At 43.1% G+C, this 288,358-nt stretch overlaps 1 protein-coding gene across 1 annotated transcript; it reads left to right on the forward strand.

Moving 5' to 3' along the window:
- Positions 1 to 75,154: 75,154 nt before the first annotated feature.
- LOC126272273 (probable cytochrome P450 304a1) lies at positions 75,155 to 190,646 on the forward strand. Its single transcript, XM_049975018.1, has 9 exons — positions 75,155 to 75,368; positions 82,008 to 82,259; positions 87,289 to 87,452; positions 114,422 to 114,712; positions 118,483 to 118,600; positions 133,028 to 133,208; positions 154,262 to 154,379; positions 169,498 to 169,639; positions 189,212 to 190,646. Exons 1-9 carry the CDS (start codon positions 75,272 to 75,274, stop codon positions 189,382 to 189,384), a joined length of 1,536 nt encoding a protein of 511 aa, XP_049830975.1. The 5' UTR covers positions 75,155 to 75,271; the 3' UTR covers positions 189,385 to 190,646.
- The last annotated feature ends 97,712 nt before the right edge of the window (positions 190,647 to 288,358 follow it).

Raw genomic sequence — 288,358 nt, forward strand, 5'->3', positions numbered from 1 at the left:
GGATCTATAACGCTACAATGGAGATCAAGCAGCACCTCACCTGGTCTACAACAAATAATAATACCAGAAGGGTGGTTAATAAGTGCAAGCCTGTTAGGTCACTAAGTCGAATCCGAATAATCGTCGAGGTCTTCTTCATTTTACCTGTGAAGATAAGCCCGTGGATACGGTGTTTACAATTATTTAGGGCCCCTGCCCCGTACCCAAAATGGTATGATGCATTCTCTCGTATTTTGTGGCTGATATGTAGCAGAGGGGTGACAAGTGGGTTAATCATTCAGTATTTGGATAACGTTTTTAATGTTTAAGGTCCACCTAGGACTTAAGTTAATAAAAATGTCCAAACATTGTTTCCGTAGAATTCAGACTATTCTGATTTAGGAATGTATTACCTCAAGTTACAACCATTCCATCGTTTGCCAAATGGGTGAATCGTAATGTTAATTCCATTTTCATTAGTTTTCATCTCACTCTTAGACTAAGTAAGACAAATCTATACCGTGGTAGAATTGGACCTTTATTATTGCTACCCATGAGACAACAAGGCAATCCCGGCTGCTCTGATGATTACTTACACTCTTAACGCTTTGTGTCCAACTTATGGTCTACTAATCCACTCCTCCTGGAGCAACTTAATCCTGATATTATCCGGAGGAATTGGAGGCATGCCTAAAATAATACTGATCTCACACACCAGAGGGAGGCTGTGCGCTGTAACTGAAGTGGGAGTCCTACCAAGTTGAATGTGGGATACCACAAAAAATTTATGGCCCAAGGCTAGAGGGATAAGAGAATTTCAGGTATGTTACCAAGGTCGTTTTTGTTAAAAATCTGTCCACTAATAGAACCTGCCAGATTCACCTAAGCTAGGCTAAAGATGGACACTATATATAATTACTGTAAGCTGCGAACCCCTCTCCCGCTCCAAGAGATTTTAGTTTGAGGGGGAAGACTGAGCTGTGACGGCTGGTACCGGTAGTGGTTATTCATTATTATCTCTGGCAGTTTCCCAGCAACGGATTTGGCCGCATCCCATGAGACAGTGCGACCTCTCCGCTGGAACTCATTGTTCTAGCATAAAATTGGTGAGATCACATTCCAAACACTTGCTTCCGACTTCTCTGCGTTCCCTAAACCATGCCTGTTAACATTCATCCTAGTCAGTTTTTTTCCTCTCCGTTATTTTCTGCAACGACTGTCTCTATCATTGAATAGAAAGCCCGGCGTGCCTTAGTTCTGGTTACAGTGGAAGCCTTTGAACGTAGACTAACTGAGGTCTGTTCTGTGTTTTGGAGCTTGACAAACTGGACTAACTGAGGTCTGTTCTGTGTTTTGGAGCTTGACAAACAGATTAACTTAACCTTGTGTTTTTCTAAGATTCAAAATGCTTATTTCATTAATTTTTCTGTATGTTTTCAGCTTAAGACTCTGTATGACTTTTCCTTTTGTTTTCCCAAAGTCAGAGTTGTAATCCCATTACTGTTTCCGGTGGTTAATCACCCTGTTGATTGCATTAGTTAAGATAAGGCAGTTATATTAATGTTTATTGATGATTTATTTCTGGAAACTTCTGGGGCTCAATAGTTTATGACAGGTGTCGTTCCGTTTATTTAGTGTAAGTTGTTATGACTAGGGTTTAACGAACTGTGTTTCGATTGTTGTAGAACTGTGTAAACTTAGTCAGGGAATTGGGCGAGTGTACGACCAGTACTGGAGACTGGGGCCTGTTTCTGGTTAAATGGATTATCCAAACTGTTATCAAAGTGGTTCACATGGCTCTGAGCACTATGGGACTTAACATCTGAGGTCATCAGTCCGCTAGAACTTAGAACTACTGAAACCTAACTAACCTAAGGACATCACACACATCCATGCCCGAAGTAGGATTCAAACCTGCGACCGTGGCAGTCGCGCAGTTCCGGACTGACGCTCTAGAACCGCTCGGTCACGGCGGCTGGCGAAACTTTTGTCAATGTATTTCCTGTCATCTTTGTCACAATGTATTTTTGATTATAACCGTTGCAGAAACTACTAGCGCTTATTGTTGGAATAAAGCAGAGATGACCTGAGTAAACAAAACTTTGGTTCTTTTTGGGAAATTATTTTTTGTTTCTGATGTGGCAACTTCCGGTCCTAGCTCCTCGCACCCTACATTTCAATCACTAATTTTGATCTTAAGCTTCTCACTATCCCCATTTCTGTTACTTCTCATTACTTTTATTTCTTCAATTTACTCCAATCCATATGCTGTACTCATTAGACTATTCATTCCCGTCAACAGATTCTGCCATGTCTATTCACTTTCACTCAGGATAGCAACCTCACCAGCGAATCATATCACTGATATCCTTTTTCCCTCAATTTTAATCCAACTCTTGAACCTTTCGTTTATTTCCGTCATGGCTTCTTCTGTGTATAGACTAAACAGTAGGGGGACTAAGGCTGCATTACACCATTTTCAAACCGAACACTTTGTTTTTGGTCTTCCAGTCATGTTGTTCCCTCTTAGTTCTAGTGCGTGGTGTATGTTACCATTGGTTCCCGTAGCTTGCTCCTATTTCTCTTTCGAACGGTTCTTCCAGGTCGACATGTACTATAACATATCCTGATTTTTCTTCAGTTTTGCGCCCACGTCAGGATTGCCTCTGTGATGACTACTTTTCCTAAAGCCCAGCTGATCGTCATCTATAGGATTATCATTTTTTTCCCATTCTTCTGTATATTATTCTTGTCACCAAATTAAGCTCTTGAACTGTCAAGTTGATTGTGTGATAGTTATCACACTTATCTGCTCTTTCTATTTTCGGAATTGTGTGCATGATATTTTTCCGAAAGTGTGATGCTATTTCACTGTGTGATAGATTATACAAACCAACTTGAATAGTCATTTTGTTGCCACTTCCCCCAACGATTTAAGAAAGTCCGATGGAATGTTATCTGTTCCTTCTGCCTTATTTGATTTTTTAAGTCTTCAAATGATTCAAATGGCTCTGAGCACTATGGGACTCAACTGCTGTGGTCATTAGTCCCCTAGAACTTAGAACTACTTAAACCTAACTAACCTAAATACATCACACACATCCATGCCCGAGGCAGGATTCGAACCTGCGACCGTAGCAGTCGCACGGTTCCGGACTGCGCGCCTAGAACCGCGAGACCACCACGGCCGGCTTTTAAGTCTTCCACAAGTCTTTTAAATTCTGACTATAATACTAGATACTCCATTTCTCTGATAACAGTCTCAAATTTCTTCTTCTGTCTCGTCATCAGACAATTCCTCTGCGTCATACAGATCTTGAACGTACTTTTCCCACTTATCCGCTCTGTCCTCTGCGTTTAAGTAAGGGATTCCCATTGCTGTCTTAATGTTGACTCCCTTGCTTTTCCTTTCACCAAAGTTTGTTTCGACTGGTGAATCAGTGCTTCCGACGATCAGTTATTTTTCTATTTCTTCACCTTTCTCCTGCAGCCATTCCGCGTTGAATTCCCTGTACTTCCTGTTTATTAGCTGAAATTTATTGCAGAACCCAATTAGACTTCCTCCCCTCCCATTACTACCACCAAGCCCATATTCTCCTATAACCCTTTCTTCTACACCGTCCCATACATCCACATTACAATTGTCCATGAATATTAGACTTTCCTCTCCCTTTATGTTCGGAATTACAAGTTCAGTATCCTCATAACTTCTCTGTCTTTTCATCTTCTGCTTGCGACGCCGACATATGTACCTGAACTATCGCGCTCGGCGTTAGTTTGCTGATGAATCTGTTGAGAACAATTCTATCACTTAACTCTTCAGTCACCCACTCCGTGCCCTACGTTCCTTTTCATAACGAATCATATTCCCGCTACACAATTTTCAGTTCTGTTGATGTTACCCTGTATATTATGAGCATAAATCCTTATCTTCTTTCTGTTTCACTTCCATGACCCCCCACTATACCTTTATTGATCCTTTGTATTTTCCTTTTCAGATTTCCTATCTTTCCTACTACGATCAAACTTCTGACAATCCACTCTCCGGCTGGTAGTGTGTTACCCTTTCGTTTGTTATCACATTTTTTTTCTCAATGTCACCTCCCTTGGAAGTCACCTCCCAGTATCCGTATTTGGGATTCTTTTGCCAGTGGAGGTATCATCACAACACTTTTTCAATTACTGCAATACACTCTATGCAGTGGTTTCCATTGCCTTCAGCAATATCATGCCGTTGATTATTACTGATTCTTCCGCTTTTAAGTGCAATTTCCCGCCCTAAGGGCAAGAGTGTGCCCTGAAACTCTGTCTGCTCCTTTTCGGAAATGCCGTTAGCGGAACAAGGATGCCTTCTTATGTGGATAGGCTTTGGTCAAAACTTAAGCAGTACCTATCTTCCAACCAAGACCCAGGAAATTTTGATTACTAGCGAAATACTCTGGCTCTAGACCAAGGGTTCGTCTCATGTACTTAGGTGCCACTAAAAACTTATTCAAGCAGCCTCCTGACAGACATATGAGGCTGTGAAGCGAAAGTAGCACTTGTTTTGTTGGCCCAGTGTCTCCTGCAGTGCAGGTGATTCTCTGAGGTGACGAAGGGAGGGGCAATCATGAACGACCGCAGTAAACCAGTGAGAAGACTGATGACTCAGACAAAAAAAGTCATCATGAACTGCAGTGGTAGGCCTCTAACGAACTGTCACTTTCAAATACTCTAACAGCATCAGTATGTTATGCCGTTAGGTATATGTCGCCAGAATATGACAGCAAGTGTTTTCGGCGACGTTTTATTCATAAGTACTTTTAATTCTTAGTTGTGGAATTCATCTCCAGCTACAGAAAAGGGACATGAAAAAAAAGCACCGTAGAGTTCATTAAAAGGATCTGTTAAAAACAAAGAGTACTGCATCTGTGAAGTGCATTTACAGATCCGTCCGGATATCAGTGTGTGTTAAAGCGCAGCTTTCGAAGAGTAAGGATTGCTGGCGCGGATCGAATGCGCCAGGCATCGTCACGATGAGGGTTGGTGTGCTGGCAAGCCACGGTTTCGCTTTCAGGAGGGTTCCCACATACCACTTGGTGAATACCGGGCTGTACCTACGTTCCAGCTCGGTTACAGAATTCGCAAACATTTATATAAATTTCGCTCACTTCCCCGTGAATGACACTACCCGCACGCAACTGGGGCATACGTTTTCCTTCCTGAGCCAACGGCCTTGCCGCAGTGGATACACCGGTTCCCGTGAGATCACCGAAGTTAAGCGCTGTCGGACGTGATCGGCACTTGGATGGGTGGTGTTGCCATTTCTTGGGGTGCACTCAGCCTCGTGATGCCAATTAAGTAGGTACTCGACCGATTAGTAGCGGCTTCGGTCAAGGATACCATAATAACGACTGGGAGAGCGGTGTGCTGACCCCACGCCCCTCCTATCCGCATCCTCCACTGAGGATGACACGGCGGTCGGATGGCTCCGGTAGGCCACTCGTGGCCTGAAGACGGCGTGCTTTTTCCCTTCCTGAGGGTAACGGGGTCTCGACAGGGAGGCATCCGGCCACCCCTTAAATTAACCTTGCGAAATCCGTAAATAACCACACAGACAGAAAAGAAAACGTGACTACGTTTCCTAGTCAGTTATGTATTTAAAAATAACATTGGTAGTTACTGTAAAACAGCTCCGTTCACTGCTATGTATCAAGTTCTAGATAATACCAAGCTGAATAAACATAAAACTCAAAACAGCATTTTTTTTACCAAGCAATAAAACTGTAGAATAAACTGCCTAAGGAAACTGAAAATTGTCAAGACGAACTTTATTAAGGAGGCAGTTAAACAGTATTTGTTATGTAATACACTACTGGTCATTAAAATTGCTACACCACGAAGATGACGTGCTACAGACGCGAAATTTCACCGACAGGAAGAAGATGCTGTGATATGCAAATGATTAGCTTTTCAGTGCATTTACACAAGGGTGGCGCCGGTGGCGACACCTACAACGTGCTGTATGAGGAAAGTTTCCAACCGATTTCTCATACACAAACAACAGTTGACCGGCGTTGCCTGGTGAAACACTGTTGTGACGCCTCGTGCAAGTAGGAGAAATGCGTACCATCACGTTTCCGACTTTGATAAAGGTCATATTGTAGCCTATCGCGATTGCGGTTTATCGTATCGCGACATTGCTGCTCGCATTGTTCGAGATCCAATGGCTGTTAGCAGAATATGGAATCGGTGGGTTCAGGAGGGTAATACGGAACGTCGTGCTGGATCCCAACGGCCTCGTATCAGTAATAGTCGAGATGACAGGCTTCTTATCCGCGTGGCTGTAACGGATCGTGCAGCCACGTCTCGAACCCTGAGTCAACAGATGGGGACGTTTCCAAGACAACAACCATCTACACGAACAGTTCGACGACGTTTGCAGCAGCATGGACTATCAGCTCGGAGACCATAGCTGCGGTTGCCCTTGACGCTGCATCACATACAGGAGCGCCTGCGATGGTGTACTCAACGACGAACCTGGGTGCACGAATGGCAAAACGTCATTTTTCCGGATGAATCTACATTCTGTTTACAGCATCATGATGGTCGCATCCGTGTTTGACGACATCGCAGTGAACGCACAATGGAAGCGTGTATTCGTCATCGCCGTACTGGCGTATCACCCGGCGTGATGGTATGGGTTGCCATTGGTTGCACGTCTTGGTCACCTATGGTTCGCATTGACGGCACTTTGAACAGTGGACGTTACATTTCAGATGTGTTACGACCCGTGGCTCTACCATTCATTCGATCCCTGCGAAACCCTACATTTCAGCAGGATAATGCACTACCGCATGCTGCAGGTCCTGTACGGGCCTTTCTGGATACAGCAAATGTTCGACCGCTGCCCTGTCCAGCACATTCTCCAGATCTCTCACCAGCTGAAAACATCTGGTCAATGGTGGCCGAGCAACTGGCTCGTCGCAATACGCCAGTCACTTCTCTTGATGAACTGTGATATCGCGTTGAAGCTGCATGGGCAGCTGTACGTGTACACGCCATCCAAGCTCTGCTTGACTCAATGCCCAGGCGTATCAAGGCCATTATTACGGCAAGAGGTGGTTGTCCGGGGTACGGATTTCTCAGCATCTATGCACTCAAATTGCGTGACAATGTAATCACCTGTCAGTTCTAGTAAAATATATTTGTGCAATGAATACTCGTTTATCATCTGCATTTCTTCTTGGTGTAGCAATTTTAATGGCCAGTAGTGTACATTCTGTACACTGAAAGATTACTTAGATGACACAGAGCAAGGGAATTGTAAAACATGTAACAGAAGTAAATAGTAATAATGTTAATAATAACATTCCATCTATTATTTTACGTCATACTTTCACAATATTTTTTCTAATTTTTATCTTTTATTTTTTTAATTTTCTGGCAAGGTTTACTCCCAAAAGTCTGCAATGTACGAGTGTCGCTCTGACATCTTATCTTCTTTTTGATGGCAACATGTCAGTAATAATAGAGGAGTCTTACTCAGTAATGAAGACTAGGAAATGGGAAATTGCGACACACAAAATGGAAATGAGATTTTGTCGCTATTGTCCTGATGTGATCTGCTAGTTGCGTCACGCCAGCTCAGCAAGAATATTATACTTTATTGATATTTCTTGTAATAATCTTAGACAATGATTCTTTCAGAGCCTTATGATCACTAATACCCGCTTAAACGTTAATTGTAACGAAAAATTCCAGTCTCTCAGCTGCTAGAAGGTCTAGCAAACTACCCCCACGTGTTGGCTGCCCTCGAAGTAACATTCACATGAGACATAGAGAACAATCTCACACAAAACTCTCTCTCTGGCACCAGTTTTAATCTCACTAGCAACTCTCCCTTTCTATGCGTAGCAAATTAAATTCTCCCCTTATTATAATAGCGTCATCAGAAAATTTAATCGCGGCATTTTCCAAGTTCCCTCTGAATCACTCTGCTACGACAGCGGCTAATGCACCTGGCGTATAGAAACATCCGAATACCATGTCTGACCCACCTCTGGTGCTTAACATCAGCCTGATCATTTCACATTCAAATGATTAATAATCTCACTATGTATTATCGAGCTCATAATGACAATAAATTCACCAACACCATTGGTATCTAATATATTCTTGCGGTATATGTAATTTAATCTGATGTAGAATTTCGCTGCGACTTATTTACTGTCTCAATCATGTTTCAGATTCTATACTGTGGGAATTATTACTTGTAATAACAGATAATAAGTCAGTGACAGCGTAGATGATCCTGCAGTTTACTAATATCGCATTACCATTTTCTCTTCCCGATATACAGGGACGACAGTTGGCCTCTGAGAGTAATGTGGTTGATCCGTAGTCCATTTAGGCACATGCAGTTATTTGGACGTTAACTCCCCAATTATCATCTTGATTTGCGGGAGTCAGTATAAACAATTATATTTATGGAATACCGTTACAAACTCTCTGACATTTTTATCACATTAGATTGTGAACACTATCTTCTGGAGGGAGAAACGCTGTTTTCTTTTAAATTTGTTCCTTTTTGTAATTGGTGGGAGTGGGAGTGGTAGTATTGCGTCGAGCTATGACTGAACTTATCCTTCTAACCATTCATTTACTAACTCATATAGTCTCAAGTTGCAAAATTTCACTCAAAACAGTTTTAATCTCGAATTAATCATCTAGATAACCAAGACGAAAAGAATGTATTGACGAGATGACGCTCTCTCAGTAGAAGCCAAACGCATAGTCAATAGCAAATAATAGACACTACAGTGATTGCACAACGCCAAAGGACAAACGTAGTAATAATCAAAAATATTAAAATTTGGTAATGAATTTACACTATTTTATTAAAGAAACTGCCAATGTGCGAGTAGGAATCACTCACTGAGGGTTCTGAAAAAACTTAATTACTTATACAGACAGTTCAGCCATTTCGGGAATCGAGAATATTGACGAATTTTACCTTTTATCGACATTGCCACACCAACAAGATGCCCTTCCAAGGATTCCAAGACTTTCGAGAATGTTTTGATTTCAAGTCGGATACCATATAACAAAGACATATTTTTTCGTGCGATATTGATACAAATTAACAATTTCGAATTTTTTCCTTTACTTGTGCTGTGAAACCTTGCTTGTTTCCGAATTTTATGATTCTGGGTCAAAGGGAAGCACTCTATAGGTCTTGAGGAGTGAGCTTGAGAGTGTCAAAATATGTGACATAAATGCCCATATTTCTTCTCTGCGTTGACTTAGAAGCTTAAAATTTTTCACTGCCGAGAGGCCAGTGACCTTTGTATGTGGCATAAATTTTAACTTGATACGCCAAACTGTTTCAATCAAACGAATAAAAAGTGACAAAAATATTTGATAGTGTTGTATACGAGGGTTAGTCAAATGAAAACCTTAAATTTGTAATAACAAATAAAAATTTCGCACCGTTATCCTGTAAGGTGGAATGCGTGCTACAAACAGCGTGCAGAATGGCCTATAGGTGGCAGCATAGTGCAGATTCATACATATCGTCGCAGTATCATTATAAAGAATGCCGCCCCACTTACGACTTGCAATTAGGGAAGAACAGCGTTCCGTTATTCGATATTTGCGTAGTGAAGGTGTGAAACCTGTTGATATTCATCGACGAATGAAGGTTCAATACGGTGATGCATGTTTGTCACAGCAGCAAGTCTACGGATGGAGGAGGAAGTTCGCAAATGGTGTGACTCCAATGGAAGATGCTCCTCATCCAGGTCAGGTATACGGGTTGTCACTCCACAAAACGTTGTAGCAGTTGAAGCCATAGTGAAGGAAAACCACAGAGTGACACTGAATGACATTGCAGCATGTTTACAGATTAGTCATGGGTCAGCACACTACATTTTGCATGAATTGCTCCAGTTTCACAAAGTGTCTGCAAGATGGGTACCACGGCAGCTGAATCCTGAAATGAGAGAACGACGTGTTGATGCTTGTGAAGAGCTTCTTCGGCGCTTTGAACGAGAAGGTGATGACTTCTTCGCAAGAATCGTTCTGGAGACGAAACCTGGGTTCACTTCCACCAACCGGAATCGAAGAGAGCGAGGAAGGAATGGCGCCATTCCTCATCACCAAAACCAAAGAAGTTTCAAACAGAACCATCAGCAGGGAAGGTTATGCTGACTCTCTTTTGAGACGAAAAAGGCGTCATTTTGGAGCATTACATGCCTAGAGGGACCACTGTCACCAGTGCATCATACACAGATCTCCTAAAAAATCATTTGCGGCCTGCAACCAAATCCAAGCGACGTGGATTGCTGTCAGCTGGTGTCCTTTTGCAACATGGCAATGCAAGACCCCACACTGCCCGTACATTAGTTGCAACAATCACAGACGTGCGTTTTGAGTGTCTTCTTCATCCAGCATACCCACCAGACCTTGCCCCAAGTGATTTCCATATGTTTGGACCACTCGAAGACGCATAGGGGGGAAAGAACTTCCGTTCTGATGAAGAGGTACGCCACGCGGTGCATGAGTGGTTGCGCGGACTACCGAAAGAATTTCTTTCTAAAGGAATTTATGCACTTTGTAAGCGCTGGAGGACTTGCATTGAGCGTGGGGGAGATTATGTTGAAATATTTATGGTTTTCACTTGACTCACCCTCGTAATTACGAATTACCAATTTTCAGATTTTTCCTTTACTTGCCATGTGGTACGTTGCTTTCTGCCATATTTCATGATTTATAGGTCAACGGGAAGCATCCCATAGGGCTTGATGAGTGGGTTTTCGAGTTTCAAAATGAGTGATAGAAATGACCGTATCTTTTGATTGAATTGATTTAGAAGCTTAAATTTTCTACTGCGCGAAGGGTCTAGAGACCTTAATGCATGATATAAATTTGAACTTGATACGTCTGCTCGTCCCAGAGAAACAGAGTTCTTAAGGGTCGGACTGCAGACAGACAGACGGACGGACAACAAAGCGATCCTGCAAGGGTTTCGTTTTACAGACTGAGACACGCAACCCTAAAAACAAAAGCTTAACCAAACCCCACAGTACAAAATACGCAACACAAAGTAATAATTACAATATCTAACATTAAAACAGTGAATTTACACTACTACTGCGCATAGAAATGAAAGTAGAGAACCACAAAACATTAGCGTACAGGATACGTAGGAAGTTGAGCACAAGTTAATACGGCTCGCAGCTGGATGAATTATACATTGCGAATTAATCAGAATGGTTAATATGCCTGACATATGTCGAACAACCTATTACTCAGGTACATAAGCAACAGTAACAGGGAGAAAAAACTTAAAACAGTGAGCAAATCTACAACTTAAAGTTTCTGCTCAAAATAAGTCGCATAAACATTGAACATCAGTGTAAATTAATATAGCCAAATGCACACAGACCAATTACATGCACTGATCACCCGGAACTTTATGACCACCTACCTAATAGTCGGCATGTCCACCTTTGGCACGGGTAACGGCGACGGCGTGTCGTGCGATGGAAGCAAAGAGGTCTTCGTAGGCCACTGGAGGGAGTTGACACCACATATTCCTGGTCTGCAATCCGCATACGATACTTCTTGGCCGTTATGGTACCTTCCACGACGTATACTGGACCCATGAACGCCCACTTGAATGTTTTCCAGAAACCAGCCTGTTCAAAAATGGTTCAAATGGCTCTGAGCACTATGGGACTTAACAGCTGTGGTCATCAGTCCCCTAGAACTTAGAACTATTTAAACCTAACTAACCTAAGGACATCACACACATCCATGCCCGAGGCAGGATTCGAACCTGCGACCGTAGTAGTCGCGCGGTTCCGGACTGAGCGCCTAGAACCGCTAGACCACCGCGGACGGCACCAGCCTGTCTCCGTCCCGTAGTACAGGTGCCAAGGAGCTGTTCCACTGGAAGATGAGGGATACGCGCCCTCCCACCGGCTTGATGAAGAAGTTATCGGGGTTCATGAGACCGTGCAACGCTCTGCCACTGCGTTAATGTCCAGTGCCGGTGGTCACGTGCCCATTTCAGTCGTAGCTGGCGATGTCGTGGTGTTAACATTGGCATGTGACTGAGTCGTCGGCTGCGGAACCCCATTGTTAGGAGTGTTCGGTGTACCATGTGTTCAGACGCACTTGTACTCCACTTAGCATTAAAGTCTGTCGTTAGACATCTGTAATGAGGGGTGGCCGCCCAACCCCACGACCTCTGGGGGTGGTTTCACCTTGGTTTCGCCACGTGTTGAAGACACTTCCCACAACACCCCTCGAACATCCGACAAGTCGTGCAGTTTCTGAAATGCTCTTGCTAAGCCCACGGGTCATCACAACCTGCTCTCGGTCAAACTCAGATAGAGCCCCACTTTTCCCATTCTACTCAAGGACAGCACTGATATGACATGCGTGAGTCCGACTAGCAGTGATTCCTCGCCAGGGGACGCTCCTACCGACTGGACTGGCTTGTATCGATAGTATGACAGTGCTAATATGTTCTGGCTGATCAGTGTTGATCCGCCATACAGTTATGCCTTCTACTCCCTGTGAATAAGACACCGTCTCGCCGGCCGCTGTGGCCGAGCGCTTCTAGGCACATCGGTCCGGAAATGTGCTGCTGCTACGGTCGCAGGTTCGAATCCTGCCTCGGGCATGAATGTGTGTGATGTCCTTTGCTTATCTAGGTTTAAGTAGTTCTAAGTCTAGGGGACTGATGACCTCAGATGTTAAGCTCCATAATGCTTAGAGCCATTTGAACCATTTGACACACTCCGTACAACAAGCAGACTTATAACATGCGCCAAAGCCTAGAAAGAGCTGCTTGCAACAGACACACACACACACACACACACACACACACACACACACACACACACAGAGCTCAAAATGTAATCCCAGTTCTCCAGTAGTTGCACAACACAAGCTGCTTTACTGAAGCCGCTCTCCATGTGCTATACTGCTTCTGACAAGCAACACGCTCCTGTTCAAAATCGTCCTTCAGGGAAGGTCCAGCCAAGTGTGTTTATCATACTTTTCTGTTTACCCGTTCCCAACTGCCTTCTGGTGGTCAATGTTCTTCTATCTACGATTGTTGACCTTCTGTTTGACCGTTCCGCTCTGCCTTCTGGAGGTCTTTCTTCTCTCGGCGGTAGTCGACCTTTCGACTTTGTGGTACTCAGCGTTCTGTCTGAACCACATAGTGGCCACCCAAACTGACTCTCCGGATAGAGCTGGTGTAGCGTCGCAGATTGTTGGTGATGTGTTTGTGAAATGGAAACATGGCAAAAGAACGACAGCTAAACCAAGAGCAGACCAGGCCTTGCGTACTGACTGACAGGAAGCGTCGAGTATTGCGGAGTGTGTCTGTAAAAAAATGGCACGAAATCAGAGGAATGAACAATTCGTGATTGCCAGAGTAATCCGAACAGTCGAGCTAGCATAATGACTGTTCTTAAGGAGCAAAAAATAATGGGATGCAATGATCGAGCAGCTTCTCATAGGATACACATTTCTGTAATCAGTAATCAATGATAAGTGACAATTGAGCTGACGTCAAGAGCGACGACACTGTGCAGCGAATGACAGGAAATGATGTGGAGTGATCGTTCTGGCTATCCGATGGAAGGGTTTGGATTTGGCGAATGCTTGGAAAATGTTAACTGTCTTCATGTGTAGTCCATCTGCGAATTACGGAGAAGGTGGCGTTGCAGTATGGAGATGTCTTTCGTGGTCCCCTTGTTATCCTTAAGCAAATGCTAAATGCTACAGGAGGCGATGATTTAACCAGCATGACATTGTACCCCGTCACAAAGCATCATCTGTGAATCAATGGTGTGTGGAAAATGGTAACAGTAAACCTGTTGTTTCATTCGATGTTCAGGGATGTTATTTTCACAGATACGGTGGCAATCCGAGATGTGGTTTAGGACGACACAGCATTTTCGCTTCAATAGAAATTGTCTTTCAACATTTGGAATCCATCGTGGAGATAAATAAACAGTGTGAGTGAAATGGAGCATGATGTACGTGGGAAACAAACTAAAGCCTATAAGATGCTGAAACACCTTAATAAAGATGAGAGACATATAGTCAAAATTACCCCTCTTCAGAAAATGAGTGACTGGATTATTTCCAAAATCTATTGATAGATGATGAGGAAAATGTAAAAACTGCAGTTGGTGAGGCGCATGTTGATCTTATATCAATGGAATCTCTAAAAATCGTGTTAAAAAATCTAGAAATGGAAAATTCTCTGGGGGAGACAACCTTAATGTGGAGTTATTTAAATACGCTTCGGAATCAGTACTCATAAAACTATTGGATTTTATAAATACTTGTTGGAAATACAGCAACTTACCAGAGGATTAGCAAACAGCAGTCGTTATCCAATTTTAAAAAGAAAATAATCGCAGAAAATGTGACCAGGTATAAGCCTTCGGAATCTGGACTCAAAATATATGCAGAATTAATAGCAAATAGGCTAAAGGTACTTTCGGAAACTTTTGTTAGTGAAAAACAAAATGGGTTTCGGAAGAGAAGATTTTGCTTGGAGAGTGTTTCTCTAGACTGCTAAGTTACTGAGAAGTTACTGAAAAACACAAAGAATGTAATTATCGCACATAAACAAACTTTATTGCCTATGAGAAAGGTTTTGACAAGGCATACGTTTTTTATTTGGTAAATGTAGTCCAGGTGGTACGGTGTCTGGCATATTATTTATTGATTTATTTAACCTGGCAAGATTAGGGTCACCAGGCTCTCTCTTACATCTAACCAGGCATTCTACTTATTTTACATTCATATGTTTTAGTAGGCATGTTAAACTAAATCTAGTACAAAAAGTGAAATAAACAATTAGAAAGCCACACCTGGAAAAATACATACATATAGAGTTTATATTCGTAGATCATAAGTACTGTTATAATTAGACATTATTGAAGATACAGATTTTAGATAGGAGTGCTAGCAGCAGGGAGTATGAGGGAGACTCATAGTGAAGGGAGGAGAAGAATAGAAACACACGATGAAACATAATTAAGGAAATATGAAGGAAAAGAAGATTGCGTGGCTAATAGAGATAGATGAAGAGGAAGGCATCTCAGGAGCAAGATAGGAGACGCTAGCTTTGCTATTTGACAGATGACAGGATTGGCCTTGTACTTTAATTTTGTGGAGAACATACTACAATCGTAGAAATAGAAGACTGGTCAGCTTTTGGAAGAATCCCTTTCCACATCGTGGGCGTGAATTTATTCGCACCACTTCATGTACTAGATGCGAAACCTATTTTCTTTGATCTTTCTCCAATGGTCTCATAGATTAGTACCAACTATTATTCTTGCCTCGTTCAGGTCCATTACATTTCGTTCGGACCTTACGTTTCCAGTAGCACTAACAACGTGCTTTGTGAATAACGTCCGCTTGCCGGAGTGGCCGAGCGGTTCTAGGCGCTACAGTCTGGAGCCGAGCGACCGCTACGGTCGCAGGTTCGAATCCTGCCACGGGCATGGATGTGTGTGATGTCCTTATGTTAGTTAGGTTTAAGTAGTTCTAAGTTCTAGGGGACTGATGACCACTGCAGTTACGTCCCATAGTGCTCAGAGCCATTTGAACCATTTTGAATAATGTCCAAACTCGGTTACTATTTGTGTTATCACCATGGTCCCACTAATTATGTCTTTCAACATTGAGTCTGGTAACCGCATGCTGTTTAGTACGTATCTCAATGCATTATCATTATTATTATTATTCTATCGAATAAATTTCTGGTGTGGGATTACCTTCCATTCGGAAAGTGGGTGCACTCAGCGACTGTTATGTGGCTTATAAATTATCGAGTGCAGCAATCAGTCGTCATTTTATAGATTTCATTACGCAAATCCAGATTTCGGCTCGTGGCTAGCCATTCTCAATGCACTATTTTCTATTCTTGATGCAGGTAAGTCTCTGTTGTTCTGACGTCCGTCACATTTTTTTGGATACTTCTTGAATAGTATGCATGGAAGTTCTTGTTGTTCGGGCTTCAGTCATATTTCTTTGAATATTATTCCAGCAGTATTCGAAGAAATGTGACGAACACCCGAACAACAGAGACTTACATGCATTGAGAATAGAAAAGCCACTAGCCGAAATCTGGATTTGCGTAATAAAATCTAAAGGACGACTGATTGCTGCACTCTATAATTTAAAAATTTCTGGGGTGTTTGATAGATTTTTGCATAATCCACAATGAATCGCGCTGGAATGAAATCGATGTAGCTGAATGCTAGCAGCTTTTGAAACACGATGCCCTTTAAATTTGCCAGAGACAGAGTGTGGCCACTCGCCGACCGCGTGTTATCTCTCTTGCAGCTGCCTGTCGCGCCTCACGCATGAGATAAGTCGCGTGTTTTTAATGCAGAAAGAGAATGACGCAAGGCACTGACGGCGTCATTAGCGGCAGCGAGCTATCATCACGTTTCGCAGAAAAAAATATTGCAGACTCTGGTTCAGGTCACTTAGTCTCAGCGATAAATCCTGCCGCTGCTAAAATTAATTTATTTGACCTTCGAGCATCACATCTCTACATACATTAGGATTACGAGGAACTTTAGCGAAACAGCCACAGAGAAACTGTATGATTTCAAGCCACTCTTCCGGTGTTTATGTAATTTCCGTGACGAGGGTTATGTCCTTTGGTAACATGCGGTTTAACTCTGTCATCACACAATACTTTCACATTTGCGATTTATGACAGTGATAATCAGCTGATTCTTATCACCAGTGGTTTCACACAATCTCAAGGTAAGACAATCACTGTGTTCTGTTTAACACAGGCAAGGGACATTATTCCTTATGTTTAACAATCCCTCAGTAAGAAATTTAATTTAGCCAAATATTTTTATGGTGTACAATTTCAGCAAACATTGAGTCAGTTCATTAACCTTCACATAGCTTGAGAGACCTCTCTTTAACAATTGTAGTGCAAATGGTTAAAATGGCTCTGAGCACTATGGGACTTAACATCTGAGGTCATCAATCCCCTATAACTCAGAAATAGTTAAACCAGTGTAATCTAAGGACATCGCACACATCCATTCCCGAGGCAGGGTTCGAACCTGCGACCGTAGCAGTTGCGCGGTTCCAGACTGAAGCGCCTAGAACAGCTCGGCCACCAGCGGCCGGCAACAATTCTAGTGAATATGTTATTTGTACGCTTACGAGCGTTGTGGCTGAATGATGAATAGAGTTTCTCTGGCTTTATGAGAGTATTTTGCGGGTTTCAGGTTATTCATCTTTTTCTTCAACTCGATAATGAATGATGAAAACTCAGCTTTCAGTGTGATGTGAGAACATAGAAATCATATCATGCATTTCCATTACTGTAGAACTGTTTTATAGGGCGCACAACTTACGACCAGCTGTTGTATGTAACTATACAAGTTAAACAGTTGGCAGATCCATCCAAGCGTGGAAGAAGATCCTTTAGGTCAATATGTACCACATGAAAACATTCCTAAGGAATGGACAGTTTTACAGCATTTCATTTAGTACGTCTTTTAATTCATAGCTTCTGTTATGTTGTATATGTTTTAATTCGTTGTTACATGTCTTACTTTAAGTTTGCCCAGACAGATTCGGTGATAGGAGTTTTACTGGTGATCTCAGATTTCTATGAGTAATGGTGTGGTAATACGTCAAAACTCTAACGTAGAATCTACAGCTGATGGCAACTTCTGTAAGGGAGCTGACTGAAATTCAGTAACTGATCGTATTTACATTATTCGATCTGCAATGAGAGTCATTTTCTGTACACTTTCCTTAGGAATAATTTGAATATGGTCAGCTGTTTTTAAGGATATTTTATCTCACGTGTTTCCGAAGACGAATCTTTTTATTTTACGTTTTTCACTCTTCTGTACTATTTCATTAGCTTCGTTTTAACTAACGAATATTTTGACTAGGAACTGGCGATCAGATCCCAGATGTGTTCGACCAGTCCTGACTGTGGCTGTGCTATTAAATAATTAATTTTACTATTGTGTATATGCTGTGTGAAGTTAAGAATGAAAATTTGTACCCGGGCTGCGATTAGAACCCAGGTATCATGCTCACTAGGCAGATGTGCCAACCACTCCCTACCCTGCCACAGCGGCTTTGCACAATTGCGCGGACTGGTTCTCGAAGTAGTCCTTGCCATTATACGAAGATGCTACGACAGGCTGGTGTAACGGTTAGCGTATCTGCCTAATAAGCAGGATTCTTGGGTACGAATCCCGGCCTTGGTACGAAATTTTAATGCATCCTTTCAGTCTGCATATGTACATCATTGATATTTGAGACCTGATATAGTTTCATTTAACTAGATCTGGTAGTTGCTGTTGTTACGTCGGCGATATCAAATTTTCCTTCGCATTGGGAGACTGAAATATCGGATGTTCCTATCACAGATGGCGGTGATTTCACTTCCACTTCAGCTATCCTGACGTTCCAGGTCTTTCTTTGGTGTGGTTGTCACAGTCTCATACTTTTCTACAGTACCGTCTTGAACATGTAGATGACCCCGCTTGAGGAGGATTATTTCTTATGTTTAGCGATCTTGTAGTACAAAATTTAACTAATCAAAATACCCTTTGTTCAGAGCACTATTTTATTTCAAACTTACTACTTCCAATGTTTTTCTGTAAAACAATATGTATACGAGATACGAGTCTGCGAAGCTGCATATAATTTTTCAAAGATATTTCCGTAAAATAAATGAGTATACAGTTAAGAGGTGTTGAAAAAAGTAATTCACTTTTTACTTACTAATTACATTTTTATGTGTCCGACCGGTAAACAGAGCGGTCAACGCCGGTCATCTCATTATCAAATTTGCCGACGCCAAACCCTGTTGAGACACCATGCTTCCACCCTCTGAGGAAGGCAGAGACCAAGTGAGTCAATGTCTTTAGTTCTTACATGAAGTGACCACTCAGAGCATCAACAACCGAACACCAGCCTATAGGTAAAAAAAATGGTTCATATGGCTCTGAAGACTATGGGACTCAACTTCTGAGGTCATCAGTCCCCTAGAACTTAGAACTATTTGAACGTAACTAACCTAAGGACATCACACACATCCGTGCCCAAGGCAGGATTCGAACCTGCGACCGTAGCGGTCTCGCAGTTCCAGACTGTGGCGCCTAGAACCGATCGGTCACCACGGTCGGCCTATAGGTACAGATTTTTTTTTCCCCAGAATTTTTGAAACATACGTAACCCACTTTCTGATATTTTTGAGTGGGTGTATAAAGACTAACTATCTCTGCTATTAGTGCTACAGAGGTGGTTTATTAATGCATGCACACTATATACACTCCTGGAAATTGAAATAAGAACACCGTGAATTCATTGTCCCAGGAAAGGGAAACTTTATTAACACATTCCTGGGGTCAGATACATCACATGATGACACTGACAGAACCACAGGCACATAGACACAGGCAACAGAGCATGCACAATGTCGGCACTAGTACAGTGTATATCCACATTTCGCAGCAATGCAGGCTGCTATTCTCCCATGGAGACGATCGTAGAGATCCTGGATGTAGTCCTGTTTAACGGCTTGCCATGCCATTTCCACCTGGCGCCTCAGTTGGACCAGCGTTCGTGCTGGACGTGCAGACCGCGTGAGACGACGCTTCATCCAGTCCCAAACATGCTCAATGGGGGACAGATCCGGAGATCTTGCTGGCCAGGGTAGTTGACTTACATCTTCTAGAGCACGTTGGGTGGCACGGGATACATGCGGACGTGCATTGTCCTGTTGGAACAGCAAGTTCCCTTGCCAGTCTAGGAATGGTAGAACGATGGGTTCGATGACGGTTTGGATGTACCGTGCACTATTCAGTGTCCCCTCGATGATCACCAGAGGTGTACGGCCAGTGTAGGAGATCGCTCCCCACACCATGATGCCGGGTGTTGGCCCTGTGTGCCTCGGACGTATGCAGTCCTGATTGTGGCGCTCACCTGCACGGCGCCAAACACGCATACGACCATCATTGGAACCAAGGCAGAAGCGACTCTCATCGCTGAAGACGACACGTCTCCATTCGTCCCTCCATTCACGCCTGTCGCGACACCACTGGAAGCGGGCTGCACGATGTTGGGGCGTGAGCGCAAGACGGCCTAACGGTGTGCGGGACCGTAGCACAGCTTCATGGAGACGGTTGCGAATGGTCCTCGCCGATACCCCAGGATCAACAGTGTCCCTAATTTGCTGGGAAGTGGTGGTGCGGTCCCCTACGGCACTGCGTAGGATCCTACGGTCTTAGCGTGCATCCGTTCGTCGCTGCGGTCCGGTCCCAGGTCGACGGGCACGTGCACCTTCCGCCGACCACTGGCGACAACATCGATGTACTGTGGAGCCCTCACGGCCCACGTGTTGAGCAATTCGGCGGTACGTCCACCCGGCCTCCCGCATGCCCACTATACGCCCTCGCTCAAAGTCCGTCAACTGCACATACGGTTCACGTCCACGCTGTCGCGGCATGCTACCAGTGTTAAAGACTGCGATGGAGCTCCGTATGCCACGGCAAACTGGCTGCCACTGACGGCGGCGGTGCACAAATGCTGCGCAGCTAGCGCCATTCGACGGCCAACACCGCGGTTCCTGGTGTGTCCGCTGTGCCGTGCGTGTGATCATTGCTTGTACAGCCCTCTCGCAGTGTCCGGAGCAAGTATGGTGGGTCTGACACACCGGTGTCAATGTGTTCTTTTTTCCATTTCCAGGAGTGTATGTATTCCGCTACTTTGTGCTCTATACGAAAAATCGGCCTTTTACCCTCTCTGGCATCTTGCCAGAGAGTTGCCCGCCTCTAGCCACGTGGAGGCGGGTCGCTACTACTAGAAGAAACCACTCCATTGTACTATTCTTTTTTCCCCCCACCACCATACTGATCTAACTACAATTACTAGCTACTACAACTCAAGACTTAAACAACGTAATATTTACATATTTACAATTGTGCGTTAGATCTGAAGCACATTTACCGTCTCCCAAGGTAGGCTCGCTGGTCCTCCCTTGAGATTTTATTCACTAATTTTGCGAAATTGCTAAACAATACGCCATTTGTTAGTATAACATTTATATCCCTTGTCTGCAGAAGGTGTCTCTCAACTGAGACAACCTGTTCGTATATTCGGCACTTAAACACCGTGTGTTCTGGCGATCCTACTTGGGTCTCACAGTCACACTCCGGTGTTGGCCTTTTACCTATTTTATGCAGGTACGTGGAGTAGGGACCGTAGCCTGTAAGGAAGTGGACCAGGCCCTGTGAGTTCTTCATTATCTTGTTCTTCAGTCTTTCCCTTACTGTGGGTAGAAACCCATGGACTCTACGGCCTGTACTGGACCCATCCCATTTGACCTGCCAAATGTCGAGCATTTTTCCTCGGTTGGATTTGACTCTTTCCAGAGGAGTGCCCATTATATTTTGCACCATGTCGCGACACTGCCTGGTCATTAATTCTGACTGTTGGGTCCCTATTTAACTTGCCTTTTAAGAGCATATATAGCGATTTTTGTGGTGCAATAGACATTATAGTCTTGTCACACCAGTCGGTTAACAGTCCAATAGCCAGTCGTGATCGGTCTTCGATCACATTGCGAGTGTCACCTTCCACTAGAATTGCGAGATCGTCCGCATAAGCAACAACACCCAGAACTGCCCTATAGGTACAACTGTGTTTTGAGAGATTATGTCATCTACAGGCAACGTACCACACAATTTGAAACTTCATTAACCGTGGAAAATATTCGTGTCCGCCAGGCAAGGCACCCCCATTAATGAGTATCCGTGCACTCTGCTTGCTGTAATGCGTTCACTGATGTACTGCAGACTCGTATGTGTTTCGCGGGAATAATAAATGTGAAGGTGTATTTCGTAAATTATATCGAACACTGCACGGCAATTACTACCAAGTCTACTTCGTCAGATTTAAAATGCTTCGTTTACTGTGAAGACACTCTCAGCAGCCTAGTTTCAAAATAATTTACGTTTCAGTGCAACTGATTAGCTACAGGCCTGATGAAAAGAGGAACCACGATAAACCCCATGCTTCCACAAAATATTTCAAAAGAAGCAAAAGGAATTGCCAGTTGCGTTCAGGTCCCAAAACTATTCACTAGCATTGTGATCATAATTCTCCACAAAAAATTGATTTTTGTTATTCTCTCATAAAATGAATATCTGTTGCTTGTAATAAGCTATATACAATACTTTTTCAATAAGTTCTCCTGGCTGTTAACGCCACACTCCAGACAATGTAATCTATTAATTTTTCGTAGTTATCAGACTTCCGAATAATTATCGTCTATCACTACCTCGTACTAATCATTTCATCAACTTTTCTTTGACGCCTAGCTCTCCCGATAATCTCTAGGCTATCTTCTTTGTCGGTATCTTCTCTTTTCCGATTCCATGCTGTAGAAGCTTTTTTCATCTCTACCCAAGCTGTTGTTCTCCTTTGTACTTCTCTTAACGTCTTTTGTTTTCTACTGTTTATCCTTAATTGAATTGCCATGCAAAATAAACTCTCTATTCAATCAGCAGCCTTCATGTGCTTCGTCCGAAGACTGTGTCGGATTGGAAAGTTACAATTAAGTATCTCTTCTCATGCATGCTTTTCGTGTTAGGAATTTTCTTCTCGAAGTACAACTGGCGATAAGCTGCAGCTGTGCTAACTTTCTTATAAACGCAAACTTGTTTGTTTAATCATCTATTTATCTTACTCTTGATTTAGTTCGGGGAATTATAGGCTAGATTAAACGCCTGTGATTTCTTGCGTTTTCTTTTCGGTTCAGTACAGTAGTTTTCATTTCTCCTGAGGGAGATTCTCTGTGTACTTGTGATTTCTGAGCTCCAGTTCCTCAGTTTACCAGCCAGGAAATTCCTGTATTTACTGTATGATTCTTCTTCTGTTATTTCCCTCCCACATGATATTTATTTACGTCATACCTTTCTTTAATTTCTTCTGCTTGTTAATTTGTGGCTTCCTGTTATCCTTACACGGAAGGATTCTCTTAGATATTCCATCCAATGAAATTCTTTTGACGTGAGTATAGAAGCACAGTATTCTATTCCTAAAAAGTGTTATTTTAGTTTCGTCTTAGGTTCTTTATTTGGTGTCAGTTTAGTTTCTTTTTTACTTTATTAGTTCCTATGAATTTACTTTCAGTCTTATTTATCTACTCCTGCCCATTGCTGAAAAGAAACTTCAAATCATTAGTAAGTGTTCAGTGATGTCAGCTTACTATACAGATTAAAACTAATGACGAACTAGCACACAAACCCAGATCTTGAGCCTTTTCGTAGGATATCCACAAAGTTGTCCGAGAATTCCTTTTGCTCGCTAGCTCGTAAGTATAGGATAGCACCCGCTCTCGTATTTCTCTCTCCACAATCAACATTTTCCTAAAATTGTGCGTTATCTTCTCCATTACTATAGCACTCCAATACGTCAACAGTATTCTATATTCATCCCATTTTACAATAATAGCGGGTTTCTCAACTTCCTCTTTATTTCTCTTCATTTCATCGACTTTAGTTTGTGCCGCGGACAACAAACCTTTTGCTACAGTGGTATGTGTTAGTTCCGTTTCAGTCGCAAAAATAATAATTCTGTTTGAGTGCTTCTAGTAGAAGTGTCATTACATTTCTGTTCGTAATGAAATGAGCACCTTTTACACAATTTACTTATGTTTTTCTCACTGCCCTCGTCTCACCAGAAGCTTCGCCCCCTAATCCCACTCCTACTGATTTTTACAGCTTTCCGTAGACTTCGTGTAAAGCTGTCTTAGGCACAATCATCCCCAGGTGCCCTGTTCAGGAAACTACCTATCCCAGAGAGCTTTTTACATTGAAAATAGTCGTAAGTTTGTTAACTTATAACACTGTACGTCCTATGTATACACGTTTGTGCCCCATATTCAGTGTTTTCTTGTTAGCTTTCACAATCCCACGTCGCTGATAATTGCTTATTATTCCACCTTTTGGTCTCAGTTTCTCCCCCTAAGGACTACATAATGCATTGAACATTTACTCGTTCTGCATTTAGTACTGTTTGTCTCTTCTGTCGGCTTACATAGACTTTTCAAGTGTAAATCTGCAACATCAACAAACTACGTCGCAAATAATCCTTGCACGTATGCGTACTCTTGTTATAAATAAAAGCTGATATAACAGATTCTGGACACGCTAAATGGGATTATTTAAAAAAATTTAAATGTTAAAATGTAAAATACCGACGAAATCTTTTGTGTAACAAGACAACTACATTTCCAGTTTCACTCATAGAATCGAGTATACAAACATGGTCCTAATAATCAGTGTGAAATGTACAAACACAATTGCTGTTTTTGTATGCCCCTCTGCAAATACTACCTAATATGAATAAAAATATCAATGTCTTCCAAAATTGTGTATTTTCTTTTCTTTCTTTAAGTGATGTAGTATTTTGAACTGTTTTTCTCAGCTTGTTTCGTGTATTTGTTAACACCAAGCCAAAAATTACCCTCGCTTTTTGCGTTGGGTGACATAATGCAATATTCGCAGCCTATTGTTATATTCCCAATTTATTTAACGGTTTACGTTTATGTCTGGAATGACTAATGATTTTTAAGGCTATTTTTAGAGAGAACCCTAGTTGGGAGTTTCGTGGTTTTAAACATTTGCAAAATTTGTATGAGAAATATTATCGTAACGGGGGAAAATTAACAACATTGTGGACAGAGTACGACCTGGTATTTGAACCTAATTCGTTTTATTTCTTGACCAGTTTGTCTAAGTAAAAACTATGTAAATATGACCAGTGTAAACAAATTTCGGACTTGCAGTTGGTCGTCGTTTAACGTATCCCACGATATTTCAACTGGGCACCTGCCAGTCATCTTCAGGTGACCCGTCGAAGGCTATCCTCAATGGTTCACCTGAAGATCACTGGCAGTTGTCTAACTGAAATATCGTGGGATGTATTAAACGACGACCGAATGCACGCCTGACATTTCTTTGAACATTCATTTCGCCAGAAATTTTTAAAATTTACATTTGTTTATCGTAATCGTAGGTGTATGAAATGAAAATGAGTAACATTGATGGACTTCTTGACATGTTTTTTCATTAAATGATGTAGCTCAATATCTTGGCTGCAAGTTATACGAATTCCGGTGTATACGCCGCATTTATGAAACAAAATGACACCACAACTGATTCAAAAGGTGAGTTATTTAAGAAAGAATGGACAAAGTCTCTTATTTACAGAGATGAGAACACAGCTGAGGGACGATATCCACCTATCACCATTTAGAACAGCTGACAGTTTGTTTGTAACTGGCGTTCGCATGACTGTGAATACAGTCGCCTATAAAAATTCTGTTAACTGATTAACGTACATTTCTGGTTGCTACTGAGACTGTAATGCATTTCCAATATAATGATGATACTTGTTCACATGGCTGCAGCCAAACTTGAAGTGTGTTCTAAATGCTCTGTAACGTAAAAGTAAATGGGAAATAAGTAGTAGTTCTGTATTCAGGCTCACTGGGTCGCAATGGTAAAAGTCAAACATCAGGCAAAGAATGATTTTATTGCTCAAATGACGCGATTCAGAACTTATCCATCATAGCATACCTACAAAAAAATCGGATACAAAAATAGTAAAAGATACAAGTATAAGAAACAAAATTTCACTTTGAATGAAATCATGTGGTGCTAACTACTGCAGCTACCCAGGACTATTGCTGCATATAGGTACTGCGTTTCAAGTTGTATGTGGAACAAAGATTCACAGACTGCAGACAAAGTTCTGTAGAGTGCTGACCAAGAAGACATTTTTGCCAACAGGTGGCATTACAAAATGTGTAGCGATACCAGGGCACGTCAATTAATTTGCATTTATTATACTGTATGTCTGATGCTGTGAACCAACTTATTGTAAGAGAAATATTTTATTTATGCAGATGGTAATGACTGCTCAGTGATAAAAGGCTAAACAACATATTTGTTGAATTCGGGAGTATTGCGAGGTGACACACTTCATCAAAACCTACAATCACAACTGTGGGATTTGACAAGCGACATAAAACTAAAATATAAAATAGCTATACAAGAATATGCTATAAATTTAATGCACGCAGTAAGAAAAGGGAAGGAGAATACAGAATAGCATGTGCTTTAAATTTAACAGAGGCAGTAAGACGAGGGAGGGAGAATACAGTATTTTCGTTAAAACTAGGGCAGTTCGTCTGGTAGTCCCACATCTTGTGCCAGAAAGTACTCATTATGCGCTACAGGGCTTACATCAAATAGAAGGAAAATTTTCTGCTAATGAGCACAACTAGTTTTTTAATGAAAATAGGAAATATTTTAGTGTAACCCAAACCAGACGTATAACATGTCATGTCGATCTAAAACTAAGTAATATTACTTGGCTCCTTGTGTCGTGAAACGTTAAAATCGTCGCGTCTTGTGAAGCTTTACAGAAGTTATAAATTTAAGGTACAAAATACATACTGTAATCGTATATCTCAAATCATATATAATTCACAGACGACAGAAATTAGTGTGTAAGGCGTGGAGAAGACGAAGGGGAGGGGGCTGAAGGAATGGAGGAAGTTGGGGACGGGAAATGTGCAATATATAAAAATTAAATTTAAACGGAGGTGTTTATCAGAATTAGATATTGGTACCATACAGCCACGCTTGGAACAAGTCCTAAAAAATATCGAAAAACTATTTCGTGTGGGAGCGGATCTGTTCATACACGATTCCATGTTGGTTAGCATTAAAATGCGTAGAAATCTCAATTTATTCTAAAATGTCAAAGCCTTTTCGCTCTAGATGTAACCTCGTTAGAGATTTTTCAGTCGTATCTAAACAACGTCTCTTATCACTGCAGTAGTGTTTTTATTACACTGTTCTCTGAATCGGGTTAGAATGTCACGCCCTGTCTGCCCAATGTAAACAATATCACATGATGAACAAGTGATTTTGTATACTCTCGACTTTGTAAATATATTCTGCTTAGCGTCAACAAATGAACACAAAACTGTCTTCAGTTTCTTGCGCGTCGGGAAGCCAGTTTGTATATTGTTGTTTTTTTTTTTTTTAATCCAATGGTATTTCCTTCACAGAAATACCCTGTGTGTTATGTAGATGCAAATTTAGGTGGATTCTCGGGAGGATCGGGAATAATTTTTTTTTCTTCTATTGAAGACCGATTCAAAAATGCTCCGTATCACACGTTCAGTGCAACCGTTTTCCAGAACTGTTTGTATGATTATAAGGTCTACAACTTTGCTTCTGCCGTTTTTTGTCGTTTTATTGCGAGAAACTTACAAAAATTTACGATTCAAAGTATTGGCCATCGTTGGCTACGGCTTTCTCCTAGCTTTAGGGCAGCATACGAATCCCGCAGTGTATAAACTGGGCATGTTCTGAGGGAACCCATGAATCGATTCAATTTTGCACATGTTCATATGACCGCAAGTGCTAGTCAGCTAGGTCGTGTGTCATAGATCGAGAAAGGTGGCAGTCAGAGGGAGGAAAATCTGAAGAATACAGCGGGTGGGGTAGTACTTACTTCCCATTTCAACGTTTCCTAGTATGTTTTGACGGGATTTTTGACATGGGGTCGTTCACTGTCATGCTCCAAAGTAATTTTTTCATATCTATCGCTGTAGTATGGCCATTTGTCTTTCAGTGCTCTGCTCAAACACATCAGTTGCTTTCGATAACGATCTCCTGTGATTGTTCCCGTGGGTTGCAGCAACATCAAAAGCTTTTTCTCTTTCACACCGATGTCGGACTTCAACTTCAAAATTACCATTCTTGAAGCATGGAAATCATTTGCTGTGAAGTTCTGTCACTAAAGGGCGTCTCATCGTAGATCTTACACAACGTTTTATGAGCCTCAGCAGCAGACTTCTTCGTATCAAAGCAGAAAATTAAAACCTCCCGCATATGACACGAATTTGGCTCATACGTTGACGTATTCAGTCGAGAATAACTATGTGATGCAATCAAAAATCGACTGATATTTTGATGGCGTTATGTCATCAAATGCCTAAGCTTACTGTATGACACTTTCGACGAACGACTTGCACCACTACTGCCGTCTATTGCAGAGCGGCAGAAGAAAAGTAAAAATGGAAGTAAATAGGGAAACATTTGCTAACAATGTTTCTGTTTGTATATTACATACACGTTTATATGTCATATATGTTGAAAAATGTAGCCTATGTCCTAGCATTTATTAGAATACCATGTAAAACTATGAAGTAAATCGGTCAAGAACTTTTAGAGATATTTGCGATCAATTTGTTGAAATGGTTAAAATGGTTCTGAGTACTATGAGACTTAACATATGAGGTCATCAGTCCCCTAGAACTTAGAACTACTTAAACCTAACCAACCCAAGGGCATTACACATATCCATGCCCGAGACAGGATTTGAACCCGCGACCGCAGCAGTCGCGCTGCACCATACTGAAGCGCCCAGAAACGCTCTGTCACAGCGGCCGGCGATCAACTTGTCCTCTCTGTCCGTCCTAAAGTTTATTAGAGTAATAAAAATTTGAAGTAAATTGCTCAAGAAGTTTTACTAATAGCCTTTCACCTGTATATAGTATACGTGTATTTATATACATATATATGACAAATATTTTCAGCCAGTGTCAATCTCAAAGTTTAGTAGAGTGGGTTGTAAAAATTTGAAGTAAATCGCTAAAGAACTTTTCGAGATTTTTGCTAACAACGTTACCCGTTTATATAGTAAATATATATTAATATGCAATATATATTAAATCATATGTAGCCTATAGCAAACCGAACCCTTGTTAGAGGATCGTTTAAAAATTTGGAGTTCATTGGTCAAGTGCTTTTCGAGATTTTTGGTAGCAACGTTAAACAACGACTTGTCTTTGTATAGTAGCTAATGGTTTGAGATGTCCTTTGAGTCCATAATTTTTGTAAAGCGTTACAAGGCACTACAATTTTATTGTTTGACGGCACACGGAACCAAATTATATTCATTAGTAATGGACATGACGTGTAAGCCAACACGACTGATACTGATTTTTACTAAAAAATTTTCCTATATTCCACAAAATATTGGTTGTGCTCATTAGCAGGAAATCGTTCTTCTGTTTGATGTAAATGCAGTAGCGCTTATTGCGTATTTTCTGGTACCGGATTTTAGTCGACGAACTGTCCTAGTTTTAACGAAAATATTGCATTCTTCTCTCTTTGGGTTACTCACTGTATTCAAATTTACGGCATGTGGTTCTATGGCTATTTTATATTGTAACATTTGGTCGCTATTCGTATCGCACAGTTGTGATCGCAGCTTTTAATAAATTTTGGGTCCACGTAATACTCCCCAATTCAACAAATATTTTGTATCACTTTTTACCATTGTGAAGTCATTACCACCTGTATTACAAAAAAATATTTTACAAAAAGCTGGTTCACAGCCGTCAGACACACAGCATACTAAACCTACATTTGTTGATGTGACTTGGGGTTACTACGCATTTTGTAATGCCACCTGGTGGCAAAAAATATCTTCTTGGTCCGCGCTCTGTAGGTTTGTGTCCGTATTCAGCGAATTTCACATTTATTTTGAAACGCCGTATCTCCCGGCACCAACTGCTCCTCGGTAGGTGTAGTATATTGTGCCAGAGGATTTCAATGAAAGCGGGATGCTACAGTTACCTTTTACTATGTTTTATAAAATACTTTTGTATCTGATTTTTTGTAGGTATTTGATGATGGATAATTTCTGAAACGCTTCATATTAACAATAGAGTCATTTCTTGCCTAATGGGAGTTTTACCATTGCGAGCCAGCGACCCTTAATGCAGAACTACTGGTTGTTATAATAATGGTCGCCTGCCTCTTGTATCACTTTATGTCACATAAATATTAAATTAATTAAATAGGAGTCTGATTTTTCACAATTTATATTACATCATGAAGTGCTCATTAGGAAATAGTCCTCAGATATGATGATGGAATGCTTCCAACTGAACCGGTACGTGTTCTTCAAGCACTGTGGTCAGATTAAAAAAATGAAGTGTTAAATGACGTTTATAATACATACCACTATCCTGATTCAGAACTCACAGAAGCGGATGTTTAAGCGGCCCTTGAGATTACAGATTCAAAGACATCTAACTTTTCGCTTTTGTTATAATTATGATTAATATCATTTTTGTATACCCTCACAAACGGGAAGTGTCTGTTCATAATCGGAAAGAAGCACCCTGTCTTACGATTAACATACGTATCTCCTCCATTTTTATTTTTGCTTAATGTATGTACAACAGTCTCAGGAGAATACGTTACCCAGATATGATCAAATTAATTACAGAATGTGAAGACATCACAACATCCATCTGAATCGGACTAAGCGAAAGACGGGAATATAAGTGACCGGACAGGGTGCCTGTCAGAGAGTTCTTTGTTATACTGAGGAACACGGACGCGGAAGAGTTTCGTACTGAATTTGTTATGAAGAAAAATCATCATAAAATGGTCTGCGATGTGCTCTCTGAAATAATGTACGTATTGGCTCTTTCACGAGCTGTAATGCTGAAACATACCCTTCTGCGCAGTTTCAGAGAATCAAGTATTCATAGCAGTTGTATCTACCTCACAGTTATCTCCTGATTTATAATATCATAACAGCTTTTGTGGTCTCACCGGCTCCTTATTTTTGCATAAATTGGCGACTACTAGAAATCTACAAATACAAATAGTATTCATCTGCGACAACGCTTACCTACGATGAAGCTCGACTGTCTTTTTCAGTATCGGTGCCAAACTGAATTCCCTTGACGTCTTTTTGTGGATCAGACCAATAGCGTGACGAAGACGCCATATAGCACTTCTAAAACACTTTAAGATGGCACAAAGTGTTACATAAAATTTAACTGTCACGTATCTACTCAATATTCAGTGAAGAACTTTTGGAAAAATTAAAATTAGTTTTTAGAGAAGTGTGATTACAAAGGATTTTCAAAGGTTGTGCAGAGTTTTTAGACATAAAACTTCTTTTGTATTTCAGCCTACTCACACAGTAAAACAATAAATTTAGCCCGCTAATTTCCATTTTTAAATAATGTTATCGAAATACGTTTTACTCGACTAAAAATAAGCGTCTGTTTCAAATACCAAAAATAATTAGAGAAAATTCGGCGAATACGGCGGCTGGGGAACTGTCCCAGAGCGAGGATCCAGCAATTTTACGGCAACGATTCGAAACGTGTTAGGGCATGCGATGTAGTCGTGGTAAGGAACGTTCTTCTTTACAAGATGTAGACGTTTACTCCGGAAATCATCCCTCTCAGTATGGTTCCATCAGATGATCAGCTAATGTGAAATACTGTGTTAGCGCCGAAACGTCAGAGTGTCAGAGAACACTAATTGTGACTCGTCCTGCTATAGGGACCACATTTTTGTGCATTGACGGCTTTTGGCATCGTTTAGAGTACCGCTTCGTCTCTAGCTTTTAATGTCGAATCATTCTTTATCTAATGTTTCCAAACGTCGTTTAATCTTTTAAGAACTACATTTAAACAAGTGTAAACGCTCTTGATCAATGTCCAATGGCATGTGTTCTTCCTTAATGGTCGACAGACCTGGTGCACATATGGTGAAAAGTTTTATTCTATCCTAATTTTCACGGACACGGCTCATCAAGTATTTTCAATTTCATCAAGGTCGCGAATGATTACTTTACACTCATGAAGTACCCCTTCTCAATTATTTCAATCTCCTGAGTGGTATAGTAATATTGGTGTTTTGATTGCCTGATCGCTCATTGTGTTCAATGTTTCCACGACCGTACTTTATTCTCTATTTTTCTATATTCGTTATTTAAATTCTCCCCATAGAGGGTGGACTGGTTTCGCCTATGTTACAGCTCTTCAGTTCTGATTCACGAAAGCAAAGTAACATAAAAATAAATGTTTGATACTATACTGGTGACTTTTCGGCATGATAATGGCAGTTTGATTTCATCTTTCTTTTGTGAGGACCCCGATACCTCCCGGCAACAGCAGGTTGGAGTGGAGACAAAAATATAGGCTGAGTTTAGTAGGTGCGGTAGCAAGGTACTGAGACTCATCTGTGTATGAGAAATATGACAGGTGAAGATGTTGAAGATATTGAGAAAATACGGGGACCTTATGATCTGGTTCATGATGGTAGTGGGAGAAAGGTAACGAAAGCGAGGAGGAGTTCATATAATTGAAGGATGCGGAGGTAATGGTAGAAGATTCGCAGAGCGGAGGTCCAAGCTACATTTGCATAGATGGATGGTCCAGATATGGGTCTCTTATGTATCAAAAAAAGGTAATGGGCTTTAGCCGATACTTGTGGACAGTTAGCAGCTTTAGCACCGTGTTGTATTCCTTCCTTTGAACAGTCAGTAAGTGCAGATCACAAATTATGTTTTGATCAAATGTTGGTCATAGGTATTTATTCTTTTAGTTAAGTAGCGTGGACATTTATAGACTGCTCGGAAAATCGGGAATGGAATGCGTTGGTTGTTTTTTTTTCTTTAATTATCAACTGGGCTTTTGCGAGCTGGTGGAATGGTAACATTGATTATACTGGGAGGCGAAATTGTTGAGATGGAGTTGTAGGGATCATTGGAGTGAATGGAGTGGTAATGAAGTGTACTGGAATACAAGGAAGGGGGCTGTTTTGGGACTACATTTAAATTCGGCAGCCCGGTTATAGCCGTCGAAAATTAATTTGAAGAATCATTCAATGGTAAACCAATCTCCTCTTTTATATTTCTGTAAACTATCAGTCTCAAGGTATCAAAAAAGAAGATAACTATTACTTAATTTATTTGAAAATGTAGCTCTTCACGGATAGTTTTACAAATCAGCCAAACGCAAGAGCCATTTCTGTATAACATTAGGTAGCTAGTTTGAACCCTACAGTACTCGGTCTGCAAGAAGAAAGAGCGAGGGAGAGAGAGAGAGAGAGAGAGAGAGAGAGAGAGAAACAAATAGACAGAAAGAGGTGATGCAAAGATCGTGACCCCACGACTTACAGCAGTGTCGTGCGTTAAGCTCACAATCCTTTATGGTATCTTTTGGAATGGATGCGGCCATTTTCTTCCCCATCTTTCACTACTCCGAGCTGGTTCTCCGTCTCTAACTACATCGACGTCAATCGGTCGTTAGACTTTAATCTCGTTTCCTTCTTTTCCTTTCTTCAGTGTCTCATGGAAAGAGGGCTTTTGCCACTTTTGAATGTGGTCCGTCTATCGGATGGGGACAATAATCTAGGCGTAGCCCTTGGTGCTATTCGAAAGAAGAAGAAGGATTTGATTTTAGTGTCCCGACGATGAGAAGCTGATTAGAGATGAAACACAGTCCCGTGTATAAGGGTGGCAAAGACAATAATCATTGTCCATTCCAAAGTTACCGCTTCGCATCTCACCTGAACTGAATTAGGAGAACGATAGATAATCCAAACATCGATGGCAGAATGGGGTTTAAACCCTGCGCCTACTCAAGTGTAGGCTAAGAGCCATAACCGTCAAGTGGTAATATCTATGGGGTGAGCATATGTTGTAGTTTACATTTTGAGCTTAAACTGAAACTCTAGTTTTACAGTTTTCTGACCTGTTTTTACACCTTTACTTATTAGTAACGGAAATTATGTTCAATTTTTGCTGCTATAGATGCAAATTGAAACACATGAAAGGAGAAAATGTTACTTTTCATTGGTAAGTGTGGAAGACAACCAAGCAAGCTAGCACGCTTTTTGGCCGTAAAAGTGATAATCATCGGCTGGACCGACAGAGAGACAGATCGCTTCCCCCGAATTCAGATATATAAATGACTCGGACTGAATGATATGAATAGAAAGGCCTTCGTAAATTAGTGCCGGGTGTTAGTTCTTATAAAAAGCATTACAGGCTTAACCAGAGGGATGCATGAGAAACTTCCGCACTTTCATATTTTTAAATTACAGGAAGGCCGGCACTTGGTTGGAGTGGTTTAGGAATATCACGGAAAACTAAATGTGGATGGTCGGACGCGAGTTTTAACCGTTGTCCTCCCGAATACGAGCCCATTGTCTTAGCCACTGCGCCACTTCGGTAATAGTTTAATAAAAAAATGACAGTACTTGGAATAAGTGTAGTCGTTGGGATAAGGGTAGTTGTGGAAATGAAGAGAAAATCTCTTTAGAAATCAACAGAACGACGTGACATAAAAATCACGGATTTAACACAACGACGTGGAATAAAAATCGCGGATTTATGACACATCCTTGTACATACATTTCCATGTGTCCAGGAACGTGTTTTGCGTTCAGAATGCTTGTCGTGGTTTGTACGACGGACAGAGATCAAGAACTATTAGCAGGGCCACGTAACCTATAAATTTAACTCGACAAACATTTTCAATTACAGTAAGCACTTTAGGCCGTAGTAGCAATAGATAATAACTCAAAAATGGCTCTGAGCACTATGGGACTTAACATCTGTGGTCATCAGTCAGCTAGAACTTAGAACTACTTGAACCTAATTTACCTAAGGACATCACACACGCCCATGACCGAGGCAGGATTCGAACCTGCGACCGTAGAGGTCGCGCGGTTCCGAACTGAGCGCCTATAACCGCTAGACCACGGCGGCCGGCAGATAATAACTATTCAAGCCGAGAATGAAAAACGTGTTTGTCGGTTCGGAAATTATATTCGTTTAGAAAAGTCAATTTGCTCGACGGGCAGAGATAAATTACTATTGCAGTGGCCACAGTTAATATCTGTGACAATGCTGTATACAAATTATCCAGTTCATAAGTACTCTGAAACAAATAAAATGATATTTGTAATAAGATAATATGAAAAGAGAGTCCCTTATTCGCGAGTAATAAGCTAGCTTCGTAAATATAGATTTTAAGCTGTGCATACAAGATGCCGTTTTGTCTATGAGAGCTTAAAGTTTCGTTTATGTTAAAATTTTCCGCAAATAGTAAGTTTTAGCGCAAAATTCGCATGAAATGTCACAAGCCATTTAAGAAACCTTTCTAACGATACCTCATTCATCCCTGTATGTTTCGTGTGTGTTGAGAAAAAGGAGTGTTGACTTCAGAAATAATATTCTGTTTTTCTTCCCAGTTAGCCTACGCTTACATGCAATCTGACTGTAACTGATGAGTCGGAGAGTCGCAATGTGCGTACCACGGAGTCTCCTGCCAGCCGCTAATCATTCAACAGACGTGTGATAGGCTGAGCCTCAGAAATGCAAGTGCTGCCTTCGCCCCGCCTCCGAAGTGAGAATGCCCACTTCTCAGTATCTCCAACACGCGACTCTACTTGCGGGCCTTCATCCAGAGGATTCACTTTATACCTGTCCTCTAGGCTTTCCTCTCTACGTTGCACAAAACCCACGCGAAAGACTACTGCAGCAGTCAGACGGTATTATTAAACATTGGGCGATGAGACCGTGATCCAGCGCCCCACATAGCAAAGGTTTTGTGCATCGAAGTGATAAAAATCATGGGATAGCGATATGCATATATACAGATGGCGGTAGTATTGCCAACACATGGTATAAAGGAGTTGTGTATGGGGGGGGGGGGGGGACTGTCATCTGCACTCAGATGATTCAGAGTTCGCGATTTCATCTTTAGTAAGGCTAATTTTAAATGTCCGGTAGGTTTAAAGATCAACCTTCAATGGGATGTATGTATTACACTTCACAAAGTGGGCATCGTCGACAGGTAATAAATGTTCGAAACGAACCATAAACTTGCGCTATTAACTCTGAATAAAGATTGGCCGCCACAGTGATCATAGGGGTTCGCACCATCAAGATCGAAGGCAAACTCCTTGGTAGTTACAAACCGTGCGGGACATTCAGCTACGTATCCACCCTTAAAGAGTGCATGTAGAACCATATTGGTGTAACGGGGTGATGAGAGCTCATGGAATGTGATAGCACTCAACTGAATGCGAAAGAGGCTGCTGTGGAGCTTATCGTAAAACTGGTTATCCCTGAAGGCGTAGTTGCAGATAGTGCGATGCGATAATATGTTTTACAGGCACGGAAAACACAAACATCCACAGGCTGAAATTGTTCAATGGTGCCAGGTGGAATGAGCTGCAATGTCACACACTTTTCAGGAGGGATAGTTAGCTCTAAAGGAGTATTATTTTTTATACACAGACAAGGAAGCGAGCAAAAGGAAGTTACTTTGACTAGCTGCTGGCCATCAGCCGTGCTCATACCATAGTTGCAATTCGCTTATGCCTATTTTCCCACTCCTCTGTCTTATACAGAATTTCAAAGCATTTTATTTTAAAGTAGTTGCTAAATGACGCTGTACCACTAATACCTGCAAAGTGGAGAATGATTACGTGTCATCATCTCACTTAAGTTTCCATAAGAACATACGGAGATTAAGAATGCAGCACTAGTAAAAAAAGACGCCAACGACATTGCCGTAGTGGTAACACAGGTTCCAGTCAGACCACCGAAGTTAAGGCCTGTCGGGCTGGGCTACTACTTGTATGGGTAACCATCCGGTCTACCGAGCGCTGTTGGCAAGTGGGTTGCACTCAGCCCTTGTGAGACAAACTGAGGAGCTACTTGATTGAGGAGTAGCGGCTCCCACCTCGGAAACTGACATACGGCAGGGAGAGCGGTGTGCTGACCACATGCCCCTCCATGTCCGCATCCAGTGACGCCTATGGGCTGAAGATGACACGGCGGCCGGTCGGTACCGTTGGGCCTTCATGACCTGTTCGGGAGGAGTTTAGTTTTTTAGCTTTAGTAAATAAAAATGGAAGAATTTCACACATAAACATATTTAGAACTATTATAAAATGCTTTACAGAAAAACGATTTTATTGAAGTTTACATGGTGTGTGTGTGTGTGTGTTTGTAGGAATTAGTGCGTTTTTTGTACATTTATTCAACTCCTTGAATTTTTGGTAATGTAGTGAGCATTTTGGCACAAAATGAGCAATATATAAAATATTATTGTCAGCACATTTATTAGAAAAATTAATAAAGAAAAATCATTAAAAATAATGAACAAGAAAAATTTTCTAAACTCTAACCAGTTCCAAACACGGTGTTTCTCAGAACACAGTCACTTTGGCGTGCTAGGCATAATCAATTAAAACTTGGAAAGTGCTGTAAAAAATAGGCAAAAAGTAACGGAGCCTATCTCTTCTTTCCTTGTAGGAGAGAAGATATCGACATCAGAGTTGTGACAGCTGCCGAAAATAAGCAAAGTGACCTTCCATTTATCTCTTCATAGCTTCCAGCTTAACTTATGACCGCTTAAGCATCTAAGGAATGTGTTTGCCGACGGGGGTCATTCGCACTCGTATATGGCTTTCGAGCCGCCCGCTGGCTTCGCACGAACTGCGTTCCTTTTCGAAGCTGAAATTTCAAAAATGCAGCCCAATCGCGCACTCTAACGCACCTTGACAAACAAGAGACCATGACCCTGGAAACGCGATCACTAAGCTTCAGAAAGCCAGTGACCGACTTAAGATTAGCACAGTTATACAAAAGACTGAAGTTTGAAATATTTCACTGTTGGTCTCAGGGTAGCACTTCTTTAGCACTTAACCTGATCAACAAATTTCATCTCAAAAATATTAAGACGGTGATTGCAAAACGTTACCCGAAACGACTACTGAAATCAGCGAGCAACCGTATTTCTTACTATACTGGTGCTAGTGTGGCAAAAAATGTATCTCGAGTCAAATAATGCTTCGTGATTTCGAAACGCAAACTACTAACGCACTGGGACTTATCTGAGGTCTATTATGGTACTGTGGCAGTAATTTCTTTCTAAAGACATTGTTGAAAGTGCTGCATTGCCTCCATGTTATCAGCAGCGTCCTGGAACATTCAGTCCGATTGTTATTCTATTGGTTTAATATTTAATACATAGTCAAAGTCTTCCTTAAATATCTTCCGATCGAGTTTCTTGATTCAGAAGCCGCTTTCAACATCCAGAAAATTTTGTCTAGTTAATAGGCTCTGTAACAATTATTTTAGTGACATGACCTCGTTACTGCTTAGTCTGCATACCTACGAGCATCGTAGTCGTTTCCAACATTTTTCACCTGTCTTTCCGCAGGGAAATGACTAGTTCCATTCTTGTTAATGCAAAGCACTAAATTTACCATTTTGACAAAAGGTCTCTTAGATTCCGACAGTCAAAAAACTCGGGTCTTCACGTCTGCAGTTCATACATTAGGCTGCTGCCACACACAACAGACTTCTACTAACTGTATTCTCTCTCGCCGCCCAGTCCCTGTGAAGACAATGGGCCGCGTCATTTGTCATCCCTCATTGGATCTCATGGACTTGATTCAGTAATAATTATGTTGAAGTTTCATGGTGTTCATTAATACAAAACAATTATTTATTATCCTTATAATTTCGTTACTGAATTTAGAATTTGCTGACTCCTTTGCTTTCTCAACTTACATTGATGAATATTTTAAAATCTGAAAAGGCTTCCACACTGTCTCCATCCATAATCAAACGTGCTAAATTTTTACCTTGTATGCACGCCATAAGGACAACACAGCGTCACTCAGATCATGTGCCGTAAGATGGTACCATACTTCGACACTGAATATACCGGAAAAAAACTAATATGCGAGATACTCGTACAACATAGTCGTTACACTTTGTGTCAGTTCGAGTTATAACGAGTGACGATTTCTGAGACAATATTTTAAAACTGACAAAATGAAATCAAGGATTAGTAGCATTTCTGGAATGTGTAACTTCTCAATCCAGTGAGCTATACATTTCGTGCAATGTTCGTGGACCTAGTGCAACAACACACTGTGGTTGATGTGCACAGGTAGCTAACGACAATGGAATGTTACTGACTCTAATAAACAAAGAACAATTATATATATATATATATATATATATATATATATATATATATATATATATATATATATATATATATATGTGTGTGTGTGTGTGTGTGTGTGTGTGTGATTTCCTAGGGGACCAAACTGCTGAGGTCATGTGTCCCTAGACTCACACACTACTTAAACTAACTTATTCTCAGGACAACACACACACCCACGCCCGGCGGGAGGGGCAGCGCAATCCGTGACATGGCGCCTCAAACCACGCGGCTACTCCGCACGGCTCAATACAATACAATGTCCTAGAAATTGAGCACTGACGTTGCATTGCAATGTCCTAGTGGGTAATCACTGACACTGCACGAGGATGTTCCTATGTGGACTAAGTCCATGGTGATAGTGTCCCGAGAGGTCGTGAGTTTTGAAGTAAGTGAAGGACAAAGCCCCACAAAGCAGTGAGCTGCGATGGACTCAGATGGATGGACCAATTGGCATGACCCTCGAAGAGCATGCAGCATAGACTGAGGTGGTGAAAGAAACTCGACTGATGGACCGCTAGGCGCAGATATCATAAGCCGGAGCTACCAATGTGCTCGGCGGACGAACTCTGATTGAGGAAGCACTATGTGTAGTGGGTGTTAAACCCAGAGTGTGAACTGACTGGAGAGCAGTCGAGCAGCGAACTAGATACTTGTTCAACGCAGGGATACTGTCAGAGGAGCGTGACTCGCAGAAGCCAGGAAGTGCCACATTTTTGCAGCGATGCTTATAGCTGTGGTGGTGAGGCTTAGCACCATACGGTGCTGTGGTGACTGATAGAGGTTAGGTTGTAAACATGCCACCATATATGAGTGTTAGTGCAGATGGTTTTCACCTGAGCTCCAGAGGAATGGTCACTAGCAGACCAAAACTGTGGCAACCCATGGTACATAACTATATGGTTGGTGGCTTTGTCGTGATATAGCGACCCTTCGCCACTGAGGGGAGTGATGGCATAGCCATCTAGAAAAGGACATGACCACCAGCAGGATGAGGCATCCTGAAGTCGGGGAGGCGGTCCCTGGAACGGCACCCATGATAGTGGAGGCCTTGAACCAGGAAATATTGGCCGAAGACAGGTGGCTTGAACCTGGCCGCTACAGATGGATCTGTCTTGAACAAGAAGTTCTAGGAGCAGACCTGAGAAAGAGAGACATATAGTCTCATTGCCTTGGAAACCAGATCCGGATGCCGAAGCAGCTTCTTAAATGGGACCCGTCATGGTCCAGGTTTATGTCGAACTTCTACAGGAGTGCATGACTGGAGGGCCAAGTCCTGCTGATGGCCTGAGTGGGGAGCCCAGACAAGGAACAGCTGCAGCCCTGTACGATACAAGAGGATCCTGTGAGCGCACATGAAGTCACTGGCGTGTGGAGTCCAGGAGAGGCGGCCAAGTAGGGACACTGCAGTGCCTGGGTCATCGGAAAGCATGATGCGTCTTGCTGTGTTGCTCATCTGGAAACACAGCAAAAGCATGAGGAATGTGGTGTGTCTGGGAGGAAGGAGAACAGGATGATAGAAGCATATGAGATCCTGTGAAATGGTACAGAAAGTGGAATGGCAGAGAATGGGTCGTTGAGAGCGCATAACCTGTGGTGGATGGTCTGCGAGAGCACGTAGCGTCTGTTCCCGGCGATGTGCCACTATTAGCGATGGTGCCACTAGAGGAGATGATGCGACTGAAGTCATGGAGCCGCTGGAGCCTATGGTGCCGTGCCACTGAAAATGCATAAAGACAGTAGTGGAATTTATTATTAAGCTTTCCATTTATTTCACTGTCTCGGTTTACGAAGATAAACACTACATCTAACAAGAAAAATTATTTTTACTTGAATTTCTTGACACAAAACTATTAACACACTAGTTAAGTTGTGGTATTCGCACAACAACAACCAAGGAACAGCTGTAAGATAACTCGCGGCCTTGGCTTCATCACCGCCTTTCCCTGGCCAATCCTCCTCGCGCGTGTGTGCGATTGCGTCCGCGCGCGTGTGTTTGTGTGTGTGTGTGTGTGTGTGTGTGTGTGTGTGTGTGTGTGTGTGTGTGTGTGTGTGTGTGTGCGCGCGCAAGTGTGTATTTTTTGAATATTTCCTGAGCCCCCTGGATCAGTATTGTAAATGTATGTGAAAACTGCAAAATTTTCTGCTGTTGCGCATATTGATGTGTGATACTTGTGTATGGAAATTTTCATTTACGTTTGTTACGAATCATTTTGTGATTTTAATATAATGCCATATCAGTTGACGGTCGATTTTGGTGGAAATCGGTATTCTGAAATTAGCTTTCGCATGTCAAGTACGAATAAATGTGTATCAGTTAAAATATGGTTCCCTTTATTTTTTTCATACATTATGTCAATAATAATTAGGGTTTATTGGCCCAGCGACGACGAGATCATTAGAGTGTTCTGTTTAATCAGTTGGGGAGAAATCGGATGTGGCCTTTACAAAGAAATCATCATACCATTCGCCTTACCACGCGCAGCCAGTATGTAGTGAACATTGACAATCATTACGTTACTACCAGGGATATCCAACCCAATATATAAATGATAAACAGGGCCACAGAACAAGTGGTTAATGAAATATGCTTTTAATTTTCTTATAATTTTTCAGGGTTCCCACCGTCTTGCATACATCTGAGGTGAGCTTCTTAAGGCCTGTTACATCACATTATAGAAACTCACTCCGAAACTGAGAGAAGATTAAAGGTTTACGTTGATATTACTTTTCCGTATAAATTGCAGTACATCTGACAATTTTTATTGTTATCAACACACAGCAATGAGAACTAAATAAAATAAGAAGTCAGTACAAGAGTACCCAGATTTCTGAAGAGGCCTAAACAAGATAATACACTCCTGGAAATTGAAATAAGAACACCGTGAATTCATTGTCCCAGGAAGGGGAAACTTTATTGACACATTCCTGGGGTTAGATACATCACATGATCACACTGACAGAACCACAGGCACATAGACACAGGCAACAGAGCATGCACAATGTCGGCACTAGTACAGTGTATATCCACCTTTCGCAGCAATGCAGGCTGCTATTCTCCCATGGAGACGATCGTAGAGATGCTGGATGTAGTCCTGTGGAACGGCTTGCCATGCCATTTCCACCTGGCGCATCAGTTGGACCAGCGTTCGTGCTGGACGTGCAGACCGCGTGAGACGACGCTTCATCCAGTCCCAAACATGCTCAATGGGGGACAGATCCGGAGATCTTGCTTGCCAGGGTAGTTGACTTACACCTTCTAGAGCACGTTGGGTGTTACGGGATACATGCGGACGTGCATTGTCCTGTTGGAACAGCAAGTTCCCTTGCCGGTCTAGGAATGATAGAACGATGGGTTCGATGACGGTTTGGATGTACCGTGCACTATTCAGTGTCCCCTCGACGATCACCAGAGGTGTACGGCCAGTGTAGGAGATCGCTCCCCACACCATGATGCCGGGTGTTGGCCCTGTGTGCCTTGGTCGTATGAAGTCCTGATTGTGGCGCTCACCTGCACGGCGCCAAACACGCATACGACCATCATTGGCACCAAGGCAGAAGCGACTGTCATCGCTGAAGACGACACGTCTCCATTCGTCCCTCCATTCACGCCTGTCGCGACACCACTGGAGGCTCGCTGCACGATGTTGGGGCGTGAGCGCAAGACGGCCTAACGGTGTGCGGGACCGTAGCCCAGCTTCATGGAGACGGTTGCGAATGGTCCTCGCCGATATCCCAGGAGCAACAGTGTCCCTAATTTGCTGGGAAGTGGCGGTGCGGTCCCCTACGGCACTGCGTAGGATCCTACGGTCTTGGCGTGCATCCGTGCGTCGCTGCGGTCCGGTCGCAGGTCGACGGGCACGTGCACCTTCCGCCGACCACTGGCGACAACATCGATGTACTGTGGAGACCTCACGCCCCACGTGTTGAGCAATTCGGCGGTACGTCCACCCGGCCTCCCGCATGCCCACTATACGCCCTCGCTCAAAGTCCGTCAACTGCACATACGGTTCACGTCCACGCTGTCGCGGCATGCTATCAGGGTTAAAGACTGCGATGGAGCTCCGTATGCCACGGCAAACTGGCTGACACTGACGGCGGCGGTGCACAAATGCTGCGCAGCTAGCGCCATTCGACGGCCAACACCGCGGTTCCTGGTGTGTCCGCTGTGCCGTGCGTGTGATCATTGCTTGTACAGCCCTCTCGCAATGTCCGGAGCAAGTATGGTGGGTCTGACACACCGGTGTCAATGTGTTCTTTTTTCAATTTCCTGGAGTGTACACTGAGGTGACAAAGTTTTGCGATAACGATATGCACATATACAGGCGGCGAAATTGGGCGTTAATGGGCTATGACAGCAGACTCCCAATGCGAGTACCTTTGCTAAGAGCGCGACGTCGCTTGCAGCGTCTCTCCTGGTCTCGTAACCATATCGCTTGGACCCAAGACGACTGGAAAACCGTGGGCTAATCAGGTGAGTCCCGATTTCAGTCGACAAGAGTTGGTAGTAGGGTTCGAGTATGGCGCATATCACACTAAGCCATGGACCAAAACAGTCAACCAGGCACTGTGCAAGCTGGTGGTGGCTCCTTAATGGGGAGGACAGTGTTTACGTGGAATGGACTGGGTCCTCTGGATGTACGGATACTTCATGTTCCCAAACAACGATGGATTTCTTATGGATAATAATGCGCCATGTTACCAGGGCACAACTGTTCGCGATTGATTTGATGAACATTCTGGATAATTCGAGCGAATTGTTTGGCCACCCATATCCCCCAACAAGAATCCTATAGAACATTTGTGGGACATAACCGAGAGATCACTCCTTGCACAATATTCTGCATCGGCAACATTTTCGCGATTATGGGTATCTATAGAGGCAGCACGGCTCAATATTTCTGCAGGAAACTTCCATCGACTTGTTGAATCATGGTACGTCAGGTTGCTGGACTACGCCGTGCAGAAGAGAGTCCGACACGACATTAGAAAGTGTTCCTTGATTTTTGTCATCTCCGTTTTTTTCTGTCATGAGAGAGATCCTGCCGCGCGGGGAAGCCGAGCGATTTAGGGCGCCTTGCCACGGTTGGCGCGGCTCCCCTTGTCGGAGGTTCGAGTCCTCCGACGGGCATGGGTGTGTGTGTTGTCCTTAGCGTCAGTTACTTTAAGTAAGATTAAGCAGTGTGTATTCTAGGGACTGATGACCTCTTCACTTTGGTCCCATGGGGACTTACCACAAATTTCCAAAAGAGAGATCCAACATAAGGTAACTTATCAGCCTTGTAACGCAAAGACCGGTGGTCTCGGCAGTAGTAAAGGCCAACCTACAAGCTTCAAAAACGCAGCTGAGAAATTACAACTGATTCAAATGGCCCTGAGCACTGTGGGACTCAACATCTGGGGTCATCAGTCCCCTAGAACTTAGAACTACTTAAACCTAATTAACCTAAGGACATCACACACATCCATTCCCGAGGCCGGATTCGAACCTGCGACCGTACCGTCGCGCGGCTCCAGACTGAAGCGCCTAGAACCACTCGGCCACAAGGCCGGTAGAAATTACAGAATTATAGAAGAAAATGCTTGAGTTCAATTCGTGCGGTACAGAAAAGAATGAAATGTTAAATATTGTAATACAATTAGATTTATGTTTCAGATTCAAAGAAGATACAACACCAATTGTAGCAAATTTAAAAGATTACAGATCTAAAAATTTCGGATGTGTAATAGATTTGTAAGAACAATTGTTGGTGGCAGTAATCAGAACACAGGCCTCTTACTGCAGGATTATGCAATCTATATGGACAAAAGCGACGGCATTTTCATTTTACTGTGAACTTGATTAGTTAAGAATTTAATTACTGACATTTCTTTATCTCTGACATTCATGACCTTTGACAAGCTGTTATCCTCTGATAGCAGTCCACATGACTGCACCCAGCTCCAAGCAGTGACAACTGGACACAGAGCTGCTATCTCTAAGCTAACAAGGTCGCCAAGCGCTAATTTCTTTAATAAATCAGCCCTCTTTATTGTTTGTGGTATCCTGAATGACCTTTGCTGATGACGACAATTCAATCATATGGAAAAACAAAGAGTGTGTCTTTCAAAATTTTTCATCTTCCGACTTTAATCTGTTCTCGTAGAAATACGAATTAAAGTACATTTCGAGGTTTGATAATATCATTGTTAGTTTTTTATGGAATTATTGAAACAGACTAGCTCTTCGTATATAACTTTTTGCAAAAACATTCTTATACAATTCCATTCACGATGTAAGCCACACATGTACTCATACAACTGCAGAACATATAAATATATTACTCATTGTCTATTAAATGTGTTAATGGCTATTAAAAAGTGAGGTATCATGTGACATAGGAAAAAAATGGTCATTTTAATAACCGGCAAATACTCCATGAAGATTATTTTTTTCTGATCAACGTGTTCTTTTAAATTTCGTTGTTGAAGCTATGAAATGTAGGTGCTACAAGTGGCAAGAGACCCATACAGACATCTTCTTTCTCCTAAGAATAACAGAACTTCGCAAATTCATGGCGAACATCATTGTTCACCTGAATGTACACCACTGGCCATTCAAATTGCTACACAACGAAGATGACGTACTAGAGACGCGAAATTTAACCGACAGGAAGAAGATGCTGTGATATGCAAATGATTAGCATTTCAGAGCATTCACACAAGGTTGTCGCCACCGGCGACATGAGAAAAGCTTCCAACCGATTTTTCACATACAAACAGCAGTTGACCGGCGTTGCCTGGTGAAACGTTGTTGTGATGCCTCGTGTAAGGAGGATAAATGCGTACCATCACGTTTCCGACTTTGATAAAGGTCGGATTGTAGCCTATCGCGATTGCGGTTTATCGTATCACGACATTGCTGCTCGCGATCAGGAGGGTAATACGGAACGCCGTGCTGGATCCCAACGAACTCGTATCACTAGCGGTCGAGATGACAGGCATCTTATCCGCATGGCTGTAACGGATCGTGCACCCACGTCTCGATCCCTGAGTCAACAGATCGGGACGTTTGCAAGACAGCAACCATCTGCACGAACAGTTCGAAAACGTTTGCAGCAGCATGGACTATCAGCTCGGAGACCATGGCTGCGGTTGCTGTTGACACTACATCACAGACAGGTGCGCCTGCGATGGTGTACTCAACAACGAACGTGGGTGCACGAATGCCAAAACGTCATTTTTTCGGATGAATCCAGGTTCTGTTTACAGCATGATGATGGTCGTATCCGTGTTTGCCGACATCGCGATGAACGCACATTGGAAGCGTGTATTCGTCATCGCCATACTGACGTATCATCCGGCGTGATGGTATGGTGTACCATTGGTTACACGTCTCGGTCACCTCTTGTTCGCATTGACGGCACTTTGAACAGTGGACGTTACGTTTCAGATGTGTTACGATCCGTGGCTCTACCCTTCATTCGATCCCTGCGAAACCCTACATTTCAGCAGGATAATGCAGACAACACGTTGCAGGTCCTGTACGGGCCTTTCAGGATACAGCAAATGTTCGACCGCTGCCCTGTCCAGCACATTCTCCAGATCTCTCACCAACTGAAAACGTCTAGTCAATGGTGGCCGAGCAACTGGCTCGTCGCAATACGCCAGTCACTACTCTTGATGAACTATGGTATCGCGTTGAAGCTGCATGGGCAGGTGTACCTGTACTCGCCATCCAAGCTCTGTTTGACCCAATGCCCAAGCGTATCAAGGCCGTTATTATGGCCAGCGGCGGTTGTTCTGGGTACTGATTTCTCAGGATCTATGCACCCAACTTGCATGAAAATGTAATCACATTTCAGTTCTAGTATAATATATTTGTCCAATGAATACCCGTTTATCATGTGCATTTCTTCTTTGTGTAGCAATTTTAATGGCCAGTAGTGTAGTTTTTATGAATTCTTTAAGTTCATTTTCCGCTCTTAACTTATGGGTAGATGTCAGTAGTTTCCTCGAGTCACCGACTCACGTATCTACTTTTTTCCGTTTCAAAGTTGCATTCAGCGTTAGTGACTACTGAAAATTTTTTTATTATATAATAGTCAGATCTTCCTTATAAGAAAAGTGGTTATGTGGGAGCTTTTCTTCCTTTCCACACATGAGTCGGTATATTAATCACTTGTTCCACACCTGAAGACGTTTCTGTGAAACATGTTTGGAAATCTGATTTTCAACTTGAGCTCCTTCAGCTTTGCCCAGCTTATAACATGTAACATTACTGTAGTAAGCCCAATCGTAACCCATTTGAAAGTATGCAGTCATCGTTAGTTACGTTTCATAAAACCGGTTTCCTTAAAGACGGTTGGGAACGGGATCCAGAGACATTAAGTCACATACAACTATCTTCAGTTGCACTGATACACTTATTTTCTTCATTCTTTTTCAGTTTACTAATAAAGAGCTTGAGTATGACTAGGAGCTACACAGTCTGAGCCGGCCGCTGTGGCCGGGCGATTCTATGCGCTTCGGTCTGGAACCGCGCGACCTCTTCGGTCGCAGGTTCGAATCCTGCCTCGGGCATGGATGTGTGTGTGATGCCCTTAGGTTAGTTAGGTTTAAGTAGTTGTAAGTTCTAGGGGACTGTTGACCTCAGATGTGGTACTCAGAGCCATTTGAATCATACACAACCTGATGGAAAGTATCCTGACATATTGCAATACGGAACTGAGTACTAGACGTCACGAGGGACGAGCTCGCAAATATAATATGAGACGGAGTGGATTATCAGCAAAGAAGCGGTAACAGCAGAATGGGCCGCTCAGGACAACTCTGTGACTTCGAACTTATATTAGTCATCTAAGTAATAAATCCATCAGCGACACTTCAGCCCTCCTAAAGCTGCCCATGTCGACTGTTGGTGACGTGAATGTGAAGTGGAAACGCGAAGGAACAAGCACAGGTCAACCAACACCTGAGAGACCGCATGTACTAACGGACACGACCGTAGAGCATTTCGCAGGGTGATTGTAAGAAATCGCATGAAATCTGCTGGTGCAATCACTAGTGATTTCCAGAGTTTTATCATCATCACAGCTAGCATAACGAATTGTAAAGGATGAGCCAGATAGTAGGAGATTTTACTTTATTATATGAGCTTCCAAACAGTAACTTCATTTATCCATTGCGGCCAAGCCACGGACGGCAGTGTTAGCTGCCTGTAAATTCTTTCGTCCCACGGTTTGGCAACAGGAAGTCAGCACAGAGGAAGGGCACATTGGTCACGCCCCTCCCTCACTTGCTGACCAGGTAACGCCGCCCCAGGCGTCGCTTAGCAGACGACGGTCTGGAAAATTCCATGCCTCCCGCACGGTTTTCTCGGTCCCGAGAAATCAGGGCGGAGGAAGCCGCGTGGTGCGTCGAATATAACCGGCCGCCCGTCGCCGGGCTCGCTCTTTTGCTCTCTTGTATTCTTGCTCAACCGCGAGTCGGATGCGCGCCCTGCAGCAGTGAACATTTCCCGCTTCCCCCGGTGCTGCGGTACTGTGGACTTAGTTTTGGCAGACAACAACTTTCGGTAGCTTCGCAACTGTTTCGCCAGACTCTACGCTCTGGCTCACCCTCACCTCCCTAGGCCCATGTGACCCCTTTTTAACATGCTTTCGCCAATAAATGGCCTTGTCTAAATTTTGTCCTATTCATTTCATAACGCCCACCGCCTGCCCATATGACCATCCTGTACAGAATGTTCACGTGGAGTGTAAGAGAATGAGGTACAGGGGTCGATTAGCTCCTCGTGAGCTACCTCGCCCTCTAGTCAGTATTGTGATGCTTGAGGTGGTGTAAACAGCAACACCACTGGTCAACTGATGACTAGAAAACGATTGATTTGGACAGATGAAACACGCTGTAGACTGTGGCAGTCAGATGAATCTGTTTGAGTTTGGCGAATGCCTGTAGAACGTGAACTGTGCTCATACGTAGCGCCAAAAGTGAAGGACGCTGGAGGTTGTCAATGTACGGGGGTGTTTTTCGTGGATCGATGCTTAAGAAAACGCTAAATGTGGGAGGATGTGAGCACATTTTACAGTACTGTGTACAGCGTACTGCAGTGGAATAGTTCGGGGGCGATGTTTGCACCACATTAACAAAGCACCCTGTCATAGAGCAGAATGTATGAGGCAATGGTTTGTGGACAATAAAATCTCTGACCTTTCCAGAATCACGATGCGAACCCAACTGAATACTTTTGGGATCAGTGACAACGACGACTTATCTCCAGACCCCGGTGTCCAACGTTATTACTGATACGTGAAACTTACTTGAATTAAGGAAAATGTGGAAGGGAGGACCCACCAATATAACTTCCTTTTCACACAACCTATTTATTTAAGAATATATTAACTGTGTTTTACAGATAATCCAAGCATATAACCACAAAATTTTCTTTAACAAAATGAACAAATTTGCAAAATTCTTTTCACCTTAAACTCCAAGTTGAATAAGCTTTTAATCTTTGCAAAAGAAATCTGAAGTGCTGTACTGCAAAACAGCACACAGTGTGACAGTAATCACAAGACGGCCGGACCTGCAGCCCGCCCGTTATCGGGTGAAACAGCGGTGTTTACTACCGCGCTCGACACAGTCTTATTAAATGCCCTTCTGCAACACATGAAAACTATATCAGCACCCCTGATGTCGAGGGTGATTCAGTTACTCAAAACAGATGACGTGATTACGATGCGCACCTGCGCTTAAAGGTTAAACAGATTAGGAAACAATATGACAATGACAAGGCTTACTTCAAAGCAATCAACCTCTTAATTTCAAACGGCAACCAAGGTGCGACTGGATCCCAAAGCGTCCCTTCTGACAATTTTATTCTGACTGAAGCTCTGGTGACAGTTGGCTGTTAATATTTTCAAAGTTAAACTGATTGTCAGTTCTTAAGACCGCTCTGAAGGAAAGCCTTAAAACATTATGTGTGAACACTTATTACCAGAGAACTCAGTCGGCGGAACCACAAGATCCAGCTGAAATACACCAATAATGACTCGGTCTTTCAAACACAGAAACGAACAGCTTAGTACAATAGGCTGTTCAAATTCTGACTAATCGGAAATGCAATTAAAATGAAAGGATTGAACCGGTTAACAGCTAAATCTAAACACAAGCCCCCTCTTTTGTTTAACGGCAACCTATGCCTCAGTAAAAATGTTCCGGCTGTATTTACGACCAAGAGCTGATTAATTAGTACATTATCGGAGTGGCCAGGCAGGGCTGGTCAGCGACAGAAGGAAACATGTAAACGCTATGCTTTGCATCTTCTGGCGTGATATGTCGATTGCACGGCACCATAGTAGTTTCAAACAAAGATAATGACATTTAGCGCAAGAGTATATGCTAATAAATAGACATTTATTCAAGTTGAGCTTAAAAGTAAACAGATCTCTTGAAGACAGTAAGCAAAAACCGGTCATCGTGAGTTACACAGTTATCGAATGCGATCAATACGGACATTTATGAATAAGTTTCCAAACATGATCAAGGACTCGTTAACAAACGCAATGTCTTCAACTGATAAATGTAAAATTACTTATTACGCTATTTACGCCATGAATGCGTTAACGAAAATTTTAGATGACGTTGGAGTGTGAAAGACGCCACACAGTTATCCAAACAATCCGGAGAAAAAAATCTTTCAATTCTGTCATCTCACACTACGAATATTACAACCAAGAAGGACAGTTCGTTGTGGACATACCCGCTGGACGAAATAAAACAGCTATTTCAGTTCTCACTCTGTAGGCCAATCTCATTTTGGATATTTTCTGACATACTATTTCTCAGCTAACAGCCTTGATGATAATATTTTAGGGGAGACTGCGGTACTAATATTTAGAGTAAAGCTTTTGCATGACGAAATAGAATATCTGTTCTGACGAAACCGATGGAAAATTGAAGGTAGTGTAGATACGTATGCCTCAAATCCTCTAAATCTGCATTTTTAGGCCGTCAATTTACTTTCACAGATATGCTATGGAAAGAGCTCCATAGGCGCATTGAGATGAAAACGGAAATGTTTCAAATTTTTGTTCTGCTTCCAATTAGTCTATACATCGCACAAAACTTCGCCGTCTACCGTTCAAGCATGATTAATAGATGATTTTTATGAGCTATGTATGTGTGTACCTTCAGAAACGATGTAGAATATTATTAACATATAAAACTCTCTACAGTCATAAAGACATAGACAGGATCCAATTTATCTCGCATAAAACAGTACTGACAAAGTCAGAAAAATATAAAATTTGGTCTGAAAGTGCGTGGAATCAATAATCCGTATGCAGTGTGATTAGTGTTCAATTATACAGGATGGTCGGAAACAGTGTGAAAATTATTCTAAAGGTGTTGCAGGGGAGGTTGTGCTGAGCAATAATTGTTAATAAAAAAATTCGATACGCTGCACCATTTCCGAGTTATTTAGCATTGAAGTTGGCCAATCAGGTCGTTGCGCTCGCAATTCCAAGCACCTGCACGCTCTAAAATGCACAGACATCTGTGCATCCGTGAGTTACCACTCGTTTAAATGCTTATTACCAGTTAAAACGTGCATTTTCTCGGAAGTGATGAATTTAAGCTAGGTGAGCAAAAGATACATTTGTTCGGTTTGAGAAAACCAACCTAAGAACAAGTTTCGAGCCACTGCCTCTTGAATTTGCGCGTGCGTGACCTAACTGGCTAACTTCAAAGCTAAATGATTCGGAAACGACGCAAAGCTTCGAATTTTTTTCGGAACATTTATTTCTCAGCACAACCTCCCACGAAACACCTTTACAAGCTTTTCAGACTGTTTGTGACCATCTTGTGTGTGAAAGAAACACACAATAATACGCCAGCAGTGAGAACATGAAATTACTCAATGAAACATTCATTTCTACTCACTTGTCAGTACATACTCCTGTTTCCTCAGTCCACATCTATTTCATATCATTTCAGATGTCAGACACTAATTCACAGTTGACATCAAATGTTGCACATTGTACACGTACTTGAACGTGTAAATGGCGGCAAAATACAAGTGAAGATCTACCTTAAATCAGTATTTAAACGGATAATATTTTTAGGATTTGAACGTTCATCTTCTTCAGTACATGGCTTACAAAATAAAACACGTCCGCTATAACAAATTGTCTAACGGTCTCTTATTGAATCTCCCACCATATCTTCCATCTGTGAATTTGCACGTTTGTCTAACTATGTGGGGCCTTGTTTTGTCTAGTAGTCGTATGTATTCATACAATATATTGCGTTAATTAATTGTATTGCCTATATTTGATTCTAGTTCCAACTCTTATTGTGTCGTTTTCTTTCTTTTATGGCCAGCTGTTATGTAACCTCTGGTTCTTAGGATAAACTTAATTTCTAAACTTTTATTTTATCTTTGTGCAAAGCCATGACGAATCGTAAGAAGAAACTAAGATTTGTAGGATTTGACTCTTGTTTCCCGTTTGGCCTTATTTTTTCGTATGTTAAACTATACATTTCCTACGGTACCCAGGTTTATATCTAGATTTTCATTTTTTTGTAAACCACATTGACAGCCGAGGTTTGCCTAGAAAGTAATATACAGCATTTTTTTTCTCAGCTGAAAACAATGCTAACAATGCGAAACTTATGTATGTATTATTTGAAGTCTCCTGAGTGCGCGCACAAAGTTTCAGTCACTTCCAACACATAGCATAGCTGCAGCACACTTTCAAAATGGCATCTGTAGGTAATGTACGTTACGTTTAATTTCTCACTGCAAGGAAAGAAACTGTGGGGAATATTCACAAACGCTTGTGCAAAGTCTATGGAGCATCTGATGTTGAAAGAATTAGAGTTAGTCTCTGGGCACTGAGGGTGAGGTCATCAGAAGGCGGTTCGGCGGAGCTCCACTATTTGCAACGGTCGGGGAGACCATCCACGGCTGTCACAACTGATACACCTGACCTCACCCCCTCGGACATCCACTTGTTTGGGCCATTTGTGAAAACATTTTGAGGACGACGAGGAGGTGATTCACGCAGTGAAGCTCTGGCTCCGCCCCCAGACAAGGATTGGTACCGACAGGGCACACACGCCCTTGTTTCGCGCTAGAGGAAGGCCATAGAACGGGGTGGAGATTACAAGGAAAAAAAGGGTGTGTAGATAAAACACCATTGTTTCGTGTGTGTAGTTCTCTTTATGTTGAATAAAGAATTGTTGAAGAAAAACAATGTGGTGCATTACTTTCTGGGCAACCCTCGTAGTTGTTGGAGATATTTTTCCCAAAATCATACTATTTATTCTAATTTTAGATCGAACTTGGTCCCTGCTACAAAACAGGATTTCTTTACTCTTAAACTGGAGAGTCGTTAATAGTTAATTAATCTTTTCGTACAAATAAATTTACGTACTTTGAATAGAGTACACACTAGCTTCAACATTTATTTGTGCAATTATACAAAGATTTAATACTCGGAAAGAGAGGCATCTACAAGAGAATTACACTCTTTTGTTTACAAAACAACAGTCGTGATGATGTAAGGAATGCTTCTTTGTGCCTTTAACTACGCAGCTAGAGATTATCAGTTTCTTCAGACCGCCTGACCTGCAAAAAGTAAAATTCCGCAGCAGATTGACAGCCCGTCACGTATCCTCCTCCCAAATGAGAGCTCAGAGAGAGCTTAAATGGAATGGAGAAATATGTTTACAAAATACGGAGAAGACGGTATTGTATTGCGTTATTTGTTTATGCACTAATTATCATACCTCATAACTGAACTAAAGGTACGCGGCAATGAAAGAGAAAGTGAATTAGACTTACGCCCGGGCTATCTCAGATGAAAAATTGTGTATGTGTCGGTTAGCTTACCGGCTCTTTGTACTTGGGAGAGGTAATCAGGAATTGCGAGAAATTAGGTCCCATATTGTGATACCAGTGGCAACTTTATGAATAGTCATGTATTTCGTCATTTCTTCGGTCTATGAGGTAATTCTTTTTCTGATCGTTTGCCACTGTCTTCCCGTTATCCACTGTCTTTAGCCTTATTCTTTACTATACAAACACTTCTGCGTAATTGTAGAGGCATTTTGAAATGTTACACAAGAAACGTTTCTTGCATTTTTAAACCAGATCATCCTTGTATTTATTTCCTTATTGACAGTAGTTACCCATTGCTTACTGTGTGGGACCCAATTTATTACACGTTGTGCTTCAGGAGGGATGTATAAAAATATGCAGACAAGTTTAAAAAAATTATGCAGTGCGACAATCAAATGGCTGACTAAAAATATCGATGCTTCAAGAAATTACAATAAATTAGCTTACAAAATTAATTAAATATCGTTTTAATGCAAGATTTATTAAGTTTGTTGTAACAGAACACTGGAATCAAAATCCTACTTGTGCAGATGTTTGGTGACATTTTCCATAGGACGCTAGGAGACATCACGCCATGTTTGGCAGAAGACAACAAGCAAGTTTCATTGATCGTCCGCTTAAGTATGCTGTTTTTAGCTCCTCCGTCTTCGTGAAATGAAACTTAATTATCACAATTTAATTATAAATGGAGGAACATAAAGTAAGTATTGCCTTCGGCAGAACAATGGTTGAAGTTCTTTTATCGCACAGGGCAAAATTAGCAGAGTTGTTGATTCCATCTTGATTCGATCGACCAGTATTTCATTTTCCTTTGAGCTGGTACCTTACCACGAGAAGTGATCTTCGTTTATCCTTTGTAGACAAGCGAACCTATCTTTTGATAGATCTGTATTTCCTCCAACTGGCTGTCCATATCGTAATTTTACCTATCAGGTCACGCCAACAGTACGTCGAAAACAATTCGTGTTTGCTGTTCGTTCTTCTGTTACATTGGTGTCTTAGTTTCCATGTCTCCTCAGGATTCGTTTAGAAACGATACTACGCATTCTATACTTATGTTTCTGTTTCTTATGTTTTCCAAAGTTCCTGCTGGCGCAAATACCTCTACGATGAACAACGGGCCAGGGAGACGCAGAACAGGCACAAGAGACAGTCTTGCTGTTTCGTGGAGGAGTCATTGATAAGAAACAGCATCGGAGATGGAGGGAAAGGTCGTTCCCGTTCCGTGGACGGAAACCGAGCTGGTGGAACCACTGCTTGGTAAAATTTTTGCAGGTATTTAGCAACAGGTGTAACCAGTATTCGCATGTACTCGTCTCCCAGGTCGTACAGCATTAATAATCTACGAGTGGCGATAAAAAACACACATTTTTTTTTGAATGCAGGTTGATTTTGTTTAGGATCCCAATACACCATATTATTCCCCACTCTTTTGGCTCCGAAACCCTTGTTTCAACATAATCTCACAGAGGAAGACTGCACTATAGTTCCTTCTCTAGATTGTCGCACTGATGACAAAATAGTAGATACCGAAATAGATGACAGAGGGATAGAAAAACAAGTAAAATCGCTCAAAAGAGGAAAGACTGCTGTACCTGATGGGAGTACGCGAAGGAATTGCCCCCCCCCCCCCCCTTTCTTACAGTGGTGTACCGTAATTCTCTAGAAGAGCGTAGCGTTCCAAAAGATTGGAAAAGGGGCACAGGTCAGCCCCGTTTTCAAGAAGGGACGTCGAACAGATGTGCATAACTATAGATCTATATCTCTAACTCGATCAGTAGTAGAATTTTGGAACACGTATTATGTTCGAGTAAAATGACTTTTCTGGAGACTAGAAATCTACTCTGTAGGAATCAGCATGGGTTTCGAAAAAGACGATCGTGTGAAACCCAGCTCGTGCTACTCGTTCACGAAACTCAGAGGGCCATAGACACGGGTTCCCAGGTAGATGCCGTGTTTCTTGACTTCCGCAAGGCGTTTGATACAGTTCCCCACAGTCGTTTAATGAACAAAGTAAGAGCATATGAACTGTCAGACCAATTGTGTGATTGGATTGAAGAGTTTTTAGATAACAGAACGCAGCATGTCATTCTCAATGGAGAGAAGTCTTCCGAAGTAAGAGTGATTTCAGGTGTGCCACAGAGGAGTGTCGTAGGACCGTTTCTATTCACCATATATATAAATGACCTTGTGGATAACATCGGAAGTTCTCTGAGGCTTTTTGCGGATGATGCTGTAGTATATCGAGATGTTGTAACAATGGAAAATTGTACTGAAATGCAGAAGGATCTGCAACGAATTGACGCATGGTGCAGGGAAAGGGCAATTGAATCTCAATGTAGACAAGTGTAATGTGCTGTGAATACATAGAAAGAAAGATCCTTTATCATTTAGCTACGATATAGCAGATCAGCAACTGGAAGCAGTTAATTCCATAAATTATCTGGAAGCAGGCATTAGGAGTGAATTAAAATGGAGTTTACCATATAAAATTAATCGTCGGTAAAGCAGATGCCAGACTGAGATTCAGTGGAAGAATCCTAAGGAAATGCAATCCGAAAACAAAGGAAGTAGGTTACCGTACTCTTGTTCGCCCACTGCTTGAATACTGCTCACCGGTGTGGGATCCGTACCAGATAGGGTTTATAGAAAAGCTAGAGAAGATCCAACGGAGAGCAGCTCGCTTCTTTACAGGATCATTTAGTAATCGCGAAAGCGTTACTGAGATGATAGATAAACTCCAGTGGAAGACTCTGCAAGAGAGACGCTCAATAACTCGGTACGGGCTTTTGTTGAAGTTTCGAGAACATACCTTTACCGAGGAGTCAAGCAGTATATTGCTCCCTCCTACGTACATCTCGCGAAGAGACCATGAGGATAAAATCAGAGAGATTAGAGCCCACACAAAGGCATACCGACAATCCTTCTTTCCACGAATAATACGAGACTGGAATAGAAGGGAGAACCGATAGAGGTACTCAGGGTACCCTCCGCCACACACCGTCAGGTGGCTTGCGGAGTACGGATGTAGATGCACATCTCCGTTCAATGCGACGTTCTTAAGTCACCTTATCACCTTACTGGGAGGGTCTGTGTGCCCGCAGGGTACCACTTAACTACACGACGCCGGAGCGAACCTCCTGCTGCATCAGTAACGTCGACATCATCAACATACTGCTTCCTGCGGGATGTATCCATCACTGGGCGGAATAGATGCAAGTCGGAACGTACGAGATTTGGGCTGTAGGGTGGGTGAGGAAGACCAGTCCAGTGATGTTTTGTCAGCTCCTCTCGGGTGCTTACTGTGATCCGTCGATAACCTCGAATGAGGGACGTTCCAGCATTGCACGAGTCGCAGCTGTGTGCGGCCGGCCGGCTCGCGGGAGGTCGGACAGGCTTCCGCGGCCTTGTTGCGAGCACAACAGACGCCTCACCCAACGACTCACCGTGCTGTTGTTCACTGCCAGGCCTCGGTAGACATTTTGCAAATACATATGAATATCTGTGATGCTCTGGTTTTCCTCCAAAAGAAAGTCAATTACAGCTCTCTTCCTAGACGGCACCTCCATTCAGACGCCATTTTAAAGGCTACATGTAGCGCGCCACATACTGGAATTCCATGAAACTACAGGGCCTGAAGTCGGAATATTCCACGACGTCCCATAACAACTTCCACGTTTTTTGTTCAACTGAAATCTGTTGAGAAAAAATGTGTTTCAGTACCTACTGAACGTCCTTCATAGTTCAATGTTCCATAGAGTATTTGAATGATTTTTTTTATTGCATTGATGTGGAACGAATCAGGCAATGTAAACGCAATTAGTTTCAGTGAACGGCTACATGCTGGCCATTTACAAGTTTCTAAATGACCCACATCGATAAATTTAACATTAAGAAACATATTTCAGTTATACTCAGGCAACTACAATTAAAACCAATTTTTTCCACGCTACGAATTTTCAAACGAAAATTCGTCTGTGGAATAGAAGAAGCTGTGCAGAGGAACAACAAATCTTTTACTTGGAGAACGGTTCAAGAGAACGTAACAATGTTTTCGGTAGTGTTCGTAGCCAGAGGGGCACGTTATTTTGTTTAACTCTCGAATAAACTGAATCCAGTACGTTTCTTTTTTAAATGGAAGGATACACCTTTTATTTCCATTAAAAACTATTTTAAACATGATCACAGTATTATAAAGGCAGCTGACGTTCGTGTTGAAACATTAAGCAAATATGAAGCTTCCTGGCAGAATAAAATTGTGTGCCTGACCGAGACTCGAATTCAGGACTTTTGCCTTTCGCGGGCAAGTGCTCTACCAACCGAACTACCCAAGCAAGACTCACGACCCTTCATCACAACTTCAGTTCTTCCAGTAGCTCGTCTCCTACCTTCCAGATTTCATAGAAGCTCTTCTGCGAGCCTTGCAGAACTAACACTCCTGGAAGAAAGGATATTGCGAAGAAATGACTGAGCCATAGCCTGAGGGATGTTTCCAGAATGAGAATTTCCCTCTGCAGCGGAGAAACACGACCACACCATAACACCAATTTCTCCGAATTTCAGTGTTGGCACTACACACGCTGGCAGATGACGTTCGCCGGGAATTCATCACTCCACACAACGTTTCTCCACTGTTCAATAGTCCAATGGTTACGGTCCTTACACCAAGCGAGGCGTCGTTTGGCATTTACCGGCGTGATGTGTGGCGTATGAACATCTGGTCGACAATGAAATCCAAGTTTCCTCACCTCCCGCCTAACTGTCACAGTACTTGCAGTGGATACTGATGCAGTTTGGAATTCCTGTGTGATGGTCTGTATACATGTCTGCCTATTACACATTACGACCCTCTTCTACTTTCGGCGGTCTGTCAGTCAACAGACCAGGTCGGCCTGTACGCTTTTGTGCTGTACGTCTCCCTTCACGTTGCAAGTTCACTGTCACATCGGGAACAGTGTGCCTAGGGATGTTTAGGATTGTGGAAATGTCGCGTAGAGACGTATGACGCAAGTGACACCCAGTCACCTGACCACGTTCGAAGTCCATGAGTTCCGCGGAGCGCCCGATTCTGTTCTCTCACGATGTCTCATGACTACAGAGGTCGCTACTATGGAGTACGTGGCAATAGGTGGGACCACAATGCGCCTACTACGAAAAACGTATGTTTTTGGGGGTGTCCGTATACTTTCGATCACGTAGTGTATATGCTGTAGAAAGATATAATTTTGCTGGTACGTGCTGTGGTACAAGTGCCTACTGCCTATAAAATGTGTTGTGAATATAAGTAGCAGTAGATAAGTAATAAATTAAAACGTTATGCATGATGCGGCAGTTGTGGACGCACTCTATGATGTCGCACGGAGTGGCCGCGCGGTTTAAGGCGCCATGTCACGGACTGCACCGCCCCTCCTGCCGGAGATTCGAGTCCTCCCTCGGGCATGGGTGTGTGTGCTGTCCTCAGCGTAAGGTAGTTTAAGTTAATTCAAGTTGTGTGTAAGTCCAGGGACCCATGAATCAGGAGGTTTGTCCCTTAGGAATTCACACACATTTGAAAATTTGTGTTTATGATGTCATATCTCCTGAAATAAGTAATTTTTTGGTACATTCAGTGGTGTAGTTAATAATAAGGAAATAATAAGAGTCGTGCTTTATGTAGCAGTATTACTCCATGAAGCGCGAAAAGATAGTAAACGACAAATTTTTTTCCTTCCATACTTTTGCGGGTCATTTCAGCAAGAAAAAACTTTCGTGAAAGTTAAAAATTATTTGTAAAGTTCTTAGTATGTCTCTAAGTACTCTCATAGTCAATCACTGGATGATTCAAGTATGGATAGTCTCGAGTCGTGGGTAACAATGTTTCTGCACACCCACTCCAGCCCCTTCCATAGGCTGGCGATTCGTACCCCCCTCAGCGATCCTTTACAGACAGTAAACGACTTTTGTATCAACTTTGGTTGAAAACGGTCCAGTGGCTTAAGAGACGTGGGACATACATACATACATATATACATAAATACATCCATTTTGATAATTCTATGGCTTTAGAGTTGTTTAAATTAGTCATTGGCTGTTTCCCGAACAACTAATGTAAACAACAATAAATGTAATACACTCCTGGAATTTGAAATAAGAACACCGTGAATTCATTGTCCCAGGAAGGGGAAACTTTATTGACACATTCCTGGGGTCAGATACATCACATGATCACACTGACAGAACCACAGGCACATAGACACAGGCAACAGAGCATGCACAATGTCGGCACTAGTACAGTGTATATCCACCTTTCGCAGCAATGCAGGCTGCTATTCTCCCATGGAGACGACCGTAGAGATGCTGGATGTAGTCCTGTGGAACGGCTTGCCATGACATTTCCACCTGGCGCCTCAGTTGGACCAGCGTTCGTGCTGGACGTGCAGACCGCGTGAGACGACGCTTCATCCAGTCCCAAACATGCTCAATGGGGGGCAGATCCGGAGATCTTGCTGGCCAGGATAGTTGACTTACACCTTCTAGAGCACGTTGGGTGGCACGGGATACATGCGGACGTGCATTGTCCTGTTGGAACAGCAAGTTCCCTTGCCGGTCTAGGAATGGTAGAACGATGGGTTCGATGACGGTTTGGATGTACCGTGCACTATTCAGTGTCCCCTCGACGATCACCAGAGGTGTACGGCCAGTGTAGGAGATCGCTCCCCACACCAAGATGCCGGGTGTTGGCCCTGTGTGCCTCGGTCGTATGCAGTCCTGATTGTGGCGCTCACCTGCACGGCGCCAAACACGCATACGACCATCATTGGCACCAAGGCAGAAGCGACTCTCATCGCTGAAGACGACACGTCTCCATTCGTCCGTTCATTCACGCCTGTCGCGACACCACTGGAGGCGGGCTGCACGATGTTGGGGCGTGAGCGGAAGACGGCCTAACGGTGTGCGGGACCGTAGCCCAGCTTCATGGAGACGGTTGCGAATGGTCCTCGCCGATACCCCAGGAGCAACAGTGTCCCTAATTTGCTGGGAAGTGGCGGTGCGGTCCCCTACGGCACTGCGTAGGATCCTACGGTCTTGGCGTGCATCCGTGCGTCGCTGAGATCCGGTCCCAGGTCGACGGGCACGTGCACCTTCCGCCGACCACTGGCGACAACATCGATGTACTGTGGAGACCTCACGCCCCACGTGTTGAGCAATTCGGCGGTACGTCCACCCGGCCTACCGCATGCCCACTATACGCCCTCGCTCAAAGTCCGTCAACTGCACATACGGTTGACGTCCACGCTGTCGCGGCATGCTACCAGTGTTAAAGACTGCGATGGAGCTCCGTATGCCACGGCAAACTGGCTGACACTGACGGCGGCGGTGCACAAATGCTGCGCAGCTAGCGCCATTCGACGGCCAACACCGCGGTTCCTGGTGTGTCCGCTGTGCCGTGCGTGTGATCATTGCTTGTACAGCCCTCTCGCAGTGTCCGGAGCAAGTATGATGGGTCTGACACACCGGTGTAAATGTGTTCTTTTTTCCATTTCCAGGAGTGTACAAACGTGAACAGCCGCCTGAAGATTAACTTGTCGGTTCGAAACCAGTAACAGCACTATTTGTGTAAATAAATATTATTATTAACAGTGGCTGGTTGCTGTTCCCTTCTTCGCAAGAACCTGCTTACTTTCTTTACACAACCATGGTCTCCAAAATGTCAGTTTTCGACTCACCACCAGGAAGAAAGTGCCGTTAATACTGAGGCGCTATATTTTGTTTCTGATAATACACTACAAAATGCGGCTTTAAGATTTTACTACCACATCACGATATTACTGCTCTTGATCTTCCGTCGCCGTTATCAGAAAAAGGCGACAACGCTACAGTAAACAGGTACGATGGTGGCTCTCTCAACGTGTTGTTATCCTCGTGATATGTAGTGCAGTGAATTGTTATCCATAATCATAAAGACCCCTGGAAGTGAAAAACAGAAGTAGATGTACAGAAAGTGGACAAATTGGGGTGAAAAAGAGCCCATATTCAAAGTTATCCGAATGAACAGCCACCACGCGGAATCCGCAGCTGTGAAACATTATATGTAAAGTGAAGAGGATCATTGCTGGAAGCTGCAGCAAGGCATTACGCGGAATCAGCGGCGACGAGCGAAAGAGTGTAGTGGACCTGCCTTTCGGGATCTCTTGCTGAGTATACAGGTGCGTTAACCACTTCGCCATCTGGGACACAGAGTTATCGCAACTGCGCGGATTATCCCTGCACGCCTCACTTCCGATCCACATTCCTACCGGGTGCCACCTATACGCAGTCCCTGTCCATTTTGCTCACTGTTCGTTGCTCTGAGATTCCCACAGGATATCGGATGTATTTGTACATCCGCACTGAAGAAAGTGGATGCGTTGTGCATCTAGGCATGTTAACTATACATGAATACGTGGTGTCTGTTCTTTCGGACATGTCCACTTTCGAATCCATTTTCTTCAGTACGGATGCATAAATACGTCCGACCAACTGTGGGAAACTCAGAGTAGCGAGCAGTGAGTAAAACAGACAGGGACAGCGGATAGTTGGAGCTCAGTGAGAATGTGGATCGGCCGTGAGGCATGCTGAGATAGTCCGCGCAGTTGCGGTAACCCTGTGTCCCGGTTGTCGCAGTGGTTAACGCACCTGTCTAGTAAACAGGAGATCACAGGACATCCTCTGATCGAATCCCTGTCCGATGCACAATTTTGCTCGTCGCCGCTGATTCTTCGTAATGTTCCGCTGTAGCTGACACCAGTGATCGCCTTCAATTTACATATATTGCACATGTTGAACGCAAAAAAAAGAAAAAAAATGAGGTAACTTTATCTTCACAGAAAGCAATATTTCGGGCGGGAATAGTAGTATGGTAATCAGTAAGAAGAGTAAAATACGTTTTGGCAGCATCTAAGAAAGCAAAAGAAACCGGGGACAAAATTAAAACTCCTAGAAAACAAAAGCGTTCTAGGCAAGTACTTTCTCAAAGTGACTTCGATAAAACTCTTACTGGAACATAATTCTTGCAGTACTATGAGCAGAAAAAGAAAATCTCAGCGTTGAGAAAGTTGCTTATATTTAAAAAAAAACTGAGATGAATGTTCAGGGGAGAAGGGAAACATTTCAGAAGAGTTTGACAGATATGAGACTTAGTTTAAAAAATGTAAATATAAGAGAGCTGTCCTAACAGAACGTTCAGACATTGTTCTAAAGCGTGCGGTACACTTAAAACGAATTAGAAATAATGAAAACGGGCCAAATAAACCAGTGGCATTCACGGATAAAGCGTTGGTGCATGTGCGTTATATTGGCAGCATGAAGAAGTTCCCGAAGTAATGCTGGTACGAAAGAGCTCTCATAAAGGGAACAGAGTTAGTTTGTGATTCGAAATCCAAGTCCCAGGATGATCACGACGTTATGAATGGGAATAATTATCACAAATGGTTAGAAGGGAAAGTGATTCCTAGCATCCCAACTGGTAGTATTGTTTTTCTTAATAAAACGGTTCAGACAAATAAATCTCCCGTTACTGCAAATCGCAAAAAGGACATCGCTGAGTGACTGTTTCAAAACGAAAACATTTTTAAACCGAGCTTAACAAGAAATGAGCTTTTAAAAATTGTGCGTTGTAATAAGCCAAAATCTGTTTTCAAAGCATATACAGTTTTAAAGCGTAAGGGATAAACTGTTCAGAGGCTCCCACCATACCACTGTGATCTGAAAGCAATAGAGCTAACTTGGAGTACAATGAAACAAAAAATTGCAGAAAAATATTTCTTCAATTAATTTAGCTTCCGTAAAACAAATAACCATGAAATTTTTATCTAAGATTACCAAACATGAGTGGTTTAAAGCTTTCGGTAGTGTACAAGCAATTGGTAATGAATATTGGCGCAGGATGCGTTAGTGGAAGAAGTAATTGGGTATGTTGATCTGGAGAGTGATGATAAATATGTAGAGCATGGCGGTGACATTGAAATGAAAACCGACACAGCAGATGAAACTGGAACGGATGCCTCTGCAACAAATACAGCAAACGAAACACATGGTATTTACCCCTTGCGAGCTGGGCCATGCATTTCATAACTCTTATCACCAATTGTAACGCAGTTTTCATGGCATAATTGTAGTTCTACCACGCTTCCACACCCTGAATGACACGCGGATTCCTGATAAACAAAACTCACTTGCAATAAAAGTGGAGTCGACTAACAGTTAAAAGAACTGTAGTCAACAAAAAACATTTCTCGTGCATTTTAAATTTTGGAACTACAGAGCGGAGCTCAGCTTGGCACAAAGACCGTACACATGCAACTAGCACATGTATGAAAGACTTTCTCCAAGGTATGGATTAAGGCTAAGGCCATGCAACAGAGTACTTGGAACACATTAACACTGAAAAAGCATTTTATAGGAAAATAACACCTAGAATGATTCCCATTTCGACTCATCAGATGTTGAGTCCTGCCGACAGAATGATCATCATTGTCAGAAACATTAGGTGGAACTGGGCTGTACAGCATTAAAGTCTAGGGAATGCTAACTTATGTGACAAAATAGTTGAGTCTTGCGGAGGAATTATGAGGTTTAAACATTGTGATGCAAAAGTAGGCGAAGTCACCGCAACACATGCAGGGTTTGGAATCCGAACTATGAGGATATTCGAACTACCATTCGAAGTACCGGCGGAAGAAATAAACGCAGTGGTAGCGCCGTATGGTAAAGTTCTCAGTAATGTTGCCGAACGGTGGTCCAACGCACGCAAATTCCTAGTTCTCAACGGAGTGAGACAACTAAAGGTCGATTTGCACAAGCATGTACCGTCAATCATCAGCGTCTGTGGATACCGCGGTAGCGTTATATACGACGGCTAGCCAAGGACGCGCGCGGTGTGCAGCTCTCCCGGCCACGTCCGCGCCGAGTGTTTACAGCGGCGAGTGGCGCAGCTTCCGGCTGACGAGGCGCCGCTACCGCCGGCTGTGACTGCGCTGCCAGCGACTTACGCTACGGCTGCCCGCAGCCAAGTCCTGACCCCAAGCCCTGATGTGCACACGGAGAACCATCCACCCCGAGAAGAAGCCCAGATTGCCACTACTGACACAACAGAAGCTAGACCACCCGAACCTACGGAAATCGTGACAGCTGTAACGGTTTCAACACAACAGACACCGAAAGATATTGGGAGCCACAGCAAATTCTCCGAATCCTCCGCCGTTGAGAATGACATGAAAGAACCATCCCGGAATGAGCAACCTCATAGTGAACCGATTTCTCTATTGACACCATCATCCACCAAGAGCACGGTCGACAATTTGGCTCGAAATACCACCCGCTTAGAAGATGTGAAGCATGCTGAGGAAGACAACATCAGACAGCAGCCGGTGAAACCTAAACGGCAAACACGAAAACAGAGCCCTGGAGAGATTCAAGAACTGGAGGAAAAACTCTCCTGTACCAAAAAAAATTCTTAAAACAGATCGAAGCGGAAAGCAAGGCGTGGCAGACATCGGAAAACCAGACATCCCCAACGAGAATGAGTACGTACAGATGAACATCGCCCCTCCAATTGAAGAACCAATGGACAATGTTCACCGCTGTGGACCTGGTACGGGGACAGCATGGTCTGACGACACTGAATGCGCTTAGTTGGACTACCGTATGACGCAGGCGTATAAAATCGCTACGCTCAATGTAAACAGAATAGTTTCGGAAGTAAAGTTACAATCTGCGAAGGACTACTTATAAGCCGCCGACATTGACATAGCGATGTTACAAGAGGTAGTTACGACCAAAATATCGGATGTGTACGGATATGAGGCGATCTTAAACATAGGCAATAAATGTGGAACGGGAATATTGTTCAAACACGGCATACCATGTACAGAAAAAGCAATATTTGAATCTGGACGAGGCATCACTGCACAAATATATGATCTGCTTCTTGTTAATATATATGCTCCCTCTGGATCCAGCGGAAAACGAGCAAGGGGCAACCTGTTCCGGGACGAAATTGTCCATTAATAACGGATCCTCGACTGCACTTAATTTTGGGTGGAGATTTTAACTGCGTATTGCGTCCAGAAGAACAAGTCCCGAACTTCAACTTTTGTAAGGAACTGTTGTTGTTAATTAACGGACTAAACATTGTAGATGCTTGGTGCCATATTCTCCCGCACATCTGAGGATACACGTACGTGTCCAGTACTTCGGCAAGCAGACTAGACAGGCTGTATGTAACGAAAGGTTTTATCCATAATGTAACTGACTGCGAAATTAGGGCTGTTAATTTCTCGGATCACTGCACATTTCATATAACCCCACAGCAAACTAAACAAAAAACATTCCTGGGAAGGGGCGTATGGCAGCTAAACGTATCACTTTTGGAGGACGCAGTACTGAAACAGGAGATCCATGATAAATGGCAGCGTTGTCTTCGGACGAAATCCAGATATCCAACACGCATCATGTGGTGGCTACAGTCTGCGAAACCACAGATAAAATGCATCGCACGATATGTTCGCATGAAAGCGTACTGGCGAAACGCACCTTGGAGTATCACTTTCTTTGCCTCCGCGAACTATATGATGACCCCATGGGATTAGTAGCAAACAGTTCTAGAATAAAACGCACTAAAGCAAGAATGACGGCGTTGGTACGACAATCACTGGAGGGGAAAAAAGTTCGATCACGTCCTCCGATTCAACTGACGCAGGAGAATACGTCCGTGTATCATATGATACGGGAAGCCAAGAGAGGTAAACAAAAGTTAATCCACACTCTCAGTGTTGAACAGGGGGAACGAATACGATCAACAAGTCACAGTGAAAAACTACGTGGTGCAACACTATGCAGAGTTTTACGCCTCGTCGGCGAGTGAGCCGCTTTTATCCAACATTCAGTCCACGGTCCATCCGACTGACAACGCCGACCTTGTAGCCCACATAACTGAGGAAGAAGTATGTGCCATAATCAAAGATTCGCCTACAAAGAAATCTGCTGGTTTAGATGGCCTACCCATAGAATTTTATGCTTGTTTTTGGCACATCATAGGAAAGCAATTCACCAAAATATGCAATGAATTATTGGGAGATGTGAAGATGCCATCTCAGTTTACCGAAGGACTGATTGTCCTGATTCCCGAAAAACCACGTAGTCCTACGCTGAAGGATTTTCGACCATTAACACTGCTCAATTCCGACTACCAAATCTTCAAGCGACTCGTCAATTGTAGACTGAAGACGGTACTGCCGAAAGTACTTGGCCCTTATCAAATGAGTGCTGTCCCAGGGAGATCAATGTCGAATGCATTATGTGAGTCTAGGGACATAATATATTTGTCTTGGCTATGTAAATGCAATGTTGGTCTCATGTTTTTAGACTTCGATAAGGCTTTTGACCGCATCAGCCACCACTTTCTACTAACTGTAACGCAACGGATGGGATTCAGTGCTCATTTTATTCAGATCATACGCAAATGTATAGTCGGAACTTCCTCTCGAATCAAAATTAATGGTCAGCTAAGTTCACCAGTCCCGATCAAGCAATCAGTGAGACAAGGCTGCCCCCTTTTTATGGCACTATACGCAATCGCCGTAGAACAATTACTGCTAACCCTGCATCACAGGTTACAAGGTCTACAGGTGTTGGGTACAAAAAGCGTTTGTCACGCTTATGCTGATGACATCAGTGTAGTAGTTAACACGCACTCAGAAATAGAAGTTGTTCAAGATATAATCCACGCTTACGCCACTTCTTCCGGAGTCAAACTCAATGAACACAAATCGAAAATTTTACCTGTCAGACCTCATATGGAGACAATTCAAAGAACATGGCTACAAAGGACAGAGAAGACGAACCACTTAGGTATGATTCTAATGGCCAACCCAAGAGAGATGACAGTAGCCAACTAGGACCATAAACTAAATATATTCAGGGCTACTCTCCGTGAACACAAAAGCACAACGCTCAATCGGATACAGAGAGTTCTCTTGATTAGCAGCTATGCCCTAAGCAAAATATATCACATCGCAGCAGTGTTACCAGTACCCCAGGATACAGCGCAAAAGCTTTTAGCTGCAGAGTATTGCTTCATATGGAGCGGAAACATCTTTAAAGCCACCATGCCAACCATAGTGTTAACCCGCGACGCTGGTGGTTTGGGCGTCAAAGACATCAAGAAACAATGCACTGGCATATAAATGGACCGAATCCGCAAAATACTGCCGACACCCCACCCGACCATTACGAAAACGTTATTGAACAGGTTAGCCCCAACGAGCACAAAGGCCTCAGTCGATGTTGGTCGCATCAGCGCTCAACTCGATCACGTCCGGACTTACTACCTGGAAATGAGCTATATTCAGGATACTTCACAGCTGCTTAACACCAGAAGGACCTATTACCGCCTCACGAGACACCATAGGTGTCCAGCGGTCAACTGGAGTAACGTCTGGAAAAACATTAACAATCCCATCCTCCACTCCAAAGTATTGTCCACATGGTATGACATTGTAAACGAGAAGGTCCCCACAGGGGAAAAGCTGCACAATATCAAAATGAAGCAGAGTCCATACCGCGATCATTGCCATACTGTAGATAACTTGGCACACATTCTCATTTGCCGAGACCAATACCACATATGGAACTGGACTAGAAAAAAACTCGCAATAATTACTAGAACTACAGACTCTGCTCTAACACTTAAAGATGCACTTCAACCAGAATGGCATTTCTTTCCTGCAACAAAGCACAATAGCTACACTTGGATTGTCGGCCAGTTTGCATATTTTGCAGTTACGAATACGCATGCGAGTATAAACGAGTACATACAGTATATAATGGAAGAGTACCACAACCTTAAAACGAGTCGAAAATACAAAGTTTTATTTCAAAATTTCTTACTTTACACTTTGCCATAATGAAGCGGAAATTTTTGGTTGATGCACAACACTACAGCGAGTCGATACTAATTTTGCTTCATTATAATTAAGTTGGCATTTAATTATATTTGTAGTACGGCAATCAAAGTGTCTCAGGAAAACTAATTTTGCCAGAAGCTCTAACACAAAACAAATCAGAAGTGCTTGCTTGATTTCGTGTTCTTCTGTTACGGGTATTGGACAGTTTGTCACGGAAAGAAGATTTATTCAGTTTTTTATATATTATTAAAATAGAGAGAGAGAGAGAGAGAGAGAGAGAGAGAGAGAGAGAGAGAGAGAGTAGGTTAAGTTAGGGTGAAAGTGGCGGTGGCAACAGATTGTTTCTTTTTTGTCATGTTAGATAGGATTTTAGGGACGAGAAGGCTGATAGGGGCCAACACCTGAAGTCGAATACGTGTAGGGAAAAAAATGCTCTGTGGCAACGTGCTACCTGAGAGAAAACGTCTGTTATGGTTTGCGGTTCCGGTCTTTCTGACTGTAACGTAAAAAACTGATAAAAGGGGTAATCATCGAGAATGCTGAACATATAGTCGCGTGTTCGCGTCTAAGTGTATTTTTTTTACCACGTCTGGGCCCTCGTCTAAAGTTACAAGTCTGACAAAAAAATTAATAAAAAAAACTTAAGTGTAGTGCACCGTAGACTAAATGTCGCGAGTTCAAATACATTCACTGCTACATTTTTTAAAACGCAATTCTGCTGTCTGCTGAAGTTATCAATCTAATGGAACTTTGAACGTAATTCATTTCACTACTGCGACATTTCGTACTTTACAGGTTTAATAGACGGCCAGGCAGCAGATGCATCTCGAAACTTTTGTATTATGTATGGCGAGAGCGCATCGTGCCGAAATACGTCAGAAAGTATTTTCTACATTGCCGTCTGAATCAGAATGTGGTCGCCCGTCGTCTGAGGCCGAACCCGTCTGGACAAAGGCAGACGTCGGCACGACACCGAGGTCGACGTCCATGGTTCCAACAGGAACATCGGTTTCGGTCTGCAACCCGGACGGTCCCGAAGCGAGCACTGGAGGCGACGCCGTGCTGGTGTCGTCGGCGCGTTGTGCTGCGGCGGGTGGCGTTGACGATGCTGCTGGTGCCATCGAGATTGGTACGACGGGGTCCTGTGCAACCTTGCCGTAGCTGATGGGTAAGGACGTGACCGTCTTCACGTAACGGCGTCTGTATTAAACTGCGGTGTAAACATTCGGAACGTACATGTCCCTCCTGGCCACATCCTGCGCACGTTCGTGGCTGTCCATCGTACATGACGATGGCCCTCACACCGCCAATCAGCAGGTACGGTGGGACATGTTTCGTCAGCTCAATTTTCATTTGCCGGACGCCATTTAATACGGGGTAGGTCGTAAATGTCTGCCACTTCTCCGCGACGTGACCCAAGACGGTGCCATATGGTTGGAAAGCGGCAATGACCACATCCTGAGGCACCGCGAACGGGAGCTCAAACACCCGCAATGTCCGGAGACCGAATCCAGCATGGGCGACTGCCACAGCACCAATATCAGAGTGTTTAAATTTCAGTCGGTGGCATGACGATGAATTATGTCATTGCAAATTTCCTCCGTCGACATCTTGATGTAGACAACACTTCCAGTGATGGAGAAATGTATGCCGATTACGTCCTGGGGGTTCAAACGTAGATCCTCACGTATGAACTGTTCGACTTCGAAAGCTCTGGGTCGTGAATGATCGGCTTGAAACGTTACTTTGATCGTTGGATGGCGATACGGGTGCGCCATGGTGTACGTTAGTACTGGACTCGATTGACACAAACACCGCGACGCGGAAGTAAACACCGCCGAGAGCGGAGCGTCGGACGGCGCGCGGAGCAGCTCCGCACGCTAGCACGGCTGCGAGCCGACTGTCGAAACCGTAACTGCAGCAGCTCCAGGAGTCAAGAACAGTTCCTGCAGAACTTCCGTGTTCCACAGTGTTGTGAGATAATGCATACGGCGAGATGTAGACTTCTGAGAGACAGACAGTTACAGCTTTTTTTTGCACTGCATGACGTTTTAAACAAACAGATAGCGCAGTAGAGTAGCTGAAGTAGAAAGGAACATTTCCTATTTAAATTTCTGCATCCTACGCTGTTGGTAGTTCTGTGTAGGTGGCAGTTACATGATTTTATTTCGGTGATTACAAAATGGAGTCGAATGTATGCACTGGGTAGCCGAGGCAAGTAGTTCATGGCGATTTGGTCAACCAAGTAATTGAATGTACTGAACATGTTGCAAACCACTACAGGAAGCCTGTGTGTCAGAATTCTCGTCCAATGTGGCGCAACGGAGCTACAGCAAAAAATGATGTACGGAGAAGAGAATTTGGTGGTCTTTTGGATTGCTGATAGATTCATATACCCCTGGTTTGGGTTCGATTCCAGCTTCCGCCCTTAATTTTGGTATGGAGAGACAGATTCTATTCTCTTATGGCTATGACAAGTAAAGAAGGTATAATGGCATTGTAGTCTGAAATTCACATAAACATGATATTCCTTCTCTACCAAGTAGACATTAGATTGAACCACAATAAAGTCAGGAGTGGCGACATGTAGAAACTCTATCACCAGTAACCTTTATTATATTAGTTATTTATTTCTAGTGACGAAACAAACGCTATGTAGGATCACAGGACACTTATTCATCTTATATTTGAGTTTCTGTATGTCGATCAAATTGGTTCTGAGCTGGGAATGCAACTCAGACCGCCCTTAACGTGAAAAGTGATCCCTTCGTGACAATACAGCTCTATTACAATAGTTGTTTGTTCAAAACTGCAGATTCCTCAACATCTCCACATATTACTCTTGAATGGGTTGGAATTCTGGCCCGGCACTAAAGTTTTCATTATGTATTATCAAGCTCTAGCATGAGAACACCTATCTGCTGGTGGATAATAATTTTGGTTTTAATGTATTTTCATTCGTTGGCAACACTAACGATATCTGACGATTTTGACTCCCAGTGAGACACACAACTATTTGCGAGATCACTGTAAGTTCAAAGATGTTATTCCGAGCTGCTGATGGAGAAAAATTCGGTAGTCGACGTCTCTTTGTGGCTAGTCAACAACGATATGTGTGGGGTTCGATTACCAGCCAGCACTGAACTCTTCGTCATATTATTTCTAGTTCAAAAATGCTCACATGTCGCTGCTGGTGTAACAAACCCATATTTAACGTTCGTTTTCTCTAGAATATAACAGCGATAGGTGCCGGGTTGGAGTCGTGGGAAGAAAAAATTAATGTTTTCTCTCGTCACTTCAGTTTCAACGTCTTGCTACTGCCGATAAAATGCGATATGTCACAGTGATTGTGCTTCGATAACAATTCGATAAGGTTCTGGATTAGAGTCCCTGTCCAAGACAATGCTGTACCTCACGGCATTTCAAGTAAGTTACTTGTGAAGAAGCAATATTTAATATCTCTTGTAGTTCGTTAACAGGGACAACAGATGCTGGGTAGGAATTCGCGTCCGTTAAAAAAGTTTACGTTATGTAATTTAAAGTTGATATTTCGTAATTGATACTGTCTAAAATCGAGGTTATCACTGTATGTCTAGTCAGGAATGATTATTAGTTTCCATCAGTCACTAACCTGGGTTTGAATCTATATGCAGAACGAGATGGTTCGTCGTGTCATTTGAAGTTCATACATATTCTCAACTAGCAGCTCGTGAAAAAGATAAATTTTTATTGTCATTTTGTGTTAAAAAATAAGTACGATATGTTACTTTGAAAAGGAAATAATGAATACAACGACCTATCTGTGATAAGGTGTTCCCTGATATTTGTAGTATCGTTGTATTGAGTTATTGCAATACAGAGCAATGTTTTCTAGCGGTGTTTTGTTGGAACCATTTTCAATAGTCAAACGACTGTACTGAGGAGCGATTAGATGACCTGCTAGACAGCTTCGTTATGAGGATTGTATGCGAATCAGGCGAAATGCAGTGCAGGTCGTTTGGATACTTTTGAGCACCACTGTACATCCTCAGATATTTCTTCTTAAATGAAGGCCTGCCTTTTTGCCAGCGCTAATATGCTTTTTCTGTCCTTGCTCCGTTCACCATGGATCATTTTACTATCTAGGTAGCAGAATTTCTTAACTTCGTCTGCTTCGTGATCCCAAATTCTGAGGTTAAGTTTCTCGCTGTTCTCATTTCTGCTACTTTTCGTTACTTTCGTCTTTCTTCGATTTACTCTCAGTCAATACTCTGCACTCATTAGACCATTCCATTCAACACATCCAGTAATTCTTCTTCACTTTCAGCGAGGATAGCAATGTTATCAACGAATCTTATCATTGATACCCCTTGAACTTGAACATTGAAACCGCTCTTGAAACTATATCTTTGAATTCGCATGTTTCTGTTCAGTTCTATCACGCACACAATGAACGACAGTCGTTAAATCTATATGAGCGTCAAATTTTTCCGACTTACTTATCGTGGTCATTTTGATAAACACATATGCAAGGAAGTAACAAGTTGTCTGACTCTACTTGGAACGTACGCTCTCTGAGTTTTAAAAATAAACCTCTTTGTGATGTACAACGCCTCTCTTGTAGCGTCTGCCACTGGAGTTTGATGACAACACACATGCTTATTAAGAAAACCCGTCACGAAAAGCGCCTCTCTTCTCTTGCACTTTCTCTGTTTTTTCTGTTAATCTTAATTGCTAAGAATCCGAGACGACGAGGAGTGCTAAAACGAATATGGATTCCGCAAGTAACTGTCTTCGGGCATAAATTACGATTATTTAAAAAAATTTCATCAGATGAACCTCATTTTTAATATTTATCTTTGCTACAGGTTTTAACTGACGACCAGATCATTTACATATACCTAAACAGGATAGGGAGCCCAGCAAGCGGTCTATCATTGTCTGGTGACGGAGTCTGTGTCGACAGGGTATCGGGGCTGGATTGTAATCATAGCAGCACTAGACTTTCTCTACGATATCTGTGCTGAACTTTGTTTATTACGCAAGTGCTCTTGAAGTGCCGCCTCTAATTTCACATGAGATTAAGCCGCAACGGACTCAGAATTTCTACTAGTGACAAGGTGCTGAGAATATATGCTTTTCTTGTTTCACAATACGTCTCAGAGAATTAAGAATTCTTCTTCAACGTAATAACATGTTCCAACTGTCATGCTTCGTGTGGCAAGCGAAACATTTGTCTTGAATGACGATGCTGAATAATTAAGCTTTCATTAAAATCTTTTCTTTTAATGCAAGCAGATTACTAGCTTTTTACAATGAGTACTCTCAGAAGTGTTGTATTAAATAATTTTCCGGTACAATTTGTGAACTGTTACTAATACTTAGTTGCGAAGGACTTCTTCTTGTAAACAGCGTAATTTATTTCCAGTTTCACTTCATTTCTTTCAGTGGTGTTGTAGTAGGCCCACCAATCCTATCAGATGGTGATCGTTAGCTATCAACGATAAGATTTTTCCGATGAGAATCAGGTTATGAAAAGGACAAACGGCTAAAGAGCTTACTATTCCCTCTAATTGTACTTGGATTTTTGTTCCATATTTCCATAAGTTTACTGTTTATTTACCAGACAGACTTTACTTTCGAGAGAGAGATACAATGAATCAGGTGTCGACACACTGCAAGCTGAATCTCGCCGCACTCTGTCGATGGTAATAGGTAAATGTACCGACCTCTTCAGTATGTCTTGTTCTCCGTCTTTTGATGTCAGATGAAGCTAAAGTCCCACAAGAGAGATAACTGTTTAAGTGAGTTTTTAATCGATCGTAAAATACGCAAAGGGAAAAAACTCCAATGCTATAGTAAATCACGAAACCAAACAGATTGATTTAGGTCGCTGGCATAGGAGTGTAATATGTCATAGAGAACCACAAGCAGTTGAAAGCGAAGTTAGTAGGAAGAGCTTCCTTACATTCTGGCTAGAAATCATGCAACAAAAGTCACTCGTGGAACAAAGCCTACCTTTTATAGAATAAACTGGCACATATCGAGTAGATTTCAGAAACGACAACACCCCAGATATCGCTAGAATTTTCAGACACTACCGTTACCTTAGTGTATAATGTCATCCGAAACTACGCTTCAAATGTGCTGTAGGAAACGGCTTACAGCAACAAGGACAGGACGTCAGTCCCGGCGAAATACTTTTAATTTCTTCTAAATTTTGAAGCTACGCAGTCGAAATTTAATTTCGATTAGACTTCACAATTCGACCCCGACTACGTCTCCGCCCACAAAATAGGGAAAAAGGGCTGATCCAGTTTCTAAAGAACTTAGACAGTTTCATTGCCTGTGAAAAGGTCTGGGTTAGCCAAAGTGGTACATTTCTCGTATTTAAGAGCTTCTGCACATACGTCGCGAGTCAGTTGTGGAGGGCGCGGTTGCTGCGCGTTACGTACGTAAGCGAGATGGTGGGGAGCTATCTCGCGAGCCTACTCTCAATAAGAGCACATCGCCGCTGCAAGCTGGGGAGTCAAAATGGCACTCTTCGCCGTGGTGTTGGCAGCGCTGGCGCTGGGACTTTTCCTGAGCCTGTTGTGGGCAGAGTGCTCCAGGCCTGCCAACTTCCCGCCAGGTGAGTGAATGTAAGAGGTGAACGCGCCCAAGTGCAATGTTTCTCTACAGTCGTAAGCAATCTGCTGAAAAGATAACCTTTCACTATTCTCTGACGAATTGGCTGATGTTGTCACTCGTTCAACTGTTCGTCATGCGTAAAGACCTGCAAATCGAAATAACACGCGTAAGACTGGTTCCCAAATACGCAATTTCAGACATCCTATCGCTGTTGTTCTTCATATACATAAGCGATTTGTCGCATAGGGTGAAAATCAATCTGCAGCTTTTTGCTAATGACACTGACGTGTATGGGAAAGTGCTCTCGTTGAGTGACTTTAGGTGGATATAGAATAACTTGGGCAGAATTTCTCGTTGATGTGATTAATGTCAGCTTCCTGTAACTCTGGAAAAATGTTGGTTAATGTAGATGTATAGGTAAAGCATTCCTGTTATGTTCGAGAGCAATGTTAGTGGTGTGCTGTTTGACATAACGTTGCAAAGCGAAATAGGAAAGGCGAATGGTCGACTTCGGTTTACTGGGAGGATTTTATGTAAGTAGCTCATCTAAAAGGAGACCGCCTACGAAACACTAGTACGGTCCATTCTTTAGTGCCGCTAGAGTGACTGAAATCCTCACGAGGTCGGATTAAAGAAAAACCTTGAACGAATTCAGAAGCGTGTGTGCTAAACTTGTTACTGATAGGTTCAATCAAGTTGTGAATATTACTAGAATACTACGCAAACTCAGATGAGATTTCCTGGAGGGAAGACGACGTTTTTTCATCGAAATACTGCTGAGAGAGTTTACAGAACCAGTATATGCGACAGACTGGAGAACGATTGTACTGCTACGAACGTACATTTCGATTTAGGACCGCGAAGTGAAGATCAGGCAGGACTCGTACGGAAGCATATAGTCGTCCGTATTTATTCTGTTTGAGAGTGGAACAGGAACGGAAATATGTATGATTTGTAGAAGGTACTCTCCGACATGTACCGTATGGTGGCTTGCGAAGTGTGTGTACAGATGTAGAAGAACATGATTCAAGAAATTTCGTATAGCGAGTTTTCTACCGTTTGTGTCAGATTATTAATTAATTCCAGGTTCTATTCAACATGTTCGACATATATTGTTGTAGGGTGGGATTTTCGGAGAAACGACACATTTCCGTAGTGACCATACGCTTACATGCTGACAATTACGCACGGCGTTTGGAAATTCCCGTTACAATCTTTCAGGGCTTGTAGAGGGGAGTGATAACATGGTATTTTGAATAGGAACCCTTGTCGAGAAACGTGCCGTTTCCATTGTAACATTGTTTCAGTTCAGATGTTTAACGCGTCCGCGTATGCTGACGTAAAGAGAAAAGTCTGAGTTGTTTATCCTGGTATGCAATAGGGTAGATAGGATGACGTGTAATACGCCGTATGAAGTACTTCTTCTGGGTTGTATGCAAAGTTTAATTTAGAGACTCCTGTAGAGACAGTGAGAGATCTGCTGGAATGAGTTCTGTCCGCTGCTCTAGGAACTGAAGAGACACCAGGTGGGATGGAGAGTGCGTACCAGAACATGCTTTGTAGATACAGTATAACAACGTAGGTGGTTGCCACATCAAGCCGATGTTGTGAGGGATCATTACTGTTCTGTACATGCAGTATCTGGCTAATATTTTGGTCTGGAGTGATGTAGACATGCAGTGTTTAAGTGTTGATACAAATAAATATGCTTAAATCATAAATAGCTGTTACGTTATATTTCCTTTATAATTGTTACCTAATAATTGCGCTGCGTCATGCCTAATACAAATCTTCAAGCAGAAGTGGATGAGTTAAACATCTGAATTGAAACCGTTGTAAAACGGGAACTGTAAGATTCCGCACACGGGTTCCCATTTAAAATATTAAGTCCTAGAAGCGTACAACGGGAATTTCAAAACACCCTATACTGTTATGTTACATACATCAAATGTCCCTGCTACGAGCAGTCAGCTGAATTTTATCTGATGCTTTGGCCGATATTTGCAATTTAGTTCTTGCAACGTGTAGCTGGAGTGTGACCAGAGAAGTACTGCTCCTCACGTAATCATGCGACTGTGCAGCGCTGCTGCAAGCCGGTAGCAGTCAGCACGGACCAGGGCGGTGTTGTTGCTGCTGTAGTACTGGCTATGCTTCGTGTTTTACTGTCCCCGTTAACACACACTGAGAAAACGAATAGCACGCTAGACTACTTTGGAACTACTCAATGGAATGGGCACGTAAAGTTCCGCTTTAAAACTGAATTTGTTTGTAACGGGATGAAAACCCACGCTTTTCGTCGGCGTTAGGCGTCGTATGAGCAATATTTCTACATCTACATTTACATGGATAGTCTGCAAATCACATTTAAGTGTCTGGCAGAGGGTTAATCGAACCACCTTCACAATTCTCTATTATTCCAATCTCATATGGCGCGCAGAAAGAATGAACACCTATATCTTTCCGTACGATCCCTGATTTCCCTTATTTTATCGTGATGACCGTTTCCCCCTATGTGCGTCGGTGTCAACAAAATATTTTCGCATTCGGAGGAGAAAGTTGGTGATTGCATTTTCGTGAGAAGATACAACGATAAACACGTTTCTTTTAATGATTTCCAGCCCAAATCCTGTATCATTTCTGTGACATCTCTCCCATATTTCGCGATAATACAAAACGTGCTGCCTTTCTTTGAACTTTTTCGATATACGCCGTCAGTCCTATCTGGTAAGTATCCCACACCGCGCAGTAGTATTCTAAAAGAGGACGGACAAGCGTAGTGTAGGCAGTCTCCTTAGTAGGTCTGTTACATTTTCTAAGTGTCTTGCCAATCAAACGCAGTCTTTGGTCAGTCTTCCCCACAATATTTGCTATGTGTTCCTTGTAATTTAAGTTGTTCGTATTTGTAATACCTAAGTATTTAGTTGAATTTACTGCTTTTAGATTAGACTGATCTATCGTGTAACCGAAGTTTAACGAGTTCCTTTTAGCAATCATGTGCATGACCTCACACTTGTTTAGGGTCAACTGACACTTTTGGCATCATTCCGATGTTTCTTCTAAATCTTTCTGTAGTTTGTTTTGATCTTCTGATGACTTTATTAGTCGACAAACGACAGCGTCATCTGTAAACAACTGAAGACGGCTACTCAGATTGTCTCCCAAATCGTTTATATAGATAAGGAACAGCAAAGGGCCTATAACACTACCTTGTGGAACGCCAGAAATCACTTCTGTGACGATCGATGACTTTCCATCAATTACTACGAACTGTGACATCTCAGACAGGATATCACAAATCCAGTCACATAACTGAGACGATATTCCATAAGCACGCAATTTCACTACGCTTGTGTGGTACAGTGTCAAAAGCCTTCCGGAAATCCAGAAATACGGAATCGATCTGAAATCCCTTGTCAATAGCACTGACTCCAGCTAAGCATTGCAAAAATGAAATTGCAAAAGGCTGCTGAAACTGCAGAGAAAATGCACTTAACGACTCTTAGAAGGGATGTACTGTATATGTAACTTATATTCAGATTGAAACAATATGTACACATACATTTTGGAATTTTCCATTCTATATGAAACCAATGAAACAGTCAACAGTGATACATACTCTGTTTGTTTTCAAAATTCCTGTATTGTTTAATAGCTTCTTTAGATTCACGGACAGGCGGAACAGAGTTTTATACAATGCGTACCTCTCTATGACACAGCAAAAATGGTTCAAATGGCTCTGAGCACTATGGGACTTAACATCTGTGTTCATCAGTCCCCTAGAACTACTTAAACCTAACTAACCTAAGGGCGTCACACACATCCATGCCGGAGGCAGGATTCGAACCTGCGACCGTAGCAGTCACGCGGTTCCGGACTGAGCGCCTTATATGACACAGCAAGCTTACATTGTTGACAGTGGACAGTTTCAACCCTTGCGCTCTATTTCTGAATACTACAGCTGCTTACGTGCTGTGACTTAACAGTGATAATCTTTTTGAAAGAATAAATGCACTTTGTGCGTTAGGTACACCTCACAGCCGTTTCCTGGCACTTTTAACCATTCTCTACAGCTATCCTCCACAGTTCTAATGCTACTAACCGTTCAGGCTAGCCTGTTCTTATAACTAGTCCCCAATACTACATAGATACATTCTAAAACTGATTCAAGTTCAATGACTGTTCTTTTAATAAGCCCACATTAAAGTTAAATAAGATTTTACTCACAAAGTTCTTGACACCTGATGACGTTGTCCTAGACTGGGTCTCTCGCGGGACAGATCTGTTACCGAGTGAGTCTGAATCATTGCCGGCCTACCAAGCTTCTGGTTTGCTAGAAACTCTTCCGTAGTTTCAAAATTCCTCAGAGCTTTCATGCACACCTTGCTACACTAACAACACTTTGAGAAAAGAAAACAGCAGACTTTGCCATAGCCCAGGGTTTTCGCTGGTATCATTTCTCCCATGAGCGCTTGTGGAGCAAGGCATGCAGGAGACCTGCGGTGTGGTTGGAAGGCAGTAGTAAAGTTGTGACAATCTGGGTAGCTCAGATGGCACGAGAATTGTTTACAAATTTCATGGTTCCGAACTCTAATCACAGTCTGACTGGTACGAGGGGACTTCAGAAAGTGAATTACGGATGTCCTCCCCAAACTAAGACTATCACACAACAAAAGTGGCGCGTCGTAACAAGAGAGTGTGTGTTTTGGGTTTCCTGCGGACACGATTCTGCTAGGTTTCAGTTATAAGATGCATCACAGCGTGCGACTGAAGTCGTGTGACAACTCGAATCATATTCCATAGTTTAAGTACGCGGTACAGTACTATTCTTGTGGGCAAAACGTCTAAATTGCATACTGAAATGCGCTGAGAAACTGGCGAGAAATAGACTAAATGCAATATCGCATTTAGTCGTAGTAAAAAGGTGGTAATAATTTGACCGAGATGGCACACATATGTTTGGAGCTAGGTCACAGACGACACTGACCACAGGCGACGAGGCCCAGGCAATCGAGGAACTCATTCGCAGCAGTCGCAGATTTTCCGAAGATGAGGATGTTCACAAAGTGGTTCTTGAATGGCTCCGTGATCGGGGAGCGGATTTATGTTGTCGAGGAACTGAATGATTGGCAGAACCTTCCGACCGTTGTCTTCAGAGACTTGGCGACTATGTTGAGAAATTGTAAAAAAAAATATGGCTCTGAGCACTACGGGACTTAACTTCTTTGATCATCAGTCCCCTAGAACTTAGAACTACTTAAACCTAACTAACCTAAGGACATCACACACATCCATGCCCGAGGCAGGATTCGAACCTGCGACCGTAGTAGTCGCGCGGTTTCGGACTGCGCGCCTAGAACCGCTAGACCACCGCGGCCGGCGAGAAATAGTCTCATGTACGTGTGTCATTTAGAAGTGTAGTGTAGCATTCAATGAAAGTTACGTGGCCTGACATAATAATGTTTAACTTACTGTCTGATGGTATTTCGCATCATTTGCTGACCACGCCTGAGCTAGTATTCGCGCTATTGTGCTCGCCACGGCCAGTTTCTGGTTGCAGAGGGAAGGAGGTTTTTCCGAACTGGAGATAACGGCCTAGTCTTCGCTAATCCTCCTAACTGGGTAGTGGTCCGGGCAGCTAGGATGCTTTCAAGGGCAAGTAAGCTACTCACGGTAGCCGGTGTTTTCCAATCTCTCTGTAGAGAAAGTTCTGAAAGGCCTGGCAGGAAGCAGCACCTTACAGAAGAACTATAAGCGGCAGCAGGAAATGGTCAACAAAAAAGCATAGATTTTTCTCCTCACTATGACTGGCTAGAAGGCCTAAATGTTAAACCATTTCTTGGTGCGGTTGAGACTTCTTGCAGTCGAGGAGTCGGCTGACGTGCCTCGTGGGTGTAGCTGGTGCCGTGTGCTCTCTGGGACGAAGGAAGTGTTGTAATGTACGTTCCTGATAACAGTAGTCGGTGGTCAAGGAACTTGATTTTTTCATTACGGATATTCTACGTCAATGAAAGTGTGTTCACATGTATCAGCATGAAATTCTGTTTAGGTATACTCCGGTTTTCTTGGTGGGTGTTGTCTTCAAGAGAGCGTGCATGTGCCAGGTAGGCAGAGCCAGCAAGCTAGCTGAATTGTTAGTTGTACGTCAGCCTGCAATTTCGCTCATCGACAGCCTCGATTAAGCCCGGATAAGTCTGTTTTTCTCACTTGGAGAGCCACTCTCATAGTTCGTACTTTGCAGAACAGTTAGTGACTGCTATTTCTGTTAGCTCTCACCATTAAGACAGGCTTTCGTTGTGTTATCAGTTATATCTTTTGCTTTTTCTAATGTTTAAATTAACTATCTGTGCAGTAGTTAGTCTGATAGCAATTAATAGCGTTAATCAGACCTCTGACATCCTTGAGTATCCTGCTGCGAGCATCCTAACAAATCCCAAAATCCGGGCCTCTCGTAGCTGCTGTATGACGGAGGTTGGCGCTGATACAAGCAATCAACCCACCTTCACTGGAAGGTTGTGGTTCTGCATTTTCTCTTAACCGCTCGGAAATTGCAGGCTGACCTACAACCACCTGTCTTCCCTCAGTCCTGTGTTAAGAAATGACAATTAAGGCTAACAGCACTCTCTGACGTCTTCTTCTTCAGGTCCAGCGTGGCGGCTTCCAGTATGGGGAAATTACCTGCAGCTGCGGTTGGAAAACTTCAAGTTCCCGTACCGGGCGCTGGACGCCATGGCGCGGCGCTACCACACCAAGCTGCTCGGCATCTACTTCGGGTCGTACCCGACCGTGGTGGCTTGCGACTACGACGCGGCCAAGGAGGTGCTGGCCAACCCACACATGCAGGGGCGCGCCAGCAACGTCGCCATCAGGGACCGGGCCTACGGCAAGGACCTCGGTAGGTTTTGCTGCCCTCTACACTGCGTATAAATCAAAGTGATTCACAGAGAATACGAAACGAACACTGGGTGAAACGACTACATTTATAAATTAATTTCTGCAAGAAATTGACCCTAAATTAATTGTTACATCAAATCACGTGTCGGAACTTATTGGTTGCACTTGTACATCGCCACGCAGGATTAGCCGAGCGGTCTTAGGCGCTGCAGTCATGGACTGTGCGGCTGGTCCAGGCGGAGGTTCGTGTCCTCCCTCGGGCATGGGTGTGTGTGTTTGTCCTTAGGATAATTTAGCTTAAGTAGTGTGTAAGCGCACGGACTGGTGACCTTAGCAGTCAAGCCCCATAAGATTTCACACACATTTGAACAATTTTTGAACTTTTGCATTTTAATTTGTACACTGATGTCAAAAAATTATAACTACTTGCTTAACAGCATTTTAGTCCATCAGCTGGCTCACCTTTGGATCAAAATACAGCAGCGATTCTACCTGACACGCATTCGCCAACTCCTTGGTAGGTTCCCGAAGGTTTCGGGTGGTTGTAATTAAAGTGCGGCTACTCGGAGGGATCCAATGTGGGGTGTAATTATCGGATGTCAGAAAAACTTGGTGGATATTCTAATGCATTAATGTAGAATCTATTTACTCTAAAAAAATAATTCCTATTTTGGCCACCAGGTGCAAATCTGGTGCTTTGAATGCAAGAAAGATGTATACAAATGTTTTCATATATAATGGATTAGGAGTAGCACATGGGCAGAAAAGGTCAAACAAATGAGAAAGTCATAATGTTGATTTTGTTATTAACCGCCGCGTACATAGTTTGTCCAGTAGGAGCACCAGAGAAGCAGAAGAGATGCTGTACAGCGCCAGATTTGCATCTGGTGGCAAAAATTGGAACTAGTGTTTTCCACCATAGATCTGTTTTCCATTAATTTGTTCGCATTCGAAAATCTATCTATTTTCTCTACCGTACCATAATTGCAGCCAAGCGTGTCAGATGTGTTCTATCGGGTTCAGATCAGACAATTTTGGTGGCCAAACCTCTATGTGAGTTCCTTATCATGCTTCTGAAGTTACTGTTGCTGGGTTACGGCTTGTTATTCTGCAATAGGATGCCATCACCGCTGAGGAAGACAAGCAGAAAGGCATCCAGGTGATCCGCAATAATTTTCTCGTAGCCCACACATTCCGTGGTGCCTTCGATTACTAGCGCAGGCGAACGTCCAGCAAAGAATACGCGTAATACTGCAGAACGTTTCCATTGATCCACTGTCCAATTTCGACGATCCCGTGTCCAATGGAACGGCAATCGACGATGTCGTTGGGTCGTTTTGGGAACACATGTGAGTCGTCTGATGTGGAGCTCCATGTTCAACAGTGTACAGTGAACGGGGTGAGCTGAAACACTGGGCCTGCGCTAGTACTGTATTCTGTCGTCAGATTTTCCTCAGATAGCTGCCTGTCCAGCTTTACAGAGCGAGGAAGCCTCCATGCTCCACGATCTCTAATGATGTGTGGACACCCAAAATCTTGTCACTTACTCGCTGTTAGCTTCTTCGGTTGTACATCGGTAGAAGAGCACTAGTCCTTCATCCACTTTCCACAGACACTCACGACAGTAGCTTGTGAACATCCTACTATCTTTACTGTTCCCTAGGTGCTCTTTCTCAGAGGCCGGATCATAACATACTCCCGTTTGTCGAAGTCCCTGATGTCAGTGGATTTCCCCTCCTGAGGTCCATATGGTTACTAGAATGATCCCCATCCCTGTTAAATATATTTTCCTTGCCGCGTAACGTACCCGTGATGCCACCATGTCACAGATAATATAAGGGGGGGGGGGGGGGGGCACAGTCACACAAGAGATGATCCCTGTGGTTAATGGAACCAGGAAGACAGGCTTTTAGGTTAAAGCCAAAGTCCAGACAGACAACAATCAAGAAAAATGGAATAAAAGAAGCTTCATGTGTACTAAACAGGGATAAAGCTAAGGGTAGTATCAATTTACTTCATCAAAATAACAGAGAGAATAAAAAAGAAATAAGATGTATTTCGATTATCTCAAAAATAAGAATTGGATTGACATACTTTGTCCGTCTGAACACTATGTGACTGTGGAGATGGAAATTGACAGTATAAATGGTTATAATTTAGCATCTTACACTTGAAGATCTAGCATGCATAAAGGACGAGTTGCCATTTACACAAAACAATGGTATAAATACAAAACTGTAGAAGTAAGTAAATTTTGTGTCCATCAGCATTTTGAAGTTTGTGCATGTGGACTACAGCTAGATAACGCAGTGTTGATATTAGCAACAGTGTACAGATCCCCATTAGGAGATTGGGTGCTATCTATTTAATAGTTTGATTCCCTATTATGCTATCTGTCAGACAAAAAGAAGAACTTATTAAACTGCGGTGATTTCAATGTAAACTTTCTAAGCAATTCTGACAGTAAAAGTGAACTAGATCTGTTATTAATGACATGTAACTTAGAATCAGTGGTCAACTTCTCTACATGTATAAGTCAAGACAGTAGTACACTGACAGATAATGCATTTGTGCAGCAAGAGCATCTAAAGCTAACACATGCCTTCCCTGTGATAAATGGACTATCAGACCATGATGTACAATTGATTAACTTACAAAACCTAGCACGGTGTGCAGTTCAGAAACCTTTAAGTAAACGTGTAAGGCTGATCAACCCTGTATCTACAAAGCACTTCAGAGAAAGTTCAAGAAATGTTAATTGGGGAGATATATATAATGAGCCAAATGCTAATGATAAATGCAACACATTTCTTGATAAATTTATATCCCTTTTTGAACATTGTTAACCCAAAAAAATTATAAAATGTAACATCAAACAGTTTTCAAAAAATCTAGGATTACTAGAGATATTAAAAAGTCTTCCGAAAGAGAAAGAAAATTGAATTAGATAGCAAGTATTAGTATAGATAGCAAGTATTAGTAAAGATCCAGAAGTAGTTTTAGTTGATAAAAATTATTGTAACACACTGAGAAAAGTTGTCAGAAAATAAAAAAAACGTATATTAGAGGTGAAAGTAACAACTCAGGCAATAAAAACACATCAATATGGAATGTTGTGAGAAAAGAGATAGGAAAGGTAACAACTGGGGTAGGTAGTATTACTATTAAAGAGAATGAGACGATAATAACCAGCAGTACACAAGTATCTAAAGTATTTGACAACCATTTCTTAGGTATAGGTGAAAAAAGTAGTGTAGTTCGAAGGAAAAAGCAAAGCAGTACGTCGGACCGTCAGTTTTAACAAATCTTTGTCGGATTAATTTTCATCTAACAACCTCTCGTGAAGTAAGGAAACTCATTAAATCTTTCAAAAATAAATGTTCTGTTGGAGTAGATGACATCTCTAACAAGATATTAAAACAAGGTGGAGGAGTTACAGCTGATTTTCTGAGTCTCATCTGTAATGCGTCACTAAATCAAGGTATTTTCTCAGAAATGTTAAAATATGCCATTGTCAAGCCTCTCTACAAAGAAGGAGACACCACAGATGTCAATAATTACTGACAGTATCCTTGCTTACAGCATTTTCAAAAATCCTTGGGAAAGTAATGTACTCAAGGGTGGTTAGTCATCTCAACAGTAATTGGATACTTAGTAAATCACAGTTTGTATTTCAAAGTGCTGTTCTACTGAAATAGCAACATGCAATTTCACTGCCCACATACTAGAGTCCTTAAATAGTAAAATGTCACCAATACGAATTTTCTCTGACTTATCCAAAGCTTTTGACTGTGTGAACCCTGACATTATGTTACAGAAATTACAGTTCTATGGTATAAATGGAACAGCATATGAGTGGTTTAAGTCATATCTACAGAACAGGAAGCGAAAAGGTTCTTTATACGGATTAAGTGATTTAAGGAAATCATGGGTGTTCTATTCTTGATATATGTGAATGACCTCCCTTCTTATCTGAAACAAGGAGCTAAAGTGACGCTGTTTGCTGATGATACAAGCCTCATTATTAATCCAGTAAAAGAAACTCCAATAGAAAATGATACTAATAATGTCTTTGGAAAAGCTATTGATTGGATTTCTGCGAATCGACTAGCTCCAAACTTTGAAAAAACACCATACATACAATTTTCAACTGCAGGGAGTATTGTTCCTTCAATAAATCTAACACATCAACAGAAGTCAGTAGCCAGGATAGAGCACTCTAAGTTTTTGAGTGTACATATAGATGAGAATCTTAATCGGAGAATTCATATTTTGGATCTCCTAAAGCGACTAGGTTCAGTAACTTTTGCAATCAGAATAATTTCTAATTTTGAGGATATAGAAATTAGCAAGCTAACATACGTTGCATACTTTCACTCTCTGATGTCATGCAGAATAACGTTTTGGTTTAACTCAACGCTAAGGCAAAAAGTATTCACTGCTCAAAAGACAGTGATTTGAATAATGCGTGGGCCTCATATTCACACATCTTGTAGGCATCTGCTGAAATGGTTAAGAATTCTTGCAACAAATGGTTAGGAATTCTTACAACAACCTCACACTACATTTACTCAGCAATGTAATTTATTCTCAGCAACAGTTTAAAAACAACACTGACATTCATGGTTATAATGCCAGAAGAAAGAAAGACGTACACTATCCTCTACTTAACCTATCTTTATGCTGCTGCTGTAAGACTTTTCGACAAAATTACCAGATGAAATAAAAAATAAATTGAAATCATTTCTCCCTGACAACTCCTTCTATACCATAGATGAATTCTTGAATAACAATAAATAAATCTATAGGTGTAATATAGGCATTTTGTGCCATTTAAGGGAATGGGGTAGGTAAAAAAAAAAGCACTTGATACGTCCCACATCATAACGGTTTCCGTGAGACTGATGAATGAAACACGTAACTAACTAACTAACTGACATTCAGTTTCGGGGTGGACTGTGGTTATAATGTTTTGATTGTTAATGTAGTTACAAAAAAGTGTGAAAACAATCTTGTCTGTACTTTTACAGGAGTGTTCTTCGTAGATGGAGAACTGTGGAAGGAACAACGCCGCTTTAGCCTTCGGTATCTGCGCGATTTCGGCTTTGGACGTCGTTCTAAACAACTGGAAGCTGAAATAGAAGCTGAAGTGAAGGATTTGCTTGAAATGATCCGCGGTGAACGAGAGGGGGAGGTAAGATTTCGAGGACAAATAAATTCCGTAAACAGACTTAATGTCTCCGATTTACAATTTGTTGAACGACAGTTAATGAGAGATCTTGTGTGATAACCGGGAGATAAATTGCTAATCCTTATTACTTAGGTAATCAGGAAGAGGAAACACAGTTGACCTGGGCACTGCGCGGGATTAGCAGAGCGGTCTGAGGCGCCGCAGTCATGGACTGTGCGGCTGGTCCCGGCGGAGGTTGGAGTCCTCCCTCGGGCATGGGTGTGTGTTTGTCCTTAGGATAATTTAGGTTCACTAGTGTGTGAGCTTAGGGACTGATGACCTTAGCAGTTAAGTCCCATAAGATTTCACACACATTGGAACATTTGGCTTCGACACTGGATGTGAAGAGACAGTTTACCGATGGACGCTGTGGAAGGAAGAGTGAAGATTGCAGAAGACTCCAATTGATGGATAGCATAATGATAGAAAAAAATTATGACAAAACGAAGAGGGTAGCAAACGATGGGTCTGCATTGACAGCTGCAAGTGAAGACCTACTTTAGGGCAGAGCTATGATAATAACGATGAAGATGATAACTATGAGTACTAAGGAGCGCAGCAGTTCGGTCGTTTCACTGTTGTAACGTATGTGTGAGTACTGACCGCTGGCCGTGGTACGCGTCGTTGTGTCCGCATGTACAGAGAGGTTCCTTGAGGTCGGTAGTCAGCGACCTCATATTTTGACTGAGTGATGTACCTGCCGCTCTCCACCCATCCCGTCGCTCCGTCTTATTCTCTGCCCTCCAGGACTTGACGGATATTGCAACAACTGTTATGGATCAGAAGTCGGCCAAGTAACAGTTTGCGAGATTTAATTACAAAAAAGGAGAAGAGCCTGTAATGAAGAAATTTATTGTTAAGTCCCACGTTTTGATGAGCTCATGCAAATGGTGATGGACCTAACGGGATGCCAATTCGATTCTACACAGAGTACGCGAAAGAACTTGCCCCCCTTCTAACAGCCGTGTACCGCAAGTCTCTAGAGGAACGGAAGGTTCCAAATGATTGGAAAAGCACAGGTAGTCCCAGTCTTCAAGAAGGGTCGTCGAGCACATGCATAAAACTATAGACCTATATCTCTGACGTCGAGCTGTTGTAGAATTTTGGAACATGTTTTTTGCTCGTTTCTGGAAACCCAGATTCTACTCTGTAGGAATCAACATGGATTCAGGAAACAGCGATCGTGTGGAACACAACTCGCTTTATTTGTTCATGAGACCCAGAAAATATTAGATACAGGCTCCCAGGTAGATGCCATTTTCCTTGACTTCCGGAAGGCGTTCGATACAGTTCCGCACTGTTGCCTGATAAACAAAGTAAGAGCCTACGGAATATCAGACCAGCTGTGTGGCTGGATTGAAGACTTTTAGCAAACAGAACACAGCATGTTGTTCTCAAAGGAGAGACGTCTACAGACGTCAAAGTAACCTCTGGCGTGCCACAGGGGAGTGTTATGGGACCATTGCTTTTCACAATATATATAAATGACCTAGTAGATAGTGTCGGAAGTTCCATGCGGCTTTTCGCGGATGATGCTGTAGTATACAGAGAAGTTGCAGCATTAGAAAATTGCAGCGAAATGCAGGAAGGTGTGCAGCGGATAGGCACTTGGTGCAGGCAGTGGCAACTGACCCTTAACATAGACAAATGTAATGTATTGCGAATACGTAGAAAGAAGGATCCTTTATTGTATGATTATATGATAGCGGAAGAAACACTGGTAGCAGTTACTTCTGTAAAAATCTGAGAGTGTGCGTGCGGAACGATTTGAAGTGGACTGATAATATAAAATTAATTGTTGGTAAGGTGGGTACCAGGTTAAGATTCATTGGGAGAGTCCTTAGAAAATGTAGTTCTTAGAAAATGTAGTCCATCAACAAAGGAGGTGGCTTACAAAACACTCGTTCGACTTGTACTTGAGTGTTGCTCATCAGTGTGGGATCCGTACTAGGTCGGGTTGACGGAGGAGACAGAGAAGATCCAAAGAAGAGCGGCGCGTTTCGTCACAGGGTTATTGTTTAGCAAACTCAAGTGGCAGACTCTGCAAGAGAGGCGCTCTGCATTGCGGTGTAGCTTGCTGTCCAGGTTTCGAGAGAGTGCGTTTCTGGATGAGGTATCGAATATATTGCTTCCCCCTACTTATACCTCCCAAGAAGATCACGAATGTAAAATTAGAGAGATTCGAGCGCGCACGGAGGCTTTCCGGCAGTCGTTCTTGCCGCGAACCATACGGGACTGGAACAGGAAAGGGAGGTAATGACAGTGGCACGTAAAGTGCCCTCCGCCACTCCGTTGGGGGGCTTGCGGAGTAGAAATGTAGATGTAGATGTAGACTCCAATTGAAAAAATATTAATTACATGTGTTAACTATGTGCAATGACCTTCTCGTATAGCGTAACACGCAGCGTGCTAGCTTGCAAGACAGAGAGATGCTCCAGATTGGAATCGAATGCGTGCAGCGAATTAACGACCCTGGGCTGGTAGACCGGCCAGCATGAGTATAGTTTTTAGATGGTTTCCTGAACTCGTTTAGGAAAATTTTGGGCTAGTTCCAAGATTCCACCTCAGTTAAAATGCACACGAATAGATAAAAAACCATGCACTATCTGATGTCAGAAAATATTATTACACATTTGTTATTAAAATATGATGATTGATTGCAATTTGGTTTGGAATGCAGTTTGTTTAAAAGTCAGATGTGGTTGGCTCATGACGTACGCTCTTGCACACATAAAAATTGTTAACCATCAGCTTGGTAAGGGGAAGCAACATATACCTGCGTGGCTCCCTTTCCCGTTTCGAAAGTGCCGCGGACCATTGCGGAACAACGAAGCTTTGTGCGAGCGATGTGTGATTTGAGAGGTGAAGTTTGCTAAGAAATTTCCGGACGTCAGTCGCACTGAAAATGTACCAAGGGCTACTTTAAAACTGAGTTTGAATATTAGAAGGGGGGAATATAGTTAATGTGTTAACGTAGGCCTCGACTATTCTGTCCACACAATGACACGTCGGAGATTAAGGTGGTCCAACTACCAAAGCAAACACAAATTTAGAGTAATTGACACTATAATTACAAGCTTGGACTTAAAACGCATATAACACGTTGACACTTGCGTCAGTAACAATGGCAGAGCCTGAGTGGTTTGTTATATCCACGTTGTTGTTGTGGTCTTCAGCCCTGAGACTGGTTTGATGCAGCACTCCATGCTACTCTATCCTGTGCAAGCTTCTTCATCTCCCATTAACTACTGCAATCTACATCCTTCTGAATCTGCTTAGTGTATTCATTTCTTGGTCTCCCTCTACGATATTTACCCTCCACGCTGCCCTCCAATACTAAATTGGTGATCCCTTGATGCCTCAGAACATGTCCTACCAACCGATCCCTTCTTCTTCATAAGTTGTGCCACAGACATCTCTTCTCCCCAATCCTATTCAATACCTCCTCATTAGTTATGTGATCTATCCATCTAATCTTCAGCATTCTTCTGTAGCACCACATTTCGAGAGCTTCTATTCTCTTCTTGTCCAAACCATTTATTGTCCATGTTTCACTTCCATACATGGCTACACTCCATACAAATACTTTCAGAAACGACTTCCTGACACTTAAATCTATACTCGTTGTTAATTAATTTCTCTTCTTCAGAAACGCTTTCCTTGCCATTGCAAGTGCACATTTTGCATCCTCTCTATTTCGACCATCATCAGCTATTTTGCTCTCCAAATAGCAAAACTCCTTTACTGCATTAAGCGTCTCATTTCCTAATCGAATTCCCTCAGCATCACTAGACGTAATTCGACTACATTCCATTATCCTCGTTTTGATTTCGTTGATGTTCATCTTATATCCTACTTTCAAGACACTATCCATTCCGTTCAACTGCTCTTCCAAGTCCTTTGTTGTCTCTGACAGAATTACAATGTCATCGGCGAACCTCAAAGTTTTTATTTCCTCTCCATGGATTTTAATACCTACTCCGAATTTTTCTTTTGTTTTCTTCACAGATTGAATAACATCGGGGAGAGGCTACAACCCTGTCTCACTCCCTTCCCAACCACTGCTTCCTCTCGTGTCCCTCGACTCTTATAACTGCCATCTGGTTTCTGTACAAACTGTAAATAGCCTTTCGCTCCCTCTATTTCGCCCCTGCCACCTCCAAAATTTGAAAGAGAGTATTCCAGTCAACATTGTCAAAAGCTTTCTCTAAGTCTACAACTGCTACAAACGTAGGTTTGCCTTTCCTTAATCTAGATTCTAAGATAAGTCGTAGGGCCAGTATTGCCTCACGTGTTCCCATATTTCTACGGAATAATAGGGACAGCAAACAGGGGACATGTCGATACCAGAGCATGAAGTTCTTACGAGATTCATTCCGTGTCCTGAGTAGGACAGTAACTAAGCCTCGCAGACAGTCGCCTGAACAATGTTTGCAGATGTCAATACTTAAGAGAATACGTGCAGTTGGGCTGAAAGAAGCCGGTTGAAGTAATTGGCGAATCGTTCGACGGTTGAATGGGAACAGTGCAATTACAGACGATGGGAATGGGTGAAGACTGCCGAAGACAGCATCAGGAAGAAATCGGTCGGCCTAGAGAGACGACTGAACGTGAGGGCCGAGTAATCGCGTGAGAGGCACTCAGAGTCCCAGACTCAATATTATTACTGATCCGACTGGAGCTGCAGTGACAGCAACGACCATTAATAGGCACCTCACAAAAGGGGGCTGAGCCACTTGCGACGACTACGATTGACTTCTGTACACCAACAAGCCGTTTGCAGTGGTGGCGTGCACATTCGACCTGGAATCTCACTGCATGGAGTAGAATTGTCTTCAGTGATGAGTCCCACTTTGAACTGAGCTCCGATGGCCAGCGAAGGAGTGTCTTGAGCTGCCCAGAGAGCGGTGGGATACCAAGAGATACCAGCCTAACTATCGCCATACGACACGACAGCCAGAAGTGACGAGGTGCCATTTCATGTCATAGCAGGATCCCTTTGGTTGTCATCTGCGATGTGCTTACAGCGCAGCGGTATGCCGACCAAATTATAGGTCCCGTTTTGTTGACCTTCATGGCGAGCCATCCTGGGCTTACATTTCAGCAAGATAATGCCCACCTGCGTACGGCGAAGCTCTCTACTGCTTATCTTCATCGTTGCCAAACCCTATATTGGCCAGCAGGATCGCCGGAGCTTACAAAATGGTTCAAATGGCTCTAAGCACTATGGAACTTAACATGTGATTTCATCAGTCCCCTAGACTTAGAACAACTTAAACCTAACTAACCTAAGGACATCACACACATCCATGTCCGAGGCAGGATTCGAACCTGTGACCGTAGCAGCAGCGCGGTTCCGGATTGAAGCGCCTAGAACCGCTCGTTCAAGCGGCCGGCTCGCTGGATCTCTACCAAACTGAGAATATCTGGAGCATTATATGCAGAAAGCTCGGAAATTTGACGATCTAACGCTCCAATTGGACAGAATTTGGTACGATGTCCTTCAGAGGGACATCCAACTCTATCAATAAATGCAAAGCTGAATAACTATATGCATAACGGCCAGAGGGGGACCAACGCATGACTTACTTGTACATTTTGTGAAGCTTTTTCATATGCAGAAACCGTCCAATTTTTCTGAAATTGTACTTATTGGTTTTTCGGTAAATGTACATCAAAATTATCGATTTCCATTCAATTCGGATAATTTATTTGTGGCGCGTGGTTATTTTTTTTCGTCTTAGAGAGTACTTCCATCATATATTACAACTAAAAAGCATGACTATATGAATTAAATTAATAAAAATCTCATAGTCGCGTTCCTGAGTTCTGCTGATGGCGTTGACCCAAACGATTTATTGGTAGGCAGAATTTCATCGAACTGATTTAATAAAAGCCCTTAGCAGAGAGTACTTTGCCTTTAACTGGCAGTGTGCAGGTGCCGAGTGCTTGTGCCTGAGTAGCAGGTAGGTACACCTAGAGTAGTAGTTAATGTATCAAAGAAGGTAGCCCGAGCTAGACTTGGGCCCACAAGTACTGACGCTACCAGAAGAAAGTTGTTGTGTTCTGGACCGGAGTGTTGATCTGCTTGTGGACAGTACTTCACCTTAATTCTCATCACTAGAAGCATTACCTTCCACTAACGTTACATAACATTTACTATGAGTGTATAGATATGTCTGATAATTCACTCTTTATCTTGACAGTTGGGTTGTTTGTTAGCAGTTTTCGTTTCCTTTGCATAATATTCTCTTTACCACTACACTGAAAGAAACACACTCTTCTCAAGACTGTTCCTTTCCAAAAGCATTCCCGTGTAAGTAACGTTTAGTTTCGCTTAGAACTGCACTTTTCTTCTTAGTTGAGTCATAAATTTTCTTGTTATAAAGCTGATCTATTAAAAATTGCTGGCCATGTGCTGCACATATCGCATAATGTGGAGTATAGAGCAATAACAAGCCTTGAGGCGGCTTCCTCGGCCCTGAATTTGCAATGGCTTTCCGGAAGGTGCCTGTAGTGTCTTTGTCCGAATCATCACCACTTTCCCTGGCTGAGATTCAAAGTGGCTTGTGGACCCCTCCGACAGAAACATCACAAGCTTTTAGTAACATTTCCACATTACTGAGTTTCAAAAATGTTCAAAATGTTCAAATGTGTGTGAATTCCTAAGAGACCAAACTGCTGAAGTCATCGGTCCCTAGACTTAAACGTACTTAAACTAACGTATGCTAAGAACAACACACACACACACACACACACACCCATGCCCGAGGGAGGACTCGAACCTCCAGCGGGAGCGGCCGCGCAGTTCATGACATGGCGCCTCAAAACAGCGAGGCCACTCCGCGCGGCTAAAAATTACAACAATAATCATCTTGATTTCACTTAGCTACTACGTGCTGCTGCAGCGGTCACGTCCCACCTTGAGCGCCTTACAAACACTGTCAAAAAAACATGATTGATCTTATAATCGCGCGTGTGATGGTGTATTTGAAAATGAAAGTAAAATCGAAACTGGTCATTTGTGGGATATGAGAAGTTTTTACAGTGAATACATCGTTGGAAGAACAAATATTTCATTTAATAATCTCATAATGTCTGAGAACTTATGCACAAAGAACGATATTAAAGCATTAGCTGTACAATTCAAATTATACTTAACAATACATCTGGAAGTTAATATGCAAGTATTACAACAAACCATACCATTATCTTAAGTGAGATATCAACAGATTCCCGAATTTCTATTTCCATATATCTATAGTGAACTGAAATTGCTGAATTTAAATTGTTCTATGTACTATTAACCTGGGTTCGTAGTACATGGAAAGTCATCACAGATATAAGTAGAGGTAAATCTGTGAGGGATTATAAGTCGTGCTCAGATATCTCAGTAGGCACCACACTTGCTCACGAAAGGTGTTGGTCGCTGGTTCGAGTCCCGATCCGGCACAAAGTTTTAATCTGGGCAGGAAGTTTCACTTTAAAACTAACCGAAGAAACTCAAAGCTAAGCTATTCGGTGTTCAGTATTTTATTTAGCAATTTTACTTGAATATATCAAAATAATCATCAACCAGCTGTATAAAAGAAATTCACTGTCCTTAACCTGTTTCTGGCATTTCAGCTGTCAACTGTCAACAATAAGATACATGCAGCATATTGCTATGCTCATGTGGTTCATAGAGGCTCTACAAAAATAGTATAAATAAGTCAGATATCAAGGTCAGACATCGTGCAAGTTCTGGTATACTGTCGGCACTTGTTTGGTTTTGGCTCGGCAGTCCCATAGAACTTAGAACTACTTAAACCTAACTAACCTAAGAACAACACAGAACACCCAGTCATCACGAGGCAGAGAAAATCTCTGACTCCGCCGGGAATCGAACCCGGGAACCCGGGCGCGGGAAACGAGACCGCTACCGCACGACCACGAGCTGCGGACTGTTTGGATTTTTATGCCATTTTTCTACAGGTACTGTGAACCACAAGACCACAACGGTATTCTGCATGCATCTTAGTGTTAACTAGTAAATAATGCTATAGTTATGACCTTCTGAAGAAGGGCACTAAGTGCCCGAAACCGGCAAATGAAATTAAATTTCTTTTAAGCAACTGATTGCTGAGTGTTTCAATGTATTCCGTGTTCAGTTCACAACAATACAAGGTGTCCCAGGCACACTGGTCAATATTCCGGGGTATGACACCAACGATTACTGTAAACAAAAAACCTCTCGTAAATATGGGCTCTAAAATGCATACCTTAACAGTTATGAGCACTTCCTCATTTTCGCCGGCCCGATTGGCCGTGCGGTTATAGGCGTTACACTCTGGATCCCAGCGATCGCTACGGTCGCAGGTTCGAATCCTGCCTCGGGCATGGATGTGTGTGATGTCCTTAGGTTAGTTAGGTTTAAGTAGTTCTAAGTTCTAGGCGACTGATGACCTCAGAAGTTAAGTCGCATAGTGCTCAGAGCCATTTGGACTTCCTCATTTTCCACACTTCTACATAAATACCTACTATTGCATCCTCTTTGCTTTCCTTACTATGGGAGGAGGCAGCAATGACCAAGACACGAAAAAATGTCTAACAAAAATGGACTCCAAAATGATACCTTAGGAGCCACGGGCATTTGTTCAGCAGAAGAGATGTGTTTGCCGTAGCGAAGATGAGCAAGTGCTCACAGCTCTTAAAATATGCGCATTACAACCCATGTTTAGTGAACATTTTTCCTTGTTTTGGCCAATACTACAACCTCGTAAAATATTGAAAGCAAAGATTTTGCACTGGAAGAAATTTACTTGACAGTATTGAATATGAAGTAGTGATGATAGCTCTTCAGATATGTATTTTAGAGTACGTGTTTACTAAACGTCTTTGCTTCAGGCGATAGTTACTGTCGTAACCGTGCATATTGAGCGTTCCTCGTGTGACACCATGTACAACATAAAATTCACTCAGCCAAATTATCCGATGACGTTCCTCATGACAGCATCCTTGCGCGGGATGCTCACATAGGGAAGTAGCGGCAAAAAGCGTGATAGCTATTTACATCTATATCTATGACTCGCAAATCATTACATGGTGTACGGTGGAGGTTACTTCGTGTACCGCTGATACTTGCCCTCTTTCTTCCTGTTCCAGCAGCGAATCAGGTGCGGAGAGAATGAGCGTTGACAAGCCTCCGTACGAGTTCGAATCTTACTTTTACACTCACAGTCTTTTCGCGAGTTGTGTGTAGAAGGATGTGGCATATTGATTTTTCTACGAACGTCACAGGAATGCTGAATGTTCCCCTTGTAGCGTTTGCCACTGGAGTTACATTAGCACTTCCGTGGCGCTTTCCTTCAAAAAGGCACCAATGAAGAAACGCAGATCTGTTCTTTCAATTTTTCAGTTTCCTTCGTCAACACTACATGGTAAGGAACCTAAAGAGTAGTAGTAGTCAAATATGTGTCAAACAATGGTTCTGTAACGTACGTCCTTCGCTGGTGAAATGTAGTTTGTGGGATTTTCTAACGATGAATTTAAGTTTGGCATAATCCTTTCCTATGGTTACGTTCACTTAAAGTCGTTGCGTTTGCTCCTTCCTAGATATTTAACGGATTCGATTATTTCCAGTAATTTTTCTCCAATCGCGTAATGAAACAATAATCGTTCTTTCTGTCTATTTATGTGTAATAAGTTACATTTGTTTATGTTAAGGGTCAAATGTTAAGCCGTTCACCAAGTGTAGAACCTCTGTAAGTCTTTCTGGAGAAGATTTCTTCGTTAAAGTCATCTAGCGTTGCGACTTCTCTATACGTAACAACTTGATCCGTGGACAGCCTCAAGATGCTTGCGATGTTATTCAAAAATGGTTCAAATGGCTCTGAGCACTAAGGGACTTATCATCTGAGGTCATCAGTCCGCTAGAAGATCCGTGGACAGCCTCAAGAACCTTCGACGTTATTCAAAAATGGTTCAAATGGCTCTGAGCACTACGGGACTTAACATCTGAGGTCATCAGTCCCCTAGAACTTAGAACTACTTAAACATAACTAACCTAAGGACATCACGCACATACATGACCGAGGCAGGATTCGAACCTGCTACCGTAGTGGTCGCGCGGTTCTACACTGATGCGCCTACAACCGCTCGGCCACTCGGGCCGGCTGCGACGTTATTGACCAGATCAGTTCTACATACTGGGAACAGTAATGAGCCTATATCACTCCCATGGATTGCGCACAATGATACACTCCTGGAAATTGAAATAAAAACACCGTGAATTCATTGTCCCAGGAAGAGGAAAATTTATTGACACATTCCTGGGGTCAGATACATCACACGATCACACTGACAGAACCAAAGGCACATAGACACAGGCAACAGAGCATACACAATGTCGGCACTAGTACAGTGTATATCCACCTTTCGCAGCAATGCAGGCTGCTATTCTCCCATGGAGACGATCGTAGAGATGCTGGATGTAGTCCTGTGGAACGGCTTGCCATGCCATTTCCACCTGGCGCCTCAGTTGGACCAGCGTTCGTGCTGGACGTGCAGACCGCGTGAGACGACGCTTCATCCAGTCCCAAACATGCTCAATGGGGGACAGATCCGGAGATCTTGCTGGCCAGGGTAGTTGACTTACACCTTCTAGAGCACGTTGGGTGGCACGGGATACATGCGGACGTGCATTGTCCTGTTGGAACAGCAAGTTCCCTTGCCGGTATAGGAATGGTAGAACGATGGGTTCGATGGCGGTTTGGATGTACCGTGCACTATTCAGTGTCCCCTCGACGATCACCAGAGGTGTACGGCCAGTGTAGGAGATCGCTCCCCACAACATGATGCCGGGTGTTGGCCCTGTGTGCCTCAGTCGTATGCAGTCCTGATTGTGGCGCTCACCTGCACGGCGCCAAACACGCATACGACCATCATTGGCACCAAGGCAGAAGCGACTCTCATCGCTGAAGACGACACGTCTCCATTCGTCCCTCCATTCACGCCTGTCGCTACACCACTGGAGGCGAACTGCACGATGTTGGGGCGTGAGCGGAAGACGGCCTAACGGTGTACGGGACCGTAGCCCAGCTTCATGGAGACGGTTGCGAATGGTCCTCGCCGATACCCCAGGAGCAACAGTGTCCCTAATTTGCTGGGAAGTGGCGGTGCAGTCCCCTACGGCACTGCGTAGGATCCTACGGTCTTGGCGTGCTTCCGTGCGTCGCTGCGGTCCGGTCTCAGGTCGACGGGCACGTGCACCTTCCGCCGACCACTGGGGACAACATCGATGTACTGTGGAGACCTCACGCCCCACGTGTTGAGCAATTCGGCGGTACGTCCACCCGGCCTCCCGCATGCCCACTATACGCCCTCGCTCAAAGTCCGTCAACTGCACATACGGTTCACGTCCTCGCTGTCGCGGCATGCTACCAGTGTTAAAGACTGCGATGGAGCTCCGTATGTCACGGCAAACTGGCTGACAGTGACGGCGGCGGTGCACAAATGCTGCGCAGCTAGCGCCATTCGACGGCCAACACCGCGGTTCCTGGTGTGTGCGCTGTGCCGTGCGTGTGATCATTGCTTGTACAGCCCTCTCGCAGTGTCCGGAGCAAGTACGGTGGGTCTGACACACCGGTGTCAATGTGTCCTTTTTTCCATTTCCAGGAGTGTATTTTGAAGTTCCCTGTTAGGACATGCCCCGTGCTGTTTGTTAGGAGTACCTCAATCCAATCACATATTCGGTCATATTCTATTCATTTCTTGACAATTTTTGGGTATGTCGAACGCTTTCCAGCAGTCAGGAATGAGACGTCAATTTGAGCGCCGGTAAATATTTTTTTCTGCATCTATTTCCACACGTTCCTTACGTTGTATGGTGGAAGGTACTCCTGGTAACAGTATCCCTTACCTGTGCCATTCACGAATGATGCTTGGGAAGAAGGACAGTCGATAAGCCTTCGTATGAGCTCTAATTTCTCTGATTATGTCGTCTTGGTCATTTCACAAGACATAAATGGGAGAAAGTCATTAGACGCCCAACTCCTCTTCGATGTGCGCTCTAGGAATTTTTTGCCGTTATGTTTCCCGTGATGCGCAGTTATGAGCACTTCCTCATTTTCGCCGGCCCGATTGGCCGTGCGGTTATAGGCGTTACACTCTGGATCCCAGCGATCGCTACGGTCGCAGGTTCGAATCCTGCCTCGGGCATGGATGTGTGTGATGTCCTTAGGTTAGTTAGGTTTAAGTAGTTCTAAGTTCTAGGCGACTGATGACCTCAGAAGTTAAGTCGCATAGTGCTCAGAGCCATTTGGACTTCCTCATTTTCCACACTTCTACATAAATACCTACTATTGCATCCTCTTTGCTTTCCTTACTATGGGAGGAGGCAGCAATGACCAAGACACGAAAAAATGTCTAACAAAAATGGACTCCAAAATGATACCTTAGGAGCCACGGGCATTTGTTCAGCAGAAGAGATGTGTTTGCCGTAGCGAAGATGAGCAAGTGCTCACAGCTCTTAAAATATGCGCATTACAACCCATGTTTAGTGAACATTTTTCCTTGTTTTGGCCAATACTACAACCTCGTAAAATATTGAAAGCAAAGATTTTGCACTGGAAGAAATTTACTTGACAGTATTGAATATGAAGTAGTGATGATAGCTCTTCAGATATGTATTTTAGAGTACGTGTTTACTAAACGTCTTTGCTTCAGGCGATAGTTACTGTCGTAACCGTGCATATTGAGCGTTCCTCGTGTGACACCATGTACAACATAAAATTCACTCAGCCAAATTATCCGATGACGTTCCTCATGACAGCATCCTTGCGCGGGATGCTCACATAGGGAAGTAGCGGCAAAAAGCGTGATAGCTATTTACATCTATATCTATGACTCGCAAATCATTACATGGTGTACGGTGGAGGTTACTTCGTGTACCGCTGATACTTGCCCTCTTTCTTCCTGTTCCAGCAGCGAATCAGGTGCGGAGAGAATGAGCGTTGACAAGCCTCCGTACGAGTTCGAATCTTACTTTTACACTCACAGTCTTTTCGCGAGTTGTGTGTAGAAGGATGTGGCATATTGATTTTTCTACGAACGTCACAGGAATGCTGAATGTTCCCCTTGTAGCGTTTGCCACTGGAGTTACATTAGCACTTCCGTGGCGCTTTCCTTCAAAAAGGCACCAATGAAGAAACGCAGATCTGTTCTTTCAATTTTTCAGTTTCCTTCGTCAACACTACATGGTAAGGAACCTAAAGAGTAGTAGTAGTCAAATATGTGTCAAACAATGGTTCTGTAACGTACGTCCTTCGCTGGTGAAATGTGGTTTGTGGGATTTTCTAACGATGAATTTAAGTTTGGCATAATCCTTTCCTATGGTTACGTTCACTTAAAGTCGTTGCGTTTGCTCCTTCCTAGATATTTAACGGATTCGATTATTTCCAGTAATTTTTCTCCAATCGCGTAATGAAACAATAATCGTTCTTTCTGTCTATTTATGTGTAATAAGTTACATTTGTTTATGTTAAGGGTCAAATGTTAAGCCGTTCACCAAGTGTAGAACCTCTGTAAGTCTTTCTGGAGAAGATTTCTTCGTTAAAGTCATCTAGCGTTGCGACTTCTCTATACGTAACAACTTGATCCGTGGACAGCCTCAAGATGCTTGCGATGTTATTCAAAAATGGTTCAAATGGCTCTGAGCACTAAGGGACTTATCATCTGAGGTCATCAGTCCGCTAGAAGATCCGTGGACAGCCTCAAGAACCTTCGACGTTATTCAAAAATGGTTCAAATGGCTCTGAGCACTACGGGACTTAACATCTGAGGTCATCAGTCCCCTAGAACTTAGAACTACTTAAACATAACTAACCTAAGGACATCACGCACATACATGACCGAGGCAGGATTCGAACCTGCTACCGTAGTGGTCGCGCGGTTCTACACTGATGCGCCTACAACCGCTCGGCCACTCGGGCCGGCTGCGACGTTATTGACCAGATCAGTTCTACATACTGGGAACAGTAATGAGCCTATATCACTCCCATGGATTGCGCACAATGATACACTCCTGGAAATTGAAATAAAAACACCGTGAATTCATTGTCCCAGGAAGAGGAAAATTTATTGACACATTCCTGGGGTCAGATACATCACACGATCACACTGACAGAACCACAGGCACATAGACACAGGCAACAGAGCATACACAATGTCGGCACTAGTACAGTGTATATCCACCTTTCGCAGCAATGCAGGCTGCTATTCTCCCATGGAGACGATCGTAGAGATGCTGGATGTAGTCCTGTGGAACGGCTTGCCATGCCATTTCCACCTGGCGCCTCAGTTGGACCAGCGTTCGTGCTGGACGTGCAGACCGCGTGAGACGACGCTTCATCCAGTCCCAAACATGCTCAATGGGGGACAGATCCGGAGATCTTGCTGGCCAGGGTAGTTGACTTACACCTTCTAGAGCACGTTGGGTGGCACGGGATACATGCGGACGTGCATTGTCCTGTTGGAACAGCAAGTTCCCTTGCCGGTATAGGAATGGTAGAACGATGGGTTCGATGGCGGTTTGGATGTACCGTGCACTATTCAGTGTCCCCTCGACGATCACCAGAGGTGTACGGCCAGTGTAGGAGATCGCTCCCCACAACATGATGCCGGGTGTTGGCCCTGTGTGCCTCAGTCGTATGCAGTCCTGATTGTGGCGCTCACCTGCACGGCGCCAAACACGCATACGACCATCATTGGCACCAAGGCAGAAGCGACTCTCATCGCTGAAGACGACACGTCTCCATTCGTCCCTCCATTCACGCCTGTCGCTACACCACTGGAGGCGAACTGCACGATGTTGGGGCGTGAGCGGAAGACGGCCTAACGGTGTACGGGACCGTAGCCCAGCTTCATGGAGACGGTTGCGAATGGTCCTCGCCGATACCCCAGGAGCAACAGTGTCCCTAATTTGCTGGGAAGTGGCGGTGCAGTCCCCTACGGCACTGCGTAGGATCCTACGGTCTTGGCGTGCTTCCGTGCGTCGCTGCGGTCCGGTCTCAGGTCGACGGGCACGTGCACCTTCCGCCGACCACTGGGGACAACATCGATGTACTGTGGAGACCTCACGCCCCACGTGTTGAGCAATTCGGCGGTACGTCCACCCGGCCTCCCGCATGCCCACTATACGCCCTCGCTCAAAGTCCGTCAACTGCACATACGGTTCACGTCCTCGCTGTCGCGGCATGCTACCAGTGTTAAAGACTGCGATGGAGCTCCGTATGTCACGGCAAACTGGCTGACAGTGACGGCGGCGGTGCACAAATGCTGCGCAGCTAGCGCCATTCGACGGCCAACACCGCGGTTCCTGGTGTGTGCGCTGTGCCGTGCGTGTGATCATTGCTTGTACAGCCCTCTCGCAGTGTCCGGAGCAAGTACGGTGGGTCTGACACACCGGTGTCAATGTGTCCTTTTTTCCATTTCCAGGAGTGTATTTTGAAGTTCCCTGTTAGGACATGCCCCGTGCTGTTTGTTAGGAGTACCTCAATCCAATCACATATTCGGTCATATTCTATTCATTTCTTGACAATTTTTGGGTATGTCGAACGCTTTCCAGCAGTCAGGAATGAGACGTCAATTTGAGCGCCGGTAAATATTTTTTTCTGCATCTATTTCCACACGTTCCTTACGTTGTATGGTGGAAGGTACTCCTGGTAACAGTATCCCTTACCTGTGCCATTCACGAATGATGCTTGGGAAGAAGGACAGTCGATAAGCCTTCGTATGAGCTCTAATTTCTCTGATTATGTCGTCTTGGTCATTTCACAAGACATAAATGGGAGAAAGTCATTAGACGCCCAACTCCTCTTCGATGTGCGCTCTAGGAATTTTTTGCCGTTATGTTTCCCGTGATGCGCTACGCCACTTTTGCATCGTCTGACACCAGAGTTCATCGAATATATCTTCGCTTACTAAGCAATCCCGTAGTCAAGTTTACCGCTCTTCGTTGAATTTTCTGTACCTATTACACTAATAGAACCTGCTAAGATCCCATACAGATAATCCATACTCCACAATCGCTCTCACGAGTGTTTTGTAAGCCAGTCCTGTGGTTAGTGAAGTATATTTCGTTAAGATTCTCTCATTGAATCTCAGGCTGGGATCTGCCTTTCCTACATTTAATTTTATGTGGACATGTCATCTTATATCATGTCGTCTCATGTAGCGTACAATTGTTTCATGCTTATGGAATCCATGTTGTTTCCTACTGAGAAAGGCCATTAGCTGATGCGAAAAAAATGACCCGCGAGAAATTTTCGGTGCACACGACCCACCACGCCTAGTCTTTGCATTCCTATTCCTAAAATCGTTGACCCCATGCCAGGAGAAGTATCCGCAGCTACCTTGTATGTCATTTGGTGTCGACTGTACAGCCCTAACTACCTGTATTTTGGGTTTTCAAAAGTTGAATTTACTGACTTTGTGCTACTTATCGTCTAACAGTCTGACTGATCGTCTAACAGTATGACTGCCAAATTTTCCGCTAAGACTTCGATACTCATATTTCGTATGCACACAGGGAGTTTCCCTGTGCCCCTCGTTCTTCTGACAGAAGACATCTCATGTGATAGTCTGTAATCGCGACAATCTTACTCATTATTGTTATACACAGTGACAGCGACAAGCCAAGGTGACAGCAAGATACACTACGTGATCAAAAATATCTGGACACCTGGCTAAAATTGACTTTCAAGTTCGTAGCGCCCTCCATCGGTAATGCTGGAATTCAGTATCGTGTTGGCCCACCCTTAGCCTTGATGACAGCTTCCACGCTCGCAGGCATACCTTCAATCAGGTGCTGGAAGACTTCTTGGGGAATGGCAGCCCATTCTTTACGGGGGCTGCACTGAAGGGAGGAATCGATGTCGGTCGTCGAGGCCTGGAACGAAGTCGGCGTTCCAAAACATCCCAAAGGTGTTCTGTAGGATTCAGGTCAGGACTCTGTGCAGGCCAGTCCATTACAGGGATGTTATTGTCGTGTAACCACTCCTCCACAGGCTGTGTATTTTGAACAGATGCTCGATCGTGTTGAAAGATGCAATAGCCATTCCCGAATTGGTCTTCATCAGTGGGAAGCAAGAAGGTGCTTAAAACATCAATGTACGCCTGTGCTGTGATAGTGCCACGCAAAACAACAAGGGATGCAAGCCCCCTCCATGAAAAACACGACCACACCATACCACCACCGCCTCCGGATTTTACTGTTGGCACTACACACGCTGGTAAATGATGTTCATCGGGCACACCCTGCTATCGTATCGCCACGTTGTGTCACTCTACACAACGTTTTCCCACTGTTTAACCATCCAATGTTCACGCTGACGTCGTTTGGCATTTACAGGCGTGGTGTGTGTGGCTTATGAGCAGCCGCTCGGTCATGAAATCCAATTTTTCTCAACTCTCGTCTAACTGTCATCGTACTTGCAGCGAAGCCTGATGCGGTTTGGAATTCCTTGCGATGGTCTGGATAGTTGTCTGCCTATTACACATTACGACCCCCTTCAACTGTCGGCGGTCGCTGTCAGTCAACAGACGAGGTCGGACTGTACGCTTTTGTGCTGTACGTGTCTCTTCACGTTTCCATTTGACTATCACGTTGGAAACAGTAGACCTAGTGATTTTTAGGAGTGTGGAAATATCACGTAAGACGTGTGACACAAGTGACATCCCCGGCACCTGACACGTTCGAAGTCCATGAGTTCCTCGGAGTGCCCCATTCTGCTCACTCACCATGTCCAGTCACTACTGAGGTCGCTGATATGGAGTACCTGGACGTAGGTGGCATCACAATGCACCCAATATGAACAACGTATGTTTTTGGGAGTGTCCAGATACTTTTGATCACATAGTGAACACTGTTGAGTACGGTGTCCGATTTATGGAAATAGCTGAAACTTTTTTTTCGTTCGTACATCGGAGCTTCCATGGTGCTTTGCGAACTCGCAGAAGTGGCCGGAATCTACGCACTCTTGGCGGTGTGCGGCGCGCTCGACAGATCACGCGACTTAATGCTCCCAGGATTTTATTGGAAGGGATTGTTGACAGACGAGAATAATTTTCTCCTCCGCTAGTTTATCAAACTATTTCGAAGTTAATTCGCCAGCTGCGAATTCCGTGACCTCATACGGATGTTTGTGCCGGAACTGGACTCGAACACGGATTTCCCGCTTGTCGCGAGCGGCCACCTTAACCACTTCGGCTATCCGTGCACTCTCTCCGGATCGATCCAAACCTCCATGTGTCATACTCTTTAATGAAGTATGGTATAAGAATGTAGGCTGATTTGTTCAATAAACAGTTCCATACTCAAACTGGCCGCATATGTGACAAGCCGGCGTCAGCTATTTCTAGGGTTGCAAAAAAGTGTGCACTACCCAATTCTCCCGAAACTGTAGATGCTTCACTGTGGAGGGCGAAACTACTGTGAAGAAGCAGTGGTTGGTGAGCATATAACACTGTCTCGTCATGAGTTACGAGCTTCACTGCCACAGTGTGTGTCGCTTGAACGTTTCACTTGTAAGGAAATGACGCTGGGAACTCAAGATAATAAGCCGCTCGTATGCATCGATGGCTCGCCGATGATAAAACAAGGCCATTGAGTCTTAGCTCCACACGCTCGCTGTGATCCTCGCCACACGTGGAGTCGACTGAGTTTGTGGTAGTAGAAGCGACCATCGACGTCGACCCGGAAATTTGAGCAATGATTGGCTGCTTCAGGGCAACTCTAGCTGTCCCAATGCTTAGAGGGCTGTTCTCGTACAACGTAGATCTTCTTCTAGATCTCCATCTACTTCCATGCTCTGCAAACTACTGTGAATAGCAATGCATTACCACAGATTACGTTTTCTTCCTGTTCCATTGGTATAATGAGTGTGGGAAAGTGACTTCTTAAAACCTCTGTGCAAGCTTTAATTAGACTGATCTTATCTTCCCAATCACTGCAAGAGCGATAAGTAGGGAGAAGCAATATGTTCCTACATTACACAGTACTGGTACTTGAAGATTTCTTAGTAGTCTTTCGACAGATAGTTCACGTATAACTTCAAGAACCTGACATGTCATATTTCTCTGCATTTCCGGGACGCTCTAAAATGGACCGAACAAACATGTGACCACTGACAGTGCCCATCTTTGTTTACTTTCAATGTCTGCTAATAGCTGTGTTTGATATGGTTCCCACAGAGTTGAGCAATGTACTAGGATTAATGCACAAGTGGTTTTTAGCAATTTCCTTTGTAGACTGATTACGTTCTCTCAACATACCGCCACTGAAAACCACAATAAGCGGGCTATGTTGACAAAACTGCAAGTCACAGGTTTAGAAAGTTACTTATTTCAGCCGTTTTTGGGTGCAAAGCTATCTGGGACCAGAGGCATACAGTCCATCACAATAGGTTCGTGGAGGATATGATATTAGATGAATAATTTTGGAAATTAGTTACTCTGTTTCACCTAATTAATTGTTTTTCTCTTTCGCTACAATATTAGCATGAAAACCTGTAAGTGGCAAAATTAGTATATGAAGTAAATGTGGATAACAACTAATGAGATATTGCCTCTGAGTGAGTGGGCTTGTGGAGTGATCTTCAACATAAATTGTGTTAATAATTGTGAATCGAACACATTTTGAACTATTTTGGTTCGATAATATTTAGAATAATCTGGGAAGTATGTTGCGTCAGTTGGAAGTGTCTGAAAAAATGGTCTCGATATTTTCGAGCAGCCTCAAGAATTGGTGACAAAATGTGCAGCAAGGAAAGTGTAGATTCCAAATATGTACGCTATGTGATCAAAAGTATCCGGACACCTGGCGGAAAATGACTTACAAGTTCGTGGCGACCTCCATCTGTAAAGCTGGAATTCAGTATGGTGTTGGCCCACCCTTAGCCTTATTGACAGCTTCCACTCTTGCAGGTATACCTTCAATCAGATGTTGGAAGATTTTTTGTGGAGTGGCGGCCTATTCTTCATGGAGTGCTGCACTGAGGAGAGGAATCAATGTCGGTCGGTGAGGCCTGGCACAAAGTCGGCGTTCCAAAACATCCCAAAGGCGTTCTGTAGGATTCAGGTCAGGGCTCTGTGCTGGACAGTCCATTACAGGGACGTTATTGTCGTGTAACCACTCTGCCACAGGTCTTGCATTACGAACAGTTGCTCGATCGTGTTGAAAGATTCAATGGCTACCCCGAATTGCTGTTCAACAGTGGGAAGCAAGAATGTGTTTTAAACAAGAGTGTAGGCCTGTGCTGTGATAGTGCCACGCAAACCAACAAGGGTGCAAGCCCCGTCAACGAGAAAGACGACCACACCATAACACCACGGCCTCCGAATTTTACTGTTGGCACTACACACGCTGGCAGATGACGTTCACCGGGCATTCGCATACCCACACTCGCCCATCGGATGGCTACAGTGTGTACCGCGATTTGTCGCACCACACAACGTCTTTCCCCTGTTCAATCGTCCGATGATAACGCTCCTTACCCAAGCGAAAGGCTAAGTACAATTTGTACAGAAACCAGATGGCAACTATAAGAGTCGAGGGGTATGAAAGGGAAGCAGTGGTTGGGAAGGGAGTGAGACAGGGTTGTAGCCTATCCCCGATGTTATTCAATCTGTACATTGAACAAGCAATAAAGGAAACAAAAGAAAAGTTCGGAGTAGGTATTAAAATCCATGGAGAAGAAATAGAAACTTCGATGTTCGCCGATGACATTGTAATTCTGTCAGAGACAGCAAAGGGCTTGGGAGAGCAGTTGAAAGGAATGGACAGTGTCTTGAAAGGAGGGTATAAGATGAACAGCAACAAAAGCAAAACGAGGATAATGGAATGTAGTCGAATTAAGTCGGGTGATGCTGAGGAAATTAGATTAGGAAATGAGACACTTAAAGCAGTAAAGGAGTATTGCTATTTGGGGAGCAAAATAACTGATGATGGTCGAAGTAGACAGGATATAAAATGTAGACTGGCAATTGAAAGGAAAGCGTTTCTAAAGAAGAGAAATTTCTTAACATCTAGTATAGATTTAAATGTCAAGAAGTCGTTTCTGAAAGTATTTGCATGGAGTGTAGCCATGTATTGAAGTGAAACGTGGACGATAAATAGTTTAGACAAGAAGAGAATAGAAGCTTTCGAAATGTGGTGCTACAGAAGAATGCTGAAGATTAGATGGGTAGATCACATAACTAATGAGGAGGTATTGATCAGAATTGGGGACAAGAGGAGCTTGTGGCACAATTTGATTAGAAGAAGAGATCGGTTCGTAGGACATGTTCTGATACATCGAGGGATCACCAATTTAGTATTGGAGGGCAGCGTGGAGGGTAAAAATTGTAGAGGGAGACCAAGAGATGAATACTCTAAGCAGATTCAGAAGGATGTAGGCTGCAGTAGGTACTGGGAGATCAAGAGACTTCCACAGGATAGAGTAGTATGGAGAGCTGTATCAAACCAGTCTCAGGACTGAAGACCACCACCACAACAACAACCCCAAGCGAGGCGTCGTTTGGCATTTATCGGTGTGGTGTGTGGCTTATGAGCAGCCGCTCGGTTCTAGGCGCTTCAGTCTGGAACCGCGTGACCGCTACGGTCGCAGTTTCAAATGCTGCCTCGGGCATGGATGTTTGTGATGTCCTTAGGTTAGTTAGGTTTAAGTAGTCCTAAGTTCTAGGGGACTGATAACCATAGATGTTAAGTCCCATAGTGCTCAGAGCCATTTGAACCATTTTTGAAGCAGCCGCTCGACCACGAAATCCAAGTTGTCAATATCTCCCGCGTAACTGCCATAGTACTTGCAGTGGATCCCGATGCAGTTTGGAATTCCTTGTGATGGTCTGGATAGACGTCTGCCTATTACACATTACAAACCTCTTCAACTGCCGGCGGTCTTTGTCAGTCAACAGACGAGGTCGGCCTGTGAGCTTTAGTGCTGTACGTGTCCCTTCACGTTTCCACTTGATTATCACGTTGGAAGTAGTGGATCAAGGGATGTTTAGGAGTGTGGAAGTCTCGCTTACAGATGTATGACGCAAGTGACACTCAATCACCTGACCACGTTCAAAGTCCGTGAGTTCCGCGAAGCGGACATTCTGCTCTCTCACAATGTCTAATGACTACTGAGCTCGCTGATATGGAGTACCTATCAGTAGGTGGCAGCACAATGCACCTAATATGAAACACGTATGTTTTTGGAGGTGTCAGTATACTTTTGATCACACAGTGTATCAATACCTTTTCTTTCTCGATGTCTACAATTAGATTTATGGCCTCTACAAACCAATATTATTACCGTTATACGATGCAGACAACATCGTTTTTGTTTGTCACGCCACTAGTAACCGTTTCAGTCATTAGTATGAATAAATGCGCTGTAAAGGTTCCCGGTGAGAAGCAAGATGCCCGCGAGCCCAGTGAGCAATGGTGTTCTACCACTGAGGATGCAGCGTTAATGTAACGAGGCTCCCAGCAAGCAGCAGGATGCGATGTGCCAGTGGCATTTACGCTGCCACCTCACCACTCACTGTTCCCCAGCGTGGCACAGTGATGGTACGTCACATCCAAATGAGTGTTACTGGCCCATTTAACGTGCACCACCGGTGTGCGCACCGCTGCTCGCTAAAATCTTGCGATGACGTCACTTTGGCTTGTGTTTCGTGCCGTGACTGTCAACGCATGTCCTGAAATGTGAGCCTTGATTGGTTGCTTCGTGATCATTCCAGCTGTTCTGAGTTTGACTCTGCTTGGCACATGAACAGTCGAAAAGTAATGACTCCCAGTGGGCAGTGAAGGTGCAGCGTTAATGTAACGATGTTCCCGGGTAGCTGCGAGATGCGGTTTCCCCAACTGTGTTCTCCAGGACACTGGTATTCTGCGGGAAATGAGTAAGTGCTCTGCGAAAAATTTTAAACAACGTGGCTGTTTTCCCAAACTTTTTCTTGTTTTTTATAATTAGTTCTGATTTCTGTATTATTATTTATGATTTAAATTGAAGTAACCACAGTATAAAAGAAGTTTTTCTCATTAAAATGATTATTAATTTTATTAATCTTCAGAAATACAAGGCGCCTGAGAATTTTTTTCAAGATTACAAACATGCGTGAGGAAGAAAGTATGAGACATACACACACATCGTTTATCTTCAAGTGTGGCTAACAATATTTTTGTACACAACACACACAAACAAACAAACACACACATACTCACAATTAATAAAGGTCAACCCATACTTCTTTCATTGTCTAAACGATACACAGACGATTTTCCAATTCCACCGATATCATGGTCAACATTTTTTGAGCGATGGGTGCTATGACATCAGCAATTCTACACGGTAATGCTGCTATGTCGTTCACTGGTGTTTTGTAAAGCTGGTCGTTGACATAACCCCAAACGAAGAAATCCAGGTGCGTTAAGTCCATTGATCGTGGAGGCCAGTTGATGGGGCCATCTCACCTGATCCATCTTCCTAGAAATGTTCTGTCCAGATTGGCATGAACATCTAACCCGCATTGAGATGCATAACATCTAGTTGGAAAATTAAGACTGACAAGTCCTGAATATGCGACAAAACAAATAACTGCAAAATATCAAAAGAGGTATTGGCTATGATTGTCGTTTCCAGGCCTGCTTGTTCTAGGGAGATTACGGACGCTATCTGACTCCTTAAACTTCGCATACTACTTTTGTATGCTTTTAAAATCAAGTGGCTCTCTATAGCATATCGTCTGGAATTTTCTGTGGACTGTATTTGGTGACTGTGTCTCGCGATACCAGAAGAAACATTGGGCTTCCTCCTAGTTTGAGTACCTGTATACTGACGCGTTAGCTCCATATTTAACAGTCATATACAACAGTTCGCTCGACGAAAGATCCATACCCAAAGACTCAAAAGTTGCACAGGTCACACCAATATTCAAGATAGGTAGTAGAAGTAATCCATTTAGTTACAGGCCCATATCATTAACGTTAATATGCAGCATGTTGGAACATCTGTTGTGTTCGAACATTATGAATTACCTCGAAGAAAACGGTCTATTGGCACACAGTCAGCATGGGTTTAGAAAATATCTTTCTTGTGGAACACAACTAGCTCTTTATTCACATGAAGTGTTGACTGCTATTGTGAAGGGATTTCAAATTCGTTCCGTATTTCTGGATTTCCGGAACGCTTTTGACACTCTACCACACAAACGGCTTGTAGTGAAATTGCGTGATTATGGAATATCGTCTCAGTTATGTGACTGGACTCGTGATTTCCTGTCAGAGAGATAACGGTTCTTAGTAATAGACGGAAGTCTTCGATTAAGACAGAAGTGATTTCTGGTGTTCCCCAAGGTAGTGTTATAGGCCGTTTGCTGTTTCTTATCCATATAATCGATTTGGGAGACAATCTGAGTAGCCGCCTTAGGTTGTTTGCAGATGACGCTGACGTTTATCGACTAATAAAGTCATCAGAAGACCAAAACAAATTGAAAAATTATTTATAACAGATATCTGTATGGTGCGAAATTTGGCAATTGACCTTAAATAACGAAAAGTGTGAGGTCATCCAAACGAGTGCTAAAAGGAACTCGTTAAACTTCGGATACACGATAAATCAATCAAATCTAAAGGGTGTAAATTCAACTAAATACCTAGGTATTGCAATTTCGAACAACTTAAATTGGAAGGAACACATAGAAAATGTTGTAGGGAAGGCTAACCGAAAACTTTGTTTTATTGGCAGGACACTTAGAAAATGTAACAGATCTACTAAGGAGACTGTCTACACTACGCTTGTCCGTCCTCTTTTAGAATACTGCTGCGCGGTCGGGATCCTTGCCAGATAGGACTGACGGAGTACATCGAAAAAGTTCAAAGAAGGGCAGCACGTTTTATATTACCGGGAAATATGGGAGAAAGCTTCACTGAAATGATATAGGATTTGGGCTGGACTTTATTAAAAGATAGGCGTTTTTAGTTGCTACTGGCTCTTCTCACGAAATTCCAATCACCAACTTTCTCTTTTGATGACACTGACACCGACCTACACAGGGAGAAGTGATCACCACCATAAAATAAGGGAAATTAGAGCTCGTACGGAAAGATATAGATGTTCGCTCTTTCAGCGCGCTATACGAGACTGCAATAATAAAGAATTGTGAAGGAACCCTCTGCCAGACACTAAAATGTTATTTGCAGAGTATCCATGTAGATATAGATGTAGATTTTGTTTCCAGATGGTACCCGAATCCGCTGTTTTTACGTTACTGGGCCCAGTGGCAAACAAAATAACAGTAATTACACTACTGGCCATTAAAATTGTTACACCACGAAGATGACGTGCTACAGATGCGAAATTTAGCCGACAGGAAGAAGATGCTGTGATATGCAAATTATTAGCTTTTCAGAGCATTCACACAAGGTTGGCTTCGGTGGCGACACCTACAACATGCTGACATGAGGAAAGTTTACAACCGATTTCTCATACACAAACAGCAGTTGACCTGCGTTGCGTGGTGAAACGTTGTTGTGATACCTCGTGTAAGGAGGAGAAATGTTTACCATCACGTTTCCGACATTGATAAACGTCGGATTGTAGCCCATCGCTATTGCGGTTTATCGTATCGCGACATTGCTGCTCGCATGGAGTATCAGATCGGAGAGAATAGCTGCGGTTACTGTTGACACTGCATCACAGACAGGAGGGCCTGCGATGGTGTACTCAACGACGAACCTGGGTGCACGAATTGGCAAACGTCATTTTTTCGTATGCATCCAGGTTCTGTTTACAGCATCATGACTGTCGCATCCGTGTTTGGCGACATGGCGATGAACGCACATTAGAAGCGTGTATTCGTCATCGGCATACTGGCATATCAAGCGGCGTAATGGTATGGGGTGCCATTGGTTACACGTCTCGGTCACCTCTTGTTCGCATTGACGGCACTTTGAACAGTGGACGTTACATTTCAGATGTGTTACGACACGTGGCTCTACCCTTCATTCGATCCCTGCGAAACCCTACTTTTCAGCAGGATAATGCACGCCCGCATGTTGCAGGTCCTGTACGGGTCTTACTGGATGCAGAAAATGTCCGACTGCTGCCCTGGCCAGCAAATTCTCCAGATCTGTCACCAATTGAAAACGTCTGGTGAGTGGTGGGAGAGCAACTGGCTCGTCACAATATGCCTTGATGAAGTGTGGTATCGTGTTGAAGCTGCATGGGCAGCTGTACCTGTACACGCCATCCAAGCTCTGTTTGACTCAATGCCCAGGCTTATCAAGGCCGTTATTACGGCCAGACGTGGTTGTTCTGGGTACTGATTTCTCAGAATCTATGCACCCCAATTGCGTGAAAATGTAATCACATGTCAGTTCTAGTATGATATATTTGTCCAATGAATACCCGTTTATCATCTGCATTTGTTCTTGGTGTAGCAATTTTAATTGACAGTAATGTATTTATGCACAGAAAAAGTTGAATATGTCACATTCAATTAAAAATAAACGTGTTTGGGTATGTGTCATATTTCATGCCTTATGAGCTGTCCGCTGTGGCCGAGCGGTTCTAGGCGTTTCAGCCCGGAACCGTGCTGCTGCTACGGTCGCAGGTTCGAATCCTGCCTCGGGCATGGATGTGTACGAAATCCTTAGGTTAAGTTAGGTTTAAGTAGTTGTAAGTCTAGGGGACTGATGATCTCGGATGTTAAGTCCCGTAGCGCTTAGAGCCATTTTTTTGAATCATGCCTTATGAACGTGTGTAATCTGGGAAAGACTTGTGGGACACTCGGTAAGGGGTCCCGTGAGAGTCCCAGGATTCCCAGGGTGTTCGAACGGAAGACAGGCTTGGGGACTCCGCTCCTCAGACTGCGCTAACGGCTAACAGTAGGCGCCGTGCCGGCAGGGCGTGGTGCGAGAGTGCCCGGCGTCGGGCGGCCGGCGGCTGCTGCTGCCCGAGGCTCTCTTCCCGGCGACCGTCAACTGCCTGCTGCCCGCGCTGCACGGCGGCCGCGCGCCGCGGGAGGCGGACGCGGCGTCGCGCGCCATGGGCCGCGCCGGGCTCGGCTTCTTGCGCTCCACGGACGCCACGGGCGGCTTCGTCACGCTGCACCCCTGGCTGGCCGTGCTCTGCCCGCGGCTCTCCGGATACCTCGACACCGTGCACAACAGCGACCACTTCCGCTTCCGCTGCGAGGTGAGCTGCGCACGGCATTGCGCCTGGGCTATACAGGGTGTTACAAAAAGGTACCGCCAAACTTTCAGGAAACATTACTCACACACAAATAAAGAAAAGATGTCATGTGGACATGTGTCCGGAAACGCTTAATTTCCATGTTAGAGCTCATTTTAGTATCGTCAGTATGTCCTGTACTTCCTCGATTCACCGCCAGTTATCATGATTTCATACGGGTTACTCTACCTTTGCTGCTGGAACATGTGCCTTTACAAGTACGACACAACATGTGGTTCATGCACGATGGAGCTCCTGCACATTTCAGTCGAAGTGTTAGTACGCTTCTCAACAACAGATTCGGTGAACGATGGACTGGTAGAGCCGGACCAATTCCATGATCTCCACGCTCTCCTGACCTCAACCCTCTTGACTTCCATTTATGGGGGCGTTTGAAAGATCTTGTCTACGTAACCCTGGTACGAAATGTAGAGACTCTTCGTGTTCGTATTGTGGACGGCTGTGATACAATACGTCATTCTCCAGGCCTGTATCAGCGCATCAGGGATTCCATGCGACGGAGTGTGGATGCATGTATCCTCGCTAACGGAGGACATTTTGAACATTTCCCGTAACAAAGTGTTTGAAGTCACGCTGGTACGTTCTGTTGCTGTGTGTTTCCATTCCATGATTAATGTGATTTGAAGAGAAGAAGCTCTAACATCGAAAGTAAGCGTTTCCGGACACATGTCCACATAACATATTTTCTTTCTTTGTGTGTGAGGAATGTTTCCTGAAAGTTTGGCCGTACCTTTTTGTAACACCCTGTATATTAGGAAATCCCTCAATTACATTGTCATTAAAATTGCACAAGCTTGGCTTAGGGAAGGATGGGGAAGGAAATCGGTCTTTCCCTTTCAAAGGAGCCATCCCAGCATTTGCATGAAGCAATTTAGGACAATCACGGGAAACCTAAACCAGGATTGCTGGACACGGTTTTGAACTGTCGTGCCCCCTAATGCGAATCCCGTGTTAAATGCGCAGGAATGCCTAATATTAATGTTCCTATATTCACACATATGTAATTGATTTAAACAGCACAGCACTTTTCATCAAAATTAAAGTAATAAACTTTCAATGAGTAACCTGATAAGCGTTCAAGATCCTTATTTAAAGCCTGCATCTCGTGGTCGTGCGGTAGCGTTCTCGCTTCCCACGCCCGGGTTCCCGGGTTCGATTCCCGACGGGGTCAGTGATTTTCTCTGCCTCGTGATGGCTGGGTGTTGTGTGATGTCCTTAGGTTAGTAAGGTTTAAGTAGTTCTAAGTTCTAGGGGACTGATGACCATAGATGTTGAGTCCCCTAGTACTCAGAGCCATTTGAACCTTATCTAAATATTTAACATTTAAATTATAAAAATATCTCCGACAAGATATGAAATAGTTTAAACAGTTAGCAATATGTAGTCAGAAAATACGTAATCGTTCCCTATTACTACCTATACCTGACCTTAATTAACACACGCTCGTTTTCATCATACGCCACTACTTTCGATTTGCGAAGTACACTAGTCACCACAGTTTTCTGAAGAAAAGACGTAAAAGTTTCACTTTACCTTGCGGTGTCATGTTCTCAACAGTAACACTGACAAACAGCATCCATTAATTTGTATCTGATATTTCAGTGTGAGTCGGCGAACGATTTTTTATTCAAATAAATACCAGATCTTATCACTGAAAAAATCTTTGGTTTAATTCATGGGTCTCCAAACTACGGCCCGCAGGCCGAAACCGGCGGGCGTTAGCTGCCGGACATCCTCGGTATCCGGCCCACCAAATATTTGAGGTGGTACCTATACTGCCAACAATTTAGCTTCGAGGCCTATCGCGACCAATAAACTGCGACATTGGCTCTGCTACTCGCTGCAAGACTATATAACTAAACTTATTGTTGCGCCGCTTGAAATAACAATGCGTTGACATACTCCACCTCTGTTACGTCTTGCAGTAATAGTGTCGCTAACAATGAATTTCGCTAACTTCGCAGGACGCTTTCGTGAATAATGTGCAGTGACCTACTTTTTTGTCGGTTGAATTCGCCAGAATAAAATACGCCAGAATTTCGGTCAGGTACGTCCAACAATCAAAATTGTGTAATTAAATAAATATCGTAGTTCGTTTCAGTGCTAGCTATTCGCACAACCTTAGAGTTTAGCGATTTCTTCTGTCCTTTAGTCTTACATTACGGTGCTCGTGGAATGCTAGGGTGCTTTAATCCCGCTAGGTAGATCTTGGCCCTTATGACTTCGTGGAGGAGTCAATGTGGCCCGCGGACTAAAAAGTTTGGAGACCCCTGGTTTAAAACATTGAAACTAAGGATGTTGATTTCTTAAATACATAAATAAACACACGAAATAAGCATTTGATTTATAAATAACCAGTTTATCATCACTCAAATTACAGTTCTAATTACGTCATGGCTTATACACGTTTTGCTAATATGGCTTCGCCGCTTGAAGATTACTTTACGTTGTAGCACAGAGAAAATAACACTGTTACTGTCGTAGATAAGATCAAATAAAACTGTCGAATTTGAGGCGCTGGCTAGCTATTTCCAAACTTCTTAAAAAGGCTACTGAAATGTGAAGTGGCAGATTAGTATCTGAGGCCCTGAATGCTACAGGATCTTCAGTTGTACCTGTAACCAGCAATATGTCTCTCGCAGCTTGCAGGTCCCCACGATCCACAACACAACTTGCTTTTCATTCCACAATAAGCCAGAGTAAACCTCTTCTCTCTTAACACACAGTTTAGCTGCACTTTTTATAAAATAGTAGCTTTATTCAACACACATCCGAGGCTGATTTTACCACTGCTCGAATTTCATCGCGCAAACACCATACAAGCGCACTTTGCTCACACTACTTCTAACTACTTAGACAATCTTTGTTCGAGGGCTGTCTCTTCTCAAAAACGACGGGCTACCACAGCTCAGATTAATATGCAGGAAATCCCTTAACAATTATTACATATTTCTAAAGGAATTACTCTTTATAATAGACAATGCATAAGTTTACAGTCGTCCTAACACTGTAATCTTTTTAATAAAATAAACAGAACCTAATGTATTTAATTATTTCTTAATATACTTTAGTAAATGTATAACTTAGGTTATTTGCCATTTCTATCATGAAGTTGCAGCACGTTACGGTCATACGTAACACCCCCCCCCCCCACCATTTTTACAGCCACATTGAGTAATTGCAACCGCTATATGGCATGAGCGTCTACATAGAGCATGTCTCATACATCGTCTCTATCAGTGCTAACGGACCACTGCTTCAGCAGTGCCAAACGTTACTTTTCAAAGTTATGATGAATAAACATGAACAATTTACCTGGTCAAAATTTGGTTATTCTGTAATCTAAGGTATCGTTTAGTGTTTTGATTATACCTGTATCGTTACACGTCCTTGCAGACAGTCTAAGCGCTGTTTAGCCAGTACGCCAGAAATGCGGGACGAAATTCCAGCCAGACATCACAGAGAGAACACCTCAAAGATCGTAACTCACTGCAGTCTACACATGTTACAGAAACATCTTTGCAAAGTGTATGAAATGACTAGCTCATGAGATAAAGTAAGAAAAAAATGGAAAAATTGAAAGTAGTTATTTCACAGACACCTTTAAAGCTACTATTTGTTTTTCTCTCCATCATTTGCAAACGCAGCGTGTATTTCGTCCGAGCTGCCTCCTAAAATATATATTTTTTAATCTTCTGTTCTTTCTCTTTCAGCAAATGGTTGATGAACATAAAAATACATTGTGCGACGATGACATGAGAGATTTCATTGATGTCTATCTGAAAGAGATGATGAAAAAACAAAAGTCTGAGGAACCAACATTCTTTTCAAGTAAGTACGCATTTCTCTCACATCTATGAAGAAATGAATAGCATAAAGTTAATTTAAAAGTAATCAATTACAGGAACCTCTGTTTCCCGAGCAGTCTTTCTCTATGTAGGTATCTTCGTAGCTATCCCTCACTATCCTGAGATACGAATGAACACCATGTTCGAAAACGACCTAGTGTATAAACTTTCATATCTGCTTTCATATCTGTTGCTGCAGCCCCTAATTAGATTATTTTCCTTACATTACAAGTGAAAGAACATGTCATGCTAATTGCCAGAGTGAAATATTGAAGTCTATGTGTAGCTACGCTATAGTTTGTAGGAGTTGTAACAACAAGAGGAATACATGTGACAGAAATTAACTTCATGCCACACAGAAGTGACATGGCAAAACACAAATCATTAACACTGTAGACAAATTGCAGTACCAGTTTCAGTTTTTTTTTAACACCACAACCCGTTTGAGCGACCAAGGCCTTGTCAGGTGGTCATTTGGATAAAGCTACATAAATATGTTATTCACATACTATCTGAAAATGGCCCTAGAGGCTGAAACCGGTCGTGCTGTTAAAAAATAGAATTGCAGCTGGTGCTGCAATTGGTTTAGAGATTCCGAATATAACGAATCATTATGTTCAACATACTTGACAAGAAATGAAAGAATGACCAATGATTCTCAGAATTCATTTTAGTGTAAATTCCACTCCTGTTACAATCAGAGCCTCTAAAATCGTACCATGGTTTCAAGGAGGACACGGATATGTTTTTGCTGAGCCTCGCTCCATCCGATTTACATAGGAGTATACAAAAAAATCTTCAGTCATAGCTGGAGGGCCGTTACGAACAAGCAGTCGCTCAAACATATCTTAGCAGTGTTTTATGAGCGACATCGGTTAGGGAAGATAACTGTATAATGTTTCGTTGGCGGTGAGGTTGTTAGAGACGTCATGGCTTTTCTTCGGTCCCGCTTCCATTATCAAGAGCAAAGTCATAACTGCCTTAATGATGCCTTTAACTTTCCGAAAGCCAAACTGACCGTCGTCTAATAGTTTCTCAATTTTCTTTGCTACTCTTCTGCATGTTATTCTTGACAGCAACTTGGATGCAAGAGCTATTAAGTTGATTGTGCAATAGTTCTCGGACTTATCTTACCCTGCTATATTCGGAAATTTTCCGAAAGTCATGTAGTACGTCGCTAGCCTCAGAGAGTCTACAAACAAACGTGAATAGTCATTTTGTTGCCACTTCCTCCAATGATTTCAAAAATTCGGATGGAATGTTATCAATCCTATCTACCATACTTGATCTTCCAAAGTTCTTTGAAATTCTGACTCTAATACTGGACCCCTTAACTCTTCCATATCGACTCCTGTTTCACCTCCTATCAAGTCATCAGCCAAGTCGCAAGTCGTCCCCCTCACGGAGCCCTTCAGTGTACTCTTTCCACCAACCTGCTATCTTTACTGCATTGAACAGTGGAACTTTCATTGTACTCTTAATTTTGCTTTTCATTCCACCGAAGGTTGTTTTTACTTTTCCATAAGGTGAGTCAGTCCTCTCGCGCGATCATTCCCTTTTCGATTTCTTCACGTCTTTCCTAGAGCCATTCGCCTCAGCTTCTCCACATTTCCTATTTATTTCATTCGTAAAGGATTTATTTGCTGTATGCCTGTCTTTTCCATTTTGAACAGTGTATTTGCTATTACTAATTCAGATAAACTGCAACTGAAACCATATTCTCCCGTAACTCTTTCTTTTATTCCTTCATCTACGAACGCTCTCCAGTCCTCCATTAGATTTTCATCTCTCTTTACATACTGAATTACCCGTTCAGTATCCTCATACAGTTTCTCTGTTGATTTACATTCTGCTTGCGATATCGGCATTTATATCTCAAGCTGTCGGCGTCACTTTGCTGACGAAGCTGACGAGGGCAACCGAGAACTATTGCACAATCAACTTAATAGCGCTTGCATCCAAGTTGCTGTCAAGAATAACATACAGAAGAGTAGCAAAGAAAATTGAGGAACTGTTAGACGACGGTCAGTTTGGTTTTAGGAAAGTTAAAGCATCATTAAGGCAGTTATCACTTTGCTCTTGATACTGGAAGCGGGACCGAAGAAAAGCCACGACACTTTAACCCTTTCGGTCACGAATCACTTTTTTTCTGAAAAAAATCCTTCCTTTGCTATCCAGTTCTTCTAATTAAATTATGATTTTTCTGATGTATAAAACATTTCGAGATGCCCCCAAAGGGAGGGTATAACGCACCCCTACATAAGAACATGGTGTTCATGTGGGTGAAGTATATGTCGAAAAGTCAAAGTATTTTATTTGATTATATTTCACCAAAATACATAAATTAATGATTATATACATAAACTATGGTTTTACACTTGTGAAGAATAATAATCAAAGAAACAATTTTTTTCTACCGAGATGTAAGTGATTGTTATATTTTACACAGTAAAATTTTGTTTTGTTTTTGCAATCCGGTTTATTGCATCTGTGAAATGATTTTTGACACTGACGGCTGGAAGATGTCCAACGTTGTCAAAACGAACTTCTGCTTCTGGACGAAGTTCCTCAATGGCTCGTTTTGAAGTACTTGGACTCTCGCTTGTGTGACCTGGCTTATCTATTTTTGTCACTTTGGCCACACTTGCCCTAAAGTGAAACAAATCATGGGTCTTATTTTTAGGAACCTAATTCTAAAGCGTTTTTATTTTACCCAATCCATGCAAACATGCGTCCACTTTCAGGTTCCAAAACCGACTATAAACCATCGAAAATGGCTCTCGAAAATCGTATTCAGTCTCAAAAGCAGCTAACTGAATGTTGTCTTCAGGCGCAAAACCTGGTAAATGCCGAATAGGCGTGGCTGTCGCCCTGCCATGTCAGGATAAAAAGCACGTGAACGGACATCAGACTTACCAATCTGGACATTCAAAGCTACCTTTCAGTGTTATGATTAGAATGGATATTTTTCTTATTCAGCTTTAGGTTGGCTGCGTTGTAAGAAATTCGTACGCAACAATAACATTCTTGGTGCCAATGCATTGTCTTTTGGATGGGACTAGTGTTTCGTGGTTAGCTTAATGTCACTTATTATACAATTAGCGTGCTTTGCGTCTAGGCTACCCAGCTTACAATATACCGTATGATATAAAACGTCTAATATTACCTCCACCATTGTCCTCTTGTTCAAAATTATCGCCAGGATCATCGGATAGATGGTCAATTTCAGGAGCTCTATAATTTCTTCTTCTGTAAGTGGCCTTCGTCTGTCTTGGACGCGGGGCATTGTGAAATCATCGTAAGATGACTAAAAAGACATCGAAATAATGTCCTAAATTTCTACGCTATTGCAACCTTTCAATTACAATGTCCTCATTTGTAGACATGTATAAAGTCATAAATATGTCACTTACCTTTCATTCTGAAAGACACCTTTAGTTTTCATCTTCAAGAATGCACCTTTCTGTACGCACATTTTTTTTTTTTTTTACCTAAACTCAGAAGTCATTAACCGGCAGATGGGAGGTACAAAGGTTACTGGGAAGCGTCCATGTGACTGTACTCATTCAGTTTTGTTTTGTGGTTCCACAGATTGACAGGAATTGTCGACACTGTTCTCAAATAAGCTCTCTGCTTGTTACAATATGAGGACAGCAATTACAAATAATGAAATTTAACATTTTAATATACGAAGCATTTATTTAGTATGTCTTTATGTGAGAACACCATGACCGAAAGAGCTAATTGGATTTGTCGACTTGGAAAAAGCGTTAGAGAATGTAAAATTGTGAAAAATGTTCGAATTTCTGAGAAAAATAAGAATAACGTGTAGGGAAAGATGAATAACATATAATGTGTACAAGAACCTAGAAGGAACAACAAGACTGGAAGACCAAGACGGAAGTACCCAAATTAAAAAGGGAGTAAGACAGGGATGCAGTGTTCAGCCCCTGCAATTTAATCTGTACATCGAAGAAGCAATGACGGGAATAAAGGCGAGGTGCAAGTGTGGGATTAATATTCAGAGCGAAAGGATATCGATGATAAGATTTGCCATCGTCAGTGACGACGATGAAGAATAACAGGATCTGTTGAGTGGAATGAACAGTCTAATGAGTACTGAATATGTGCTGAGGATAAACCGAAGAAAGATAAAAGTAATGAAAAGTAGCAAGGAGGACACAAATACAGACTACTACTGGCAACGAGAGCATTCATCGCTATTACGAAACATAACTCTTAATTCGAGGAAGAAATTTGCGATTATGTACGTTTGGAGCACGGTAGTGTATGGTAGCAAATCATGGACTACAGGAAAACTGGAACAGAAGAGAATCGAAGGATCTGAGATGCGCTACTACAGAAGAATACTGAAAGCTAGGTGGACTGGTAAGGTAAGAAATGGGGAGATTCTCCGTAGAATCGGTGAGGAAAGGAATATTTGGAAATTACTGAGTAGAGGAAAGGAGAAGATGATAGAGCATATGTTGAGACATCAGGATATAACCTCAGTGGTGCTAGCGGGAGCTGTACAGTGTAAAAACTGTTGGAGAAAGACAGAGATTGAAATATTTCCAACAAACAATTGAGGACTTAGGGTGCGAGGGTATAAACCACTTTCAAGCAGTTCACCAGTCCACGAGTCGTCTGCCAGATCAAGAGACAAAGAATTCAGAAGACCAAGTTTAGCACGCGAGTCAGAAGGAGGGGGCTAAAGAAAGCTTAGAGCCCAAATGGCCCAAGCCACCGCTTGGGGCGCCAAAGTGAGAGAGGCGCAATAGGCGCCGTAACTATGACATTTACATACAGGACACTTCAAAGTTAGTAACAGCTGCTTGCCTCGCGATGTTGAGGGGGACGCCGGGGACGCCCAAAGGGAGATTTGTATACAGTGCATAGCGAGAAGTGACCGAGGTGAAAGAGTGCGAGCGAAGAGGGGAAGGGCGGGAGCCGGGACTCCAAATAATAAGTCAGTTATGTGGAAAAATGACATCGAACCGGATATATACACTCCTGGAAATGGAAAAAAGAACACATTGACACCGGTGTGTCAGACCCACCATACTTGCTCCGGACACTGCGAGAGGGCTGTACAAGCAATGATCACACGCACGACACTGCGGACACACCAGGAACCGCGGTGTTGGCCGTCGAATGGCGCTAGCTGCTCAGCATTTGTACACCGCCGCCGTCAGTGTCAGCCAGTTTGCCGTGGCATACGGAGCTCCATCGCAGTCTTTAACACTGGTAGCATGCCGCGACAGCGTGGACGTGAACCGTATGTGCAGTTGACGGACTTTGAGCGAAGGCGTATAGTGGGCATGCGGGAGGCCGGGTGGACGTACCGCCGAATTGCTCAACACGTGGGGCGTGAGGTCTCCACAGTACATCGATGTTGTCGCCAGTGGTCGGCGGAAGGTGCACGTGCCCGTCGACCTGGGACCGGACCACAGCGACGCACGGATGCACGCCAAGACCGTAGGATCCTACGCAGTGCCGTAGGGGCCCGCACCGCCACTTCCCAGCAAATTAGGGACACTGTTGCTCCTGGGGTATCGGCGAGGACCATTCGCAACCGTCTCCATGAAGCTGGGCTACGGTCCCGCACACCGTTAGGCCGTCTTCCGCTCACGCCCCAAAATCGTGCAGCCCACCTCCAGTGGTGTCGCGACAGGTGTGGATGGAGGGACGAATGGAGACGTGTCGTCTTCAGCGATGAGAGTCGCTTCTGCCTTGGTGCCAATGATGGTCGTATGCGTGTTTGGCGCCGTGCAGCTGAGCGCCACAATCAGGACTGCATACGGCCGAGGCACACAGGGCCAACACCCGGCATCATGGTGTGGGGAGCGATCTCCTACACTGGCCGTACACCTCTGGTAATCGTCGAGGGGACACTGAATAGTGCACGGTACATCCAAACCGTCATCGAACCCATCTTTCTACCATTCCTAGACCGGCAAGGGAACTTGCTGTTCCAACAGGACAATGCACGTCCGCATGTATCCCGTGCCACCCAACGTGCTCTAGAAGGTGTAAGTCAACTACCCTGACCAGCAAGATCTCCGGATCTGTCCCCCATTTAGCATGTTTGGACTGGATGAAGCGTCGTCTCACGCGGTCTGCACGTCCAGCACGAACGCTGGTCCAACTGAGGCGCCAGGTGGAAATGGCATGGCAAGCCGTTCCACAGGACTACATCCAGCATCTCTACGATCGTCTCCATGGCAGGCTGCATTGCTGCGAAAGGTGGATATACACTGTACTAGTGCCGACATTGTGCATGCTCTGTTGCCTGTGTCTATGTGTCTGTGGTTCTGTCAGTGTGATCATGTGATGTACCTGACCCCAGGAATGTGTCAATAAAGTTTCCCCTTCCTGGGACAATGAATTCACGGTGTTCTTATTTCAATTTCCAGGAGTGTATAAACCTGGATATGAAGAACTTTCTGTAGGTCAGCACAACCACAATAGGGGTGCTTGAGACAGTTTAGAGCCCAAATGGCAACAGATGCGGAGTGGAATGCCAATGTGGGTTCCTTCCTGGAGGGACGGAAAGAGGAGCATCATGTAGTAGTTGTCTCCCTGATAGTGCAGAGTTTATTTGTGGGGGCAGTAGCCCATCAAATGTTGGTCCATCTCCGAATGAGCAGAGACGTCATTTGCCCCTGCAAATCCGCACATGACATCATCAAAACAAATATGGGGAGAGTAATCGCCTGTCTAGATAAACGGCCAACCAGTCGATTGCCTGGGATACCCACATGACATAAGACCAGAACAGGCGGTATAATGAAGTTCAGAGAGAAGGTGATGAATAGCAGTTACCACAGGGTAACAAGAGTAATATCAGTAAATGACCTGAAGTCCCCTCATTGAGACGGTACATATTAAAAGGCGACAAAGGAGGCACGTTTAATAAAATACAGGGCTCTCTTAACGGATATCAGCTCCACTCGAAAAATGCTAGATGTTTCCAGCAACGAACGGTGTTCCTGAACGGCGTGAGACGTAAAAACGTATCCCGACCCACCCATGGTTTCAGAGTCGTCAGAGTAAAAGATGGTAGCACACTGATATCCGTCAAGAAGTGAAACGAGCAAAGGCCGAAGGCTCATGGCGACGACTGAAACTTTAGGACCTACAAAATAGAGTGGTCCTGATTCGTGCCCTGGGTACCAACCACTGATCTCTGCTCACTAGGCAGATGCGTTAACCACTATGTTACAGTGGACTTGCGCAGCAGCATGGACTATCCCAGCAAGACTCCCTCCTCAATACTAATGTTCATTCACACCTCACATCTTGGTATTCCATTTCAACTCGAACAGCATTGCAGAGGCTCTCCAAATGTATTGGAATGGCATCTCTGCATTGAACGAAACGGGGAAGCCTGTTTTAAACCCAGATATAGATGTTCGAATCAAATTAAACTGTATACGCTTCCAGAGACCTTTTCACATCTTTAAAACACACACACACACACACACACACACACACACATATATATATATATATATATATATATATATATATATATATATATATATTTTGGAAGTGCCAAATGAAAATTTGTGCCAAGGACGGGATGACGAGATTTGAACCCAGGTCTTCTGCTCAATGGGCAGGTAAGTTAATCACTACACCAACCTGGCACAATGACTTAGTGACTTTGCACGACTGCATGGTTACCTCCTCAGTCCAAATTATATACTGAAATAATGTATTGTAAAGGTGTATTCCAGTTATTACAATGCCTGTTTACATAATGACTCAATATCTTCTCTGTTATCCAACGATCCCTCTCTCTCGCCAACCGATGTGGCCTAGAGGTTCTAGGCGCTTCAGTCTGGAACCGCGCGACCGCTACGGTCGCAGGTTCGAATCCTGCTTCGGGCATGGATGTGTGTGACGTCCTTAAGTTAGTTAGGTTTAAGTAGTTCTAAGTTCTTGGGGACTGATGACCTCAGATGTTAAGTCCCATAGTACTCAGAGCTACTTGAACCATTTTTTTGATCTCTCTCTGTTCAACCACTCACTTGCAGAAGTAATACTCTTGCTCTCAATTTACAAATATATAATAAGTGACATAGACGGCGGTAGTGCAGAAGAACGTAAGATATCCACACCAATCGTTTGAAATCGCTTACTAACCTCCAGTAACCTTAGCGGTGGAATGTGCTGATGGCTAAATTTTAACAGTTGTTCATATATTGTTCCACATACTGTTTATTTCACCACCAGTAACGCTTGGAAATATGCTTTAGCCATTTCGGAACGGTCTGACACATTCTTTGTTACACACAAAACTTTCTACTGACGCCATCTTGAATTCCAAAGGTTCATGCAAGGTCGGTGAATTAAAAAAAAAATTAAATAAACTTCAATGATGCCGAGTACATTAATCTACTTGGTGGATCCTTAAATCATTGTAACCTCTTTACTGCTGCGTAATAAGCTATTACTTTAAATTTTCTACAATGTAAATAATATTGGAACTATGTTGCGCCATATATGAAGAAGCTACCAGCTGCTCCACTCCATTTACTTCTTGACTTAATATACAGCCAAGTGCATGATTAGTTGCATCACATGACAATGTGAACTCCATCTCATAATTTGAAAAAATCAATACCAGCCCACTTGTCAATAATTCTTTTTAGTCTTCGGAACACATCTCTACACTCTGATGTCCGAATGGAATTTCACTCCTTCCTTGAATAAGTGAGTGAGAGATCATACTGTTTCTGCAAAATTCAGGACAAACTTTCTATAATAATTTGCTAAACCCATGACCGATTAAGACCGTTTTCCATTTGAGGTTTTAGGAAATATTTTGTAGTCTTTACTAAACTAGGATCAGTTGAAACTTCATCACAACTAATCATATGGTCCAACTATCACTCTTCCTGTACTGTCAAGTGACACCTCTCTATACTAATAGTTAAATGTGCCACATGTTGCCTGTTAAACAACTCCTTTAGTTATAGTGCATGTTCTTCACAAAGGCGATTATGTTGTCCATATATACCATACAGTGCCTCAGTTCTAATCCTAGCAGTACTCCACTTAACAAAACTGAAACTTGGCTGGTACCCAAATGGGGTACTATGAAACTGATAGTGCTCCAGATGAACCACAAATGCCATTTTCTGTCTCTCCTATGGTTTTACTGGTTTTACTCCTATCAGATGATTTCCAATCCTCAGGTCAATAGTACAGAAATATCTTCACTGTCTGTAGTGGTAATCTCTTGTTCACCTTGTTTGCTCAATATAAAGTCTGTCAATTTAACAATAGGCCAAAAATACGATGGGAACAATAGCAGAGGAAATACCTTAATACTACACTACTGACCATTAAAATTGCCAGACGAAGATGATGTGTTACAGACGTGAAATTTAACCGACAGGAAAAAGATGCTGTGATATTCACACGTGGTTGGCGCCGGTGGCTACACCTACAACGTGTTGCATGAGGAAAGTTTCCAACCGATTTCTCATACACAAACAGCAGTTGAACGGCGTTGCCTGGTGAAACGTTGTTGTGATGCCTCGTGTAAGGAGGAGGAATGCGTACCATCACGTTTCCGACTTTGATAAAGGTCGGATTGTAGCCTATTGCGATTGCGGTTTATCGTATCGCGACATTCCTGCTCGCGTTGTTCGAGATCCAATGGCTGTTAGCAGAATATGGAATCGATGGGTTGAGGAGGGTAATACGGAACGCCGTGCTGGATCCCAATGGCCTCGTATCACTAGCAGTCGAGATGACAGGCATATTATCCACATGGCTGTAACGGATCGTGCAGTCAACAGATGGGGACGTTTGCAAGACAACAACCATCTGCACGAACAGTTCGACGACATTTGCAGCAGCATGGACTATCAGCTCGGAGACCATGGCTGCGGTTACCCTTGACACTGCATCACAGACAGGAGCGCCTGCGATGGTGTACTCGGCGACGAACCTGGGCGCACGAATGGCAAAACGTAATTTTTTTGGATGAATCCAGGTTCTGTTTACAGCATCATGAGGGTAGCATCCGCGTTTGTGGACATCGCGGTGAACGCACATTGGAAGCGTGTACTCGTCATCGCCATACTGGCGTATCACCCGGCGTGATGGAGTGGCTAGATGTAGGGTACCAAGGCAGTGCAGTGCTGGGCCACACAAGTGGTAATGTATCTCATCATTGTGATGGGCCTTATTGTACGAGCAATATTCGAGACCTGGCGGCCGTATCTCACTGTCTCTGCTAGCCTGCCTCCCCATAGTTGTGAAGACTGCACCGAGGGTTGTTGTCGCAACAACAATTTCTACAGACTACTAACACATCGAAAGAATATGAAATGTATCAAGAAAATATATAAAAAAAGAACAGTTATTTTACAGAAAATACCTACATATCAATCAAAAATCAATGTTTAGCAGACAATAAATATCCCCTTTTTACATTACCCTTAGCACCTTCTTTCTGTCAAATAATGACAAAAAACTGTATTTTTCACGATCAATGCTGATGAATGTTTCACTGTTTTCGTGAAAATCAATTTCTGTTCTTGTTTATGCTTAGTTTATGCTTTTCTTTGTTCAGATGTTATGAAACCTACATATTTTCGCTCTTAGGTAATGGATCTCTTTTGTGGGAGAACAATCGAATGAAAAATGTAGTCGTCATGCAGCCTATGCAATACGGAACACATACAAACCAAGCAATGACGATAATGAAGACATAACAGTGCGAGATATTGTACCGGTACCATAAGCGCGGAAATAATGGCTTAAATTTCGATGGTAACAGACGACGTCAAAATTTACTACCCGAGAAAACATGATGTTAACTTTCAGTTCCATTCCATCCCACTGGCGATCTATTGTCGTCATTGTAAATGCTTTATGGAATGTTCTAATGTTCCATTCCGTGGTGTCCAGCGTGAATGGACTTTTACAAGTCATTCAGTACTCTTCTGCCTACCATGGTATTTTGAATCAGTTATTTCTCTTTGCCCAACATCTTCCGCGCATGTAGCACTGCATTTACAGCAGCATTACACACACAGTTGCGGGTCTTTGTACCCAAAGCACAGTATATTCCAAAGTAAGCTGGTGCAATGTAACGCACAATACACAGTGTGTAAACGATAAATGTTTGCAACGGACTGCAGCGGTGTAAGGGAACTTGAGACGAACAGTTTGATATAAGACACTTGTGGTGCCGAGAATAACCCAAATTGGCCTACAAAAACCATCCAAGCTACTGTGTGTCGCGAGATTTTCAATGTTCTCTCGCTCTCTTCGCGCAAACTACACACATCAAAAAACGTTTTACATCACCTTGGTTTCCGAGAGTTCCGGAACCTGTACAGCATATTGGAATGGAGATCAACTTACACATCATTTCCGCCCTTTTTATTGCTCATGAAAACCGCACATTGCATGCTGTACCACCATACAGCGAGACCTTCATAGGTGGTGGTCCAGATTTCTGTACAGACCGGTACCTCTAATATCCAGTTGCACGTCCTCTTGCATTGATGCATGCCTGTATTCAAATTCAAAAATGGTTCAAAGGCTCTGATCACTATGGGACTTCTAAGATCATCAGTCCCCTAGAACTTAGAACTACTTAAACTTAACCAACCTATGGACATCACACACATCCATGCCCAAGGCAGGATTCGAATCTGCAACCATAGCGCTCGCGCGGGTCCACACTGATGCGCCTACCACTGCTCGGCCACAGTGGCCCTCACACCTGTATTCGTCGTGGCATACAATCCACAAGTTCATCAAGGCACTGTTGGTACGGATTGTCCCACTCCTCAACGGCGATTCAGAGTTGATCTCTGAGAGTGGTTGGTGGGTCACGTCGTCCATAAACAGCCCTTTCCATCCATCCCAGGCATGTCCGATAGGGTTAATGTCTGGAGAACATGCTGGCCAATCTAGTCGAGCGAAGTCGTTATCCTGAAGGAAGTCATTCACAAGACGTGCACGATGAGGGCGCGAATTGTCGTTCATGAAGACGAATGCCTCGCCAACATGCTGCCGATATACTTGCACTATCGGTCGGAGGATGGCATTCACGTATCGTGCAGCCGTTACGGCTCCTTCCATGACAACCAGCAGCGTACGTCGGCTCCAATAATGCCATCCCATAACAGAGGGGAGCCTCCACCTTGCTGCACACGATGAACAGTGCGTCTAAGGAGTGCAGCCTGACCGGATCGCCTCCAAACACGTCTCTGAAGTTTGTCTGGTTGCAGGCATATGCGACACTCGTCGGTGAAGAGAACGTGATGCCAATCCTGAGCTGTCCATTCGGCATGTTGTCGGACCCATCAGTACCGCGTTGCATTATGTCGTGGTTGCAAAGATGGATCTCGCCGTGGACCTCGGGAGTGACGTTGCGCTCCATGCAGCCTATTGCGCAGTTTTACCGTAACACGTCGTCCTGTGATTGCACGAATAGCATTATTCAACATGGTGGCGTTGCTATGAGGCTTCCTCCGAGCCATAACCCGTAGGTAGCGGTCATCTACTGCAGCAGTAGTCCTTGGGCGGCCTGAGCGAGGCATATCATCGACAGTACCTGTCTGTCTGTATCTCCTCCATGTCCGAACAACATCGCTTTGGTTCACTCCAAGACGCCTGGACACTTCCCTTGTTGAGAGCCCCTCCTGGCAGAAAGTAACAATGAGGACGTGATCGAACAGCGGTATTGACCGTCTAGGCGTGGTTGAACTACAGACAACACGAGCTGTGTACCTCCTTCCTGGTGGAATGACTAGAACTGATTTGCTGTCGGACCCCCTCCATCTAATAGGCGCTACTCATGCATGGATGTTTATATCTTTGTGCTGGTTTAGTGACATTTCTGAATATCCACAGTCAACGTCTATCTACAGGAACTCTGGGAACCGGGGTGATGCAAAACTTTTTTTAATGTGTTTACTAGCTGTCGAGCAAATATGACTAGGAACTTTCTTTTTGTGGAAATTACGTTTTCGCTAGAGACCGCAGTTTCCGAGTTATTCAAGAAAAACATAGAAAGTTGACCTCCAAACGCACTCCAACATCCACATTCACCCCATACTGGTCAGGATTTTTTTGTATGTTCTTCATGACACTTCCTGCTAAAGATTTAAAAAAGATTGCAACTATACGGGTTATTTCCCATATTGGATCTTTCTTGGTTTTCAGCGATTTGGTCCGCCTGGCTCACCCCCGTCAGAGGTTCGAGTCATCCCTCGGGCATGGATATGTGTTGTCCTTAGCGTAAGTTAGTTTAAGTTAGATAAAGTAGTGCATAAGCTTAGAGACAGATGACCTCAGCAGTTTGCTCCCATAAGACAGTACCACACATTTCCAAATTTCATCGATTTGGCTTTTTCGCCTCTGGCCTAGTCAGTTATTTGATCAATATCGATATTTTAAAATTTCCTGTGAGGATAATAAAAGGAAAAAAGACATTTACAAACATTATGCAAAAATTATCGATCTATACTTAACTTTTACAAGTACATTAGTTTCGTAGTTAGGTCAGACAAAGAAAACTATGTAATTTTTAATTTCATGCTGTCAAAATTCACAAAATTGTGATATAAATTTTACAGAAATTTTAGTTTTACAATGTGTAAGTTCGCTGCAAAGCCAGTGGTGTGCTAGCGCAGATAAGAAATACCGAAAAAGATCGGATATGGAAGATGATTGGTGTAGTCTCAAATTTTTGTACATTGACAGGATGGAGTGTCACAAACAACATTCTAAAAATCCTGAGCGGTGGGGGAGAGCGTGAGTGTGGAAGTGAGGGTGAATTTTAAAATCAGTTTTGTAGGGGTTTCTTGAATAACTCTAAAAGCACATTCTCTTACGGATACGTATTCCATTACAAAATTAAAGTGTAGTATATTTCCTACAAATAACATCGTATTCATTTATTCTCTAGGACTAATAGTTTACGCGAAGAGAGCGAGAAAACCATGCATGTGTACAGCGGCGTAGGTGATTTTCGTGGACCGATTTGAGGTAGTTTCCCGACTTAATAGGCCACGAATGTCCTGCATCAAATTATTCTTCTGGGCTTCCTCTGCAGCTCTGCGGTACATGTAAACAATTGTCTTTTACACTTTACATAACAAATAGGTGGTCATGTCTAATTTTTTTGCTTAAAGTCACGGAATGGTTATCTTTTATCGGTAATTGATGCATCGTGAATAGCTGGTGGAAATTTGAAAAGACACAGCATAACTGAGGTTATTTTTTGCTGGCGGACTGAGTAGCAAATAAAAGCAGGGCATACCTACAAGCACAGGCAAGGATTAATCGATTTTGAAAAACTGAGCCCAAATCTGAATTGAAAGGCGATATCAACGAATGAAATGCTAGCAAGCAATCGACTGTTTGGCAGCTGAGCAGCTGGTGGTGACGATGATGGACTTCATCATCCCCACCACGACGTCGCTGGCAGTGGCGCTGACCTGGTACCTGATGTGTGTAGCGCACCACCCGCGCGTCCTGTGGCGCATACACCAGGAGCTGGACGCCGTCGTCGGCCGCGGTCGCCTGCCCTCTCTCGATGACAGACCAAGGTGAGTGCTGCTGTCGTGCCCGTCGGTGTGACGAGGAGGATGGACACTCTAGAAGACATCAAACATTATGGAATGATTAAAACATAACTGTACTTATTTACAATATGTGCAGTATTAAACACACATAACTCTGTATTCCTGAATCTCTCGGAAGTCACTGTCCGTTTACTAGTAGTGGATTATAATATTCACTAGCAGCCAGAGCTGCTATAGCACCTTCATACATTCATGCTCATAAATTAAGGATAACTGCAGAATGTGGTACCACACAACGTGGCTCTACAAAAAACTGGCGCTAATAGCGTAGGCACATAGGGAACACACGACACAGATCTGTAAGTCCACGGTATTGGTGATAAGTTGAGAAAGCCGTCCCGAAACACATGTGCTACAAAACGCCACTGAGTCCTGCGCTTGTACCCCGACATCAATATGATATATGATCCCCATGAACACGTACACAGGCCGCACAAAGGGTTGGCATACTCTGGATCAGGTGGTCGAGCAGCTGCTGGGGTATAGCCTCCCATTCTTGCACAAGTGCCTGTCGGAATTCCTGAAGTGTCCTAGGGGTTTGAAGACGTGCAGCGATACGTCGACCGGGAGCATCCCAGACGTGCTCGATGGGGTTTAGGTCTGGAGAACAGGCAGGCCACTCCATTCGCCTGATATCTTCCGTTTCAAGGCACTCCTCCACGATGGCAGCTCTGTCGGGCAGTGCGTTATCATCCATCAGGAGGAAGGTGGGACCCATTGCACCCCTGAAAAGGCGGACAAAGTGACGTCCCGATACACCTGACCTGTTATAGTTCTTCTGTCAAAGACATGCAGGAATGTACGTGCACCAATCATAATCCCAGCCCACACCATCAAACCACGACCCCCATACAGGTCTCTTTCAAGGGCGCTAAGGGGTTGATATCTGATTCCTGGTTCACGCCAGATGAAAACCTGACGAGAATCACTGTTCATACTATACCTGGATTCGTCAGTGAACATAACCTGGGACCACTGTTCCAATGACCATGCACTGTGTTCTTGACGCCAAGCTTAACGGGGTCTCCTGTAACCAGAAGTCAATGGAATGCACGTTGAAGGCCTCCGGGGGGATAAAGCATGTCTGTTCAGTCGTCTGTAGACTGTGTGTCTGGAGACAACTGTTCCAGTGGCTGCTGTAAGGTCCTGAGCAAGGCTGCCTGCAGTACTCAGTGGCCGTCTGCGGGCACTGATGGTGAGACATCGTTCGTCTTGTGTTGTTGTAAACTGTGGACGTCCCGTACTGTAGCGCCTGGACACGTTTCCTGTCTGCCGGAATGTTGCCATAATCTTGAGATCACACTTTGTGGCACACGGAGAGCCCATGCTACGACCTGCTGTGTTTGACCAGCCTCCAGTCGTCCTAGTATTCTACTCCTCATAATGTCAGCAGAATGAGTTCTTTCAGCCATTTTCAACACACAGTCTCCATTAGCACTTCTGAAAACGTGTTCTCACTTACTCGCTGCACCGTACTCTGACATGCACCAACACACCTGTGCATATGTGAACTGCTGCCAGCACCACCGTGCGACGACTGCAGGTCAAATGCATCGCAAGGTCATACCCCAAGGTGATTTAAACCCGCAAACCGTCCACCAGAGCGTTGTTTCACCATGTATGAGCATTATCCTTACTTTATGAGTCTAGATTCTTAATATTTCACTGACGTGGTACTACGAACGTACTGTCTTCCGAAAGCTCGACGTGGCAGGAGAGAAATCTGAGGATAATCTCAAGCGGGGGCTTGAGATGACGTGCGGTCAAGTCACAGCTGCAGACATTGAGGTGATACGAATTCGGCGTCCTGTCGTGGCGAGTGTAGTGCCACTTGGTGACTTTATGGCGAGTCGTCAATAGTAACGGCTCTCGGCAGCCGGTTTCAGTATCTCTCCTACGGAGATGTGAGCGATGTGCAACACGTCGTGTGTGGTCGATAAAGACACTGTTGATACCGCATTAATCGCATGATGCCTACTGATGACAATGGAAAACCGGATCTTGGTAAAATATAACTAATTCGCTGTAAATTCTGTACAGCTGATGTGAAATGGTATTAATGTCACGCTGAGACTACCGCTATGTCACTTCTCATGGGCGTCAGTCTGACGTTAAAGCCGAGGTGAATATTGAACGATCATGTAAGAAGAACAACAATACCTTTGTCACTCCGGCGAAACTGCAACTATTTACCGGCCTGCTAAATGTGTGAGTTGCAGTCGCTTGCCGACGTAGGTTATCGCAGAAAAGTGAGCCTTTTGTAGCTTCCTGTCTCCATCTGCATAGCGCAGCAGGCCAGGTACCTCTCAACTGCAGTTCCTTAATGATCCCATTTTTACGTACAGTCACTGCTGTCAGATTCAATCCCTATGGTGAATATCCTTTTCCTGCATTACAGGTCTGGTTGAAACTGCCAACAGTGGCGCCTTACTGAAACAGAGCTCTTGATTTAAGTATTGGAGTACAACTACGTGTTACCAGATAGGTGTTGAATGCCCCATGGACAGTGATACTGATATGGAGTCGGCAGCTGGCATATATTTAAGCTTGTCAATTAACACTAGCATCTGTTACGCCCGCCAGGACCGCAACTGATATGTGAAATGGGACGAACCACTTCCATCAGATACTCGGGCACAACACTAATCAGACCATACGTTGCTGTTTATGAAGCTCAGTAATTTCGGAAAAACGAATTTAGAGTTTCGGATTTCTCTCTGTCATCCACGTTACAATGATTTTATGGAAATTAAGTGTCTGGCCAGATGGATGTTTTCCATTTATTGATTTAACATAATACCAAAACTTGTTGTTTAGCAGCTCTGGAATGCTGGCTATACGATCACTGTGCCTTGGACCCTTTTATCGTCAGAGGACTGTTCTCAACACTCTGCCTACGCTCCGTCGAGGTTTGGGCTCTCTCAGTCAGGCTGGTCATTTTGTGGCGCGGAAGCCTTCCTCAGACTCATGAGCCCATGACGTATTTTTCGATGGTCCCTTCAGCCGGCTAATCCAGAACTGACAGAGTGTAGAGGCTAATAGAGCTCTGCAGACGCCTGCCAGATCCTCCTGATGTTCACTCGGCTGCTTTGTGAGAAAGAAGGGGCGAGCAAACTTCGTACATCTTGGCAGAAGTTGCCCAAAATGACTGACACTACCGCGCCCAGTAACGCACCCGCTTGCGCAACTTGGATAACCATGAAGCACTCACTCGGAAGCACATAGGCACGATGTTGCGATGTATGCAGGCTCGACGGCTTCCTTTACGCGTTACGCTGCGGTATGACATACGTAACCGCCATATATCCTTAGCCTCGAGTACGAGGCAGGCACCTCTTGCGTCACAATCCGGTTGTGCTCACACGCGTGTAAGCTAACGAGACAAAACAAAGTGAATATCACGTGATAGGAAATGATTGTATTCACTCGGATTTGGCACACAGATGCAGTGATTATTCCACGCGTTCGAGCTGTCTTCCTCCAGTCAGAGCGCTTAAGATTTCCAGTTCCTTGTCTGTCATTTCGTAATGTGGTTGCATCATGAATCCTGGCTCTGGCCCTTCTATTTCGCATTTCATCACACGTGATAACTACACCAAATACAAACTCTCTCTCTCTCTCTCTCTCTCTCTCTCTCTGTGTGTGTGTGTGTGTGTGTGTGTGTGTCTCAAATTAAGTTATACACACTTTGAAACTGAACATCTCTTTAATGAAAGGGATTAGAAATACAATTATAGGGTGTTTGGTGCCTCATGGCCCTACTTAGGGTGGTAAATGTTCAAACTGGTTTCCTTCCATCGAAATACACCGTCGACAACTACTTACGACTGAATGACATGTCAACTTTATTGTTTCCAACGGAACAGCATCACAGGATCGCTCAATTTGCTCTCTAAGATCACCCAGTATGTGTGGTCTCGCAGCGTAAACTGTGTTCTTGAGAGTATCTCACAGGAAGAAGTCTAGAGCAATTAAATCTGGAGATCGAGCGGGATACTCCACACCATCTTTGTCCTATCCGTCTGGCAGGGAATGTACGATTGACAAATGTCCTCACATCCAGGTGAAAGTGAGGTGGCGCCCCATACTGTTGAAAGTAATAATCTTCACTTCCAAACACACCGCTCAGGCCAGGAACCATTTCCAGCATTTTCAAATACAGTGTTGTCAAAGCACATTAACTTTCCAGAAGACTGACTATACCAAACAGTTACTCCTGGTAGATTAACATGCCTTTGCCCTGTTACATATGGATTGTCCCTGGTCCAGTACACGCAATTATGGTGGATAGTTGTTCCATCATGGATTTCTTCGGGGATCGTGTGTATGCCCGAATTACTGCATCAACACACTCGTTGCCTGTTGAACTTCTCTTTCGTCCGCTATATCCCTTCTTCATATCGTGCACCGTTCCTTCGACTTCAAACTTATCTCTGATTCCTGTAGCTGTTACTCTTGTCGGTGGTGGTGTTCCACATCCAACTCTCCAACGTCGGCGTCCCGCACTCACGTTCTCTGTTTTTCAGTAACACTTTAGCACCCATTTCCATTGTTGAAACGATAACGCCGTTTGCTGACGATCCTGAAACAAAAGAAAGCATAATTATGTTTTTAACCACCTACTGAATCATTACCCATGAAAATTGTATTTCTGTTTTCTTTAATTAAAGAGTTATTCTGTTTATACGTGATGGTAAAAAAAAAATGCGCATTCCAGGCACAGCACCAATCATATACTACTTTTGCACAAGAGGCTGTTCAGCATCACATACTCAGATATTATCATCACAGAGATTGGCCTACTATACTTTGCAGATGAGCTTCATATGCAATGCATGAGTCCGAACTTCTTGAAGGTAGAATGTCAGCTTTTCAGCTGGTCCTATAGAAGCACAAATAGTACTACACCTATTGAAGTGGAGTTGTAGCACAGTGCTTAACGAGCAATTCCGATGTGCAGAAGAATGTGAAGTAAAATCTAATCAAGTGATATATTTTTTTCTCATTTCATGAGCAACAGTTGGGAAAGTTCGTGTGTCGCGTTTTAATTGAGCGGCAGCCGATGTGGCAACACTGTAACGGCAGGTGACAAACAACAGATGTCAAGTAATTTTAATCGACTACAGTCGTTATAGCTTATCATGGCGACCATGGAGCAAGCGCTGAGAGCTATGTCTTAGATTACAACGAAGCATTCATCTGATCCACATTTTCTTAAAGTAATAAAATTCTATGAAACTTATATGTGTAGCACAGACTAATGCTTCATAACCATTCTGATAATTAATCTGTCACAATGTGTAGCTGGACATTCCGCTTTGTCTTGGGGCTGTTGGACATGGGTGTGGGATGGTTAACAGAGACAACATGCTTCATTTTTAAATGAACTGGACCGTGTTACCCAAAACGAATACATGCCTCTTTACTTCATGACTATTAATCTTTAAATGGAAATATATTGCTTTCGGAGGATAACAACCCACCTCATTTTACTTACGCTATTGTCTTTCCCAGACCCATATATGCTGTTGTTAGCATTTAGCTGTATACTACTTCCACAGTGAAGTTTGTTCTTGCATTTCTCTTCCAAATTAATCTTTCAGGTTATAAATGTCTAGAATAGAATTTCAGTAGTATTCAATTCTACTTACTACGAGTAAAACCGACGTTATTGTTTCTTCTACAGACTTCGCACTCAGTTACGCGCACCTTCCGCGAATAAACAGTAGCAATGGACGTAATACTTCGAAACTCGTAATTGCTTTTGCAAATACTTGAATAATTTTGGTGCAACGCATCTACACACGACCATTCTACACGCAGCACGAAGAGTGATCCGCTCCTGGCATACTGGCGCCGGACCGGTTGCGCCCCGGAATTGTTGACTATTACTATCAAGACACAGTGCCCTACTGGAAATAGGTGCGCTCAGCTCCGAAAATTCCAGAGAACCAGCAATGCGTAGGGGGTACGATTTACTAAGTGACATTACATCGATAGTAGCACCCGTTACAAGTGGTAATTTCGTTTTACAACAGTTTAAATGGGAACTGCGAGCATCCGAGTATACTGTATACTGACAAGAATTATGTGTCGTACAAGTCGAGTATTACTCTATACATGGAGAGAGGTACGCTAGTGAAATAACAGGCTGCACAGGGTGGATAGCGAACGGTGCCGACAAATGTATGAGGCTGTTCAGGGATATTTCCTAGGTTGTAATTGCATTTAGTTTGATGTCTTACCCCATTTATCTTTGTGTCTGTATTCCACTCAAAAGATCTGCACAGCAGTGAAAATGTCGACACTGCACTCTGTGTGTCTTGTTTGGAAACGTTCCATTCACTCACAATACATCTGTTGACAACAGTAATGCCCACTTTACTCTTTGCTCTCAGCCATGCATTGAGTACTGCTCGGTTCTGTGTCAAGTTCTGTCAAAGATGGATTTACAGATAAAGAGCTGGACAATACGCTCCTTGTGTATCGTTCACTGAATGCAGTACAGGAGTGGCACAACAACGCTATGCTGAGCTGTTACCGCAGCGACAGCAGCTGAAGCACAGCACTTTTGAGTCTGTGCGTAGGCGTCTGCAAGAAAATGGTTATGGTACATTACAGCCTTTTTCAGTGTTATTGTGGCACATTAACAAGAATATCTCTGAACGACCTCCAAAATTTTCTCATTGGATATCGCGTTCACTCTGTACGTTTAAACGACCATGTAATGACTGAGGGTGGATGGCCACTACAGAGGATGGTGGAATTGGGTTGTTGGCGACAGGAAGCCAGCAGCACACCACCCTGCACGAGGCAGCAGTGGAGCGGTGCTTGGAGGCCGATTGGTCATCCGACGTATCGACAAGAAAACATCATCGTCAGAACATTCATTCACTACCCAACTCAGTACAGCAATCGTTACGGCACTAGGTAAAGGAAACGTCCCCTGGATGTAAGCGGTGCGTGACCCCTGAAGACGTGTGGCCGTCAGCAGGCGGCCAGGCGACATTCACTGTCCGTCGAACAGATGACGAAGCGTTGACGGCAGCGCCCCTGAAAGGCGCTGTCATCAGCAGCGGGCGACAGCCCAGAATGCAGACCGACGGTAGTCCGGAGTGCACAGGACTCACGCCGCGAACCCAGCGTGGATAAGGTGATTCGCCTGCCCACATGAGCAGAGACCAGTAGCGACCAATTTGCTTGCACAGGTGGTGGCGGCTGATTGGCTGCACGGCCCCGGGCTCGAACTGTAGGCCTCCAAGGTAAGAGGCTGGTTGCGACAGAGATAGGCTCGCAGATAGCCGACTAAGTCCGCAACTGAGCTTGAACAGTAGAACTGAGCTAGCAGCGGCTTACTACGCAGGTGGTGACTTCTTAATCTACATAGATTGATAGACTCGCAGACTGTCGTAGGTTCTCCTTTGGGACTGGTGGCTGTCAGACTGCTATACCTTTAACTACATTTACAGTGATTTGGTCCGTCCTTGTGCTGGAGCATTCGTTTTGGCCGAGTAAGCTACTACAGAACCGTGGATTGGGTATTTATCAACGAGAGCACCATGCCACAGAGGCTCTGCCCTTCTGCTGTCGGCCAGAGTGGCATTGATACTGATGCTATTACGTCTCCGATGCCTCTGCTTGGCTGCAGCTTGTGGTAACCAACTCGACACCTTCGAGACAGTACTTGCTATATCCACAGGTGTCCCCTGATGTAAATGTGCCTTGTTGTCTCCATTTTGACGTGCGTTTGTGGCCTGGCAGAGTCCTCATTTTATCCAGTCACTCCAAAAATTAGTGTTGCCATTACAACCGTTATTTAGTCGTACTGATGTTGCAATGAGTTTTCTCAGAGCAACATTATTTAAATGAAGACAGTTGCTGGTAGTGACACAAATACTGATGCTGTCAATTCTGCGTTGCTGCTGTTTGAAATAAGAGTTCCATATATTTCTTGGAAATTTCGACATTTCATTAATACGGGACCAGCAACCGTTTTATTTTATGAAGAGTTCATTACAAATCAATCACAGTTGCATTATATTTATTTTGGAAACTAGTTTTTGAACGACTGGTTCATTCCCAAGTCTTAGCTACTGAGGCTATAAAACAAAAATTGATATAAGTAAACCGTAGAATACAAATAGGAATAATAGCTAACTATTTGATTAAGACATACATGCACTAAAAGTGCCTGATCTAAATGACAACCATGTAAATTTGGCAAACATGCATCACACACTGACGATGGATAAATGTCACAATATACATTTCTCACTATACAAGTAAGAATCAAACTGAAGGTAAACATAGCCAACTGTAGTATCAGGAAATAGTGCTAGTGTAATGCCTCACATTGAGGCGCTGACAATGGGCACGTCACATTTGAAGTAAGAAAGCATTATGGATTTATAGAGACAGATCATGACATTAAAATTCTAACAGGTGCCATCATTCATGGGTGGACACTATATCGAAATGTTTTTTGGTCACACGGTATGGTTCACCAGTACGATATAATTGTTATAAATAAGTAAAATCCCCAAGTATATGTATTCCTGTCTTTTGTCCTTTGTAATAAACTTGGATCGCACGAAGTGGATGCAGAACTAAAATGATTGTAAGACACGGCGCTCCTAATTTGGTCGCGATGGCAAAATGTTTTCAATAATTCGGTGCTGTGAGATGCTGTTTTTATTATAACTGTGTTACTGTCACTTGTATTAAGTAAGTGACAAGACGAACAGTATTTATTATTTCTCATATGATTCTAAATATGTAACTGTTTTGTTGGTAAACATTCGTACGCACGACACAACCCTTTGTATTTGTGTAACAATTGTTTATTTTGTTACCGTCACTCATTACATTGACTGTAATTATTAGTAAACGCGCTTTGATGCCTTCCTACTTAATACGCGATGAGCCCGTTGTTCGCTAACGCGCCCTTGAATTTGAGGCAAGACGGTAGTGCCAACCAGTCGGTACTGCAACTGTGCCAAGTTTCTAACAAACACTTCGCTATGATGTATAGTTAAATAAGGAATTGCCTTGAGAGACAGAGGTGTCGACAGATTAGGAGCGCAAAACAGGAAACCTAAGAGGCAGTGCAGTTTCTTTGCGGTAGGAAATAAAGAAAAATTTCATTTACTTCTTGTTAATTGTAAAACAAGTGGCAATGTCAGTGAAGGCCACAGTTATTTTTATTAAAATGAATTCGTATGTGGAATACTTGAAGTAATGAAAGTTACTACAGGAATTGTCAGCAAAGGTCCAGGATGAAGTCTTTTTTCGGACCTTACCACTGGTTTCGAATTATAGCACGATGTTGACTTCTAGCGAAATAGACGCTCGTTTGGGAGCGCAGGGATTGAGATACAGGTTTTGAAAATTTGATACAACACTTGATTCACTTGAATCGTGAAATAGTCTTAGATATTAGGTTTCCTTGGCGAATATGTGTCGAATCCGTAAAGTCGGAAATCATGTGTTCACTTCGTGGGTCCGCAGTTAGCGACTTCGGGCCGCCACGAAGGCCAACGTGTTCCTGACTTGATTACTCATCTTTCTCTTTAAAACTAGACCTAAGTGGTGTCAGAGTGCGTGTTTTTTGCCGAGCTATTGAAACCTGAAATTACAAATTACTTCAATAGAAACGGTCGCTGATTTGGGTCCGATTGCTTGTACGCATCTGGCATTGATAAAAACAAAAACAAAACAAAAAAAAGAAAAAAAACACAAGTGACATTTCCTAAACCTCCTTACGATGGATGGAGCTAGGTTATACGGCGCTTAAATCACTGGACTTGCGTTCGGAAAGTGTAGAAGTTCAAATTCCTTCGTTGATACAAAGACTTACGTTTTTCGCATTTCGTTTAATGCATATACCTGGGTGGTTCCATCAGAAAGGAAAAGACGTATTTCTTTTTTCTACCAATGTACATACCGAATTTCTACTCAGTCTTAAATAATCTCCACATTGGTGGATGTAAAACACTAACGTTGCTTCTAACCTTCCTGCTTGGCAACCCAGCAGTTTGAATGGGTAAACGTTTGATCTCCATACCAGTATGAGAATTTCTTAAAGACATTTTTTATATGTGATGGGGGACAGGGACAAGGATAGGCTCAGACTGCTGACTCCCTAACCAACAAGTTCGAGATGCTGTTTTTCCCTGAAATTGAAAGAGAGTCTATAGGACGCATTTCACATGCTGAATAAACCTGTTTTATCCTGTGTCAAGAGGAGGCAAGCGCAAAAGGGTAGAAGTCTAATAAACATCGGCAGTTTAAATACAGACGAATGATGGTACCCCCTAGGGAAATGGCAGAAACGACAAGGAAGAAAACCAGGTGCACACAATACACATGTCTCAGAAACTGTTTCGGTAGATGTAAGAGGGTGTAGCCTAATGCAAATTGTAGCACAAGTCTGAACAAACAAAGCATGTCGTTTGGGCCCTGAGGTCATACTTGGATCATTCGAGTGATTAGCAGAGGAGGTTGAGAAAACCAGCCTTACCCACAGAGCTTCAACGGAACTCGTAGTTTGCAGTATTGCTATCCATTCTAAGGCGAGTAGATGGACTGAACCAGAAACTTCGAGTTGAATTGAATCTGCCTTTTAGATTGTTTGAGCGAGGATGGGCACGAAATGGTAATGAGATCCTTCTTTCACCCAACAGACTCATCTATAACCGAAAATTTGAGAGAAAACCTTAGTTCACTTTTACGTAAGGTCTCCAATCATACTGTCATCTTCGATGGAGACATAAAAATATTCAAATGTGTGTGAATTCATAAGGGACCACACTGCTGATGTCATCGATCTCTAGACTTACACACTACTTAAACTAACTTATGCTAAGAACGACACACATGTCTATGCCCGAGGGAGAACTCGAACCTCCGGCGGGAGGAGCCGCACAGTTCATGACACGACATCTCAAAACCGAGCGGTTACTCCGCCAGACTACAATCATCCAACAATCAATTGGTAAAATTAGTTTTGTTAGTGGTGGGCGTGACAAGACGTTCTGTGAAACTACCTAGAATAGTTGGTTTGAAACCCCAGTCATGATGGAGGTATATTAGATAATGTAATGGCAACAAATAGACCTGACCTCACGTCAAAATTGGTATCTGTGACCATGAGGCGGTTGTGCCAACAATGATTGCTAAAGCATAAATGACGGCTAAAACATGTAGAAAGATATCTGTGTTCAGGAAACTAGATAGGAAAAGCAGTAAACCGAGTGAGAGGGTGCAGTGGTTAGCACACTGGACTCGGATTCTGGTGGACTACGGTTCAAACCTACATCCGGCCATCCTGATTTAAGTTTTCCGTCATTTCCCTAAATTACTTCAGGCAAATGCCGGGATGATTACTGAAAAAGGGGCACGGCCGACTTCCTTCCCCGTGCTTCCCCAATCCGATGACACCGATGACCTTGGTGTTTGGTCCCCTCCTCCGAATGAACCAAAGAGCCAAAAGAAGTAGAGTCATATGTTAATGAGGAACTTGAAACTTACTGCACAATACAGGAGCACATAGAGGATCTATGGCTTAAGTTTGAAAGAGTAATTGACCATGAGCTGAATGAATATCTACCCAGCAGGACAGTTCATAATGGGACGAACCTTCCAGGGTAAACAGTCACCGTAAAGAAACTTCTAAAGAAACAGCTAATACAGCAGAATAGGTGTAAAACAAATCATAGTGCTACACAGAGAGAGATGCTGAATACGTTTGGCTGTCAGGAGAGGGATTCGAAAACCTTCAGTGAACCATAGCAAAATGCTGTCAAATTATCTTTCACAAAACCCTAAGAAATTCTGGTCATGTGTAAAGGCTGTCAGTGGCACAAGAGTTAGTCCAATCACGTGCGATTGAGATAGGAACAGACACTGAGGGTAGTAAAACAGAAGCTGAAATGATTAACTTCGTTTTCAAATGTTCCTTTACAAAGGAAGATCCTGAAATAAGTGTCAGAGTCAGTGGTGTTGAGAAAGAGCTGAAATAGTTCAAACTGGACAAAGCTCGATGGACCGATGGAATCCCTACCAGATTCTGTACCAAGTTTGCCGCTGCCTTAGCCCCTGTTCTAACTGCATAAATCCCGCTAACAAAAAACAGTGACCAATACCTGTAAGAAAGCACATATAATACATCTACATCTTTATTTACATGGCTACTTTGCAAATCATATTTAAGTGCCTGGCAGGGGCTTCATCATACCACTTTCACAATTCTCTATTATTCCAATTTCGTATAGCGCGCTGAAAGAAAGAACACCGATATCTTTCCGTACGGGCTCTGATTTTCTTTATTTTTCATGGTGATCGTTTATTCCTATGTAGGTCGGCGTCAACAAAATATTTTCGCATTCGGAGGATAAAGTTGGTGACTGGAATTTTGTGGAAAGATTGCTCCGCAACAAAAAATGCCTTTCTTTTAATGACGTCAATACCAAATCCTTTATCTTTTCACTGACACTTCCTCCCATATTTCGCGATAATACAAAACGGGCTGCCCTACTTTGAACTCTTTCGATGTACACCGTCAATCCTCTATGGTAAGGATCCCACACGACGCAGCAGTATTCTAAAAGAGTCCGGACAAGCGTAGTGTAGGCAGTCTCCTTAGTAGATCTGTTACATTTTCTAAGTGTCCTACCAATAAAACGCAGTCTTTGGTTAGCATTCCCCACAACATTTTCAATGTGTTCCTTCCAATTTAAGTTGTTCGTAATTATAATACCTTGGTATTTAATTGAATTTACGGACTTGAGATTTGAGTGATTTATTGTGTAATCGAAGTTTAATGGATTCCTTTTAACATTCATATGGATGACCTCACAACTTTTCGTTATTTAGGGTCAACTGCCAATTTTCGCACCATACAGATATCTTCTATAAATCCTTAAAGTCAGTACCGCCATTAGACTTGTTTATTTTTTTGTTTGTTTGCAGTGTTGCATTTACACGATCATGATTTCGGCTTAAAATGCCATTATGAAGTGTTTTAATGTTATACAGTGCCTAAGATGGCATTTTAAGCCGGAATCATGTCGTGTAAATGTAACACTGCAAATAAAAAAAGCAGTCTAATGGTGGTACTGACTTTAAAGAAACATATTATGACTGTCGTCCCACAATATGAAAAATTTATTAAACTTCTACAAATCGTTTTGCAGTTTGTTTTTGTCGTCTGATGACTTTCAAAAAATGGCTCTGACCACTATGGGACTTAACATCTGAGGTCATCAGTCCCCTAGAACTTAGAACTACTTAAACCTATCTAACCTAAGGACATCATATACATCCATGCCCGAGGAAGGATTCGAACCTGCGGCCATAGCGGTCGCGCGGTTCCAGACTGAAGCGCCTAGAACCGCTCGGCCACTGCGGCCGATTTGATGACTTTACTAATCGATAAATGTCAGCGTCATCTCCAAACAACCTCTTGTTCAGATTGTCTTTCAAATCGTTTGTATACACTCCTGGAAATTGAAATAACAACACCGTGAATTCATTGTCCCAGAGAGGGGAAACTTTATTGACACATTCCTGGGGTCAGATACATCACATGATCACACTGACAGAACCACAGGCACATAGACACAGGCAACAGAGCATGCACAATGTCGGCACTAGTACAGTGTATATCCACCTTTCGCAGCAATGCAGGCTGCTATTCTCCCATGGAGACGATCGTAGAGATGCTGGATGTAGTCCTGTGGAACGGCTTGCCATGCCATTTCCACCTGGCGCCTCAGTTGGACCAGTGCTCGTGCTGGACGTGCAGACCGCGTGAGACGACGCTTCATCCAGTCCCAAACATGCTCAATGGGGGACAGATCCGGAGATCTTGCTGGCCAGGGTAGTTGACTTACACCTTCTAGAGCACGTTGGGTGGCACGGGATACATGCGGACGTGCATTGTCCTGTTGGAACAGCAAGTTCCCTTGCCGGTCTAGGAATGGTAGAACGATGGGTTCGATGGCGGTTTGGATGTACCGTGCACTATTCAGTGTCCCCTCGACGATCACCAGAGGTGTACGGCCAGTGTAGGAGATCGCTCCCCACACCATGATGCCGGGTGTTGGCCCTGTGTGCCTCGGTCGTATGCAGTCCTGATTGTGGCTCTCACCTGCACGGCGCCAAACACGCATACGACCATCATTGGCACCAAGGCAGAAGCGACTCTCATTGCTGAAGACGACACGTCTCCATTCGTCCCTCCATTCACGCCTGTCGCGACACCACTGGAGGCGAGCTGCACGATGTTGGGGCGTGAGCGGAAGACGGCCTAACGGTGTGCGGGACCGTAGCCCAGCTTCATGGAGACGGTTGCGAATGGTCCTCGCCGATACCCCAGGAGCAACAGTGTCCCTAATTTGCTGGGAAGTGGCGGTGCGGTCCCCTACGGCACTGCGTAGGATCCTACGGTCTTGGCGTGCATCCGTGCGTCGCTGCGGTCCGGTCCCAGGTCGACGGGCACGTGCACCTTCCGCCGACCACTGGCGACAACATCGATGTACTGTGGAGACCTCACGCCCCACGTGTTGAGCAATTCGGCGGTACGTCCACCCGGCCTCCCGCATGCCCACTATACGCCCTCGCTCAAAGTCCGTCAACTGCTCATACGGTTCACGTCCACGCTGTCGCGGCATGCTACCAGTGTTAAAGACTGCGATGGAGTTCCGTATGCCACGGCAAACTGGCTGACACTGACGGCGGCGGTGCACAAATGCTGCGCAGCTAGCGCCATTCGAAGGCCAACACCGCGGTTCCTGGTGTGTCCGCTGTGCCGTGCGTGTGATCATTGCTTGTACAGCCCTCTCGCAGTGTCCGGAGCAAGTATGGCGGGTCTGACACACCGGTGTCAATGTGTTCTTTTTTCCATTTCCAGGAGTGTAGATGAGAAACAGCAAACGGCCTATAACACTACCATGGGGAACGCCAGAAATCACTTCTGTCTTATAGGAGTGGAGAGCCATCGTCAAATGCAGACGTTAATATCATGACGAAGTATGTTGGGAACCTTGCTGTTCATGCTGAGTATTAATGACCTTGTGGACAATATTAATAGTAACCACAGAATTCTGTAGGACATGCAGTTCCCTATAAAGCCGTACTGTCTGAAAGAAGCTGCATAAATATTCAGACAGAAGTTGATAAGATTTCAAAGTTGCGCAAAAATTGGCAACTTGATTTAAATGTCCAGAAATGTAAAATTGTGCCCTTCACGATACGAAAAACCGTAGTATCCTATGACTATAATATAAAAGAGCCACAATTGTAATCGACCAGCTCATACAAATACCTAGGTGTAACACTTTGTGGGCATATGAAATGGAATGATCGCATAGGTTCAATCGTTCGTAAAATGGGTGGTGGACTTCAGATTAATGGTAAAATACTGGCGAAATGTTATCAGTTTGCGAAGGAGGTTGCCTACTTGTCATCCATGCGAGCTGTTCTAGAATATTGCTTAGGTGTGTAGGACGAGTACCAAATAGGACTAACAGGTGAAATTGGGCGTATACAGGGAAGATACAGAAAAGGGCAGCACGAATGGTCGTTGGTTTGTTTGACCCGTGGGATAGTTGCACAGCGGCACTGAAGAAACTGAATGGCAGACTCTTTGAAAAAACGGAAAGCCTACTTACAACATTCCAAGAACCAGCTATAAATGATGACTCTAGGAATATACTACAATCCCCTACCTATCGCTCCTATAGGTGTCGTGAGGACAAGATTAGCTTTATTATGACACATATGGTAGCATTTAAACAAACACTCTTCAAGCACTCCACAAATGAATGGAACTGTAAAAACCCTAATAATTGGTGCAATATCTATGTATCTTGAGCTTTGTCTATCTATCTAGAGCTTTGTCCCTCAGCTACGCCATCGTTAATCGGATTTGGCATGGTAATGTTTAAGTGGTGGCCGAATGCCCTTCCTGCCACCACTCCGTACCCCCCTGGGACGGAATTAGTGAACCCCAACTGTCTGCGTCGAGTGTAATCAATGGAAGAGTGTGAAAGTGTTCAGATGTCTGCGAGCAGTGTAACTGAGGCGGAACATGGAAACCAGCCCGGTATTCACCAAGCAGGATGTGGAAAATCGCCTAAAAACCACAACCAGGCTGGCCCTCACATCGGGCCTCGTCGTTAATCCGCCGGGCGGATTCGATCCGGGGCCGGTGTGCCTACCCGAGTCCAGGAAGCAGCGCGTTAGTGCTCTCGGCTATCCTGGCGGGTTCCTAATAATTGGTACAATGGGACATACCATCTCTGTACACTTCACCGTGGTTCGCGGAGTAGAAATGTAAATGTAGATTATGTCTACGTATCTGTATAAACTCACAGCGAGACAGTAAAGATTTAACTGACTGTCACGCAAACTGTTTTTTTCTCTTTCTCTCTGTAGCTAAATAAAGTCTTCTGTCTTCTGATTTTTCTGGCTTAATTCATGTCACAGTACTAGAGTTCAGAAGTCAAACCAAATTGTTGATAAAAACAATCACTTGTCACTTCGTAATCCCTGATGAACTATGCGTGTGGCTCCTCCTACAAACATTAAACTCGGGGAGGACCCAATTGACACCCGGCTTCTACCCAATTGACACCCGGCTTCTAATACAGTGGCTGGTTGTTAGCTAGGTCTAGCGGTAGAATCTTTGATTAACAGTCAAAATCTCTTCATTCCCGTGTTCAAAAACCGGCACCGCTTAAATTTTGATTAATACTTCCAGCATAAGAAGTCACCCTCATTCTGCCAAAGGCTTTGTCCAGGAGGGCATAGGAGCCGACAGAGGTTCAGGGCACTCTCTTGTCGTTTGGGTGCGAAACTGTCCCTAACGGCGGAAGAATCAGCAATGATCAACGGTATGAGGATGCAGAAGGCATTAAAACCACTGCATTAAACACACACAACGTGTATCGACGGGAAATGCTTCTTGTAATTGAAAAAGCGACATGATGATTTCTCCATTGGAAAAAGAGTCCACACAAGTCCTTTATTCGGATCTCCAGGAGGGGACTGCCAAGGGGAAGGAAATGCGAAGGCTCAATCTAGATACAGTAGGGGTCATTGAAGTGAAATGGGAAGAAGACAAGAATTTCTGATCAGGTGAGTATAAGATAATAAGGGAATGACTTCCATGCTACTAGATGGAGCTGTAGAGGACAAAAACTGTGGAGGGAGGCAGAGATTGGAATATATTTTGCAAATAGTTGAGGACGTAAGTGGCAATTGATACTACTCTGAGATGAAGAGATTGGCACAGGAGAACAGTTCGTGAATTCGTGGCGGGCCGCCGCATCAAACCAAATCTATTTATTCTGGAGTGACAATTGATGTCTCGTGTTCACACCGCTTTAGGTTTCACACTCGTCTGCTCTGCTGTATCAAATGTAAATAACTTAGCAATAACCACACCAGATTTGTTTATTCTATCCAGATATGTTTTGGGTGGCCTGTCTTATCTGATTCTGATTTGCCTTACATTGCCTGACAAAAAAGTGCAGCACCCTTGCTGGTGCTGCACTGCCACGGATGACCATCTTCGGCGGGAAGGGGTCCAGTTCACCCAACAGTGTTTAATAGAGGGACAGTGGTTTTTAACTCTTTGCTTTATGGTGTGGGGAGCCGTTGGGTATGACTTCAGGTAATGACTGAAGGTACTCTGACGGCAAAACGGTACGCGACGGACATCTTGTATCCTTGTATCTTATCTGCTATTCTACAGGATACTGGCGCTGTTTTTCAACAGCACAATGCTAGTACACAAACGTGGGGTACTCCACGAACAGTGAGATTCCCACACCAGTCACCGATAGAACGTTTGTGAGACAAGCTCGGGCGCCTTCGTCTCAGTGCCAGTATGCATAATGAAAAGCACCACTTACAACAGCTGCGTGTTTAACTTTAGCCCAGGAACGGGTGCGACAGCTTTGACACCCTTCCAAACCGAATCAGTGTCTGCATCCACGCCAGAGCTCATAGTACCAGGTTCTTCGTAAATTTGATTCGACTGACATACTCTCTCAACAGGTGATGTTCATTTTCTGCTCCCCTTCTGCGTGCATCACTATTTTTTATAAGGCAGTTATTTGACAATAAAGGTAACCAATTCTGGTTGGAAACTAAATTAAGAGGGTAAGTCAATCATTATCCGCAAAGTAGTTATATAATTTTATTGTAATGAAATAGGAAACTTACAAGAACATCATTTTTCCAAATAGTCTCCTTGCGTTTCAACGCACTTGGTCAATTGTTGTACAAGCTTCCTGATGCCCTCATAAAAGAAGGTTCTCGCCTGAGCTGCGAACCAGGAGTGCACCGCTTCTTTCAATGCTTCGTCCGAGGCAAATCGACGGCCCCTAATGTCCGTTTGAGTGGACCAAACAAGTGATAGTCAGAAGGGGCAAGGTCGGGATTATACGGAGTTTCTGGAGTGTTTCAGCAGTGTGGGCAGCAGTATATGGACGGGAATTGTCATGCAACACCTTTTCACAGCAATCGTCGGCGTTTGCTTCGAATTTCAGGCTTTAGCCTGGAAGTAAGCAATTCACTATAACGTACACTGTTTATTGTTGTGCCCCTTTCCCCATAATGTTCCTGACCTTGTGCGTCCCAAAAAACGGTAAGCATCATTTTTCTTGTGGGTGGTTGGATCTTGAACTTTTTCTTGCACGGCGAATTTTCATGTTTCCATTCCATACTCTGCCGTTACTCTCCGGCTCGTAATGATGGATCCATGTTTCGTCACCGGTAATGATCATGTATAAGAACTTGTCCCTTTCGTTACAATAGCGGTAGAAATGTATTTTGCAGATGTCCAAGCGCGTTTCTTTATGCAACTGTATGAGTTCTTTTGGGACCCATCTTGCACAAACTTGATGAAACCCAAGTCTGCTGTGAATGATTTCGTAGGCAGAACGGTGATTAATTTGCAGACGATGTGCCACTTCGTCAATAGTTAATCGTCTGTCTAAGAGATTCATTTCACGTAAACGCCCAATGGGGTCTTAATTTGTGGCGATAATGGGTCGGCCGGCTGCTCGTATAACCAAAAACAACATTTTAAGTAAAAATTATGGAAGATAGTCTGAGGAACGTGAAGGGGTACCAAACCATAGCAGCCGGATGTTGATGCCTCGGAACTACCGGGTGATCAAAAAGTAAGTATAAATTTGAAAGCTTAGTAAACCACGAAATAATGTAGATAGAGAGGTAAAAATTGACACGCACGCTTGGAATGACATGGGGTTTTATTAGAACAAAAAAAAAACCAAAGTTCACAAAATGTCCGACAGATGCGCGTCGTTTGGAGATGATCGTGTGCTCAGCCGCCACTTTCGTTATACTTGGCCTCCCAGGTCCCCAGACCTCAGTCGGTGCGATTATTGGCTTTGGGACTACCTGAAGTCGCAAATGTATCGTGATCGACCGACATCTGTAAGGATGCTGAAAGACAACATCCGATGCCAATGCCTCAACATAACTTCGGACATGCTTTACAGTGCTTTTCACAACATTATTCCTCAACTGCAGCTGTTGTTGAGGAATGATGGTGGGCATATTGAGCATTTCCTGTAAAGAACATCATCTTTTCTTTGTCTTACTTTGTTATGCTAATTATTGCTATTCTGATCAGATGAAGAGCCATCTGTCGGACATTTTGTGAACTTTTGTATTTTTTTATTGTTCTAATAAAACCCCATGTCATTCCAAGCATGTGAGTCAATTTGTACCTCTCTATCAACATTATTCCGTGATTTATTCAGTTTTCACCCGGTATATCAAGTCTTGCACTGGACTGGTTGTGCAGTTCTTAGACGCGGCATAATACCTACTACTCTTATTATCAACACACAGATATGTCTCAGCTTACGAAAACCTATCCTTGGTTTCCCTGCTGGAGGCATCGCTACTGAATGATCTTGCATACAGCTAATGTTAGTGAACATGCTAATGATTTATTATTATAGCTAGCTTTTACAAAAAAATAATAATAAAAAATAAAAAAAATATGGAGAAATCTGTAGGCTTGGTTTGGTTTTGACTGTAGTCCTACTGTACGTTTGGTGGAAGTCCTGAGACGTTTCAACGTTGCATACAACTGCACAATCCTCTGTCGCTCGGCGTGATGGTGGTATCGGGTAAGGCAGCAATAATATGACTGGCTGCTGATGTCGTAGAAACCACTTACCCCCTGTCGACACTGGACTAAATGTCTAAATGTATCCGATACACGATTCCATCGCACCACAACACCTCATTAAGGGCAATATTGTACTTTATTTGAGGTCTCCTGCAGCGTTTCCTCTCATGCTGTTGCTGAAGGTTTACAAATATCGGACAGGTGATCAAAGAGTAGAGCTCACCAGAGTGTTACTAATTTGATCTGTCATGTGACTTTGATTCTCCAGAGCTGCGTCAGCACTCTTCGCCATCTGTCAGTGGTTCGTCGACTGATAGCTCTGTGGATATGTTCGCCTTGGGGAAGAATCCAGGAGACGTATTCCCAACATAACAACTTACTTGTTTACGTCCTTTCGCGTACAAGAAATCAACTGATGTTGCCGGAATCTTCACTATACTGTTCTTACTAATTCCGATCACTAAAGGTTGATTTAATTATATTGCAAATGTGTCTTGCACGAGTGAATTCAATGATCCTGTCCCCACACAGTTCGAAATTTAACGGTAACCGTGCACGCCAGGGAGTGTAGAAGACCAGAGCGAGATTTTCTGCACTTGGTATCAGCTGTGTAATTGCTCTAATTTAATATACTTATACTCTGTAGGTGCACAGATCCTATCAATCCGCTGTAAAAAATAAGTAAGTAATATATTTGCCAGTCAAATTTACACGTTTATAATCTGCATTATAAAAACAACTTAACTATCACTAGGTTCTGTAACCATGACCTATGATTTTCTAGGTACTGTTATGTAACGTATCTAGAAATACTTAATTTTTAATGTTGTTTCCTCCACAGGACGCCGTATTTTGAGGCCAGCATACGAGAGTCGCTTAGGCTTTGCACTCTCACGCCAATATCAGTTCCTCATAGAGCGACGCAGGACACTACGTTGAAAGGATACTTTATTCCCGCGGTGAGTTATAGCATTTTATCTACAACTGCTTATAAAATGCATAATGTTTCATCCAGAACTTTATGATTAGTTATCTCTGCCCACTATTGAGGCGCTGAAGAGCTATAATTGGGCATGATTTAGGTCGGCCAATGCACCGTACGGGAATGGGGCACTTCGTACTGGATTTTAAGAGAGGATAGTTCGTGTGCTCCTTGCCTCAACACCAGTCCAGATATGTGCAAAGGTACTGACGTACAAGGGAAAATATTGTGGACCATGATATCAAGTTGAATTCATCATTATCGTTCTTAAGTTAGCAGTGCACGATTCAAATTATGTAAAAAGTACAACTTCTTTGTAAAATTTTGATGTTCGACAGCTAGTAAACAGTCAGCAAACAGTCGCAAAACAACAATAGAGTGACAGGAACCACAGATCAATCTCATCGTAGCACAATAACGTTACCATCGGAATGTGTACATCTCTTGGTGTACGTATGATTCACTTCCTCCCCTGTAAGAATTTATATCCTGGCAAGACCTTGCAAGGGGGCTTAATTAAAAAGAAAAGACTAATATTAATGAATAAATGCAATAATTTTACTAGCTGTGTGACTGGTTACGAAGTCTCGTAACCGGTTGGCCCTGACTATTACTAGCACACAATCTGACTGCATAAAATAAAAATAAAGAATGACAAGGAATTTCCATTAACACAATTGATTAATTAAGTCCCCTGCAACTATGAAAGCTACGAAACAACAAAGCACAAGTGTAACTGTTCTGTGAGTGGTAGTGTGACTCAAAGTACATGTATCAGGCTCGGTTCTTTCTCAATACGACAAAATATTTTAAACACCATTTACAATGAACTAATTGAAAAACCAGAGATACTATTAAAAATGGTTCAAATGGCTCTGAGCACTATGGGACTTAACATCTGAGGTCATCATTCCCCTAGAACTTAGAACTACTTAAACCTAACTAACCTAAGGACATCACACACATCCATGCTCGAGGCAGCATTCGAAGCTGCGGCCGTAGCGGTCACGCAGTTCCAGACTGAAGCGTCTAGAACCGCTCGGCCTCACCGGCCGGCTGTAAGGCAGGAGTGCCGTCTTTCGCCTCTACTGTCAGTCTACACATCGAAGAAGCAATGAGGGAAATAAAAGAAAGAGTTAAGAGTCAGATTAAAGTCAAGTGTTCTACATACTGTGGCTCAAATGGTTCAAATGGCTCTGAGCACTATGGAACTTAACTTCTAAGGTCATCAGTCCCCTAGAACGTAGAACTACTTAAACCTAACTAACCTAAGAACATCACACACATCCATGCCCGAGGCAGGATACGAACCTGCGACCGTAGCGGTCGCGCGGTTCCAGACTGTAGCGCCTAGAACCGCTCGGCTACTCCGGCCGGCGACATACTATAATTGCACGTAGAAACCAGAATTACAAGTCTAATAAATGAACACGAGCCAGATGCTTTGTTGACTGTACCTGTGAGCAAGAGGGATTGTTATTAAAGAAAACTGTAATATCTTTTTACCTCATTATATATTGACGAAAATATTCCGTTACACCAGGATCATAAATCAAAAGCGCATGTCCTTTCTCAAATATATTCTGACAATTGCATCTTCTTCCATCTATAAATTATACCATCCGAACAGTACAACATTTCAGTCAACACTCAGATCGTCTACTCTCTCGCCCAACAGAACAACGACTGCTCTCAACATCCTCTGAGCTACAACTGCGCCCAGTGGAGGAGGCGGAATAATAATCTCTGGCGCAATATGTGGCGCTGTGACTCAGTGTAGCGACCTTTCAACCTTCGACGTAATGCGACAAGAAACTATGTGAAATTAGCACAGCGTGATTCACCACACAGAAATGAGATTTCGCTGCTCAATCACGATGTTCGCGGGTTTACTGCAATCACCACTGGTAAACGAGTGTGACGTTGGGTCAACAAATCAAGTTAGCTACAAGAAGCTTAAGTGGAAATGAAATGAGCGTTCGGCGTCATTGGCTGGGAGGATCCTTACGGGGCAGGTCGGGCCGGATTGCTGCAGGTACTATTACATTCGACGCCACATTGTGCGACCTTCGCTCAGGATGGGGATTAAATGAGGATAAAGACAACACAACACCCAGTCCCTGAACGGAGAAAATCCCCGACCCAGCCGGTAATCGAACCCAGGCCCTTTAGGACGGCAGTCCGTCACGCTGACCATTCAGCTATCGCGGCCGACAGAAGCTTAAATGATCCACAGAAATAAAACAATCAAGAATCTGCTAAGGTGGTTCAAATGAGTCTAAGCACTATGGGACTTAACATCTGAGCTCATCAGTCCCCTAGACTTAGTACTACTTAAGCCTAACTAACCTAAGGACATCACACACATCCATGCCCAAGGCAGGATTCGAACCTGCGAGCGTAGCAGCAGCATGGTTCCGGACTGATGCGTCTAGAGCCGCTCCGCCACAACGGCCGGAAATATGTTAAGACTACGTGGGACATTCAGTAAGGGATTCAACACTTTTTTTTTCTGCAAGCAGGTTGGTTTTATTCAGGTTTCCAGTAGACCATATTATTTCCTGCTCATTTGGAAAAATAGAATTTTTCAATATAATCTCCGTTCAATGCGACGCCGTAACTCCATCTTCATGCTGTCAGTTTGTTGGTCGATGTTGGAGTCAACCTGTTGCTGCATCAGTTACCTCCCAGTCATTCGTGTACTGCCTCCCGCGGAGTGCATCCTTCATTGGGCCAAATAGATGGACGTCGACAGGTGAGAGATCCGGGCTGCAGGGTGGCTGAGGACGAGCAGTCCAATGACGTTTTGTGAGCTCCTCTTGGGTGCGAAGACTTGTGTGAGGCCTTGTAATGTTATGAAAAACGAGAAGTACCTTTTTTAAATTTTTAGTAAGTTCCTATGGAACCAAACTGCTGAGGTCATCGGTCCCTAGGCATACACACTACTTCATTTAACTTAAACTAACTAAGGTCAACACAGACACTCATGTCCGAGAGTGAACTCGAACCTCCGACGGGGGAGCCGCAAGGCGCCTCAGACCGCAGACAAGGAGAAGTTCATTTGCATTATTGTGGCGACGAGGTGTAGCACAATACATTTCACAGTTGATCGTTGCACCATGAGGAGGGACATAAAACAGAATAACCCCTTCAGAATCCCAGAAAACTGTAACCGTGACTTACCCGGCTGAGGACGCTGCTTTGAACATTTCCATCGGAGGAGAGGTGTCGTGGCGCCTCTCGATGGATTGCCTTTTTATTCTCGTTTCGAAGTTACGAACGCATTTTTCATCGTCTGTGGCGTTGTTCGACAAAAAACTGTGGCTATCAGCCTTGTAAGGCGGAAGCAATTCCGCACAGATTCTCCTCCATTACTCTTTATGGTCTTCTGTTGGGCGGCGAGGAACTCAGTAGGCATGCACCTTTGTGTCCCGCGACAGGTGGACGAGTGTATCAGCAATACCAACAGAAACGTCCAGCTGAGTAGTGAGGTGTTTCTTTGTGATCCGGCGATCAAATCGAATGAGAATGTCCGCACGTTCTAACATTCCACAAGTCACAACTGGTGTGCGGCCGGCTGACACGCGGGAGACCCGACATGTTTGCACGACCTCGTTGCGACTCACCGCGATTTTGTTCATTGTAAAAGAATATCTGCGACGCTCTGGTTTTCCACCAAAAGAAACTCGGTGAGAGCTCTCTGGAGCGCGCCTCTGTCAGACGTCATTTTGAAGGCTACGAGTAACGTCGTCAACTATAGGAGCAGAAGCGGGAGCATTCCACGATATCCCACAACAGATTCCACATTTTTTCAACCGGAACTGGTGGAGAAAAAATGTGTTGCGTTAGTCATTGAAAGATCCTCGCATTTAATTACAAAACTGTTGTGGTTGGCAGGAGAGCCAACACCGTGTTACTAGAAAAGGCCGAAAGGCACGCGATTTAGTTCACGCAGACTGGCGTGAGGTCTGGAACAGGACAAGGAAATTAGACTTCAGAAAAACGGACGTAGCTGGTGGAATACTTAACTTTAATCCATTAAGGATGAACGTCGCTCTTGACGGTACATATTTCACAATATCAATAGTAACTGATAATGGCGCCTTGCTAGGTGGTAGCAAATGACATAGCTGAAGGCTATGCTAATCTATCTTCTCGGCAAATGAGAACGTAAGTAGGCAGTGAACCATCGCTAGCAAAGTCGGCTGTACAACTGGCGGCTAGTGCTATGAAGTCTCTCTCTAGACCTGCCGTGTGGCGGCGCTCGGTCTGCAATCACTGATAGTGGCGACACGCGGGTCCGACATATACTACCGGACCGCGGCCGATTTAAAAGCTACCACCTAGCAAGTGTGGTGTCTGGCGGTGACACCACATTCTTCCCCTGCAAATCGGCGTACGGTTGTGGCATAAGGCTTCCGCCCGCCATGGGGAGGACCCTATGTTGACGTATGCGACGAGGTGGGGAGCTTAACAACAGGCTAGGCTGTGCCATCCGCACCCTGCCATTCGGACCGCGGGGAGCTAGGAAACGCCTGAAAACCTGCTACAGGGTGCACGCCAACATGCGGTGTATGCGCCCGTAGAGAGGCAGGAGGCGCCGAAGGGTCGACCTCCATCGGGCAGGGGCACCCGACGGGCGAAGACGACATGTGGTCCGGAGCTGGTAAGCGTTCCATGTTGGAGGACAACAGGTCACGGGAAGCGATCGGCGGTGCGTGACCCAGGGAGGTGCCCGGCGGTTGCAGCGACGCGTCCACTGCGGGCGTCGCCGGCGGGAGAACAGGCGGCTGCGGCGGCGTTGGCGGCGGCGCGTCGCCATGGGGCAATATGGAAGGCAGCGTCGGTAACACCTGGGGCTGAGGCGAGCCAGTAGATGGGTCCACAGGGCGCTGACCGGACGGCATCGTCGCTGAAAGCAGACGGGGAGCGGCAGATCCTGTGCGATGACAGAGGCGCATCTGGTTGAGATGCCGGCGCACCTCACTAGAGGCCCCCAAAACCAGATACATAACGCGTTCGAAGCAGCGAAGAATGCGCCCTTCGAGCCAACGCCGTGAACCTCGGTAGTGGCAGTAGCAGACAACGTCGCCAGTGCAAAAGCAAGTGTCTGCCGCTGCACAGGAACCTGATGCGGCGGATGTAGCAAAGACATCAAGGTTCGATGAGGGCGACCGTGGAGCAACTCAGCCGGCGAGCGATCATCTCGGGGCTGAGAGCGGTACGAGGACAAGAAGAGCAATATCGCGCCCTCCCGAGAATGCGACTCTTTCAACTTCAACATCTGTGACTTGAAAGTCCTGACCAATCGTTCAGCGGCACCGTTTGACTGTGGCGAAAACGGCGCGGATGTCAGATGTTGAATACCATTGGCCTTGCAGAATGACTGAAATTCTGCGGACATGAATTGTGCGCCATTGACGGAAACAATAGTCTGTGGAAGACATTCAATGCAAAAGATAGCGGATAACGCTTGGATGGTGGCAGATGACGTCGTGGAAGACATCCGGACAACAAAAGGAAAATTACTGAATGAATCTACCACAACCAACCATCGAGCACTCCAGAATGGACCAGAAAAAATCGACGTGTAAGCGTTGCCAAGGGGAAGTGGCTTTTGGCCATGCAAAGAATTTCCGCGGTGGTGCTGATTGTTGTTCGGCACACACCATGCAAGAAGAGCACATATTCGTAATCTTGGCATCGATTCCGAACTAAGTACAGTGCTGACGAGCAAGTTGTTTCGTTCTCACTATACCCCAATGTCCTTGGTGGAGAAGCTGTAAGACAGAGGACTGTAACGAACGTGGTACCACGACCCTGGACTGATCATTATCAGAACGCAACAGCAAGACACCACGTCGTACAAAAAGTCTCTCCTTGTGAGCCAAAAATCGGCGAACGAAAGGGTCCCCGATCCGTGACTTTGACAAGGGCCATTGCGTAGCAACAAAATGCAGAACGGGAGTAAGACAGGGTCGGCAGCTGTGGCTGTAGCTACACGACGAAAATCAATTGGAAACGATTCGAACACGTCATCGGTTTCCGCATCAATGAACATGCAAGTAAGTTCGGAGGAATCGAACGCCCTATCCTCAGCAACAGGCAAGCAGGACAACACATCGGCGTTTCCGTGCTTAGCAGTGGACCGATACAAGATATCGTAGCGGTACTGCGAGAGGAAAATAGACCAGCGAATGAATTTCTGCGCTCTACGTGGAGGTACAGGCTTGGTAGGATGAAAAAGCGATGTCAAAGGTTTGTGGTCTGTGATTATGGTAAAATGACGACCATACAAGAAATCATGAAACTTTGTAACACCAAATACGAGAGCCAATGCTTCTTTCTCGATCTGTGAACAATTTCTTTGAGCACACGAGAGAAATTTGGACGCAAAGGCAATAGGGCGACCGTGTGATCCATCTGTGTGCGCAAGCACAGCACCGATCCCGGAATACGATGCATCTACCATCAACAAGAGGGGCTTCTGGCGATCGAATGGCGTAAGGCAAGTATTGGAAAGCAACGCCGATTTCAACCAGCGAAAGGCGCGTTCGCATTCCGTCGTCCAGACGAACGGAACACCCTTACGGCGTAAGCGATGAAGCGGAGACGAATTGGAAGTGGTATGCGGCACACAGCGCTGGTAGTAATTTATTTTTCCCAGCACACTCTGAAGCTGCTTCAAATTCTGCGGCGACGGCAAGTCTTGTATGGCACGGAGGTGCGTTGGACTGGGGTGTATGCCTTGGGCATTGAGTACATGTCCCAAGTATGGCAAGTCCCGAGCACAAACACGCATTTGTCCTTCGGCAAGCGAAGACCATTTTGTCGCAAGACCTGAAATAATGTTCTGAGATTGGCCAAATCTTCTTCTTCCGTCTTTCCGGAGATCACAATATCGTCCAGATAATGTGCTGCAGTAGGGACCGACGCACAAACAGTTTGTAGATATTGCTGAAACAATGCAGGGGCGGATGCACACCCGAATGGCAGTCGTTTGAATCGATACAAACCAAGATGCGTGTTAACCACCAAAACGCGCTGGGATTCTTTGTCCACCGGTATTTGCAAGTACGCATCTTCGAGGTCCAACTTCGAAAAAGATTTACCCGGGCACAGTCTGTCAAAAAGATCTTCCGGGCGGGGTAAAGGAAAAGTTACAATCACTAGTTGCGGATTCACTGTTGCCTTGAAGTCCACACAAAGTCTCAATTTGCCGGAAGGTTTTGGCAACATTACTAAGGGTGATGCCCAGAGAGAAGCCTGCACACGTTCAATTACACCGTGTGATTCCAAATCGTGTAACGTTTTTGCGACCTCATCACGCAATGCGTGGGGAACATTGAGCGCTCTGCAAAATTTCGGTTGCGCGTTTACTTCCAGTTCCAAATGTGCGTTATAGTTCTTAGCGCAACCGAGGCCCGGTGCAAAAATGTCTGCAAATTCCTCACATAAACGAGAAACACTGTCTGGAGGCACCGTCTGGTTCACTGATAGGACCTGATTTACTATAGACAAGTTAAACAACTGAAATAAACCGAAACTAAACAAGTTCACTGCAGAAGAAGAACGAAGGACGTAAAATGACACAAGTTTTGTTTGTCCTTTGTATGTTGCAAGAAGGCTGCACTGTCCTAACACAGGCATCGCTTGACCTGAATAGCTAGTTAACTTAACATTTGCGGCACGCAACGGAGGTGTGCCCAGCAGTTTGTACGTGTCGTGATTGATCAGTGAAACTGCAGCTCCGGTATGGAGCTGGAATGGTATCACTTTGCCGTTAATGTCCAAGTCCACAAAACGTTTATTGTCCTGCTGGCGACAAGAGCGACTGTCTCGTGCAACGTGAACTGACACTGGTACATGATCACTTGCGACTTGACGGGAGTTCCGGCGATGTCGACGCACACTATTTTTGGGACGAACACAGTCACTGTTAGAGAGAGTGGCACTGGGCGGAGTGTAATGAACTACATGAATTTCCATGGGCGAATTTTCGCGAGCTTGAGTATCCTTGGTTCGATTCCGATTCCGGCGCGAAGCAACGGGCCTGGAACGGTTTTGAGCTTCCGATGTCCGCTTTTTCTGGCAAACACTCTGAACATGTCCTTTTTTATTACAATAAAAGCAAATAGCTTGGCGTGACGGGCAATTCTCACGCGAATGTTTAGTAGCACACCGCGGGCATGATTTGATCACTGTATTTGCTTGCCGGTGAGGCACACGTGGCTGAGAGCCTGGAGGCAGCGGCGCGGCCGGGCGCGAGGGCTTTTTACTGCTCCGTGCAGCTCGCCCGGCGGGCCGGTTAACCTGACACACTGCTGGCGAAGTTTCAAATGATTCCTGAGGAAAGTCAAGTATGTCCTGCCAATCCAATATGTCCAACACTTGTTGAAGGGAGGGACTGACTAGTTTCAAAATCTGTTCCATTATACGAACATCAGAAACGTTCTCTGCAATTGCATCACGTACCATAGAATCTGAATAAGGGAGTCCACATTGACACTCAAAAGCACAATCCCTAGTAAGACCTTGCAAGGTTGCAACCCACTCCCGATTAGTCTGACCTGCCGTACTTTTTGTTTGAAAGAAGGAATACCGTTTCGCAACTACATCGACTGATTCTGTGAAATATGCATCTAATGCAGACAAAATTTCGTCGTAGGACAGAGTTGCTACGTCTCGTCGGGGAAATAATTTGACACGGTACGTATGGACGCCTACCGAAGACAACAAAAATGGCTGCCGCTCGTTACCTTGAAATCTATAGGCGGCGAGATGGAATCCAAATTGGCGTGACCACTCCGTCCAGCTTTCCAGTGCAGCATCAAAAGGTCGAAAAATTGGTGCAACAGCGTGTTGTGGCTGCGTTAGCGGTGAAGCGGCTGCTGCCGCATCGTTATGCATCGCACGTTGACCCTGGACGAGCTGTCCAAGGGCATCCAGTAAGGCCTGCGTCTGCTGATTCTGTAAGCGTTAAAATTCGGACAGTACATCTGAAGATTGTGGCGAAGCCATTAGACAAGTAAATCAGGGCAATATCGATAAGAACGCGATTGTGTCTCATCGCCAATGTTGTGGTTGTCAGGAGAGCCGAACCGTGTAACTAGAGGAGGCCGAAAGGCACGCGATTTAGCTCACGCAGACTGGCGTGAGGTCTGGAACAGGACAAGGAAATTAGACTTCAGAAAAACGGACGTAGCTGGTGGAATACTTAACTTTAATCCATTAAGGATGAACGTCGCTCTTGACGGTACATAGTTCACAATATCAATAGTAACTGTTAATGGCGCCTTGCTAGGTGGTAGCAAATGACGTAGCTGAAGGCTATGCTAAACTATCTTCTCGGCAAATGAGAACGTAAGTAGGCAGTGAACCATCGCTAGCAAAGTCGGCTGTACAACTGGCGGCTAGTGCTATGAAGTCTCTTTCTAGACCTGCCGTGTGGCGGCGCTCGGTCTGCAATCACTGATAGTGGCGATACGCGGGTCCGACATATACTACCGGACCGCGGTCCATTTAAAGGCTACCACCTAGCAAGTGTGGTGTCTGGCGGTGACACCACAGAAACAGAAACAAGCCTCATATGCAAAGGCTATCTAAGTCGACAATACACGATCAGGTGTGGTATTAGAGAAATAGATGCAAAGGAAACTATAAATAATCAGACTTCATATGTATTTCAATAAACAACTGTCCTTATATTGTGAATATTCTTCAAGCGAAACTTCAATTTTGCGAGGAGCACTGCTCAATCAAAAAACTAATTACGAAATTCCTGCATGTAACAGGAACCATCCTGTCATTTGTCTGACGTAGTATAGGGAAACCGCGGAAGACCTGTATTAGAATGGCCTAATGAAGATCGAAGCCTCCACAGTACCGAATGCAATGACAGTCTGTTTAAAACAGTGCTGCCTCAATCACTTTATCCCCAGCGTACAATACTATTTTACGAAGAAGCTATTTAATAATGTACAAAACTAGCGCTATACTATTCACTTATTTCACATTCCCAGTGACTGTATACAATACACACCCTACATACGCCGCTTCTAAATGTGACTGTATCTCTATAACGAGTGTGATATTGAGTTCAGAAAGAGGTCTTTTTAATTTTTATTTCTTTATTATTTATGTTTTTGAGTCATCAGTCTTGTGATTGGTATGATGCAGCCTACCACGAATTCCTCTCCCTGATTCCCACACTAACTGGACTGGGCGTTTTCAGATTCTCTAGATTCACTACATGTTCGAACTTCTGACACTCCACGCCCCTACTCTTGGAACATTATCCTTTCGTTGGTTTTTCACTTATTTTCTCATGGTCATATCCCCCTTGCCAGTCCACTGCGGAGTTGCGAAAGGGGGCTAGTCTGGAAATTTTTGCCCTTGAAGAGATCATAAAGATACTTTTTCAACTACAGGGCACATATCCTATTTATACATGTTATGTGTCTTCCTTCTACGTCCTCATGCCGTTGGTCATTGCTAGTTCTTTCGGCTTTAGGGCCAGTTTCCCAGCCCAAGAGCAAGAGAGTGCTCTAAACCTCTGTCCGCTCCTCCGCCCTCTTTGACAAGGCTGTTGGCAGAATCAGGGTACCGTCTTATGCCGGAAGTCTTCGGCAACGAATGCTGATGATTTTTATTGAAAATTTTAAGGATGCGGGGTGGAACCCTGTAACGAGGACGTTTTGATTACTAAGCACAGTTGCTATCTCTAGAACGCTGGTAACGCTATATATGAAACGATAGATGTTGTATTACCGCTATTTTTTGCAGAGGTTGAAAATACCGCTTCAGTTGTAAGGTTCTTTTTATTTTCAAATGCTTAAACAACGGCCGTTGTCGAGCTCATTCATGCTCATAGTCAGGTGTGACAGGTGTGACACTGAAAATAAACAAGCGAGCAAAGCTAATAATAAACTTTATAAGAAGTAGTATATAGGAGAAAACAAAAAAGAAGTTTCATAAATCATTTTACAAAACAGCGGTCGGGCTAGGTGCGGTAAAACCTAAGTCAACAGGAAAACGACACCAGACAATACAACGGACGATGCTTTTGTAAAGAAACATGCAATGAACACCGGGAGACTTACTCTTTGTGCTGTGACCCGCAGCGCTGTGATGGACGAGTATAAGAGGCGGTTTGTCGCCTGCGGCCGCAGAGCACGCAGTAGAGTACAGGAAGAGGGAGCAAACTGGCAAACTAGATTGGCAAGAGTACTGCCATCTTTTGACGGGAAAAAACAACCTGGGACAAATTAGCCCGGCCGTTCTCAATTTTAAATAGCGATTTACATGCAAAAGGGGGAAGAAAAACATATAGGATTGTTGGATTAAAAGTGTTAAAAGTACATTATGAGTGGGACAGGAACATATTGATGAGAGGCAGTACAGAACTAGTTTTGTACTGCATCTGCTTAGTATGTTCCTTTACCATTTTCAATGTACTTTTAATGCTTTTTATGCAAATATATTTTAACTTTTTTTACGTGTACGCTGGGAGGCATTCTCCGCCAGATTGAAGTGGCCATTAGAGGAGTCATTGGCAGCATAATTTGCAGTCAGTTATATTTCAGGGACCAAATACATCTGTCACCTGGGTTGTGAGAAGATTCTCAGCCCTTTATGGAGTTTCGTGGAAGTGGTAAAGTCAGCTGGCCTCCCTCGTGAGGTCTTTGCACAGCAGTCGATTTGTAGCATCTTTCCGACAAATAACCAGTACCCTCTAGTCTAGAGCTGAGTGGAGGGTCTGAACAAGAGGCTTCGCTAGTTCAGCGACGGGATCGACTGTAGATTCCTACACCTACGATGTACAATGAAGACTTGTAAAGTCTCTTTGGATAGGCCGGTGAGCTCTATGCTCCAGAAACTTTCACTCGAGTTGCAGAGAGTGTGTGTAATGCGTTATATATATTATGAATTTGTAAAATAAATCCCTAGAGGTAATTTTTCACAAACAACAGAGTACTGTTTTCTTACTAAAGCTAGTATTGCATTAAATTATTGTATGGTATTACTTACAAATGTCACAGAAAAAACATGACCTCGCCCCCTGTTCATGTTCAAATTTTATTTTAAGAAAGGAGGTCTTAAATTGTTTTTCAAATTAACTTTAGTTGTGCTCCTTATGTAACAAAATTCTGATATTTAAATGCATAATGTACATTTTGTTTATTGAAAAACACTTTCAGAATATATAGAACAGTAATTCATCAGGGAAATAAACATACAGAAAAGCTTTCCAGAATGATGGCAATTTTACTGATTTGTCTTTGTAACCCAACGGATCATGAACCGAGAACCTAGAGGAGCTGGCCACGACACTGGAGTCAACAGGACTCCGCATCTCTGTCGGTACCTTCCAGAGACCCGCTGACTCTTTTCTTGCACGTCTCGCCACGGTACGTGTTGCATAATGTGGCTGTTAGTCTGTCACATCAGCCTGTACACTGCACATGCCGGCGCTCCGCTGTTTTACACTAAACGAGTAGTGAGATGAAGCTAAATTTATCTGTAGTATTCAGCCATGTGGTTTGATTTTAGGTCCAGAAACATGCTGACAAAGCCCGCATCTCGTGGTGGTGCGGTAGCGTTTACGCTTCCCGCGCCCGGGTTCCCGGGTTCGATTTCCGGCGGTGTCAGGGATTTTCTCTGCCTCGTGATGGCTGGGTGTTGTCCTTAGGTTAGCTAGGTTTAAGTAGTTCTAGGGGACCGATGACCATAGATGTTAAGTCCCATAGTGCTCAGAGCCATTTGAACCATGCTGACAAAATTGTTGACTCGCTTCAACACTGATTTTTGCGACCTGCTTGACACACCGGAAACACATATAAGAGATAAATTGCACTTTATACTTTTTAAATATTACAAGTCAGCTAAATACAGGAAATAAATACCGAAGATCACTTTAGAACATTTTTACGTACAACCGCCGTATCATACCCATCACTATCCTAGACGTAATACGGGTATCTTAGACCCAAAGTACTTTTATGCAAAAACTGGATCAGATATATAACAAATTTGATAGAAATCGCTCGTGACTTACGCTTTCATGTCGCCGCTTTTAACCCCCACCCTCAACCGGTTGCATATGAAACGTGAGCATACTGTGGTGGAAATTGCCTGAGGAGTTACAAAGATGACCTGATATGTGGCTGTCGTTGAAGGCCACACTCCCTCCCCTCCCACCTCCCCGCACCCACACATACACACCTAGCCTGGATGTCGTCGTAGGTGGTATGTGCTCGGTGTCGATGGACTTCCTTCCCGACCAGCATCATCCACGGATGTGGGACGTTGTTGAAACTGTTTGATACACATACCCCAGAATTTTCGGTGAATATATGTGCAATTTAAACGTTTTGCCCACAAGAATCGTACTGTGCTGGGTAGTGCCTCTATGGAGTACGTTTCCCGTTGCCTGGCCATTTCACTGCCAGTTTGTATTGCATCTGCTATCAGTAACGCAGTAGAATCGTATCTGCAGGAAATCCAGAACATGTATTCTCTGCCGATAACACGCCACTCCTATTGTATGATGGTCTTGGCGTGGGATGATATAATTACTTCCTTTGTGAATTTTGCAACTTCTCTTTGTATTACTTAGCCACCGAGTTTAAGCATTTCTATTGGAACACCATCTCCGGGCACATTTCCTTACTTCACACTTGAAATGACTTTATACATTTCATTTCGCTTAATAGAGTAATGTCATTAATTTTGCTGTTAACAAGCAGTTTTTCCAACTCGTCTCTTGCACTATAAAAATATTTAAAGAAACTCTGAACTGTTCGAAGGCAAATTTCCTTCTCTCAATTATTAGTGTGCCCTCTGCCACCTTAACAGATGAAATGTGGCATCTACCTAACGTAAGTTTCTGTGTAGTCATCTTCTTACTCTTACTTTTTTACATAATCAGCAATGGTGACAAAATAAAGATTATTTCAAGTACAAGAAATTTTCATTAATTTCTCCGTGTTTTGGAGAACGCTGCTGCTCCGCAACTGCGTACTTAACAGGTTAATTAAAAAGTTATTAATTTTAGTCCATGACCGATTTCGGCATTTTTACTGAAGTCATTTCCTCGTTGAATCTAGAACTGACATTGTAAATGTGGTGTCACCACCAGACACCACACTTGCTAGGTGATAGCCTTTAAATTGGCCGCGGTCCGGTAGTATACGTCGGACCCGCGTGTCGCCACTATCAGTGATTGCAAACCGAGCGCCGCCTCACGGCAAGTCTAGAGAGACTTCCTAGCACTTGGCCGCAGTTGTACAGCCGACTTTGCTAGCGATGGTTCACTGCCTACTTACGTTCTCATTTGCCGAGAAGATAGTTTAGCATAGCCTTCAGCTACGTCATTTGCTACCACCTAGCAAGGCGCCCTTATCAGTTGCTATTGATATTGTGAACTACGTACCGTCAAGAGCGACGTTCATCCTTAATGGATTAAAGTTAAGTATTCTACCAGCTACATCCGTTTTTCTGAAGTCTAACTTCCTTGTCCTGTTGCAGACCTCACGCCAGCCTGCGCGAGCTAAATCGCGTGCCTTTCGGCCTCCTCTAGTAACACGGTGTTGGCTCTCCTGCCGACCACAACAGTAAATGCAAACAAACGTTTACCATTAGGAGACGAATATTTGAATACTTTAAATAACAGGAATGTGGGGGTTTTGACACGAAAAAAACTAGATGTTTACAAATAAACAGTATAAGAACAGAAAAAAGAGGAATACGTCTTACATTGTGGTACGCTGAACCAAAGTCAGGTAATTACGAAAGTTACCATCGGGTAGATATAAAAGTTATGTTCGTAACAATATAACAGGAGAAATGGGCGTGACATTACTATAAAATCTTCACAGTTTGATACGTTGAAGGTGCTGGCATGCCTTAGCATTAAAGGGAATTATATTTTGACATGTTCTAAATTTTAAATTACAGTGGAAAGCTGAAGATAGTTGTTAAGATTTCATTAAATTCTACATAATTGTAGTTTTACAATTCCAGTACAAGAGTAATGTCTAGGTATTCCACTTGTAGAATATACTGTAATGATATTTTCTCTCTGTGATTTCCAGGATACCATTGTTATAACGAGTCTGTGGAGCGTACATATGGATGAAAATCTATGGGGTGATCCGAATAATTACCGACCAGAAAGATTTCTGGAGAGTGACGGCACGCTTACTAAGAAGGACTACACTCTGCCCTTTGGTGCAGGTATGTTAGTGATAACGTTTTACTATTTATTTACTCATCAATTTTTAAAAATATGTTCATTGTAATAAAGTTGTCTGTTAATATTAGATATTGTAATGTACATCAACCAGCACTTTTACATCTGATACAATCATCATTTGCATTAATTTACAGCCGCAATTCGCTAATCGCCTTCACTTCCAAGTTATTAGTTTTTAGCAGTTTTTTTGTTTTACTAGTGGTGTATCAAACTGAAAAAACTAATAAACATAAAATCAAGCAAATTTTACGATTTCCATTGTTCAGTTGAAAGGTGACAAGAATATTGAATTTAGTCACGAGGTGGCAAACAGGTGCTCCTATTTGAGAAGAGTTGGATCAAAATCGCTGCAGAGCCAGCCGTCTTGAATAACTTTTCCCCTCAGATAACTGTTTGGAAAATTCTACAATGCTTCACTTACTGAATATCTTAAACATCAAAATTAGCGTAAGCGATTTATAGATGTAAACCATTAATTTGTTCCTCTACAGTTTGGAGCATCGCAAATGAAAGGTTTTAGAATGTAGTGTCCTAAACACTGTCAATCAAATTACGTTTATATAGGCTGGCCTGTGAGATACAATACTTTTTGTGCCTCAGATTATGTAATATTATTAATGACAAACTTTAGCGCATAGGGAGGTATCAGTTTAGGGAAAACGTCATATATGGTTGTGAGGCAGTTTTTTAAAACTGTGAAGTGAGTTTGGACTATCACTTTTTTGTGTCAACTCGCATTTGTTACTGACTTTGTCACCCAATGACAAATTTACTGTTATACTGAAGGAAAACTAACTGTATAAAGTGCAAAGGAAGAACATCGCTGCGGAAAGAAATACGTTAAAATCAGCGCGGGTCAAGCATGTAAGTAAAGTTTACAAGCAGTAGCTATTTGTTGTGCCAATTCAGTGACACTACAAAAGTAACTATGGCGAACTTTTCTTTCGGAAAAATAACATTCCGTCTTTGGTGAAGACTGACATACTATCATATTCTTTTAATTTTTGGTAACAAACACATCAGCAATATGCTAAGAAATATAATCAGTTTCGGCCGTGCACTTGCCATCTTCAGTTTCTGTACATCATAGACGACATGTGGAAAACAACTGACAACAAATTACTTACCAAATGTGACCTATGACACGTACAATCTGGAGTGCTACTGTATGGCCGAAACCGATAATGATTGCTGTAATAATTATAAATGTGATTGTGTCTGAAACAAAGAGAATGGCTTGTAATAATTGCACAATAACTTCGCGAATGAGAGATTTTGTAAGGACTTCCTGCGGTATTACTTACGAATACCCATACAGTTATATCCCATACTGCCATCAACCCTTTTCAGTTACTGGTTCATAGTCATTTCACACAGAAATGTATGCTAGAGAAAATGGAGAAACAGGATTAATTAGTTTCACAAAGATTCCAAAGTAATGGAAGCTCTATCAGGTGTGTTTCAGTAAGCCCTAACTGGCAATGTTTCAGTGTAACAGGTCACAAGAGAGGATCTTTTTTAGTTCCTTTTTGGAGAAATATTCTTTTTACGCTGTCTCGTACAAATTATGCACGTGATACATGAGGAATTACCTGTGGAGAAATATGTTCCATTTCGTTTTTGGCAGGTGTTCAGTAGGCGTTCAGGCAGTCTTTCCTGAGCTTAAATGCATGCTTAATACTTTGCGGTCATTTTTTCGGTCTAGTGATCGGTTTGGTATCATAGGACAGAAAATGCACTTGAGACCACAATAAGCATTTTCCGGCATCCTGTATTGTTTCCGTTGTTGTGAGACATAAGGTTGTGCTATGTGCAGAGTTTTTGAATATTACAAATTCTACATATCTGAGTTCTGTGTACTATATTAAAGCTGTTTGCAAGTTACTGTTAACCCTTCAGAGTTTCATGGTGACTAAAAGCTGCATATTTTTAGAACTGGTTACATAACATACGGACGATTAAGCCATACTTAGTCAGTCGTACACCATCTAGTTCCATGAAATGGAAAGGCTTTTACCATGGAACACGTGATATTTGGAAATGAACTGACTTTCATTGATGTCAACAATTTCACCAGTATTGAAAATGAAACTTTGTGTTACTTGGCAATAGCTTCTATTTCTATACAGATTTAACTTTAACTTGTTTTTCGTCATAGTTGTTAAATTGACTTCACTTACTGGTCATTGGTGTGTAGTAGAGTAATGATGTAATACATAGATTATTAAATAGAGTCTTGGTAAGGTCTTCTCGGTTGCAACGATTTTAAATTTTAACATAATACTTTTTCCTAGGTACATGACCGTATAGTACCTTGAAACAATTTTTCACATAGATAAACCTTACTTTTGTGGAGTAATTTTTATTATTTCTGAAAAAAGCCTCTAGCCGCTACAGGCTGGAACCGCGCGACCGCTACGGTCGCAGGTTAGAATCCAGCCTCGGGCGTGGATGTGTGTGATGTCCTTAGATAAGTTAGGTTGAAGTAGTTCTAAGTTCTAGGGGACTGATGACCTGAGCAGTTAAGTCCCATAGTGCTCAGAGCCATTTGAACCATTTTGAAAACAGACTGAAGCACACATACAGGGAGGTAAAAAAACTCCTGGGATAATACGGTGTTGGACCTTCTTTTGTCCGGCGTAGGGCAGCAAATTGGCGTGGCATGGATTCAAATAATCGATGGGTGTTTACTGCAGAAATACCTAGCCATGCTGCCCCTATAGCTGTTCATAATAGCGAATTTGTTCAAATGTGTGTTAAATCTTATGGTACTTAACTGATAAGCTCATCAGTCCCTACGCTTAAACACTACTTAACCTAAAGTATCCTAAGGACAAACACACACACCCATGCCCGCGGCAGGACTCGTACCTCAGCCGGGACCAGCCGCACAGAATAGTGAATTTGTTGCCGGTGCAGGATTTTCTACACGAAGTGACCTCTCGATTGCGCCCCATAAATGTGCGATGGGATTCAAGTAGAGTGAACTGGATGGCCAGATCATTCACTCGAATCGTTCAGAATGTTCTTCAGACCAATCGTGAACAACTTAGGCCCGGTGACGTGGTGCATTATCATCCATAAAAACTCTATCGTTGTTTGGGAACGTTAGGTCCATGAACGGCTGCTAATGGTATTCATCTAGTCGAACATAATAATTTATAATCAAAGATTGGCTCAGTTGGACCAGAGAACCCAGCCCAATCCACATAAATACAACCCACACCATTGTTGAGCCACAATCTGCTTGCACAATGCCTTGTTGACAACTGGGCTCCATGGTTTCGTCGGGTCAGTGCCACACTCTAATCCCACTATCAGCTCGTACCAACGCAAATCGGGATTCATCTGATCATGCCAAGGTTTTCCATTCGTCTACGGTCCAGCCGATATGGTCACGAGCTCAGGAGAAGCGCTGTAGGCCATGTAGCGTTGTTAGAAAAGGCACTCTCGTCGGTCGTCTGTTGCCATATTCCATTAACGCCACACTGCGCCACACGCCACACTATCCAAACGGATACCTTCATCATACGTCCCACTTGTCTGCCAGCGCCTGTTCGCGGTCGTGGAGTGAAGGACGTCGGACACTACGTTGTCCGTGGTGAGATGTGGTACTCTCAGCACTTCATACTGTGGATCTCGGAATATCGAATACCCTACCGATTTCCGAAACTGAATATCACATGCGACTAGCTCCAACTGCCATTCCGCGTTCAAAGTCTCTTAATTCCAGTCGTGCTGCCATAATCATGTTGGACACCTTTTCATTTAAATCACCTGAGTATAAATGAGAGCTCCCTCAAGGTACTGCTCTTTTATACCTTGTGTATGTGAAACTACTGCCATCTGTATATGTGCATTTCGCTATCCCATGACAGTCCTGTCATCTCAGTGTAAAGTGTGTGTTATGATATGAAAATGAAAAGAAAAACTATTAAACTTCTATTACGGGGCTGGCTAGAGACGAATGTTTGAAAAGGGTTCCATGGTAAAACACTCTCACCTACGTTTAGTGCTGTGAAACCAAAAACTGAATCAGGTCAAAATCTCTTGGAAAAATGTGCACCCCACTCTTGACATGCCTCCAAACAAATAGAGTTAAATCAGGAGAACAAGCTAGCCACAGTACTGCTCCTGCTACACTAACCCAACGTCGCCCAAAGACGACAGTTAGGTGTGTTCGCGCATCAGCAATGTAATACTGGGATCTCCATTGTGCCTCGCAGCTTTCAGCTCAGTGTCCAGTAATTTCCCTATTGTGGTACACAGAAACCGATGGTAAGCTGGCTCAATTGGTTGGTAGTAGAAGTATGGGAGATTCTTATAAACATGGGAACCTTATTGCAAATAAGCCCATTTTCTGAGTCAGTGTGAGTGACTGGCTGTATAATCGTACACAGCCAGTCAATGTCCTTCGTCCTCCAGAGCACTAATCACAGACGGCTGTTGATTTCTAGCGTGTCAGTGAGTATGGTCCTGCTGAACTCTATATAATTTATCTCTGTACACACGCACACACACACACACACACACACACACACACACACACATATATATATATATATATATATATATATATATATATATATATATGCGTGTGTACAGAGATAAATTATATAGAGTTCAGCAGGACCATACTCACTGACACGCTAGAACTCAACAGCCGTCTGTGATTAGTGCTCTGGAGGACGAAGGACATTGTTTGACTGGCTGTGTACGATTATACAGCCAGTCACTCACACTGACTCAGAAAATGGGCTTATTTGCAATAAGGTTCCCATGTTTATAAGAATCTCCCGTACTTCTAATACCAACCAATTGAGCCAGCTGTGTGTGAATTATGTGACCCTAAGATCTTTATTCCAATTACTAGTTTCGACAGAATTGTGCTGCCATCTTCAGACTGGTACCACACTTTGAGAGAAGAAAATAAGTAACTGGTTATCTGCACAACATACAACCATTTTCTGGAATGGCCCAAATTTTACAAAAACTTTTACATACCTTTGCGTGTTTGTTCGCATCCATGTGTCGTCGACATTTTGAGAACAAAAGCGCAAATATTTTAAAAAATTCGTCGTGGTTTTTCATTTGTAAAACAGAGTACTCCCAAATGGGTTGTCAAATGAATAAAATAGTATAACATCCTTAGCACCAACAGTTAAAACTACAGGCTATGTCGGCGACCTCGTGTGGACCAAACTGAAACGTCACAGAGCCCCTGTCACTTGCCGTGTAAACGTCAGGTGACGCCATGATATTGGAAATTTGTGGTAAGATGTTATGGGACCAAAGTACTAAGGTCATCTGTCCCTAAGCCTACACACTACTTAATCTAACTTAACCAACTTATGCTGTGGACACCACATACCAATGCCTGAAGGAGGAGTCGAACCACCGACGGGGGAAGCCGCACAAACCATAACAAGGCACTCCAGACCACGCGACTATCCAGCGTGGCGCCATCAATTAACCGGCGATATTATGATTAATTTAGTTCATGTACACTAAGACATTAGCGTATTATTATTTCCTTTTAAGCGCCATATTTTAACCAACGAACGTTAGACATACTGTAAATTCAATGTGACAAGCAAATGTTTTTATTCTTATCATAAAAAATAACTTTAAACCATTCCTTCCCTTCCCTGACCCCCCCCCCCCCCTTACCTCATTACTTTGCTTGCCCCCTTTCCCCATCCACTTCGCCATATCCTTCCCTCCCCCAATACCTCTCCTTCCTCCCCCCCCATCCTCCTATCCTCTCATCCTCCCACTCCCTCCCATTGGTTTTGGGATTTTTTGTTCTTTGGTGCGTACATTAACTTTTCTTATGACTAGGCTTGGACAGATTAGTCAATGGTAATTGTAGCACTCCATATTCAGGCTACAAGTGCCCCATTGGGACCATCCAACCGCTGTGTCATCCTCAGCTGAGGATGTGGATAGCTGGGGTGGGTTGTTTGTGGGAAGAGACCAAACTGCGAGGTCACAGTCTCATCAGATTAGGGAAGGAGTAGGAAGGGAGTCAGTCGTGCCCTTCAAAGGAAGCATTCTGCCATTTGCCAGGAGCGATTTAAGGAGATAATGGAAAACCTAAATCAGGATGGTCGGACACAGGATTAAACTCTCGTCCTCTCAAGCGCGAGTCCAGTGTGCTAACCACTGCGCCACTTTGCTTGGTGGATAGGAGGGCTGTTTGGTCAGCATACCACTCTCTCGGTCGTTATGATGGTTTTCTTTGACCAGAGCAGCTATTATTCAGTCGAGTAGTTCCTCAATTGGAATCATGAGGCTGAGTACACCCAGAAAAATGGCAACAGCGCATGACGGCCCGAATGGCCACCCATCCAAGTGCCGGGCACGCCCAACAGCCCTTAACTGCGGTAATCTGACAGGAACCGGTGTATCCACTGCGGCACGGCCATTGCCAAAGGTAAGTATACGGTGTAAATAAAAAGATCGTCATGTGCAGTGGGCGAGCTTATAGGATGTTGTGGTGCACTGAGCATATTGTAGCATATAATGATAATCTACGAGGAGTACAAACGTTCGTTACCATTGTTTTTCCATATGTGTTGGTGAAATGCGCCATATCTGTATATATGACAAAGGTGAAAAGTTTTACCTTTGTCACTTGTGTAGTACGTAATATGCTATTTATATTCAGTAAAATTTTCATGTTTTCAATATATCGCCGGTTAATAGAATGGCGCCACCTGACGTCTACGTGGCAAGTCACAAGGGCTCTGCAACAACTCAGTTTAGTCCACGTGAGGCCGTCGAAATAGCGTTCAGTTTTACTCTGCTGGTGCTAAGGATGTTGTAATTTTACCTTTTATTCATTTGACAGCCCATCTGGGAGCATTCTGTTTTACAAATGTATGATTTGTAAATGTATTTACACTTTGTACATGAACGTATCCTCAAAGCTATGTAAGAGATTGTAAAATGTAGGTCATCCCAGAAAAGTGGTTGTACAACAGACTCCGCCCCCTGACACAGCTGTCCTGCCGGACATGGGGTCTGCATCCTTCCACCATCCTTCACACCTACAAATCCTTGATCCACCCCATCCTTTGTTATGCCAGCTTGGCTTGGATTTCCGCCTCTCCCAGGTTCTATAAATCCCTCCAAATCCTAGAACGCCATGCGCTCTGTATCGCTTTCCGTCCCCCATGCACATCCTCTACGACCTCATCCCCTTCCCTCACCTCCTTTACCTTGAACACATCCACCCAATATATATTGTCTGCCGCACTGATCCCCCTCACCCCCTGGTGTCTCCCTTCCTCACCACCCCCAGCCCCTTGCTGTGCCTTTACCGTTGTGTCCCACCTTCTCTCCATCTCCACACCCTCCACCTCCTTTCCCAGCGCAACTTCCACCATCTACCCCTCCCAGATGAAGATCTTCTCCTGGACGTCTACCCTTCCTACCAACTGTAACCCCATCTTCCTCCTGCTTCCTCCTCAGGATTTCCACTCCTCTCACTCCCTTCTACTGAGCAGCTTTCCCCTCCTACTCCACCTCCCTCTTTTATGCTCCCCTTCAGTGTCTCTGCACTCCCTCTTACCTTGTCCTCCCTCTTCATCTCCTGCCCCACCATCTCCTGCCTCTTAGTGTACCTGCTGACGCCCCTACTCTCTTCATCCCGCTGCCTCCCCTGCTGCCCCTTCCTCACCCCTCCTTTTCCAACCTCTCTGGCCTCTTCCTCGGCAGGTCCCACCTTAATTTTATTATTCATCGTGTGTGCTCCAAGTGGGTTTTAAGTGTATTGTTCTGGAATGTTTTTAATAGTATGGCCGACTTTTAACCTGTATGTGTGCCTTCATTGTCTTCTTTGTGTTTTAAGAATCGCCAACTGTGTTTTTTAACTTTATGTCAACCTTTTTTAATGTCCACCCATGAACGTCTCCATGTCAGTGTATTTTTACCTCCATTATCTCACCTTACTCTGTTTCATGTCCCCTTTTTTATCGCCTTACATCTAACATGTGGGGAGGGGAATGAAATCACAATAAAGAAAAAAAATCGTTGTATCTTTCCCCACCTACCCTTTCCCTGCCTACTTTCTCTCCCCCCCCCCCCCCAATCCTTTTGCATTCCCTTCCTGTGCCTTTCCCCACTCCCTCTCGTATATGCTCAGCCGCCCCCCCCCCCTATTATGAGTCCTCATCCTCCCTCCCCCCTGCCCCCACTTCATTTTTCCTCTCCTTCCCCCTTTTCCTTTCCCATAATCTGTCCTGGTTCCCCCTGTCTGACCTTGGCTGTGGTGTGTCATATTTGTGCCAACTTTTTAGTGCAGTGATTGAGTATTCAGTGTTGTGCGTCTTTTCAAAGTGTTGCGAACAGAAATCATGATGTCGCTGGGTGTGAATTTTATATGTCTTGTGAACAGAAAGCAGACTGTTGCAAAGTTTTTTTAATTGTCTCTTATTTTACTTGTCTGCTTCTTGTGTATTTTGTTAGCATAATCAATCCTTTGTTTTTTGTTTTAAGTTCAGCAATTTTCGCCATTTTACCGTTTAAGTCACCGAGTTTATCGCCTGCTTTTATTATTTATTATCTTCATCTTTTTAAAACAAATCCTGTAGGCTGAAGAACGGCGTACTAAGCTGCTGCCAGCCCTTCCCCTTCGAGGGGAATCGAAATTCAATAAAGTAAAATAAAAAAAATAAAATAAAATTTTGTAAAATTTTGGGCCATCCCAAAAAATGGTTGTATCTTGTGCAGATAATCGTTTACCTATTTCCTTTTCATACAGTGTAGTGGCAATCTGAGACGACAGCACGATTCTATCGAAACTAGTAATTGGAGGAAAGGTCTCAAAATCAAGCGATCTTGGCTTTCACAAAAATATGTATCTGCTTAACTCGTCGATTCGATAGCAGCATGACAGTTTCGATGTTATGACAATCGCAAGCTTATCGTTGAACTATAAGCCACACTCTCTGCGTCCAAAATGGTGTCACTGTGTTCCTCCTTCACACTTGAGACATAAAACAATCTCTCACCCAGCGCAAAGTATCAATGGATTGGAAAAAACCGTAACTGACTCCCGTATATAGCAAGGGGAAAATAAGGGACCCATAAAATTGCAGACACGTCTGTTTGCTGCGGTATTCTTGAAAATATTCTCAGTTCGAATATACGAGGAACTTCTCAATCCACAAATCAGTCCGGATTTAGAAATCATCTTGCATGTGAAACTCAGCTTGTCCTTTTCTCGCCTGATTTCCTATTCTATATTGGACACGGTGCTCCACTGCAGACTGTTACAGAAGGTACGAGATATGTGGGTGGCTGGAAGACTTCTTAAGTGATAAAACCCATTACGTTGTCCTCGAGGGCGGGTGTTCATCATAGACAAGGCTGTCGTCTAGAGTGGGCTAGGTAAGTGTGTTAGGACCGCTGCTGTTTTCCGCATACATAGATGGTCTGCCGGACAGGATAGACAGCAATCTGCGGCTATTTGTTAATTATGCATACAAAAGAAGGTGTTGTCGCTGAGTGACGGTAGGGAGACACAATATGACTTACAGTTTCTAGTTCGTGTAATGGATGTCAGCTTGGTGTAAATGTAGAAAAATTTAAATTCATGTACATTAGTAGGAAAAAAATACCGCAATGCTTGAATACAGCATTAATAGTGTTCGGCTTGACAATCTCAATCCGATTAAATACCTTGGTGTAACACGCCAAAGCGATATGAAATGCAACTAACGCGTAAGGATATTGGTAGGGAAGGTGGATAATATGGTTGACTTCCTTTAAATGCGAACATTTTAGGTTATGCTTTATCGTGACTGTTATTGACATTAAATGAAACGACAACTTTACTGTTACCAGTTAAATGAAACTAGTTTACTGTTACCAGTCACTAGTAACAGTAAACTTGTTGTTTCATTTAATGGTTGACTTCCGTTTATTGGGAGAATTTTAGGAAGGTGTGTTTTATCTGTAAAGGACACAGCATACACAACACTCGTTCATGGGTACTGCTCAAATGTCTCGGATCCACACCATATCGGATTAAAGGAAGACATCGAAGCATTTCAGAGGGGGCCTTCTAATTTTGTTGCCGGTAAAGTAGATCAGTATGCGATTATCACAGAGATGTTTCGTGAACTCAGGAAGGAATACTTACGCAGAAGACGACTTTCTTTCCGCGGAACACTACTGAGAAAATTCAGAGAACCAGCATTTGAAGCTGACTGCTGAACGATTCTACTGCCGCCAACGTACACTACGTGATGAAAAGTATCCGAACACCTGTCTGAAAAGCCGGCCGCGGTGGCCGAGCAGTTCTAGGCGATTGTCCGGAACCGCGCGACTGCTACGGTTGCAGGCTGGAATCGTGCCTCTGGCATGGAGGTGTGTGATGTTCTTAGGTTAGGTTTAAGTAGTTCTACGTTCTAGGGGACTGATGACCTCAGATGTCAAGTCCCATAGTGCTCAGAGCCATTTTTGAACCTGTCTGAAAATGACTTACAAGTTTATGGCACCTGCCATCGGTAATGCTGGAATTCAATATGGTGTTGGCCCACACTTAGCCTTGATGGTAGCTTCCACTCTCGCAGGCATACGTTCAATCAGGTCCTGGAAAGTTTCTTGAGGAATGGCAGCCCATTCTTCACGGAGTGCTACACTGAGGAAAGGTATCGATGTCGGTCGGTGAGGCCTGGCACCAAGTCGGCGTCCCAAAACATCCCAAAGGTGTTCTATAGGATACAGGGCAGGACTCTGTGCAGGCCAATCCGTTACAGGAATGGTATCGTCGTGCAACCACTCCGCCATAGGCCGTGCATTATAAACAGGTGGTCGATCGTGTTGAAAGATGCAGTCGCCATCCCCGAATTGCTTTTCAACAGTGGGAAACAAAAAGGTGCTTAAGACATCAATGTAGGCGTCTACTGTGATAGCGCCACGCAAAAGAACAAGGAGTGCAAGCCGCCTCCATGAAAAAGACGACCACACCATAATACCACCGCGTCCGAATTTTACTGTTGGCACTACACGCGCTGGCAGACAATGTTCACTGGGAATTGGCCACACTCACACCCTGCCATCGGATCGCCAAATTGTGTACCGTGATTTGTCACTGCACACAACGTTTTTCCACTGTTCAATCCAATGTTCACACTCCTTACACCAAGCGAGCCGTCATTAGGCATTTACCGGCGTAATGTGCGGCTTATCAGCAGCCGCTCGACCATGAAATCCAAGTTTTTCTCACTTCCCGCCCAAATGTCATAGTACTTGAAGTGGATCTTGATGCAGTTTCGGATTCCTGTGTGATAGTCTGGATAGATGTCTGGCTATTACACATTACGACCCTCCTCAACTTTCGGCATCTGTCAGTCAACAGACGAGGTCGGCCTGTACGCTTTTAGGCTCCACGTGTCCTTTCACGTTTTCACATCACTATCACATCAGAAACAGTACATCCAGGGATGTTTAGAGGTGTAGAAGTCTCGTTCGAAGTCCAAGAGTTCCGCAGAGCGCCCCATGCTGCTCTCTCACGATGTCTAATGACTGCTGAGATTGCTGATATGGAGAACCTTAAAACGCGTGTTTTTGGGGGTGTCCCGATACTTTTGATCAAATACTGTACATATCGATACCTGGCTTGTGGAGTATGTATGTTGATGTAGATGTTCACATACATCAGCGCAAAAAAAGGATAATATGATGGTCTACGAATTAGCTGCCTTTTCTCGAAACTGATTTAATCTGCTCATAAGAAGTCTAAGAGGAAGCAACGATACAGTGTCACGCATCATTGTTTGAAACCAGGGATCAGGTGTGCGATAAACACCTTGCACACACTTTTCTCCTCCTCAAAACATTCTGGAGGATATGTTTCACTTGATTTAAAGATGTTATTCCATTGCGATTTGTAGCAAAACAACACTAACTCACTACAGCCGCACGTCCACTGCTTAACCCTGCCTGCTCACATCTGACTGGTCTAATGCGGCAGTCAGCTGTTTACTAATAACTATTACTTCAAGCTCCCACCGCAATTACACTACTGGCCATTACAATTTCTACACCAACAAGAAATGCAGATGATAATCGGGTATTCATTGGACAGATATATTATACTAGAACTGACATGTGATTACATTATCACGCAATTTGGGTGCATAGACCCTGAGAAATCAGTACCCAGAACAATCACCTCTGGCCGTAATAACGGCCTTGATACGCCTAGGCATTGAGTCAGAGCTTGGATGGCGTGTACAGGTACAGCTGCCCATGCAGCTTCAACACCATACCACATTTCATCTAGAGTAGTGACTGAAGTATTGTGACGAGCCAGTTGCTCGGCCACCATTGACCAAACGTTTTCAATTGGTGAGAAATCTGGAGAATGTGCAGGCCAGGGCAGCAGTCGAACATTTTCTGTATCCAGAAAGGCCCGTACAGGACTTGCAACATGCGGTCGTGCATTATCCTGCTGAAATGTAGGGTTTTGCAGGGATCGAATGAAGGGTAGAGCCACGGGTCGTAACACATCTGAAATGTAGCGTACACTGTTCAAAGTGCCGTCAATGCGAACAAGAGCTGACCGAGACGTGTAAGCAATGACACTCCATACCATCACGCCGGGTGATACGCCAGTATGGCGTTGACGAATACACGCATGTCGCCATACACGGATGCGACCATCATGATGCCGTAAACATAACCTGGATTCATCCGAAAAAATGACGTTTTGCCATTCGTGCACCCAGGTTCGTCGTTGAGTACACTATCGCAGGCGCTCCTGTCTGTGATGCAGCGTCAAGGGTAACCGTAGCCACGGTCTCCGAGCTGATAGTCTATGCTGCTGGAAACGTCGTCGAACTGTTCGTGCAGATGGTTGTTGTCTTGGAAACGTCCCCACCTGTTGACTCAGGGATCGAGACGTGGCTGCACGATTCGTTACAACCATGCGGATAAGATGCCTTTTATAGTGATACGAGGCCGTAGGGATCCAACACAGCGTTCCGTAATACCCTCCTGAACCCACCGATTCCATATTCTGCCAACAGTCATTGCATCTCGACCAACGCGAGGAGCAATGTCACGATACGATAAACCGCAATCGCGATAGGCTACAATCCGACTTTGATAAAAGTCGGAAACGTGATGTTACGCATGTCTCCTCGTTACACGAGGCATCACAACAACGTTTCACCAGGCAACGCCGGTCAATTTCTGTTTGTGTATGAGAAATCGGTTGGAAACCTTCCTCATGATAGCACGTTGTAGGTGTTGCCACCGACGCCAACCTTGTGTGAATGTTCTGAAAAGCTAACCATATGCATATCACAGCATCTTGTTGCTGTCGGTTAAATTTCGCGTCTGTAGAGCGTTATCTTCGTGGTGTAGCAATTTTAATGGACAGTAGTGTAGTTCGCTGAAGTTGCTTATACGCCAGGAATAAAATCAATCTCGAGACTTTCTGGATGGACTGTACAGTTTTAGTAGTGGATAAAACAGGTAGAAGACGGGTTTATTGACACGAAAATCAAATCAGCCTACAAAGGAAACTGATTATTAAACACTCGTACGTCCCATCTTGGAATACTGCTCAAGTCTGTGGGACCCATGCCAGATAGTACTAACGGGAAATATTGAACGCATACATGCAACGGCAGCATGAGTAGTCACAGGTTTGTTCGAGCCACAGGAGAGTGTCACACATATGCTGAGAAAGCTGGCCTGGCAGACGGTAGGTTATAAACGGCAATTGTCCTGCAAAAGTCTATTTACAATATTTCACGAATATGTCTTGGAATACGTTACACCCCTTACGTATTGTACGTTGTATGGACCGCAGAAACATGATTAGATTCATTACACTATTGAAATACTTGTCGTGAGAAAATTCAGAACTGCATTTCAATTAGATGCTGTACAGATATATTCAAGCAGTCACTCGTCTTGCTCTCTATACGGAAATGTAGGAGAATGGAATCCTAGCATGTGGTACAACGATTTTATTCCTGGAATATAAACGACGTTAAGTGCAGTAACTGCGATGGCAGCTTGAGCAAACAACTGCTAGTAAGTAATCTCTGTGAAGCACTTCACATTGGTATGCACTTATGATCCTTCCAGTTTGAGTTTGGTTCAGGACATGTCCGAAAGAACAGACACCATATGCATATAAGTATATAGTTCTGGCAACACCGGCCATTACCTTCTTCTGTACGGATGCACACATATTCCCCGAACTCTTATGGGACTTGGTAAGAATGTCTTCCACGAGTAATGAGTGTGCTGGGGTCGGACATTACGAAAGTAGTGTGTGAATATACAAGGTGAGAATGTAGGTCTCGCGGGAGGCGTGCGTGAGATAGATCCTGCAGTCGCATTATCCTCTGTGCCCTCGGTGGCTCAGATGGATTGCCGGCACGGTAACTCAGCGTGTTCTGTCAGAGGGTTAGCTGCTCTCTGTAATAAAAAAAACTGAGTTAATGGACCCACGACGAACTGAAACGGGTGTCTTGCGACGTCTGTCCCGAGCAGATAAAATGAACAAAATGAGATTTTTTTTTGTAAAAAAAGGATGGATAGAGGGTCGGCCAGGTAAGCGGGAGATCGTGGGCTCGAGTCCCGGTCGAGGCACACATTTTCACCTGTGCCCGTTGATATATATCAACGCCCGTCAGCAGCTGAAGGTGTTAAATTAATTCTAATTTTGATTCTGCACTCATCGGCGAAGACAGGGCTGGCCGTTGTCGAGCACGACACCGCTCTCCCAGCGTCCTCCAAAACCAAAGCGTGCGTTTGTGTTGCAGAGTCCTCGGAGTACATACGAGTGGTATTTTATAGGCAGCCATCATATGCTGGTGTTAGTCGCCGTGGGCGATCATTACGAGGCTTTGTATCTCACGATATCATCTTCCCATAACCCTTTCCCGTTTGGCTTGTATTATACGGGACGATCAAAAAATTTCCGTTTGAGGTCGTTGCTGCAGCGTGTATGCAACCCAGCATGCCTCTGATGTGGATATACAAGCACCCACATGGACTTAACAGATCAGTGTGGCCTCCGAACCGAAACCTTTTCATCATCCCTTATGAATCTTTCCTGTGTCTTAAAATGAATATAAAAGCGAAACGTCTGCCTAGATGTCTATCGGAATTACCAGACATGTTTATAAAAGCGTTACCTACCTCACATATACGCATGGACATTGGGTTACATTCATTACAACATAATAGTTGGAGTTGGAGGACACCCTACTACACTGCGTAATACAATGAAAGGATCACTTTTTCGAAACTCCGTAAATTTCTCTCATTCAAACACAGAAGTTTGAAATTTTGCTCAAATGCGTGTACAACCTTCCTCTGTCTTGGTGTAAAGGCGTGGATTCCTGTCGCGTCACTCTCGGCCTCGAGCACGCTTCAGACAGCAAGGTGTCGACACATGCGAAAAAAGGCCAGCGCTCAGAAGTTTGTGTGATGTGTAAGATGGGTTAATTGATATCACGTTGCTACCAAATTTCTCTGCAGTTCTGGCGACCAGCAACGTGGAGATGTCCCGCTGTGCATAGGTCGTCACGCTCCCTTTTACCCACATTTAACCCCTCGTTCTGACGCCTCTGCCTTGGAAGTCAGAACCGCGACGCGCGGCGTTGAAATAACGGGATTTTCTTATGGGTGGACGGGGAAAACATTTCAGACACACCACTGATCAGTATCGACGCCAAAACACCCTGGAGTCGGCATAAAGGGCTTCAATGGAAACACCCTTTCCTTGGGGCGTTGATTCTCACACAATGCCTTGACACCCCTCCGATTCCAAATGTCTGCCTGTAGACGTCTAGGACTTCTTCGAGCCTGTTTTTGTAAAGGTACAATTTTAAAATTGTCAATAAATGTGGATGTCTTAGAGGGGAACTCTTTGCTGCTTTACTACGCGTGTGTCAGTCATTTCCCCCCTCCCCCTCTCCCCACCCTCCGTCATCAAGCCTCGATGAAGATCAAGCCACGGGAGGGCGCCAAACAGGAAGGCTGAAAATTCGTAAGCACCCTTTGCTGCTTCGGACCATGTTGAAAATTGGCGATTGGTTTTGAACAGCCGCTAGTGGATCTAGGCTTTACGCGAGAGGACAAATTTGCAGTCATGTTGCACTCCAAACTGGTGCCACACGTTCACTTGAGACGCAGACCTACTGTGTCCTTAGAAAAGTTGGATACCTCTGGGCATATGAGCAGTTTCAAAGGATGCTAAGAACGTTGTCCTATCGCTCGTCTCGTTGAGAACTGTCTTTTCCGATCCCGAAATGTTTGGGAATCAGGGGAAGAGCCGGCCGTGGTGGCCGAGCGGTTCTAGGTGCTTCACTCTGGAACCGCGCGACAGCTACGGTCGCAGGTTCGAATCCTGCCTCGGGCATGGATGTGTGTGGTGTCCTTAGCTTAGTTAGGTTTAAGTAGTTGTAAGTTCTAGGGGACTGATGACCTCAGATGTTAAGTCCCATAGTGCTCAGAGCCATTTGAACCATTTGAACCAATCAGGGGAAGAGGCGTTTTCATTGACGGTCTTTAGGCCATCCCCTGAGGCTTTCTAGTAACGATTCTAAGCGGCGGTGTGTCTAAAATTTTATCCTCGCCTACCCACAAGAAATCGCGTGATTTCCACGCTGGGCGTCGCGGATGACGTCCATCGCACAGGAGACTAGTTTGTGGCGGGCCTCATCAAACCAGTCAGAATAGTAACAACACCCACTGTGTCACTCAAGCTCAGTGCAACTCAGGGCCCAGCCGGATTAGAGCCAGTTTGACTCCTAGAGGCGGCATGCATATCCTGTATACTCCACTGCCCTACCCCTCAGAACACCACCTAAACACAAAATAATGTATTCTTCATACTAAACTGGGCAAGCAAAATAAAAGAACTTTCTCATTTGCCATTTTTTGTTTTGTTTTGTAGTCTTAAATGGCCAGTGGTGTAGAAGAAGGTGACAAGTAGCGTCCACCTTCCTTTATTTCTGAAAGGCATTCAGCTCTGTGCCATTCATTTCATTTCTGATTGTAAAGAATATTTATATAATTATTTGCCAAGCGAGAACAAATTTTAACTGACAGAACCTTGTGTACTATAAGGGAAGAGCAGACAGTGAAGAGAAGAAAAACTAAAATTCGATGTTCCGCATCAAAGTCTAATAGAATAGCCAGTGTTATCCACAAAGGTTAAATATGCATTTAACAGCTCTCTCGGACAGTTTGCCGTCGATATTAATGTCTACAGGAATAATTCATCACTTGAATGTTGCAAGAAAATGCAGGATGATTTAGAGAGGATGTTCATTTAGTGTTCTGGGAGGCAGCTCTAATTAAATGTGAATAAAAACATCATTATTCCTGTCACAATAAGAAAGAAGTCAATAGTAAGTGGTAGTTTTCTGGAGTCTCTTACAAAACTTGAATATCTGGGGGTAATATTACAAAGAAACATAAAATAGAAGAAAAATTTGAAATCAGTACTACAGAAGACGAAGTCAAGGCTTATGCGATACGGCAAGATTCTAGGAGAGTATAGTGCCTGTATGTGACGGCACATTTACGCTTCAGCCTCGCTGCTGGCAGCTCGCTACTAGCTGCTGCCACATCCCACACGACTGCTCGGAGGGCCCTTATTACATTTACGCTGCAGCCCTTTTGTTCTCTTCTCACCGGGAGTCAATTACGCTACACCTGTTCCCAGCCAAGCATGGCACTTACCAGAGTGACCTTGAAGCAGCCAACCACGGTTGAAATTTGAGGACATGCGGTATTGTCGCGCGAGCAAACCACAAAATTGTTTATCGTCGCCTGGCGAGAATCTTAGTGAGCAGAGCGGCGAGCAGTGATGGTGCAGGTTAAATGAACCAGTGGGCTTGATTCACTATCGCCGGGTCATGTCGGCGAACATCGAGGTGGCAGCATAAAAGCTCTCTAATAGAAGACTCCTACAGAATGCAAGTGTTACGTTCTACAATGGTGCTCCGGATTATGGAATCATTATCAAGCAGGTCTGACAACGTATATTAATGAAATTCAAAGATGTGCAGCTAAGATTATAATTGGTCAGCATTACCTATGTGAAAGTCTAACAGAAGTTCTTAGGAATTTTTGATGGAAATCACTGGAAGAAAAGTGACTTCCTTGTCAGTATACCCTTTTGGGTTATTTTAAATAAGTACTGTTTGAATACTGGTGCAGAACTGTGTATTCATATAGCAACCGTGAGAATACGATAAGAAGGACGAGGACATGAAATGAGGTATACAGCCTTACTCCTTTCACACATGAAACAGGGCGAGGAATGGTTAAACATGGGATGAAGCTACATACCTCAGCCACTATACGATGGCTTGCATATGACATGTATAAATATAGGTGGAAAAGACAAAAACTCTATAAAGTGATAAATTTACAGAAATAAAACGATAATTGATTATTTGTTTATGTGTCAGTAAATTCGTTATTTAGAAGTCTACGTTGCCACAGAAGCATGAAAACCTGATTGTCATTTATTATGTCAATAGTAACAGCAATAAGTTCTAATACAAATACGCAAATATTAATATTGTTCAATACAGCACGCTCTTAAGTTATTTTTAAGCTAGATTTGCAAGGTACCATTTATGATGGGTTGGTCTCTGTGGCGCTATTGGCAAACCGTGGTGTAAAAAAAAAAAAAAAAAAAAAAAAAAAAAAAAAAAAAAAAAAAGTGAAAGTAATCTGTAATCTGTCGTATAGGAGGTTGAAGGAAAATATTCAAGGAGCTTCTGAGACAGAATGCGAGTAAGTGTTATGTAGCTCAAAGTCTTGGGATACTTAGAGATACGTCACTTTTTACCAAGAAAATTTATCCACAGTGGATCAATAATATCTGCGAATAATCAGTGTCTGTGGTCAGTGGAGAGAGAACACAAATGCCAAAATTGAAGAACAGAATTTGTTCGAACGACTACTTACATTTGAGATTGCTCTCGCTTAATGTCAGGCTTTTCAGTTATCTAAGAGTTACACAGTCATTAAATTTTGCTTGTAATTGTAAACTTACTGCAACTAATTGAGTGTTATCATAACGTTGATGAAGAATCAAACATCATCCAAGCCATAATACTCATCTAAGATAATAACTGCACTAATTTATAGGTGACTTATAGAAACTATTTCCCCTCTTATCTCAGATTGTCCCGTTTAAAACGTAATAATGACTGCAATAGTCAATAATTATGTGCAAATTGTTACGTATTAAATGAGTTTTGTATAAAAGTTCCCTTGGTCTCCATACAGGCACGAAGCAAGAAAAACACTATAGTAGCCTAAGCAAAAGCTTTGACTTAATTTGAATGTATTTGTCATTCTGCTAACATGGAGATTTATTTTTCTGTAGTACATTGCTACTACTTTTATAAGATAAAGTTCTCTGTATACTTACAGTATTCAGACATTGAAGTGAAAAACGTAATTTACTTGTGTGTTATGACTAATGTCTGACATCTATTGAATGTAGTAAAGTGATAATCAAAATAAAAGATTATTGTATATTGCAGGCAAACGGCTGTGCCCTGGAGAGACATTTTCGCGCCAGAACTTCTACCTCTTGTGTGGAGCTCTTCTGCAGAACTTTACAATCGACCCAGATGGCGTACCGCCACTGGATTCCATCATACCTGGCTTCGTTGAGACTCAGCCGTCCTTCTGGGCCAGGTTCACTCCTCGTTGACTGAGGGGCGTAAGGTCCATTGTTCAGGATGCGAAATGGAAAAGAATGATTGCTGACAACCAAACTGTATTTGCTTACCTTGAAGCACCTTCCAACAGTATCATGGAAAGGTGGCTATTAAATACCATCAATCACGGTACTATTTCCTTATACTTATCACAAATGTAGAGATATTTAATTACATACATGATTTCAGAAATGCTGTAGACTCATGTGGCACTGGCTAAAATAATGAATGGACTGGAGAATTTTATTAAGTGACTCTTGGTTTCAATACATTTCCCTTTGTCACTGTCCTTTAAAAGGGTTCACGAAGAATGGAGACAGAATCCTCCATCCACCACTGGTGGTGTTGTAGACACATAGCATATATGAGACAGTAAGTTCCATCTTACTCATAAGTGTCAGTCAAGAAAATGAGAATGTTATTATTCACTTCACGCTTATCAGCTTCAAAAGTCGAGACTAGCGTGCAGATGTATTCAGTGTTAATGAATTTTAAGTTCTCTTATAAACTGACAGATATCAAGAACAACGTATGTTACTAAAACGTGGATATAAATTCTCCCAAAAGTAAGTAATTACAGACAGAGAGGTTTAATATGGCATTGTGCCTACTAGTGGACTGAAGTATTTTCCTGACGTCTTCTAACTTCTGCTGATTAACGACTAGTCAGTGACAGGAAAGGGAACCGTGTCTAGATGGCGTATGAATGAATGGAAGAAGAAGTCAAGATTCTTGTCATAATCAAAACGATGAAACACAGCACATTCATTCTGTCCAATAAATTTGCCATTTGATTTTATCATGAATTATTTTTATGAAAATTTATATCTACCTTATTGTAATATATTCCATAGTTTGTCTGTTTATAAGCCAATTTCAAATTCAATAACATAGTACATATCTGGATGCCGTACTTAACTTTTGAAATTAATAAGCATTAAGAGCAGTAGTACTGTTTTTGTGTCTTCTAAATACCTAGACTGCAATAAAATTCGGAAGATTTCAACAGTATGTCGAGTGTCGTACACTCCTGATTCTACTCGAGTTATGTTCAAATGTATTTGCATTCTTTACCTATCTTTATGTGGCATTCATTGTCGTACAGGTTCTGTACCTTCTGTGGATCACAGTACATTGTATTATCTATTTCGTACTGAAAGATTATCGAAGTACTTTTTGCATATCTAGACAATTGTTTGTATTATCGGGATTCTTGGCATATGAAGAAATAAAACCCATTCATCCTAACCATAAAGGGTGCCATTTGATTGTCTGAGAAACTGCATTTTAACGCGTAACTGAACTGAGTTGTGTATGTTTAAGCCAATGCAATAAATGACTCTTTCGATAAACCATGTCAGTTTTAGCTCAGGATCTTTGTCTTTCGAAATCCCACAGACAAACTCACACCTCTAGCCTTCCAGCACCTCTGTCCAGTGAGTTTTTTCTATGTAAAAAAAAGGTCTTTGTGTTTACATTTCACTGGAGTATGAGTTATTTGAAATTCGCCTGCAGAATACCCACTGATATCACTCAAGTTCCTAACTTCTCAGAGGAGTCAGTATTCTTTCAGGCTTAAGCGTAACATTCAGTACTATCACAGGGAGTACAGACCTGCACCTACACACACAGTCTGTCACTTAAGGGAAAGCCAGAGTCATTAGTTTGAAAAAGCCATAGCAATTTCCTTCCTTGTTCTTGTGTTATGCCGACTCATAGTCCTGACCACATGACATCATCAACAAAATGTTAAACTCCTTCCTTACCTTTAATTTAATGCAAACAACGTTGTCTTTGTAAATACAGATGACCCAAAAGTTTGTAAACATTTGAAAATTTAATACTTCACAGAATAATATAGGTAGAGAACATAAAATTGACATATTGCTAGAAATGGCATGAGGTTTTATTGAAGCCAAAAAAGTGCATAAAATGACAAAAACGTGTCGCTACGTTTGATACAAAAGCAATAATTAGCACAGAAATTGAGTTTTAGCAAAGATAATGTTCTTTATAACAAATGCTCACTGTGACGGCCGTCATTCATAAAGAATACATGTAGTCGAGGAACAATGTTGTGAACAGCACTGTACAGCATATCAGGATCTACGGTGAGAAATTGCTGTGAGATTATCGCGGTAGACTCGCGACCTCAGGCAAGCTCGCAACAAGTAATCATACGGTTTGAGGTCTGGGAAGCTAGAAGGCCAAGCATGGCGGCAATGGTGGCTCAGAACACGATCTCCACCAAACGATTTGTTCAAGAGATCTTTCACACGTGGAGCGCCGTCCTGCATAGAAGTCATACCTTCCAGCAGGTGTTTATCAGCCACGCTAGGGATGATGCGATTCTGTAACATATCGGCGTACCTCACACCCGTCTGGCTGACAGTTTGAAAAACAGCATCTAACATTTCCTCGAAGAAAAAAAGGGTTCGATCGCAACTAATGTGATAAATCCACACCACGTCGTGGTCTTGTTATGCAGTAGGGATTTCACGACAGCTCTAGGATTTTAGGTAGCCCAGATTCTGCAGTTGTGTGTGTTCTCATTCGCCGACACTGACTTGTTGCTGTCCACCACAATCTGTTGGTCGTTTTTTTGCATTCTTTTTGGTTTCGACAAAACCTCATGTGATTTAAGGCATGTGTGTGTCAACTTTTATTCTCTACCTACATTTTTCCGTGAAACTGTGCATTTTCAAATGTTAAGAACTTTTGGGTCATCCTGTACTTAGAATTTCGATGTAACATGATTTTCAAAATAAGTAACAACGAACATGCTCTAAAGATATATCTGTGACTGACCTGTCAAGAAAGACAAGTTTTAGGAAGACCTATAGTAGAAAACGCTTTTCTTGTTGCAAGGTAGGTCATTTTTCAAAGCATTGTAAAACTGGTTCGTTTTGAAATTGAAAAGGTCGTCTGTCAAATGGATCTTCTAACATACACAAAATGGACGAATGTGCAATGTTGTCAGATATTGAGAAATACATGGAACTTTCACGAAATGATAAACAAATATATATAAGTGGAACGAAGGTTGAGAGAGATCTACAGACCCTTCTCATATCTTCTTGCTTTTGTGAACTGTTCATTGGCTCTTGTCACTTGATAAATGTTCGCATACATAACCAACCTTTTGGGAAGAAGTGTGCCATTGCTTTCTTTGGGTTTGCAAGTTTGATAAATCACGATCTGGGTCGGAACTCCTGACTTCCTTCTCAATTCAGCTAATGTGAAAATCCAGTCTGACAGCAAATGACAAAGAGGAACATGCTACTTGCATTTTGACCGAGATATCTGTCTGCTGTGATTAGAAGTCGGTTAAGATTGATTTCCACCAGAAATGTCAGTGTGGACAGAGCAGAAATAGTTGCAATGAACGTTATAATTAGATCTTTTAATAGAATCTGAACAGACGAGTTGATACTTCTCTTAATAGGCCAAGCTACAAGCAGGTCAGATCTCACTGATATAATAGTTTTTCATTTGTATGAGATGATATTATGAGGACCGAGTTTCACACTCCTTTCCGGCAAAGCAATCTTCCTTGTGTGATCAGATAATGCAGAACCTTCGTATAACAAATTCAGATGAGGTAGTGCCCGAGGCGGTTGCTTTAAATGCACGGTATGGGTTCGTCATGGTCCTTTCTCAGAGATACGCACCGAGGTGGACATTTCACTGATTGACACGCCATTTGCAGACGTCATGGCTCCAGCGCCGGGAAGACAAGTCAGAAATTGATGACCTTATACCTCCAGGTGACACACTGACGCCAGTAGAAAGTTGACAACCTGCAGATTAACTAGGAAGCTACTACCACGACAGACGTACCGATGCCAACAGTGTTCACCAAAGCTGTAAAGACGCTTTAGAAAAAATTCAGGATGATAGGGGAGAAACTAGAATTTGGTCATGTCTTATAGACTCATCCCAGGACTAGAGTTCTCATTGGCTTCTAATATGATGCATAGCTACTTCTGGAGTTCATAAGATGAAAGGAGGGGTCTCAAGTGGAATGTTTTCTGTGTTTCGATAGGTCGAACAAATTGTCACGAGTCCTGATTGGCCGAAGCGAGTTTTTGGCAGAATTATTTTTCATGAGACACCTGAGTTAAAAACACGAAAAGTTCGAAGAACGTTCTATTTCAGAGAGCTGTGGAGAGATTATATTTCGGAGGTTTGTGGAGAACAGCGGATTTTGGTAACGGAGTTTGACGGAGAGCAGGTGGCTTAATTCGACACCCAAGGCGGCAGCCAGAGTACTGAGAATTCTCGCTGCGAGGAATGGATTTAACTAAAGTTAGTGCGAAGTTTAGAAATCATGCGACCAATTTAGAGTCGGTTCACAGCCGTAGTCATAATTTTTAACTTACCACGTCGTTCTTTCACGTTTTGGTAGCAACATTTGTTGTAGTGAATCTTGAGTTATCAGTGACTTGCACGTGAACTCGCATGTTGCACATACTGCTTTTGGTCCATGTCTTTCTTTTGCTTCCCTTCTACACCTCCCTCTAGCATCATGGAAGTCAGTCTCTGACGTCCTAGCAGATGTCGTCTTATCCTGCCTCTTTTTCTTGTTAGTGTTCTCCATATATTCCTTTACTCGCCGATTTTACGGAGAATCTCCTAAATCCCTAACTTATCAAGGCATCTAATTTTCAATATTCTTCTGTAGCACCACGTCTCAAAAGCTTCGATTCTCTTCTGTTTCGATTTTCCCGCAGTCCATATCTCACTGTCATACGATGCTGTGCTCAAAACATTCTCAGAAATTTCATCCTCGAATTAAGACCTATGTATGATACCAGAACACTTCTCTTGGCCAGGAATGCTCTTTTTGCCAGTGCTAGTCTACTCTTTATGTCCTCCTCACTCGATCCGTCATGGGTTATTTTGCTACTTAGATGGCAGAAATCCTAAACTTCGTCTACTTGATGAGCACCAAGTCTGATATTAAGTTTCTCGCTGTTCTCATTTCTACTACTACCCACTACCTTCGTCTTTCTTCGATTTACTATTAATCTATATTCTACACTCATGAGACTGTTCCTTCCATTCAAAAGATCCCGTAACTCTTCTTCACATTCACTGAGGACAGTAATGTCATAAGCAACTCTTGTTACTGATATCCTTCGCTCTGAATTTTAATCCCACTCTTGAACCTTTCCATTAATTCCGTCACTGCTTCTTCTAAGAATAGACCAAACAGTAGTAGTGTAAGACTGCATCCCTGTCTTACACCCCATTTAATCTGTGAACTTCGTTCTTCGTCTTCCGGTATTATTGTATCCTCTTAGTTCTTGTACATATTGTGCATTACCAGTCTTTCCTTCTGAATTACCCCAATTTTTCTCAGGATTTGCAAAATCTAGCATCGTTTGACACTGTCGAACGCTTTTTTCCAGGTCGAAAAATCCTATGAACGTATTTGATTTTTCTTCAGTCTTAATTCCATTATCAATCCCAACGTCAGAACTGCCTCTCTGGAGCACGTCTAACATCTCTTCAACACCACCGGTAACGCAGCTATTTCTGCCACATGTTTTATTGTCTATTCAGTCGCGATTCTGGAAATAACGTCTCATTTACAGTGTGTTTCCTAACAGCCTGCAGTCCCACCAGACGTGCATTTCTTATGACTGAGACAGTTTCGTACTTCATATTTGTAGTTGTTTTTAACAAAGACGTCCGCAAATGCTCAGCTTTTCCCATGTGTACCTATCTTCGTTAAATAAATATGTGGAAACTGAATTCTTCTTGATATTATTAGATGGTGAACGGATCCTTTGTCATTTGGATATAAATTTACGAAAGCCATGCTTATATTTGAAGGATATTGTTTCGCATGACAATTCCGTCATGCATATCTTCTTTTAAATAACTGAAAATTTACGATCAACCTACAGAAAAGTTATATATTCCTTCATTTCGAATTAATGATTTATCCTCAGGCATTCGACGACACTTGTATTGACTCTTTAGTAGACTGTAACAGCAACAGGATACTTAGAATCTCCCCACCTATCCGAAATAGTAGAACTCTTTCATTTAGCTCACGCTGTCAGAATATCTACATATTCACTGATTATTGAGAACTTTCAGGATGAGGGACTATGACTACAATTATTTTATAGATGTAAACAAAATACAGAGTGATACATTGCTAGTAGTACAACACTATAAACTGACAAAATTGGTACACTACTTACAACCATGTGAAGCTCCATTGGAATTGAATAGTGTCAAACCTAATATACAAACTGAAGCATTTGGCAGTTTGGGATGGGTCTAGTCCATGTGCCGCTATTTGACATATACAACGATATTTCGAAGACGTTCAGTTTTGTCTTGATGGGACACGTAACTTATTGCCTACGAAGAAAGCTGGACAAAAGCGAATTGGGAGCAAATAAATGATTGCTGTTGATGTCTTCAGTAGTGAAGGTGAGCTTCATCGTCTAAATGTGAAAGCGGTTCGTCAGTAATAGTCCTGTATTGTTGCTGAAATCTGTGGCAGGCTATGAAGGTGGCATAAAAAATTTGGTCATCAAGTAAATTTTGTGTGCAGCAGTTCTTAAAAGACTGTGGTGTAGTAATAATCACTGATAGCAGCCTCTGTTAAGAGTGTTTCAGTGGCAAACAACCTAAGCCGCTGTTTGTTGAGGAAGTAGACAAACCTGTGGAAGTGGTCTATGCATATCTATATGGACTGATGGAGAAATTGATTTTCAAGGCTATCAGTACTTTGCTGTAGGTAACACGGTCACTTATCTCTTGCAGTTCAACGATGAAAATAAATGAAAATTACCACTGTTTACTAAAATGATAATGATACTAGCAGACTTTACTGTGAAAGAAATATGCACAGATTATGCAATGAGTTCTTTTTTATCAAACCTGCACTACAGTTTGCTGACTTGACTGGACTAAAACATTCTGTCACAGCACCATGTACTTCCCAGTATGTTACAGTAGCCAAGAATCCCCTTGAGGGATGGTAAGTTCTTGCCACTACTTCTCTGAACATCTACCATATGCATTATGAGTTGAGGCAAATTCGCTGCAACCTATATTCTGAATCAGCTTGGATCTATTAAAACAGAAGGTGAAAGTACAGTTGAAATACCCTTAAAGAAAGGTTATTTATATGATTTGGTAATATTTGGAACATAGTTTAATGCTTGAGTTCCAACTCTAAGCCATAGTTGGTTATGACGATTGTGGATATAATGTTTATTTTCCTGAAAAATGGTGTGTCTGTGAATGTAGGAATATAAAATTCAACTCCAAAGGGTTACAGTTGTCACCTAGTATTGTTATTAAAAATGTTGCTGATTCATCAGATACAGAAGATGGGAAGTTAAATTGTCGATTTTGAAGAAATTAGTCAACATTATTGTATTATCCACGATACTGTCAATGAAGTGTAGCAACCACTTGCATAGTACTGTAGTACACATTAAGAAGCAAGAAATCAAGGAACGGAACCTATAATTACATGACTTATGAAGCTTGAAGAAATCATTATGTTATTGTTACAATGCAGCAAAGATTCAGCTTATCAACAAAAGAATAACATCCCCACATGAAGCAACAAGGAATTATGTAGCAGAAATACAGTCAATATAATAAAAATTGGGAAGGGCGACAGAGGACGAAATGAATTCTCCACAATACAATAAACGATAGGAATCAGTTAATAACCTATAAAAATTGATACAATAGACAGGTGAGCTTTTGATTTGAAATTAAATATCAATAGGCAAGTGGTTTGACACAAATCTCTGTTGTTGGCAGAAGAATATACACAATGATAATTTAAATCGTGTACCTGTAACAATATATAAGACATTGAGAACTATTTTGAGTTTCTCAGTTCCATATGATAGGTGTGTAAAGTAGTTACATGTAAACACTGCACTTCCAGTATGATTATCAAAAACAAAATTTACATCCATAATCAGAGAGCTACGATAAGGCTACAGGACATGGGTTGAAGTAAGCATCGTGATGATGGTATAAATGTCTTGTTAAATTTTTGTGTGAATATAATTTATGGAATAGTTATGCTAATCCAAGAATGTTCTACAGTGAAAACACGACACAGCTTTTTCATGTTGATAGTCAACTGATGATGAACTCTACTGAATCTGTGAATAAACTAACTGAACAGTTGCCTAATAGTTTACAGATCATGTTGATGAAATTGGTTACCACCTGCAATTATAAATTAATCAATTCAGAAACTGTGCTGAAATAAATAACTCTCTATCAGGAAGAGATCTTACATTAATGTGTCATATCAGATGCTATATAATTTTCTTTGCCAACTGAGTCAGAATAGATAGCGAGTGAATCACATGCTTGTCATATTTCTGAATGGTATTACGAAACAGTTATATTTTTGCACTTTTTTGCCAGCCTTAAGTGTAACAACTATATCTACACACCAACAAGAAAACTATAATTTGCAAACCACCGTGAATGGTAGCATAGGGCCTTTCGTATAATTTTGTTGCCATTTTCACATGTATGGCACCCAGCTTTGGGTATATACTCATAAAGTCTTTTTAAACTTGAACTAGTTGTGCAACTAAGAAGAGGTAATAAGAAATATACACCCTAAATGAAAATATATTGACTTCAATCAATCAATGTATGGCTGTGGTGCCTGGTATGAAGAACACATTGATAAATAGTTGGAATTTTGCCTTTGAAATTTCGCTGATGCGGATAAGTAGTTGGAATTTTGCTTTTAAATTTTCGCTGATGCAGCTACATTTTGCATTTCTAAAACGAATACTTATATATATGACATTAACAATCACAGATGGAATTACATTTGAGAGGAGAGAAGACTGAACTTTTGTAGCTTTCAGTTCCGCTGATAATGCTGGGGACACTAACAACCACAGATAGGATTGTCGTGGTCTTCAGTCCTGAGACTGGTTTGATGCAGCTCTCCATGCTGCTCTATCTTGTGCAAGCTTCTTCATCTCCCAGTACCTACTGCTACCTACATCCTTCTGAATCTGCTTAGCGTATTGATCTCTTTGTCTCCCTCTACGATTTTTACCCTCCACGCTGCCCTCTAATACTAAATTGGTGATCCCTTGATGCCCCAGAACATGTCCTACCAAACGATCCCTTCTTCTGGTCAAGTTGTGCCACAAACTTCTCTTCTCTCCAATCCTATTCAATACTTCCTCATTAGTTATGTGATCTACCCATCTAATCTTCAGCATTCTTCTGTAGCACCACATTTCGAAAGCTTCTATTCTCTTCTTGTCCAAACTATTTATCGTCCATGTTTCACTTCCACACATATCTACACTCCATACAAATACTTTCAGAAATGACTTCCTGACACTGAAATCTATACTCGATGTTAACAAATTTCTCTTCTTCAGAAACGCTTTCCTTGCCATTGTCAGTCTACATTTTATATCCTCTCTACTTCGACCATCATCAGTTATTTTGCTCCCCAAATAGCAAAACTCATTTACTACTTTAATTATCTCATTTCCTAATCTAATTCCCTCAGCATCACCCGACTTTATTCGACTACATTCCATTATTCTCGTTTTGCTTTTGTTGATGTTCATCTTATATTCTCCTTTCAAGACACTATCCATTCCGTTCAACTGCTCTTCCAAGTCCTTCCAAGTCAGAATTACGATGTCATCGGCGAACCTCAACATTTTTATTTCTTCTCCATGGATTTTAATACCTACTCCGAATTTTTCTTTTGTTTCCTTCACTGCTTGCTCAATATATAGATTGAAAAACATCGGGGAGAGACTGCAACCCTGTCTCACTCCCTTCCCAACCACTGCTTCCCTTTCATGTCCCTCGACTCTTACAACTGCCATCTGGTTTCTGTACAAATTGTAAATAGCCTTTCGCTCCCTGTATTTTAGCCCTGCTACCTTCAGAATTTGAAAGAGAGTATTCCAATCAACATTGTCAAAAGCTTTCTCGAAGTCTACAAATGCTAGAAACGTAGCTTTGCCTTTCCTTAATCTAGCTTCTAAGATAAGTCGTAGGGTCAGTATTGCCTCTCGTGTTCCAATATTCCTACGGAATCCAAACTGATCTTCCCCGAGGTTGGCTTCTACTAGTTTTTCCATTCGTCTGTAAAGAATTCGCGATAGTTTTTTTTTCAGCTGTGACTTATTAAACTGATAATTCGGTAATTTTCACATCTGTCAACACCTGCTTTCTTTGGTATTGGAATTATTATATTCTTCTTGAAGTATGAGGGTATTTCGCCTCATACATCTTGCTCACTAGATGGTAGAGTTTTGTCAGGACTGGCTCTCCCAAGGCCGTCAGTAGTTCCAATGGAATGTTGTCTACTCCGAGGGCCTTCTTTCGACTCAGGTCTTTCAGTGCTCTGTCAAACTCTTCACGTAGTATCGTATCTCCCATTTCATCTTCATCTACATCCTCTACCATTTCCATAATATTGTCCTCAAGTACGTCGCCCTTGTATAGACCCTCTATATACTCCTTCCACCTTTCTGCCTTCCCTTCTTTGCTTAGAACTGGGTTGCCATCTGAGCTCTTGATATTCATACAAGTGATTCTCTTATCTCCAAAGGTCTCTTTAATTTTCCTGTAGGCAGTATCTATCTTACCCCTAGTGAGATAAGCCTCTACATCCTTACATTTGTCCTCTAGCCATCCCTGCTTAGCAGTTTTGCACTTCCTGTCGATATCATTTTTGAGACGTCTGTATTCCTTTTTGCCTGCTTCATTTACTGCATTTTTATATTTTCTCCTTTCATCAATTAAATTCAATACTTCTTCTGTTACCCAAGGATTTCTACTAGCCTTCATCTTTTTACCTACTTGATCCTCTGCTGCCTTCACTACTTCATCCCTCAAAGCTACCCATTCTTCTTCTACCGTATTTCTTTCCCCCATTCCTGTCAATTGCTCTCTTATGCTCTCCCTGAAACTCTGTACAACCTCTGGTTCTTTTAGTTTATCCAGGTCCCATCTCCTTAAATTCCCACCTTTTTGCAGTTTCTTTAGTTTTAATCTACAGGTCATAACCAATAGATTGTGGTCAGAGTCCACATCTGACCCTGGAAATGTCTTACAATTTAAAACCTGGTTCCTAAATCTCTGTCTTACCATTATATAATCTATCTGAAACCTGTCAGTATCTCCAGGCTTCTTCCATGTATACAGCCTTCTTTTATGGTTCTTGAACCAAGTGTTACCTATGATTAAGTTGTGCTCTGTGCAAAATTCTACCAGGCGGCTTCCTCTTTCATTTCTTTGCCCCAGTCCATATTCACCTACTACGTTTCCTTCTGTCCCTTTTCCTATTACCGAATTCCAGTCACCCATGACTATTAAATTTTCGTCACTCTTCACTATCTGAATAATTTCTTTTATTTAATCATACATTTCTTCAATTTCTTCGTCATTTGCAGAGCTAGTTGGCATATAAACTTGTACTACTGTAGTAGGTGTGGGCTTCGTATCTATCTTGGCCACAATAATGCGTTCACTATGCTGTTTGTAGTAGCTTACCCGCATTCCTATTTTCCTATTCATTATTAAACCTACTCCTGCATTACCCCTATTTGATTTTGTGTCTATAACCCTGTAGTCACTTGACCAAAAGTCTTGTTCCTCCTGCCACCGAACTTCACTAATTCCCACTATATCTAACTTTAACCGATCCATTTCCCTTTTTAAATATTCTAACCTACTTGCCCGATTAAGGGATCTGACATTCCACGCTCCGATCCGTAGAACGCCAGTTTTCTTTCTCCTGATAACGACATCCTCTTGAGTAGTCCCCACCCGGAAATCCGAATGGGGGACTATTTTACCTCCGAAATATTTTACCCAAGAGGACGCCATCATCATTTAATCATACAGTAAAGCTGCATGCCCTCGGGAAAGATTACGGCCGTAGTTTCCCCTTGCTTTCAGCCGTTCGCAGTACCAGCACAGCAAGGCCGTTTTGGTTATTGTTACAAGACCAGATCAGTCAATCATCCAGACTGTTGCCCCTGCAACTACTGAAAAGGCTGCTGCCCCTCTTCAGGAACCACACGTTTATCTGGCCTCTCAACAGATACCCCTCCGTTGTGGTTGCACCTACGGAACGGCTATCTGTATCGCTGAGGCACGCAAGCCTCCCCACCAACGGCAAGGTCCATGGTTCATGGGGGGAGAAGGGATTATGTCTGAGAAAAGATTAAACTATTGTAGCTTTTAGTGATGGTGATAATGTTGGGGACTAAGAAAGTCCAGGGTGGCAAACAATTATTTTTTTGTTTATACTTCTTTGGAGCTATATTCATCTATTAAAGATGACGATTCACTTTGTTACAGACTGTGTTACAGAGAATTGAATTGAGTGGATCTTAAATTCACACATTCAAATAAACAAATTTCTTCAATAACAATGTTTATCCACCATCAATTTGCGTCTTGATTGGTGACTCTTGTCCTACAATATTCTGAGGCTGTCCTGAATGGTCCATGCGGTGTTGGTAGCCCATGCTGCACTTGCTGTGATGTAAGGGTGCTGAGGAACTCAGCCACTTCATGCTGCCCAAGAAGAACTTTGAACAAATGATACAATACAAAAGAAATATTTATAATAGCACAGAATATACTATATATTGAAATGACATGTGAGCATATTCTTTAAGCTTCACCACCATTGTAATAATATTAATTGAACATTTGCTTGCTCATTTATTGATGATCCACACTTATGGGAATTTTATTCTGCAAAAATGGTCTACTCTTGCACACACCACCACATCTAAATGAGTAAGTTTGTTATTATTTTCCAAGTAATTTGAGTTAAATGTTAAACATCACAACTACACTCATTTTTCATTATTATTCTTATTTTTCTTTCAAACTCAGTTACTTGTATAGTCTTTAATAAGATAACTTCAATTAACTCCTATAATTTCGATATGCACTGAAACACCTGAGTCGAAACAAGGCCCTGGAAGTAGACAACATTCCATTAGAACTACTGATGGCCTTGGGAGAGCCAGTCCTGTCAAAACTGGTGAGCAAGATGTGTGAGACAGGCGAAATACCCACAGACTTCAAGAAGAATATAATAATTCCAATCCCAAAGAAAGAAGGTGTTGACAAATGTGAAAATTACCGAACTATCAGTTTAATTAGTCATGGTTGCAAGATACTAACGCGAATTCTTTACAGATGAATGGAAGAAATGGTGGAAGCCAACCTCGGGGAAGATCAGTTTGGATTCCATAGGAATGTTGGAACACATGAGGCAATACTGATCCTACGACTTATCTTAGAAAATAGATTAAGGAAAGGCAAACTTACTTTTCTAGCATTTGTAGACTTAGAGAAAGCTTTTGACAGTGTTGACTGGAATACTCTCTTTCAAATTCTGAAGGTGGCAAGGGTGAAATACAGGGAGCGAAAGTCTACTTACAATTTGTACAGAAACCATATGGCAGTTATAAGAGTCGAGGGGCATGAAAGGGAAGCAGTGGTTGGGATGGGAGTGAGAAAGGGTTGTAGCCTCTCCCCGATGTTATTCAATCTGTATCTTGAGCAAGCAGTAAAAGAAACGAAAGAAAAATTCGGAGTAGATATTAAAATCCATGGAAATAAATAGAAACTTTAAGGTTCGCCGATGGCATTGTAATTCTGAGACAGCAAAGGACGTGGAAGAGCAGTTGATCAGAATGGACAGTGTCTTGAAAGGAGGATATAAGATGAACATCAACAAAAGCAAAACGAGGACAATGGAATGTAGTCCAATTAAGTTGGGTGGTGCTGAGGGAATTAGATTAGGGTTTTGCTATTTGGGGAGCAAAATAACTGATGATGGTCGAAGCAGGGAGAATATATAAAATATATACTGGCAATGGCAAGGAAAGAGTTTCTGAATAAGAGAACTTTGTTAACATCGAGTATAGATTTAAGTGTGAGGCAGTCGTTTCTGAAAGTATTTGTATGGAGTCTATCCATGTATGGAAGTGAAATATGGACGAAAAACAGTTTGGAAAAGAAGAGAATAGAAGCTTTCGAAATGTGCTACTGAAGAATGCTGAAGATTAGATGGGTAGATCACATAACTAATGAGGAGGTATTGAATAGAAATGGGGAGAAGAAAAGTTTGTGGCACAACTTGACTAGAAGAAGGGATCGGTTGGTAGGACATGTTCTGAGCCATCAAGGGATCACCAATTTAGTATTGGATTGCAACATGGATGGTAAAAATCGTAGAGGGAGTCCAAGAGATGAATACTCTAAGCAGATTCAGAAGGATGTACGTTGCAGTAGGTACTGGGAGATGAAGAAGCTTGCTCAGGACAGAGTAGCACGGAGAGCTTCATCAAACCAGTCTGAGTCACGACAACCACAACTCATTGGAATCATTTCTGTTGATATCATAGACTAGCCTTAGCTCAATATTGAAGCTTAAAGCATATTAAACATAACTACGTTATATTTTAAGGTACTTAATATTTCTGATCCATTACAATCTTCGATTTCTAATAACAGTAACTACTAATAGTGTTTTAATGACTACTATAGTCCATTTATGAACTTTCTTTCACTTACATTTTTGCATTACATATTTAGTCCACATTTGGTATTCAACAGTCATTAAGTTCAAAACAGTTTAAAAAACATAAGAATAATTTATATAGAAGCTACATAGACATTGTTCCAAAGTAGCCTCTCATTTAAACAACTCTTAAATGTGTTAAGTGTGAAAAAAATGGAATAAGCTTCACTCTCCATACTATAGTTAAGCTAATTATTTTTATATAAGTTTCTTAACTCATCCATATTATCATTCAGAAAATTGAAAATGGTACAAATACCTTTGTATGAAACCAACATTGATTAATATTACTAACCTGTAGAAGACTGTACAAACTCTCATCAGAATCTTCTCTTTCAATAACGTAAACCTACAAAACTTCTTATACAATACCCTAAACTATATTCCAAATTCGTCATACAGAAATTACAATTAGATTGAAATATTATTTACTTTAGAACATTAACCTTATGCCAGCCGCAGTGGCCGTGCAGTTCTAGGCGCTTCAGTCTAGAACCGCGAGACTGCTACGGTCGCAGGTTCGAATCCTGCCTCGGGCATGGATGTGTGTGATATCCTTAAGTTAGGTAGGTTTAAGTAGTTCTAAGTTCTAGGGGACTGATGACCTCAGATGTTAAGTCCCATAGTGCTCAGAGCCATTTGAGCCATTAATCTTACCTTAAGAACTTGTCGGAGGACTGATACCTTCATTTAATTAGAGCATGGGTCTTATAGTGGGAGATTCTTAGAGGATATTCTGTGTCCTCCAACAATGCAAATATTGGCATTTCTATTTCTGGAGAAGTCTCCAATTGGAGCAAATTTGCCAACTAGAAAACTGCCCTTCAGCAAGGAAAAAAGTTTTTGCATTTCCACAAAGAGGACAAAGGTAACAAGCAGCACATTAATTACTATTAAATTTATGCTTCCCTATAGTAAAAAAGAAAAGGTATTTACTTGCACAGAGGACTGAGGGCGCTAAGACCATTGTAACTGTTGGTAAGTCCACCAAGAGTACACACTCCTTCACACTACAACATGCAACTTAAAGGAGCCCACTGATTAAAGGGAAAAGAATTGGTTCCTTGACCACAATATTAATTAATACTACAACTCTTCATGGGCCTTTATGTAAAATAATCTATCACAACACACCAGAGTAGCTACCAACTCATGTCAAGGGCAGAAAGTGTCCTTATATAAAAATAAATGGCATATGCTATATGTTCACACTGTCTTCTTTACAATGCTAAACATAATCTAGAAGTAATAATATTTATTCTTTGGACTGAAAACACATCAGCTAAACGTATAGTCAACTCACATGTAACATATTCTAAGTGTGAGTAATTACTAATATGTGAATCATGTATAGTAGACCTATTCGCTACAAAGTTCTACGTCTACATCTACATATATACTCCGCAATCCACCATACGGTGCGTGGCGGAGGGTACCTCGTACCACAACTAGCATCTTCTCTCCCTGTTCCACTCCCAAACAGAACGAGAGAAAAATGACTACCTATATGTCGCTGTACAAGCCCTAATCTCTCTTATCTTACCTTTGTGGTCTTTCCGCGAAATATAAGTTGGCGGCAGTAAAATTGTACTGCAGTCAACCTGAAATGCTGGTTCTCTAAATTTCCTCAGTAGCGATTCACGAAAAGAACGCCTCCTTTCATCTAGAGTCTCCCACCCGAGTTCCTGAAGCATTTCCGTAACGCTCGCGTGATGATCAAACCTACCAGTAACAAATCTAACAGCCTGCCTCTGAATTGCTTCTATGTCCTCCCTCAATCCGACCTTATAGGGATCCCAGAAGCACAAGCAGTACTCAAGAATAGGTCGTATTAGTGTTTTATAAGCGGTCTGCTTTATAGATGAACCACATCTTCCCAAAATTCTACCAATGAACCGAAGACGAATATCCGCAATCCCCACAACTGCCATTAGATGCTTGTCCCACTTCATATCGCTCTGCAGTGTTACGCACAAATATTTAATCGAGGTGACTGTGTCAAGCGCTACACTATTAATGGAGTATTCAAACATTACTGGATTTTTTTCCTATTCATCTGCATTAATTTACATATATCGCTATTTAGAGTTAGCTGCCATTCTTTACACCAATCACAAATCCTGTCCAAGGCATCTTGTATCCTCCTACAGTCACTCAACGACGACACCTTCCCGTACACCACAGCATTATCAGCAAACAGCCGCACATTGCTGTCCACCCTATCCAAAAGATCATTTTTGTAGATAGAAAACAACAGCGAACCTACCACACTTCCCTGGGGCACTCCAGATGATACCCTCACCTCCGATGAACACTCACCATATAGGACAACGTACTGGGTTCTATTACTTAAGAAGTCTTCGAGCCACTCACATACTTGGGAACCAATCCCATATGCTCGTACCTTATGAGTCTGCAGTGGGGCACCGAGTCAAACGCTTTCCGGAAGTCAAGGAATATGGCATCATTCTGATACCCTTCATCCATGGTTCGCGAGATATCATGTGGAAAAAGGGCGAGTTGCGTTTCACAGGAGCGATGCTTTTTAAAGCTGTGCTGATGCATGGTCAGCAACTTCTCTGTCTCAAGGAAATTCATTATATTGGAAATGAGAATATGTTCGATAATCCTGCAAGAAACCGATGTTAAGGGAATTGGTTTGTAATTTTGGGGATCCGTCCTTCAGCTATGTACAGGCGTCACCTGCGATTTTTTCCAGTCGCTTGGGACTTTACGTTGGGCAAGAGATTTGCGATAAATGCAAGCTAAGTAAGGAGCCAATTTAGTAGAGTACTCTCTGTAAAACCGAACTGGAATCCCATCAGGACTTGGCGGTGTATTTATTTTCAACCCATTCAGCTGCTTCACAACCCCAAGGATGTCTATCACTATGTCCTCCATACGGGAATCTGTACGAGACTCAAACGGCGGTATGTTTGTACGATCCTCCTGTGTGAAAGATCAAATGCTAAATTTAAAATTTCAACTTTCGTTTTGCTGTCTTCCGTTACCAGGCCAGACTGATCAGTAAGTGACTGGATGGAAGCCTTAGACCCGCTTACAGATTTTACGTAAGACCAGAATTTCTTTGGGTTTTCACCAAGATCTTTTGCTAAGGTATGACAGTGGTAGTGGTTGAATGCTTCGCGCATCGCTCTTTTTACAGCAACACGAATCTCTACTACCTTTTGCCTGTTCTCATTCTCCCGACTTTTCTTGTACCGCGAGTGCAATTGCCTTTGCTTCCTGAGCATTCTCCGAATTGCGCTGTTATACCACGGGGGGGGCTTTTCCGTCCGTAACCCACTTTTTCAGCAAATACTTGCCCAATGCGTGATTTACAATATGTTTAAAATTTGCCCATAACTCTTCCACGTCCATCGTACCGGAAGTAAATGAAGTCGATTCATTTACTAAGTGGGATGCTAACAACTGCTTATCTGCTATTTCTAGTAAGAATAATCTCCAAGCCTTCTTGACCGAGTTTTTAACTTTCGTAACCAAAGTCGTAATGACAAAATCATCATCAGTAATCCCTGTCTCAACACTGACACCATCGATGAGGTCTGGTCTGTTCGTGGCTACTAGATCTAAAATACACTCCTGGAAATTGAAATAAGAACACCGTGAATTCATTGTCCCAGGAAGGGGAAACTTTATTGACACATTCCTGGGGTCAGATACATCACATGATCACACTGACAGAACCACAGGCACATAGACACAGGCAACAGAGCATGCACAATGTCGGCACTAGTACAGTGTATATCCACCTTTCGCAGCAATGCAGGCTGCTATTCTCCCATGGAGACGATCGTAGAGATGCTGGATGTAGTCCTGTGGAACGGCTTGCCATGCCATTTCCACCTGGCGCCTCAGTTGGACCAGTGTTCGTGGTGGACGTGCAGACCGCGTGAGACGACGCTTCATCCAGTCCCAAAAATGCTCAATGGGAGACAGATCCGGAGATCTTGCTGGCCAGGGTAGTTGACTTACACCTTCTACAGCACGTTGGGTGGCACGGGATACATGCGGACGTGCATTGTCCTGTTGGAACAGCAAGTTCCCTTGCCGGTCTAGGAATGGTAGAACGATGGGTTCGATGACGGTTTGGATGTACCGTGCACTATTCAGTGTCCCCTCGACGATCACCAGAGGTGTACGGCCAGTGTAGGAGATCGCTGCCCACACCATGATGCCGGGTGTTGGCCCTGTGTGCCTCGGTCGTATGCAGTCCTGATTGTGGCGCTCACCTGCACGGCGCCAAATACGCATACGACCATCATTGGCACCAAGACAGAAGCGGCTCTCATCTCTGAAGACGACACGTCTCCATTCGACCCTCCATTCACGCCTGTCGCGACACCACTGGAGGCGGGCTGCACGATGTTGGGGCGTGAGCGGAAGACGGCTTAACGGTGTGCGGGATCGTAGCCCAGCTTCATGGAGACGGTTGCGAATGGTCCTCGCCGATACCCCAGGAGCAACAGTGTCCCTAATTTGCTGGGAAGTGGCGGTGCAGTCCCCCACGGCACTGCGTAGGATCCTACGGTCTTGGCGTGCATCCGTGCGTCGCTGCGGTCCGGTCCCAGGTCGACGGGCAAGTGCACCTTCCGCCGACCACTGGCGACAACATCGATGTACTGTGGAGACCTCACACCCCACGTGTTGAGCAACTCGGCCGTATGACCAACCGGCCTCCCGCATGCCCACTATATGCCCTCGCTCAAAGTCCGTCAACTGCACATACGGTTCACGTCCACGCTGTTGCGGCATGCTACCAGTGTTAAAGACTGTGATGGAGCTCCGTATGCCACGGCAAACTGGCTGACACTGACGGCGGCGGTGCACAAATGCTGCGCAGCTAGCGCCATTCGACGGCCAACACCACGGTTCCTGGTGTGTCCGCTGTGCCGTGCGTGTGATCATTGCTTGTACAGCCCTCTCGCAGTGTCCGGAGCAAGTATGGTGGGTCTGACACACCGGTGTCAATGTTTTCTTTTTTCCATTTCCAGGAGTGTATTTTTCTGCATTTTTTTTGTTTGCTGTTGGCTGTCGATTTAGCTGCTCAAGACAGTTTTCAGATAATGTGTTCAAAAGTAATTCACATGACAGCTTGTCTGTACCACTTGTAATGAATCCATAGACATCCCAGTCTATACTAGGTAGGTTGAAGTCGCCTCCGACTAATATAGCATGATAAGGGGACTTCTGCGATGAAGAATGTATACTTCCTTTGAATAATTCTAGAACTGTCACAGTGGAGGTTCCAACTTCTTCTCGTACAACAGTAATGTAAGATATCGTTAATAACTGCAGGTAATCCATTATCAGCTGTAACGTTTTAGTGATAAAATGATAAATAAATTAATTGAGAAAATGAATTATTTATTTGAGAAAATCATTTGTCTATTTTTCTGTCAATTCTGATGTCTTGATTAAAATCATTTCTTCCAATACTGCTCTTTGATTTAAAATTGCACATGTCAGTTTCAGTGATTGCTGGCAGTCACCTACATAATTGTTCCTTGGGTAACATTTCCATCTACAAGAGTTGTTTCCATTAATTTACGAACAAATAATAATTTAAAATTACAGAATGGCAATCAGTGATAAATAAATGCCATATTTATTAACCAATACTCTATACAGATATTGTGTATTCCAAATTTATCTAGTGGGATTTCACACCATTGTAATGTAGCAGATAAAGTCTCAAAGTTATGAAAGTACACTGTTCACATGTTATTTGTATACAAGTACTTCAGCCTATCTTGCACCTCATTGCATATGTTGATTACTTATGAGAGTGTTACAGCTCTGTACATTTCATATAACGTTTCATTGAAGACATAAAAATTAATTTTAAATGTAATGAAATATATTAGTATTTTCTGTTTAAAAAACAATTCATGATGTCTTTAGTACCAAAAACCACCATATAACAATTGAATGTAATAAATATATTAATCAGATTAGTCATTCAGTAATTGTAACTATAATTAAGAAACAAGTTTTAAGTACTGTTATAGGTATACATATCTTCCTTGACCAGACAAACATCACATATTATATTGTTGTGCATAATTAATTGATACATACTGATTAACTTGTTTGTTAACCTGTGCAACTGGTAATATGAAACTAAAATTTGTAATTAAAATCCAATAAAAATTGTAAATGTAACATTATATGAAAAATTTACAACTGTTAAAAGACATATAAACTGGAACAAGTGAGTTCTTGAGGTCATTGTTAATCACATCGTATTTTCTCAAAGTCAGTACTAGTTTGAATGTTTTTCTGCAAGATCTGTAGGTGTTATGTTCAAATGTTTTGGTAAAGTTTGATTGAAATGGACCTGAAATCTAAATTTCAGTGTTATCTTTGTATTACTTTATGTAAAAGTTATCGAATCTATCAGAATCTAGACAATTATTAGATATGATAAATAGTTATAAATTCCCAATGTCATCAACAGAAGGAAATGAAAGTACTAAAACTAATCACTATAAAATTAATTGCTAAAATTTTAAATTTAAGTATTAATGCATCATAAATGGCTGTACAAGATACACAACATGGAATCATAATAACTAACAAGAAAGCAAATAAATTGTTAATAATATGTGTCATTATTTGAAGATTGCTGTTCCTGTCACAAACAACATAGAAGAACTCTTGTGTAACACAGAATATAAAGAATGGATCACTGTTCCTATGGAGTCACATAGAACTTAAATTCCAATGTGAGACAGTTCAATTTTCTGACTCTAGTATCTGCACGTTTAGTGTCCAGCAAAGGTATTGATAAAGATCTGCCAGATATAGCTAATCAGGAGGTAGGGGGACAGAGGTTGGCAGTCTCTTGGCAGGAGGCGCCATGCCTCTGCACAAGAACAAGGAGATGCCACCATATGCTGTGCTGTTTGTTCTCAGGGTGGCCAATCGCTGCATAAATGTGATAAACCAGGTGGACCATATTAATATTAAAACTCTCATGGTAATACACCTATGCTGTTTAACACTGAGACTTATGAAAACGAATATTGACTAAAAGCTCTAGTAACAATTTTCAAACTTCTCAATAAAAAAACGGGGTTTTGTGCAAGTCATTAAGTTTTAGAATAAGAAACGAGATGTTAATTTAGTACACATAATTAAAGAATTTGTGGAAGGAGTGTTGAGTCTTGATCACAACTGTACATCATTCTTGCTCATTACAGAAGTCCTAGGCTTACTATTTGGACTCTTTTATATGCTTTACATGACTATGAGACTTATGCTTTTCGAAAATGTTTTTGATACACAAGTATCACAATTTTCCCATTTGTTAATAATTTTCACTTCCAGCTGCATTGTAAAAACTTCCTTACCAACTCAACAGCTTAACAAAATCTACACCCCCTTGGCCCCACTCCAACTCTCACACAGTTTAATGACAACACGTACCTTTTATGATATTGTAAATTACATAGAGGAGAAATATGTGCAAATTGATTTACCTGTGACAAAAATACTCAGTATAAATAAAAATTTATTTCAAATAAGTTATTAGCTTTCCTGTGTGAAATTTTTTTAAATGGACTACTGTTGAAGTATGTACAATTCATTAAATAGAAATGGGTATTGCATTTCTATATACTTTACCAACTTTAGTGCTAAGATTTTATCATGGTACACAGAAAACAGTATTTCAAGTTGTACTGCAGGCAAGAAACGTGACATTTCTTTACGTTTTCAGCACATAATTGCATCACTGTGTAAGACTTGGTTGTAAATTCTATTAAACTATGTTCTGCTGTAGGTTACACATTACTTCAAAACTTATTAACACTTCGTATATTTAACGACCAAAACATGTTCATAAAAATATGATTACATGACATAAATTACGATATATGAAGATGTTTAGTAGACATATGTGTTGTATACTGCTATAGGAGAATTTCAGTCTGCTACATTACAAAGATTGATAATATGCTAAAAGTTTATGGTCTGAATATCTGACAATGTCATTTCACAGTACTTTCTAGAAACTTGCATTAAAACATTCTATGTATTTTATACATAAATTACATTACATGAACAGATTTTTATCTTCCCATATTTGGAACTATTGACATAACAGAATAGGAACCTGGATAAACAAATCGTCAGTTTTTACATAATAATATTTTTTAAAGAAATTAGAAGATGAACATTTCTGCTCCAGGGTATTAAATTATTTCAAATGGTGTCAAAGAACGATTAATATATGTAGCAGACATGCTCATAATTACACAAAACACAATAAAAATTATAAGGTATAGTGGATTTCAGTATAGTGCCTTTCACCTACTTGTCATCATTTGGTACATTTTCCATTCAATTGCCAGGTCTGTTTGGAACATAAACCTCTCTATCATGCTCTGTCTTCCCACCATCTCCTCATCTCCACCTTTATAGAGTATTCTCCTTCCTTTTGCAAGCAGTCGTTCACTCCTTTGTGCCACCTCCTGGAGACGTGATCAGCGTTTGATGTTCAGAAGGCTTTTTACATTATAGCGGTAACCCTGTACACGATGAAATGCCTCCGAAATGATACACTGGCTACTAGTGGTAACTGTTATTACACAGCAAGGAACACAGCTGCAGAACGTGAAACGGCTTGGGGAGGATCCTATCGTGATGGAACGGCACAACATCATTAATTTTAGCAAAAATGTTATGACTTTTTGGGATGTGATAGACCTATACACCAATAAGTTAAAAGGATAGTAAGAGACTGATGGAGCGAATGCTGTACATTACATCACAAAAGAAGGCTGTGTTGAGCTGCAAAATACCTCTGTTACTCCTGAATATACGAAGACAGTGTTTGTTCCGCTTAAGAGGTTGCTCAAAAGCCACATTCCACAGCGTTTATACATACACTCCTGGAAATGGAAAAAAGAACACATTGACACCGGTGTGTCAGACCCACCATACTTGCTCCGGACACTGCGAGAGGGCTGTACAAGCAATGATCACACGCACGGCACAGCGGACACACCAGGAACCGCAGTGTTGGCCGTCGAATGGCGCTAGCTGCGCAGCCTTTGCGCACCGCCGCCGTCAGTGTCAGCCAGTTTGCCGTGGCATACGAAGCTCCATCGCAGTCTTTAACACTGGTAGCATGCCGCGACAGCGTGGACGTGAACCGTATGTGCAGTTGACGGACTTTGAGCGAGGGCGTATAGTGGGCATGCAGGAGGCCGGGTGGACGTACCGCCGAATTGCTCAACACGTGGGGCGTGAGGTCTCCACAGTACATCGATGTTGTCGCCAGTGGTCGGCGGAAGGTGCACGTGCCCGTCGACCTGGGACCGGACCGCAGCGAAGCATGGATGCACGCCAAGACCGTAGGATCCTACGCAGTGCCGTAGGGGACCGCACCGCCACTTCCCAGCAAATTAGGGACACTGTTGCTCCTGGGGTATCGGCGAGGACCATTCGCAACCGTCTCCATGAAGCTGGGCTACGGTCCCGCACACCGTTAGGCCGTCTTCCGCTCACGCCCCAACATCTTGCAGCCCGCCTCCAGTGGTGTCGCCACAGGCGTGAATGGAGGGACAAATGGAGACGTGTCGTCTTCAGCGATGAGAGTCGCTTCTGCCTTGGTGACAATGATGGTCGTATGCGTGTTTGGCGCCGTGCAGGTGAGCGCCACAATCAGGACTGCATACGACCGAGGCACACAGGGCCAACACCCGGCAACATGGTGTGGGGAGCGATCTCCTACACTGGCCGTACACCTCTGGTGATCGTCGAGGGGACACTGAATAGTGCACGGTACATCCAAACCATCATCGAACCCATCGTTCTACCATTCCTAGACCGGCAAGGGAACTTGCTGTTCCAACAAGACAATGCACGTCCGCATGTATCCCGTGCAACCCAACGTGCTCTAGAAGGTGTAAGTCAACTACCCTGGCCAGCAAGATCTCCGGATCTGTCCCCCATTGAGCATGTTTGGGACTGGATGAAGCGTCGTCTCACGTGGTCTGCACGTCCAGCACGAACGCTGGTCCAACTGAGGCGCCAGGTGGAAATGGCATGGCAAGCCGTTCCACAGGACTACATCCAGCATCTCTACGATCGTCTCCATGGGAGAGTAGCAGCCTGCATTGCTGCGAAAGGTGGATATACACTGTACTAGTGCCGACATTGTGCATGCTCTGTTGCCTGTGTCTATGTGCCTGTGGTTCTGTCAGTGTGATCATGTGATGTATCTGACCCCATGAATGTGTCAATAAAGTTTCCCCTTCCTGGGACAATGAATTGACGGTGTTCTTATTTCAATTTCCAGGAGTGTATTTGATCAAAAGTCTCTGGACAACCATTAGTGACCATTAATATGCATTATGTCCATTCTACGCGTAAAAGATGGCTTGAACTCTGCTGGGGACAATTTCAATGAGATGTCTGAATGTATGTGGAGGAATGGCAGCCAATTAGTTCTCAAGACACAAAACCAGAGAAAGTTGTTAAGCACTTGGGCTTGAGCAAAGTTGGGTTCTAGCTCGTCCCAAAGATTTTACACTGGGTTCAGGTTGGGACTCAGGGCAAGCCAGTCCATTTTAGAAATGTTGTCCGTAAACTATTTTCTCACGGATGTTGCTTTTTGACGGGGTGTACTGTCGTGCCCATACAAACAGTCATCGAGTCCAGACTATTCCTATACTATATGCAGCATACAATGCTGTAAAATGTGTTCATATTATTCCGCATTTGCGTCATCTTAAGCGCTATAAAGGGACCACAAGCAACATCCCCCATGCTATGAAATTACCTGCACTGTACTTCACTGTTTTCACTATGCTTGATGATAGGTAAAGTTCTTCAGGTATTCTCCTAACACAAGTCCTTACACTGGATTGCCACAGGGTACAGCATGATACATCGCTTTGAACCACTATTTTGTAGCCATGCACTTCCCAGTGGCGTCACTATTTACAGCAACTGAGGCATCACTTAGTACAGACTGCAGAACTGTTTGTAATGCGAAGATGCTCGACTATCGTACCCTACTCTGTTTAACTCCCTATGCACAGTCATTGTGAGAGCTTGTACAGATTTGTAACTCACAAGTGATTTCTGCAGATGAATTCATGCAAATTTTTACAACTAACCTTCACAATGCTCGATGGTTTCTATCTGTCAGTACATGACGTGTGCCTTCTCTTAGTTTAGCTGTTGATCATCAACATTCGACGTGAACAGTTCTAGAAAGATTCAAAAGTCTCTCATAGATGCATTACTCAGGTACATTCAATGACTAATCCACTTTCGAAGTCAATGAGCTGACCTGACCAACAAGTCTGTTGTTCCTGCTTCTCCACTGAAAGCGCAATACACCCCGCCCCCTTTTAGACTGGCAGGACGCTTCTTGTGACAAATAGTGTTCAGTTCCGCTCTACATAGGAGTGTTCATATACTTCTGATTAGATAGGTCAAAATACGTTTTTATATACGAGGATAATCCCAAAAGTAAGGTCTCCTAATTTTTTAAATAAGTACAGAACTCTGTTTGCGTGGCAGTTGGTCACACTGTTTTGAAGAGTGCTTCATGTGCTGTGTGTAAACATGCGCACGCCGCGCTGAGGCACTCAGTCTTGGCTTGGGGCCGTTGAGTTTGGAGCTCCCGTTGGATGTTACCACCATGTGCGGATTGAGCGCAGTTACTTGGTTTTGAACTCAAAGGGCATTGCGCCGATTGAAATCCATCGCCAATTGACGGTGTGTTGTGCATGGATGTCAAAAATGTTCAAAAGTGGTGTAGAGAGTTTGTAACTGGTCGGACCGAAATTCACGACGAACAAAGGAGCAGGAGACTGTCAATTTCTGAGGAGACAGTGTTGAAGGTTGAGCAAAGCATGCGTGAAGATCGGCGGATCACCCTGGATGATCTCTGCACGTTGGTTCCTGAGGTTTCTCGAAGCACCACTCACAGAATTTTAACGGAAACGTTGAACTACCGGAAGGTGCGCGCAAGATGGGTGCCACGCATGCTGAATGCGGACCACATGCTGCAACGAGTTGATGCTTCCCGCGCATTTATTCACCATCTTGCAGCCGAACAGGCAACTCTCTGGACTAAATTGTCACGGGTGACGAAACCTGGGCATACCACACCTGAGACCAAGCAACAATCACGCCAGTGGTGGCATCCTTCTTCGCCAGAGCCACGGAAATTCAGACAAACATAGTCCGCCGGTAATGTCACGATAATCGTTTTTTGGGATTGGAAAGGAGTATTGTTGGTCAACGTTATGCCCACTGGGGCCACAATTAACGCTGACAGGTACCGCGAGACTCTGAAAAAACTCAAACAGGTAATTCAGAACCGGAGAAGAGGCATGTTGAGCAAGGACGTACACATTTTCCGTGAAAACGCTCGCCCACACATCGCTCGGCAAACCGTTGCTCACCTGCATCAGTTTCAGTGGAACATAATCACCCACCCACCCTATATTATTGACTTGGCGTCCAGTGACTATCACCTGTTCCCTAAGTTAAAACAACATTTGGGCGGAAAGCGATTTAGATCCGACGACGAGGTGAAAGGATAGGTTCATAACTTTCTGAACAGCATGGCGGCGAGCTGGTATAACCTGGGCATACAACACTGCCACAGGGTCTCCAAAAACGCATCGACAGAAATGTTGATTATGTCGAAAAATAGCTAAATGTTCAAGCTGTAAAGTGATGTAAACCATTGTAGAAATAAACACGTCTATGTACTTAAAAAAATAGGAGACCTCACTTTTGGGATTACCCTCGTATGTATACCTCAAAGCTAGTGAAATATTAACTGTTTTGCAACTAGGTTTGACAGCATTTCGTCATCTGGCAGACAGTAAGGTTTTAAACTAATACGTATAGGACGCCAATAATTTAAAAAAAATGTGTTTATTTAAAGCTCTGAAAGTACATTGAGATGACAATAGTCGTTGGATAGCGATGGCACATTTACAGATGGAGGTAGTACCTCATACACAAGGTATAAAAGGGCAGTACGATGGGGGTACTGACATTTGCACTTAGGTGATTCCTGTGGAAAGGTTTCCGACGTGGTTGTTGTGGTCGCTCGACGTAAATTAATAGACTCTGAACGCGGGATGGTAGCTGGAGCTAAGACGTATGGGGCATTCCAATGCGGAAATTGTTAGGGAACTCAGTATTCCGGATCCACAGTGTCAAGAATGTGCGGGGAACACCGCACTTGAGGCATTACCCTCTCACCACGGACAACGCTCTTCAGCGGGGCTTAGGTAGAGTTTTCAGTGCTAATACACAGGCGACACTGCGTGAAATAACCGCAGAAGTCAATGCGCGACGTACGTCGAAGGTATGCATTAGGACAGTACGGAGACGTTTGTCGTTATGGGGGCAGACGACGGACGCGAGTGTGTTTGCTAATAGCACGACATCGCCTGCAGCTCCTCTCTTAGACTCGTGAGCGGTCGCAGGTTCGTGTCCTGCCCCGGGCATGGATGTGTGTGATGTCCTTAGATTAGTTAGGTTTAAGTAGTTCTAAATTCTAGGGGACTGGTGACAACAGATGTTAAGTCCCATAGTGCTCAGAGCCATTTGAACCATTTGAGACTCGTGACCATATCGCTAGGACCCTAGGGAGTGTAAAACCGTCGCTTGGCTAGATGAGTCCTGATTTCTTTTGGTAAGCGCTATGGCGCGTACATCACGAAGCTGTGGACCCAAGTTGTCAACAAGGTAGTGTGCAAGCTGTTGGTGGTTCTAGAAAGGTGCGTGACACGTTTACGTGGAAAGGTCTGGGTCCTCTGGGCCAACTGAAACGATCATTGACATGAAATGGTTAGGTCTGGCTAGTTGGAGAACATTTGCAGCCATTCATGGACTTCATGTTCCCAAAAAAACGATTTCAGTCCACCGGGCCACAGTTGTTCGCTATTGGTTTGAAGAACGTTCTGAATAATTCGAGCCAATGATTTGGTTACCCAGATCGACCTACATGAATCCCATAGAACATTTATGGGACATAATCGAGAGGTCAATTTGTGCGCAAAATTCAGCAGCGGCAACACTTTCGCAATTATGGACGACTATAGACGCAGCTTGGCTGAGTATTTCGGCAAGAGACTTCCAACGACTTGTTGAGTCCAGTCGACTCGCTGAACTGCGCCGGGCAAAATGAGAGCCAACAGGATGTTGGGAGGTGTCTCATTACTTCTGTCACATCGCTGTTAGTGGCCCTGGAGTTCGGCAGACGGCATCTAGCCCAGAACACAACTGCGTTTAGAGAAGATATAAATGAACTCACTATAAAAAAGGAGGTTATCGACCATTCGGAAAGTCTCTGTCGTTTCAGAGTTAAGTTGTTTTCAGCAGAAAGAAACGCTAATTAATATATGCATAAAATAAAATATACAAAAACATGTCTTTCTATATTATACACTCCTGGAAATTGAAATAAGAACACTGTGAATTCATTGTCCCAGGAAGGGGAAACTTTATTGACACATTCCTGGGGTCAGATACATCACATGATCACACTGACAGAACCACAGGCACATAGACACAGGCAACAGAGCATGCACAATGTCGGCACTAGTACAGTGTATATCCACCTTTCGCAGCAATGCAGGCTGCTATTCGCCCATGGAGACGATCGTAGAGATGCTGGATGTAGTCCTGTGGAACGGCTTGCCATGCCATTTCCTCCTGGCGCCTCAGTTGGACCAGCGTTCGTGCTGGACGTGCAGACCACGTGAGACGACGCTTCATCCAGTCCCAAACATGCTCAATGGGGGACAGATCCGGAGATCTTGCTGGTCAGGGTAGTTGACTTACACCTTCTAGAGCACGTTGGGTGGCATGGGATACATGCGGACGTGCATTGTCCTGTTGGAACAGCAAGTTCCCTTGCCGATCTAGGAATGGTAGAACGATGGGTTCGATGACGGTTTGGATGTACCTTGCACTATTCAGTGTCCCCTCGACGATCACCAGAGGTGTACGGCCAGTGTAGGAGATCGCTCCCCACACCATGATGCCGGGTGTTGGCCCTGTGTGCCTCGGTCGTATGCAGTCCTGATTGTGGCGCTCACCTGCACGGCGCCAAACACGCATACGACCATCATTGGCACCAAGGCAGAAGCGACTCTCATCGCTGAAGACGACACGTCTCCATTTGTCCCTCCATTCACGCCTGTCGCGACACCACTGGAGGCGGGCTGCAAGAAGTTGGGGCGTGAGCGGAAGACGGCCTAACGGTGTGCGGGACCGTAGCCCAGCTTCATGGAGACGGTTGCGAATGGTCTTCGCCGATACCCCAGGAGCAACAGTGTCCCTAATTTGCTGGGAAGTGGCGGTGCGGTCCCCTACGGCACTGCGTAGGATCCCACGGTCTTGGCGTGCATCCGTACGTCGCTGCGGTCCGGTCCCAGGTCGACGGGCACGTGCACCTTCCGCCGACTACTGGCGACAACATCGATGTACTGTGGAGATTTCACGCCCCACGTGTTGAGCAATTCGGCGGTACGTCCATCCAGCCTCCCGCATGCCCACTATACGCCCTCGCTCAAAGTCCGTCAACTGCACATACGGCTCACGTCCACGCTGTCGCGGCATGCTACCAGTGTTAAAGACTGCGATGGAGCTTCGTATGCCACGGCAAACTGGCTGACACTGACGGCGGCGGTGCACAAATGCTGCGCAGCTAGCGCCATTCGACGGCCAACACCGCGGTTCCTGGTGTATCCGCTGTGCCGTGCGTGTGATCATTGCTTGTACAGCCCTCTCGCAGTGTCCGGAGCAAGTATGGTGGGTCTGACACACCGGTGTCAATGTGTTCTTTTTTCCATTTCCAGGAGTGTAGATATTTGAAAATTGGTAAAAAATAAGGAAAAATGATCTTTGTTCCATGTAACTATTATCTAATAAATTCTTTGAAAAAAATTTTGTTTATAGCGGAAGACTTAATATGCTTATAGCTATAAAACTTTCGTTTGTGGAGACTCAAATTACTCCAAAGTAGTAAAAGTTCCACCATTTGTTTACAAAAGCGAATCATGGACAGAGAGCAGATGACGCAGAAAAAGCATACAGCCACGTAAATGGGATTTATAATGAGAGAGACGAAGAAGGAACAATGCTGTTAGGCATGAATTAAAAATATACTCAGTAAATAAGAAAATTTCGAATGTTCACCTAAGCGAAAAATGCCTAGCAAAAGGATGAGTGAGAAAATGGTTCAAATGGCTCTAAGCACTATGAGACTTAACATATGAGGTCATCAGTCCCCTAGACTTAGAACTTCTTAAACCTAACTAACTTAAGGATATCACACACATCCATGCCGAGGCAGGATTCGAAACTGCGACCTTAGCAGAAGCGCGGTTCCCGACTGAAGCACCTAGAACCGCTCGGCCACAGCGGCCGGCAATTAGTGAGACCCAATTGGAGAATGTATACTATACAGTACACTAAAAGAAGCAGGACCGAATAAAGATACCAAGAATGAAGGCTTGTAGTCTGACCCTAAATTGAGAAACAATAATAAAGTGGAGAAACGGATAACCGGACGTCAAAAAAGATAGAAAATGGATATGAAAACCACTTAAAATTTTCATTATTATGAATAAAATAAATTTCGGTTATTGGTGTTACATCGCTCTATATGAAACCAAAAAAATGCATCGTGTCTGAGTAAGAGTAGCCGACCTTCCTCCGGTACATTTATTTCAACGTTCAGACCAGATGTGGAGTATTTTTGTTTTCAGGACTTCACAAAGGACTAGTTCTGGCCGTTGGTCACCATCATATGTAGACGTATATCATCCGACACGAAGCATTTCGAAGTGTGTACATGTAAACCTACTTGCGACAGCTAACTACTATTGTCCTGTAGAGCTCAGTTACTGATTCTATGAGTTGAAAAATGTTCAAATGTGTGTAAGTTCTTAAGGGACCAAACTGCAGAGGTCATCGGTCCCTAGACTTATACACTGCCTAAACTAACTTAAACTAAGTTATGTTATGAACAACACACACACACACTCATGCCCGAGGGAGGACTCGAACCTCCGGCGGGAGGGGCCGCGCAGTCAGTGACATGGCGCCTCTAACCACGCGGTCATTCCGCGCTGCTACTAGTTGAAGATAAAGGTTCAACTGAATAAACAAAACTAGACAAACTTCATATTCTTATCCAATGCTGATTACGTTTGACAAGAATTATCTGTGCTATTTACTGGCTAAAGCTCGACTTCTAAATCATCGGTGCTAATAGTAACGTAACGCCATTAATTTGTTATGGTAATAAGTTGTACTGCAGAAACACCGCAGCAGTCAACATGTGCAACAATACCAACAGTGCAACTGAAGCCCACATGTTATAATTTATGGTAAAGCACAGAGACCTAGAATGAACATTTATTCCAACAAGTGTGGCATCCACAGCAAACCAAGGCAGCAGATTAGTTGAACAGAACCGAACCACTAGACACACCCGAGCATGTTCGCTCAAAGGACTACCGCGTGCTCTTCTGTGTTTGGCTAACGCTTTACGCCCGTAACTCCAAAACGGAACGTTACGAAGTTCATTCAAGTTCTAAGGCCTCCGAATTTTTTTTCCGGTCTGGAAAGAGATAGAAATATGTGCATTGTTTTAAAATGAGGTCGCGTTCATTGTCAATACGTCCCAGAGATGGCAGCACCGTACGGCAGATGGAATGTTACCGCCAGCGGCGAGAATGAGATCTGTTTTAAATACTTAAAATGGCGACGTTTTCCTTACTTGAACAGCGTGAAATCATTCGTTTTCTGAATTTGCGTGGTGTGAAACCAATTGAAATTCATCGACAATTGAAGGGGACATGTGGATGTGTCGAAAGTGCGTTCGTGGGTGCAACAGTTTAATGTAGGCAGAACATCGTGACAACAAACCGAGACAACCTCGGGCTCGCACAAGCCAGTCTGACGACATGATCGAGAAAGTGGAGAGAATTGTTTTGGGGTATAGTCGAATGACTGTTGAACAGATCGCCTCCAGAGCTGGCATTTCTGTGGGTTCTGTGCACACAATCCTGCATGATGACCTGAAAATGCGAAAAGTGTCATCCATGTGGGTGCCACGAATGCTGACGGACGACCACATGGCAGCCCGTGTGGCATGCTGCCAAGCAATGTTGACGCGAAAACGACAGTATGAATGGGACCTTCTTTTCGTCGGTTGTGACAATGAATGAGACGTGGATGCCATTTTTCGATCCAGAAACAAAGCGCCAGTTGCTCAATGGAAGCACACAGATTCACCGCCACCAAAAAAATTTCGGGTAACCGCCAGTGCTGAAGAAATGATGGTGTCCATGTTCTGGGACAGCGAGGGCGTAATCCTTACCCATTGCGTTCCAAAGGGCACTACGGTAACAGGTGCATCCCACGAAAATGTTTTGAAGAACAAATTCCTTCCTGCACTGCAACATAAACGTCCGTTAAGGGCTGCGCGTGTGCTGTTTCACCAAGACAACGCACCCGCACATCGAGCTAACGTTAGGCAATAGTTTCTTCGCGATAACAGTTTTGAAGTGATTCCTCATGCTGCCTACTCACCTGACCTGGCTCCTAGTGACTTTTGGCTTTTTTCCAACAATGAAAGACACTCTCCATGGCCGCACATTCACCAGCCGTGCTGCTATTGCCTCAGCGATTTTCCAGTGGTCAAAACAGACTCCTAAAGAAGCCTTCGCTGCTGCCATGGAATCATGGCGTCAGGGTTGTGAAAAATGTGTACGTCTGCAGGGCGATTACGTCTAGAAGTGTTTCATCGATTTCGGGTGAGTAGTTCATTAGAAAAAATCGGAGGCCTTACAACTTGAATGCACCTCGTACAGACAGATGAGAATACAGAAAACTCTTTAATTTGACGATGTTTGCCACAGAGTGACTTTATCGCGTCGTTTTTTCCCACATTCTCCGCATTCGGAAGGACAACGCTTCAAACCCGCGTCTGGTCATCAAGATTTAGGTTTTCCGTGATTTCCCTAAATCGTTTCAGGCAAATGCCGGGATGGTTCCTTTGACAGGGTACGGCCAATTACTCCCTTATCTTTGACCCAATCCGACCTTGTGCTCCGTCTCTAATGACGTCGATGTCGACGTAATGTCAAACCCAATTTTCCTTCTTTCCTTGTTTTTCCCCGTACTGTATGTACAGACGGAAATTTATTGCAAAAGTTATGCTCAGCGTTGCAGGTACACGTATTAGGCTTTTAGGGCATCTAATTAAACTCTTTGATTCTCTATACGGTGGTGAGAAAGTGAAGCACGGCCGAGCCAGCATACTTGTGTGCGGGGCCTCGTGTTTCCAAGTCTGCCTTGCTCCGGTTCCTGCGTCAGCTTAAAGCCATGGCGTGCCCAGCATTCCCGCCACCCCCCCCCCCCCCCTGCCCCCTACCAACTGCTGGTGGGCCCCACGTCTGGGTCAGGCGGTCACCCCACGGTGACCTGCTTCTCGTAGTGACGTCAGCGCCGGCACCCGGGCTAAGGGGAGGCAAGGGGGAACGCACAGCCATCCTCGCCAGCGGCGCCGCTCGGCGCATGGCGTCATTCTCGTATTCAAAATTGCTTTCCTTAGTCCACTGTAGGCTATTAGACATAACGCCACTCTGTTCCAGACGGTGTACCGGAAGAACCATTTTTTGTACTGAAGTCAGGATGAAACTGACACCAACCGCAACAAAACTGTTGAAACTGATTTACTTGTGTCATGTTTTCATGTTAAAACTGTGGTAGGCCACTAAGTGTGGACGAACTAAGTAACTAAAGTATAACCGCTAGACTACAGTGTCTTGAAAAGAGGTCAGAGATGGATATCAAAATAAGTAAAACAAGAGCAATAGAAGTTGTCGAATTAAACCTGGCGAGGTGAAGGGGATTATATTAGGAAAGAGACACCAAAAGTTGTAGATGAGTTTTGCTAAGTGTGCAGCAAAGCAACGGACGATGTCCGAGTTAGAGAGGGTATAAAATACACGGTGAAAATAGCAAAAACTGTGTGCTAACATCGAATTTAATTTTGTGTACTTGGAAGTCGTTTTTGCAGGTATTTGGAGCATACCTTGTGCGGAAGTCAGACATAGATGGCAAAAGTTTCAGACAAGAAGTTAAAATTTTTTGGAAATATGGTGCTGCACAAGAATGCTGATGATTAAATGAGTAGATCGGAAAACTAATGAAGAGTTGCGACTACATGTACATAAAAACTCCACAGGCTACTATACAGCGCATGGCGGAGCATCGCATTAGTAGGTGAAGGTTGGATAATGTGGCCAGGGCAGGCTGCCTGCCAAGAATTGGGCAAACTAGTTCTACCACACACCATCATTGTTGCCAGGAGTTTGACAGAGTGCAACGTAGCAGATATGTCACATAGTAATGTATAAATGTATCTTCTATTTTCTTTTTGCTTGCATTGAGTAATAATAGTAATAACTAAATTTAAAGAGAAGACTTTCACACCATCCAAGGGGACGTGAAATAAACTATTTGCTTTGTACTGTAGTTAAAGTAAGAGGGAGCTCTTGAGAGGACACTAGGCAGCAGAACGACTGAACTTTACGTATGGATGGTGGTGAGTTGCTTAGAGCAGGAAGGCGAGAGTGAGGTACAAGGAAGTTTCCGTGGGAACACAGAAAGCGTCTCGATTGTTCTAGAAGAACCCGTTCGTAGGTAGACCATTCCATCAGCTTGAAAGCGGGTGGAACTGCTATGCTGAAGGGGAACCACCTTACTGGTCTAATCCTTCAGGTTAAAAACTGTTTATTTTAACTGTGATGTAAATGAGGCAATTGAGAACAATGCCAAGTAGGTCGAATTCTTCTGGTTCAACTCGTATGTTTTCAATCATTTTCTAAAGCGGATACTTCTACTGTGACTTAAGAGCGTGGAAGCATATGTTCGTGGAGGGAGCACCAGGTAAGGTTTTGGTGTGACCGGAAGATTGTAACCACTGGGATGCCTGACAGACAGCTCATCTACAAGAACTCTCGGAAAAAATGTAAATTTTCTGATCTAGTATACTGCTTTCAGACTGTTATCGCTTTGCGGTCTCTGCTCCGAGTGTCCGAAACAGCATCTGAGTAGCGACAGGTTACAAAGCAGATATTACACACACTAACATGTACGAGCTGGAAGTGGTTTTGATTGTATGTAAAAGTGTCACAACTGTTACGATTGTTAGAACGACGATAGAGCAGGTTCCTGAAGCCATTAAGCTAACTCAACAAGATGAGTGAGTGACTTCAGCGCATGGCTTGGTCCTTGCGAAACTTCTGGTGGTTGTGTCTTCAAGGGCGTACAGGGCCGACTGGTCGCACGATGAAAGTATGGATCCCGACCCATCACTCCAGTTATTACGCCTAGACGAGCAAGAAATCATTGTTGTAAGATATGCGTGCCAGTGCAAACTTGGTTAAAGCAACAGAAAGTTTTTTACATGTTAATTTTCCGTGTTATAACTGTGTTAAGCTACGAAGTGCTTGAGACATATTTCTGAAATACTGGAAATGGCTAACGTGAGTAGAGATTCTCTTCTTAGTGGGCACTTTATAGTACTTACTACTGATATGAGCTTCTCTGGGAGTGGAAGGTCCAGGCCAAATAAGGGTATAACATGATTCGTATCAAGATTTTTACTAACACTCCTCAGCAAAATAGATTTGTCAATTAGGCAAACATGACCTTGTCATATTAAGAAAACAATTTTTAATTACATACATCTACATCTACATGACTACTCTGCAATTCACATTTAAGTGGTTGGCAAAGGGTTCATCGAACCACAATCATACTATCCCTCTACTATTCCACTCCCAAACAGCGCGCGGGAAAAACGAACACCTAATGCTTTCTGTTCGAGCTCTGATTTCTCTTATTTTATTTTGATGATCATTCCTACCTATGTAGGTTGGGCTCAACAAAATATTTTCGCATTCGGAAGAGAAAGTTGGTGACTGAAATTTCGTAAAAAGGTCTCGCCGCGACGAAAAACATCTTTGCTGTAATGACTTCCATCCCAACTCGCGTATCATATCTGCCACCTCTCTCCCCTATTACGTGATAATACAAAACGAGCTGCCCTATTTGGCACCCTTTCGATGTCCTCCGTCAATCCCACCTGGTAAGGATCCCACACCGCGCAGCAATATTCTAACAGAGGACGAACGAGTGTAGTGTAAGCAGTCTCTTTAGTGGACTTGTTGCATCTTCTAAGTGTCCTGCCAATGAAACGCAACCTTTGGCTCGCCTTCCCCACAATATTATCTATGTGGTCCTTCCAACTGAAGTTGTTCGTAATTTTAACACCCAGGTACTTAGTTGAATTGACAGCCTTGAGAATTGTACTATTTATCGAGTAATCGAATTCCAACGGATTTCTTTTGGAACTCATGTGGATCATCTCACACTTTTCGTTATTTAGCGTCAACTGCCACCTGCCACACCACACAGCAATCTTTTCTAAATCGCTTTGCAACTGATACTGTTCTTCGGATGACCTTACTAGACGGTAAATTACAGCATCATCTGCGAACAACCTAAGAGAACTGCTCAGATTGTCACCCAGGTCATTTATATAGATCAGGAACAGCAGAGGTCCCAGGACCCTTCCCTGGGGAACACCTGATATCACTTCAGTTTTACTCGATGATTTGCCGTCTATTACTACGAACTGCGACCTTCCTGACACGAAATCACGAATCCAGTCGCACAACTGAGACAATACCTCATAGGTCCGCAGCTTGATTAGAAGTCGCTTGTGGGGAACGGTGTCAAAAGTTTTCCGGAAATCTAGAAATACGGAATCAACTTGAGATCCCCTGTCGATAGCGGCCATTACTTCGTGCGAATAAAGAGCTAGCTGCGTTGCACAAGAGCGATGTTTTCTGAAGCCATGCTGATTACGTGTCAATAGATCGTTCCCTTCGAGGTGATTCATGATGTTTGAATACAGTATATGCTCCAAAACCCTACTGCAAACTGACGTCAATGATATAGGTCTGTAGTTAGATGGATTACTCCTACTACCCTTCTTAAACACTGGTGCGACCTGCGCAATTTTCCAATCTGTAGGTACAGATCTATCGGTGAGCGAGCGGTTGTATATGAGTGCTAAGTAGGGAGCTATTGTATCAGCGTAATCTGAAAGGAACCTAATCGGTATATAATCTGGACCTGAAGACTTGCCTGTATCAAGCGATTTGAGTTGCTTCGCAACCCCTAAGGTATTTACTTCTAAGAAACTCATGCTAGCAGATGTTCGTGTTTGAAATTCTGGAATATTCCATTCGTCTTCCCTTGTGAAGGAATTTCGGAAAACTGCGTTCAATAACTCCGCATTAGCGGCACAGTCATCGGTAACAGTACCATCGGCATTGCGCAGCGAAGGTATTGACTGCGTCTTGCCGCTTGTGTACTGTACATACGACCAGAATATCTTCGGATTTTCTACCACATTTCGAGACAATGTTTCGTTGTGGAACTTATTAAAGGCATCTAGCATCGAAGTCCGTGCCAAATTTCGCGCGTCTGTAAATTTAGCCAATCTTCGGGATTTCGCGTTCTTCTGAACTTCGCATGCTTTTTCCGTTGCCTCTGCAACAGCGTTCGGACCTTTCTTGTATACCACGGGGGGGATCCGTTCCATCTCTTACCAATTTATGAGGTATGAATATCTCAATTGCTGTTGCTACTATATCTTTGAATTTGAGCCACATCTCGTCTGCATTTGCATAGTCAGTTCGGAAGGAATGGAGATTGTCTTTTAGGAAGGCTTCTAGTGACACTTTATGTGCTTTTTCAAATAAAATAATTTTGCGTTTGTTTCTGTTGGATTTGTAAGAAACTGTATTGAACCTAGCTACAACGACCTTGTGATCACGAATCCCTGTACCATTCATGATGCTCTCTATCAGCTCTGGATTGTTTGTGGCTAAGAGTTCTAGTGTGTTTTCGCAACCATTTACAATTCGCGTGGGTTCGTGGACTAACTGCTCGAAATAATTTTCGGAGAAAGCATTTAGGACAATCTTGGAAGACGTTTTCTGCCTACCACCGGTTTTGAACAAGTATTTTTGCCAACATACCGAGGGAAGGTTGAAGTCCCCACCAACTATAACCGTATGAGTGGGGTATTTATTTGTTACAAGTATCAAACTTTCTCTGAACTGTTCCGCAACTGTATCATCGGAGTCTGGGGGTCGGTAGAAGGAGCCAATTATTAACTTAATTCGGCTGTTAAGTATAACCTCCACCCATACCAATTCGCACTGAGTATCTACTACGACTTCACTACAAGATAAACCACTACTGACAGACACAAACACTCCACCACCAATTCTGCGTAACCTATCTTTCCTGAACACCGTCTGAGACTTCGTAAAAATTTCTGCAGAACTTATTTCAGGCTTTAGCCAGCTTTCTGTACCTATAACGATATCAGCTTCTGTGCTTTCTATTAGCGCTTGAAGCTCAGGGACTTTACCAGCACAACTACAACAATTTACAACTATAATTCCGACTGTTCCTTGATCCAAGCACGTCCTGTATTTGCCGTGCACCCTTTGACATTGCAGCCCACCCCGTACTTTCCCGAGGCCTTCTAACCTAAAAAACACCCAGTCCACGCCACACAGCCTCCGCTACCCGTGTAGCCACCAGCTGAGTGTAGTGAACTCCTGACCTATTCAGCGGAACCCGAAACCCCACCACCCTATGGCGCAAGTCAAGGAATCTGCAGCCAACACGGTCGCAAAACTGTCTGAGCCTGTGATTCAGACCCTCCACCCGGCTCTACACCAAAGGTCCGCAGTCGGTTCTGTCGACGATGCTGCAGATGGTGAGCTCTGCCTTCATCTCGTAAGCAAGACCGGCAGCCTTCACCAAATCAGATAGCCGTTGGAATCCAGAGAGAATTTCCTCAGATCCAAAGCGACACACGTCATTAGTGCCGACATGTGCCACCACCTGCAGCTGGCTGCACCCTGTGCTCTTCATGGCATCCGGAAGGACCCTTTCCACATCAAGAATGACTCCTCCGGGAATGCACACGGAGTGCACACTGGATTTCTTCCCCTCCTTCGCCGCCATATCCCTAAGGGGAACCATTACGCGCCTAACATTGTAGCTCCCAACTACCAACAAGCCCACCCTCTGCGATTGCCCGGACCTTGAAGGCTGAGAATGATCCTCTGAAGCAGGGCAGGCAGCTGCATCTGGCTCAGCCAGGGACAGTGCCTGAAACCGATTTGTCAGACGCACCGGGGAGGCTTTCTGATCAGCCTCTGGAGACGCCTTTCGCTGCCTGCCACGCCTTGGAACGACCTCCCAATCAACCACAGGCGAGGGCTCAGCCCCACTGTGGGCAGCAAGCGGGGCAACCACAGCGGCAGACCGATCTGGGGACAGACGGGACGAGGTTGACATCCCCATGATACCCAAGTCCGGCTCCCTACAGTGGTGCCCATTGGCAACAGCCTCAAGCTGCGCGACCGAAGTCAGCGCCGCTTGCAGCTGTGAGCGAAGGGATGCCAAGTCAGCCCTCATCCGAACACAGCAATCGCAGTCCCTGTCCATTCTAATCGAAGTTGAACAACAGTTACTGAAACACGAGTCCGTGCCTAGATAACGCAAGCGAAACACCCAAAGAATGTATCAACTAACCTCAACAAATGCCTAACGACTGTGCTACAATCTGCCTGAATTTACGATTACAGTAACTAAAACTCGAAATTACACCTCCTACACGAAACTCACACGCAATTTAAGTAAGAATCTACGAAGTAAACACTAAAGCGCGATGCTACCTCATGTCCAGAAGACGCTCAGGCACACCAACTTGGAAGTCGCACAGGTGATAGAACAAACAGCCGATCCGTTGCCCCACCGACCTGCTCTGTCCGTGCTGCTTCACTGATTGCCTCTCTCCAGAAAACGGCCTCAAAGGCAGCAAACATGCCACGCCTTCTTCACGCCAAACATTATGTTCCAGGAGATATGGCGTGAACTATCGATCACAAAATGGTTAACCTGCCCCCTCCAAAAAACCAGAAAATCCGTGACGTGGGGCACGGCTAAGAAAGGAAACTTAATGAATACAACCTCTCTTAACTTGATTAAGGTGCATCCGCAACTCGGAACGCAGAAATTATGACGGCCCACCTCATGATACGCCCAACTTTATGCCAGCGTGCCAGAACTCAACTAAGGGCGTGGTTGTTCGTCTACAGTGGGGATTACCAATGTTTGAAGTAGTATTTAATCATCCTTAGCCTGAAGAGGACATCCATAACTTCCATATCATAAGTACAGTATTTCTTCTCAGCTCTAGACCGGCACATAGAAGTGTAGGCTAAGGGCATCCACTCACCAGCTTGCTCCTGAAGTAACACAGTTGCAACCCGAAGTTGGAGAGGTCGGTTTGGACCACGATATGCTGACTGAAGTCAGGAATGGCCAGATCACGGGAATTACTCAAAATGATCTTAAATGCATCAAATACAGTCTAACAGCCGCCTGCCCAGATAACCTTCCTTTGCAACAGGTTTAACAGAGCAGCTAACTCGGCATAGGAACGAATTTTCAGTGGAAATTAGACATCACGATAAAAAAGACTACTCTTTTCGTAGTCTTACAAGGACAGAAACTGTAAATAGCTGAAGTTCTCGACTGATCAGTCGTGACTCCATCGTCTGAGACTAGATACCCGAGAAAAGATATCTCGCGACGAGCTATGGTATCTTTAGAAGCTTTAACATTTAGTCCCGCTTTCCTCAGACGCTCCAAATCCTGTTTCAAGTACTCCAAATTCTTGTAGAAGCTGGCACTGTAAATGACAACATCGTCCAAGTTGTTATATCTGAGCACGGAATCGAGTAACCTAGGAAGAACAGTCGCCCAGTTAATAGGCCGAAAGACACCCTGCAGAATTCATACACTCCTGGAAATGGCAAAAAGAACACATTGACACCGGTGTGTCAGACCCACCATACTTGCTCCGGACATTGCGAGAGGGCTGTACAAGCAATGATCACACGCACGGCACAGCGGACACACCAGGAACCGCGGTGTTGGCCGTCGAATGGCGCTAGCTGCGCAGCATTTGTGCACCGCCGCCGTCAGTGTCAGCCAGTTTGCCGTGGCATACGGAGCTCCATCGCAGTCTTTAACACTGGTAGCATGCCACGACAGCGTGGACGTGAACCATATGTGCAGTTGACGGACTTTGAGCGAGGGCGTATAGTGGGCATGCGGGAGACTGGGTGGACGTACCGCCGAATTGCTCAACACGTGGGGCGTGAGGTCTCCACAGTATATCGATGTTGTCACCAGTGGTCGGCGGAAGGTGCACGTGCCCGTCGACCTGGGACCGGACCACAGCGACGCACAGATGCACGCCAAGACCGTAGGATCCTACGCAGTGCCGTAGGGGACCGCACCGCCACTTCCCAGGAAATTAGGGACACTGTTGCTCCTTGGGTATCGGCGAAGACCATTCGCAACCGTCTCCATGAAGCTGGGCTACGGTCCCTCACACCGTTAGGCCGTCTTCCGCTCACGCCCCAACATCGTGCAGCCCGCCTTTAGTGGTGTCGCCACAGGCGTGAATGGAGGGACGAATGGAGACGTGTCGTCTTCAGCGATGAGAGTCGCTTCTGCCTTGGTGCCAATGATGGTCGTATGCGTGTTTGGCGCCGTGCAGGTGAGCGCCACAATCAGGACTGCATACGACCGAGGCACACAGGGCCAACACCCGGCATCATGGTGTGGGGAGCGATCTCCTACACTGGCCGTACACCTCTGGTGATCGTCGAGGGGACACTGAATAGTGCACGGTTCATCCAAACCGTCATCGAACCCATCGTTCTACCATTCCTAGATCGGCAAGGGAACTTGCTGTTCCAACAGGACAATGCACGTCCGCATGTATCCCGTGCCACCCAACGTGCTCTAGAAGATGTAAGTCAACTACCCTGACCAGCAAGATCTCCGGATCTGTCCCCCATTGAGCATGTTTGGGACTGGATTAAGCATCGTCTCACGCGGTCTGCACGTCCAGCACGAACGCTGGTCCAACTGAGGCGCCAGATGGAAATGGCATGGCAAGCCGTTCCACAGGACTACATCCAGCATCTCTACGATCGTCTCCATGGGCGAATAGCAGCCTGCATTGCTGCGAAAGGTGGATATACACTGTACTAGTGCCGACATTGTGCATGCTCTGTTGCCTGTGTCTATGTGCCTGTGGTTCTGTCAGTGTGATCATGTGATGTATCTGACCCCAGGAATGTGTCAATAAAGTTTCCCCTTCCTGGGACAATGAATTGACGGTGTTCTTATTTCAATTTCCAGGAGTGTATAAGTTCCAGTCAGTGCAAATTGAGCGGTCGCCTTGGATTCTTTGGCAAGGGGAATCTGGTAATACGCCTGGTTAATATCTAAAACGGAAAAATAGTGGGAGCCAGAAAAACAGGGAAAACAACCGTGTAAATCAGGAAATGGGACAGGCTTCAATATTACACGATAGTCCACAACGAGTCTGAAAACAACCCCTCCTCCCCAATTATCCTTAGGCACCAGAAATATAGGAGATGCATATGGCGAGGTGGACGGTCTTATGACACCTCATTGAGCATTTTACCTACCAACTCAACCAATGCCTTCAACTTAATATACAACAAATAAAATAGGTTTACCTAAAAAGGAATTAATTTAAAAGGAAACAAAACAATTAAAACTGTTTGATATGAAACCACCATGCATCGGATAACATGGTCTACACAAACGGACCCTAAATTACTTAGGGAAGGCCCGATACGCTGTTCACAACACTCCTGTTCTAAGCACCAAGTGGGAACACAGCCAAAGGCACAAACGTACAATGATAACCTGATGAACAGATGTAATTTTGAAGTAAGATGAGTAAAACTTTAAGTCCTCAGATTACATGCTGACGGTGTAGACAAAATATTTGTGGAAAGTCGCTGAAATATGACTAGGTAACTGGTCTAGGAAACCAACGTACCTATATCTGCTAGTAAAGAAGTTCAACAGACAACCAAGTTTCAACTTCAAATCATGCTACGAGACGGAAACGGTAACCACTTAAGCAACGTATGGGATGGAAAACATAGGTGGAAATATGATGCTAACGGTTGCTTGATGAACCTCACCTGAAAAAATAAAGACTAACTTGGCTTGGAAGTATTACCCTGCTTCTGAAGTAGCAAGTTTTGGCCTGGTGAAGCACATAAGCTTACGCGCTCCAAATAACTAAAGAAAGCGACTTGATGATTTAGTACACAAGGTACTACAAAAGAAATTTACAAAACACCAACAATTTAAAACACATAATCAAATTATAAGTCTACAACAATTACCAGTTGGAAGTTAAGTTTTGGTACAAGGGATACGCTCGTCAAATCGTCCGGCCAGATACAGGATCAGGGAACAACAACAACAGGAGGCTGAACCAAATCCGATATAGAAGCAGTAGAGCACAAACACGTTCAGGAAGTGACTTGATGATTTAGTACACAAGGCACTACAAAAGAAATTTACAAAACACCAACAATTTAAAACACATAATCAAATTATAAGTCTACAACAATTACCAGTTGGAAGTTAAGTTTTGATACAAAGGATACGCTCGTCAAATCGTCCGGCCAGATACAGGATCAGGGAACAACAACAACAGGAGGCTGAACCAAATCCGATATAGAAGCAGTAGAGCACAAACACGTTCAGGAAGTGACTTGATGATTTAGTACACAAGGCACTACAAAATAAATTTACAAAACACCAACAATTTAAAACACATAATCAAATTATAAGTCTACAACAATTACCAGTTGGAAGTTAAGTTTTGATACAAGGGATACGCTCGTCAAATCGTCCGGCCAGATACAGGATCAGGGAACAACAACAACAGGAGGCTGAACCAAATCAGATATAGAAGCAGTAGAGCACAAACACGTTCAGGAAGCGAACCAGTCTTTATTATCATGCTTACAGGAGTGAGGAATATGAGTCTTTATGAACGCCGTGTTGTCTCGAAAACAAAGCAACTAGCTAAAAGTAGATCACCGAGCATAGAAGCCACTGTGGTATGACGAACAGTGGAAAAACTTGTAGCCCCCAGGATATGTTCTGATAAGAACGACCCACCGCTTGCCTCCAGACCTGGTAAGCCAAAAGAATAAAGTGTCCATTCCTGTTTCCAGTGCACATCCCTCATCTCATGAAGATGCTCAGGCAGGCCAACTTGGAAGTCGCACAGGTGGCAGAACAAACAGCCGGTCCCTTGCCCCACAGACCTGCACTGTCTGGCCACGCCCCTTTACGCCAAAGACTGTGCTCCACGAGCCTTGGCTCGAGCTGTCGATTGCGCAACGGTTTACGTGATTTGTATATTTGATTTGTATATTTGGTATTTAGATCACTGATGACAGTATCATAAAATGCACGTAAGGGAAGAAGTTCGCTTGATACCACTGTATTTGGTGTGCTTTTGTCTTAAACCATAGACTCCAACTGTAGCAATCAATCCCTTGCTATAGCAACTGCTGTTTATTAGAGGACAAGCAACCTCTCAAATATGTTTGAAGGTTACTGCAGAACTGTTAAATTCTATTCATGGCTAACCAATCTTACTTCCCAGGCCACCTCAATATAATTACGTGAAATATCGGGCTTTGTGGCGTCTGCGGTAGTTCACAACGGTGAGATGGCCGTCAGCATGGTGCCAGTTCCGGTAAATGGAGAGACCGACACATTTGCACTCAAGTAACTGGTCACTGACATCCAACCAGTACGATTCAAAACACGTCTAAGTTTAGGTTTTGAAATTATAATAAGCATACAATCAGTTATAGTCAGGTGGGTCTGATTAATGCCTTTTACAATGCTCCACTGTCCCTGCTAAGTTTTGCGAGAAAGCTTGTTCCATCACCTTTTTGTAAAAACTTGTCTGATTGTCAGTTGTCTGATGTAAGATATTTACATTTTCCCTGTTACTTCAGTTATATGTGGAGTAATAGTTTTTTACAATACCACCGTTTAAACATCTTTTGGCTTACAAATGTAGTTTTATAGAATATCTGTGAACTACTAAGGCAACATAGCGTTCGATCGCGAAAAGTTGTCACACTACTCATTGGGAAAAGTGTCCTAGGCTGTTACTTTTCAACAGATCATGTTTAATCTGTTTATGCCAGTGAGAACCAGTTTAATTCACTTTTCATACACAATACTACGTACTGACTTCTAAATGTTTCTACATACTATGCTATCATACGTTATTCTATCCATTTAAGACGCTTTTGAATTAATTAATCAACAATATTTAAAACCATCTGTGTTCTGTTTCATCTAATACCAACAGCGGGTTGAAAACAGACCGCTGAAGCCCTTTTGACCTTTTTCCATATCTAGGGATTATTGATGCCAGGAACACAGGCTGGAAATCAAAGAAAAAAACATTTGATCCAATGGAAAAAAACGATTGAAGTGATGGGCAATGATAAGATGCTTCTTTCTACAAGAGTATGTTATTTAATGATAGACATAGCACGTTAAAAGAAGAGTTTTAGAAAGAAACAGGTAGTTAAAAGATTATGTGAAGCTTAAGGAATATGTTCAAATGGTTCAAATGGCTCTGAGCACTATGGGACTTAACATCTGAGGTCATCAGTCCCCTAGAACTTAGAACTACTTAAACGTAACTAACCTAAGGACATCACACACATCCATGCAGGAGGCAGGATTCGAACCTGCCACCATAGCAGTCTCGCAGTTCCGGAATGAAGCGCCTAGAACCGCACGGCCACCGCGGCCCACGAATGTGTTCAATGCTGAACAAGAACAAGAGGTCATTGATAGTAGTTTTGAAATGAAATGTGATTTTACGGATTTAAAGTGACTGACCTATGACGACTAGCATTTCAGAGTGGAACAAAATGCCATGTCTGTTTTATACTAACAATCTATAAGGAGAAGTGTCCAGGCATTGGCCTCACAATCCCCTAAGGCAGGGAAAAGTGAACACTATATAAGGCTTAAAAATAGATGGTTTGATATCTTATAACATGACGATTGAAAATAAGTAAGTGGTAAGATTCCATTAGTAACAATGGTTTGGTGAATATGCAATTTACCTTTTGCTTCGTTCCTTTATTATCAGTTTTCTTTACAATTCTAATGGAGGAAAAAATGACTGTCTGTTTTATACTGAATCTAATCGATGAGGTAACAAACTTGTAACACAAACCGACTAAAGAAGAATCGGTTGATGGATTACTTCTTGAGGTATCAAGTAACCGTAAATTTGGTAATAGACAGAACAGTGGATGGATTTACAGAGGGAGACTCAAGGAATGTTTAGAATAAGGCTACTGTGATGGTGTCACTAAAAAAGAAGAATTTAATCGCGTGACAGCAAGCGAAAGCACACCAATCAATGAACTGTGCCGAACAAATCGTATATGGTAAATTCTCTGACTTTCAAGAGGCTTTCGATACAATTCAACACTACCGCTAAATGAAGAATCTACAGGAATAAGAAATATCCAATTATGTATGTATCTCAACCCAGGACTTTCTAGTAAGCAGAGCTCAATAAATTATTGTTGACAATCTCTGGCCTAGACACATACATTAAGCCACTTAAACTTCAAGTAACATAGGTTATATATCGTCTCTTGAGACTGTAATAAATCTCGTATTCAAACCATTCGCGCTTTTTTTCGCATTATTTCTATTCCTAAGTCACATCATTTCAATCGTTATGTCAACTTCTTCATTTGCTCTAGTTTTTTCTTTATATCACACTTTATCCACTTGAAATCTATATTCATGTGATTTTAATTACATCTACATCTACATCTACATCTACATCTACATGACTACTCTGCAATTCACATTTAAGTGCTTGGCAGAGGGTTCATCGAACCACAATCATACTATCTCTCTACCATTCCACTCCCGAACAGCGAGCGGGAAAAACGAACACCTAATGCTTTCTGTTCGAGCTCTGATTTCTCTTATTTTATTTTGATGATCATTCCTACCTATGTAGGTTGGGCTCAACAAAATATTTTCGCATTCGGAAGAGAAAGTTGGTGACTGAAATTTCGTAAAAAGGTCTCGCCGCGACGAAAAACGTCTATGCTGTAATGACTTCCATCCCAACTCGTGTATCATATCTGCCACACTCTCTCCCCTATAACGTGATAATACAAAACGAGCTGCCCTTTTTTGCACCCTTTCGATGTCCTCCGTCAATCCCACCTGGTAAGGATCCCACAGCGCGCAGCAATATTCTAACAGAGGAGGAACGAGAGTAGTGTAAGCTGTCTCTTTAGTGGACTTGTTGCATCTTCTAAGTGTCGTGCCAACGAAACGCAACCCTTGGCTCGCCTTACCGACAATATTATCTATGTGGTCCTTCCACCTGAAGTTGTTCGTAATTTTAACACCCAGGTACTTAGTTGAATTGACAGCCTTGAGAATTGTACTATTTATCGAGTAATCGAATTCCAACGGATTTCTTTTGGAACTCATGTGGATCATCTCACACTTTTCGTTATTTAGCGTCAACTGCCACCTGACACACCATACAGCAATCTTTTCTAAATCGCTTTGCAACTGGTACTGGTCTTCGGATGACCTTACTAGACGGTATATTACAGCATCATCCGCGAACAGTCCAAGAGAATCGCTCAGATTGTCACCCAGATCATTTATATAGATCAGGAACAGTAGAGGTCCCAGGACGCCTCCCTGGGGAACACCTGATATCACTTCAGTTTTACTCGATGATTTGCCGTCTATTACTACGAACTGCGACCTTCCTGACACGAAATCACGAATCCAGTCGCACAACTGAGACGATACCCCATAGCTCCGTAGCTTGATTAGAAGTCGCTTGTGAGGAACGGTGTCAAAAGCCCCTAGGAAATCCAGAAACACGGAATCAACCTGAGATCCCCTGTCGATAGCGGCCATTACTTCGTGCGAATAAAGAGCTAGCTGCGTTGCACAAGAGCGATGTTTTCTGAAGCCATGCTGATTACGTGTCAATAGATCGTTCCCTTCGAGGTGGTTCATAATGTTTGTATACAGTATATGCTCCAAAATCCCACTGCAAACCAACGTCAATGACACAGGTCCGTAGTTAAATAGATTACTCCTACTACCCCTCCTGAACACTGGTGCGACCTGCGCAATTTTCCAATCTGTAGGTACAGATTTTAATTGATAATTACGATTTAATTTCTTTCATTTATCATCCTATTTTTTTAGTCCATGTTACTGCATTCATTATTTCTTTCCCTAATTTTGCTTGTATTTCGTTTTTCTTATAATCCCTTCTTTTGTTTAAATCTTGATTTGCGTTACTTTGTCCATGGTGCAGTAGGAATGTGGAACATCTTTTGAATATTTGTTTTATGGTTACTATCCGAAAATGCAATTCTTGTAACAAAAATGCGTTTTTACACCATTGCACAGTGAATAAAAATAGAGTATTCTGCCTTTTGTTTTTGAACCAATATATATATATATAATTGATAAATATAATTAAATTCCCGTTCACAAAAATTCTTAATTGAAAAAGACTGATATAAAGAAAAAATGGGGACTAATGAAAGAGTTGATACAGTGATTAAAACGAAGTGACAAATGAATAGAAATTAGGAATTACATTTAAACTAGTTAACTGAATAAAGATAATAAAAGTAATTACGATAAAGATTAAAAAAGAAACTAAAGCAGATGACAAGATTCGAACCCACAAATTTCTGCATGCAAAGCTATAACCTGATCCATTACATCACTCAAATAGTCTACATATTGTTTGTTTTCCAACGCTACTGAGGGTCACAGAAAATTCAAAAAGCTTTATTCGTCGATTACTCGCAAACGAGGGCCCACCATGGAGAATGGCTGCAGGATGTGATACCTTGGACCTTAACCTACATCACCATATGCATAGTTCCAAAAAGTCGATCCCACTGCGGGAGACCTTATAAACATAGCACTACTATTGTAATTTAGTACGCTTTCACCTAAATAATAAAAAACGCTGTGTCTATGTTGCCGTGTATAACCCTCTAACTAAATTTAATTTAGTTTAAAAAAAAGGTACGCTATGGGAGGATAGTTCTGTTAAAAGGAAAAGTTAATATATAGGTTTACCTTTTTTCAGGGTTTGACCTAGTGTTGTGTCTAATGGAAAAGTAAGTCAGACTATTCAATTTTTTTCCTAAGATCTTACCCAGCATTTAGAAAGAAACGTGTATGAATAATATTATACAAAAGCTAGGACAACTCAGTTCCAAGATCATTTAGTGGTTTAAAATACGTACTAACGGTCGCCAGCCTATCCAGGCAATGAAGCACTGACGTTCTGGAAAAGGAGAAGTATGAATTTTGCCTATTTTCTTGCTACTGTTTAAGTTGTTTGTTCAAAAAAAATATTACTCCAACTAAACAATGTTGGACTACACCCTTATACATTACGTTTTTAAAAGAGAAAAAGCCCAGTAGATAACTCCAAGGAAGCTAAAAGAAATTTGGCCTGGGAATACCTTTAGAAACCACTTTCCATAATAAACAAATTTAAGTATTAAAATACTTAGACACTAAAGCACACACTTTTTATACATAACAGTTCACTTCAAGAAAACCTCTTTCTTAGTGGAATTTACTTTCAAAAGCTACCATTCTTTGAACTAACTTTGTATGGTCATTTAACAGATTTCTAGTAACTTGGCTTCACTTTTATTAAATTTTTCATAAGCAAACTTTTACCATAACAGTTTGCAATAGTTAAGAAAACTTTCTCATTATTTATCAAAAAAATTAAATGCTGTCTTTTTATATTAACTTGGTCCTTCATAAGTCTGTAAAACAGAATACTCGGATTAATCGAACACCAGGAAGGAACTCTATAGAGGTGTACGATTACGATGAAATAACAGGGTGAACCGGTTTTTGTAAAGTTCAACAATGATTATTAAAACACAGTTTAAATTGTTCGTTCACGCTGTATAAAAATAAAATACAAATAAATCTTATCTGGTGGCTGGGGGCTTGGGTGTGGCTAACAATTAGGACAGCTACACTACCCACAGTACGGCCTTCAAGTATCTGGCGTCGTTCAATTTTACATACAATAGCAGGTATGACATAAGTAGTTTGCAGTCTTCATCCGAGGCAATTTTGTGCAAATTTTTAGGCAAAGCTTCTCCTGCTCCACAAAACGTGTTGCCTCAGTCACTGCTGCCTACAGACTGTGTGACTTACTTGCCGCGCTTGCTCTAGGTAGCGCGCCAACTCGCCCGTGCCACGTTTTCCACTCCCCAGAGCCATACTCGTTTCAACCGAAAGCACATTGGCTTTTAAATAACACCTATTTCTTACATTGTTCCTAAGTGTGACCATTTCTCGCAATTGTCAAATTTACATCAACATGAACAGTTCATACACACCAATATTTTTAAACAGAAACTGTCATCAGAAAATTATTTAACGTAAAAAACAATTTACATTGTATTTTTGATACGTTATTCACTAAAATACAAAGAACGTGAACCTCCGGTATAGTACAGTTTACTTTACTTATACAGAAAATATAGTACCAATACGCAAAAATCTTAAAGCGAAAAATGAACCATAAACAAATAATGTTATAGCCTCTCCTTGGAAGATAAAGAGAGGGTGACACAGGAAGAATCTGCTGCGAGCTGTATGACACCAATCGGAGACTGATGGCAAAAAAAGGGTCAGTGTTATCTGCAATTAGTAATGGTAGACTGCTAATGAACTGTCACCTCTCAAATACTGTAGTATCATCAGTACATTATGCCCTTAGAGGCCTGTCATCAGGATGTAATGTAAAGTGTCTTTTAGGCACATGCTGTTGATATTGTTGCACAACAAAAATATTTTATTGTTTACGTTTAATCTCTTTCAAGTTCTACCACTTGAACGTAAGAAAGAGAAGGCTAGCTCTGAGCTAACATAGGGGGAGATTGTAATGCCTGTTAAAGCGCTAAGAATGCATCCTCCTGAGAAGGATTCCAAATAAATTTCCATCCCTTCCATCGCAGTTTATTCACAGGAGCCATTTTCTCAGCAAACCCTTCAAAGAACTTATGGAAGAAATTCATCATCCCCCAAAATTGGGTAACCTGACTAACATTACTTTGACAAGGCATTTGGTTTATACCTCCACTCGGTCAGGATCGATGCAGATCTGCTCTCTGGAAACAATATGCCCCACGAATTTTATCGAAGGAGAGGCAAAAACCACCTTCTAAGGATTTACCATCAGGCCTGCCGTTCGTAACCACCCAAACACTTCCTCCGAATGTACAATGTGCTCCTGAATCGAGGTACTGTATACCACGAAGACGTCTAAATAATGGTTCACGAATTTCAACTTCACATTAGAAAATACATCTGGAAATCGTGATAGGGCAGGGGAACTTAATTAAATTCAAATTAATTCCAGTCGGTGGCAAATGGGGTGACTGTCTTGATTTATTCATCCAAAGGTATCTGGTTGTAAGCTTGATTAAGATCTAGTGCTGTAAAAACCCAGGCCCCTGGAAACCACCCAAAGCACAAGTGAAGGCCCTGTAGAGGTACCGATCGAAACACCACCTTTTGTTTAATTCCCGATAATCTACTACTGGCCGATATTACCCACTCTATTTAGGCAGGAGAAATATTGGCTCCACATAGTGTGATTTAGAGGGATATATGGAACCTTGATCCAACAGTTTCTTAATTTTTTATCTTAATAACTTCCTCAATGGTAGAGGTAACCTATACAGTGTCGCCTTATTTGTACCTGGTCTACTAGCTCATTGCCACTCGAGAATGTGGATGACTAACAGTTTCTTTGTTAGCACATCCGAAAATTGGGAACAAAGAGCTTCTATTTCGTTCTAACAAACACATTCAGATGGTTTAATCGATCATTACGTGTACCTGACTCCACATAACTGACCTGATTTCATGGGATTGCTCCTTCCTGAGTACCATGGCAACGCCCCCACCATGCTTGCTGGACTTGAACAGAGTTCTGGGTATAATTTCAAATAGCAGCTCCTCCCAACCCAATCTGGAACTAGGCTCACCTTTCCAATGCAGTCAGTTTCAAGTATGCGTGATTGGGCCAGATTATTAACTCTCGTTATATTAATTTTCCACGAAAAATCTCCCAAGGCCACTTTCACAAACAAACCTTTTACAGTTAAACTTGGTTTATACGCCGTAGTAAATAGCCCATTTTCCGATGACACTCTTTACCACTTGCAATTACCTTGATATTGGGTTAAACATTCATAACACAGGCCCACGAAATTTTTTTTTGAAAAACTTGTTTTCTTTGATAGCTGATATTTACAGATTTTATGAGCTGAATCCAGATCTAGCCTTTTGTATTAGCCATATTTTTCGAGCAATATGCTTTTTACTATCTGGTTTAAAAATCCTATGCTATATAGTAAACTGGGAAATCAATGAAACGCTTTGATACAATATAAGCATGGTTTGTATTTACAGTAAGCTATATGTGTTAATATAGGTTTCACTTGTCAGCTGGAATTGGTTTCTATTTTCTTTCTTTTTTTTTCTTTTAAGCTTCTTGTGTAGCTTTTTCTAGAACGAGTCGCTTCCTGAACCTCAGTGAAGTGACCAGCAGTAGCCCCCCTTAATGTGGGTGTTCCAGCGGTCTTGGTAGCGTTTAACGTTTTCCCATCACTTTAATGTCCTGGTGAAAACGCTCTCCTTGTTCCTCACTAACATCTTCCGTACTGTCTGGGAAGTAATCAAGGTGACTGGTCAAAAAGTGAACTTCCAGGCTCATTAAACATTCTAAAGTTTTAAACTTCTCTAACGTATTTTGGGTCTTTTTCATGTCGTAAGAACTTTGTAACGACTTGCTTAAATGATACCCATGCTTCTTTCTCATTTAAGGTCATTGTGGGTTCAAAGTTAACATCAAACATCAATTTTCTAATGACAGGTCCGACAAAGACGCCTTCTTTTGGTTTAGCTTCTGAAAGGTGTGGAAACTTTTGGCAGAGATTCTTAAAACATGATCCATCTTCAGGCAAAGCCTTTACAAACTGTTTCATTAGACCTAATTTTACATGTAGAGGTGGTAGGAATACGTTTTTTGGATCTACAAGGTTTTTGCATAGAATGTTCTTCTCACCAGGTTTTATGGACTCCCTCACAAGCCATTTCTTTCTACACCAGTGTTGATCCTTATCCCTACTGTCCCATTCACACAAGAAACATGGAAATTTGGTAAAGTCACCGCAACATACCTTACATGGTGCTTAAGATTTATCTTGGTCACCAAGTTTAGAGCCAAAATATGATAGATAAGCCTTTTTCACAAAGTCTGTAAAGTTTGGTGTTTGTTTTATCACAAATTCACCACAAATATAACAAAAACTCTCAATGGTGTTTTTACAACCACGATTAGACATTGTGTAGGAACCGGGCAAGTGAGGTTACATTTAAAGAAAACACCATTTGTTGACACAGAAATGAAATCGACCTTTTTTACCAGCAAATGTTTCTCAAAAGTGCTACCAACGTCATCTACATTCATTACCCCTCCTTTTTAAAATTATTTTAACTGCATAAAAGCTGTTAAATTCTTTAAAAATCACTTAATTAAAAAAATTAACTGTAAACGTGAAGAAATGTTGGGTGATACAGTTTTTTAACTATCATATTTGGATTTCCCACCCTAAAAGAACGTAAGAATAAGGTATTTTCAGCAAAAAACGTTTTTCCATCGTTGGTCTGTGTAATCAGGTGTCAAAATGGTATTCCCTAAATCCAGAAGCACACAAACTGACTTGTTGTTTACAGAAATACATACAGAGGGCATCTGTTTATTCGATGTATCACTAATCAAACATAGTAGTTTAACCTGTGTGTGATATAATACTTTTCGTAAGTCAGGTTGCAAGTCTTCCCAATGCAGTGCTTCTTCATACGACCTGGCCTGCTGTAATTCCAACATTTTCATTGTGAGTTTTTCCCTCTCAAGCAATTTCTTTCCTGAGCACCTATTGATTGTATATTAACGTGGACAGTATTTCCCTCCACATTCACTTTCATGCTCACAAAATTATTCCCTTCCCGTTTCTCCCTGCAGCAGCCAAGGTACTCGCTAGTTTTAATCTGTCTGATCAAATCCTCTGATTGTAAATGTGTCCAAGGTACCTAACAGATTACCGCTCTCTGGTTACTTTCAGGATCCAACCCTTCTAATAAGTATGTTACGACCTGTTCCTCAGTGTGACCAAGAACCAGTGCCAATACACTTCTCTCAATTGGGCAACATGTTCCACTAATGGTCCATCACAACCCTGCTTCTTTTCATGTGACCAATAAACTATTTCCCTCAAAGCTTGTGGAGGAATGAGCCTAATCATTCAGCTTGCACATTCCTGCCAAATCTCTTTATGTTGTATGGCTTACAAAGTCTCTGTACCCTACCTATCTTTCACTGTTACGGCAAGTAATATTAAGGCACCAATTTCGCTTATTTCCTTGGCCAAACCCTTCTGTTGAAACTCTAATGAAAACACAAAATCTTCACAATTGGATCCACCGGCTCTAACGACGTACCAGTGCATTGCTGTAACATATCTTTCAACATATTTTGCAGCTTACTTAACATAGTATTCAGGACCGTTCCCTTCATGTCCGCAGTGTGTATGCCCAAGTTATTGACAGGTTGTGTATCATGCATATCCATGTCCCTATCATTCCTGCACAACCATTACCCAATATTCTCACCATAATTCTGTAGCTCCTTGATATGTCCCCGATCAACATAAACCAGGTCCTTCTTGCTATCGAGATAATGACAGAATCGGGCCTATAATTTATTAATCTCACTAGCTGTATTACAGTCTGAGTCTTGGCTAATTTCTACAAACTCTTCCGATGTGCTACAAATAGCTGCAGCAGCCAAGCTTACCTCATTGTGTGTGGTCCTTTATGTATCACTGGGAGATGATTGTACTGACATACTTGTTCGATCAATTTGTGTATCATATCCTTGGGTTCAAGCAGCTGTAGTTCCTATTCGTAAACAAGTTCAATTTGTCTCCAACATGCTGGTTATTTAACAATGCCAGACATTGTTCCCACAACTTAATATCAGCCCCTACCAGCCCTGAATCAAATGAGTTTGCTCTGCTACCAAATTTTTAGCAGGAAGGTAGATATACTGATGGAGAGCAATTGATTCAGCATGAGTTGGGATGCAACTATGAAATGCTTTTATTGAAATAAATCAACCTGAGAGAGTCTTGAGAAAAGAGCCATTAAAAGACCACATTCGTGAATACAGACTACGCTCAAACTGATGCATCAGAATGAATACCCGAGATGGCAGAAAAACACGTAAACTAATAACCACTGATGTAGCAGATCTAAAAGATCTGTCAAAGTATTAATCATAAGCTTTCTCAGTATCGCATAAATAATTGAAGAAACCCTCATGCAGCAGAAAATTAATCATTAACTGGCATTAACAAGAAACTAACGAACAGGTGATAAAATTATTCACTCCTCCTCCTCCTCCTCCTCCTCCTCATCATCATCATCATCATTTAAGACTGGTTATGCCTTTCGGTGTTCAGTCTGGAGCATAGTCCCCCTTACAAAATTCCTCCATGATCCCCTATTCAGTTGTAACATTGGTGCCTCTTCTGATGTTAAACCTATTACTTCAAAATCATTCTTAACCGAATCCATGTACCTTCTCCTCGGTCTGCCCCTACTCCTCCTACCCTCTACTGCTAAACCCATGAGTCTCTTGGGTAACCTTGCTTCTCCCATGCGTGTAACATGACCCCACCATCTAAGCCTGTTCATCCTGACTGCTACATCTATAGGGTTCATTCCCAGTTTTTCTTTAATTTCCTCATTGTGGACACCCTCCTGCCATTGTTCCCATCTGCTAGTACCTGCAATCATCCTAGCTACTTTCATATCCGTAACCTCAACCTTGTTGATAAGGTAACCTGAATCCACTCAGCTTTCGCTCCCATACAACAAAGTTGGTCGAAAGATTGAACTGTGCACAGATAACTTAGTCTTGGTACTGACTTCCTTCTTGCAGAAGAGAGTAGATCGAAGCTGAGCGCTCACTGCATTAGTTTTGCTACACCTCGCTTCCAGTTCATTCACTATGTTGCCATCCTGTGAGAATATGCATCCTAAGTACTTGAAACTGTCCACCTGTTCTAACTTACTTCCTCCTATTTGGCACTCAATCCGTTTATACACTCCTTGAAATTGAAATAAGAACACCGTGAATTCATTGACCCAGGAAGGGGAAACTTTATTGACACATTCCTGGGATCAGATACATCACACGATCACACTGACAGAACCACAGGCACATAGACACAGGCAACAGAGCATGCACAATGTCGGCACTAGTACAGTGTATATCCACCTTTCGCAGCAATGCAGGCTGCTGTTCTCCCATGGAGACGATCGTAGAGATGCTGGATGTAGTCCTGTGGAATGGCTTGCCATGGAATTTCCACCTGGCGCCGCAGTTGGACCAGTTGACTCATGCTGAATCAATTGCTCTGCGCCAGTATATCTACCTTCCTGCTAAAAACTTGGTAGTAGAGCAAACTCATTTGATTCAGTGCTGGTAGGGGCTGATATTAAGTTGTGGGAACAATGTCTGGCATTGTTAAATAACCAGCATGTTGGAGACAAATTGAACTTGTTTACGAATAGGAACTACAGCTGCTTGAACGTGCTTGGACGTGCAGACCGCGTGAGACGACGCTTCATCCAGTCCCAAACATGCTCAATGGGGGACAGATCCGGAGATCTTGCTGGCCAGGGTAGTTGACTTACACCTTCTAGAGCACGTTGGGTGGCACGGGATACATGCGGACGTGCACTGTCCCGTTGGAACAGCAAGTTCCCTTGCCGATCTAGGAATGGTAGAACGATGGGTTCGATGACGGTTTGGATGAACCGTGCACTATTCAGTGTCCCCTCGACGATCACCAGAGGTGTACGGCCAGTGTAGGAGATCGCTCCCCACACCATGATGCCGGGTGTTGGCCCTGTGTGCCTCGGTCGTATGCAGTCCTGATTGTGGCGCTCACCTGCACGGCGCCAAACACGCATACGACCATCATTGGCACCAAGGCAGAAGCGACTCTCATCGCTGAAGACGACACGTCTCCATTCGTCCCTCCATTCACGCCTGTCGCGACACCACTGGAGGAGGGCTGCACGATGTTGGGGCATGAGCGGAAGACGGCCTAACGGTGTGCGGGACCGTAGCCCAGCTTCATGGAGACGGTTGCGAATGGTCCTCGCCGATACCCCAGGATCAACAGTGTCCCTAATTTGCTGGGAAGTGGCGGTGCGGCCCCCTACGGCACTGCGTAGGATCCTACGGTCTTGGCGTGCATCCGTGCGTCGCTGCGGTCCGGTCCCAGGTCGACGGGCACGTGCACCTTCTGCCGACCACTTGCGACAACATCGATGTACTGTGGAGACCTCACGCCCCACGTGTTGAGCAATTCGGCGGTACGTCCACCCGGCCTCCTGCATGCCCACTATACGCCCTCGCTCAAAGTCCATCAACTGCATATACGGTTCACGTCCACCCTGTCGCGACACGCTACCAGTGTTAAAGACTGTGATGGAGCTCCGTATGCCACGGCAAACTGGCTGACACTGACGGCGGCGGTGCACAAATGGTGCACAGCTAGCGCCATTCGACGGCCAACACTGTGGTTCCTGGTGTGTCTGCTGTGCCGTGCGTGTGATCATTGCTTGTACAGCCCTCTCGCAGTGTCCGGAGCAAGTATGGTGGGTCTGATACACCGGTGTCAATGTGTTCTTTTTTCCATTTCCAGGAGTGTATTTCCAACTCCTCATATCAACATTAATGGCATAAGCAAGAGAAATGGATTTAATGAAATCTCTGAAGTGTAGCAGTTGTCAAAAAGGAAAACTAATAATTAAAATCAGTGCAGTAGAAGGACTCATTAGGAAAATCATCAGGTCAAGCACTCAGCGCATTAGTCTTAGCCAAATAATTATACATTAGATGAACACCTTGAAATGTACTGCGTTCAATAATCCAAGAGAGGTAAATAACATTGGTGCTTAAAAATATTCTGTCAAACACATTGCCTTGAATGCTTCATGTCTTAGGCTTTGCAGAACAAACATTAACGAAAACGGCAACCTAAGGTTTAAAAGAAAAAACGTATCTTCCCTTATTCTCCGTGTGGTGACAAGAGTTCCCCTCACAATCACAACATGTACGCACTAGCTGCATGTCACAGAAGTTACACAAGTTCTGACATGTATTACATTTAAAATTATGATGTGCGTCTACCATTTACAAGTCTGAAGAACAGTACAGTGTCCCACCAGATAAACAATATTAAATCAGCAAGGGCTAATGCATGCCTCTGAGTACAACCATTACACACAGCTCTCAGTTCTGTTCTGCCATGTCAGCAGGACTTATAGACAGTTTGGGCACATGTTTCCAAAGACCAGCAGTATGGGAACACCTCACAATACTTAGTCCAACCAACTTCGCTGTCACATTGTAACCGTCCACGTACGTCCTGGCCGTCATCCCCTGCCCCACCAACCACCATACTCGCTATTACGCACTGGTTCCATGAGACCTTGTTGTGTCATTAGGTGGTGTAAACCCATGAACTCAGGCGTCGCCAGTGCCAATATAGTATAACTTGAAAGGCTATTTGTTGGAAACACCTGTTACTTAGCGTTGAATATCTATAGGTAATAATGTGTCAGTATGCAGAAAGCTGTACTGCATAGAGAAGGATTTCCAACCAATATCAGAGGAGTTTATAATGAACAGTTAGCGTTACGTATAATACAGTGACAGCTCATGGTGCGTAAGAGTTGACATCAAGCTGAAAAAGTCATCAGATGATTCTATGAAGAATAGATTCTATTGTAATGACTGCAACCTAAATGTGAGAACTGTGACTGATGCATACACGATCCAAGTATTAAAGAAACATTAGAAAATCTAGGAGAGTGTCAGTACTTTATGACAATGAATGAAAGGAGTAGATGTCACTAGGAAGAGGTAGTCCTGGAAATAGACCAAAGGCCGCTTTCAGTATGCCATGGGGACTTTGCAAGTACACCAACTACATTCCACAAATGATTAGAAGGGGTCTTACATGGTATAAAGCCTTAAACTTCCATGGTATATTTGGACAATATCATTGTCTTCTCGAAGGAAATTCCAGAGCATGTGAGATGCTTGGAAGATGTGTTCAGCAAGTTATGGTCAGCACAGTTGATTCTTAGCATAGAGAAGTGCCATTCTGTGGAAATGCAGGTGAACTACCTGAGACATATGATTAGCAGGAAAGGCGTTGAAACTGATTCTCACCTAAAGAGGCAATCCAGAACATGGCAATGCCATAAACCGTAAAACAACTAGAGCCATTCCTAGGTTTATGCAATTATTATTGCAGATTCATAAAGAATTTTATTCTGACTGCTGTATCTTTGAATCTATTGTCTAGGAAATGGTCAGAAGAATGTCAAACAGTTTTCAAGCATTAATAGGAGCACTGGTTTCTGATAAAATACTGGCCAGATTTTGAGAAGGAATTTATCCACTAATGTGACACCAACAGTAGCGCAGTGGGCTTACCCTGAACTAGAATGTCGATAGCAGAATATCCGCAAGATATGCACCAAAGCAACTCAATTGTTATTTGAATGAATTGAAGTTTAATGTTGTCACTGGCCATGTATCATTAAAATGGCTATTGGGGGGTGAAAGGCCCATTGAGTAGGTTGATAAGGTAGGAAAAACTCAAACTCTGTAAGTTTCATTGTAAGGTAATACATAAATTGGTAGGAAGAACACAAAAAAATACATTGAGTAAGAATGTTGCAATGCTAAATGCATTTAGGAAAAGTGTAGCACTGTAGAAGAAAGCACACATGGCCAACAAAGACTGTCAGGCATTCAGGCAACAATTACAGTTCAAGACACTTAAAGGCTTCCTCTGCGGTATAATGAAATGCAGACCTTGCGTAGTTGTTCTTGCAGTAGTCAAGGATGATGTATTGTGTGAAGTACATGACAGTGTTCAATTTATGCTGATGATATATATGAGAAAAAGTACAACCACAACTGTATGTTGACAATATCTTTATTCTATCACACAACTAATTTTGGTGGCATATTACCACCATCCTCAGGCCCAACCACTGTTAAAAGAGTATTTGATTTGCTTCACACATTTACTGTGAGATCCTTGTTATTTGCACATGTAGACTATCTTTCATCAGGCGTCTATATTCGATTCCAATGGTGTCCAATGGTGTCCAATCCATTGGAGACAACATGGTGTCGAGTATATATTCCTGATGAAGGCTATCTCACATGTGCTAGTAACAAGGATTTCACAGTAAATGCATCAACATAATCAAATACTCTTTTGGCAGTGGTGGGGCCTGAGGATGCAGTAATATGCCTCTGAAACTAGTCATATGATGGAAAAAAATCTTCTCAAGACACAGCAGTGGTAGTATTTTTTCTCATACATGAACAAGTGTTGTCAGGTAATGGACGATGCTGAAAAATGTACACGCAAGTAGCAAAAAGGTTATAGATTCATATGGAGAACAAGAAGACATGATGTTGAACAGTATCTAAAGGAATATGTACTTTGGTGAAAAAGAGCTGAATTTAGTCATTAAAAACACCCTTTGCAAAGAGGTGTCTAAACCCTTTCAAATGATTGGTCTCGATATATTGTGACCAATTAATAGGAGGCCCACTGAAAATAAATGTTTTCAAGATTCTTTGCAATGGTGTCTATGCCTAATCAGTAGACTACTACAGCAGCCCAGGCTTTACTTAATAGCTGGATTTTGGTGTGTCTCACATCTTAGTTACAGACCAGGATACCAATTTTCTATCAGATTCGATGAAGCAGTTATGTCACATACTTCATGTATGAAAGTTACAGACAAACCTCTTCCATCCACAGACTAATGGCACAATGAAACAAGTTTGTGCTGTGCATGCATAACATCCTTAGTGCTTAAGTATCGATTAAATGTGGCCCATTTATGGGATACCAGAGGATGCCTGCCTATAAGAGGGCGTGTAAGCAGTAGTGGATGGGGATATAGGGGCATACGTGGCTATCGATACGGAGGTTACTTGTTTGGTAGGGGTGTGGGCAGTTGGAGGTCTGGATTTACCAAGGATGTGTGAGTGCTCTGTTGGGCTGAAAGCTGGCCAGAGTGGCAGTGCAGTCCTAGGCGCTACAGTCTGGAGCCGGGGGACCGCTATGGTCGCAGGTTCGAATCCTGCTTCGGGCATGGATGTGCGTGATGTCCTTAGGTTAGTTAGGTTTAATTAGTTCTAAGTTCTAGGCGACTGATGACCTCAGAAGTTAAGTCACATAGTGCTCAGAGCCATTTGAACCATTTTGTTGGGCTGAAAATAGGTGGAAGGCGGTGGGCTGGCCTGTGAAATGTTATTGGTGCCATCACAACAGTTGGAGTTTAAATGGCAGTACTCGACCATTTGAGGAAGCAGCCTACTCAGGGAACGGTTGCATTCCTTTATTGTCAGGTATATGATGAGGCCTTTTGTACCAGGCAGTAATTTTGTTCTTAATTGATGTGATGAGCCACTGAACAATAGTTCTGTGGGTGTAACTGGTATTTGTGGCCGCTCTCCAATTCGCTGTTATAAGCCAAAGGTACACATTTGTATATTTGCTACTACAGTGTTTTTAGCCTATTTTCTGAACACGTATCCGCTACTTGTGGCGAATATGGATTATAATTTAATTTTTTTGCCTGTGTGCCCTGTTACTGAATAGTTTGGCTCGGTTGTTTGAGTACATTAGCCCATGATGTCTGTCAAATCATTCTGTAAATTACCTGACCGACGCATTACCTATTTATTATTTGCCAACCCTCTTTAATTCATTGATGTGTTAAATTTTATTAGAATAATGTTTAACACAGCTGCCATAAATTTAATGCTAAGCTATCTGTCTGGCATATTATTTATTCAATGCTCAACCCCCTTCCTTAATCCACTGGTGATCTTGGTATTTTATTAGAATAGTGCTTAACGCTTTCAGTGCCTGCCAAACTGGTTTAATTCACTAATGTTTCCTGTTTTACTGGAATACTGTTTAACGTTTTCGGTGCTTGTCAAGTTTGTTTTAGGCATTGGTGTTTTATATTTTATTTGAATAGTGTTTAATTCTACTTATATAAGTGTTACAGGACAAATGAGGCATTATTTAATTCCTTATTTATCGAATTCAGGGGCAATCCCAGAGAGGGGCCTCTTTGTACACTTTGATTGGCCTTGTACCGTTCACCAAATGGTAGTGCAAATTCCTCATTCATTTGTGGAGATGGGACTTTTTTGATAAGATAGCTAACCAGCTAATTCTATTAAGTCTGTGTCACTTTTCATTAGCTGTTTTCTGAACTTGTCACCTGCATAATAATTATCCTGTGATTTGTTTATTTACCGCTTCTACCCTGGTTACATCTTTGTATTTGTCCTGTAAACTGCGGAATTAAGTGTTTGCCTTGTTTTGATGTTTTATATTCCAGTTGTATATGATTCAATGCAACTGATTTCTTCTAAATCCCGATTAAGTAAATCTATGCAATATTGTTTAGAGGTAGCCTTTAGTATAAGTTTAACATGATGTTTTGGTCATCCTTTGTGTAATAAAGCTCTCTGTGCTTATGAGTAAGGTAACATGCCTAGTAGTGGTGGCGTGTTCAAATGTAAGCTTAAGATCCTGCAAAGGAGTTACTAATCTATTTCTTGCATGCAAATCGTGAACACATTCTCCAATCGTAATGTTCATTTGCATGGCCGCCAGCCGTTAATTCACTTATCCTGTATCTTCTTTAACGCTGTTAAATTTCCTGTAGTGAAATTCTGTCACATAATATTGGTCACAATTGCCGTAAACTGGTTTTTATCGCCAAGGCATCGTGTTCTTTATTAAATATGCGTCTAAAATTGCATTGCTTGAAATGTCTTAAGCCGTTTGGGCAGGTGTCAAGTATAGTGATGTGATTGATCAGTTTATGTTCTTGACCTGTAATTGCCTGATAAAGAGCAACGCCGTATGGCAATTAATAATTTGGTTGCAACTGTTTGTCACTTTGGATTATTTTGATAATTTCATTTTGTCACAACCATTTGAGGCTGATATTTGTTTACTTGTTTGTTTTTATTTATCGTCTTACTACCATGACTTTCAAGGATTGTTTTAATTGAGTTTTTTATCATTGTAAAGAGCGTAATAGTTTCTCATAATAAATTGCTCTTCAAGTATACTTTATTTTGTGGTCTCGGTACCTTACCACTTCCAAATCTGCTCCCCACTACCTTAGAAGTCATAGGACCATCCCTAAAATGTCACGTTATTATGTTGACTGGGATACATATCTACATCACTTAGTTTGCGCACATAACTCTAAAGCACATACCTGTAGATGCCTCACACCTATTGAGGTAGTTTACGGTAAGGAAAATGCCATTTTCCTTTGACGCCATGATTCCTAAATTAGGACTGTTAAAAAATACACATAACATTGTGGTTTGGGAGGAAGTAAAGCCAGGCGATACTAAAAATTTGGAACGATAGGGAAAGTCCACGCAACTTTTGGGAAAATTGCACAATATCGAGCAGGTAAACAGATATTAGTCTCAAACCCAACACGCCTAAGGGAAAGGCAAGGAAGGTCTTGGCTAAATATTACAGTCCTTATCAGGTCATTGGGATGAATAAAATATCTATTGCCAAAGGAAAGAAGGGTAAAACGATCTAGAGGAATGGGGGATATATTGGCTCTAATCTTGATGACGGAGTTAGGGCATATGAAAATGATTAAAAACGTCAGAAAGCTTACACCAGTGGACAAGCACTATGAATTGAGATAATGCGATAAGTAGTAATATTTGATCATAGTTGAGTTATTTCTAAGAGCTGTTTAATGCATGTGTTATTGTCTTCTTGTTCGAGTTTATTGTAACTCCGTTCTAGTTAGCATAGGCCATTACAGCTGTATATTGGTCACGTTCTATTTCTTAGCTGTTTTGTTTTACACGCGCTTTTGAAGGAGGGGAGCACTGACGAAAGTTCTTACCATCGTGGTGGCGGATGGATTGTGAGCACATAACCGGATGGTGTGTAAACATCCTGATACTGCCGCGTCGTCAGTGGAGGAATAATGCAAAGAGTTTGCATTCAACCGAACCGTCAGACCAAAATGTGTTATTTTCGCAACAACCGGATATATTAGTGGCCAGTCATTAATGGACTTTGAGGTTGACCGTTGATTTGTGGGAGGTAAGGATCGAAGTTCACAGATTGCAGGATGCTTTCATAGAATCGCACAGGGAAGCGCAGGGTAACAATAGTCTCACCGTGGTGCAGGGTAAATACAAGGAATTGTGGCTATCGTGTGACAAACCGAGAGTTCAAATGATGCGGATCACTGACATTGCGCCACGGACGCTAGTTTGTAGCAAGAAAGTGTGGCTGGTAGCAGGAGGGAATGTATAAAAAACGAAAAACGAATCTATCCAAGAGCTAAATAATACGACTAGGCAAGTGCAAACGGTGGCACACGCTACCAAAACCATAATAGAATGGCACACTACGCACTTGTCGAATTTAGAGGAAGGAGTTCCTGATTAATACCAAAATGGTATGCGAGTTAACTGTAGAGCTAACTCATTACACCTGGGGTACAAAGGCAACCGCGAATAGTGATTTGGGATGAATACAAAAACGACTAAACTCACTGGATAGCAACCTAGCAGTAAGCAGAATTCTACGCGCATTATCAGATAGACTCAACAATGCACGAATTGAATTGAGGAAGCAGACAGTGGAGTACTGTATTACTACCACCACAGTAATTCACGACGGCTGCACCTAGTAGAAAAAGAGTTTTGTGTGGAGCTAAGACATGGGGCAGAGGTGTCGAAAAATAACTTGGCAATGTTTCACCACATAGCAACCGTGGAGGTGAATATAGACCGAAATTGTACCTGCTGGTCTGACTAACCGTGGTAGGCGTTACTGGTGTTGTATGGTTCACCCTTATCGACTGTATGGGTACGGGTAAGAACGTGAAAGGTTTTAATAATTCCTGAGCATGGAGAAGCTCGTGCTCGTATGTCACTAAGGTATTTACAAGACTGTTTGAAAGAAATTATCACCAATTTTCCAGCGATAGAATGGTAGACTGACGTACAGATTTGTGAAATGTTTTTGTTTATGGGGAAAGCAGAGGCAACGGAATGTGAGAAATAAAATTGGCACCTATTTCAGAAGGTAGGAGCACATAGGATCTACTTAGTTTTTGCACCGTATAAATTGCTTTAAGACTGGGAAACCTCAAGATATGGCAAGAGTCTGATTACTTGGGAGTGGTATTTTGGTGAACGGTGCAACTTGTGAGATAAGCGGGATGAACTTCCACCTCCCGGCTACAGTCAAGAGTATGACTGTACTCCAGCTAACCCAGTCTGCACTGTGCTGGCCAGAAAAATCGTTGGAGGTACTGACAAAGCAAAATGTAGCCAGCCTTAACAACACCTGAGTCCTGATCTAATGCTTACTTTAAGCACACTAATAACGTCTCAGCAAGACAAAATCGCCACGAGACAAATGTTGTAACATATTCAGCAGTATCAAGAAAACCAGCACAGAAATGTTGTAACCATAAGCATTACGACCACTAGACTTGCCATGTATTTGACAGTCAACTGTGTACTTTACTCAGAGAAGTATTGCTTCTATTGACCAACCAACAAATGCGATACCTGTCAAGTGACTGACTAAGATAACCCAAGAAACGTAGTCTAAGAAAACAGCAAAATTATTATGACTTCTAAAAATGAAAATAAGGATAATGTAGCGTAACTGGGAAAGGTTTCAGCGAACCAGAACTTGAGAATAATGACACGGAGTGAGGAAATAAAGAGGAAGTCCATGTCAGCTGGCTCTCACAAGCAGAAAAAGTTGGTGCAATGGGCGTGATGTACGGTTATGTAGGTAAGTCTATGAGACTGTTGCACAGAATAAACAGTGATAAAATTCGGGACGAATGGTATGAAAAGCAGGAGGAATATGGTGCAGCAGAATAATTTTATTCTTAACGTTTAAAATTTTTAAAGTTCTACCAGGCGAGCTTAGTACAGAGGAGAAGAGTCAACAAGGAATATCGATGATACTACGAACATCAGCGCTTGAAGCGAGGATTGCTATATAACCCTAGAAAGGGGAAAGCAGGAACACAAACGTCGCAGTGCTACATAACAAGGTCGTGTGAAGCAACGCTTTGTAACTTGAGCGCCAGAGCTCCAGCACAAAGTGAAACGTAGGCAGAAAGGTACAAGGTCGGCGATACAGAATAATTTTTGAATTACCACAGCGAGGCATAGACCGCTGATGGGATCAATACAAGAGGGCAAATGCATTCATATACACAAAGCCACTCGGTGTGGTCGCCAGGTTTGAGGCGCCATGACACAGATTACGCGGCCCCTCCCGCCGGAGGTTCGAGTCCTCCCTTGGGCATAGGTGTATGTGTGTTGTTCTTAGCATAAGTTAGTTTAAGTAGTGTGTTAGTCTAGGGACCGATGACCTCAGCAGTTTGGTCCCTAAGGAATTCACACAAATTTGAGGACTTTTATTTGCGTCATAGGCACCGGCCGGGCCCTTTAAATGACTTGTGGAGCTCAAGGACACATTCAATCATGCTGCCATTCTGTCCGTGTCTCTAGAACCAGACAGAATAATGGTCTGTTAAGTTTCAGTGAAACCATGATAAGGTGATTAATATCTTGCCGGCTGAAACGGAAAAAGGAAGATTTGAATAATCATTTAAATTTATTGCAACACACTCACACACATGCACTCTCGCATGCACACACACACACACACACACACACACACACACACACACACATGTACACAACTTACACACACATACACACACACACACACACACACACACAGGAACAGATCAATGACATCACAAAGATAAATTTAACAATTGGTAATAACATTAAACAGTTGGCAACACCACCCAAAACATAATATCAGGTACGGCTATTTCATTTCCTATAGCCGCGACAACGAAATTTCGTATGCAGAAAGTAGAACAGTTGTAAAACAGGAAAGAGAATAAAAACATGTAGAACAGCATCTGTGGAATTTTAACTAGAAATATATACTATCACTACATCATAGATAAGCAGAAAGTGCTTGAACTGTTTATAACGCAAATATACAGTGACCAAAATGTAAATCAGTACAGTTTAAAAGCAAATTTCTATATATTCCAGGCCACTGAAGATGCCTTTCAAGTAGTCAAGAGCTACGCGCACACACTATATATATATAACGTTTTGTTTATTTGTGATTAGACAGCTCTGTAGTAATAGTTAACGACAACATGCAACTGAGGACGATAGGACTAAAACAGGTTAACGATGCAATATACTTAGGTTTAAATGGCTCTGAGCACTATGGACTTAATTTCTGAGGCCATCTGCCCCCTATAACTTAGAACTACTTAAATCTAACTAACCTAAGGACATCACACACATCCATGCCTGAGACAGGATTAGAACCTGATACTCTAGCGGTCTCGCGGTTCCAGACTGTAGCGCTTCGAACCACTCGGCCACTCCGGCCGGCTGCAATATACTGTTCAGACTTAGGCTATGGGGATTTCTCAGACACGCTCCTGCTCGGAGCGCACTTCGTTAACTGTGAGTGTGCACTGCAGTGATGAGGCAGAACTCTCCAGGAGCTGGCCTTGTTCTTCCGCGGCCCTGCTCCCACACAAAGCGCGGCCCGCGTCACAGGAGCGCAAGGCGGAAGGCGGGCCTTTGTCCGGCCAGAGCCGCGTCCGGCGCTGATTCCCTAATGGAGCATCGCGAGATGAGTCGCCCGGCCTCGCCGGCGGGCATCCGGGTGCATTTCCGGAATGAGAGCGGCGCGGCAGGTGCGTCAGCGTAGAGGCGGCAGGCAGGAGATGTCCGCTGGACTTGGCTCCCGCACGTGGAATACACGCAGCAGAGGCGCACTTCACTGCCCAGCTACTGACACTCAGCTTTTTCTACATTCTGCAGTCCAAGTTACGGTGTGTGGCGGGAGGCACTTCCTGTGTAAATGCCTCTCACCTCGCCCCTCCCCTTTTCCTGTTCCAGATGTGGGTGATGCAACATATACATAGGGGGAAGAAATATAATGCTTCTAGGAAAGTACGCTCTAGGAACTTTAACAGTAAAGCACACTGCGATGCCGAACACCCCTCTTGCAGTATCTGCGACTAGCATTGGTTGAGCATTTTCGTGAAGCTTGTAATGTAACAGACTACTGAAACTACCGACACCACCGGCTGGCGAGGAGTGCGGTGCCTTCAATCAACTTGAAGGAGCAAGTGAACTTAAACTACGTAAAACATAAACATATTATTATTTTGTTACAAAACTGTTAATATGAGGACAAGCATGACGTATATTGCCAGAGAACTATATAATAAACACTTTTCATTTTTCATACTATGTTTTTCATATATGTATACGTGCGATGTGTAAAATATCGATATACAACCAAGGTTGGCAGTACTGCACAGTTTGTAAGCTCTGTGAACAGGAGCGGTGGTTGGCGGGTATAGAGTCAATGCGCAGTTGGTGTTGAGACTTTTTATAATAAGCTTACTTTGTGAAGGTCAAGAATAGAGGGAACGAAATGATTTATTGTAAAAGCTGTTACGTTCAAAATTATTGAATATCGTCACGATCAGCGTTTATAAAATAAAAGTTGGAAGTTTAAATGTTTCAGTTCTTACGCAGCAGAATACACACTCTGGACCTCAAATTGATTTAAGAAACAGCGGATGGCGAGGTTAATCACTGGACCACGGGCGTGCAACAACGACCAATAAAGGTAAGAAATTTGTATTACTCTAAATTCAAATTGTGATGATACCTTTCTTTCTCCATGTCTTTAACCCTGTATGTACTCTGTTTGAACAACGTGAAGGACTTGTGGTCGACTAGGCACACCAGGGAGACCACACAGGTTTAGCCACACAGGTTTAAAATGATAATTTGTAGCTTAATATACTACTACTGATAATAATTAATATTTGTTCCTCGGAGAAAGAGGTGCATTACACGCTTTCGTGTTTACTAAATGAACCTGTAACGAAATGCGCTGCTTTTATTTGTATTTTATCTACTTTCACTGTTAGTCCTCTCTGCTATGGGTTGCAAATGACGAGCAATATTCAAGTACTGATCTAATAGGGTTTTGTAAGCTACCTCCTTAGCAAATAGACTACACATCCTGAGGATTGTCTCAGTTAATCCCAGTCTATATCTGTCTTTTGCATAAAAACTTCTGTCGGTGGTTGTTTCACTTTAAATCAACCTGTACCCATACTCCCAGCTTTTTTAGTGAACGTCACTGCTTACGGATGCCAGTGCTTTCAGTGGTTTTTTGGCGTTCTTCTTCTGAACTTTCCACATTAGAGCAATTGGGAGTTGTTGACGTTTCCTACCCTTTCTTAGTCTTCCAGGATATTTTTGCCTTTCGGTTTAAGATTCCCACGTGTTAGTCTTTCTGGGTGCATTCTTTACAAATGTTCATTCAATTTTTCTTTCTCACTAAATTTTTTTTAACACCATTCGAGTACCATGATTTCGTATTTCTTCTATTCGTTTGCATCCCTTCACAACTCTACGAAATTCAGTTTCTGTTTCTCTTCTAGTTTATTTTTTTTTCATTTCACAATTTACTCCGACATTACAATATCGGGAATAAGACTCTTTTGTAACATTTCAGTCGTGTTTTTTCAGTGTTTTATCCTTGAAAGGTTTATTCACTATTCAACGAATGCTTCCAAATTTACTCAACTTAATCTGCATTGTTTCTTCATTTCATACAAAATGTTACATCTAAGCTGATTAAAGTATTTTACTTTTCAATCGTTTATTCACTAACTGCTATTTAAGTTCTGACTTAATATTTGTAACGAACTGACGTTAACTTACAAGCCATTTTGATATCGAATTCTGCACATATTTTATTTAGTTCATAATTTTTTTTTGTAAATTATATGTCTTGAAAAATGGTCAATGTAACGTCATTACCATATAGGAGTGATTTGAGTTTCACCAAATCTTTCAGATGTTCCCCATCTTTACTCTAAAGCTCCAGTTGCGAACTGCATCATTAGAGTAATTTATGAACAGGGTAGGGCATAAACTATAGCCTTGTCTCACCCCTTTATTTGTTTGCACCTGCTTTCTATATATAATATTACTGATGTTTCTTTATGCAGACTTTTTACAAATGATTTAAAATACATAACGTAACCTCTGTGCTCTATTATTCTCCATAGCATTTTTCTAAACACATTATTCAAATCCATCTCAAAATCTATAAAAGTGATATGTGTCTCTTTATTAAACTCTCCTTGTTTTTCACTAGCCGTCTGTCCCTGATCGTCCCTTTCTGTATCTGACATGATCTTTCACTAGTAAACAGTCTACCATTGTTTTCAGTATTGTTTTTCAAATTCTTACATAAAGTTTTTATGTTGATTCAAGTAAGTTTATGCATATGTAGGCTCGCACGGAATTTTTTTCTCGTTTATTATGTATCATATTATTTCCACTTTCTTCCAGTTTTGTGGTAAATTTTAAGGTTTAGTGATAATTGTTCAAATTTAATGAACTCTGTATTAATTCTATCTGCGCCTGTTGCTTTTTGATTTTTTGTAATCTACAAGCCAGCTGCGAGTTTTTTTTATTCTTGTGTCATTCAGGCCTTTTACATCTGCTTCTGGATATTTTTCTTCCTTCTCTTCCATGTTTACATAATACGACACTAATAGACAGATGACACACAATAGTAAGGAGTAGGGAATTAGAAATTTTTATTAAAACTAATTCGCATTGCCACAGGCAATATCCAGTCAAGCCAGAGGCATAAGCTGAAGCAGGAAACGTGCCAGTACGTCACAAATGGGTCAGGCCCTCGACACATTACGACGCTGTCCTCTGAGATTACACATTCAGTAGAAAGAAAGACTGCACCAGAAAACCAAGAGGAGTGAGACAAGCATATTCGTTACCCGTAAGACATGTTGTAAGAAACTATCTCTTACACAAGAATATGTAGCAGATAACGACCTGTTAGGTCAATATAGTAGAATATGGAGGACACACACGGTCAATATGAACCGAGTCTCATGTCAAAGGTCTCGTCAGTTAATAATTAGAATTGAAGGCATAACACTGAAGTCCATGTTATGATACTATAGTGAATCTAAGGCCTAGATATTCGAGCACAGTCTTTAAAATAGCTGAAGGTATACTTAAGGTGATGGTCTTCACCTGATGAGCTTCACACTGCTCTCTGTCTACCCTCAAATGATGGAGAAAATGGCTGTATTTTGACAACACCACATCGCAGAGAGTTTCCGGCACTGAATTTTAATGTGGAAGCCAGCAATACGACCTCTCAGGGTCCTGTTCAACACCCAGGCACCTCCAGGTGCTGAAACCTACCAAGGAGGAGATGAACGAAACATACGACTACCAACACCAGGAACATCGCTGATGGTTCATCGAGGGTATTGTGGAATTTGGAATGGGACCGAGGACACTCCTGCATTCAGTACGACACAGCTTCGTGCAGGGCAATAGCCGCACCTGCTCGTCAGCAACCTCCGCAGCGTTAAGGTTGCTCACACAATCACCTGCGCATGCAGAAGCTGAGCTGACTAAACAGACATCAACTAGAATCCAAGAAGGAACTGAATGAAGCCGCAGGCGACGTTGGTGTAGGTGAGCAACGAACTGCAAACAAAGTGAATACATTATTGAGCTCTAACAATGTTTTACTGGTGTCGAAATCACATCACATGTTACCAACACCTATCTTGACTTACTAAAGAGGTGTCTCTGCTGGGCCCCCACTGGTATACATGCTGTGTCGAGTATGCTTATGCCTACATAGGTTCATACACAATTTTGTCTCCGTTCTTATATATCGATATTACCTCTGCTTTCTTCCAGTTTCGTGGTACATCTTGCTTCCAGCAAAAATTAAACAATTGTAACAATTTAAGTTGTAATGATAATCCTCCAAATTTGATTAAATCTGAGTTAATTCCATCTAAACCTGTTGATTTTCAGTTTTTTGTAATTTTCAAACCAGCTGTGACTTCTTTTATTATTGTGACATCTAAACCTTTTACTTCTAATTCTGGATTTTCTCTTCCTGTTCTTCCATGTTAGCACCAAACGATGTTTTGTAGCGTTTAATTCACTGTGAGCGTGAGGGTGCTATTCTGTCATTCTGCGCAACGGATTAATCTGAGATGTACCCTTTACCATGTGTCTCCCGCAAGATGAAATTTCCACCCCCACACTACTACAGAAGTGAGACAGACGCTCCTAACGTTCTAAAGAGAAATGCCCGAAAAACGTTAAGCAAGAAATATCTTCTGGAGTCGTCCGCTGTAAGGAAATGACTCAAAAATCCACAAAAATTTATTACGTAACTAGTGGGATACTTGGGTAGAGGAGTAGTGCTAGTTAGTGTAAGAAAAACATGAAACTAACGACAATAATTATTTATTTTGCAAAAATTCTGAGAAATCACAATGGCACTTTTAGTTATGAACTGAACAAGTTATTTCCATGTCCTTTCCGGAATGTGAAGTTACGTCTTAAGGATAGGATTCGCTAATGAAATTTCTATACTAAGTTTACGATTGTTATCTACTTAGCAGAATGACTGAGAGCCACGCCTACTCAACTTGAATAATTATTTGTTAGAATGTTGCTAGATATGGTCGAGGCTGTTGAATGTGAAATGCAGTGAAGTGCAATGTTGTGGAGGAAATATGGGGCTCGCAAGAGCTGTAGTGCACAATACCATAACTGCAATGGCTGTTGTCTGCGCCGCTCGCTGCTGACAAATAAGATAAGTCCCATTCTATCTGGATTGACCTTCGCCAATCAAACTCTCCCTATGCCTTGATCAAGTCAAGGACTCCTATTCACCCCCAGTCTAACTACTGGCGTGGTACACCGGTCAGATAACCAGTCCACCACGATGCCACTCAAAAATTCGCTCGCAGGTGCTTAACTATAACTCTGTCCGTTCACACCACACAATAAGTGTGGCGGCCAACACAGTGAACAATGCTTAATCACAAGGAATCAATATAGATTCGCACTCTGATTCGCTCTCCACAGAGGTGTCCTCCTAGTGAAGTACTGAGAAGAGACTTGTTCCTCGCTCTTTGAGTACACGTACGAGCACACACTCTCTCGTTACATGTTCTCGCTCCAAGAGCGACAATGGAACGGCCCCTCTCCACGCCAGACATAGAGGGGTATATCTTTCGGTCTCTTCCATTATTCCTTCAGCTCAAGGTGTCAGGAATATCGTCTGCCAATCAGTATTGCTCTTCTAAAACGGGAGAATGACGTTTCGTTTAAGGCGACCAATCTGTAAACCTGTAGCATCGTCGTTTGGCGTTTGCTGCCTTCCTGTGAAAACCTCTGAAACTGCGTGCTATGTTTGTAAAGAATGCGTAGGCTGGGCGCTCCTACACAATGTAGCAGAATTAGCTTTTAAGCTGAACACGGGGTCGTTCTCCCCTTTCACTCAGGCAAACGCTGTCTGCTCCATGGGTGGTCGCCGTCCGACGTAGATAGGCTGAATCGTCCTCTGAAGGGACCGGCCTCTCGGCGTTCTGTCTGCCTCTCCTGAACTAAAAGCTCTTGTGGCCATCATGTCTTGAATGTGTGTGTGTGTGTACGCCAGCCTCAAGCATCTCAACCCCGGTGCACACTTGTTATTTCCGTATCGTTTACATGAATTCATACAACATTGACTTTATCTTATCGAGTTTGGGTTTGAATGAAGCGTCTTAAAGTGCGGAATATGATTGTGAGGGCAGAATATGTAAGCAATGAAGGTCAGGAGACCACGACATCTTACACCATTCTACTGTCATAATATTATTCAAACTAATTATATGTTATCTGCTGGCGGCCATGAATATCAAGTGCTACATAGGCTTGCTGGTAGGCTCTTTTCACTATTCCTTTTGTGTAATTTCTTTCCTGTTCATTGTTTTTCTTTTCAACATAGCCAATTTCTGTTGACCAAATTTTAACTCCACATCTTCAGCAATATTTTTTTTCTTTTCTAAATCCTCATTTGCAGTGTTTTTGTTGCTTTTTCAATATTTGTTCATTCTTCTTCAAATAATGCCCCAGGAAGCTAATTTTCTATTTCATTTCTTAATGTACCCTGGTATAAGCCCTCAGTACTATCATACTAGAATAAATATGCTTTATAGACTGCATCTTGCTTCTGGGTAGTAAAATGTTTCTTCTGCTTCCATTTAGCAAAGTGTCAGTTTGATATATTGCACGATAATCATCAGGTCTGATGCATAAATTCCTGTATACTCCTGGAACTTTTAGTTTAGTGTGTATTCTCCTTTTCACCACTATATAATCCATAACTAATCTGTGCCCTCTACCGGCTCAAGTATATTTGTGAATATACTTGTCTGTTAAGAAGTTGTATTTGAAGTCTCAGCCATTCTGAATACGGCACAAGTTGTTTCTCCGTACATTACAACAATGTTAGGTATTGAATTTCTTTCAGTCCTTGCAATTAGGTCACTAAACAGAAAATCTTTATGTTTTGGAGTATACTGGTCCATTTGACATTGTTATAAAAGGTAACTGATTCCTTAATATTACCTTGCTGCAGTGCCAAATTACTATCAGAGGTAGGATTACCTTTTCTCTTTTTATCGTTGCTTTTGTGATTCTTTCGTTCTTATATTCTTAATTCTTGACATAGGGCTAGTATTCTCATTTTCTGTTTATATATATTGTTGCACCTTTACTTACACTTCTTTCTGTTGTACTGCACTATATAACATTATATATGAGCCAGCATTCTTACTGCCTTTCAGCTTCTTAGTTTCTTAGATAACTGCAAATTCTATCTCTTGTTGGACAACATCTATGCTACTTCTTCACCGTTGTAACTACTTACTCTTGAACTGTATGCAGCTAATCTTACTTTTCCATATGTACATTTTCTTTTGTCCTTTTCTCCAGCAGGAGAAATCCATCCTATTTACTGCGGCAACTTTGAGAAGGATTTCGAAATGTGTTGAATGGAGCAGATGAGGCTGTTGGATTGGCTGACATCTTCGAGCTAACTAGTCAAAGCTCTATCTATTTTGAAATGAGTATTGGTACACCATATCCACTGTATTCTTTATCACGGCTATACTGCAGATTCTCAATCAAAGAGCCTCGGTAGCTTGGCACGATACACCATGGGTGGGTGAGGTTGACATTGGAGTGAGAGACATTTTATATAAGCTTCAGTACGCCATAAGTACTCCCGTTCAACATTGGTATAATCGTATAATTGTGGGTCTTTCCGTCTATTTATGCTCAATCGTTGTGTTTGTTGTATGTTGAGGACGAACCACAAATATTCGAGCCCTGCGACTTTTCTGCATACAACAATGGGATTCTCGAACAGCATCACACAGTTTCTAACGTTATCCATTTTCTCATATATATATATATATATATATATATATATATATATATATATATATATACTCCTGGAAATGGAAAAAAGAACACATTGACACCGGTGTGTCAGACCCAGCATACTAGCTCCGGACACTGCGAGAGGGCTGTACAAGCAATGATAACACGCACGGCACAGCGGACACACCAGGAACCGCAGTGTTGGCCGTCGAATGGCGCTAGCTGCGCAGCATTTGTGCACCGCCGCCGTCAGTGCCAGCCAGTTTGCCGAGGCATACGGAGCTCCATCGCAGTCTTTAACACTGGTAGGATGCCGCGACAGCGTGGACGTGAACCGTATGTGCAGTTGATGGACTTTGAGCGAGGGCGTATAGTGGGCATGCGGGAGGCCGGGTGGACGTACCGCCGAATTGCTCAACACGTGGGGCGTGAGGTCTCCACAGTACATCGATGTTGTCGCCAGTGGTCGGCGGAAGGTGCACGTGCCCGTCGACCTGGGACCGGACCGCAGCGCCGCACGGATGCACGCTAAGACCGTAGGATCCTACGCAGTGCTGTAGGGGACCGCACCGCCACTTCCCAGCAAATTAGGGACACTGTTGATCCTGGGGTATCGGCGAGGACCATTCGCAACCGTCTCCATGAAGCTGGGCTACGGTCCCGCACACCGTTAGGCCGTCTTCCGCTCACGCCCCAACATCGTGCAGCCCGCCGCCAGTGGTGTCGCGACAGGCGTGAATGGTGGGACGAATGGAGACGTGTCGTCTTCAGCGATGAGAGTCGCTTCTGCCTTGGTGCCAATGATGGTCGTATGCGTGTTTGGCGCCGTGCAGGTGAGCGCCACAATCAGGACTGCATACGACCGAGGCACACAGGGCCAACACCCGGCATCATGGTGCGGGGAGCGATCTCCTACACTGGCTGTACACCTCTGGTGATGGTCGAGGGGACACTGAATAGTGCACGGTACATCCAAACCGTCATCGAACCCATCGTTCTACCATTCCTAGACCGGCAAGGGAACTTGCTGTTCCAACAGGACAATGCTCGTCCGCATGTATCCTGTGCCACCCAACGTGCTCTAGGAGGTGTAAGTCAACTACCCTGGCCAGCAAGATCTCCGGATCTGTCCCCCATTGAGCATGTTTGGGACTGGATGAAGCGTCGTCTCACGCGGTCTGCACGTCCAGCACGAACGCTGGTCCAACTGAGACGCCAGGTGGAAATGGCATGGCAAGCCGTTCCACAGGACTACATCCAGCATCTCTACGATCGTCTCCATGGGAGAATAGCAGCCTGCATTGCTGCGAAAGGTGGATATACACTGTACTAGTGCCGACATTGTGCATGCTCTGTTGCCTGTGTCTATGAGCCTGTGGTTCTGTCAGTGTGATCATGTGATGTATCTGACCCCAGGAATGTGTCAATAAAGTTTCCCCTTCCTGGGACAATGAGTTCACGGTGTTCGTATTTCAATTTCACTCATGTAGTGATACCTGAACATTCAATGTATTATAATGAGTGTACAGACCTCCGATTAATTAGAAACTGTCCTAACGCAGTTAACTATCTCGATGACATAACCGTCTCAGCAAAAACTCCACAAGATTTACTAGATAACCTGGAAGAACTGTTCAAGGTTCTCTGACAGGCCAATCTCAGGTGCAACAAGGACAAATGTATATTTTTTGTCAAGAAAATTCAGTATTTAGAGCATATATTGTCAAATTACGGAATCAGTCCGACACCACAGCATATAGAAGCAATACAGAAATTGCCAGCTCCGAAAGACTTAAAGCAACTAAGAGCGTTATTAGGCCAAATTAATTATTACCGGAAATTCATACCGAAAGCAGCTGAAATTTCCGAACCATTGTACAGATTGCTTCGCAAAGGAGTCGCATGGAATTGGTCCAAAGGATGCCAGTGCGCATTCGACAAACTGAAACAAAGTTAAGTAGACACAAAATGTCTTACGACATATGACCCGCAAAAGTTGATCACTATTGCAGCAGGCTCGTCAGATTACGGGATCGGTGTAGTCATGTCCCATAAACATCAAGGAATTGAACGATCGATTGCATACGCATCGAAAACATTATACTCAAGTCAACGAAACTATAGCCAAGTAGAAAAAGATGCACTAGCAATTATCTTTGCAGTGAAGACGTTTCATGACTACATAGACGGACGAAAATTTATTCTGCTCACAGACCATAAGGCATTGGTGACAATATTCGGACCACATAATAGTGTATCCCCTAAGACAGTGTTATCAAAGATAAAGCAGTAAATTCTTATGGAATGGCCAACCGATAAGAACATGTTAGCTCAGCCAGAAGTGAAATCTTATTGGAACATGAGACATGCTCTCACAGTGCACGAAGGCGTCATATTAGTTCATAGTGAAACGGGAAAAACAAGAGTAGTTACACCCAAAGCTCTCAGGACTAAAGTGCTAACAATGTTACACCAATGTCATGGGGCCATAGAACGCACGAAACGCATGGCCAGAGAACATTGCTACTGGAAGAACATTGATAAAGATATTGAAACAATGCTTTATAACTGTAAATGATGTCAGACGCATCACTCAGCTCCACCAAGACAATATTTTCCATGGCCACAGGCAGCAGAACCTTGGTCAAGATTGCATATTGACTATGCAGTTCCTTTTCGTGGAACTTCTTGGTTAATTGTCATTGATGCATTTTGAAAATTCTCTTTTGTACTACAAAAGCGTACAACTTCTTCAGCGACAACAATTCAAGCGTTGTCAAATATCTTTTCCAATGGATGATTGCCTCAAACCATAGTCACCGATAACGGCACACAATTTACGTCGCAAGAATTCCAGTCATTCTGTCAGACGAACGGAATTGCACATTACAGGACGGCACCATTTCACCCTGAGGCTAATGGACTCGCCGAACGATTCCTGCGAACGTTCAAGGCACACATGACAAAGTTGGTTGGTTGTTTTTTTTTTTTGGGGGGGGGGGGGGGGGAAGAGACCAAACAGCGAGGTTATCGGTCTCATCGGATTAGGGAAGGATGGGAAAGGAAGTCAGCCATGTCCTTTCAAAGGAACCATCGCGGCATTTGCCTGGAGCGATTTAGGGAAACCACGGAGAACCTAAATCAGGATGGCCAGAGACCTTATTAAGTTTTCTGTCACAATACAAAGCTACTCCGCACGAGTCACAGTCACCAGGCACAGTCAACAGCAGAAAAACTGCATGGGCGACAACACAGGACTTTGATGTCTCTCCTAAAACCCACAATGCATCCAGAAAATGATCAACGAACGTCGAAATGGGACTACGATTCCACGTAACCGACAAAGTTCTCGTAACTGTCTACAGTCGAGGAAAGCGTACTTGGACACAAGGAATCATTGTAGAATGCATTGGAAATGTCATGTATACAATAAGAACGCAAAGCGGCATAGTTATTCTCCATACTAATCAATTACAGCAGCAAAGACAGCAGTCACATATAGGCAGAACTCCTAGGCTGTTTCATTTTGCAGACTCAGAAGCAGATGTCAACCCCGAGCAGCTCGCAGGATTCCAGACGCCGTCACCGGCAGCCGCCGCCGCCGCCGCAGCCGCCGCAGCCGACGCAGCCACCGCCGCCGGCGCCGACGCAGCACCTTCATGGGCAGCCAACTACACCAGCCGTCCACAGCCGACATCCCTAGAGAAGATGGACGTCGAAGAAGAATTAGATTTAAACTATGACCAATGTACCGATGTTGAAATGCAATTATGTAGCAAAATTTTTGCTTCTCCGAATTCCTGTTCCATAGGTTTTGAGTGGGTTTTCCTTGCAGACCATGGGCGAATGCCACAGGGAGCAACATGTGTGCACCCACAGACATACGCACGCCAGAAAGCAAGGAAGCAGAAAAAAAGGCTTTTCAAGCAAACGTTAAAAGGGATGTTGTGTACATAGTTCAGCGTAGTCAGTGCGTACACAACTTTCCCACTAGAGCGCGCCCCGCTAAGCACAACAGCGCAGGCGCAGCGCTCGTCCATCTCCGCACTACGAGATGGCGCTGTCTTAGAGACGGACCAAATTCTGCTTCCGCCGATCCGCGTATTAATATGTCTCGCAGCCAATGAGATTGCTGCTAACATAGAACCTTTTCTCCTCGCCGATCACACTCTTACAGTGATACCTGAACGCTCGAGGTATTATGATGAGTGTACAGACCTCCAATTAGTCAGTCTGCATTAGTCTGTAGTCAAGTTTCAGTCTGCGCCTAATAACATTATCATGTTCCTGTATATAGCCATGAAGAGAAATGTATAGATAAGAGAGACGTGAGAATAAGATTAACCTTCCAAGACCAAAGGAACTTCAAATTGTCAATTGTAATAGCATCAAGAATAAAGTTACGTAATGTCTATGTTTTTTTATTATTTTAATAAATGTGTGTGGAAATTAATCAAGCTCTGTTTAAAGTTGGTCACCGTCAATCTGCTACTCTAAGCGTGGAAGTGGCGCTTCTATCGTCTGACCTAATGGCAGAAGACCACGAGACATATTGCTGACACTCTCCTACTTTGTTAGAGCGACAAGTCAAATAATCTGATGGTGTGTGTACCGCAGGTCATACAGTACGCACACCACAATAAATTTTGAATATGATGGTGCAAGAGAACAGATGTTGGCAGATCTCCTAAATTCATATGATCTGTTGCAGACTATGTTTTTTCATCAGGGTGCAGGGCGACAGTAGCACAGCCATAGACAACATTTTTATTCATTCCTCATTACTAGATGGGCATTCTGTTAGTAAAAAGGTGAATGGATTTTCATACCATGATGCAAAATTTTAACACTAAAAGGCTTCTGTACTCGAACAAATGTCACATATAATTACAAACTATGTAGGAGAGTTAATCCGACAGCAATAGAGAGTTTTTTAAACCTTGTCAAGGAACAAGAGTGGCAGGAGTTCATAGTGCCGATAACATAGATGATAAATACAATGCTTTCCTTAACACATTTCTCATGCTCTTTAAGAGTTTCTTTCCATTAGAACGTTCTAAACAGGGTACTAGCAGTAATGGACAGCCCGGTTGGCTGACAAGTGGGATAAGGATATCATGTAGAACAAAGCGGGAATTACATCAAAATGTTAGAAGTAGTCACAATCAAGCTACAGTAGCTCATTACAAACAGTATTGTAAGGTGCATAAAATGTTACTAGGAAGGCAAAGAGTATGTGGTATGCAAATAGAATAGCTAATTCACAAGCGTTTCGAAGGTTTAAACCTCCATCATCAGGTGGATATACATCAGTTAATATGACATTTGTGTGTTTGTGTTGTGTTACGATTTCTTTGGAGGAAGTTGTGACACTGTCTCCAGTGGTCACAGGATCCTTTCACAGTCGTAACACATCACATGAACACTATCATATTGTATTGTGATAGTGTTCATGTGATGTGTTACGACTGTGAAAGGATCCTGTGACCACTGGAGACAGTGTCACAACTTCCTCCAAAGAAATCGTAACACAACACAAACACACAAATGCCATATTAACTGATGTATATTCACCTGATGATGGAGGTTTAAACCTTCGAAACGCGTTGTGGAAACAAATAAACAGTGGCTGGTAACAGTAAACTTATTGTTTCATTTAATGTCAATAACAGTCACGGTAAAGCCTAACCTAAAAATGTTCGCATTTAAAGTAATTCACAAGATAAAGCTAAAACCACATGCTCCGTCGTGAAGAAAGTTTCTGGTCATCAGCGCAAGGTCGACGATATAAAGTCATTTCGTAGTAAAAATATTTCTGTTGCTGATAAATCAGATATATTTACAGTATTGAACAATCATTTTGTGGGCATTGCTGATGAATTAAATAAAAATTTATTTTCTACAGGGCATCATATAACTCTCTTGGCAAATGCCTTTCCGAGATTGATGTCTGAAATACCCCTCTGTGATACAGACAAGGGGGAGATGGAGTCAATAACTAAATCACTGAAGACTAAGGACTCTCATGGAATATGATGGAGTGCCTAGCAGAATATTAAAGTACTGTGCTGCACATGTTAGCCGTGTACTTAGACATACTTGTAATTTTTCCTTTAGGAATGGTCACTTTCTAGAACGATTAAAGTACTCAGTAGTAAAGCCGCTTTATAAAAAGGAAGAAAGGGATAATGTAGACAATTTTAGAGCTATTTATATGCCATTAGTGTTTGCTAAAGTTATTGAAAAGGCTATGTATATAAGGATAATTGATCATTTTATATCACACGATTTGCTATCAAATCTACAGTTCGGCTTCAATGGTCGTTTAAGAACTGAAAATGCTATATTATCTTATCTGTGTGAAGTACTGGATGGGTTAAACAAAAGTTTCTGAACGCTAGGCATATTTTTTTTGATTTAACTAAGGCGTTTGATTGTGTTGATCACAAAATATTGCTCCAAAAGTTGGACCATTATGGAATCTGGGGAGTAGCTCACCATTGGCTCATCTCTTACATTGGCAACAGACAGAAAAAGTTCATTATTCACAATGTTGAAAGTTGAAAATGGCATTGATGTGGAGTCTGAGTGGGGTACTGTCAAGTGGGGGGTGCGCCAGGGACCAATGTTGGGGCCACTCCTGTTCCTTATTTATATAAATGATATGCCCTTTAGTATTATGGGTAACTGTAAAATATTTCTGTTTGGTGATGACACTAGCTTGGTAGTAAAGGATGTTGCGTGCAACATTGGCTCGGTTTCAAATAGAGCGGTTCATGACCTCAGTTCACGGCTTGTAGGAAATAAACTAACGCTGAATCACTTTTTACAGTTTCTAACACAATTCAACAAAACCTTTCGTTTTAATTTCACAAGATGGGCATATGATTAGTGAAACTGAATTTCTAGGTGTTCAGATAGATAGTAAACTGTCGTGGAAGGCCCTTGTTCAGGATCTTGTTCAAAGACTAAATGCTGCCATTTTTACTATTCGAACGATATCTGAAGTGAGTGATTGTTCGACACGAAAATTAGTCTACTCTGCGTATCGTCATTCGCTTATGTCGTAAACATCCCGGTTCATGTTCACTGTTACTTGAAATTGTAGACCTATATGTTGCTAGGAGAAACAGCTGCTAAACGTCATATAACCACCTCCATAATGGACGACACCATACCATACGAGTCATCGGTGCACTCAGTATCTGGCATCATTTGCAACCGGCAAAATCGCGAATCTCCAGACGCTACCACCCTCCTGCAGCCAGCTACTGTCCAGATTCTGTGCTACTTACACCACGTACAGATTTATGTGTCGCTACAACCAATGTCTATTGCCAGCCTTCGTAATGTATGTTCGGAAAGTGGTTAAGATGACGCTGCATTCACTGACATTAGCACTTCCTGTTGGGTTTGAAATGTCAATATTAAGGTATAATGTCACCGGCCGCGGTGGTCTCGCGGTTCTAGGCGCTCAGTCCGGAACCGAGCGACTGCTACGGTCGCAGGTTCGAATCCTGCCTCGGGCATGGATGTGTGTGATGTCCTTAGGTTAGTTAGGTTTAAGTAGTTCTACGTTCTAAGTCCCATAGTGCTCAGAGCCATTTGAACCATTTTGTAAGGTATAATACTTGTCTCTGATACCTGCCGGTTACAACCACTTATCCTGAGCCAATTTACACCTATAAGCCAAAACATTATGACCTCTGCCCACTGCGACGTTGGATACCGCCAGGTTGCCTTGCGGGCACGTGACGCTATAGCAAATATATGTCAGCGGAGCAGATATGGAAGGGGGATCACCCTACCGAAGATATGGGCTACAAATGAGGAAATCCATTGAGATAAGCGACTTTGAGCGTATATTATTATTACGCAGAGCCTTTGAACGCGCACCTCGAAAACGGTGAAGCTGGTCGAATGTTTACGTGCTACTGTCGTGGGCATCTGCGGGAAGAGATAGAAGGACAGTGAAACTACCACTAGGCGCTAGGTGCTTGGACTTCCACGACTCTGCACAGTACGTGGGTTTCGAGGCTTGTATATCTCTGTGAAGTAGGGTAGAAGATGATCTGCGGCATCTCTGTCAAAAGAGCTGGTTTCACGCAGAAGTATTTCGTAGCTCGCTCTTCGTCATAAATTGTTGAACATGGAGCTCCACTGTAGTGCACCCATATTTGTTCACATGTCGAACCAAAGACATCGTCAGCTACGATTGCAGGGAGCGGGACCATCAGGATTCGACCATCGATCAATGGAAACGCGTCAGCTCTTCGGGTGAATCACATTTTTGCTAGGCTAGGTCGGTGGTCGTCTCCACAAACGCCTTCATCATGGTGGAAGGCGGCTCGAGGCGTGCAACGGGCCAGGGATGCAGGCTGGTGGGAGAAGTATTGTGCTGTGGGAGACATTCTCCTGCGCTCGCATAGAACGTGTGGCAGTAATTGCTGACAGCTGCGATCCAGCTGCATCCCTTCATCCGTGTCTCGGAGCCATAACCGTGTTACAGTGGTTTGAGAAACATTAAAGCCCTCTCACGTTGCTGTCTCGTCAACAGTTGTAAAACCTATGGAAGTCGTCTGGCTCGCTATCTGGTGCCATCACTGCTTAACCAAATCAGCGACCCGTTATTTACGCGAATCATATGACCTGTACGTAGACATCTAATGCCACATACATCCAAAAACCTACCAACAAACTGTGAAATCCTTGATAATCAGAATGTGTGATGTACATTTTTGCAAAGAACGAACAAACGACCGATAAAACAGGTGGTCGTAATATTTTGGTTCATCAGTCCGTATGGTTGCGAGAGGTACATCGTGCCTAGTAGACACGTTGGACAGTCCGCGTTGACACTAAGTCAACTCGTCTGACAACTTCGCCGACAAGTCAGTCGCATGTCTAAACACAACAGCTTCTGTCATTCTGTCATTTCTCCTTGTCGAACCATCTTACTGTGTTGATTGCGTTCAACCTAATAGCAGATCCACTCCACTCCACTCCACTTATGCCAAGAGTGGAGGGTAACCGACTCGTACCAGTTCTATAAGATCTACAGTGCTACAAAGACGCTACCAGAAAACATTTTAGAAGGGGTGATAAATATTTTCTCCGATGAGCTACTGAATAAGATCAAATTGCGTGGGTATGGTATTGGATGACACTATTAAGCAGAGAAGTCAGGATGGTGCTGTAGGGTTTCCAAGAAGGTCTGTAAAAGTTCAGCGCATTGTTCAGGCACTGGCAGTTGCCACACGACGTAAACAAATGTGATGTACTGTGCTCAGATACGGGGAAGGGACAGTCACTGTTAAATTAAAAGATTGTGGAACAATTACAGGAAACAGTCACATTGAAAATTTCTGGGGCTATGGATAGGGTGCGATTTAAATTGGGACAGGCATGTAAACCTACCATAGAAAGGAGACGATAAAGTTTCATTGGAAGAGTCCCCAGGAAATATAGTCCACCATAAAGGAGGTAGGTTATTAAAGCCTCGATCGTCCGATACTTCAGTCAATTACATGCGCGGTCGATGAAGATACGACTCCGTCAGATTATTGGCTGACAGTGTACCACAGCTACGTACATCGTTATAAAGGATCTGCCACATGAAGTACTCAGTTGAACTGCAAATATGCTCGTGTAATGTAGTTTTGCTTCCGGTTTTACGAACAGATAAGAATTGAGAAAATCCTTCACAGAATAGGCGAGGGAAGTAACATATTGTGAACACTAACAAGAAGAAGCTAGACGTTCATAAGACATGTGTTAAGATATCAGGGAACGATGTCTATGGTACTAGAAGGAGTTGAAAAGGTATAAACTTGTGGGTGGAAGAGAGTAACTGGAGTATATTCAACATAAAATTGACTCGTGGCAGGCAGTAATAAAGCATTCAGAAGAGTGATGCCATGTAATGCCTGACAAAAAAACGTGAAGCACTTAGAACGGAAGAAGGAAACAAAAGTAAAATTTACCGGTTAAGAGAATGTATGATGATATTTCAGTGATTGCAAAACAGTCAGATTTACGAATAACATAACAGTATGAGTTCACTTATCAGTATGACATTACATCGTCTTCGACATGTATACATACACTGAATCGGTTGGGGAGGATGTCATAGGGCCGTTAAATCCTCTCCTGCGGCAACCTCATCAACCACTGTTGCAACTGCTCCTGATGCACAGCATCTCCGAGGTAGCGAGGAAGTGGAGATTTTCCGATACTACCGTTTCAGAGGTGAACGGTGAATATCAGGGAGCTGGTAAAACACCAAATCTCCGACATCGCTGCGTCCAGAAGAAAATCCTGCAAGAACGAGACCACTGATGAGAATCGTCCAGCGAGACATAAGTGCAACCCTTCCACAAATTTATGCAGATTTCAATGCTGGGCCGTCAACAAGTGTCAGAGTGCGAACCATTCAACGAAACATCATCGATATGCGCTTTCGAAACCGAAGACCCACTCGTGTATCCTTGATGACACAAAGCTTTACGCTTCGCCTGGGATCGTCAACACCGACATTCGACTGTTGATGACTGGAAACATGTTATCTGGGAGGACGAGCCCCGTTTAGAATTAAACTTAGCGGCTGGATGTGTGCAAGTATGGAGACATCATGAATCCATGGACTCTGCACGTAATCACCTGCAATCATTCATGTCCACTGTGCATTCCGACTGACTTGGGCAATTCGAGCAGGACGATACTAACCCCCACACGTCCAGAATTACTGCAGAGTGGTTCCAGCAACACACTTCTGAGTTTAAACAAATCCACTGACCACCAAACTCCCGACACATGAACATTATTGAGCATATCTGGGATGCCTTTCAACGTGTTGTTCAGAAGAGATCTCCACCCTCTCGTACTCTTACGGATTTATGGATAGCCCTGCAGAGTTCATGGTGTTAATTCCCTCCAACACTACTTCAGACATTAGTCGAGTCCATACCACGTCATTTTGCGGCACTTCTGCTGTCTCGCGGATGCCCTACACGATCTTAGGCAGGTATTCCAGTTTCTTTGGCTCTTCAGTCACTGTGTCAAGGTCTTGGTTCATATCCACGTTAATATCATTGGCCTTTAATTTAGTGGATTACTCCTACTGTTTCTATTGAATATTCTTGTGACTTGCGCAATTTTCCTGTCTTTGGGTACGGATCTTTCGTCAAGCGAGCGTTTGCATGTGGTTCTTAAGTTGGAACTATTGCATCAGCGTACTCTAAAAGGAACCTAGCTGGTTTACCGACTCGACGGGAAGACTTGCTTTTGTTAAGTGATTTAAGTTGCTTCAATACTCTGAGGAGATATACTTCTAACCTGTTCATGTTGGCAGCTGTTCTTGATTCGAATTCTGGAATATTTACTTCGTCTTCTTTAGTGAAGTAATTTCGTAAGGCTGTGTTTAGTAACTCTGCTTTGGCAGCACTGTCGTAGATAGTATTTCCATTGCTACTGAGGAGAGAAGGCATTGATTATGTCTTGACACTAGCATACTTTACATATCACCATAATCTCTTTGGATTTTCTGCCAGATTATGAGACGAAATTTCGTTAGGGGAGCCATTATAAGCATTTCGCCTTGAAGTTCACGCTAAATTTCAAGCCTCTGTAAAAATCACTAAACTTTGTGGCAGATCAGCTCCTTCGTTCGTTAATTTATGTGGTATATCTCCCAATAATGTTATCGATACTGTTTCTTTGAATCCAGGCCACATCTGGTCTTTACTTTCATTGATGATTTGGAAAGTGTGGAGATTGTCTCTCAGGAAGGCGTCGGGCGAATTTCTATTTGTTTTATTGAATAGATATATTTTTCGTTTATATTGGGGGATATGGGAGTTACCGTATTCAGTCTCGCTCGACAACGAATATCTTGCGTTAAGTAAACTTTCCATTCTTACGAATAAAGAACCCAGTTAATCTATGCATGCAGCTTGTGTTACAGAAAGAGGATACCGATCACCAAACAACATAACCTCCTTGCTTCCCATGGTACAGCTGTACAGAGACAACAAGATGACATAAAATAAGCCCCTTCAAGCGGAAGAAATTATATACAAAATCTTTAAAAACAAACTGACTCAACATACTTCCCACTAAGCTAGAATATGAGCATTCATTAAATTAAGTATTAAATAAATTCGTTCATTAAAAGCACTAAAAGAGACAAAGAGAATTTAATAGAATTTGTAACACCAATTAATTAAATTGAAAATAATTACAGTTAGCTGCTCTACAAGGTAGTGAGAAAGGTCAAACAGCACCCCAAAAATTTTTGGGTTCTGAGGCATGAACTTAAGGCCAGAGAGGGATGCAGGCACATCAGAAAACCAGAGGTTCAAAATACCGCTTCAGTTGTAAAGTTATATTATTACCACACGACCGGTTTTGGGCTCCTATAAGCCTGTCTTCACGTGTCGTAACTTGGTGCTATGCCCCCCGAGCGCGACGGTTTCTTTCTCTTGAAAGCTCATGTTTTATGCGGGAACAACCCCGTTTCGGTGCCACGGCTGTGGTATTGTTTGGGACGTTTTAGAGGAATGGTCACTGAGATCCACGGGGTAGCCCACAGGACGGCGCCATATGTAACACCCCAATTATCATATTCCGTTGGCGCCTGCCATAAAGCTTCCTGCGTTAAGTCCTGGCGGAGGATATGATACGCTGCTCGACTGTTACGTCAGGACTTGTTTGCAGTCACTGTCGGGATTTGGAGGAAAGGAGTGGTACTGGCACCTAGGTTGACGAAGCACTGTTGTGGGAGTCTAGACGAATTTTTTGTGAACGCCATAATTGGCAAAAGCTTTGTTTATCGGCGACGATTGGCCGAGTGCTGGCACAGTGGAGGGGTGGTTCTCTGGGTGCGGGGCTGACAAAAATTGAAGTGAGTTGCTTCCTGGCCGCCGAAGGCAGCAGGGTAATTTAATTCCCAGTATCACTTGTATAGTCATATGGACAAATACTTAGTCTTTTTTTTTACTTTTGCGCAGGTACTTCAATCGGTCTTCAAGGCGGAGCCCATATCCATGCAGCGGCGCCGACCACCAATAGCAGCCGCCCTCAACAGGCCGCCTTACGCCATTCTGTCGATTGTTGTTGTCGTTGTCATCAGTCCTGAGACTGGTTTGATGCAGCTCTCCATGCTACTCTATCCTGTGCAAGCTGCTTCATCTCCCAGTACCTACTGCAACCTACATCCTTCTGAATCTGCTTAGTGTACTCATCTCTCGGTCTCCCTCTACGATTTTTACCCTCCACGCTGCCCTCCAATGCTAAATTTGTGATCCCTTGATGCCTCAAAACATGTCCTACCAACCGATCCCTTCTTCTAGTCAAGTTGTGCCACAAACTTCTCTTCTCCCCAATCCTAGTCAATACCTCCTCATTAGTTACGTGATCTATCCACCTTATCTTCAGTATTCTTCTGTAGCACCACATTTCGAAAGCTTCTATTCTCTTCTTGTACAAACTAGTTATCGTCCATGTTTCACTTCCATACATGGCTACACTCCAAACAAATACTTTCAGAAACGACTTCCTGATACATAAATCTATATTCGATGTTAACAAATTTCTCTTCTTCAGAAACGCTTTCCTTGCCATTGCCAGTCTACATTTTATATCCTCTCTACTTCGACCATCATCAGTTATTTTACTTCCTAAATAGCAAAACTCCTTTACTACTTTAAGTGTCTCATTTCCTAATCTAATTCCCTCAGCATCACCCGATTTAATTTGACTACATTCCATTATCCTCGTTTTGCTTTTGTTAATGTTCATCTTATATCCTCCTTTCAAGACACTGTCCATTCCGCTCAACTGCTCTTCCAAGTCCTTTGCCGTCTCTGACAGAATTACAATGTCATCGGCGAACCTCAAAGTTTTTTCTTCGTCTCCATGGACTTTAATACCTACTCCAAATTTTTCTTTTGTTTCCTTTACTGCTTGCTCAATATACAGATTGAATAACATCGGGGAGAGGCTACAACCCTGTCTCACTCCTTTCCCCACCACTGCTTCCCTTTCATGCCCCTCGACTTTTATGACTGCCACCTGGTTTCTGTACAAATTGTAAATAGCCTTTCGCTCCCTGTATTTTACCCCTACCACCTTTAGAATTTGAAAAAGAGTATTCCAGTCAACATTGTCAAAAGCTTTCTCTAAGTCTATCTAAGTCTACAAATGCTAGAAACGTAGGTTTGCCTTTTCTTAATCTTTCTTCTAAGATAAGTCGTAAGGTCAGTATTGCCTCACGTGTTCCAACATTTCGACGGCATCCAAACTGATCCTCCCCGAGGTCTGCATCTACCAGTTTTTCCATTCGTCTGTAAAGAATTCGCGTTAGTATTTTGCAGCCGTGGCTTATTAAACTGACAGTTCGGTAATTTTCACATCTGTCAGCACCTGCTTTCTTTGGGATTGGAATTATAATATTCTTCTTGAAGTCTGAGGGTATTTCGCCTGTCTCATACATCTTGCTCACCAGCTGGTAGAGTTTTGTCATGACTGGCTCTCCCAAGGCCGTCAGTAGTTCTAATGGAATGTTGTCTACTCCGGGGGCCTTGTTTCGACTCAGGTCTTTCAGTGCTCTGTCAAACTCTTCACGCAGTATCGTATCTCCCATTTCGTCTTCATCTACATCCTCTTCTATTTCCATAATATTGTCCTCAAGTACATCGCCCTTGTATAAACCTTGTATATACTCCTTCCACCTTTCTGCCTTCCCTTCTTTGCTTAGAACTGGGCTGCCATCTGAGCTCTTGATATTCATACACATGGTTCTCTTCTCTCCAAAGGTCTCTTTAATTTTCCTGTAGGCAGTATCTATCTTACCCCTAGTGAGATAAGCTTCTACATCCTTACATTTGTCCTCTAGCCATCCCTGTTTAGCCACTTTGCACTTCCTGTCGATCGGATTTTTGAGACGTTTGTATTCCTTTTTGCCTGCTTCATTTACTGCATTTCTATATTTTCTCCTTTCATCAATTAAATTCAATATTTCTTCTGTTACCCAAGGATTTATAGCAGCCCTCGTCTTTGTACCTACTTTATCCTCTGCTGCCTTCACTACTACATTCTGTCGATAACGGTAGTGGAAACACCGAAGTTTGACTCACACCACACACTCCGTGCCAAGGAAAGAACGCATTCTACAGCCACAAATTGCCGCCTTCCCTCCCGTCATCCCTGACAAAGTAATGGCCTTTGCCCACCTCTGTCACTGACGCCCAAAATCTATTGTCACAAAACCCCGACAGATATGTAGGGTTTTCAGCCGCCCAAAATTCTAATTGAGGTGAATCAGCGATGACATTCGTAGTGTAGGGTGTATAATAATTGCGTATAATAATTATGTGTTATTTATGGTTGCTCAAAGCAGGGATCCGGCAGAAAAAGATTTATTGTAGGTTAAGTGAACATTTTGGACACTTTGACACGTAAAGTCATAATATTCGGAAGCGGCAGTTGTCGAACGAGGCCAACGAACAGCGGTGTTTACGCAGCAGCAGTCAGTTCTGTCAGTTCTTCGACAGATCAACGACCGAGCAGATCGGCAGTGGTTCCAAGGAGAACAACGACCAGCGCAGTTCGTACATCAGCGATCAATGCTCCAGGAACAGTCATCATACTGGACTCGTGTTCTTGACGTATCTGGCGATGCGGAGGAGGACGACAAGGCAATGCCTGGCCACACCAGCACAGAGGTAAAACAGGAGAGCCGGCACGGGTGTCGACACTGGTCATGTTTCTGCCCAACGCGAGAAGCAGAGATCACGGCCGAAGAGTCAGTCGTTGCCCTAGAAACTTCGCGACATTCGCGAAAACACCCACTAAATACCTCCGACAACGGGCAGATGGGGTCCTTTGAGGGGAGAAAAAAAGAGACGAAGAAACGTCGCCTGGACAGACGGACCAATGGTTAGTCATTGGACTTCGTACTTCGCTGCAACCTCATGGCCGCTACGCTGATCGACAGAAGATGATGTCGTTACTGCACCAATAGGTCAATGCAGTAGATGCATTCCAGATATTACGAGAAAGAAGTTCGTGTGGTACTTTTCCAAGTGGCTGGTGGCGGCGAAGGGACTGCCGTCTCAGCAAATGGGTCACCTGTGAACTCCGCCAGAAGACACTGTACCTGAGTGTCGAGGGTTCGATTCCGGAACGGACCACTTCGTGCCATGCCGTAGCCGCTTGTTAATAACTCAACGAGCGAATTTACGAGGAGACGACCGCATCGCCGCCGCAGTGGGTCACGTGTACGGTACTGAATGAAAGAATACGCCGCCTGGCGCTCCACCGAGCCGTCGCCGCATCAGCGGTCACTGATATCTGCACGCTACGACTCCACTCCGCTCCGCACAGCTGCCGCGAGGAATTGATCGAGTTACATCACAATGTATTACTCTGTTTATTTAAAGGTTCTCATGTGTCATTAAATGACTGGTAGTGGAAACACCGATGTTTGACTCACATCACACACTCTGTGCCAAGGAAAGAAGGCATTCTACCGCCCACAAAGTGGCGCCTTCCCTCCCGTCATCCCTGACAAACTAATGGCCTTTGCCCACCTCTGTCACTGACGCCCAACATCTAGTGTCACAAAACCCCGACTTGCTACAGAAGAACCTCTTTGCCTCCTTAGGTCATATCGTGGTACTTCATCCGATTACCCACTTGTTGATTGATATTACACACCTCATCTGTTCTCTTTGTTGCCCCTTCTTGTGTTAGAGAAGCACACGAGATTTCATGCAGTGTCGCTTGTACTACGTTCTTCCCAACACCTCTGTAAAGTGAGGACTATTTACATGTTTGCTTTATGTTACTATACATGATTGTTCCTTGTACACATTCATGATCAGTTTTGTTTTGAATTTACAATTACATTTATTTTCCTTAATTGTATGGACGTAATTTATCTCTTAAGCAGTCACACTCGCCAGAATCCATGCCATCATTTTTGGACGGAAACTTTGATTAAATAATTTAATGAATAAGTTACATGATGCCTAGCCACCCCACTGGATTTGTATCAGGGGCGTTATAAGTCTGCGTTACATATCTTGCGCAGATTCAGTATAAACGCACTTTGGTGTAATTTGTGTAACGTCGTGATACTGCCCGCTAACTTGCAAATCAGTTTAGAGTCCCACAATAGAAAACAAGCTTCTAGTTTTCAAGTGAAAATAGCTAGAAGTTTAGGTACAAGTCATAAAAACGGAATTGATGAGACTTGTTATAGTGACATTAAACATCAGTTTCTGTGGGAACTGATATGTTTCATTCCCTGTGACCTGAGATGTTTTTCTCTCTTTTTTGACTGGGTTACTGAAACTGTACCTTCTCTGATATTTTCGAAGAAAATACAAGGTAATATTTGGAGTTATATTTTTCTAACTCAGTAGTAGGAATTTGGAACTTATCTGAACGTATTCTGATTGCTGCAAAGATGATAGCTTGTTAACGATAGCTCACGGGTGAATGTGATGCTGATGAGCATTACCTAAACAATTTCTCTAGTACTAAAGAGAGGGGAATTGATCAAGGGTCATCTATAAATTGATTACATGGCCTAGTGAGATTGCATGTCTCATTGCATTGGATCTACGTAGATGACAGTATCGAGTGGCTGACACTCCCCACCACAATCAGTAGCTGACGAAGTGACCTTCAGTGGCATGTATATGGCATCTGTTCAACGTATAGTGGAGGGTTCAACACGGGAATACTTTTGGAAGCAACAAATTAGGTTTGGCATCGACATTTTTAATTTATCTAATGTCTCATATAATATATTACTATCGTTTTTCCGTATTTCGACTTATTAATGACATTTTCAAATTACTCCACATCCATATTGATGTAAAGTGTGAATGTCTAGTCTTCATATTATTTTGTAGTTGCGATTATGCTCCATTCATGAGACTCTTCCCCCCCCCCCCCCCCCAATATTTATACAGACAGAAAAACCAAAATAGCTAAGATAATTACTAAAAACGAGGCCAACCCAGATAATTTACACCACTCAATGTCTGGGATGTTCAGGTTACAGATGGTGCAATTGGGGGTTGTTAGTAACTATAGTTTAGACCAGTATCCTTATAATAGAAACTGAAACAAAACACACTGGCTGGGACTTTTGGTGTTTCAGTTCCGAGTCAACATGGTGACAGCCACTGTGGCTGTGTCTTTGAAGCACAAGCATCCCATGTGTGAGCCACCTCAAGAAATGTACGGCCTATCGTCTGTGGAAACATGTTATTCGTGTTGCTGGAAAATCGGAAAAACGATGGTAATATACACTCCTGGAAATGGAAAAAAGAGCACATTGACACCGGTGTGTCAGACCCACCATACTTGCTTCGGACACTGCGAGAGGGCTGTACAGGCAATGATCACACGCACGGCACAGCGGACACACCAGAATCGCGGTGTTGGCCGTCGAATGGCGCTAGCTGCGCAGCATTTGTGCACCGCCGCCGTCAGTGTCAGCCAGTTTGCCGTGGCATACGGAGCTCCATCGCAGTCTTTAACACTGGTAGCATGCCGCGACAGCGTGGACGTGAACCGTATGTGCAGTTGACGGACTTTGAGCGAGGGCGTGTAGTGGGCATGCGGGAGGCCGGGTGGACATACCGCCGAATTGCTCAACACGTGGGGCGTGAGGTCTCCTCGGTACATCGATGTTGTCGCCAGTGGTCGGCGGAAGGTGCACGTGCCCGTCGACCAGGGACCAGACCGCAGCGACGCACGGATGCACGCCAAGACCGTAGGATCCTACGCAGTGCTGTAGGGGACCGCACCGCCACTTCCCAGCAAATTAGGGACACTCTTGCTCCTGGGGTATCGGCGAGGATCATTCTCAACCGTCTCCCTGAAGCTGGGCTACGGTCCCGCACACCGTTTGGCCGTCTTCCGCTCACGCCCCAACATCGTGCAGCCCGCCTCTAGTGGTGTCGCGACAGGCGTGTATGGAGGGACGAATGGAGACGTGTCGTCTTCAGCGATGAGAGTCGCTTCTGCCTTGGTGCCAATGATGGTCGTATGCGTGTTTGGCGCCGTACAGGTGAGCGCCACAATCAGGACTGCATACGACCGAGGCACACAGGGCCAACACCCGGCATCATGGTGTGGGGAGCGATTTCCTACACTGGCCGTACATTTCTGGTGATCGCCGAGGGGACACTGAATAGTGCACAGTACATCCAAACCGTCATCGAACCCATCGTTCTACCATTCCTAGACCGGCAAGGGAACTTGCTGTTCCAACAGGACAATGCACGTCCGCATGTATCCTGTGCCACCGAACGTGCTCTAGAAGGTGTAAGTCAACTACCCTGGCCAGCAAGATCTCCGGATCTGTCCCCCATTGAGCATGTTTGGGACTGGATGAAGCGTCGTCTCACGCGGTCTGCATCTCCAGCACGAACGCTGGTCCAACTGAGGCGCCAGGTGGAAATGGCATGGCAAGCCGTTCCACAGGACTACATCCAGCATCTCTACGATCGTCTCCATGGGAGAATAGCAGCCTGCATTGCTGCGAAAGGTGGATATACACTGTACTAGTGCCGACATTGTGCATGGTCTGTTGCCTGTGTCTATGTGCCTGTGGTTCTGTCAGTGTGATCATGTGATGTATCTGACCCCAGGAATGTGTCAATAAAGTTTCCCCTTCCTGGGACAATGAATTAACGGTGTTCTTATTTCAATTTCCAGGAGTGTATTATATGAGACATTAGATAAATTAAAAATGTCGGTGACAAACCTAATTCGTTGCTTCCAAAAGTATTCCCGTGTTGAACCCTCCACTATACGTTGAACAGATGCCATATGCATGCCACTGGAACTTCTTGCTGGTAACATCTGGCATGGTATCTACTGCACTGACCTATTGGTGCAGTAGCGACAACATGTTCTGTCGCCCAGCGTAGCGGTTAAGAAGATGCAGCGAAGTACGAAGTCCACTGACTAACCATTGGTCCGTCTGTCCAGGCGACGTTTCTTCGTCTCTTTTTTTCTCCCCTCAAAGGACCCCATCTGCCCGTTGTCGGAGGTATTTAGTGGGTGTTTTCGCGAATGTCGCGAAGTTTCTAGGGCAACGACTGACTCTTCGGCCGTGATCTCTGCTTCTCGCGTTGGGCAGAAACATGACCAGTGTCGACACCCGTGCCGGCTCTCCTGTTTTACCTCTGTGCTGGTGTGGCCAGGCATTGCCTTGTCGTCCTCCTCCGCATCGCCAGATACGTCAAGAACACGAGTCCAGTATGATGACTGTTCCTGGAGCATTGATCGCTGATGTACGAACTGCGCTGGTCGTTGTTCTCCTTGGAACCACTGCCGATCTGCTCGGTCGTTGATCTGTCGAAGAACTGACAGAACTGACTGCTGCTGCGTAAACACCGCTGTTCGTTGGCCTCGTTCGACAACTCCTGCTTCCGCAAATTTTGACTTTACGTATCAAAGTACCGTACCTGAAATGCGCACTTAACCTATAACAGATCTTTTCATATTTTTTGCCGGATCACTGCTCTGAACAAGCATAAATAACACATAATTATTATACAAAAATTTTATACACCCCACACTACGAATGTCATCGTGGAGAAAACTCAGTTCGAATTCTGAGGCGCTGAAAAATCAACTCAAACCCTACATTTCGGTGTTGCGTATATTATCGACAGCATGGCGTAAGGCTTCTACTGGTGGTTGAAAATGAAATGGCTCTGAGCACTATTGGACTTAACATCTGAGGTCATCAGTCCCCAAGAACTTAGAGCTACTTAAACCTAACTAACCTAAGGAGATTACACACATCCATACCCGAGGTAGGATTCGAACCTGCAACCGTAGCGGTCGCGCGGTTCCAGACTGAAGCGCCTAGAACCGCCCCGCCACATCGGTCGGCGCCGCTGCATGGAGATGGGCTAGATCTTGAAGAACGACTGAAGTGCCTGCGCAAAAAAAGAAAAAAAGACTAAGTATTTGTCCGTGTGACTGAACAAGTGATACTGGGAATTAAATTACCCTGCTGCCTTCGGCGGCCGGGAAACAACTCACTTCAATTTTTGTCAGCCCCGCACCCAGAGAACCACCCCTCCACTGTGCCAACACTCGGCCAATCGTCACGGTAAACAAAACTTTTGCCAATTATGGGGTTCACAAAAAATTCGTCTAGACTCCCACAACAGTGCTTCGTCAACCTAGGCGCCAGTACCACTCCTTTCCTCCAAATCCCGACAGTGACTGCAAACAAGTCCTGACGTAGCAGTCGAGCAGTGTATCATATCCTCCGCCATGACTTTACGCAGGTAGCTTTCTGGCAGGCGCCAACGGAATATGATAATTGGGGTGTTGCATATGGCGCCGTCCTGTGGGCTATCCCGTGGATCTCAGTGACCATTACTCTAAAATGTCCCAAACAATAGCACTGTAGTGGCACTGAGCTGGGTTGTTCCCACAAAAAACAAGCGCTTTCATGGCGCTCGGAGGCCACAGCACCAAGTTACGACACCTGAAGACAGGCTTATAGGAGCCCGAAACCGGTCGTGTGATAATAATATAACTTTACAACTGAAGCGGTAGTTTCAACGTCTGGTTTTTCTTATGTGACTGCATCCCTCTCGGGCCTTAAGTTCGTACCTCAGCACCCAAAAATTTTCGGGGTGCTGTTTCACTTTTCTCACTACATTTTAGAGCAGTTAATTGTAATTACTTTCAATTTAATTAATTGGTGTTACAAATTCTATTAAATCCTCTTTGTCTCCTTCAGTGCTTTCACTGAATGAATTTCTTTAATACGTAATTTAATGGACACTCAAATTCTAGCTTCGTGGGAAGTAAGATGAGTCAGTTTGTTTTTAAAAATTTTGTACGTAATTTCTGCCACTTGAAGGGGCTTATTTTATGTCATCTTCTTGTCTCTGTACAACTGTACCATTGGAAGCAAGAAGGTGATGTGGTCTGCTGGTCAGTATCCTCTATCTACACTCCTGGAACTTGAAATAAGAACACCGTGAATTCATTGTCCCAGGAAGGGGAAACTTTATTGACACATTCCTGGGGTCAGATACATCACATGATCACACCGACAGAACCACAGGCACATTGACACAGGCAACAGAGCATGCACAATGTCGGCACTAGTGTATATCCACTTTTCGCAGCAATGCAGGCTGCTATTCTCCCATGGAGACGATCGTAGAGATGCTGGATGTAGTCCTGTGGAACGGCTTGCCATGCCATTTCCACCTGGCGCCTCTGTTGGACCAGCGTTCGTGCTGGACGTGCAGACCGCGTGAGACGACGCTTCATCCAGTCCCAAACATGCTGAATGGGGGCAGATCCGGAGATCTTGCTGGCCAGGGTAGTTGACTTACACCTTCTAGAGCACGTTCGGTGGCACAGGATACATGCGGACGTGCATTGTCCTGTTGGAACAGCAAGTTCCCTTGCCGGTCTAGGAATGGTAGAACGATGGGTTCGATGACGGTTTGGATGTACTGTGCACTATTCAGTGTCCCCTCGA

Source organism: Schistocerca gregaria, chromosome 5, assembly GCF_023897955.1.
Source record: "Schistocerca gregaria isolate iqSchGreg1 chromosome 5, iqSchGreg1.2, whole genome shotgun sequence".
In the NCBI taxonomy this organism is placed as follows: Eukaryota; Metazoa; Arthropoda; class Insecta; order Orthoptera; family Acrididae; genus Schistocerca; species Schistocerca gregaria.

Excerpts from the sequence above, each read along its gene's own strand:
- LOC126272273 (XM_049975018.1), top strand. The coding sequence starts at position 75,272 with ATGGCACTCTTCGCCGTGGTGTTGGCAGCGCTGGCGCTGGGACTTTTC. Across the intron at positions 118,601-133,027 it reads GGAACCAACATTCTTTTCAA|CTGAGCAGCTGGTGGTGACG; the intron begins GTAAGTACGCAT and ends ACTGTTTGGCAG. Across the intron at positions 154,380-169,497 it reads AAGGATACTTTATTCCCGCG|GATACCATTGTTATAACGAG; the intron begins GTGAGTTATAGC and ends TGTGATTTCCAG.